Raw genomic sequence first — 225,130 nt, forward strand, 5'->3', positions numbered from 1 at the left:
ATATCTCCCTTTCTGATGCGAAATAGTGCTTTATGTATGTGGTTACAACTCAGTATCGAAATCAATGGCTGTATAAGATCTAATTTCCAGCCGTCATATAATCTGGCTTTTTGTCAGATAAATATACAACTATTTGCCGTAATTTGACAAAAAACTAAATCGTAAAAAAACATTCTTAAGTTCTTCCTTACTGTACAGAATAAATTGAATGTGAAATATTGAAAATGTTTATTCTTTTTAATTAAAAATTTATTCTTTTTTTAATATTTTTGGAATTAAATGTTAATATTTCAAAAGTATAATTTTACCGAAAAAGTTATGATTTAATACTTAGTTGCTGGATAGCCAAATCGATTTTTTTTTTCTCAAAAATAGATATAAAAATAGCGGCATCCGAGTTAGTATTTCAAAATTTCTATAATTTCCAATTAAAATGAAGTAAGCCAGCAGCTTTATTTAATTTCAATATATTAAATTTGATTTTTATTTTCTATCCTTATATTTTTACACGTAGTAAAAATGCATTCAATAATAATATTTCTAATATGAAAAACTGAGGACTGCTTCAAGGAATTGTGTGATTTTTGTAATATATTTTCTACTCGATAAAAAATATAGTTATGAAAATAAAAATAAAAATTTTAAATTAAATAAAGCTGACTCTCATTGTAATTGGACATTTTAGTAATTTTGAAATATTAACTTGCAATGCCAGTACTATTTCGCCGATTCTGAGAAACGCCTGACACTCTGAATCATTTGAATCTGGTATAATGCAGTTTTTAAACATAACACGTAAATTTTAACGCAGAATTCTACACTGGCATTAGTAATAATTACATTGAGGGATAAAATTAAACTGTTTTTACAAAGAACAAAATATGTGATCCTATTAGAATTTTTCACTCTAAAATCAAATACGTAAATAAATAGATTTTCTCCATCATTGTTTTTTTTCGTAGGTAAATTTTGAAGGAATTGTAAGAATTTACATACGTGCAGGGCACTATTCAACTTACCTAAAATGTGGTACTCGTTTTACTTTTGTATTTGGCTCTTTGCAATATATCTATTTAGCGTTCAAAACTAATCTGTGAGCATTCTTGGACTCCACTGTGGCTGGTACCTGTTTTCCATGACTTCGAATTGTTCGTGTCTAATCAAATTTGTTATTTGCGGACCCAAAAATTCCTTCCTCGATTTTAGCGTCACTAATACGAGGATATTTTTCTTTCAAATAATGAAATTCAGCACCATTTTTATATCGCCTTTATCGTTTTTTAAAAACGCTTATTTTATATGGATTGGAGATAGAAGAATCATTTCCGAGTGAACGAGTGAAGGATGTACAACATTTTTCGGCCATGCGAACATGCCTACTCTTTGGCCATTCCTTCCTGATATAATGATTTGTTTTGTCCCTGCTGTTTCATTTGCACAAGATGCAACAAACTTTAGTGTAGACGAATGCAAATTCATTAATTAAGCAATAACTTTTAAGTCGCAACATATAGTCCAACGATATTGTACGTGAATTTTTTATGACACAATTTTCATATTGTCATAACTGTGTTTGATGTTAAGTGCGTAAGATAACGGCACGGAAACAAATTTATTGCCATTGCGCGAAAGGAGTCTTTAAACTAGTTATCGAAGAATTAGTGAAGTTTCCATTCTGTAGAATTATGTTCATGATGAGGTGCATATATGGCAGCATAAATATTGTTACACTGCGTTAAACTATTCTCTTTACCACATAAATCTTGAAACTCTTTCTGACGATTAAAAACATTGTTTAGTTTTAATATGGAGACGATTCCAGTCATTCAATCTACATCTCACGAAAGCTTGGCTTGTTTCTTCTGCAAGTTCACATCCCGAACAAGGTCGTTTAATTCACTTGAGTTATCAAACAACGTTTGATTCTGGATTCTGCTTCAAAAGTAGGATAATTTTGGTCTTCATGTCGAATTTCAGTGGCTACCTCATATTCCGATTTATCTTCAAACATTAGATGTGTTCGAGGATGCAGTAAAGGCAATTTTTCACCATAAGGCACTGGTCTTATAGCAGATGCAGATTCAAGTAGTCACTGCGTGTTTGAATTTACTACTAATTCTTTTTGTCTTTGTAATACAGAAATAGTAGTCCGACAAATGGTCTTGTAGTACACGCCACACCATCTAATCTGTATGCCAAAACTCATGTGCTGATTACTCTTAGCCTAGTTTGTCAGACGTCTCACACAGGTCAAACAGAAGATGTAAGGAAGCCCAGTTCTTAACTCGATACCCAACTTAACAGGTACGCATTGGGTTTGCTTTAAAAAAACTATAAAAGTGTAGACTATTTTGATAGTATAGGTAATGTTCACCCACCCCCCTACGGAATTGATGAATTATTTCGGAGTACTAATATAACGTACAATAACATTACACATCAAGCCGATGATGATGTAACTTGAGGGCGATTACGTTTAGAGTTTTTATGTGAATAAATTATATGTTTGTTTTATTTTTTTCCTAAGCAGCTATGACATGTCTATTATCAATTGATGGTAATAGTTTAGCGATTAAGAAATCATTTTTTCCTCCAATCAACCCTTCGATTGATAAATATGAGCTGGGTTTGAAATGGTTGATGACAGCCAACGCTATTTCAATTGTTGAAGAGAATAAAAACAATAAATTGTGTTTCGCGTTCGATAAAGATGTCAAAAAAGATGAAAATAATAATTATGAGATAACTAAAAAACATTACATAAACATACCAACAGGTAGTTATGAGGTTGAAAATATTGTTGAATATATACAGAGTGAAATGAGAAAAAATAAAACATTTTCTTGAAGGCGAAGGCATTTTCTTGAAGGCAATACATTAAAATACTGAAATTAAAAGCACTGTATGGATAGATTTTTCAGATGGAAATTGTAGTATTGGTAGTCTATTGGGTTAGGAATCGAGAATTCGCAAAACAAATGTAACACACATGTCAGATCGAATGATAAATATAGTTCCTGTAAATGTAATACATGTAAACTGTAATATTATTTCGGGTAGTTATATAAATGTAAAACAAGATTGTATTTTGTATCCCGTTAAGTGTAGATCCGGATGATATGACTGAAGAATATCAATTTCATATTGAATTTGTACCCGTAGATATGAGAGAAATTTATGATTTAGTGATACAGTTGACTGACGAAAATGATAACTTATTAAATCTACGCGGTGAACGAGTGAACATGTCGTTAGTATTAAGACAATGTAAATAAACTATTGCAACTGAATTTTTATTTCGCTATAAATAGATAATGCCTTTTATATTTGAAAGTGATGATGAGTTTTTTGTTAAAAAAACGTTACACATTGACCGAAGAACGCATTAAAAAGTTAAAATCTCCAGGATTTGAAATCGTTGACGGAAAATTAAAACCAATACATTATTGAAATGTTTTTATATAGATTCCATAATGAATTATTTAAACGTTAAAAAAGTCGCCCGTTTAGATTAGGCGTTAACATATAAACAATACCGCAAGCATTAAAGACTTAATAATCGTGATAAAAAGATTAGAATACCAATACATCAATCGGATGTGTATACTGTGCCAGGGAATAGTTTGTTGTTTTTTTCTGAAAAGCTTGTGGGTGAAAACGGGAAAAAATCAACAACTTCAGCATTGGTTAATTTTGCGGGTGCATTTCTATTCGTCGAGACAGTATCTTATTAACGCGCAAGAAGTAGCCAGGACAAGAAATGTAGGCATCATAACGATTATGAAAAATGCTCTTTCAATGACAAATTCTTTAATTTCGTCATCTGAAAGAGCCGGATGGGTTAAAGGTAACAATAAAATAGATATGGATGATGATGGTAATTTTACATTATGGATATCATTATCAATGTTGATGGGTTTCGCTGAAGACTATTAAAAAATAATCATAAACAGTAGACAAGAATTAGTGTTGAGACGTGCTACTAATGACAAATGCGATACGTGCTGCAGTTTCAGATCGTAAATCTAAACTAGAATTAACAGAAATCGTACGGGTTGTACCGTATTTAAATACCGGGCCTGAATATCAGTTGGAATTGGTAAAATTGAGAGATAATAAAGAGGTGCTTATGACGTTTAAAAATTGGGAACTTCATGAAAATCCAGCAGTTCCTCAAATAGATTCTTTGATATGGAACATGACAACATCGTCACAATTAGATAAACCGCAATATGTTATTGTAGGTTTTCAGATTGATAGGAAAGATAACGCTACGAAAGACGCGTCAGAATTTGATTCATGTTATGTGAAAAATATTAAAGTAATGATAAATTCAGATCAATATCCATTTGAAGATTTACAGGGGGGTCGTATGATGATGTATAATATGTTTATAGAGTTTCAAAAATCATATAAAAATATTAGCTCGCCGTATATATTTTCAAATTATAAAAATAAATATCTTTTATATGCGATTGAGTGTTCGCGACAAGATGAATCTGTAAAAATGAGTGTTATTGATTTGAAAATTAAAGCTGAAACCGAAAAGAATTTCAAGCCTAATACAATCGCGTGTTGTTTATCAATATATGAAAACATAGTTGCGTACTCGCCATTAATTGGTAATGTGATAAAACAACCAACTTTGAAAAATCATAGGTCAAATTTTGTTTTTATTCTATGAATGACCTATATATAATATAGATAATTTTTATATAACATTGAATTTTTTTTATTTTCATTAAAATGCTAGCGTTAAATCAAAATAAATACTCGTTTTCACATACAATAAATATATTAAATAATCAACAAAGGAAATGACAGAATCATCCGTCAAGTTCTTTATTTTTTATTTTATGTGCATTAATGTAAACTAAAATAATTGTATTTATACGAACATTCCTCCTATTTAATGTATAGCGGAAAACAGTGCCTTACATTCAACCGTCATTTTCATTCTTTGTTATTTAATGTAGTTAAGTAGTGTTTTTGGGGGGTACCTCAAGACCGTGTTTTACTATGTATTTTTCAGTAAATCTGCTCTTTCACGTGTAAATTTTACTAGAGAGACACATTTATCACTAGAAACATGACCTTACATGCAGACATCAAGTAAATAAATAAGTAACCAACAATCAAAATGACGTCTGAATGTGTGGTTTCTATATTACTCAAGCAGACTATGATTAAGTTAGGAGTGATTAGTGGAGCACATGCTTCAAGTGCAAATTTGTCAGTGGTTCCAAATTGTTTTGCGGGATGAGATTTCGAAGAGTTCCCGGTCCTGATTAATAAGGAATTCGTACACATCAATTTTTAAACAGTAGATGTTCTGTTTTAAGCAGGAGAGCACCTGGAACTCATCGTGTAGCATGAGACCGACAGTCACGATCAGCATAGCAGGCGGTGCTTATTGTTTTTGAAGACCGTGGTGTGGTATCTGTCTTTTGGAAGTTTTGTTTTAAAAAACTGCCCAGAGCTTAACATCATAAATAAGAATATAGAGAACTGTTGAGCTTCCTTTCTTCTGTTTCTGTCACTTCATTTAAAAAAATTTATAATAATGAATACATACATTATAATAAACATTATTTATTTTCCATCCAATGAATTTTTTTTAAACTAGTTTTAAACTTCTAACCAATCTTTTGTAAATATTAGGTCAGAAATTGGGCCTTTGAGATAGCAGGCATAGATTAATCCCTTAGTCATCACCTGCTCTTATAATAAAATATTTTGGAAGAATAGATATTTTAAATGATTTCAAAGAGACACTAAATGAAGTATTATGAATTATCAAAGAATATTATCATTCAAAATGACAAAAATATCACAACAATAAAACAAAGCAGCAAGAATAATGAAGGGGATATTTCAGCAAAATCTTTTTGATGAATTTAACCGACAGGACAAATAAAATACAAAATAATGAATTGAGTAGCCTACACAAAAGAATAGAAAGTGAAATAATAGAAAGTATTTGTTTTAAATGACTGAAATTTTTGCTTTCATATAAATTAATTCAAAATATAAATATATAAATACTCTTATTTAAAAGAAATCGATTGTTTAAGTACATTCCTTTGAGAATATGTTTTTCACTAAACCTGATTTTTAAATCAGTTTTAAAAGTTATATTTTTTTCTTTAGACAGATCAGTTCTACCATCAAAACTGTAACATTAACCATGGTCACTCCACTATTGTTTGTATCAAAGAAGAGCAGCATTCTGTAATCTGAAAGCGTTTCAGAAGTCTAAATCTATCACTGACTTTTATTGCAATAAAAGAATAGTGTTTTACCACAACAGAGTGTTTATGAGTTCATTGAAAAATTCAAAAATGGTCACACAAATGTTGCGTATGAAAAAACAGCCGAACACCGTTAAACGGTTACAACTAACAACTTTCAGTGCATTCGTGTCATGGTTTCAGTTCCTTAAAATTTGTTGAAAGGATCCCAAAAACTCACAACACGCTTTGATATCTGTAAACAAACTTTGGCCCAAAATGATAATGAAGGTGACCATTTCTTGGACAGAATCATCGCTGAAATATGGGTCTAACATTACCACCCAGAAAGTAAATGAGTATGAGTATGAGAATATGGAATGGAAAGATTCACAGTCCCCCACCAGGGAAAGATTCAAAAGTCAACCGTCAACAAGAAAATTGATGTTAAGAGTTTTTTTGGGACTTAAAAGGTACTTTGGAACATTATCAGGAAAGTAGCTCAACAATAAGGAGTGCTCACTATAATGAAGTGCTTTTTGAGAACCTAAGCCTGCCTTTTGAATCGAACTCCAAGGAAAACTCTCGAAAGTCATCCATATACTGTTGCCCACACAGTTGGCACCTTTCAGAATATCAATTTTGAGGTTTGGGTCATCCTACATATACTCCTGATCTCAAGATCAGGAATATCAGACTAATACTTGTTTGGTCTACTTAAAAAGACATTAACATTCCATCGATTATTCTCTGACGAAACAATGAAATAAGTGGTGCACGTGTGGCTTGTAACGCAAACAAAACTTTTTTTAAAGGGATAAAAAACTTGTACAAAGATGAAAAAAGTGCACTGGAAATCAAGGGGACTAAACTGAAAAATGACGTTACAAATATTTTTATTTAAAAAAAAAAAAAAAAAAAATACAGCGCAATGCAGGTAATTTTTGATCCTCCCTCATACATGCCAAATCATATACATTACGTTTTACATTATTTAAGAATTCATTTAAACAGCAACAAATACCATTTTCATTTAACGAAAAATGTTGGAAAACAAGATTATTATATCCTTTTTTAGTGTATGCATTTTTAAACTTCAACAAAATAGGTTTGCATGGTTACTGTAAGATAAAATATGTACTTTTACCATTACTTTCAGTTTGTTTCAGTTATTAGTTTGGTGAAAGGTCTTTCAAAAACGTTTAGGTTTGTTTCTAGCACTCCTCTTTCATTAATTTTTTTCTGCCTTTATAACAATATAGCTAGGGTTTTGATATTTCTTTTATATCTTTTTCCAGGCTATTTACTTTTGTATTTATTTTTACTATGAATAACACTTCAACAAAGATTTCAATTTTTTAATTCCATTTTTTTATGGATAGCACAATTACATTTCAATTATTCAAAATTAAATTAAAAATGCTTAAAATTAACAAAAAAACTACTGTCATAATTATATATCTTTTTTTATTTTTGTACTTATTTAATTGCAAAAAACAGTTATAATGATAAAACCATAACACACCTAAACCTCATGTAATTTAAAATCTGTAAAAAGTATTTTCTAACAAACTTGACCATAAAAGTTAAACAGTTTATATAATTTTCTAATTTACATAATAAAGATGAGCATCGGACTTTTTGTTAAACCGGTTTGGGTGCGATAGTTTGCACATGCGTACAAATAAATGATCACTACCATTACTACTGAGTTGCTATTGATCGCGTGCACGCAGTGACAACAAGACTTTTAACAATAACTGTTTATGTATGTCCGGGCATTTCCTGTTCAGACGTGTTTGAGGTTGACCGGATGCTTGTTGCAGATAATTCACAGGGACCAGAAGCTTACAGCTACTGAGTTATATATATTTCCTACTACATTTTTATGTAGCACTTTTAAGTAATGCAACTTTTACAAGTTCCAATTCTCACTTTACATGTTTCATTAGAAAAAACGAAAAAAAAATTATTGTTTAACACTCCTAAAAAATTAAATAAATAGTTTCAATATGAAGTTCCATACTGATAGATAATTTTTTGGCGAAGGACACCATCTTTAATTATATGTTATAAAATTTGTATAATAATATATTTACTATATTGTAACCTAAAAACATTAAAACACATATACTTCCCTATCAATGGCAAAAAAGTCATTTAATTTTCTAAACTTCCAAAAGTCCAAAATAATGTTTTTTCTTCATAAATGAAACAGGTCGTTGTTAGTTTTTTTTTATACAAACTGCTGAAAAGTGTTTAAAAAATATTTTAAATCAGTTACATTCATGTAAACTTTGGAATGGTTTTTTGGTCTAAAATAACAGTCTCTTGTGCTAATGGTGGGCGTCCACTACTAAATTATTAATGTATTTATAAATCTCTTATTCATACATGTCATTTGTGGAGATGAGTATCACCAGCAATTTGGTCGGCATGACATGCCGATATGCAACCATATATTTGGTTCAGGAAAGAAGGTAGCAGGAAAATACTTCATTTCTCATTCTCCCTAATACAGTAAATCTGGTATAGGATAGGTATTCATTTTTGGAAGTAACTTGTGTCAGGTTACAACTATGACAATTATGGTAGTTTTGGCATTTAACACAACATTATGCATATTTGTATATAACCTTTTAATTCTATGTATATGTACTTTAACCTATTTTAAATTACTTTGTTACGGAAGTTTAAAATTTATTCAAAGTACAAATTTTGCCTGAATTGTACATCAATTACCTTGCTTACATTTGACTGCATATTCTATCACAATCAATTTATAATAAAACAAATCGTAAAAATAAAATCACACGTAGTTAGAAAAATATTTTATCTTTTAAATTTAACAGGCCCTAATGTAAAAGAAAGCAATAAAGTATTAACAATAAAAATTAACTACTACACATATATTCTTAAAATTTAATCTTAAAAATTAATTAATAAATTATTTACAGAAATATCATTCTGAAAAAATAATTTCTGCTACATTAATGTATTGCATGTGGAGTAGCATGTTATTTCACTTTATATCATTGATAAGAGAAAGACACGCCAAGGAGAAAGGGCAAACTCAACAAAACATAATTCTGGGAAAACTGTACTTTATTGTTTGTAGTTTTGTTGTAGAGGAGAAAGGCCAATGTTATCCCTCCCACTACAAACGTTAACTTTACAATACATAATATTTTTATTGGTCACAGGTAAGTTACTTTTTAATCTTTTCATATTTGCAAATATTTTTTTTTAATTCTAAGAAAGATTAGTTTTGAAAACATTACTTTAACTAACTGCAAGTTATTTGAATAAAATGCACAATAAGTTATTTACTATGAAATAACTGTTCATAATATTATAACATTTACACTTAACAAATAATACAGTACATAATTTTTATGTAGCACACAAGTACAATATTAATTACAGTATAATAATATATTAAGTTATATGGTTCTAAAAGGGGCCTTCTTAACTTTATTACGTTCGTTTTTAAATATTTGAGAAAATAATTTTAATACTTCAATTAATGTAATTTTTTTAAAGATATTTAATTTTGAAAGTTTAAAGCTAATGAAATAAAAGGGATTATAAAGTCCAATCATTAATTTTAATAGAATATGAGATGTGTTCAAAAAGTAACAAAACTTTTGAAATTTTACAATTACATTAGTCCGATTCTCAGGATTTTTTTGTTGTTATATGGGTAAAGATGTCTGAAAAGTATCTGTACATGTTTAGCCATATTGGATGTTTAGTCTGTTGTCAGCTGTCAAAAGGATAACACGTGTTTTGGTACAACTGGTGATTCTTTATTTGTATAAATAATGGATCAGAGAATTTGTATTAAATTTTTGCTATAAAAATGGAATTAAGTGTAGCAGTGTTTTAAAAATGTTAAATTAGTTTTGGTGAGTCTACTATGAGTAAAACAAGGGTTTAGGAATGGTATAAGCATTTCCAAGAAGGTTGTGAAGATGAAGATGACGAGCGCTCCGGACGCCCCAGCACAACTACCAATGAAAACATGGAAAAAGTGAGATTATGAATGATCACTGAATCACAATCAGAGAAGTTGCTGATGATGTTGGGATGTCAATTGGCTCATGCCATGAATTTTTTCAAGATGTTCTGGATATGAAATGTGTGACAGCAAAATCTGTTCCAAAATTGTTGAATTTCCAATAAAAACAGCGAATGGAAGTTGCTCAGAGTCGCTAAATAAAGTGAACAACGATGCAGAACTACTGAAATGTATCATAACAGGTGATGAAACATGGTTTACAGATATGATGTCAAAACTAAGGCTCAGTCATCCCTGTGGAGGCATTCTGCATCACCAACACCGAAAAAAGCTCGACAAGTACAGTCGAATGAAAGTTATGCTTACTGTGTTCTTCAGTTTTAATGGCATAGTGCATCATGAGTTCTTGCCACAAAGTCAAACAATCAATAAGGAGTTTTACCTACAAGTTCAACACTGTTTGCATGAAGCAATCTGAAAAAACATCCGGATTTGTAGTGAAACAATTCATGGCTTTTACACCATGATAATGAGCCTGCTCACACTTCATTGCTTGTTCATCAATGTTTAGCCAAAAACAACACTGTAATGATACCCCAGCCGCCATATTCACCAAACATTGTCCTGTGTGACTTTTTTCTATTCCCAAAGATAAAGAGAACCTTAAAGGGCTTTAAACCTTAAAAGGTCATCTTACAAGCATAGATGAGATTAATAGCGAATAGCTGAAAGCGCTAAACACTATTACAAAGATCGAGTTCCAGAAGTATTATTTGGGGAATTGGAAAAAGTGCTGACATAAGTGTATAATATCTAATGGGGACTACTTTGAAGGGGATAACATATGTAGACGAATAATAAAATTCTTTCTAAAAAACAGAAATTCGTTAATTTTTGAACTCACCTCATATGCTTAAAATCCAAAGGATTCCGTCTGGAACCTCTTTCAGCAATAGCAAATTTATGGAACATACACAAGTAGATAAGATTAGAGTTGAAACAAATATAAAGCCAGTACAGATGTTTTCTATAAGATTTGAAATTATTTAATGGTTTCTTTATTTTTATAAGTATTTGTAATTAACAGCCTAACATAAAAGGCAATTTTGTACATGAACAGAACAAATAATATCAAAATTTGTTATCCACTTATCAAGGGATTCCTTGTGCTTCTTTGATATTTTCCACATATTTTTCTTTTATTTATTTTGATTTAATAACACTATAACCAGAATACAGTACATCACATTCTTAAAAAAAAAAAAAAATGTATTTAACAGAGAAATGTAAAATCATGTTTTACTGCAGTCATTAAAACTGGATTTTTATTACTGGATTTTACAACAAAAAAAATTGAAAACAATAATAGAAATAAAAGATTCATTAATATAGATATCCATGAATACAGTCTGAATCAAACTGATCAAACAAAAACATGGCAAAAAATTCACCAACAGACTGCAGAGACAATCAAAGAAAATAAGTTTTTGCTTAGAGGAGAAAAGCCTAACTGCATAGGCAACATTACTATTGATATTTCATTTTTTACAGTATACCAAGAACAAATTTAACCTTGTTCTTTTCAGTTGTACCTCCATTTTACAAACTCTCATTCTGATGTACTGTTAAGTCTTCAAAATTATTTACAGAACATAAAAGATGGAGTCAACAAATATTACTACCTACTATATTCTACTGAATATTATCTTTTTTTGTTCCTAATGTGTACATTGCACCTGTTCAACTAGTAAACAATAAGTAACCCCCCTACCGCAACGAGGTGAGGATGATATGTATAAAATATAAATGAGGTGTAGTCTTTTACAGACTCAGGCCAACCATTCCTGAGATGTGTGGTTATTTGAACCCCAACCACCAAAGTACACTGGTATCCATTGTCTAGCATTCAGATTCATATAAAAGCAACCAAATTTTAGCAAAATCTGAACCTCAGAACCTTCAACTTCAAAAATCAGCTGTTAAAGAACTGATCTGCGTCAAGTTTAGCCACTAGACCAGGCCAGTGGGCTAGTGGTTAAATATGACACAGGCCTAGCATTTTTAATGATCAAAGAATTGTTTTCAATTTGACAGCTGATTCTTATGTATTCCTGGGTGCTGAATCCAAATATAACCTCAACTTTTCTCCATCATGTAAGGATTTTTCACAAAAAGGCTTCAAAATTAAAATAGAAAAACTAATTTTTTATTAAATTTACAATTTATTAACAAGTGATATGAAACAAGTGATATTAAAATACCATTAAAACTAATGAAAACGCACAGTAAAATACCATTTGTGTCCTAACAAGTCCTTTTAAAACCTTTTTCTTTTTCGTTCAATACTCTTTTTTTTCTCCCAGCAGGTCATCTCTTACTAATACCAAACATTAGTCAGCTATCATGCTCACATTCCATCTTCCTTGGTATCTCCACTCCAACTCTTTCATGCTTTGGTGGAATTTTTCCCCTTGCTCCTCACTTACTGCACCAAGATTATCAGTAAAGGGAGGTGTGAATCTAGAAGATGCATCTTTAAGCTCATTTTTACTGACTAATTTTTTTAATTTTTCTAACATATTCTGTGTAATATTTTTATAATCTCTATCTTTTTTGTTGCCAAGAAACTTTGTAATTGTACCCTTTAAGGTTTTACAATCTTATTTTTCTACTTACCCCTTTTGCATTCAAATATTTCATCTTTCATAAGCTTCCTTATATCCAACCCAACAAAACACCCTCCTTCTTTGTTTGGGATAAAGCTGGAAACTGACTGCAAGGATAGTTGAAACATTCCATCATTTTTTAATGTCTTCACAAACTGCTTCACTAACCCTAGTTTAATACGTAATGGAGAAATCAAAACTTTCCTTGGTACTATTAAACTTCCTCTTTTAATGTTTTTTTATATAAACTTTTAAAATTTGTTTTGGTGGCCATTTTTTTTTATTATAGTGCTCATTTCTATCACAACTATCCCACTTGCACAAAAAACATGGATATTTGGTATAACCACTTTGGTGTCCAAAAAACAAAGAAAGTACCTTTAAATCACCACAAATTGCCCAATCTTGCAGTTATTTTTACATAGATTTGAATACTAGATCGTAGATACCGGTGTTCTTTGGTGGTTTGGTTTCAATTAACCACACATCTCAGGAGTGGTCAACTTAGACTGCAGAAGACTACACTTCATTTATACTCATAAATTTTATCATCCTCTTAAGTATTATCTGAATGGTTACCGGAGGCTAAACAGGAAAAAAAATTGCCTTATCTTGATTCTTTTACCAAAGTTTAATTAAAAGTAATTCAAAATCTTTAGTCCTTTCAAATGAACAGAATACCCACTGGTAAAGAACCACACTTAGTTCTATTATGCAGAGAACTGTCTTAAATCTCCTTTTCGACGAATCAATGAAGTCTCCATTTAGAAACCTTGTAGTCAATGTGGAATAGTTCCATGAGTCCAGGTACATCATTAGTAAACTTATGCATCTTTTTCAGAAAAATATTGAACAAAGTCTTTTTCTCTGCTCCTGAACCACTAAAAAGTAGTGTTCAGTAACAGTAACATGAAAATAATCAGACATCTAGTAACATGAAAGTGGCTATATGTACAGTTATGTTATAGATTTATTACTTCTTTTAACTTCTTTATCATAAATCCAATATATATATATATATATATATATAAATTCAGAATATCAACTTCTTACATTTTCAACCTTAAAAAAATTATGATTGTTAATTTAAATAACATTTTTACAAAATAATGCTTTATAGTAGGCATACATCATCAAATATAGAAAAAACAACAAATGGTGAGAAAATCTTACATGATGGAATTTTAAAAATATTTTTTCCAATTTTGGTGCCAAAAAGTCCATTGAAATCACTGATTAGGCTCCACACAATTTTACCATCGCAGACCTGTGTAAATGAAAAAATGTTTTAATTTGAATTTTATCAATTTTCCCTTTCTCCTGTTAGCGCCTGATACAACAGTTATTTCAGGAAAATTCACAAATATTTTACAATAACAATCACTAAAATAACAGAATTGTCATTCTTACTGAGAAAAAAATTATTTTATTAACTTTAAAAAAATATCGTAACAGGCAATTAACTAAACATCAAAATGAACGATTACATCACAATACACTAATCATACAGCATAATAAATTATATTATCCTAAAGTAATTAACCTACACAAAAATAATATATGATGACTACAATCATTAAAACTACCTTGCTATACATAAATAAAGGTTCAAAATAAAACAATAAAAAAAACACAAATGTTGAAATATTTCCACTTTTAAACAAACTCTTATTTATCAGTTATGTCAAACCGTTAATAACTGCTCATCTTTCTGTCCTATTTCAGTTCGGTCATCATCATCATCAACAGTCTCATATTCAGTCTCCTCTAATATAAATATCGCTGCTTGTTCATGACCAGTGGGAGTTTTCAAGGCTGTGTGATGTTCTTTCTTTTGATGAGCTACAAGCGTCTGTTTCAAACGGAATGCACGACCACAATCTGTGCACTGGAATGGCTTCTGACCGGTGTGAATCAGCTTATGGCTTTTTAGTGCAAATGAACGTCTAAATGCCAATCCACAGACATCACAAGGATAAGGTCTTTCATTACGATGAATCCTGTAACAAAATAGAAATTTCTATTTGATACTATAAAATATTCTGTAAAAGCAACGAAAATTGAATATCAAATACATCTACATCAAAATTAGAAAATGTAACTTCAATATTTTATGCATCCATAATAAATCATATTTTGAAGAAAAACAATTTACTTTTATTAAAATTATTTACAATATAACTGGATGAATTTATTTAGTTTGTACCCACAGGAGGTCACTTAACACCTCCCTGTTAAATAGCTACAATTTTTATTTGGAATATTATGATGAGCAATTGAAAAGTCCCAGACTTTAGTATGGTACCTGAACCCAGGCAATTGAATGAGCAGTAATGATGTAGATCATCCAAATATCCAGCCTATAATACAATAATTTTAAAATTAAATTACCACATAGACATAAATAAATAATGATAAAGTAAGCAACAAATCCTATGACAATACAAAATAATGTTTTATAGAAAACTCCTTGCTTCTGTTGGATTTTTTGTTTACTCTGTTTTTTTTTTTTTTTAATCACAGGATAATTTTTAATCCATGTTTAATATCCTTAAATTAAAAAAAATAATAAGTCCATCATCTTAATTAGCTATCAAATATAGGTAATAAAACAAGAAACAATAATATTTCAGACAAAGAAAAGAATTAATACTAACTAATAACTAAAAGTAAAAATTAAATGAAAAAAAATGTAACTGTTATTTATTTTTATTGAAAAGACCAACATTTTAAAAATTAAAAAAATAAATAGAAAATGATATATTTCTTTGTGAGTATTATCAAACTAAATTAATAACTTACAATTTTACAGTCAACAAATAAAATTCATTAGGCATTTTTTAATTTCTTTGAACAAAAACTCACAAATTAAAAATCCACACTAGCAGTATATGTTAAATACACACTTCTGAAAACCAGCTTACACTTATTTTTAAATGCTAGATGTTTCAGTGGTTAAGCAATATGTGTACATTGGTACACATAACACAATCATGCCTCTTATCTTAATCAGTAGATAAACAAACAGTATTGCATGCTCAATATACTCAGCATAAAATTACAGTAACAACTGCAAAAATAAAATAAAAAATACAGAAATTATATCAAGTAAGATGATCATGCTGGTTCAAATAAGTGTGCCTAAGTGCACCTTTCATTATTCAGGACTTATATCGCTGGATCATTAATATCTTTAAATAAAGTTCTTGTTAGTCTGATCAATACATATTTTATTCAATTTATAACAGATTTACATAAATTTCACTTATTTAAGTATTATATGATTAGTAAATTATCTCATATTGTTAGGTTTAAAATGGTGTACATGTACAATATTAATGTTTAAAACGTGTTATAATTAATGTATTTATATTCAGTTAACCTTTTAAGTTACATGTTTTACTAATTGATTTAGACTAACAATACTATTAGGAAAGAAAAAATATATAATATAAAACAGCTGTTGAACAAATTTAGAAGAAAAGAGTTAGTTTATTTACAATTAATTAGGAGGATATGAAACTGAACACATGCAGCCCATTAGCCACACTTTAGGGCTACTTGAGTTAGAGCATGCAGGGGAAGATGTCGTTCAGAGTATCCTCTGGATGTAGAATGGTCTCATCCAAGGTGGTAATAGTGGTTGCAGGAACACCACCAATAGACCTGCTGGCAGATCAGGCAGAATGCCTGCGAGGGAGGGGGAAGATGGAGATATATGATGTGCTGAACCGATAGCAGAGCAGGTGGGAAGCATCCACCAAGAGTAGGTGGACCTTCCGGCTGACTGTACTGATTGCGCTGTGGGTGGGTCGGGGCTTCAGTGAAATTAATTATGAGCTCACCCAGTTCCTGACTGGCCACAGCTGCTTCCAGGCATACCAGTTCCAGTGTGGGCATAGCAAGAACAATAGGTGACCATACTGTGGTGTCCTCGATGATGCCAAACACATTGTTTTCATGTGTGTTAGGTAGGCGGATTCGAAGGCAAGGTGTGCCTACCTTGCCTTCGAAAGGCAGGGTGATGGGCCCTCTTGGATTGTAATGGTGAATCCATGTTTCAACTACTGTCAAAAAATTTCAATGAAATTCAAGAGAATTATATTTAAATAAGTCTAAATATCCTTGAGAAGTGTTCAGTTGAATGAATTTTTGGTCGACTGTTAACAAACACAGCAGCCATCAAGTGTACGTTACATGTATTTAATAGGTTAAATAGTTTAAATGTGTTTAGTTTTTGATAAAATCTATTTCTCAAAATATTCGGTATATATAATTGTGAAATAAATAATACAGATAACTACTGCAGGTAATACAAATTAACATGCTGGTCAATTACTACCTTAAAGAATCAAAAGTAATCTATGGAAATCCTTCATTAAGTAATTATACATTACTTAATGTAATGTATAGTTACTAATGTACAGTATGTACAGTCTATATGGCTGGAAAAAGAAAATTCCATGACCATCACTGCAACCAATTAAAAAGGTTAGTTTAACCCTCGAATGCTAGAATGCACGTAAATTTTTCATAGACTTTTGTTTTAACTTCATTCCTTTCTCCTCTACACGTGCTAGAGGCCCCCACTTCCAGCAGTGCTCTCCCCTGTCAGTTGAAATTAAGACGCTGTGATCGTACATGGTTCATGTGCTAGTGTTAGTTTCTCAGATTCTCTTTCTGTGTCTCTTTGCATCAAATTTATGTGTCTAGTAACTGGAGAAAAGTTTTACACATCAGTTTTACATATCGATAATGACAGTGTACAGTATTTTTTATGTCAATCTTAAATACACTATGAAAATATGGAGTTTTTCACATGTAATTCATGGTCTAGTGATCAAGATGTATAAACATAAATGTCACTGCCTGACGATGATGATTAAGATATTGTGTAAGGAAGGGGAATTAGAAAAAAGTGATAAAGATGTTTTAGAATTTGAAAATTTTTTTGACAAGGATGAATACATCAGTGACAAAGACCCAGATTACATACTAGACAACCTTGATGAAAACAAACAAAATATGCAACTGATAAATTACACTGAGGACAATATAAAAAATGAAAAACTTCAGATCACGAAAATAGGAGGAAATGATTTCATTGAATTTTAAACTAAAATCAAACAAGCAAAGGATGAACAAAAATAATGAACCTAATAAAACTGTAAAATCTATCATAATCAAATCTGATACTCCTCCTGACAGCTATGAATGATTATGTGTGGCAGACCCAAAGATACACTGAAAAAGTTCCAGTCAAAAATATTGTTCATATTACACCACGACCAGCTCTAGGTGCCCAATTGATGAGTGAACCTAAAGAATCTTGTAGAATTTTTTTTAGCAACAAAATTGTGCAAAATATTATTATTAAGCTCACTAATAAAGAAATTTCTGTGAAGTAGACAACATGCAAAAATCCTGACGATGGTTCATAGAAAAATGTAAATATGGATGAAATAAATGCTTTTTTTGGTTTGTTCATATTATCAGCATCTCTATAAAACAATCATCTCCTTATTAAGTTATTGTTTGATACAATTTTTAGCGGTGAAAAATTTCAGGTAGCAATGTCAGAGAGGCGATTTACATTTCTATTTGAATATCTGAAGTTTGATGACAAAAGAATGAAAGAGGAATGTAAACAGAAAAACAAGCTTGCCACCACTATCTCTGAAGTATAGGACATTTTTACTGACAAATGCAAGGTGAACTTCAAACCTAGTTACTTGATATTTGATGAGCAATTGGTGGGTTTTTTTGAAGAAAATGGCCACTTCATATGTATATTCCGTCCGAGTAAGCCGATTAAAATGGAATCAAAATCATAATGATGTGTGTCAACAGTTCCAAGTACATGATAAATGCAATGCCATACTTGGAAAAAGGCACTGTTCCCAAAAAGAAGCCGGTCAGTCATCTATTATTTTGTCAAAAAGCTAATGCAGTGAACAGTATCAGGCTCAAATAGGAATATTACAGTGGATAATTGGTTCTCAAGTGTACAAACGGCAAAATTTCTTTTGCAAGAATGCTATCTGACGATGGTCAGGACAATAAAATCTGGTCATGAACTGCCAGGAGACTTCAAAGATTTGAAATACAAAAATTGTGAAGTTGGAAGCTGCATGTTTTTATTTCATGGCGATGTTACAGCCGTTTTTTAAAAAGCTAAAAGCAATAAATTAGTTATGTTGATATCAACAATGAATCCAAGCAGCGTAGTGAATGATCAGATGAAGAAACCAGAGATAATTACACACTACGAAAGACAGTATTGATGCATTTGACCAAATGAGTCAGAATATGAACTGCGGGCAAAAAACTAAACGGTGGCCGCTGTGTTTCTTTTATAATATGATCAAAATAATTTGTGTAAATGCATATGTAATATATTTACACAACTTTTATGCAACTGCCACCAGCGTCGATGATACATGAAAACCTTTCTCGTGTTAAAGAGTTCATGCTAAAATGTACATGAACTGTCATTACAATGGCTGAAAAGAAGATTGGAAGAAAGTTGTAATTTGTCTTCTGAACTGAAGAAAGATCTGCATAAAGTTTTGACGATTCAGAAAAATCCAGCTGAAACTACAAATCAAATAATTTATAACTCAAAGAAAAAATAATGACGATGACATACCATGGCTGTGGTAATGTATGGGTGAACATTTTATTTATATCATAACATTTTATTTCTATCTGATAAACATTCTTATTGTAAATTTTTTTATTTATAGAGAAATAAAATGTTATAAATATTAGATTAATTTATAGTTTTTATAATGTTGCTTTACTTTTTTAATTAATCTATTATTTCTTATTAATTAACACTAGTTAGATTTTTAAAGTATTTTATGGAATATGAAACATAAACAGTGAAAAACAAAGAACAAAATGAAGCATAAATACTATTTACTATGATATAATGTTTTCCGTAATTTTTTTACTATTACATTATGAAGTATCTACATTTAATTTAATTACTGGTATGTATTATTTTTACTGATGTTTCAATGTAGTAGTATAATTTTATTATTAAATGAACTTATTTTCACTCATTGTGCCACTTTTACAAACCACGTAAATTTTACACCTTTAATTAATTAAATTAATTAAGTTACAACATCTAATAACATCAGTCTTTTTTACGATAAGATGAAATGCTAGACCCTAGCCAACATTTGAAGTCCAGAATTAAATAAATAAAAAACCAGCATGATTGCTTTCTCACCTGTAATAAATATTATCAGTTGTCAAAATTTAGTAGATTCTAAAATACACACCTTGAATGATCAAGTAAAACAGCTCGGGTATGGAATGCACGACCACACACCTCACACATGAAGGGGCGCTCTCCAGTATGAGCTCGTACATGGTTATTCCTCTCAGTACAATCACGAAACTTTTTACCACAGAACTCACATAAGTATGGTCGATCGTTTGAGTGGAGTCGCATGTGCTTCATCAGACCTGCTCTATGTGTGAAACGTTTATCACACTCCGTGCAACCATATTGCTTCATTCCATTATGTGCATCACAATGAGCCTGCCATGCGCTCTGTAAAAAAAAAAAAAATTGTGTCAGATGTTCTTTACTTTATTCTCAAAATTTATAGGTAGGTATAATATCCCTTAACCCACCGGGTTGGTCTAGTGGTTAAAGCGTCTTCCCAAATCAGCTGATTTGGAAGTCGAGAGTTACAGCGTTCAAGTCCTAGTAAAGCCAGTTATTTTTACACGGATTTGAATACTAGATCGTGGATACTGGTGTTCTTTGGTGGTTGGGTTTCAATTAACCACACATCTAAGGAATGGTCGAACTGAGAATGTACAAGACTACACTTCATTTACACTCATACATATCATCCTCATTCATCCTCTGAAGAATTATCTAAACGGTAGTTACCGGAGGCTAAACAGGAAAAAAAAAAGAAAGGTATAATATTCCTTACAGACAAATTTGTTAGCCAGTCCATTCCAGGTGTGTGCTTGCAGCATATAAGCAAGGTCCCATATCACAGACATGTCAAGATGTATGAATATAAATCTTTTACACATAAAACTTATGTAATACAGTAAATATAATCTATTAATGTATTATGCTCCCTTACCATCAAATAAACCTCATGAATACTAATTATTGGTAAGAGACCTTACATATACAGCAAAATATATTGTAGGATAATACCATAACAAGCAAGTATTTATGGAGAAGAATGTAAGTGGGTATCATTGGAAGTGGATTTTATAACAATACAATGATAGTTGAAAGGTGACAGCTTTCAGTAGATGAGAGAGCTAGCTGATTAAGGGTTAAGATGGACTGAACAAAAACACTTATTAAAGCTTATGTTTCTAGCTAAAAGTTAGAAAACTACAAATGTAATCTATTATTTAATTTTTTATTTTCTTAAGATGTGATTTCATTATTTCCCTAAATAATACTCCAGTTATATCTTTGGATTGAAACTGCTTAAGAGAAGGTACCATATGACAGTACAAGTACCATATGACAATCTGTAAGTTGGAGTATGAACTCAAAATTTTAAGAATAATGAAAGCAACTACATAAATACTGTGTAAATTAACTGCAGGAAATCAACAGGAATATGACCAAGGTATCTGGTCAAGAAATTTTAAGATAATTATAAACAAGATAATGGAGATGGAATAAAGGTAATGTATGGAGGAAAAAGAAAGGAAAATAGTTACGATATTAATATCACCATAGTGAAAATTATTTTAGTGAGATGGGTGTAAAAAACCACATTACATCCTACATGCCTTTCTGTTCAGAAGAAAGATAAAAGAAAAAATAAACATATAATAATTCTTAATATATATATATATATAAGAAATAAATGACTGAATAAGGTATGTAAGAAGTGATGAAAAACTAATAATTAAACAAAGCTGGAATTAATAAAAGTGAAGGTAAGGAAAAAATTCAATAAGTATTCACTTCAACAGAGAAACAAAATAGTATACCGGATTTCACAATTACCCATTGCACTTTCTTAGGGCTTTAACACCTGTGAATTTAAATGAAGGAAACAGTTACAGATAACAGAGGGAAATGTACTGCTGGACACATCTTCCATGCTTTATAATGTGCTTACCACTTTTGTAAATACCTAACAGAAGAATTTATACATGGCAAGTGACTAAACAGCATTCAATAGACCATTATATGGACCATTTCTGATTAATCTGGGTATAGCAGGATTAAGTGAGTTCAAGAAAGAAATTTCCTGATTGGAAGAATAAGTTTGGTTTTTTTACCTACATGTTGTAGGTAACGCTGCAACTTACTAGTATATAAAAAAAAATTGTAATCAGCTGAGTCAGTAAGAGGATCATGCAAATGATACTAGTGGAGCATTGAAGAATATATTTCATGAGTGGTTCCCTCTGAGCTCAATCACAGAGCCCTAATATGGAACTTTATGTATGGGTTATGTAGTAGGAGTTGTGAAAGGAGGTTAAGCTATCTTTGTAAACAGTGTAGTTGCACTCAATGCAGCTAAGAATGTACAGGATATTAATACCACGTTTGATGAGACAATGGTAGTGGTAAATGAGTGGCTTCTAACATCTGTCTAGGAATTGGTCTGTTACAAACCAAGGGCATCAGCATCACCAAGGTAGTGTTCATAACTACCAGGAAAAAGCAGGAGAACATCATCCTTATAGTTGATGGGGAAAGAACAGTACAACAGCCTTCCAAGCGTTACCTAGAAGTGACGTTGGATATACCCTTATCCTACAAGTACCACTTAAAGCATACCAGATCCACAGCTGTTATGCTTAATGTGTTCATCAGCAAAAATATCTTGCAATGAACAATAAAGGACCTATCATTGAGAAGTACAGGATGCTCAGACAAAAAGGTGATAATATAAAGAAAAAAAAATTGTGAAATTGTGGAAATGGCAAAACCATTGGAACAACATGCGAAGGTAAGATTGAACATACTACTCCATCACTGACATTAAATTGAATATCTCTTAACACAAACACTGGAAGTAGTTATATAAATTTAAAAGTAATTTTTACAGTTGCTTATAGGCTATGATGGGAACTAGGCATTCTTTTTCAGTATAGCCTATAAGAGGCATTGAACTGACTGCACTGCAGTGGTGTAGCTGAGAATACAGAACAGTTTTTAACAAGGAATGTATTTGAAGTAAGGAAGTAAAGGAGAGGTATTTTGTCAGAGATAGGAAACTCTAACCTTCAGGAAGAAAGAAATAGTGTACTGTGATGTAATGCAGTGGAAGAGTTCAGCTGTGCCTTTCACATGAAATAATTAAAAACTGTGGTTCTGTGCATGTCAAATCATCTCAAGGATAGTGGTTTTTGTAATCTATCACACTGGAATAATACTTTATTCCCAGTCTCTTTTAAGATTCTCATTCTTTCCATAAATAAAAAAAGTAAAAGAAATAACTATTTCTTATCTAATGGTTGCAAAAGTCCAAAACTGTAATGCCTATTCAGATGGATAAAATTTTTCCATTCCTAGATATTTTAATAAGAAGTATACACACATTATTAAAGAGGTAACAATAATTCAGACCTTAAAAGCAAAGGTTTTGCCACAGGTATCACACATGTAGGGCTTAGCAGTTGGAGTACCAGGTGCATGTTTTATTCGCATATGAGCCTCAAGTGTTTCCTCACTGCTATAATGACGTTTGCATTTAGGACACTCAATTTTTCGTTCCTTCCGTTCCTTATAATCTTGCTCAGAACCTGTTGTTCCTTGCATTTTTCTCCTGTAAAATATACATCTTCAAATTAGACTTTAATAAAATCAGCTAAAACTGTACGTTAACTAAAGAGTGAAAATCGATAAAACAAATATGACTGATACAAATATGAATGATAAATACGACTGAATTTATGACAAGTACAAATTTCTTAAAAAAACTGCATTCTAATTTAATATAAATAACTTAATGGCCAAAATTAACCAAAAACTTATTTTTATTCCACTTTTATAAGATTCCACTATTGCAGTCTAAACCCCACAAGTTCAACTTGCTGCTTTGATAAATTTAAATCATGAACTAAATCCTAAAGTTCAAGTTGTTGAATTAAATGAGAAGATTTCTCATCAGTTACAGAAAGAAATTCTTCAACATCCTCTACATCATCTGCTTCATTTTCAGATTGTTCTTCTAGCACTGTCAGATAAGATGGTGGTACAGGTATAGGTAACTCCTCTCCGTGTGGTATCAGCTTTAGAGCTGAGGATACATCTGCATATTTTATGAACTTTCTATTTTTGAATAAAAATCCAAATATATCTGTCATACAAAAGTAGCAGTCAGTAAGTGGTCCTTAGGTTCACAGCAAATGGTAGACTCGTCATTTCCCCTTCAACCATTCAATTAGAGTTACTGAGCACAATACACAAATAACATGAGACGCCCAGATTTTATCTTGATAGTCTTTCTTTGAGATTTAGGTGTGAATTTAGTGTAGACATAGCAAAAATTGTCTGGATGATTTGTGAACATCCATAAACATTTGCAGAAGCCATGTGTTGTAACAAATAAAAATGAGAAAAATGATTTTTGTATATAAAGAATTGATGACAATATAGCAAAACACTAAGAACTTTGTGAAAAAAAAGACACAAAGTATAAACAACTGAAGCCAGACTGAATAAGATTTTAAGCTATGTAGTACGCAACAACAGATGTCAGTATGACATCATACAGACATATTTATATGTGTCTACTTCTCATGACACAGTGTGCATACATATATAAATATATATATATATATATATTTTTTTTTTTTATGTATGCATATCGTTTAAAGGTAAAAACACAGAAACTATTCTTAATTGTAACCAGTAGTTGATCAAAATGAGTTTATTAAAAAAAGTTTTACAAATTTACGATTTATGTAAAACTTTTATGTGGTAACACAATTTCAATAGCATTGAAATATTTGAAATCGGCATCCAAATCACACTGAGAAAAGTTTTATAACATGTTAGATACAAATTTTGTGTTGACTATTGTAATATATTAAAATTAAGAAAATACTACACATGACTGCATTAAAATGTAGCATTAAAAAATAAAAAATGTTTACTCCTGAGAAAGGCTTCCCTATATCTATTTAAATTCTGTTATACTTTGTTTAATTATTAACATTGGTAACAGTTAGAGTAATATCCTGAATTAACTCTCCTGAATTTCTTGATCTCCATATTAGAACATTTTCATAAAAAAAAAAAAAAAAAAAAAACAGCAAAAAGTTTGTTCAAAAGTTTAGATTCATTTCTTTTTTCCAACTTTTTAAAAACTTTACAAAACAAATAACTTTTTAAAAATTAAAAGTGATTTAAACAATTCTCAATTTGATTTTCTGTGCTCATTTCATAGTCCGGATGATAACAGAATTCATTAATAAAATATTCAATGAAAAGGTTGTTGATTATTTTGTTAGGAATTTTTCTCACGGGGTTAATTTTATTAATCACTCTTACTTAAAAAGTTTCTATGTTTACCATTACAGTCAATCTAGTCATAATTTTCAGATTCAGATTTAAGTCACTAAAGTATCATTTCAAAATAATGGAACATCTGATCACATATGATCATAGTGTTCACTGATAAACAGAAAAATTCCTAGTATCAGTGAGGAACCACTTTCCTTTATTCTGTACATAAATGATATGCCTCAACTAATCAAAAGAATATGATAATTACATAACAGTTACTAACTGGATAATACTTCACTCCACAGCTACAGCAGAAATATAACAGTGCCAATTACCAAAAAAATTGTAATTTAACCATAAAATATTTTTTGAGTCCAACTTTAATAATAAACTTTTTCCTCCAAAACATTTCAGCAAAACTATGAAAATACTGAATTACACCTTGAACTCGAAACCACTGAAAAACATACTGGGAAATTATACACAACAATAAGGAGAATGCATTTTGTTTAAGGTAATTACTTATAGTTCCACAGGACAAGGCTACTTAAGAATATATATTATACCATTTACCCTAAATCGTTATTTGAAGTAGATGTTGAGAATCAAAAACTAAAAAATGCATGAGTCATCTATTGATTTCAAAAAAATATGTAATATGTAATACAGGCTGTTGTTGAATCTCATGTAAGGGCTCATGTCAATATTTTTTTTTGGTAATATATTCTTTTTTAATCATTTATATTTCAATAATTATACTTTTGCTGTATTAAATTTACAATTCCACAGCAGCTATTATGCTGTGTAATTCTAAAAAAATATTCAGTTCGTCTTCAACTAGTTACATTTGGCTTATCAAACACCAGCATCCAAAATATCCCTCACAAGGATTTACATTTGCATCCATGTAAAATTAAAATATAGTAATCATTAATATATTATGTAGAACACCAAATAATAACAACATTAATAATAAAAGAATTCTTTATTTATTTAACAGGCACTAATTATTCAGTACACTAATCAATGATGAAACACACACTTTCTGTCTAAATGGATATGTCAATAAATGAAACTTTTGGTATTTAGGAACAACTAATCCTTATAAAATACATCATGTACAGTCATAAATAAAGCATGAAGATGTAAAATATATAAATATTATTCTTGACTAGGTTGTGTTACAACACTTAAAATGTTTTGTTAAGTGATACAATGATCATTATAATTTAATTATAATGACATTTGCTTTATTTTAATAATTCACAAAAAACATCTAGATTCAAAATAAAATAGATGATTACTTAAAATAAAGGCAATTTATACTTATGCTGTAATAGAACAGAGTACACAACAGTAATAATGCTATCTGTTAGAATTCTGACAGTTTCTAAATAAAAACACCCATATATCTGCCTGTAAAATTCCAAAATAAGATAAACTTTTACAGTCTAAAAACTCAATAATTACCTTTTTGAATGTGCAAGGCAGTTTTCAGAAAAGTCTGGATCACAATCTTTGCAGTTACTGTACTGCTGACATTCTGAATGATGCTGTTTTCGATGCATACTCAAGTATGTGTAATGTAGAAACTTTTTATTACAAACCTCACAAAGAAAATACTGTGGTACAGTAAATTCATCAGGCATCACAGCTTTTTCTTCTAACAGGTTCAAAACACAAAACCAAAAATCAATAAAGGCTTAAACAGCTTTTAATATTAGCACAACACAAATATTTTAAATTGCTCTATTTCGTCTCTAGAAGAATAACTTTCCTACGTTATTCCCTATTCATAATTACATCAAAAGACTACACTAGTGTTAATAAAAAATGGGAAAAGATTAATTAATATTGAGCTTATCACACAAAAGAGTTAGGTGTGGACTGCTGACATGTTATATCAATAATACTTGAAAACGATGTTTGAATTGTGTTACCTGAAAGATCATAATTAGTATTTGCACTCCGGCAGAAAAGAATATCATCATTAACATAATTTCATATTACTACAATTTGGATGGAAAAACACTTGCAGAAAGTGTAAAATTGTATTACATACATGTTATGTAATGTATCACAAATGAATAATAATTAGAATTCAGCTATTACACATCAGGGGACTGGACATGTATATAATGTACAAAAATAAATTAATAAAATTTGCAGTAATTATTTCAAATGTTTTATATTATTAGGGCTCAGAGATTATTATTAGTACCCATCTCTAATGGTAGCATCCGTAACAGGGGGATCTGAGGCTACCCCACCAACCTCTGAACTCTTGAATAACAGATAGCTATCTGTTATGGATACTACCATAAGAAATGGGTACCTATGGAGAGATCATACAAAGGAATAATTAGTTTGAAGATTACTTTGATGATTAGTCTACCCCTTCAGTAGCTGATGATAGCACTAACTTATTGGTAGTTGTTACAGCCTGAACAACAGAAACCAAAAGCTTTCTTTTGGGGTTGACATCCCCACAGTCCTAGCCTATACAGCTTTTCTTCCCACTACACACCAAGTTGTTAAACCTTTTACACCATACATGTATACCACACCACACCACACCACACCACAAACACTACACAGATAACAACATATACTCTTACTCAGCAACACGACATCTTACACTTACAGTGTTTATTTTACAGTGTGGTGTTTTGAAAACTTATGAAACGCAACCATGACCCAATGTGGAAACTATCATGCCAAAGGGTGGATGACTACATAGTGAGTCTCAATGTCCTCTGGGCACCTGGGTAAACCCAGTTGTATGAAGCCCTAGCTCCAGTATGCGCAAACTCTGCTGGAGTGATCTGTCATATCGCTGGTACTCATGGGAACCAGATGTCAGTCCTAATTAATAATCCTTCAGTGGCTGTTGGTCAACTTGAAAAAACTTTGAAGATTTGTCTAGTGCTAAGGAAACAAAAAAAGTTACAGAGGGGGTTAAATTTTTGTGTACAACATTTCTTGTAGTGAGGTACAATGAGGAAGGTAAATCCTTTACTAAGGTTTCTCCCTTCCTGATAAAAATAAGTGCGTCATAACAGCCTGTGGGTCTCCAAAATCTATTAAGAATCTTAGAAGTGGCTTGAAGTATACAGTAAAGAGCAATGTCGAAAACTTCTAGTCCTTAAGAACATAGGGAAAGATTGAGTAATAATGAAGCCCCATAAGACATTAAATTTCAACAAGGGCTTCTTCGCTGACATTGAGTTCCACCATTTGACTTATTTTAACCTTTTCTAGCCTTACTGTACCTGAGTGAATAAGAATTAGCTACCTCTCTATGTGCAACTGTATATGTGGAATCATGTAAGCCTGGTGTTAGTTTTGTCCAGGCTCTCTCTAACAATATACAACAAGAGAATGAATGCCCATCATGCAAAGAAATAACCAAAATAGTAGAAGATTTATCAGACCAAGTAAAGCCTCTCGTGGCTGCTATAACAGCATTAAGTATTAACAAGAAGGTATCTTCTGCTGGAAAGACCAATGATGGTTTATCTAAAAAAAACACTTCAGTCATTCCACACCACCACATAAAATTCCTGCTCCACTAATTACATGGCAACAACCAAAATCACTGAGAAGATCTAAAACATCATTGCCTGGTATAGCGTCTCCATCCTCCCAGGCTTGCAAGACCTATCCACCATCTTGAGGTTTCTATGAAGATATAGTAGCAAATTAAGTGCCTGAAGAAGCAAACCACTTCTTAAAGATCATAAAATCAAAACAGAAAAACCAAATAGAATTTTATAAGCAATCTGCATGCAGAGTTTTTATATATAACAAGAAAAAATTATTTCTTATGGCTACAAATATTATTCAGTAGAATGTCTGCGGTTTCCATTCTAGTTGAGGAGATCCTACTTAAAGCTGAAAACCTGATCTACTTAAGAACAAAAATACTGTGTTTGCAGGAAACTCACCCCGATCCCTAGGATGAAGTGTCTTCTCGCGGCTACGTCTGCAAGAGATGCGACTATCCAACTGAGGATAGAGAACGTGAAGGAATGACTTTTTCCTGAAGGAAATCATATTAGTCATGTGAATTCTGCTGGCTACAAACATCTCTGCAGTATCCCTGAAGATATTGACGCCATTTAAAATGAATAACTGCAACTTATATCTTTCCCCAAATTCTGATGTCAGTGAGGACGATCTATCCAATCTGTTTTCACAGAATTCTTTGCCCTGCTTAATAATTGATAATTTTAACACCAATCACTACTCATGGAGCTCATCATCATGTTCTTCTCAAGGTACTGTACTTTATTGACAGAGGCAGAACTTGGATCTTTGCTTATTGAATTATGGATCGTACATGTCATCTTCATCAGGTAGGCTACATTTTTGTACATCAATGTATCCTTGTGTTCAGCAGCCTTATTTCCACATCTTACCTTGTATATGTCCAGAAACTTCTTTAGAAGTGATCACAGACCAGTTGTTATCTCAGTCAGTAATAGTGATTTGCCAGTCAATAATAGAGATGGATATGAACGGATACAAATATTCATTCGGTGAACACAACAGGAGTGGCAGCACGATTCACCATCCATGCCATGTTACGCAACTGATATATGATAGTGCAAATGAATTTATCCCCTTAACACCTGGAAAATCAAGGTGGCCTTTTTGTTCCTTGGCGAGATGAAAACTACAGGAGTGTACTAAGGGATTGGCGCAGGGCATTATTACATAATTTCAATCAAAGGCCTATGACAGAAATGTTCTGTGCCTTCCACAATGCGATAGCTGTATGCCATTGAGTATTTCGCTGTCCTAAACAGAAATCATGCCTGAATTACGTCGATACCATTTTTCAGACAATTCCATCATTAGTTTTTTGAAGAAAACTTCAAACTTATGTGAATCAGGACAATCACCATAGCTAATTGGACTGGAAAACAATGGCATCCTCGTCATCGTGCCAATTGATGTGGCGAACATAAATGAAAACTGATTTACATTAGTTTCACTTATGTACTATCCTGAGTTTATAAGGTACAAATTGGAGTTAGAAAATATCCCATTTGTGGTTGGAGACTTGCAAAATGAATTAAACATACTTTTTTCTTTTGTTGAGCTAAGGCATGCTTGAATAATTCCCATGATACTTCCCCTGGAAATTATAATATTAGATTCTGTACATTATGATACCTCCTGGCTACTGTTTTACAACATCTTTTGTGCATCTATAATATAATATTCTCTGATCAGGTTTTTCTGGGTTCTTGGTCAGAAACAATGGTGATTCCCATACTGAATACTGCTAAAGATAAATCATACCCTTCAAGTTAGCATCTTATCTCCTTGGCCAATATCCTGTGCAAGTGAATGAAACACATGTGAAACTGTAATATAATGTGGTACCTTGAGAAAAACACCCTAATTGCCCCTGAACAATGCGGTTTCTGCCCAGGTGATTGTCTAACAATCATGTAGTTGACCTTGAATCTGTCATTGAAAATGCCTTCCTACTTTGCCAACACATCATTGCTGCATTTTTCAATATGCAAAAGGTATATTACATGACTTAGAGGAGAGGAATCCTAAACTACATGAATGGGGTATACCAGGGAGTCTCCTTGCATTTATCACGGGGTTTCCTCAGTAGTTGCGTTTTCGAGTTCAAGTGGAACAACGGTATTCAAAAATTTTACACTAGAAAACAGAATACCTCAGGGAAGTATCCTAAGAGTTATCTTGTTTGTCGTAGCCATAAATACTATAACAACTGCGTATGAAAACTTATGTATTCTGTTATAAGTTCTTTATTTATGGATGATTTTTCAATTTACAATGCATCTAGAACTTTAGCTACTGGTAAGAGGCTGCACCAAAAACACAATAAACTGTTAAGAATTATGGTGTAAAATGACTGGATTCACATTTTCTCCAAAGAAAATGAAATGCATTTGCTTTTACCGCCTAACGGAACATGTTGACCCTCAACTGTTTTTACATGGTGAACTAGTTGAAGCATGCACATGGATTAGAATTCTGGGACAGTGATTTGGCCAGTAACTAACTTGAGTAACACATTTAAAGGAGCTGTATGTAAAAGGTCTGAAAATGCTAACATGCTGAGAGTTCTATCTAATAGTTGTTGGGGAGCTGATCGATTATGCATGTTGTGCTTCTACCGAGCTCTGGTCTGTTTCTGCTTAGACAATGGCTGTGTAGCTTATTCATCTATACAGGCTACTGCTCTAAAGATGCTCGACACAGTCCATCATTCATTTATCTGTCTTGTTACAGGTGTGTTTTGCTCAAGGCCTGTGGCAAGTCTACTAGTGGACAGTGGTGAGTCATCCTTTGGAATAGATGAAATCAAATGATATGCTCCATTGTAGCTCGCATCAACAAATCATCCTACCTTTGCTGCGGTGTTCTCCAACCAGCATGTTGATTGATATGAGGAACAGCCAAGATCTACTTCTCTGCTAGCCATCGGAGCTCACCGTCTTTTTTATCTCTAAATAAACAATTACCTCTAGTTCTTACTGTTACTCAGTGTTAATACCCACCTCGGTGGCCTTCTCTTGTGAATTATTGCTTTAGTCTTCATAGATATCGTAAAATCGATACAAATCTGGTTATCTTGCAAGATGGATTTTATGATATTATAAATAGCATGAATCCTGATGCTCAATTTTAAACAGGCAGCTCTAAACACAATAACTCTGTTGGCTGTTTTTGTAGTTGGCAGTAGAACATATATGTTTGGCCTTCCCAGCATTGTCAGAGTTTTTGTCACATAGCTGTATGCTATTAATAAGGCCTTAAATATAATTAACCAAACACATCAACACATACTTGTCTGTTCAGATTCTCTGAGTGCCTTGCAGACAGTGAATGTACTACAAACACTCTGTTATCTGTAATATACAATCTATTATTTCTGAAATGACTCAGCGAAACACAAATTTGAACTTCTGTTGGATACCCAGTCGTATTGGAATTTCAAGCAATAGCACACTGATAGTCCGGCAAAATTGGCTTGTTTGCAGTCTTCTTTCACTAATCACATTGTTTTCTTAAGAGGGTGGTCCATGATGAGTGGCAAAGTGAACGGAATGCTACCATCAACAATAAACTTCACCCAGTGGCAAGTTCACTATCACTATGCAACTGTGAAAAACACTATACTATGAACACTATGTAACTGTGAAGCTTTTCATGCAGGAATAACTGTCAAGAGATTATTATTTGTATTATTTGCCAGTAGCAAATAGGGCATACTAAACTTACTCATGGATACCTCATGAATCAGACCAATGCACCCGTTTGTGATCACTGCAACTGCCAATTAACCGTACACCACATCCTTGGGGATTTCTGTTATGCGATATTGCACTGCAAGTTTAAACTAGGGGCTAACATGTAAAATATGCTAGGGAATAATGTAATGATATTATCGAACGATTTCTTAAGGCCAAACGTCTGATTCAAAACTTTGATTATTCATATAGTCTTTATTGTTTATTTACACCATTTGTCATATACCAGATGGTAATTTTATTCTTTTAAGTTACTTTTTTAATGTTGCATTATTGTGATTTTATTTCACTTTTAACATGTCATAGGCATTTTCCATCTGTGCTGTAGTTTTATATTACTGTTGTTTAGTTTTTAAATTAATTTTTGTTACTTTTTAATAATTGTATTATTACTATATAAATATAATATCTGGGTGCTGACAACAACACTTAGCTGCGCCCAGGAAAAAAAACAGGAATAGATAGATACTTGTGAAAAGTTACAACTGTATTTTTTCTGGGCATATTTATCTGTTCTTGTGCAATATGACTACATGCTCTTCACTGATATATATATTGCCAACAAAATTTCTCAGGTCTGTGAGATGGAATTACTCAGGAGAAAGTCATCAAAACATGTAAGAATCATATTATTTTTTTAGTAAATTCAGACAAAAGTGAATATATAAATTTAAAAAAGTAAATAGACTAAAAAAGCCTAAGATATGAAAGAAAACTTTAGATAGAAAGGTAAACAGTTGGCTGAAACCCAAGATAATATGAGATACATTACAACTTATGATGAATGCAGAAAATAATTATAAAAAGCATGAAAGATGATGAAGATAGAAAATACAACAAGTATTTAGGAAATGAAATTAGTAAGAAGTACAAAGAAGCAAAGAAAGATTAGTTGAGAAATTAAAAGTGATGTAAAAAAAATTGTTAAAGAAAACCTAAATGCAGCACACAAAAATCTAGGAGAAAAATTTTAAGAAAATGAAACCAGAATTAAGGATAGATATTATGTGGCAAAATGATAGAGAAAGAAAAAAATAATAATTTCAGAGGAGATTCTGTACAATCTAAATTTTATGTAAGCTGAAAAGTTTAAATAAGAATAAAGCTGTAGCTGTATAAACTGATGCCTTATAAATTATTATGCTTTGTGGGTGAACCAATTAAATAATCAGTAAGTTTTAGGATTCAAAACTGTAGAACTAACCTTCTTGTTTTTCAATGAAATCATCATTACAATATTATGAAATCAAAAGCCAACAAATAAATGTAAGAACTTCCGCATTACTAATTTCATCATCTTTAATTCTAACTAAATTAAAATGAATAGAAGTAGATGTAATAAATGAAGATAAATAAAGTTTCAGGAAAAGATGAAAACACAAAAAGCAATTCAATATAAAATGAATTTTTAAATGAGGCTGAAGAAAGCTACCTAAATGACAGCTGCAGATATTGGAGAAAAAATGCATTGCATAGAGTAGAAAATATTTTGAAGATTTAAAAAAAAAGAGTGAAATATGAAGAGGAAGAATTATTGATTATTTACACAACAATCAGATAGCTAATAGTAGTAAACAAGGAGAGGCAAGGAGCAATGCAGAAAAGAATGAGAAAAGGAGGTGCCTACTTCCAATAATTTTTTATTTATAAAAGGGAGAAGCAATAAACAAATATAAAGATAAAAAACTATAAAATAAAATATATTTATTAAAATGTTTTTAACTGTTTTGCAAACAATAAAATTAATTTTCATTACATTCAATAATTGTATCTCTTCTTTAAACAACTTAATCTAATAAAAATTCCCGTAATGGTTTTATACATAACACATTGGTTTTTTACACATAATTTTTTTTTTAAATTGGACTGATGACTTGATTCATTCTACTCTTATGCCTTAATTTTTTAATATCAATATAATTTGTTACACTATACCATGTGCACTTGTCTTGATTTTTTAAAGATATATTTAAGGGTTTTTGTTTCTATCTGGAAATTCACTTCTAGACAGTAATTTTAAAACTATTGAGAAGATTCTTCATCAGTGGTGATGTTGATAATGGTATCCATCATGACATTGTAAGTAAACTTCTTTGATATGTGGTTATGTACATTATCTAATTTGTTTGTCGTTTAATATGTTGTTTTGGTAAAAATTTGTGTTTCTAAATTACACATTGTTCCAAATTGTTGAATTCATAGTTATATGTGTTGTTGTTGTCTTAGTATGAATGTTCAGTTTCTATGAGATAATTTCCAAAAGTTTATTTTGTTGAATTTGCACATATTTTAATATCTGTGGATTTATCTGTCAAATGGAATGAAATACCTCGATTACTGCAAATTAACTTTAATCATTTTTAGCAATTGAGTATTTGTTAGATCATAAGAATTTGTAGCTAGTTCTAAAAGCAACACAGTACCTTCGTTCCTAAACAATTTGGAAGTACTGTCAAAATAATGGTTGATGACCATAAGTTTCATGTACGAGGTCTGTTCAAGAAATAGACTGTTTGAATTGCTCGGGTCTAGTTGGTTCCAGACAAATCCGCTTGGCGTCGCCATGTTCATACAGATCAGCTGATTACAACACAGTTTTTTGATTGCAAATATCATTACTGGTTGCTTAGCTACACGTTTGTTTGTGAAGTGTGTTTTTTTCGTTTGGCGGATTTTATAATAACTTGCTTGAACGAGCAAAGAGTTGCAGTGAAATTTTGTGTTAAACTCGGAAAATCTGAGAGTGAAACTTTTGATATAATCAAGACGGCTTACGGCAACATTGCTATGAAGCGTGCGACATGTTTTAAGTGGCATTGACGTTTTAAAGATGGTTGTCAGTCAACTGAAGACGATGAGCATCCTGGACGTCCTTCCACGCCAACTGACGACTCACACATAGACAAAATCAACACCCTGGTTCGGGCAAATCAACATCTGACCAACATAGAGCTTGCTGAAGAGTGTGGGATATCAATTGGATCATGTTATGAAATTTCGAGATCATTTTACAAGCGTGGTGACTGGTTTTTTTCATCACAACACTCCAGCCCATTCAGCCCTCAGAACTCGTGAGTTTTTGGCCAAACACTCGATCACTGTTCTTCTCCACCTACCTTACTCACCTGACCTTGCTCCTTGTGACTTCTTCTTGTTCTCCAAACTCAAAAGACCTTTGAAAGGAAGAAGATATGAGATGATTCCCGAGATTGAGGCAAATGCAATAAAGGAACTGAAGAACATCACAAAAGAAGCGTTCCAGGACTGTTTCCAAAAGTGGAAACACAGTTGGGATAAGTGTATGCGTCGGGGAGGAGAGTACTTTGAAGGGGACCCAGACAAGTAGCTTCTAAATAAAGTACATTTTGTTCTATGACAGTCTATGTATTTTTTGAACAGACCTCGTATTTCCTATTACTATAAGTATTTTTTATTCTGTTCTGATTTTTCACTATAGATTTGGAGCTAATAATGTGCTGGTTATTTTGTTTTTAATAATATGACATCAGACATGCTTTTATCTATATTTTATTAAGAAGGTGAGATAAATAAAAAGATAAAGTAAAAAAAATGATCCTTCAAAGGATCAAACCCAAGACCAAATGTGACTGCATTGAGGTTTTCATTCCAACCATTACCTGACATACATATATATACGTCATAATGCAATCTGAATGAAAGAAACTGAAAATTTGTGCTGGAAATGATGACTGACTACAACATAATAGGGAGAGTCATTTGTATTGGATTTTCATATTCTGAACATATGCTTACTACATATTTTGAATATGATGAAAGTATAGAAAATTAAACAATCTGTTGCATTCATATTTTACAGTTCACTATAAATTGGAATTATTGGTTTACCTCATATTATATGACCAACAAAAAATATATGCACAAACATGCAAACATGAATACATACTCAAATATATAAAAAGATGTCATTAAAATGTGCAGGTATGAATACACTTTTAACATAATCATACGTTAATAAATTACCTTCCGAATGTAGAATCAGTTTTTCTGTATTAAGTCCATGTGACAGTTTATGTGTAGTTACTTGTGCGTATGAGGGAAATGCTGAACCACAAACTCTGCATGAAAAAGCATTAGGAGCATTTGGATCAGGATGGTTACACTGACGATGTTTATTTAATTCATTTCCATGAGCAAAACAACCATCACAAAATTCACAACGATATAACTGAAAAAGAGTTAAAAATGGCCATTCAGAGATATAACTATAGCAATAGAAAACAAAATTCACCACATCTCAGACAAATGAGAAAGCACATTTACAGTATAACTCCAGATGATATAATAGATAAAGAGGCAATTTTTAGATTGCACTAAAGAATAATTTCTTAGACTCTAATTTTCACCAAAGTTTAGAAACATAGGTTGGAGATATATTACTGGACCAGGAACTGGCTTCTTTCTACCTAAAACATCCTGTTGTGGTACATTCTCCCCCTGATGAACTACTAGCAGTACCAACATTACTTCAGACACTCAGTAGTTCTTTAAAGTTCCATTAAAAACCCCCACAGAATTAAACCTATCAGGTTTATTCTATGACATGACGAAGGAGTCAGTCTTAACTTTTGTCAGGCATCTTTCTGATATTTGACAAGAAGAGACTTAACAATAATTGATTACCTTGAAGATTACCTTGGTTTGTCTTGAAGTCCATGTCAACAAATGTTATGCTAACAGATTTGAAAATGAAACATAATTCTTCAAGATTCATTTATTGATAGAAGATACCAGTTTGTTTGGTGAATGGTGGCATATGAGCACTGTGAACTCTTAGTTGTGTTGATCCAGTAACAGAAAGAGTTTCAGTCTGCAGACAGGCATACAGAGAGCAAACATTCATCCATAATTGTAGTTATGAACATGCAGCTCTATAATTTTGCCTTTGCCAAAGTTTCTATGTCCCTAATATATTATACTTATATTACACTTCAGTACTAATCATAAATCTACTTTAGTAAAACAAAGCTTGTCACTGATCTTGTCTTAACTATGGCATAGTTTTAGTTCTATATTTAATTATATAATTGTGGATGGTGACATTAATTCATGATTATTTTTATTTCTAAGAATCATTACATGTCCAACATACATGATTAATGATGCATATTAAACATATTAATACTACAAATAAACATATACTAATACTACAAACATATTAACCTAATCAAACATATTAAACAAAACAAGTGCTAATAAATCATCTCATAAATCTTAACTAATTTGACATCAAGAGAATCTAAACTGTCAGCAAAATAATAACAAAAAAAATATAAAGTATTATAATCATGATGCAATAGTAAGGTAAACTTAACTTATTAAAAAACCAATGACTTACCATAATTTCAAAATAAATCACATTATAATATTACACCATTTCCAAATTGGTTCCATAAATTATTTTTACTAGATTCACTAAACTGACACATTACCTAACACACAACATTATTAATTTCTTCCCAAGTTGCACTATTTCTTCAACTCCACTCAATATATCCTCCTCTTCGTCATCACTGTCATCCATGGAACTGTCGGGACTGAAATCAGTTTCATGTAATTTTTACAATAAAATGCTTGGAAATTTTTTCTAACATCAGTTTAAATTTTAAATGATTTGTCTCACACTTTTCCACAGTTTCACAAAATTCCTTTCAGAAGTTTACATTTATTTCTCAAAATCTTTCTTTTGTCAGTTCTATTGTGTTTTCTAAACTGAATATTACATTCTTTTGAGCAATATAATTTTTAACAGATATCCAAACATTTTCTATAGCATTCAAGTCGGGATGATAGGGTGGTTATCTTGACAACAATATCCTTTTTCAGCAAACAAAGAATCTATTTTGTATATTTTAAATCACAGTTCATGTTTTTATCAGCATCATGTACAATTCAGGTTTAAACATTTCATGTGAAAATGGTATCTTGTTTTTAATGAGCCAGTCGATCATGTCTTGTTTCTGTAAATTCAAATTAGGAGCTGAATTTATTTGAACATTGTGGTACAGTACATATTTCACGACTATTAAGAGAACTACAAATCTCGACAACAGATTTGAAAGTAATTAAGTCACAACCCATTTTTGAAAAATGTTAAAGTTCATATCGTCGTGGTAATTGCCCGTTTTGACTCGATTTAAATATTAGGAAAGCATTTTTGATAAAACCATCTTCTCCTGCATTAACTATTCTTACTAGACTCCCTTTAGAAATGGGTGCTTTCTGCCCTTCTGAAGAACTATTGGTCCATGCTTGACCCTTTGTATGGGAAGAATGTATTGGTTTCATCTGTATATATAATTGGAAAATTTTCAACTATGTACCACGTTATTAAGCACAGATAATGAAACTTTTTATCTCATATATCATCATTTTGATCAAAATTTTTCTGTTATTTTCAGCTTTTTCCACTGAAAGCCTAATGTTTCATGACTACATGAAGAACCCAAATGCTCATCTTCAAATGATATTTGCTATTTTACTAATGGCAAAAGTTTCCTCACAGAGGTGCGTTCTCTATGCCATTAGTGAAACTCATTCACCGTCCTCTGAATAACACCTTTGTTGAAATCATTCAGTTTTCAACTTTTTCCTTGGCCGTTTTTTACGAGAGTTCTATTCACTTCCACTAGTTTCATGTTGTTCTTGTTGCTTTAAAATGCACTAAAGGAATCTAGCAATCACTTTAGAAACATGAGTTGAATTTGTTTTAAATTTTCTGTTTGTCCTTCTTCTTTCTTCATTAAAATTATAAATATTGAGAATAACTACTATAGTCTGATTTTTGATAATCCTCTTTCTCACAATTTTACTGGTTCTTGCCGACATTGTGGGTTTCTGTCTACACTGCAATAAATTAAATTTATGAACAATTCAAGTAAAGTTAACAAAAAAGTAACTTTTCTTTAACGACACTACTAATAAACATATTAACAAATAACAGCTGTGATCAAAGGTCGATTATGCAAGTACTATATATTTATTGAATATAAAAAAGTATTCAATGTCTTCAGAAAAGTATGTTAACATAGTATTTTATTCTCAGAGTTCTGATCTCAACTTAAAAGTTATTTATCCCATCACAAACTATTGCTGCGATGCTTTGATGCATCCAATTTCTATCCGCCACCAATGAACAAACAAGTTGTAAACATTTTTTTTAACTGAATATTTTTTTTAAAAATTAAGGAAATAAATTTGAAATGAATCAGTTTTTTAATAAAAGTTGTGACCAGAGGTGAGATTTGGTGTTATGATTATGGAACAAAAACAGAAGAAGCATGAAACTAACAGGAAAACACCAAATTCACCAGATTCTCTGAAATCTTCTCAACAGAACTAAAAACTTCTGGGACAAAGATATTAATTAAAAAGGGAGTAAATTTTAAGAACTTTAAAGCAGTAAACTGTGTAAAACCTAACACACAAAGCTCTTTTTAGGGTCCTCTTTTGCATGTCTAGGCACATGAACTTATCAAATAAGCCTTTATCATTGTGATTTAACATAAATAAACATTTTATAATCTTTGCTAACTAAAAAATTTGGAATATTTAAAATTTTTTAAGTAAAACCATAACCTACTCTTATTTATTTACTAATTTTTTTTTTTAATAACGTAAAATGTACTGTTTACTTATCATAATGCCAATAGCATTATAAGATACAAGGAAATATAATTTATTGTATTTTTTTTATGTACTTTTAATATCTTTACTTTTTACTTTTTTCTACTTCTTTTTTACTTTACTTTATTACTTCAAATGTACATTCAATTTTGTTTTGTATAAATGTCCTCTATATTTTAAAACAGGGCATACACATTATGGGATAATGATTTTCACAATTGTTGAAATTATTTTAAATTTATAGGAGCAAAATATAATAAATCAAAATTATCATGAGTAATATTTTTAACAAAATTTTAGTTAAATATAATCACAACTGTTATAAACAAGCTGTAAAGTGTCACAAGTCATTCCTGAAAATGAGATAAGTCACTCTCAAGAATAACAACAATCCCATGCTAGGTTTCTACATAAAGTAAGCAGTAAAATGGTTTCCTGCTCTCCTTTTCATTTACTGAATACACTGTAGCACTTTAGCAATAAATAACCTTAATAATAATAATAATCTTAATAATAATATAACCGAATATGACAAATTGTAATAGATAGCATAAAGAAGAAAATTAATGTACACTTTTCTCATGTGAAGCAATGCATTACAATACTTTAATTCAGTGAGAGATTAGTAAGATAAGAAATAACTATTTTAAACAAGCAATCAATTATACCCTATATTTTAAAAGATACATTATTACAGAAACTTACTAAGGTAACATCAATATTATCAACAGGTATATTTTCTTCTTTATGTTCTTGACCACAATGTTTAAGAGTCAAATCTTCACTGGGAAATAACTGCAAACAAAATGTAATAAGAATAAAAATTACAAACATCAATCAAAACAACAACTTAAACAAAAATCCAGATTTGTTTTGTAAACAATAACACAAATTATTATAGTACCAATAATTAACCTAAGAACTACTAAAACATAATTACTATATCATAAAATACTACAAAAAAATACAGTCAAGAGACTACCACAAAGCCTTCAAAACACAACTCCAAAAATACAAACCCCCAACTCTACAAATGAAGGATGAAAACCATAATCTGGTCCATAACAATACAGACAATGCAGAAATCCTAGCTAAATACTCCAATAAAGTCCTAAATTGCGAAGAACAAACAGAACTCCTAAACCTTGACACCAGCACCACAATAACAACAACATTGGAAAACATCAACCCTCTTACAATAAAAGAAGTATACCAAGTAGCAGGAGAAGATCACATCTTTGTAGAAATCTGGAAACATGCAGGAAGACCAGCAAAAGTCATTCTTCATCAATAGCTTGTCAACATTTAGATCAAAGAAGAACTACCAGAATGAAAGCTCTCATCCACCTGCTACACAAAAAAGTGGACAAAACAGACCCTAATACTTCAGGGGAATCTCACTCCTAGACACAACATACAAAATTCGTTCAAGAATCATCCTCAACAGGATCAGTTTACAACTCTAGAAAGAACTAGGAGAATACCAAGGAGGTTTCAGACCCTGGAGGAACTGTCCAGACCACATCATGAGTCTCAAGCTATACTAACAGAATACAACAGAAAATGAAGCAGTGACATGGTGATAACGTTTGTAGAAGTCAAGATATATATGCAAGCATACGATTGCATCCACAGAGAATCCCTTATAAAAATTCTATGACACCTCAGACACCATCCCAAATTAATAAAACTGACCCTTACAAACACTAAGTCAAAAGTGAAATTCAGAGCCAAACTCTCAGAAATATTTGAGATCAAAACATGACTGTCCTAAGGCACTCTCATCACTACTATTCAACTGCATTCTGGAAATAGTAGTGGGTGAATAACTCAAAAAATGCTCCCAAAAATAAAAACAGGGCAAAACATCAAAACAAACTGCCTTGGTTTCGCCAATGACCTGGCACTGCTAGCAAATGACATCGACAAAGATAAAACATATATATTAGAACTTTAAAACATTGCAAATAAAATTTGCCTCAAAATAGCATTAGAAAATAAATAAATTTTATCCCAAAATCCAACACAATTAAAAGAAATAAACATAAACAGTACTAATGTCAAAATGACAACCCAATTTCAATACCATGGGGAAATAATAGCAACCAACCTAATTGAAAAAATTTCAATCCAAACAAGAACAAACAAACAGCTAAAGCACAAAAATTAACCAAGTACAACTAGGTTAATTTTTAGGGTAGTAAAAAATCTGATGTGGACACCATATGACTTCCTTGTGTGTCTTATTAAATTACATATATTTTTTATTAAATATATATTTTTTTGCATTACTATTGAAATTATTATTTATTGTAATTTTTTTTATAATCAGAAGTTAATAGTTATTAATAAAATCAATATATTTAAATTAAAAAAAAGGAAACAAAGTCGAATTCGAACCGATGTGCCTTTCCCCTATAAGATCCAAATATTTCATTAATTAAAATTTTATTTGGCTATAACTCTGGAACCAATGAAAATAAGTACCACTTATGAGTTCATTGAAAAGCTCTCAATGAGGGCTTATTACTGCAGTTAAGAAAAGGTCCAAAATCCAAATTTGTTTGGATTTTGGGCTCTTTTGGTTCAGTTGATTGCAATCAAACGGGGAGGTGCACAATTAGATGTTACAACAGTCCTTAATACAAAATTTCAACATCAGCTAATCATTTTCAGCTAATCGTTTTTGAGTTATGCAAGATACATACATATGTACAGCTGTCACACCAAAACTAGTCAAAATGGATTCAGAGATGGTCAAAATGGATATTTCCGTTGAAATCTGAAAATCAAAATTTTTCACAATCACAATTCTTCCTTTACTTTGTACAAGGAAGTAAAAATGTCTATCCATAAATGCAAAAATAATACACTTCAACACAGTTATAAAACCAGAAGCCACATATGCAACAGAAACACTTTTCCACCTGAACAAATAATCAGACTCCAGAAAATCGAAAGAAGAATTGGAAGAATCTGCATCAATAAAAAGGAACAGAAAAATGGGCAGTGGTGGATTGTGCCCAACAGAGTTGTGTACAAAGAATTAGAACCCATCACCGACACCACGTGTAAGAGCAGACTAGGATTCTTTGGACATATATGAGATTCAAGACTAATGAAACAGCTAGTATAGTACAATTTCAACTTGAAAAATACCATGACAGGATGCAGATGGCTCAGAGAAATAAGAGAGTATCTGAAGGAAAGTAGCTTTACACCAGAAGACACACAGATAAGATAAAATTAAACAAGAAAATCAAGAACAAAAACACTCGCTTCACACTCATAACATAAACATTTTCAACCCTAAAAAGAGTACAAAGATTGCAATGTATGAAAAGGTACTGGGAGGACCGCAGGACCTGAACAGTCCCTTCAAAGAGACTTGGATAATGTGAGCTGACTAAAGTGACCCTACACAGTTTTAAAAGATTAAAAAAAATAAAAAAGTACTACTAACCATAATCACTGCAGTGACATTGTTTACATATATACCACAAAAATTTGGCACATATGATTTCCCAGAATAACACATAATACAATGGAATAATTGAAATCATACTGAAGTGTATTATCAGATAGTACTCGTATTAAATGCTTTTACTACTGTCCACTTAGAAACTCTGAAATGAATGAAGTAATTTCTTCATAATTATACCTAAAAACTTAGCTTGTTTGTGTTTACCTTTATTAACTGCCTTTTAGACATAACATGTTAGAAAGAAACACCTTACATGTCAGACCTTAACACATGTCTCGCATGTTACATGTTGTGAGACACATCAGGTGACATGTCTCACCTTAACATGTTAGAAAGAAACAACATGTTTCAGACAGTTTGAAAGGATTTTTAAGTAAATGTGAAAAAAATCTATTTTAAAAAATTTAACTCAGACTTTACTTTGGGAGATTATAACTTCAGAATCTATAAAAAGATAGTTATAAACTTTGAGCCATCTACAAATGACATTTTAGGCAGGTCTACAGAATATCAAATTGCTAACTTTTTATTTCCCAATTTTATACTTTTATGTTAATCTCATTTTTTATATTATATCTCTGCAACTATAACTCACAAAAATATGGGACTCTGCATTGATTTCATTATTATAAATTAAATATTAAAGATATATTATAATTAGTACACCTAACATTTTTTTTTTATATCTATTTCTTTATTACATGGTGCATATGGAAAGGACAAAAGCGCAACGTCCCAGATTTCTGTTAGGTGTACAAATAAATTCCTCAATGTATAAGTCAATTGTCAAAAATGTGATTGCACATTAAATTATATTATGAATGGTCAATATATCCTTTAATCTAACTTCTTGCAATTTACTGAAATTTTATTTTACAGCAATGACAGCATTTATCCCAAACATATGTCAATAATAATCCCAAACTTTCACTTATGTCAATAATAATTTACACCATAAACTAATGTTGATATTTGAAATAAAATAAAACTGGTTCAAATTATCATAACACTCAAATGGTAATTTCAGTAAATGTTCAATAATGCTCACCTTAATTTAATCATAGCTGACAAAAAAACATATTCAGTACTCTTAAGCAATTTTTCAGATACTGATGTAAGAATAAACACAACAGATATCAGTGGTAGAGTCATGATGGCCTCACCTATAACGCAGATGGTGGATTCCAAAACAGCCTTCATATAAGAGAATTAGCTGAAAATAGGGCTTTGGTACAATAAGCAGTCCAGACAAACCTTGGGTGGGTTATTCTGCTAAAATAATACATGTATCTGATGTGATGTCATGGAGATTAAGTGTAATTAGTAAATATAAAAATTTATTGAAAAAAGAATTCATAAAGCAGGGGCAAAAATCCTTTCAATACTTTTTGAAGGCATCAATTGACAATTGATACAGTCTTAACATCAATAGCTTAAGACTTACCTGACTATGAATACTATGCAGGTGAGAGCAATGGAAAACTGCAGAATCTTATAAGGAAATTTATTCTTCTTTCCTATTTTCTTTTTAATCTAATACAGTAAGTAATAAAATATTTTACAGCATGCAATACAGCATATGATAAAATATTTTAGAGGTAAAATAATTTTTAAATTGGATTTTCAGGTAGAGACTGCTCAAGAGGTTAACAACAAGTATGAAGCGTTTTAGAAGTAAATTAACAAAATTTGTCTATTAACAAGAGTTATTTATAAGAGGTAATTAACTTTTACTTCCTTGCCAGATACTTGCTGTGCTTCATATCGGTGAGCACGACACTAGCCATTCAGATGTCAGTGTAAGTACAGTTTACTTATGCACCTGCACAAGCATCCCATCCCACCAAGCCAGCTGACCACCTAAGTCTACCACCACAGCAATGCTGCCACCCCACTATTTGTAGGCAAGTATATAATAAACACGCGACACAAAGAGAGTTTATTCCATCATTCCATCACCAACTGCTCCAGAAGTAGAAGATGAAAGAAGAAATAAGTTCCCTGGCTGGCCCAATGTGGAACCTAATAGCAGATGCCAACTTCCCTGCTGGAGCAGTAGGCCTGATCGACCTGCCAAAGAAACCGCTGGGAGCAGATACTGCGTTCTTATCCTAGCTTGCCAGGCTTGAAGTCTCCTGACCGACGAGCCCACCAGCAGGAGCCGGCCCAGTATGGGATGCTCAAGGAGAACCACATCGACAGAATATGACCAACACCAACCTGACAATGCAGGGTTCTAGAAGCCACCACTGCCATGCTGTAGTGGAGACCAAAATGCCACTGAGGGGAAGCTCAGTCCAATTCCAACGGATAAGTTGCAACTCCCTGACTACAGCTGAGTTGAAATCGCCAGAGACCAGCTTCAGGACCCAACAGCCCTTTTGGGCTACCATGAGGTTCTAAGGTGCCACTTGCTGTCAAAACTATTCGGCAACAACTTATAAGAGTGATGAGTTACATAATTTAAAACAGGAAATATACTAATTATAGTTAGGCATACCGTAAAAACGTGTGGTAAGACAGAAAGACAAACAAGATTTCAAATTATTGATCAGAATAATTTATACAAGAGTAAATATGGAGGCAAATTGAAGAAAAATAAGTCTATGCATATGGCAATTTTAAATTTTAAAAAAGCATTTGCCAGTAAACAATAGGATAGAATATTTAAGAAAAATAGGTTTTTTTAGAAAAGAGAAAGAAAATTTATTTAGAATTTGTACAAGAATGAGATAACTTATTTCTGTTAATAATAAAGGAACTAAGAGAACAATTTGAGAGCAATGTAATAGTTTAGTAATAAAAAAAAATAAATGTATAAAGAGACACAGAAAAAATTATTTTTTTCAAACATTCTGTTACTAATTTGTTGTGTTCTTCTTGATGACTGATCATAACTAAAAAGTAGCTGAAAATGTTGCAATGTTAATTAGTTGTAAAATAACAAAATTAAAAATCATCATTACAGGTAAATTTCATTGAGTTTTATATTAAGAATTACATTATTTTGTAATATAATTTTTTACCAATACATCACGTTCCTGTAATATATGTTTCCTCTCTTTGATCAGTTTTGAAATAATTAGTTGTTGCTCCGACAAAGAATAATTATAATTTTTCAGCAAAAGACTATCACTTGCTGCCAAACATCAATAATAAACAGAAAAATTACAAGGAGTTCTTCCAGATATTTTGTTTTAAAATACAATTTCTGCAGATATTTATACTGCAACTTCTGCAGGTACTTATGCAAACTGGCTTGGTTGGTTTTGAAAAGCCTATAGAATGATTCTCTGTAAGGCTATTTTCAAGATAAACAAAAAATAAATCCCCAGAACTGAAAATTTTGTGATTTGTATCTAACACAACAAATTAATTAAAAAATACGGAAATTTTGGGCTACTCAAAGAACATCATCTTACTCCAGGATGTTCACATGGCAGCTGGCCTTATGCAGAAATCAGGCCTGCTATGTTTAGACTAAAAACATCTTAATTGACATTTCCTGAATGCAAAACAGATAAGCATAAAATAAAATACTGTTTTTAAATTTGTGAAATGAAACAAAGGCATCTTATGATTTTAGCACTACTGGGGAAAACCTCTTTAGGTTTATGTTTGCCTATTTACTGAATAAAATAATCATGTGTGTAATAAATATCAACATAAATTCAGAAAGAAAAATAAAAGTACATTAAAAAAATAATTAAATAAAATTTACCTACAAATTTGAGTAGGAAGGTGCCCTTCTTCAAATAAATGTTGAGTATTTTCTCATAAGTGCTTCTATGTCAAAGAATTTTAATTATTTGAAAAACTAAACCTGGATACAAGGTTTGTAAGATTTAATTTTTAAAATCATAAATGATCTAAATTTTACTCTTTTACCTATTGGATTTTTTGAACATTTTTTTAGCCACTTAAAGAAAACCATTAGGAACTGTAAACTTTAAAAGTCTGCAATAAACTTCTTTAACACTTGGTAGATAGATCATCCTTATACTCGTACTGTACATTAAAGTGCAAGAACATTCTTACATTATCTTAGTTTTGACCAGAAATAGCCCAGATATCTCTTAAAGTGAAAATAAAAAACATTACAGGATGTAAAATTCTCACAGGGAAAACGTTCACTATGAGGTAAAACAGAAAAAAATTAGGATACATAAAAGTTTATTACCTATATATTTTTTAATGCACATTTATGTTTTACAGTATTTATTATATCTTACTTAGTTGATATTCAGTTTCTCAATTACAATATATTATGTGATACCTGAAAACACTGCGTGCATTGAAAGCATGTCTGTGATCCAGAAGACTTCTGAACAGAATGATTTCGTAGGTGAAGTCTGAGACGTGACAATCGAGACAACTGAGCACCACATATTTTACACTGGAAAGGTTTCACATCCATATGACTAACCATATGTTCTTTTAATGTCTGAGCATTCAAAAATTTTGCCCCACATTCCTACAATGACAAATTAAAATTGAATATCAGTTTTCAATTTCATACATATAATATGATATGCCTGAAGTTAAAAGAAGTACCTGAAGTTATTATAAAAAATAAATAGGCTAAATTAAATCCCTTTTCATCTCTAAAACCTATAAAATAGTTCTCAAAAGATATCAAACATTGATATTTGCACCTCTTCCACTTTCTTAACACTCCAGACATGCCAGTAAAAGTATAAGACAAACTCTGGTATCACTTGATGTGTACTGCATTGAACACTTGCAGGGAAAAGCTATAAGAGTTGCTTTTTCATTTACTTTCTGATTCAAAGTTAAGAGATAATACATAGCTTTAAAGTCTCAATATCCTTAATTGCACACCCTATACTGTTTTTAAATCCTTGTTTTAAGATTTTTTATGGTTTTTGTCTAGAGTTTTCTATCAATTTAAAGCAAATTACATTACATTTATTTTTTTCACATGCCATTTCAAAGTACTTAAAACCTGAGAAAAGGACAAATATAATGATAAAAAATTCATATAAATGATGAATAAATCCATCAAGTACATATTATTGCTCAACAGCTCAGAAAAGAAGAAAATGTAACACCAGTTAATGCACTTAATTAGCAATATCACTACACTTTTTCTCCCATAATATGATTTTGAAAACTTTTGGGAAGTACCTGTATACAATAACAAATGAATGTAATATATCTTCAAATCAGATATCAAATATGCAAATTCATTCTTCTAGATAACTATCAATCAACAATACATACTAATTATAATTACAACAATCATTAATAACCAAAACACTGTATACAGAAGAAGGGAACTGATCGAATTACCTAAATTACTTTAATAATGAAGAGCCATTATTAAAAAAGCTATTAAAACCATTATTATTATTATTATTATTATTATTATTATTATTATTATTATTATTAAAGCCATTATTTAAAACTAGGTGTTGCAATGATGAGGTTCATCAGTAATCAGGCAAATAGTTTCTTACATTTAATTGTGAGAATTAAAAAAATTACATTTATACATTTAGTCATATTCTAAAATTCCTAGACATAAACTCTAGAAAAATCTTGAAAGCAGTGTTAGATGGAAGGTATACATAGGCTATTTTGAACCATAAATCTAACTCTTTCTAGCCATTAATTATAAACACAAGTGATTTTATATCATAGCAAAACTTAAGTACATAATATGAAATGGTGAGCAGCACTTTTTTTTTCTGAAATCACCAGCAACTTTATCTATTTTTAAGTTATGGAATTGTAAACGTTCTATACATTTACCAGTTAAACTACAAAGATACTACCTGTATTGTTTTAAGATTACAGTAATAAACTTGCCAATACAGAACTCATTGTTTTTTAAGCAAAATCACTAATCTTAATAATGTACGAAATTAGTTGTACTAACCACCATTATACCTAAAACAACAATAAACAGTGATGTAAAATATAAAACAATACACTTGGTGGCTATAGATAATAAATACGCAGGTAACAAAGTAAAAATAAATGTACAGTTGGAAAAATACATACATCCTAAGCTTGGATGTATGAGGCAGCTGAATGTGACACATATTACACTACACTTTTCCACAATGATGTGCTCCTTCAGCATCCATGAGCTTTGCATAAGAAATTACTTTTAATAATTAATGAAAACAAATTTTTTAAATTAGACACAAATAAACATTTTCTCCCATTGATATTTTATCATGTGTTAAAAATTTTATGTTGTGTTTGCTGTACATTTATTTTATTTATAGACAGTGATCATTTGAAAAGTTACCACATTTATTATTCAACAGCTATCAGCCCTATCGTATTTTTCTTTGCAGGCATGTACACCATTCTCAGGGGGAACCTCTCTAAAATTATTTTCAAAAGGGTGGAGGAGTCCACCCTCTCCGCTACATCTTTTTTTTCTTCTTCCTGTTTAGTCTTCAGAAATTACCATTCAGGTACTTCAGAGGATGAATGAGGATGATATGTATGAGTGTAAATGAAGTCTTCTGCTACAGTCTCAGTTCAACCATTCCTGAGATGTGTGGTTAATTGAAACCCAACCACCAAAAAACACGGTATCAACAATCTAGTATTCAAATCCATATAAAAGTAACTGAATTTATTAGGACTTGAACACTGAATCTCTCGACTTCCAAATCAGCTGATTTGGGAAGACGCCTTTACCACTAGACCAACCCGATGGGTTTCTCTGCTACACCTACCCCAGCTCAAAAATCTTAAATGGCAATGATAATATTTAATTACAGTAATTGATAATCCGAAAAAATAATTAATTTTGGTGAAAATAAAACTAAAATCTGCCCACCCTTCACTCAGTAGGTGTGAAAAATCATTTGGGGTAGTACATTTTTTAAATTTCAGTCCAACAAAAATAACTATAAAATTACATGATATTTTACTTCTTAAATCATTTGAAATAATCATAATCTGTGGAAATTATTTTTTAAATTACCAACAGAAAATTTCACCCTTAAATGTTTTCTAAATTTTCAAGGGTTGAAAACTTATTTTTTTTAAATGAGACAATGTAGCTTGTGACAACTCATTGTAAGACCCTTTGAATGAAAAGTAATTTGGTACAAATAAAATAAAGATCGGTACACTGGTATTGAAATTATGATTAAAAATGTGATTTTTTAGGTTATGTTGGGATGCAGTGTTACTGACCCAAAACATTAGGTCTGAAATCGTCCACTCTTGTTAAAAATATGGGTTTTAAGTTTCTCCAGCATTGAAAAGAAAACCAGCAAACATAGCATTATAACATCAGTTAAATATACGAAAAACCAACAATAAGATACCTACTTCTTTGCTGGTAGCATGTTGAAAAATTTATTACCTTGTTATAACAGGTTATAATTCTCTGCCAATTATTGAGATCTTAGTTTCTATGGTAAATTTTTGCAAACTGTTTTCTTTCATACTGCATATAATTAGTGGCAAAAAGTATTTATAGTATTTCTTTCATCACCATGTTTTATTTAAATTGTTGTATTCTTTAGTTAAAATTGGCAATTGGTTAGTATTATTGTTTTACAATCTGGCCTTTCATTTTTTGTCTGTAGTAAATCTGTCTCACTAAAACGACTTACAATCTGGAAAAAGGGACTGAACTAATTTTTACATACAGAAAACAAAATCAATGTGCTAGAAGAACTGTCGAAAAGTTTCATGATTGGCATCCAAATACTCTTACATTGTAAAACTTGTAAAAAATTCCAAGAAACGGTATCCGTCATGAATAAAACACGTGAGGGCAAAAGGTTTTAGATGAATTAACTTTGGTTGACATCTTGGGAATTTAGTAGCAAATCCTCAGAGCTCAATTCGTAAAATATCTCGTGAAACTAGGGTTTCTTACGGTTCTGTTTTCACTATGTTAAAATAGAATACATTTTTTCTGTATAAAATTCAATTCCATCAAGAATTGAATGAAGATGATGCTGACAGAAAGATTGAATTCTGCGAAGAAATGATTCAATTAATAGATGGCAATCCAATGTTTATAAAAAATATTTGTTTTTCTGAAAAATTCACCTTAAATATAACTGTTGGTACTGGAACGATATAAATACTCATATTTTCAATGTTGGAAACACACAGAATCCTGAAAAAAAAATTTGGGTTGGGATTAACATAACATAATCGATTTAGTATTTATTGATGGGAATTCGACAGGTGAAAAGTATTTGCAGTTGCTGAATGAAGTTATTCACCCACTAATAGTCCATGTCATAGAAAATCAATTAGATAACAATGGAAACGACATGTTTTACTTAACGAAGACATGCTTCACTTTCAACAAGACCGAATGTTTCCTGGGCACTGGACAGGTAGAAGAGGAACAGTTGAGTGGCTAGCAAGATCTGCTGATCTTACATCACTGGAATTTTTTTTGTGGGATAATTTAAAATCAATAATTTATAAAGAAATTTGTGCTAACATACAAGGGCTGAAAAATAAAATTATAAGATGTAAGAATATAACTAAAGAAATTTTAATAAAAGTAAGATGTGAATTTCAATAAAGATTTTATTATTATTTACAGGAAAATGGGAATCATTTTGAACAAATGATTTAAAAATTGATACTTTTATTTTACTAAGGTAAAAAAAAAATGTGTTTCATTTATTATTTCTTAAGGACTCTAATTAAAACCCTTCATAACAAAATTAACTTATGAATGATTTAAGCTTTATTTTTTGATTACCAATTATTCATTTATAAATTATTTTTTATTTAATTATCTGGAAATAATTTTTTCAACATGTTACCAGCAAAGAAATAGGTACCTTATTGTTGATTTTTCATATATTTAACTGATGTTTTAATGCCATTTGCTGGTTTGTTTTGACAATGCTGGAGAAACCTAAAACCCATATTCTTAACAAGAACGGACGATTTCAGACCTATGTTTTGGGCCAGTAACACTGCATCCCAACATAACCTAAAAAAAAAACATTTTTAATCATAATTTCAATACCAGTGTACCAATATTTACTTTATTTGTACCAAATACTTGTAATTCAAAGCGTCTTCCAATAAGTTGTCAGAAGCTTCATTGTCTCATTTAAAAAAAAAAAATAAGTTTTCAACCCTTGAAACATTTAAGGGCGAAATTTTCTGTTGGTAATTTAAAAAATAATTTCCACAGTTTTACTCTACAGATTATGATTATTTCAAATAGTTTAGGTAATACCACGTAATTTTATGGTTATTTTTTTGGACTGAATTTTAAAAAATTCTATGTGGACTCACATGACTTCCTTGTACGCCTACAAAATTACATATACAAATGTTTTTTTAAAATGAAAAGTACATAAAATTTTATTTCATTAATAACTTCTGATATTTTTTTCATATATTTTTTGTTATTATAGAATTATTATTCATCTCAATCATTTTTTTTACAATCTGAGGTTAATAATTATTAATCATATCTTATATATATATATATAAAACATACATCCATAAAAATGGATGTTTGTCTGTTTGTCTCGTATGCGTTTCTGTATCATTCATCGGACTGCGATAAACTTTGGCGAGTTGTGTGCACGCCCGTAAAGTATTCTGAATAATTCTGGATCCGCTAGGTGGCGCTGGGGTCGAGATATTTCAAAAAATTGTATTTATGGTCCGATTTGGGTCATATTCAGAATATGTATTAATTACGCGAAAAGATATAATTTTTGCAAAAAATGGACCCGGTAGGTGCCGTAGGTGTCAAGATATTTCGGAAAATTGTATTTACGCACCGATTGGACTCATATTCAGAATATGGTTACTTAATGGAAAGAAATACTTCTGCAAAAAATGGACCATATTCGGCACATATTCAGAATATATGAGTTACGTTAAAAGAAATATTTTTGCAAATTCTATAACCGCTAGGTGGCGCCGGTGTCGAAATATTTAAGAAATAAACAAACAAATATACAAACACTCTTTTTTCTTCTATATAAAAAGCAATGTTCGTATGTGTGTCCGCTATAGACTAATAAATTATTGGACCGATTTACGCACAGGCAAAAGGAGAAAATGGAAAAAGGGAAATATCATCGTTTTCATCCAATTGCGATGAAACTTTGGGAGTTTTTGCTCGCAAGCTTGCGATGGTTTCTGAATTAGTTTGGACCCGCAAGGTGGCGCTGGATCGAGGTATTTCGGAAAATTGTATTTATGGTCCGATTTGACTCATATTCAGAATATATATATTAGTTACGTGAAAAGAAATATTTATGCAAAAAATTGACCCGCTGAGGGCGCAGGGATCGAGATATTTTGAAAGATTGCATTTTTGGTACGATTTGTTTGGAAATTTAAGAAACAAACAAATATACAAACAGAATATATATATATATATATAAAACAGAAAATACGTATGTGCGGACAAGATACATATTAAAAAATTTGGAACTTTTTAAATTCGTTGGGAAGATCTCCCAAGCAACAAAGTACCTAATCAAAAAGAAAAAACAGGTAGATCTCACAAGCAAAAGTATTTAAACTCTGACATTTTTCTTTAAGTGGTCAGAAAAATGACTGTGAAAGTGCATTAGTGAGTAAAGTGTAAAAAATTTAAAAAAAATAAAGTGTTTAACAAATTTGTATATTAATGGTCAGAAAAAGGACTGTGAAAAAATTGTCAAGATTCAGGTTTCATTTGCTCCTTTTTTATTAAAAGGATGTTCGGTTTAAAATCAGACAGACACTCAGCGCTGCCTATGGGCAGCTTTAGTATTAAGACATTCAGTGTATACTGGGTGGTGGGATAAACGATTCTTTTTCAGGAATCGATTCTTTCGATTCGATTCTCAGAAAGGATTCGTAAAAAAGAATCGTTTGTCCGATTCAATGATTCTTTTCCTTCCCGCCACTACCAGAGCTGTAAACTCCAATGCACATGCTCTCTTTCTCTTCTTCAGCCAAGTTTAGCAGTTCATCTCTTCGTACTGCTGTTCGATTCAACTGATGCATACATACTAAATGTCTTCGATTCTTCTCTTTTCAACTCTTATTCGACTCCTTCGATTCTTCCTTTTCAACTCTTTTTCGACTCCTAGTAAACATCTGAATCTTTTTTAGTTCAATACGATGTTTAGTAATATAAACTTAGAAGCCTATTATTTCTAATGCGCATGCTCCCTTTCTCTTCTTCACCCATGTTTAGCGGTTCATCTCTCTTCATACACTTGTTCGACTAAATTGATGTATATCTACTAAACGTCTTCGATTCTTCCCTTTTCATCTTTATTCGACTCTTAAGTAAACAAACATCTAATTCTTTTTCGATTGAATATGGTTTTTAGTAGCCTATCACTTCTAATACGCATGTTCTATTCCCTTCCATCTACCCAACAATTCTCCTTATTTCATCTCTTATTCGATTCCTTTATGAAAACAAGCTTATATCAACAAACTTCATCGCTAAACAGAGGGAAAAACAAGGGAAAATTTAAACTGTTACGCACACATTCTATATGACATCATTATTCTTTTTTCTTTTAATTTCATTCGGGCGGGAAGCTATGTTACACTATCAATTACTGTCATTCTTTTGCGCATACTGTCATTCTCAAGATATATTTTACAATTATTCTTAGTAGACGGATAAAAGACGACAGTCGATTCGGTTTTCATGGTGAATAATCTTTGCGTGTTCTATTTAGAGTTGTGTTTTTAGTTAGTTTATATTTTTTTTATTTGGCCCTACTCAATTTCGTAAGATTAATTTTACTTTACATAATCAGAAGATGATTTTTTTTCTAAATGTTTATCGGTATTATTTTTTTATATCATTAGTTTTTACATAAGATATTTTATAAGTACTTTTAAAAAAGAATATTTTGTTTTTAAATTTATAAACATGAGCTGCAGACAAAGAAGTCACATCTGGACTTGCTTTTCCGAAGCAAGCCCTGGGAAAGCTTTGTGTGATTTTTGCCGTAGTTCAGTATCCTATGACGGTGGGATGACTAGTAGTCTATCTCGTCATACTAAAATTAAACACCCAGGAGTTGATATTTCAAGACAAAAAAATCCTTGTCCTGATTATGTTTCAGAGATGCATTATAACTTAAATCCTACTACGTCTACTGCGACTGAACCAAATGAATCGCAGCAATTAGCCCTTAAATTAACAAACCTTGTTGAATTGCTTAAACCTTCTTCTGTGCTTCTAATAACATCTTTGTCCTAAAAAAAAAAAACAGAACAGTTGTTCCCTTACTCCCTTACTTCCTTTGTTACAAAACCTGTCCCTCAAAGTAAAAGCCGAGCGTTATATATTCAATTTATTAGGTTAATAACTAAAGAATATCAACCTATTTCACTCGATGAGGATGAAGAATTCAAGAAGTTTGTTCATATGTTAAATCCTGGGTATTCGCTTCCTTGTCGGAAAACAATTACAACTAGTTTAATTCCCCAATTATATGATAGAATTTCTTGTGATATTCGTAAGTCATTATATAATATAGAAGCATGCGCAATAACCACTGACAGTTGGACATCAGTTTCAAATAATAATTATATGGCCATAACTATCCATTTCATTGACCATGATTGCAATTTAAAAACCCAATTACTTACTTGTATGGAAATCTGCAGTCAACATACGGCTGAAAATATTGCCATTTAATTACAAGGTAAATTCAATGAATGGGCTATTACTGACAAAATAGGAGCGGTTGTTAGTGACAATGCAGCAAATTTAAAAGCTGCAATTCTCAATTGTCAGCTATGCCATATTCCTTGCTTAGCGTATACAATTAATTTAATTATCCAAGCACCAGTGTCTGAAGTAAAAACAATTATGGTAAAATCGAAGGCAATTGTCGAATTTTTTAAACGAAGTTCTCATGCTGCCTCCAAACTGCAAAACATGTAGCGACAAATGAATTTTAAAGAATTAAAATTAAAACAGGAAGTACCTACCCGATGGAACTCACTCCTGCCCATGTTTAATAGATTATTAGAAACAAAAGAACCACTAATTTCGACTATCGCTTTGATGAATCCTATTCTAAATAATATTTCATTTGATGAGTGGACAGTTATAGCTGAAATGTGCAAATTATTGAAAATGTTTGAAGAGATAACTATTGCAATAAGTTCTCAAAAAACTGTCACTATTTCAAAAATGTTATTGGCGCAAGCGATGACAAGACATGTACTTAACATTAAATCTTCTACTCAGAATTCTGAAATCGTTAAAGTATGTAACAAGATGTTAGACCAACTGCAACATAGATTTAAGGATGCTGAAAATAATAATATTTTGCTTGAAAGCATGCTATTAGATCCTCGCTTTAAAAAACAAGGCTTTAAAGATGAAGCATCTTACCAAAATGCTTACACAAAACTTTCACATAAAGTTCGAAGTATTCAGTTCGAACAAGGCGAGATAGGTTTGAAACCGAACAAGAAATGATTAAACCCTCCATTTCAACTGCATGGGAAGACTTTGATAAAAAAGTAACACTAATTTTAACTAATTCAAATCCAACAGTAGCAGGAATTTTAGAGCTAGGTAAATATATAAATGAACCGCTCATCTCAAGAACACAAAATCCTCTCTCTTGGTGGAAAGAAATGCGGTTAATTTATTCAAGATTATTTAAAATAATGCAAACTAGACTTTGCATCCCTGCAACCTCTGTTCCCTGTGAACGAATTTTTTCAAAAGCAGGACAGTTAATAACAGAAAGGCGAAATAGACTTACATCAAAGAATTTCGAAAAAATTATATTTCTACATGTAAATATGTAAAATACTGTAAAGTTTATTTGAAATGTATTAACTAATTATTTATTTTGCTTAATTTATTTTTTCATTATTTTTTTGTGATAATAGAACCAACATTTTTTAAAAACAAAATTTTTGTGTGTGTGTAAGTAACTGTGCGCGTATTAGTAAAAACATAAAGTAAATATAAAATAACATCGATGCGATAAAAAAAAAACAAAGACAGAATCAACGGATCGCTCAAAAATAAGGTATGGTACAAGCTATATTATTTTAAATTATTCATTTTGTCATTTATAGCTTTAGAAAAATTAGTTAAAGATAAATTTTCTAGTTATAAATACTTTTACTTGGTCTAGTAGTGAACGCGTTTACGCAAATCGGCTGATTTCGAAGTCGAGAATTCTAAGGTTCAAGTCCTAGTAAAGGCAGATAGTTTTGTACGGATTTGAATACTAGATCGTGGATACCGGTGATGTTTGGTGGTTGGGTTTCAAATAACCACACATTTTAGAACTAGTCGACCTGAGACTACATGACTAAACTTCATTTACACTCATACATATCACACCCTTATTCACCTTCTGAAGTAATTCCTGACGGGTTTTCCGAAGGTTAACAAGAAAAAAAGATATAAATACTTTTAACGAGTTGAAAAAAAATATTTGGCTCTCATTCGCTGTAGTTGAAGATAAACAAAAATTGTTTTATGGTACTTAAGATAAAATTTAATTGTTTAAGATTAACTCAGTTAAATAGCACAGTTAATCAAATATTTTATAATCAGAAGTAATAAATTTTCCGAATGTCAATAAACATTAGTGATGGTGATGTAATAAGTTATGCGTCACGTGTGGAAAACAATAAATAAATCAAATAAACGCAGGCTAGAATTTGGTATGGTAGGAGAATCCCCCACTACAAGTTATGCATAAGAAAGATTGCTATGAATCGAATCGAATCGTAATTGGGAAAGATTTGGTTTCCCGTCGCCAATCCATTTCATTGTTAAGAATCGTAAAAAGAATCGGTTTCTCCTGCAAACCGATTCTCGATTCTTTCGTTCACTAAAAAGAATCGAATCGAAGGAACGACTCGTTCACGATTCTTCCTTCCAATTGCTACGTGGGTAGTCGGAGTTGAACAGTGATAGAGTTATAATGTAAATGCACGCCAGTACGGCCTCTGCAATGAGTACTAGTTTGTTTCAGTTATATAGTAGTTTAAGTGTATTGTTTTTTCATTTATATACAGTTCCTTTCATCTTTTTTATTGTGCTTATTTCTTCATACAGTCCATTACAGTTTTGTTAAATTCGTTATAACGTACAGCCCGTTATAAAGGAGGAACTTTAAATTTTATTAAAGGAGAACTTTTAAATATTAAAATAAAAGTTCTCACTTTTTTTGGTTACTCTATAAATTCTCACTGTTTTTATTACTATTATATTTAAATGTGTCTAATGCTCTATTTTGGGTCAGTTTTGTTCCACAATTCAAAGACTACATGTGTTTATTACGAATGTATAATTAATTAATACCATTGTGTGTGCGCGCGCGCGCGTGTATTTATTATTTTTTTGGGCAGTGATTGAACTGGTCTAATAAAGAATGCTAAATGAAAAGTGTAGGAGGAGTGATACATTTCTTCCAGCTATGTGACATGATGATGATATAATCACCAGTGCAAGGAAATTTCAACACACTCCAACACTATGAAACATATAAACATACAAGCATGATGTACAAAGTAAAAAGAAAAAAAACAATTAGAATTTAATGCAATTTTTGACTGTATTCTAAAAACATGAACATCATGTTTAACATCAGTGATCCAAAGTAAGAACTGCATCAGTCAGTCAGAAAAAATGGCCACAAGAACAACTGAAAGCATCATAAATATTGAAAACATTATATATATTAAATGTTGTCTTCTTCAATGTTTAAAAAGCTTAAAATTTTAAATAACATTAATAAAAATTACAGTAGGAACACTTACAAACAAAAAAATAAATAATTTGTCCATTATATTAAATGTATTTAACTCATTTTTGGTTAACCTAAGTGTGTTTGCCAGTTTTGGCAGGCAGGCTGTTTCCTGCGGTAATTTAGTTTTGAGGTTTACCCACCGAGTTGGTCTACTGCTGGACACGTGTGCGCAAATCAGCTGATTTTGAAGTCAAGAGTTCCAATGTTTAAATCTTAGTAAAGGCAGTTACTTTTACATGGATTTGAATACTAGATCGTAGATACAGGTATTCTTTGGTGGTTGGGTTTCAATTAACCACACATCTCAGGAACAGTCGACCTGAGACTGAACAAGACTACACTCATACATGTCATCCTCATTCATCCTCTGAGGTAATACCGGATGGTGATTCGCTGAGGCTAAACAGAAAAAAATTGAGGTTAACCTAACCGTCTATCAGCATTGGTGTGCAGTTGGTTATTACCATGCTAGTTTGAATTAGCTGGTAGATCCCAACTAGCTTTTGCTAAACAACTGTCACGGCCAGAATTTTAACAATTTCTGTTTATTTCTAGATCTTTTAAGATCTACAAATTTGTTGCCTGGGACATTTGGGGTTTTTTTTTTGGAAAGTGGGAATTAAACCCATTGTTAAGAAATCCCAAAATATGCCTAGAAAACCCTAAGGCGGGAGCCCAGTAGTGGCTCAGAGTAGGGAAGGCCACAGTATTGGTGGAACTGTGTAAGTCCCTTCCCATTAAACATAGGGCAATTAAAGAGGTGGCCAAAGGATCCTGTTTCAAGTCAAGGATGTGGCTGAGGTCCTTGAGGTGGTATGACTTCTGCCAAAGTGACGTCTATGAGGACAGCTTACAATGACAGACAGAATACCTCTCTCATGCTGCACCCCAGTGAGGCAAGCCGACTGACGACTGCCAAAAGAATCTTAGTTAGATGGCAGTTGTGTCAGGTGGAGCAAAGGAGGCCCAATACAAAGTGTTTCAAGTCACTCGGTGGTCTAATGCAAATGGCCTGATCGAAGCATGTGTTGCTTTAATTATGGAACCAAAGGACACATGAGGAGAGAATGTAGTTTGCAGCAGAGATGCGTAGTTCGTGGCGAAACCAGGCATTGGATAGGGGCCCAAGACTGCAGGAATAGTAAGAAATGAGAGTCTTGCAGGTTAACATTAACAGAAGTGTGGCTGACCATGACCTTGTGTGGAAGGTGGCCACAGACTGCGGCACTGATTTCCTCCTCCTCTCAGTACCCAATGCAAGGACCATTTCAACTGAGGGTTGGCTTGTGGACCAAGATGGAGATGCCGCCATCAGATACATCACAGGCCTACATGCTTCCCATAACATAACCCGTGGCAACTGCTATGTCGCAAATGAGCCTGCATTTTGCTTACTTGTTTCAGCTTATGTTTCTCCAAATAGCGGTGATGCTGTGTTTGATGGTTTCCTTGGCATAGTAACCCTCCAGCAAAACTCGAGAAAGCCCATAATATTAGCTGGGGACTTGAACTATATGTAGAACTTGGGGTATATAAAACTTGGTGGCATGAGGTCAGGTGGGTATTGTTATGCATTGGCCTCTATGCTAGGGGCATCTGGCATGATGCTCATAAACACACCTGGAGTGCCCACATTCATAGGCCAGGGCATGAGCTCAGTGATTGACATCACGGCTGTACCAGAGAAGGATGAACCACATATTACTGGGTGGAGGTTTCTGAATGAGGAGACTGCCTCGGATCACCATACGATTGCTTTCACCATCTTGCTGGATCAGCTTGCTGATCCCCCAAATACAAGAGCTTGGAGGCCGATGTTGACACAGAAAAGGAAAATAGTGGAGGCAGCTGCTACCACTCTAGTTCCTCTAAATGATATTAGTCCAGAAGCACTAATGACCACTCTTAAGGATGCCTGCAATAGGGATGGACCGCCAGAAGGGACCACCAGGAGAAGTGAATACTGGTAGTCTAACTCCATTGCAGAGCTAAGGATTATTGTTCTTATAAGAAGATGTCTTCAGTGGCCTAAGGCGCACGGTCAGGTCTCATATGAACTCACCGCAAGCTATCGCTTGGCAAAAAAAGGCTCTCTTCAGCTATTAAAAAAGTGAAAGAGGACATGTGGCTGGAGCTTATTAAGGAGCTTGATGATAACCTGTGGGGATGGGCTTATCAAACAGTTCAAAAAAGTTGAACCGATCCCTCTCCCAGTTATCTAGAGACCAAGCACTTGGGGCGGCTGTAGAGCTCTTTCCCTGCCACAAGGAATGGTGTGAGAATAAACTGTGAACATGAAAACCGCTTCACTATTGGAGAGCTTGAGTGGGTTGCCAGCAAAATTAACAACACTAGAGTCCTGGGCCGGATGCCATCCCAGCAGCCGTTATCAAGACTTTCATCAGAGAGCGCCCTTGGATGGTCCTTGACATGATGAATGGCATACTCTAGAGGTGCTCCTTCCCGAAAACATGGAAAATAGCCCAACCTGCCCTGATTCTCAAGCCAGCTACTGGTGATGTTCCCAAATACAGACCAATAAGTTTGTTGGATGTCATGGGAAAACTATTAGAGAGGCTAGAAGCAGAACGAATAAGGACTGAGATCAGTGCGGCTGGTAATTTCTGCCCCAACCAATTTGGGTTTGTGATGGGGGATTTCCCTAACTGTGCTTTTGAATGACTCCTTACCATGGCCGGTGGTAACTGATGCACTCCGAAGAAAAGGTATCAGCAAGTAACTGGTCGCCATAATAAATAATTATTTCACGATCATCATATGACCATCCTGATGGAGGAAGGGCAGGAGGACTTGAGGTGTATGGGAGGGTTCTCCAGGGCTCAGCCCTGGGTCCACTTTTGTGGAACCTCTCATACGAGGGCCTGCTTGAACTTGAGTTAGAGGGAGGTACGCATATCATCGCATATGTTGACGACCTAGTGGTGCTAGTCTCGAGTTCAAGTTCTAGTAAAGACAATTACTTTTACAAGGATTTGAATACTAGATCATGGATACCGGTGTGGTTGGGTTTCAATTAACCACACATCTCGGAATGGTCAAACTGAGACTGTACAAGATTACACTTCATTTACACTCACACATATCATCCTCTGAAGTAATACCTGAACAGTAATTCCCGGAAGCTTAACAGAAAAAGAAAGAAAGTAAGTTTATAATAATTGTGGTATTACTAATCTGTATTTTATTTAAGGTGTTAGTCTCAGACAGCACGGCAGATGAGGTAGAGGAGGAAGCTACACGTGCGATAGAGCGAGTAAGAGCCTGGCTCACAAAAAAAAAATGTGTCTGGTGCCACATAAGACTGTGTGTCTGGCAGGTGCAGGAAGTTCCAGGACATAGAGAGATTGAGAATGGAGTCGGGGTGCGTTAAGTATCTCGGCATGTGCCTCGAAAGAAGCAGATGCTTCAATTCTCAGTTGAATGAGAGCATTAAGAAAGCCGAGGGAGTTGTGAGCAATCTACTCAGAGTTATGGGAACCAGATAGGGCCCTCGGGCCAAGATCAGACAAATATTCTTCTTTGTAGTACTCTCTGTGTTGTTATACGTAGCACCTGCCTGGGCAGATGCCCTCCATATCAAGAGAACAAACTAACATCCTTGTTGAGGCGGGCTGCCATAAAAGTGGTTTCAGCTTATCATACATTTTCTGACAGGGTAATCTGAGTCACTGCCAGATTTATGCCGATCAAGCTTAAGGTCATTCAACTGAAAAGAAAACATGAAGGAATGCCCAAAGGGGAAGCATTTCGGTTAACTATAGAAGAGTGGTAAGTGGAGTGGGACGGGGCTGCTCCACATTTGTCAGTCTGGACAAGGAGGCCTAATAATATCACTAGAAAAATATTCTTAAAACACTTTTAAATTCAAAGATTATAAAAAAACATGCGTTATTATAAAAAATATGCGTAACATATTTACGCACCAAACACATACATGTGTTTGGTGCACAAGGCATTCTAGAAATATCCTGTATTTTGATTTGTGACAAAATTAACTTTTAAATCTTGACTACTTCTAAGTATGTTAAAGAAGTGTATAAGAAAACATATTTTGAAACCAATGCATTGCAAAAAGCGACTCACAAACATCAATCCACTGGCTACTACTGAGATATGAGTGAACATACAATTAAAGAAGAAGATATGCAGGTATCTCATAGAATCTTCTTTATTCTCAGTCAGTAAAAATGCCAAAACTGGTCTTTCAAATAAGACCAGGATAATTAAAACCCTGAATTAGTCAAAAAGCATCAGTCAAATTTTATGAACAAGGTTAACACATAAACCACTGAATAGATACACTATCTTAATTTAACTCTAATAAAGTATTACCTCACATGTATGTTGCCGTAGCCTAAAATGATGTCTTATGCGTAAATGTCGATTTAGTTCAACTTCTGACTTAAAAGCTTGATTACAGATTTCACATAAGCACTGTTTGGCTGGTTCATGTTGAAACCTGCAAACATATTCAAAATTTACAGAAAACTAAACCATTTCATAATACAAAATTTATATTTAAACAATGTTTTTTACTAATAATTATATAGGTCTTCAGTTAATAAGTGTATTTTACACTAGCAACATTTAAAAAAATGAGTTAAAGAAATTGCATTAAAATTATTAATACTGACAATGAAAACATACCTTTAAATCATAAAAATTCAAGTTTTTCTTCTACGAAACAGGTAAGGAACAGAGCTTTAAAGTAAGTCTCCCATTATCTACCACTACTAAATTACTGATATATTGCTAAATTACTGATAGATTAGTAAAAATAAATGAGGACCTAAATACTTTAAAGCAAAAGACTCACACATATATTTATTCCAAGATCATGGAGATCCATGATCTTGGAATAAATATAACCCACACGATATGTGAATTACATATGTAATACACATAGACTAACAAAAAGTAGCTAAGACACTGTGACCTGTTTCAGTAAAAAAGTATTAATAAATATCATTAACTATCATCAGCTGATAAGTTTATTACTCAGGAAGCACGTGAACTTTGCTTCATGTTTTCTGGTGTTGCTTCATTAAACTTTATTCATGTTTTTTCAAGAATAAACAATGTGTCCCAAATCACTCACTGAAAAAGCAACTGAGTACGTAGAAAATTTCTTAAAAAATTAAGTTCTGTAATAAATTAAATTCCTTTTGAAATAACTTAATACTTACTAAACAGTATCATACAATTTCCTTAACTAGTATAATTGCAAAAATAATAGAAAGAAATACCTGTCGAATGTTGAATCCCACTCTCTTCTTTCACTGAATCAAAAAGATGCTGTAGATACTGTAGTTAAAGATTTTCAGCATATAAAACTCAGTATAGAAACATAAATTACTGAGTTGTTTACAACAAGAAATGGAACAGCAGGAGACTTCCATTAATGTGGAACACTGTTATTGGCTGTTAGATTTCACAAGCTTAAGAGATTTTGCATTGTGAGAAACTGTTCACTATAATTAAAAAAATGCATTTCAGGATAACTCTGGGAATTATTACATATCCCTTTTACTGGGGAAATAAACTTTTTGTTTATAGTTAAGCATGATGAAATAAGGTTTAAAGTTTTATATAATAATATTTTAAGTACTTGGAAATATGTTTCCAGAAAATCTTTAAAGTACTACAAAATAATTCCTTTCTCAGCAACATTACAGATGTAAGTGTCTCAAAACAACAAAGAAATCTGTTTAAATATCTAGTAGATTTCATTTGCATTGTTTGTTCAGTGACCAATTGAAATTGGGTCTTGTTTTAAAATTTCAGCAGTCATTTGTTAATATGCTTTTAATGCAGTAACACCAAACATGTTTTCACATTTTTATGAAATTTTACATCAGTTTCTATGCTATTAGGTGGAAGAACATATGTACAACTTTTCATAAAATTTACCCTTTTAAAATGGCATCCCGTAAGCAGTTGAGAAGAGTGCGAAATGTTAGGCCTCACACATTGAGTCATTGCCAGGTGGAAGTTCTTTGTACATATACTACTTGTAAGTATTAATAATGCCAATTTTTTATTCCTTAAAATTTAGTTTTAAAATATTTAACAATCAAAAAAGCATAAGTAGAGTGGAAGTAGTATCTCCTCAACAATTATTAATCAGTGATCTCCACCAGTCCTGAAAAAAAGGTGCTTACAATACTTCTAATATAATAAGATTAATTTTGACACTGATTAAGCCTTTAACAGTCAACTTTGAATTGATAATTCTACATTTCCATTTTATTAATTCAATTTCATGGAAACTCAACTTGTTAAAATCAGTCAAAAAGAATGCGATCAATTCACACAGCTGGTATCTTGGAACAAATTTGGAATGTTTTTTTGAAATGGAATATTACAAATTTCACATTGTTCAACTAACTGAGTACATTAATTTCACATATTGTAATTTACTCTGTACAATAACAACTGGAATCATTGACATTTAATTTGTTCAGTTATGGTTCCTGTGTTTACTGAGTAATATTGTCTAATTTTGTATACAAGTATCTTGTTGGTACTTATGAAAACAATACAATAATCTTTCTTGAAAATGTAAGCAATTTTACAAATTAGTGTTATATAGTATTTATCACTAGAGATGTTTTTGTTTTTTGTTGTTTTTTTAATCAAATTATGTAATATTTTGTCTATAGTTTTAGATGTGCTTTAGTTTAACAAATCTGTTAACATCAAGTTATTTTATCGTCTTGAGTTCTTTAATATAGTTTCGGCTAATATGGACAAGTGTAATATGCTATAAGCAGGATTGGAAACCTACTGTTACCAACAGAGTGCATACAATCTGTCTTGCATATGGGAGGGACACTAATGCAGTTAGTTACAAACAGTTACTTAGCAGTTAGTTACAAATAAGTAGGCACTGACATTCAAATAAATAGGTAATGTCTGAATTAAGATAAAGTATTGTCTTAGGGACAGTGCACCTACAAAATTAAACAAATCCAATAAGGTACTGTATCACAAGAAGCAACAACTGGCCACCTTAAATAAGCCGACATATCCCCGTGCAATAGCTGCATGCCATTCTGAAACAAACAGCCATAGGTGCTAGCTCAATGTGTTGGTATTTGTGGAGAAGCCAGACAAAGAGAAATTTCTGAAAGAGTACAGCACACCATACCATTCAGTAGTTAATGAGAGTACCAACTAATTGATCATTAAAATGGCTTGAACATCAACTCTGTGGTTAACATATTTTAGGCTTTAATGAATAAGCAGACATAACAATTTTAAAGATTATGAATATAAACTACAAAATCAGCAACGAAAGATCAGTTGATCCATAAGTGATATCAGAAGATAACAACACAATTAGTGAGACGCTAAGGCAGCATACAGAACAATAAGAGAAACCTTTATAAAAATTAAGCCAAAATATAGCAGAATTAGAAGTATGTATATGAAAACCACTATTAGGTACAAAAAAGAGTTAATGGAGGTAAAACATATAGTAGAGAAACTCCACAAAGAGGAAGAATTATCAGATAAGGTTTTAAAGAACTAGGAACTGATGATGATTTTGGAGGAGAATTTATTCTGAGATCAGAGTTTGATAAAGCTCTAAAACATTTAAACAGAAATAAGCCATTATAAATAGATGCTATACCTTCAGAATTAAAATCCTGTTTAGAGGAACGGACTGAAAATACATATAGATTAGAAAGCTGAGTTTATGAGACTGGAGAAGTTCCTTGAGATTTTTTAAAAAAATTAGATTTTCATCACATCAAAGAAACCAATTTACCAAGGTAAATCATATCTGCACTTGCAGATAGAGAAATAAATTTTTTTTGTGAGAGAACTACTGCAAGATCACTCCAACATCTCTTGCACTGAAAATACCCACTAGAACAATTTACAGACTTGTAGGATGTGTAGTGGAAGATATATTAAAGGCCAGTCAGTTTCTGTACACTATTGGTATGAAGGTCATTCTGATCCTCAACCTAATTTTAGATGACAGTGTTAAAATAAAAAAAGCTACCTTCATAGCATTTGTGGATCTAGAAAAGGCATTTGATAACATACATTGAAACAAATTGTTTAATATTTTAAAGAATATTGGACTGAAACATCAAAAAGAACATTTACAGTAAAAGAATCAAGTATAAGTGATGAGAGTGGGAGGTGAAGAATTTTGAATAGTGCTTCAAAACAGTATATAAAAGATATAATATATATATTATATAATATATATAAAAGAAGCCTGTCTCCACTGCTTTTAAACAGGTATACAGAAGATGCAATTCATGAACTGCAGAACAAATTTGAGAGTAGAGCTACTACCCAGGAAGTAAAAATAAAATTGTTAATATTTTTCAATGACAATGTTCTTTTGACCGAAACCAAAAATGAGTTTGAAGTAATTTTGAATGTAATGAATTTATTCCATACCATTTAAAAAAATTAAGTTTGAAAATAAACAAGAACAAAATGTAGGTAATAAAATTTGATGAAGGATGATAATGAAAAATTAAGTAAATATTAAAATAGTTAAACATAACAAATTAACATAAAGATAAGGAATACAAAAAAATAAATTCAGTTGAAAATAAATAACATATATTTAAAAAAATTAATAATTACAACAGAAAAGGAAAGAAAATTTTAGTAAAAAGGTAAATAAGTAAATGGTATCTTTACCATTTACTTATTTGTAGAAATCACAGAATTCTGATATTTAAAAATTAAGATTACAGAGAATGGGCAAAGTAAAGTAGAATTCAAACGCAAATTAGCACAAGCCAAAAGAGTTTTATGCATCGCAACCCCGTAGGGGTAGATACCTGCCTAGTGACGTTCCAGTCGCCCCCCCTTCCTTGCCCTGTTCGGAAGAGCTTTTAAGCAGAAAGAATTTGCTAGTATTTAATGGAGATATAAGAATTAAAAATATTTTATTAAAATATTTATTGAAATGTAACAATTTAGACAGCCAAACAGAGACAATATAAGAAAAGTAGGAAGGAAAAGAATAGAGGTCTCTTTGAAACATAGTGCTATAGAGGATATTAAAAATTAGGTTGATAATAGAGATGTAGAATGAATAGGAAAGAAAAGTTAGTGGCAGAATCTCATAGAGAGGTAAAGTAGGATGGTCATATATTAAGACATCTACGTTCAGTTAATATGGGAAATGGAGGGGTTTGCAGAGGGTATAAGTTATCATGAAAGAAAAAGTTTTGAATTGATGAAGCAGATGGTTGAGGAAATGGAATGTGGTAATAATGTTGAGATACAGGCACAGAAAGGAAAGGAATTGTTTGATATCATCAAAGCAGTTGACAGGCTTTTGATTCAACAAAGAAATTAAATAGCTTTTGATTACATAAAATAATGCTTTATGTAACAGCCCTACACTTCACCAAATGTGCCAGTTTTAATGATTATTTTTTTCAAGGAATTTTTTGTAGAGGTCCTTAAAACATTTAAATAAAACAAATAATTTAAATTAAAGATTTTTCAAATAAAAAATTGTGGCTGTGTACAAGTTGAAATGGTCAATCTGAATGTATTTTATTAGTTCAATATTATCATCCTCTAGTAGTGGATTTGTAAGGCAATGATATACCAGCCTCATATCAAATTAATATACAAAGTATTTTTACACAAAACTTCTTGAAAATTGCTTAGAAAACTTGTACTAGCATGTCAATAATTTTTAAAGCTGTTTTTTGTTTACTTTGAAATAATTCTTTTGATTTCTTATTTTATATGAATTAATGTGTATAAACTAAAAGCTACAAACTAATAAACATTTCCAAACTCTAAGGAGTCTAATCTCATGATGAGTATCCTTACATTACTTCTGTGAATTTCCAGTACACCAGAGCCTTAGCTTACTGTTGGAAGCAATGTCTTATGTTTTTACAAATCTCTCTGCACTTCTTTCCATATTATAATCATGAATTAATAACAAATCATGCTACTTTTAAGTATCATCATCTAAGCAAATGTGTAGGAAAAAAGCTAGCATATACAATGATGGGGATAAGGAGATATGGAACTTGTTTACCAAATTAATTTTAGCTCTTTTATAGACAACATTTAATGGCTATTTCTTCTTAATTTATGTATCGATAATTATAATCAATACACCGATTTTTAGAGACATTTGGACAGTCGTAATTATGGCGTAAAAATATAACAAATTTGAAATCCATAACATTACATTATTTGAATATAAACCTACTTAAATAGGTTCAAACTTCTTGGAGAAATTAGTATAAGACTTGACAAAACAAAAATTTTGTAAAAACCTAAAGTAATATTTTAAAAGCATGTTTAGAAATACTATTACTCCCGTGATTCCTTTCTTCCCTACTACGGTATAACTAACGGTATGGAAGCAGATTTCAGTTAAACACCGATACTCAGTTCTGAATTCCTAGACTGATAAAAAATTAACACAAAGGTTTTTCAACTTCTGTGCTTCTTACAAATATTTTTTTTTTTTATTAAGGATATAGTTTGGTGTAGGCCTATATTATTTTAAATAAAATAAAACCAAAACAAGAAATTAAAAACTAATACTTTTTAATTCTTCAAATTTTAGTACGCTCCAAATTAAAAGTACTACCAACAGCTTACCAATGCTTAATTTGGTGCCGATTCAAAATGTTAACATTTATATAACTGAAAAAGTTTATTTTTATACTTTTGTTAATATGATATTAGCAATAACTGTAATTACCAGAACACCCTGACTTTAAAATTTAAATCTGAAAGAAGGTTTCTGCGCTTAATGCTAATTGTCACTGTAGTGGCCAGAAGGTGATGCTGAACTCCTTTATCTGTTCGAACATGTGGACATTCCGCCACATGAATTAAAAAATATAAGTCCAGTAAAGCGTGGTTTGTTCCACACTCACGTCTGTTTCGTAATTTAGTAATTTAGCAACAATTTGCGTAAGAGCCTCGTAAAAAAATCAACGAAATTAGCTGTATCATTGTGTAAAATAAAACCGGACGCCGGATTTGTTAGGAATCCCACTATACGCGCTCAGTAAATCCCACAAAATCATACTATCCGATCAAATGGAGGCACGTACTGTTTAGTAAGACGTTGGTTAAAAGTTCAAATAAGTCGTATAAAAACAATCACAATTTGTTTGAACAAATTGTTCAAACAATTTATTTGAACTTCTATTGAAATACAATAACTCAGTTGGAAATATGGTAAAACGGTTAAAGACAGAATGAATGAAGAAGCTTGCAGAGAATTATAAAGTAAAAAATGAACAACTTACTTATATAAAGTTAATATATTACAATGTTAATAATACTTATAAATATCGATAAATTAAAAATGAAAAGAACAATCTCGCTGTAAATACTTTATTAATACTCAACAATTTCAGCTTTATCTGAATTTCAATGTCGATAAATAAAATAATTACGATACTGAAATATTAACACAATATATTATTAATGAAGATGAACTGATAACAAAAAATTTCAGTGGCGATGCTCCAAAAGAAAAGACCCACTATGATAACATTTTTAAAGCTTACATTAATTAAACATAAAGGTACAGGGACGGTACGATTTTTTATCATTCTGTTAATAAATATTGTTTCCGATCTCAGGTTAAATATCCAATATATTTGTAAAAATACACCCATCATATTATACCAGAAGTTTTAATTATTTTACTAAGAACAAAACAAAATACCAAAAACTGCTTTGTATAAAATCAGTTTCTTTAAAATAGTATAAAAATTGGGAATATAAAATTTTCACACTGTACTGAAAGCATGAGAAACAAAAATTCTCTCCCGTATTTCTTTTGTAACGTGCATTTGCCCAGCAATTAATGTATATTGTTATAAAACAGTAAAACGTTTTCTGGGTGATTACGGTACAACCAAAGTTCATTAGGTTCTCAGATTTAAAATATCTATATACATATAAATAAATAAAAACATGTAGTGTATAATTGAATGTTCTAACCTTTATAAATAATACTTTATTCTAATAAGTTTAAATAATATTTTGCCGAAAAGTGATTAAGATAAATTTCAAAGGAAGGTTACGAGTGCTAACTTGAGAGTTAAGATAAATTGATCAAAACAATTCTGAATGTTAAAACATTCAATTAAAAATTTTTTCACCTTAACCCATTTCGCATAATTCCTCCCTAACAATGAGATACCCTTGTCACTCTACTCCTCTGACGCCAATACATTTAATCACTGCTTAACAACTTCTTTAAATTCGCCATTACTCCTGAACAACTCAAAAATTCATTCTATTTTTTGTACAGAGAAAGTCGATGGGAGCTAAGTTCAGACTGTACGGATGATTGAAAACGTTACATTCGAATTTTTCCAAAAAATGACACGTCAAATCTGCAGTGTAGGAAAGACGCGCTTTCTTTTTCCTGTTTAGCCCCCGAGAATTACCGTAGAGGTATTACTTCAGAGGATGATATGTATGAGTGTAGTCTTGTAAAGTCTCAGTTCGACCATTCCTGAGATGTGGGGTTAATTGAAACCCAGCCACCGAAGAACACCGGTATCCACGATTTAGTATTCAAATCCGTATAAAAATAATTTTTACTAGGACTTGAACGCTGGGATTCTCGACTTCCAAATCAGCTGATTTGGGAAGACGCTTTCATCACTAGACTATACTGATGGGTTAAGGATAGACGCGCTTATCATGTCAGAACACACCGGCTTCAATCATCATTTTGGATGATGTGACGTTATCGAAAATATTTAGTGTCTTTCCTGTCTTTCACAGTAAGATCTTATAATAATCACCGTTCCTTATCTACAAACAACAGCCCACCAAACCCATTTCAAATTAGATGTCAACGCTAACAAATACTGCTTAGCTTTTGTGGATTTTTTTGGTCACTAAAGTGATGCCCCTCAAATGTCTGCCCACTTTATTTTGTTTTCAGTGTTATACAACAGCCGGATATCACCGCTGCCAACAACAGATCCAGAAATTCATTATTCTTCAGCAATGTAAAGCAAAAATACGCGGATCCGACTTAAATTTTGTTTTCGTTTCCATTAAGCTCACAAATCTTGTTTATGCCTAAAACTTGGTGAGCCTTTTTCCCTAGAAACACTAGGCAAAATCATTCAAAATCCGAGATGGTGACACGAAAAGTTATTTCTTCAGCAACGCTTTTCTTCAGTTTTTTTGTGATGATAGAATAAATCCGGGGTCGGTCTTTGTCAAGCTGGTTTCTTTTATCGTTACGAAAATATATTAGAAGATTCTCACACATTTCTTTTATTCTTCACAGTAATAGTGGCAGATTTATATATTGTAATAAGATCAGTATAACGGACTAGGGTAACGGATTTCTTCCAATTAAGATGAAAGAAAGAGAAAATAATAATGAGAAGAAGCATCTATAAGGAACTAAAAGGGATCCTTTTCTCAGAGTAACGGGTTTGTTTAACAATCTGTTCTTTGTAATACATACCCAATGGCATCTCCAAAAGCTGTTGTTCGACCAGAAGGGTTTCCAGAAAAACATAAAGCACAGACAATGAAAATTATTGTTTTTTCAATTAAATAGAAAAGTCGGTTACTGGTTCTGCAGACAAGGTAATCGACCAGAAGGGTTTCCAGAAAAACATAAAGCACAGACAATGAAAATTATTGTTTTTTCAATTAAATAGAAAAGTCGGTTACTGGTACTGCAGACAAGGTAATATAAATACTGCCAGAGATCAGCGGAGAGAGTGAGTGAGTAGTTTGGCGAGGCCATGTTCGGTTCAGTCGTGGTAACAGCGATATCAGTAAGCATGTGGTTGGTAATAACGAGTAGAGTACTCCAGTGTGAACAGTATTTGAATGCAGGAAGTTGTTTGCCGAGTTATTGGTAAACAATATTAAAAGTGACAGTATTCCATTTATTCATAAAGTGTAGGGTAGTTCTACTGCAAACAGTAAAAATAATAATACTTGCAGAAACTGGACTGTACGAACCTTACAGTCTTCTAGTGTTATCTTGTTATTAATGCAGTATTAGTATCTAAGTCATTATAATGTTAGTAAATTGGACTGTATTTTGATATTTATTAAATGCTATTAAATAAATTTTGTCTTTTTATTTGAATTACTATTCTGAATGTTATATGTTATATCTATTTATTGTCACTAATATTAATTTTATTCTATGTTTTTAGAGTAATAAATTTTTACATGTCAGTCTCTCAATATCCTTGTCGAACTGCCAACATCTGACTATCTTATACGCACAACTTATGCCTATGACTTCAGCCAATATCACATTTTTAAAATAAAAAAAAATTTGACCACAGCCAATCTTAAAGCTGATGTCTGTTGAAACATCTATTGTTATTCACTTCAAACAGTAAAACTCTTGTCAATTTAAATATTTTGAGTATTCAATATTACTTTAATAAAATTACATGCATATATTATTACAGAATGTTAAAATATGGGCAATGTAATGAGGAAAGCAGACAAAACTGATTTGCTTCAAGGGAAGATAGCTCAGACAATAAGTAGAAAATGCCAATCAGCAAATGAATAGAAAAATAAAAACAATAGCAGTGGCAAAATAAAAGCTTAATAGGGACACAGTAATGACATAGTAACGATCCTGTTAAGAGTTATGTTTGCATTGCACTACTTTATAGATGTGAAATACGATAACAAAAAAGAATAATGAAAGGCTGGAGAAATTTAAATGTGAACTGAAGAACCTGGACAGACAAGACTGTAAGATGGAGATAATGAAAAGAATGAACTATTAAAAGTTTAAACAGAACAATTTGGAATAGAAAAGTTAATACAGGTACATCATAAATAAGTGTTAATTATAACAATGTGAGAAACATCATCTACCAATGTAAAAATGAAAGACCTCAATGAAATTATGAAAAATTATAGAAAATCTAAAAGAAAATGGAGATTAGCAGGAACATACAATTTAGCTAGAAACAGAGAATGGAGACAGACGTGGTAGAAGTATTACCTCAGGAAGGTAACTGTAATATGTCATTTCACAAAACAACAAAAAAGTTACGGTTTATTGAAGAATGAGAATTACACTTCAGCTTAAAGTGCTGAAATTTTTTAAGCAAAACTAATTTCATAATTATTCAATGTTATTTTTAACAATGTTAAAATTTTTTTTTAAGAAAAAATAATCTTTTTTTTATAAAATTGGGCATCTTTTCCAAATATTGAATGTATTTGTACATGGCATAACAATGTTATTTCTAACAAATAATAATTCACAGTTTAAAAACAAGTTTCAATTAAAAATGCTTAAATCTTTACACAAAATTTTTATCACCCAAGTTTTAATGTGATTAAGCAAATTTTTTTTACAAAATTTAGCCTAATTAACATGACTTTTATTTTAATAATGTTGTTTTATGCAGCTTCACAACTCTACTTGATTCAGTTCATGTCAACAAACTGATATTCAAGAAACACAGATTGGTACAAAAGATGATTTTCAAGAGATATGCCATCCTAATTTTAAAGCCATCATTTTAAATTAAATGCAATTAAGTAATGTAGTTCATTACCACACAGTAATGCATTTACATTAATCACAAAAAACACCCACAAACCCAAAACTGAAAGGTTTCATTAGCATCTTAAAAGAGATGATCAATCATTACTACAAGAAAAATTAAAAACATACTGATAATTATATGAAAAATTCTACTGTTTGAGAACACAAGGCCTGTTTCCTTCTCTCTTTTGGCAAATTCACCCTTGCTTTTCAATGCCAATTCTTTTCAAGAACATAAAGAAATAGATAAATAATTATGTTCAGGTATTTAAAATGGCTGTATTATTTCCCGGATACATTGATTACAGTTTTTTTACATTTTTTACTAATTTGGTTAGCAACAAATGACTTAAGCTACAATCTGGCCACATAAAGTAAAAAGAGAACAATAATTTCACATAATATACTACATAATTACATATTATGCACATAATTATACATAATATATGTATATTATTTCACATAATTTACATTTAATTTACTCTGTCCAACTAGGCCAGAGCTGGTGATCTTTTCTCGCAGAAGAGCAAGTAAAAGAAGCAGATTGAGTTAATTTTATATAAACGTACATAAAAATGAATGTTTGTTTATTTGTCCCATATGCATTCCTACACCATTCATCTGATTACAATGAAACTTTGGACCTTTTATCTTTGCGAGCATGCGCAAAAAATGTACTCATGCCCGCAAAGGATTCTGAATTAGTTTGGACCTGCTTGGTGGCAATAGGAGTCGATATTTTGAAAAATTATATTTATGGTCTGAACTGGCTCATAATCAGAATATATATATATATTAGTTACGTGAAAAGAAAGTTTTTGCAAAAACTATACCTGCTAGGTGCCGCTGATGTCAAGATATTTATGAAACAAATAAATATACAAACACACTTTCTTCTTCTATATAAATAAAATACAATGTTTGTATGTGTGTCCGCTATAGACTAAAAACTACTGGACCGATTTACACACAAGAAAAAGGAAAAAAAGAAAAAAGGGGATTAGAGAAAATGGAAAAAGGAAATGGGGGAAGGGGGAAGGAAAATATAGAAAAGAAAAAAGGGATGGTTCAAATGTAGAAAAAAACCCAACCACAAATTAAATAATAGTTATTCAGGAAAGGTCTAAGGTTTTTAATGTTTTATCAAACTTTCAATTATGTCCATGTAATCTACATATATACTCAAATCTAGCAATAGCAAAGCATTGCCAGGTCTGCTAGTTCCTTATAGGACTAAAATACATTCCTTACCTCAAATGAGCAGGTCATTCATTCCACAAGATAATGTACACATATAATATACAGGTATGGAAACCAATAAAAAATATTTATCAATAAAATTTAGTGAAATGGAAGAACACTTAAAAACTGTGACGAAACTATATATTTCTTTTTCTAAATAAAAGATTATAAACTCTTTAGTCTTCTGTCCTCTAACCATCTTCTGCTGTTTTTCAAATTTCTTCCCAAGTAACATTAACATCATTCTGCAACCAAACTTGGCTAGTATCTGATCAGTTGCCTACACTTGGGCAATGTCATTTTAGTCAAAAGTATAAAATAATATATAAAAATCTATTTCCATAAACAATACATTAAAAGTAACAAGATTAAATATAATAATCAAATACTACAACTTAATAAAAGGGTACTGAGACAGAAAATTTAAGTTCTTGCTTCAAGAACATAATGCATCCAAATTCTCAGATAACACAATCTTACATGCAACCCATTTTAAGTAAAAAGAAAAACACATCCATTCAAGTATATCACACTTTAAGATTTGAACATTTGGGATGTACATTCTAATCACTCCCAATAAAGATTTACCAGCTTATAACAAAGGTTTACCATTATGAATCCCATGAGTAAAAGATATTTCAAATTATATCTAAATTTTTGTCGGCCTTTGAATCTAGTTCTCAAATATAAATAAATTAAATAACACATTGTAATACCTCAGTTTGAACCAATTAAAAGCTGATTTTCTTCTTGTATTATTTTTCATAAGTACTTATGAGGTGCATAATCATTCATATGTAATAGAATTATGAGCAATGAAATGAGGACCAATTCTTTACATTAACAATAGTTACTTTGAAAAAGTGCTATCAATGTTAATCAGCAAATCATTTTTCATAACTTTTAAACAGTCTTCATTTAAATTTTTATATATCAGGTTTGACCAAAAAATATATGGATTTTTAAATTTCCCAGCCTATAATGTACACATATAATATACAGAATTTGCATTAGATTTTGCTTTAAGTATAGATTTAAGAGCAGCACCAAATTGGAAATGTTGAATGTTGCTTCTGGCAATTCTTCTATGAATAAAATAAGCATGTACAAGTGGTACAACATTTCCAATAGGGGCATGAAGATATTGAAGATGATGGATGAGCACCCTGGACATCCCAGCACACCAAAAACCAATGTCAATATCAAAAAAGTGAAGAAAGTGATTATGCACAATCACTGAATCACTACCAGAGGCTCAATAATAATTACTACCTGGAAGTTCTATGCTGTTTGCATGAAGCAATCCAAAGAAAATGTTCAGATTTATGATGAAACAATTCATGGCAATTGCACCATGAAAATGCAATACTTCACTGCTTGTTTTTGAATTTTTAGCCAAAAACAAGACAGTTATGATGCCTCAGTCACCATATTCGCAGGACATGGCCCCCTGTGACTTCTTCCTATTCCCAAAGCTGAAAAAAAACCATGAAAGATGGCGTTTTGCCAAACACTGAAAAGATAAAGACAGAATCTCTAAAGGCCAAACTGGAAATTGCTTTCTACAGGTGCTTTGAAAACTGGAAAAAGTGCTGGCACAAATGTATTATACCTGAAAACGAGTACTTTGAAGGTGACAAATTTATTTGACAATATTGATGAATAAATAAAAGATTTTTTGAGAAAAACTAGAATTCAATGTATTTTTTATCAAACCTCATATACTGAGGAAAAATTACACTATAACCTTACTTTTAATGTGAATAAATATTCTTACTCTAAGCAAAACATTCCTTTAGAATATAATAATAACTCATAATATTCACCAGCATAGAACGAAAGACATCGATACTGTTGAGAATTTTCCTTCATTTTAACTCTGAAACAACTTACCAGACATTAAACCTGTCAAAATTTTACATTAAATTTCAATGGCAAATGGGTTTATAAGTATATATTTCTGGGTCTGGAGAGTGAAGTATCTAACATTGGTGTCAGTTGCTACTACAGAAGTATCAGGATCAGTACTGAACAACAATTATTATTTATAGTATCTTACAAAGCAAAATTATACTGAAAAAGAGCAGTGTTTTACAATTACAAATAACACAACAGAAATACTTTTCATCACTCATTACTTTTACCTTTTTAAATAATTCGATTAATAACTTTAAACATACAAATGTGACTGCTGCACAATACAATAGCTGCATAAATATGATTTATCTGTGGACAGGAACATAAACATAAATTTTAAGAGAGTTAATAAAATAGGTAATTTTATTGTTAGTTATGGAACAACTAGTAGAACTATCTGAACTACAGAGATGTAATTACACATTGCATGCACAACTTTAGGTTGAGGATACAAAATGAATATTGGTATGTTATATAAAAATTAGGATTGTACCGAACAAAAACAGCAATGATGATTAGATTGGTTTTGAGATTACTAATACATTTAGAATAAATTTCTTCTCTTTCCATAAATCTAAATGGGATATTTAAGTTAACTCCTGACCTATTATTTCCCTTAATTCATACAAATAAGTTACACTAACTAATCAGTGCATATTTTAGTATTTTTTGATGATATTACTGGACTTTCAAGAGAATAATTTTGGAGCCGAATGCATTAAAATAAATAAATTCAATGCATAAATTTTCATAAATTTATTAAAATAATTTAGGAAAAAGCTTTAATAAAATGATAATTTATCAGAAAACAAACTATTATGCGTATCAGTTTATTAGTTAATGGCTCAAAGGCCGAAATATTTATTCTGAAATTACAGATGTACATCACTGGGTGCTGACAGTACTTTTGATCTCGTTAATTTTGGAAAGAATGTTTGAAAACATAGCTTTCTAGGGTTTGTATTTGTACAGACAAGAACTGGGGTAATTTATCAGTTCTCATCAAAACAAATTAATTTCACTCATTTTGCTTACCTATAATTTCTCAAAATGTTTAAACAGATATAGGGCTTATTTAGTATTATGCTGAGGTTCAGTGGATTCTCACTTACGGAATTGCTTTAAAGGTAAGATCTATAAAAATTAAGATTCTATAATAAATTAAGTTATTAATAATAATTTGTATAAACTTCTTAAAACTTTACATATTTCTCTGTTTCTGTTCCTGAAGCACTCATTTTGTCCAGTTTATATACTATTAATTACTAATATACAGCCAAATCAACAGTAGGAGAAAAAATGTAATTGATATTAAACTTATTAGGATCCTGATATTCTTGCCCCAAGAAAGAGTGTAAGACTGAGCTAAGCAGAGCACGTTCTAAACAGAAATGAGGATCATAATTTAGGAGATATATATAGAGGGACAAGCCAGAAGGAAGCAGACTGCTGATGAAAAAAAAATTAAGTGGGTCTCTGCTTGATGGAAAATATGAAAGCTGGAAAAATAGAGAGAATTGGATGGAAAAGACTAACTGATGAGGGCAAAAACTGACTTTGATTTGTACTGCCACATTATGAGAGTGAATCAAATACAACTGTAATTTTTTTATAGATTTATTGATTTTAATAATATACACAATTCATATCTTCCATCATTTTTCTATACAGTCTCCTGCACCATCTCCACACTTTTGCCAACAATTTGGAAGCTTGAATATCCATTTTCATAAAAAGTTGCTCAACCAATTGCGCACGGGCTCCTAATCGTCTTTACTGTTTTCAAATTGTTCCTTTTCAAGTGATTCTTTCAAAGGCACAAACAAAAAATAGTCAGAGGGACAAATCTGGACTGCAAGGAGGGTGGTCGAGGGTTTCTCAGTGCATTTTTTACAATTTATCACTTGTCAAAATCACAGTGGCCTGGCATTGTTATGGACAAAGATGACATCTCTGATGGGCACACCCCATCTTCTGTTTCAGTAGGCGGCTTTTGATGACTGTAGCAGCTGGCAATAGTAAGCCAAATTTACCATTCATTGATTGTGGAGAAAATCAATGAGTAAAACTCTCCTTGGTTTTCCGGCTGACAAGACGGGTTTTGGCCTTCACCGGGCAACCCCCATCCTTCCTTCACCATTTTTGACTGCAGAGTGTAATGACGGACCCATGTCTCATCACATGTGATGATGCGTCTCAAAAGATCATTCCCTTCTTGCCAAAATCGATTCAGAAGTCTGTCACAGATCTCCAATCTGACCTGCTTTTGATTTTTAGTTAACTACCTCAGACCCATCAAGCACTAATTTTTTGAAAGCCAAGATGATCAGTGATAATGGATTGGGTGCTCCCATAGCTGATACCCACTTCTGATGTGATTTCTTTAACAGGGAAACAGTGATCACCTTTGATAAGTTCTTGAACGCCACAAATGTTGTCAGCTGTAAGACTTGACCTTGGACATCAATCAAGACTTTCATTATCTACACTTTCTCACCCACCCTTAAATAGTCTGGTCCACGTATACACCAGGTTCTGGGACAGTGTCATGCCCAAACTGTACCTTTAAACAAGTTAAAATTTCCACAAGGTAAAATCTCTGTGGATTTAACACCTTCACATACATTGTGCAACAGATGATGGAATCTCTTGCTCACCCATGGATATACTGATGACAGAACAAAGCAGAGAAGCTAACCAAGCTGGTTCCCTCTCTCTAATACACCGAACATTAACTCCCCACGTCGCCATCCAGCTCAGAACTGCTTGCTGCATAGAATAGCAAAATTACCATTTAGATTTGATTCACCCTCATATTAAGAATAAAAGTTTAGATTTAAAAATACATATAACAGAAATAAAGCTTGCAAAAAAGCTTGGAACCGATCCGATAAGTTTTAAAGATATTTTCTCAATATTATACAGATCTATTTGATTAATAATAAAATAGGATGCAGTATATATTTAAATTTTTCTATTTATTAGAATGAACCCCTCTTCATCTTGAATAAATCAAAAAACAAAATTAATTTTGGATCTTTTTCAATAGGTCCTAGCTTATTAAAGCTATCTTTACTAAAAGCATAAGTTGCCAGAAAACCCCAAAATTTATGTTACAAAAATGTATTTGTTAACTTTTGAATGGTTTACAAAAAATATTAGACAAAGTTGATAAAAAAAAGGAAATTTGTCACAGTGATAAAAAAATGCTCAACAGAAATAAAAATGCATAAATGATATTTTTATAAATGACTGAGAAATCGCTAGTTAGAGTTGAAAAACTTTTCTGTAGGTGAATAAATACACAAAGTATTTAGTCTTCACACAGTAAAGACTATTAGGTATCATTAAAGTAAAAATCATCTATACATTATTATTATTATTATGTACAATACACAAGTCACCTGGCCCTTGAGCTTGATTTTTAATGGCCATTTGCAAAAATAAAAATGTTTAAATCCCAACAGTAATGCAGTAAACATACATCAAAACAGAAATTTATTTCTAAAAATAAATCAATTACTATTAAGTCTTGCTTTAATAAACTGAAAGTATATAGAGATTGTAAATTGTTATATAAATATTTTATTTAATTAAATTATTATTTTAACCCTTTAAATGTGAAGCCATAAGTGCAACACCTTCAAAAATGTCTGCTTTCTTGGGTTTGTTCCTTACATGAACATTATTTTATTCCCAGCACCTGTGTTTGACCGTAATCATTCCAAAAATAATAAAATAAAATCATGTGTACATGTACATATGATTTTATACAGTGTCAATAAAACTTCAAAGCTATATTTTAACTTTTTAACAGGATTCAAAACTGTACATTAACAAAAGTTTTACCCATATTTTTCATCTATACACAACGTATGATATACTACATTTTAATAATTTCAATACTTATTTCATGTGAAACAAAACAAAAATAACTACAAAACAAATTCAAAAATTTGAATTAATCTGCTATAAAATCTATAACAATCTTTTTTTTCTAAATAACGTTTGATAAATAACATTTCATAGGTGTATTTGAGCCTTCATTGTCATCCAACAACTGGGAAGCAAATAACGTTTTTTTTAGCTTTTTTAAAGGTGTACACAAAGTTTCAAAGATATTTTTTGGGCTGAAAACGGTTAAAATTTTTTTTAAATAAAAATTGTCACACATCTTTACGAAATAAAGATAGATTAACAAATAAGATAATACAATCAATTTTATTTTATTGTCAGTACTATAATAGGTCACTTAGTTTATGACCATTACTATTGTCATTCATATATGTAATAAATAGGTAACAGATGTGTCAGAGTTAAAACAAACTTCCAAAAAATACACATTCATCACATCACATTAAGTCATTTTAGGTCTTAGGTGGAAAATTAACAAAAATGTTACTGTCAGTAAAATAAAAATAATTGTAAAAAGAAGTAATAATATCCAAAAAAAATTACAATGAAATTGTAAACTGTATGGTAAGAGTCTCACAGATATTTTTCTACTCAAAAAACAAAAATTTCTGTAATAAAACAATACTGATATCAAAAACAATAAGACACTACATTTGTATTATCAAAATCTGTTATTAATTTAGAATTTCCTGTAAAAAAAATACATGCTAAATATATGTAATAGACAATAGATGTACAATAACAAAAAAAATTTGTTACAAAACTCTTACCAGCCCAATTTCACTTATTAAACAACAAATAATCATAAGAATTGTTATTATTTCTGTAAATGCGATAGGTATTATTAATTGTTTAATAAATGAAATTGGGCAGCCAGTAAGTGTTTTGTACCAAATTTTTATTTTTTTTTTATTATATCAAACACTTTTAATGTATATTTATTGTCTATTGCATATATTTAGCATGTATTTTTTTTTTTAAAGAAAATTCCAAATTAATGATAAATTTTGATAATAGAAATGTAGTGTCTTACCTTTTTTGATATCACTATCATTTGTTAAAAACAGTTTTATTTATATACAGAAATTTTTGTTCTTTGAGTGGAAGAAATTATATCTGCGAGACGCTTACTGTGTGGTTTACAATTTCATTGTAATTTTTTTTGGATATCACTATGTTTGGTTAGATTATTCTTTTATTTATTTATTTTTTTTTTTAATGAATAACTGATTATTGAGGATGACGCCATTCACTTGACTGTCGTTTACTCTCTGGCATGTGATACAAAATCCATGTTTCATCGCCGGTAACAACTGAATTAAGGAACTCATCATCTTTTTCTGTGTAGCACATCAAAAATTCCAAAGCAGATCCCATTCTGACTTTTTTGTGATGTTCTGTTAAGACATTAGGCAGCCCACGCGCAGAAACCTTTCTGAAGCGTAAATGGTCATGAAAATTGTGATCAATAACAGTTCATGAAACATCAGGAAAAATATGAGCCAGGTCGAGAATCAGTGAGCTGATTCATCATCATTCTGATTTCATCATCGACGTGTTTCAAAAAGTCTTCGGTGATTATCAAGGGCCTCCCTGAACGTTCTTCATCATGCACATTATTCTGTTATTTCTAAACATCTCACACCATTTTTGAACGTTTCTTTCATACATTACATTATCACCGTACACAGCAACTACGAATATATAGCTGCCTATGAATTTCAGCCGGCTTAACATTTTGATGGTTTAAAAAACATATGACTTCAAGTATTTCACAGCCAGCGGCAACATCAATTTTCCTATTCATTTTATAACATAATAACTCACATGTAATCAAAGATACTACAACTCAACAACTTATAGACAACAATGCAGTGTGTACATAACTAGTGTGGCCATGAACGACACAGGTTTGCCAACCTTAGGGAGAGAGATTTCCCAGTGGCCTTTACTTTAGAGGTACCCCTCATAATTTTATTATTTAGCCTAATTGAATAATTTAATAAATTTATATTTTAAAAAATAGTAAAATATAAAATAATACTTCAATTCTATAAATTTTTGATGACAAATTAAAAAACTATTACAATTCATTTGAAGGAACTTCAAAATAAAATTTAAGTTTTAAGTTAAGTTTCAGATGGTTTTTCAAACTTTTTTGAAGTTGACTTTTGTTTAAAAAAATTTATTTTAGTTTTATTCTTATCCAAAATATGGGTAGACCAAAAAATGTTCTGTATGAAAAAAGACCGTTCACAATTAATGCAAATATAAGAAATCTTGATCTTGTCAAAAATAAAAAAAGGAGTCCAAAGAAGCGATGAGAAAAGACTGCTCCCACCACGAGCTATGGCTCTGCAAAATATTTATTTACTGTATTTATTACTTTTCTAACTTCTTCACAAAAATACTTTGAATAAAAGAATTACATAAGGCTGTAATAATAACATTGTGCTATAAATCATTACTGTGAAATTATGAGAAAAAATCTTCAAATTACATAGTCCGTGTAACTTTTTCATTTAAAGATCTTCCATATAAGCTGTATGGAAAAACTTTCACAACAGGACCACCAGAGTAACTTTTACAAAATATAAAATCAATGTATTTGATGAACAGTTAAGCTCAATATTATTTCATTATTTAGGATAAAAGAAATTTATTCAAATATATGGTTCATACAGCTGATCAAAACAGGTAGTAGTTTATTAAAAATCATATCACCACAACACATTCAAACTACAGTAAGTTTATTATTGAAACTTTTCAAAAGTTATTTTACCCGTGCTCCCTCTATTCAGTGTAACTTCTTTATATTGCATTTTTTATATGCAATAAGACAAATGCAAATTCAGAAGCCAATCTTAAAGTAAATAAATTAAACAAAGAAAAATCTACGCAAGAAGGATGATAAATTCTTAAACACACCCACAATCCTCTACATCTTTTTTTCATTTCATTGTATATATAACTATAGCAGATTTGATATTATTTTTGTTTTCTTAACTAAATACAACAGGAGGGAAATAAATCAGTAGTAAAATAATAATAAAAAATGGAAAAAAAAACTTCTAAATTACACAAACATATGCAATTGAAGAAACACAGTCATAAAAATAATTTTTATTGAAAAGCAAGCTAATTTCGTTCAAACTGTCTAGCACTGCAAAGTCAACTTTGGAGCACTTTTGAATCATTCTATAAAAATATTAAACAAATGACTACAAATGCAATGTGCAGATAATTTTGAGAATAAATGTCAACTGGGTTGCCAAATTATCATAATTATATATAAAAATCTTGCCTATACAGTTTTACACAGGTATTGGTTTCTTTTAAAATTATTCCTACCTCATTTCAGGTCCTAAGGACTTGACTTACTTCAATCTGATATATAAGTTATAAAATTCACAATCAGATTGTTTCATACCTGAAAAATTATTCAACAAAATGTTTTAAAAGGATATTCTTCTAAATGTAAAATTACTAACTTCTATTGTTTGTTATCTTTTATGATGTTATATAGATAAATTCCAACACTAACTAGTAGTAGAACTATGGGACATGGGAAATATGGAATTTGACATTGATTTTGTAATAAGGTATTCAATGTTGTAAAAGAAATACGAAAATGAAATTATGATGAAAGATTTTATAGTTTTAATTTATTTTTTTTATTTCTTACTACATGGTAGACGCGACATTATCATATTGTGTTGTTAGAGTGCACAACATTACTAAATTTCTTCAGGCAAGATTCTTTTACTTGCACTTACAATTTTACTTCCAAGGAATCTATTTAATTTTACACCTAAAAGGAATTTTGTAATTTAAGCTTCCTTTTCCACTATATCAACATAATAATAACTTTTTTAAATTGTAATGCTGTAATAAAATCTCCAATCATAACTCCACTTTAATATTGAATTTAAACAGCCAAGCCAACACAATAAAAAAAATGAACCTAACAAAATCTCCCAAACTCTAGTAATTATAACTGTACATACATAAAAAGTGTCTTCATAAAGAAGCATAAAAAAAAGGAAAATATAAAAATTAATAATCTGATTTGGCAGATCCATTTAAAATGCTATGACAAACAACGCTTCAACAATGAAAACTGCCTGGTTATGGATTTTACAAGTTATAATTAGCCAAGTTATGTAAATTTCACAGCCTTCAACATTTTTAACTTCAAAGTCTTTTTTACATAAAAAATGTTGCTGAAAATTTTTTGAGTAAAAAATGTAAACTTTTTCAGTAAATTTTTATATTCACTTTACAAGACCTGACTGTCTCCTTCTGTGGTACTTATGCACAAATCTGATCATTCACATTCAGCTGAACAATAATCAGTGTTCAAGAGGATTTACTAATATAAAGTGGAGGATGTGCATTCACTTTACAGTAGTTATTCTTATGTCTTCAAGAGATGCTAAACTAGGAACAATTACACCAACTTTAATCTACACTAACCTGAAACAAACAGCTCTCACAGCGAAACCTTATTACAACATTTCCCAGGATAGCAGTTAATCTGAAAATTACTGTTTAAAACGAATTATAAAACTGAAATTTGCCCAAATAATGTTTAATGTTACTCAAATGATTAACTGTAACATCCATTAATAAGTGAATCTGATAAATTATAACCACATCAGGTTCTCATTCCTCATAAAAAAATTGTAAATCTATTTTTTATGAAAAAATTTATAATAAATAAAATGAACAAATATTTTAAATGTTTTATTCATTAAAATGATGTAATGAGGCTTCACTGTGGCAATTAATAAGAATTGGGGAAATGATCACCTGATGTGGTCATAGAGATTGGTCTCATCATCAAACTCAGCCAGGCAGAGGTCACAACGCAGCAGAACATTAACCCCTTCCTGGTGAAACTGCAGGTGGAACACATGTCGCATCTTGCTTGGGAAAGATATGTTACACTCATTACAAAACTGCGAATTATCCACTGCCTGCAAACAGATAGTGGAACCAATTGTATACGTATTCGCTTCAAGGACTGTTGTGACCAGACAGTAATATAAGTAAAGAGTAGAGAAATAATCTTAATAAATTACATAACATTTTTAATATATATAATATTAAAATAACAGAATAAGATGCGATTTAGTAAAATACCTTATTCTAGCAAAATATTATTACTAGTTTTTATTTTAAAATAAATTTTTCAAAGTATAATTCAGACTTAATTTTTTTTTTGAAAACCAGAATTCATAATCAAAAAAGTTAATAAAAATATGAGGGAATACTTTTTAATTGCTCTGTACTGTCCAACAAGGTTTGCAGAGAGTATAGTTTGCCAGGTTTTAAGCTACACAATGTATTATCAGTATGTCTAAAACGCTTACATCTATTACCATTTCTTGCACGAAACAAATTGTTGTCATAATTCAATTTGTTTCATTTTCTGAGAAAATACTGTGAATAAGTAAAATAGACATGAAGAAGGAAGTAGTGAAAATCATAATAAACATGGAAGGTCATCCACTGTTACTGACAAAATCACTCAAAAAAATTGGGCAGGGTGGAAATAGGCATTTAGCGATCAATTAAATTGATGTAACATCTCCAGAAATGTAAGAAGTTCTTTATGAAACAGCTATGGAAAATTAGGCTACTGTAAACTGGATGGATATTAGATGCTCGGTGCAGGTAAAAAAATCAAAGGGTTCTAGTCTAGCACAAGCAATGTTCATATTATGAAGGATAAAGATAACTTACTGGTCTGTATTGGAGAAAAGCATGTGGCTATGTTAACAAACACCTGGGTACAAACAACAATCAGTGCAATGACATCATTACCTACAGTACATAGCACAAATAAACAAATAATAAATACCACGCTTTAACAAAACATAATCACTTGATTTAAAAAAAAAATCAAACCTCTAGTAATGAACAATAGAACTGCTGCTTCAGTAAAATCCTTTTTGTTAAGAAACTATTCTACCAAATCCAACAAATAAAAAATTACATGAAACTACCAGCTCTGACCCTGCCTACTTAACTATCATATTATTGCAGGATTGCTTGAGACTTTAGTCCAACAAACCCACCTAAGTCACTTTAATTATTCACATCACATGATTCATACCAGTCTTTCAGAGTAACATAGGCAAAATAATAAATGTTAAAAAATTGGGGCTATGAAATTTGTCAGATTAAAAATTATCATTATATAAAAAAATCACCACTGGCTTAGATTTTAAATCTAACGAGTTCTAGCAGCATTCAAGGGTCATTACAGACTATATAAAATATAGATTTTTCTATCTTTAAATAGAATTCAAGTGACTATGTTAATAAAACAGTATTTCTGACAACCACCTACCTATAGTATTCCTATGTATTCTAATGAACACACATGCATACACGTCTGTTCCCATAAGTATGCATGCAACCACAAAAATTCATTAACTGCTAAAAGTTTTATTAGTGTATTGCAAATTAAATTTTTGCCAAAATGAATATAAATTAACATTAATGCAATAAATTTTTCAGAACTTCACTATAAGCTTTTAATAGAATTTTATCATCCAATTTAACATAATAATTTAGATTACAGTAAAATCCTAGATCGCATACAAAAAGAAACAATACTGAAAGTAAGATATTAACAACATCAAATAAATAGAAACATAAACAAGATCAATACTCAGATAAAAATAATTTATTATAAATATAAAATATTATATACATAATATACAAAATACAAGTGAAAAAAATATAACCACCTTTAATGAAAGTACACAGTTTTTAAACATTTTAGAGAAAATTTGCAAATAAAAATTTCAGATGTACATTTAAAACATAATCTTACACTATCTAATTTATTTTCAGTCGCTTACAAAAAGTAAGAGAACTTACAAAAAAATAATATTTAAACCCAACTGTAAAATTTAGTTAGATATTAATACATTTCAAATGTGAATCACATATTTTTAATAGTCAAATCATTTAAAAATAACACTATTGTTAAATTAACATAGTAAGTGATATCCAATTGAAATTGTTGTGAGATCATTAAATTAGTATTACTGGTAGTAAAATTATACTTAAATCTAATGCATATTTTACACGTCCAAGGAAAATAAAAGGCATTTCACAATTCAAGATCATATTTAAACACTACCGGAGACTTAAGTGCATTTCTTAATAGACATGCTAGAGGGTATTCTTGTATAATATAAAAATTTCTACCTTGCTCTGGTGAATCCATCTTGAAAATACTGATCTCTGAACATGGAATCAAAGTTACAAAAAAAACTGTACAGTGAACTGTAGGTGACCTTTAATCTCTCACTTTTGGGTTTGATACCATACAAGAGATCTTCATATTTTCTTTACCTTAAGAAACGAGACCCATATAGTTAAACAAAACAGCAAAGAAAATTCAACTATTTGATTTCAATGGTAAACTTCCTAGATTCTTTCACATTCATTGAGTATTCATCTCGATACACATTTTTTTAAAGAAATTCTGGGTCATAACAAAAAAAGTAAACACAAAATGGTAGCCTCAAGAAAAATTGTTAAATTCTGCATCCACATAAAATATTGGCAGTAACAATGTCAAAAAAATTAATGTCTGGCCTCTTACTTTAAGAACCAAGTATTAATAAGGTATTAATAAGGTAAATAAATAGATCACTTAAAAACAAATAAATACTGACAGAAACTATAAATGTATTCTCTAAGAAAAAGAGATGTCTGAAAACAGGATAATAATTTTCTTATACTATCTTAAGGGATTTGAAATTCATAATAGTATAAGAACAGAAAAAGAAATGATTTTTATTGTTTACTTGTCCAATAAAAAATATTTTTTATTGAAAAAAAATTTATATTTAAAAAGCAATCTTAAAAACCACACTTTTCCTACAATCTTAAAAATAATAGAAAGAGATATTACGGACATTGCCTACAAAAACGTATGATTTCTTAATTTTTAATTGGAACTGGATGTGATACATACTCATGTTATAAAAAGAAAATATAATAATGTTTATTATAACAATAATACAATGTAAAATAATAAACCAAAAAAGCTCTTTTTCAAGCTTACAAAAGAACTATTAATACATAAAACGACCCTCTCTAAACAGTTCATAATATTTACCACTGATTACACTTTGCGATTTCTTTACAATTCCTGGATTTTCATAGTCTCGACGTCAATCTATTTTATTCATGATTCATTAATTTTGTATAAAGGTAAAAAAATTCCCAACACCAAAACAAAACTTTTATAACAAAATTGGCAACTGAGGAAATAAATAATTTTGTTATCATTTATCATGTAACTGGTTCAATGCATTTCTAACAGCTTTCCTTATACAAAATTTCTAAGTGATAATTTAATTTTCAGTTTTCTTTCGAATGAAACTAAAAAAGAGTACTTAATTAAAAAAAAAAATTAATATTGTGATTAAATGTATAATACAGTAATGTCTTAACAGCTTGTGCTTAAGCCACCTACCAGCTTTAATGTTTAATTTCATTTTTTATTTTGTAACTTTTAATTGGAACTGGATAATGTAATATACATACTCATGTTATAAAAAGAAAATATGTTTATTATAACAATAATACAATGTAAAATAATAACCAAAAAAAACTCTTTTTCAAGCTTATAGAAAGAACTATTAATACATAAAACAACCCTCTCTAAACAGTTCATAAAAACTTTTTGTAACTTTTTTTAATTCATTATAAAATATCACAGGCTATACTTTTATAATTCATTACATACAATTTTAATTCATAGATTTACTGCATATTGGTCACTTTGTAAACATCTATTTTCTGTACTTTGTTTTCACTAACCCATTGATCATGATGACATAATGTGCTTTATATTAAATTTTGACTAGGATTTTTGACATGATCTTCCAGCAAATCATAGCTATATTTCTATAACTACTCTTTAATTTCCTCACATTTACATAATCACTCAAATGGCAAATATCTAATCCTGTAATCAATTTAACAATAGATGTAATTTCAAAGTTCATAAAACAATCAAGTATTCTTTCGTGAACAAGAAGCAAAGGAAAGGTTAATCAAAGCAAAGAAGGAGAGTTATTATTTTGACCATGAAAAAATCCTTAAGAAATGGAAGGAGTACATTGGATCTTTGTATGAAGGGAAAGAGCTGAACCTGGAAATTCTCCTAGAGGAGGATGACATAGAAGAATCATAAAAGGGAGAATTCATTTCCAGGTTTAGACAAAATACCTATAGAACTTATAAAAGCAGGGGAGGAACTAAAAATACTGCTCTATACAGTTATTAATGAAAGATATGAGAAAAGAGAAATAGTTGGAAGATTTTAAGAAATTTATACTAGCCCCCATTCCAAAAAGATTAAATGCAACTAGATGGACAAGTTTCACACAATCAGTCTGGTTTCCAGTACATCAAATATATCAACAACAATAATATTAAAGAAGATTAAGAGGAACCTTCATTCATCCCTGGGTGAGGTCCAATTTGGCTTCAGAAGAGGAAGAGTTCAAGGGAAGCCATCCTAGCTCTATGACACTCACTCAGAAAAGTGAGAAAAATAAAAACTTGTTTATTATGGTTGTGTACTTAGAGAAAACATGCGACAAAGTCAATTCAAAATGTTTGCTGTGCTGAAGAAACGAGGAATTAATTGGAAGGATAGAAGAATCATTTGGACCTTGTATAAGGATGAGACAGTAGTCATTAGGATGGAGGAGAACGAGGAGGAAATCTCAATATGGAGTGAGACAGGAATGCAACGTCGCCAAACCCTCTTTAATGCTCAGATTCAAAAGAAAATAATAGATTAAGAGAAGAAATTAATGTGGAAATTAAGATCCCAAGGGATAAAAATAGATCTGCTAAGATTTTCAGATGATATAGCTGTTATCACAGATAACGAACAAGATATAAACAAAACTATTACTAAAATGGACAAGATTTTCACCCAGAAATACAACCTGATAATTAACAAAAACGAAAGTCATGGTTTTTTAATGAAAGAATATAAGGGTGCAAGTGCAACTACAGAATGAAAGCTTGGAACAGGTCAGGGAATTTAACCATCTAGGCAGTATAATATAACACACGTGGAAAGAGCAAAAGAGACATAAAAACATGAAGCAGTGAAATAACACCAGATGGCAGAAGCAAAAGAGACATAAAATAAGTCTGGTAAAAATAGCATTTAATAAAAAAAGAAAGGATATATATATACTTTGTTCAAATAGCATCAGTATGGAAGTAAAGAAGCGGTTACTCAAAACATGTCAGGAGCAGTAGCAGTGTACAGGAGTGAAAGTTGGGCGGTTGGAAACCCTGAAAGAAAGAACCTTAAGTGTTTGAAATGTGGTGCTTCAGGCGACTGTTAAAAATAAGATGGACAGACAAAGTAAATAATGAGGAGGTGTTCAAATGAAATGAAAATAGATCTCTATGGAAGAATCCTACAAGATATATTAACTGGACATCTGCTGACACACAAAAAGCTCCTGAAGACATTATTGAGGATGTAATTGAAGGAAGGAGCCACCAAGGAAGAGGAAGGCCTGAATATATAAGCCAGATAATGAATGATATGAACTGTCAAAGCTACCAATAACTCAAGAGAAAGGCAAAAAACAAAAGGCTCTGGAAGCTTGCTCCAAACCAATAAATGGATTGATGACAACAGAGAGTTCTTTATTAATGCGTTTGTAAAATCCATGCACTTCGTTATGAACAAATTGTAAACTGCAATTATGTGCATGAAATATATGTATGTGATTTCATTAGAGAAGTTAGGGGCATCATAAATTAAACAATCAATGGATATAAAAGTTTTACTGTTAATTGCTTAATGAGATGAGGATGCAGAAGTTAGCTCTACTTATGACAAAAAGTTGTCAGTTTTTTTATGAGCAAATTTATTTTCAAAAGCTTTAAAAATGTTAATACAAAAAATTTATGGTTGCTGAATAAATTTTGATAAAAATATAAGCCTAAATTTTACACAATAACAGATAAGGCAAATACAAGAAGCATTAGGTAATAGAAATTGTAAATTATAAATATTTTTGAAATTTTTATTATGCTATTAATGTGAATACTTTCATTTATTCAATAATAAATAAAAAACATAACAAAGGCAATTAATTTAACAAACTACTTCATACATCTAATGCCCTATAATCGCAATGAAGTTAGTTATAAGTCTGCAAAAAGTGCTTACTTATTAACAATATCATTCTAAGGATGGGCTTATTTTTATCATGTATAATGCCAAATTACATGCTGCTGTATGTGTACAACCATACTTAATCCAAAGATAAAAACTAATTTTTAGTTTATAGCTAAGTATGACCAAAATTGTTTAGGCTACTTCAATGTTTACCTTTTTAAGTATTTTTACTTTTACAGATTTTTTATTTGTTTTATTCTAGAAGATTTCAGGTTATTTTTAAAATATATTTTATCATAAATCAAGTAATTTATAATAAAATCTTAATTTTATTGAGAAGTAATAAAAAAATATAATTTTATGTATTTTATTAATAACATTTAATTGTTTTAAAAAACAGACCTAAATAAAAAAGAAACCAATGTTATGTTATCATAACATAAGAAACCAATTTGTTATCATATTATGTTATGATAACCAATGTTATCATAAAGCAGCAATAATAACAATTACAAGAAACAAAACATTAAAATGTAAAATGTTTTAACACTAATCTGTTTTAACATTAAAACAGATAGTACATCTCAGTAACTGGAACATTTTGTAGCTCAACCATAAAAAGTAACGGTTAAAAACTTAGAAAACTACACCAAAATTAAAATTAACATTTAATTACATTATTCCCATAGATCAGAGTAGTTAGACTGGTTCCCTCAACAGATAACTGCTTACTGCAAACATTTAATTTGTTCATCATCATAAGAACTGATTAAATCACCAAAAATAAAGTACTGCAATTACTATATGAAACAACTGATACTTATATGAGCACAATTAACATGAAAGCTCAGAAAACATAGATTTGTTCACAATTTCAGTGTACAGGAAATATTGCTATCAAAATCTCAAAAGTGAGGGTGTAATAACAAATATTTATTCTATTTCTTTTTCCTTTGAAATGCACTAAAAAAGGAACAAATTCTTTGGTTTACTTCAGCTTATCTGATTAAGAAAGCCATATTAAAGTAAAACACAGCAAAGAGTTTTTCTATTCACCTTATTAGCAATCATATCTGATAGATTACAAATTAAGGATTCAATTTTGTTGATACAAATGATTTCATAGTTTTCACAAATATTTTTCTAAAAAATTTTGAGATTTTTCAACTGAAAAATTTATTTTAATTAATACAAACTATAGAGCCCCTTATAGAAAAAATTAACAACACTACATACAGTACCCTATTAATAATAAAAAAAAAAGATACTACAATTCCTCAATTTTTTCCATTTGTGTACTCAGCGTATTGCTGTGAACTGGAATAACACTCATTTTTAACCCTCACTTTAATAAAATACTATTAATCTGCAATTTTTTTAAAATGTTATTTGAACTAAAATGTTTAGAAGAAATTTTATTTGCTTAGCTGAGATTTTGAAAATTAGCAGGCTTAAGTTTTTTTTTCTTCTAATTTCATATAAGTGAATGCACCATCAAGATTAATTTGTGGATAATGCAACATTATTATTTTATTCTTTATCCTTTAGAAAGTTTAATTTTATATCACTTAGGTTCTTATTAAATCAAAAAATAATCACCAATACTCTATGTATATATGCTTTACTATTATTTGTCATTAAATCAGTACTGTTTGTTCCTTGATTCTTTGACTAACTTTTTTCTGATATTGGAACATGTACACTTTTGAAAAAAAACTAGTTTTTCAATGTCAGCAGGTCTGTGCTTCTTGATGTTCTGAAGAAAACATTAATACAATTGATCAGGTATGGCTGCAATTTCATCCTTCCATGTAATCAGTATTATATAAAGTAATCACTATAATAATTAATTTTTAACATATAGAACAATACATACACTTTAAGTCATCCTCAATTCTCAACGCAATATAAAATTACAGTAAACACTCAAAATAAAATATCCTGTTTGATTTTGCGCATTTAAAAATTTTAATTCAACCTTACTGTTGTATTTCATAGATTTCTACATCTAACATCCAATGAAAAATTTTTAACCGTGAAAAAATAATCAGAACATATCTCACAATTTCCAAACAAAGTCAAAATTTTGAATGTTAGTTAACAAATTGATCTCAACTATCCTTCACTAATTTTTTCACCCATTTGGATGTCATGATCTAAGAATATTATCAACTACCGAAGTTCTCATCTTTCCTAATTTACAAGCAAAAAATAATTCGTATTAACTCAAACTTCACCACACCAGGGTATTTTAGTGATCCTATCCTGATATTTTTGGTTAATGAGCTGAATCATTAGGCTTCTGATCCCTGTTTTGATATAAATGCTAACAGTATAACCCACAATCAGACTTATTCCTCTCCCCACTAATGAAGTTAGCAAACTAGAATCATGACTACATAATAGTACATTCAGTTTACTTATAATATAGTGCTCACATTCTCTATAGAATATCACAGTTTTTATTATTAAACAAAAAAATAAAAATAAAAAAACATATGAAAGAACTGAAACATATTTAGCAATACTATTAACCAGTCAACGAATTCCTAGAGTACAATAATTGCAGAACTATTTTTCCACTTAATAATATATTTTACTTTCTTTTTTTTATTTATAATACAGGAACATAACAGGTTCAAACTTTTTTATATCATTTATAATTGTGTTTTTTCTTACATACGAATGGTTTTGTTTTTGTTCAATTAAAAATACTGAATGGGATAAAGTACCCATTGAATTCAGATGAGCTGTTTTGATCATTCAAGAAACTCACAGGAGAGTAGGATGATAGAAGGCCGCAGCAGAATGAAGATTGTACGAATGAGATTGTATTGGAAAGACCTGATAAATAATCTGGAAGTACTGTGTTTGTCTGACCAGATATTAAGTTGAGTCACTTGTCAATAGAAAGCAATATCCAAATATTGACTGAATTGCAGTCATGTACAATAATGTCAGTGTACAAACCACCAGAGGAAAAATTTAGTTTTGAAAAACCTTCAAATGTTGAAGCAAAGAAAAGTAAGATTATACTTGGCGATTTTGATTATCAGAGTGTTAGTGTTGGGGATAGGGCAACACAGACAAGATGAAGAAGAGCTAGAGAGCTAGACAAAAAGAGAAGAATTGAAACTGATTCATGACCCTAAGTTGAGAGCATCCTTTTCAGAGTGGAAGGTGGCATGTTGTTTGGGTTGTAACCCAACATCAACAGATGACCAAAATGGTTGAGAAACCCATTCCGAAATCCCAACATAAACAATAACCTGTGCTATAAGAGCAAATTATGCTGGAAGAGCAAATGTGGTTGGAAGAATAAATTTAGCCCAAGAACAGAAAGGATAATTCAAATTGACTGAAAAGGTAAAAAATACAAAGTTTCCTGTAATTAATCAATAAATTTAAAATTTCACCTTTTCCTAAAAGCATGCAGAGTATCAAAAGGTATTTACTAAAACAGCACAGCTGCCTTAGGATTTTTTTTTTTTAGTAAGATAAAATGTGTTTTAACCATACTATTTGTATACTGTAACTTTTAAGTCTGTTTTTCTGATGAATCCATGTTTGCAACATTGAAAAATGCAACCACTAGGTAAGGAGAAGTGCTGAAGAATTCTTGTCCTCAGCACGTAGCACAAAGAGTCAAACATCCTATCCAGATAATTGGTTTAAAGTGTAATGTCAGCTCAATGTACATGACGTTTATACATTGTGTACGGTAAGATAAATCAGCATCAAACAAAAAAAACTTGAAAATAGGTTATTACAGCCGAAGAACTGGTTCCCAAATGACTTTGTATTCAAACATGATGGTGGATCATGCCATAAAGTCTGTTACTAAACTTTTAAATGAAAACAAAACCCTAGCCTAGAAATAGCCCAGATATGAACCCTACAGAGAACCTTTGGTTCGCTGTGATGAGAAAACTAAAGAAAATTAGCATTATAACAAAGGTCAATCTTATAGTGAAACTTCTTAAAATTTGGCAATATGATGACAAAATCAAAAACTCTAAAAAGGAATTTGCGGAATAGATGCCAAAGTACGTTAAATCTCTCATAAAAAGCAAAAGAATACATATACATACATGTAATATATGTCATTATTTAAATAATAGTTACACATATTATTTAATGTCATTATTTTTTAAATGAAGGAATATGTCATTGATGTTACGTTTTCTTTTCTTTTTCAGAAATTCCAGTTATTCTAACAATTTCACTTTTGCCAAATTTAGATTTGGCTTTTTTTTTTAGTAATGATCAAAATAGTCCTTCCAAGAAGTGACAGCAATCATTACTAATATAATTGCTCATCATCTATTGGTAAATGGAGAAACTAGCAAAGATCAAAATATTAGAGAAAAAGGAAATGAGAACAGCTTCCTAGGAATACCTTTCACCATGGGAGGATTAAACACAGTGATAACGGGAATGAAGATGGGTAAAGCTGTAGGTCCTGACAATATTAGAATAAAATAAGTTAAACATTTTGGTCCCTGAACAATTGAGTGGTTGGTGAGCATGATGAACCAGTGCTAGAAGACACTGCCGTTTCCAATTCTATGGAGGAAGGCACAAGTGGTCATATTGCTGAAACCACACAAGGAATCCAATGAACCAAAAGACTTCAGACTTGTATCTGTGATTTATTACCTGTATAAATTCTTCAAGAGTATGTTACATGCAAGTACAGTGGCAAAGATTTTTGAAAAGTTGATTCTTGAGCAGGCTAGTTTCTGAAATGGGAAATCATGTAGCAGTCAAATTCTAAATCTTAACATACTGAAGGCGGCATTGAGAAGAGACTTGTGATCAGAACACTTTTAGTGGACCTATCTGCAAGATATGATGCTGTTAATCTCCAGTGGTGTCCATTTAAACTTTACAATATTACCAAGGATTGGAATGAACCAATTTTCATCTTATGAACACTGTTAAGGCAATACTGGTAAACAGAAGATTTTATGTGACTCTTAAGGGAAACAAAAGTTGATGGAAGCATCAGAAGAGTGGCTTGCCATAGCAAAGTGTGGTCATTCCATTTGTCTCCCCATTCTATGTAATATTTGTACAAATGAACAACCAAACAATCCTAAGGGTCGGCAATTCATATGCATAGATGACAGCAATCACTGCTCATGAGATTAATTTTGAAGAGGTCGAAAGAAAACTTAACACAAGCCTTAGCAGAATTAGCAGATTACTATGAACAAAACTGTCTAAAGTCAAACCCCAGCAAGACACAGGTTTGCGATTTTCATTTTCAAGAAAAAGAGGCAAGAAAGGATCTTAGTATAGAATAGAGAGGATCTCAATTGGTTAATTGTACCAATCAAAGAGTCAGGCTTGACCGTACGTTGGCGCTTAACAGCACTGCCTGGAGTTGAAAAGAAAGATTTCTTTGAGAAATATTATTCATAAAGTAATAGGCTTACTATGGAGAGCACAACCAGTAATGCTTCAGGCAATGGCACTGTGTTTTGTGGGAGGGCAGAACACTGCTCCAGTGTGGGAAGTATCTCCACATGCTAGGAATGTTGATGTAGTTCTGCATGATACAGCACTGAACAATATGGTAACGCTTTGTAACAGATTGTTTGAAATCAACACCAGTGCACAGGAGTGAACTCTTATCCTAGTATAAGATGTTAAGAAGTGGGAGAAATGGGAAAGAGAAAGCAGGCAACTGACACTAAACACCCTGTGCATAATCACGTGGCTGTCAATCCCTGGCTTAAAGCTTCAAATAACTTTGTCCAGAGAAAAGCAGCTCTGGAAGTTCCACCTAAGACCCAGTACAAAACGTGTGTAAAAAGAGTATTGCCAGATGAAATGATCTCGTACCCAAAGAGAAGCTCTCTAGAGGACATCAGCTGTCATGTGGTATTTTATGAGTGCTGAATCAACTTAGAACTAGAATGGTTAGTAGTCTAAATAATATGGTGTGTGGGAATGTGCAGAGAGTGATAGGTGTGATTGTGGGAAGATTCATACAATGGCACATCTGCTCTTGTGCCAAAAAGTGGGAGAGGCTTGCACACATGAGGAGCTGCTGGTACCAAGTGACAAGGCAATCAGAGTTGCAGAGTACTGGAAGTGGAAAATATGATGGTGTTTTTATTCCTGGACAAGTAAATGAAAACAAACAAATGTAAACCTATTCACTAACAATAATTCATAACAGATACAGTAGGATCAACTATCATACAAAAGTTGTCCACAGTTAATTCTACTTAAAATTATTCCCATTTTTCCATAAACAGGGCATCTAAACAACTGTCCAATAAACAAGTTTCACTGAAAGTACAACATAATTACAGTCATACTGTAGTTGTTAACCCTTTTTAATATTGAATGGTTACATATCATGTCCCCATGCAAACAATTTTTTGTTATGTTGATGGAAACTTTTTTAGGGATTTCATATTCCAGCTGTGTCATTTATGCAATGACTTGAAAATTTCACTAATACTTATTTTTTGTATATATAGAATTTTTTAATTTTCATTTTTTCTCCTTGGGACAGTATGTATCCACTGCGAAAGTCTGAAATGTTGTGTAGCTGTGCATATACAGAAAGTAATACAGCAAATAAGAAATGTCCACTATGGAAAGTATAAATGACAGTGATGACGCAAATTATTTATTAGAGAATAGTGATTTTGATAGTGATGTAGACAAAGAATATAATTCTCTGCCAAATGAAAAAGTCTGACCAATCTGAAAAAGACAAAGTTTCTGAAAATGAGTTGTGCAATAGCAATACTGCATCCTCTAGTGATGAAGTAATTCATCATTCCAACAATGATGTTGTTTATTTCTCAAAAAAAAGGAATTAAACTGAATAAAACAACTCCACCCATAATGCAGCGACTTTTAACACAATTTAAGAAGTATAAGAGCCCTTACACCCTACAGTTAAAACAAAAAAGAGTTGTTGGATTTCATAAAACAGAAGAAATTTTGAATGAAATTTGTGATCATACAAATGAAGAAGATAATTTAGTATTAATGGGCACATATTATTAATTTAATATTAATGGGCAATAATTTAGTATTAGTGGGCAAATGGCATTCACAGGATTTTGCATTATTACTGTGATATAGGATTTTTATCCTATGATAAAAAAAAGAGTACAGAATTACAAACAAGTAATAAAGCATATTGAAACATGTATTCCTGCAGCTATGGTCAAGGAATCAATTTATTCAAATTTTAACAATCATGTTTTGATGATAAATCCACATGAGATGAACAATAAAAAACCGATAGGATGGCACCATTTCTAAATATATCTGAAAATATCATACAAGATTTTAAATTGATTTTTATCCCTGGACCACAATTAACTGTTGATGAACAGTTAGTAGTATTTAGAGGATGACGCCAAATTTGGCAGTATATAAAATTTAAGCCAGGGATAAAGGGTATAAAGATATGAGTTGTAGCTGATCCTAAAAAAAATTATACTTACAATATACAAATGTATACTCAGCCTGATAGAATGCGTGAGAAAAATGAAGATGCATGTGTGGTCAAAGATATGGTTTTATAACTTTATGGTTCACATCACAGAATAACTGTTAATTTTTTTATTAGCTGGAGTTGACTGAATTCCTACAGAGACAAAATATGACACTTTTTGAGACAATTAGAAAAAATAATCAAGCTGTATTGTGTGAATGGTAAAAATAGTTTAAAGAAAAGAATATTCTTCAATTTTTGCATTTAATGATAATCTTATTTTACTATCCTATGCTCCGATAAAAAACCAGACTGCTGCTCTCTTGCCACCCCAAGAATGTAATTTTAAACCACAAATTATCACAGATTATATAATGCTACAAAGAGTGGTGTAGACAATTTAGACAAAGTTGTCAAGGAATATTCATGTTCAAGAACAATACAATGGTGGTCATTAAAACCTTTTACAATCTAGTTTATGTTAGTTGCATAAATGCATTTATTTTATGAATCATTCTTTTTCTGAGCAGAATTCAAGTAAAAGAAATTGCAAAAGATAATTCTTGCTTGCTCTAGGAGAGGCAATGGTTCATGAACATTGGATACGCAAAGCTAACAATATATCACTTCCAAAACATGCATATTTCCCTCAAATGTGTTGATATTCAACCAACAGTAAATAATCTTCAGGAGGTTCAAGGTATTTCTCAAGGAAGAAATAAGGGCAGTATTGCACATGCCAAGATAAAATCGGCAAGAAGACAATCCAGCAGTCCACTGATTATAAAAAAGGGCTTGTTAAGAACACTGAAAAAAAATTAAAATAGTGTTCAACTTGGTAATGTGATTAATAAAAACAAAAGTGATTATTTTGCAAAAAAAAGGAAATTTTTTATCATAATGTACTTGTTTTTATTATTTACAGCTAAGAAGAAACATAATAGTGTTGATTTTGATCATATAAATAATTATTTTACAAACCAATGTTACAACAAAAAATAGTGGGTGCATATTGTACCCAACTTGGTATAACCCCGGCACCCAGATCCATGGTACTTCAAGGGTTAAATACAACTACACTTATACATCATTCTAAAATTTATTTATATAACATTAAACCACAACATACTGTTCATAAAAAAATGAACTTGTGACCTATAAGCAATTAAGTAAACTATATTAATATACAATCTGAAATTCAAAAATATGAGATTCTTCAAGAATATATTACTAATAGGAAATGTAATCACATAAAAGTTAAAAGATTCAAGAAAAATAAAAACCCAATAATCAGAAAATTTTACATGTAAAAGTTTGTTACAGCTATGAATAATACTAAATTCATTAATGAAAGAAAAAAATAATTTAGCCATCATTTAATAACACTCACAAATAACACAAACCCATTTGGAGAAAAAAATTTTATTTCATACTGGGAAATATAAATGAAGATAAATAGCATTTATACCACCAGTTTAAACAAGTTATGCCAAAACTGATTTATACAAAAAATAAGTAGAATACATTTGTAATAACATAAAACTTATCTTTATAACATCCAGAAAATCAATCTGAATGCAGTGATTTTTCACAAATGCACCTGAAGCAATTAACCATCACACGTTATGATAACTTCCAGATATGAATAACCAATAAAACCAATGCAAATAAGTTACCTCTAAGAAAAAATAAACTGCCAACCAAACAAAACAATCAGAGTGAAACATCAACAATCCTTAATAATCAATTGCAAAAATAAGGTAAATAATGTTAAATGATTATTTAACACAATAGTTCATGAATCGCCTGTGTGCTTACAGTCCTCTGGACAGAAGGGTCTTTTCTCTGAAAATCCTTATTTATCAAAAAAAGCTGTATATGAAGCACACACTAAAACAAGCATTGTTTACTAATAAACACCTTTATTCTGGTTAATAAAAGAAGGCACAAGTTTAAACTGTTATAACTTTGTAATAGAAAAAAAAAACTTGTTCTGTTTTACACATTTTGTCAATAACTTATTAAAACACAGAAAGCAATAGATACAATTTTTAGCAACAGAAATGTTTTGATTAAAAAGAAAATATTTATTTATAACAACTAAATGAGAACATAAATAATAAACCTAATACAAGTTTAGAACTTAGATTAAACAAACCTGCAAAATTTAGGTTGTGGAATGTTTTTCAGCTTTTGATAATTGATTCCTATATATTTTTTAGCACTGAATCCAAAAATAACCTTCAATTTTTTCCATCATGTCAGGATTTTTCATAAATTGCAAATAATAAATTAATGTAATATATTTACTTTTTTGCCTAATGCTATGCATTCTTATAGCTAAACAGTAAAGTGATCTGAAGAGGAGGGGGTTTAGGGTTGAAGATGAGACTGTGGGGAAGTTGGCTTTGCATGGAGTTAACAACTTGGCTGGCAGGTTGTGACAAGACTTAACAAGATATAACATGTTTATTGGCAGCTGTCCGTGCCACTCATGCACCATGCAACTGCTACTAGTGCTGTTTCAACAATCAGCATATATAGGTAAATCAAGTTTTTTTATCCTCCGTGATCAAATGCGTTTCTGTCGGTGGAAAATATATTTTCAGGCCATAAAGCAAACTTTCTGTTATCAAAATGGCTTCAGGAAGCTGCAAAAATTCTGCAGATTCATTTTGTTACCTTTTTTAATGAGTTAATGGTGGAAAGGAAAAACGGACAATAACAAGTTTTGTTCGACAAGAGTATCTCATGTATTTTTAAGAGTGCAAATAGGAAATCAACACAAAACTTGGGCACCCCACCACGTTTGCTACATACGTGTAGCAAACCATATGATGTGTATATGTTAAGCACTTAGAAGTGGTCAAAGGGTGAACAAGAAGCATTCAGATTTAGAGTTCCAATGATGTACTAAGAGCCACGAAATCACACCAGTGATTGTTATTCTTACTTTTGTTCGACTGGTGTTCATGGTTTCAATTCGAAGAATAGTCTATTCAAGAATGCCATCTGCTTTAGCACAATTTCTCAAGGTCCAGATATACCAGTGCCAATTCCACCAGAAAATTTACCTGAAATAGACAGTTCCACAAGTGATTTAAATGAAGATAACATCAAGGAGTACGAACCCAGAGATAGTTGTACACCTCAGCTTTATTCACAGTCTGAACTTAACAATTTGGTTCAAGACTTACGTCTGACCAAAGAAAATTCAAGCTTAAAGAGAAGACTTGCTAGCAGCTAGCTAATAATTTTCCTGGTTCAGGTACAGAGAAAAGGATTTTAAAGAAGGAAAATTAGTCTTCTACACTGATGTATGTGGACGTTTGACTCTATCTAACATTCTGTACGAAAGCACCGATTGGAGACACAGATTCGTCCAAAACAAGCCTCAAATTTCTCCTTCTTCACAATGGGAATATGTATCCATCAATACCAGTGAAATATTCTGACCATTTAAAAGGGTACAATAATTTGAAATTCGTTCTCCTAAAATTAAATATGACAATCATAAGTGGATTACATGTGGCAATCTCAAAATAATATTGATGCTCCTACGACAGCAAGGAGGATACACAAAGTTTCGTTGTTTTTTGTGTGAATGGGTTAGCAGAGACAGAGAAAATCATTGAATAAGGAACGATTAACAAAAAAGAGCTTCATCAGAACCTGGAACCAAAAATGTACTCCAAAAAGCTCTCATAGATCCAAATAAAGTTCTTCTTCCACCTCTGAATATCAAGTTAGATTTGATGAAGCAATTTGTCAAAGCCTTACAAAAAGAAGGTAAATGTTTTAAATACATCGGTGACAAATTTCCAGTCTTATCAACCGCCAAACTAAAAGAGGGTTTCTTTACTGGTCCTGACATTAGAAAACTTCTCAAAGATGGTAATTTTGAGAAACAAATGGAAGTTCTAGAAAAAGAAGCCTGGGGAGCCTTTAAAGACATAGTAATCAAGTTTCTGGGCAATAAGAATTATCTAAACTTCAAATCAATCATTGCAAACATACTGCAGAAGTACACAGTTTAGGCTGTTCCATGAGCTTAAAAGTTCACTTCCTAAATTCACATGCGGACTATTTTCCTGAAAATCTGGGTGCTGTTAGCAGAGGGGTGGGTGAAAGATTTCATCAAGACATGAAAGAAATAGATAGAAGGTATCTAGGAAAATGGACTACTGTGATGATGCCAAACTATTTCTGGATGTTACACCAAGATGAACCCTACAGAGAACATAGAAGGAAAAGCGCGAAGCAGAGTATAAGTTGCTCAAAGAAACTTCGACACATGGCATTAACTGTATCTATTTTACATACATTATTAAGGGTGGTTGAAGAGGGGGAATGGTTTCCAAAGGCATGACGTACCTCATAAAAATTAATTAAATAAATAAAATAAATTAATTTAAAAATGCACTCTAATAGATATTAGGTTTATTTTGTGACAATTTTCATTAGAAATTAAGAGGTCAATGACTCCCTCCCACCCTCTTCTTCAGACCACTTAACTATTTAGCTACAAGAATAACTGTTTATGATAAGCCAAAAAAGTGAATATATTACATTAATTTATTATTTTAAAAGAAACTGTTTTATATCGATTTTATTGTATCACATTTCCACAATTTTACAAATTTTGAAATTTGCAATTTGCGAAAAATCCTGATGGGATGGACAAAATGAAGCTTGTTTTCAAATTCAGTGCTAAAAAATACATAACAATCAATTATCAAAAACTAAAAAGCACAACCATCACAACTTGTTATTGTTTGTTTTCAATAGTTTTATGTATCCATACATTGTATTTTTACAACAAAAACTCTGATTCGAACAAAAATAAATAAAGACAATTTTCATAAAACTGTAAGTTTTAAGAGTGAGATCTAAACACTTTCACACAGGTAATAATGTAATCCAAATAAATATGAGTTCCAGAAAGTTAAATAATGTTAATTATATACTTTATTAAACCTTTTTTTAAATTACATAACTCAGAGTTACATGTTTCTTTGTTTTTTTTTAATGTAAATGACATATGTATTTTTTAAACAAGCTCTTTACAAAATAATGTAAAACAAAACGGATTTTAATATAGTATATTTTTCCTTCTTTATTTTCCAACTGTTAATTATAAAGTTATAACTTATAAGTAACCTACAACCTTTCATAAACCAGTAATTTATCAAAAACAATTGTGGGTGTTCCTATAAATTTATGTTAATTGATATTTTGCAAATAACACTAAAGTGATGAAAACATAAGAATCCCTTATATAGCACCAAAATACAAAAAGATGGGCATAGTGACTAGTGGCTAACGGAGCTTGAACAGTTATGTTTTCAAGTATCATACTGTACAAGTAATTCTTTATATTACATTTGTCAAGACAAGCAACAAATAGTATCAAATACAAAATGGCATATATTTTCATTCCACGATTTCAAAAGATAAAGAACATCATTTATCTTGATGTGTTTTACAAACAAGCAGAGGTCATGTAACACTCTAAAACTGATTTCTTCATTAACACATCAATTCAGAATATTCATTAGCTTGTCTTTAACAGCTGCTGCTAGAAGTTGATTTATATTTATTAACTAATTACAATTGTTTCAATGAAAGTAAATGGATGTTAATAAATAGCTACCAATGCTGTGCAATAAATTACATGTTATAAATCTTTTTTTAAAAAAAAAGGAGCAAGGAATAATGCAAAGAGAATGGCCCAAGAAAAATAAGGATGGAGCAATTAAAAAACTGGTTTTAATTTTTATTTGAAGGATCAGCAAGGGGACTTTCTCAGCTTCAGTGATTTTTTTTTTTAATGCTCTTCGAAAAATAAATATTCAGTATTTCCACCCAGCAAGTTTGAGAAGTTGATAGGAAACAGTGTTCATCATCAGTAAAAAAAAATTGGTGAAAAGTCATCAAGGTAAAAAGTACCACAAGGGGTGAATGGATTCATCGGCATGTAAATTGTATTTACTATCTACGGCGCTTCTTAAATGGTGTAAACAGACATGTTTTAAAATTTTTAATTTTGGATTCACTTCACTTTTAGCCATACCCCACACAGAAGCTTAAACAATAACTAATCAATGTTTCTAATAGCTAGAATATATAATTTTACAATTAACTGATAGGGAACTGCTTAGTGTGCTATCTGTTGTATTTAATTCAAAAATGTCACAGTACTTTTCTTAAGTGCAGATTACAGTTTACCTGAAAAGTTTAGTTTTATTGACAATCAAACCTGATATCTGATAAGCAATATAAAACAAATATTTTAAAAGTAATGGTCTATACATTTTTCAAACAAGTAGTTTTACTGTGAAGTGTATTAAAATATTTTATACCACAATGAAGAACATTTAACAGAATTATTTCAAAAAGTTTAAAAATGTTCTCTCTCTTTCAGGTAGTAAATAATTGTTGAACGTTTGGGTTAAATTCATTCATAAACTACGCTATTTTTTTAAAATATATCAAACACACATATGACAGCTTGATAAGAATATTTTTTTTTAGCTAATCTCTAGCAATTTCTGCTAAGGGACAGAGTGAGAATGTGGATTAGTTCTTTCTACTCATTATTGACAAAAAAACAAAATAGCTCTTTCAGTACATGGAATCATGAAAACAGGTAACACAGATTACTTCAATGAATTCAATAAATTAACTAACAGCATATAACTATAATCCACAAATGCAATAGCAAATAAACAAGAAAAGATACAAGGTGAGGAATTAAAGTACTATTACCATATTAACTCCTGAAAATAAAGCTGAAAACAGCAGATCAATTGACAACCAAATTTGTTTCAGTTCCATTAAATTCTGCTGAAAAGATTTAGAGTACAGATTTAATAAAATGGAAATAAATATTTACGATTTAACATTATCATAGAAACAAAAAAAGATCAGTAATATAAACAAAATAATACTCAGCACCCAACAAATTGTGGCAAGAATATGTAAAATGTCAAAGAACTAGAGCATAATTAGCTCTACTACAAATTCACACCAGTAAATTAAAAATAAGAACTCTCAGTTCATGGACATTGTAGGCTGATTAGGTTTGATTTGACAACACTCTTATTAATCAGGCAATTTCAACTATGATAAGTTCATTCGAAGTGATAATAAAATTACTTAATACTTTTACAGGATTAAAGGATTTACATCATTTATTGGCTTTATAAGGTATATTTACATTGTAAAATGTTTTTGATAGAATATTTTCAGAGCTATTTTTTATTTAATTTTCTAATAATATCAGATAAAAATTGCTCCAGTTTTTCTAAAATTATATAATGAAATGTTACAAAGAAATTGCTCAACCTTAGTAAACCAGACAACTCAACGACCTAAAAAATATATTATATGAAAATAAAGCATAAAACTAAGTAAACTGGCCAAACAATTTCAGTATGACATTTCACGTTAGGTTTGGAGCTTCGCATGATGGTGTCCCTTTGGGCACTGATATGGAAGCAGATTTAGAGATTAAGGATGAAAGGTTAGACATAAATTGTCTGATACCTGCGAATATCCACTTTGGAACACGTTTCCCATGGAACGCCAAAGTACATAGGAAGAAGAATAGAAGATATTTTGGAGTATGCAACGCTACCTCCAAATGCACTCATGGCTTATCCGCATTCGGTTCTTTGAACCGTGATGTGTTTATAACGCTCGCGGGCACTATACTCACGTTTAGGCGTCGTGTTTGGGAATATGAAATCATATTTCCCTCTAAGGAGACTACAGCGGATAAAGTAGATGATAGTGATGGTTATTCACCTTCATTCTTGCCGAGAGATGAGGGTGTATCACCCTATAATTTAAGCTTAGATTCACGGAAGCTCGATGAGTATATGTTGACGCGGTGATTCTATACTCTAATGGAAAATTATGTGCTTATAGGGTTGTGGTGATAAACACAAAGACTAATAAGTTTGAGAAGGCAATGGCTGATATCATTAAACAGGCAGTGGCTACATTACACGTTCCGACAGATTATAAAGTCACCATTGCAGCTATACGATACGGTGCCACTTGGTATTGGCAGAACGTTTTTGGCGTCAAGATGTCCGATCTTGGAGTCTGTACTCCACTCAAACATCTTGTGAATTTTAGTTATCGGAGCTCTATTCTGCCCCTAGGTCTTGATGTGTTAACCCAATCATCTGGGTTTCTTTTTTTTTCAAAAAGGTTTAAACATGAGCATATGCGTTCCAATTCAGGAGCGCTGCATCTAGTAATATGTGCAATTCATTAACAATTCATTTGTGCTACAGTATTTAACTTCAGTGGACATTTAAATCAATCTGATGCATCACCACACCAAAATCAAGAGCAAAATCCAATTTTTATGACATAATACTTCAGGAGTTGTAATTATTAGCAACCATAATGATGGTTAATGACTCGCTTGGATGGTTTAGTACAGAAAATAGGACTTCCATCATCCAGCCTTTGTTTTCAATAAGAAATTCCCAAAACTGTAAATAGGTTTAACCCATTTATGGCAAAACAAAGATGTTTTAACACTGCACTTTCACTGTGTTCCGTAACATATTAGGATGGTAAATCCGAATACCATGACGTTGTGGCAGTGGTTTTCCTTTCAAATCACATGTCACTACCATCTGATGTTAACATTTTACACATATTTTTGTGATCAGTAAACCAAATTTTTACAATAAAAGTCTGTATATTTGAAAGAGCACATTTATTATAGTCGGAGATATAACATATTTCATAACAGAAGCTGTCCAAGCTATATTCCTTCACATTAATATGATATACCAATATGTTAATGCTTTTTGGATGTGTTTTGTTAACGTAAAGATAAATAACCTTAGACTTGGGTTGTAATTTGGCCAATTTTGGGATACTGAAAGGAAATGTTTTATCTATTCACCATCCTTTTCTTTCATCTTCTTCACCTCAAACCTTCTCCAATAAAAATTTTGATTGACACAAATATTATTACTAATTCTTTCACACAAGTAACATGGTGTTTATAAAAATCGTAATAACTCTAATGCAAAATAACCTTGCTAACTTTTAACAGCAATCCTCTTATTTCAAGCTTCAATGTATTTATTAAAGTAATAATTCAATTTTATATTTACATAAAACTTCTGAAATTATTCAAAAATAATTAAATACAGTACAGAAAATTAAATTTGAAAGAAAAGTTGTGATCACCAATTTACTGTTCAAAATACTTATTCCACTAAATCGTTTGACAACTTTCAAACTTTGCCATTAATTAAACTTTCTCATCCTTTCTAGATTTAGATAATGCACATAGTTATATCCTCTAAGAGTGATGATGTTTCCAGATTTTTTCATTATTTTTTTTTTATTGAAAAGCAACAGAGTAATCACATAAGCATATAGGTAAACAACTCCCTATTAATTTATCACAAAAACACTAAATTAGCTAGCTATGCGAGTTGATCATTTAATCATTCAGCACTTGATAAAGTGAATGGATTAATCAAAAATATTTCACTGCAAAAACAGTCTCACAGGCATTGCTCTTTGCTCATTTTCCATACTTTCTAAACTGGTAAATAAAGTTTTGTTCGTGCATATATTTATAAAAACATAACTTACAGTGTTTAGAAACACATTTACAAGTAAGTAGAACTAAGCACTAAATTATATGAGGAATAATCTCGCAGAAAGATTAATTATGAAAATAAGCATGAAAGAATATTTGGGCTAAATGTGGTTGGCATATTTACTATGGTTAGCATAACTTTTTTTCTACAGGTACTGAGGAATTAAAAAACAATATAGTACTAATTAAGAAATGAAAAGAAGTAGCTTAACACACAAGACTACTTGACATGAGTAACTAGATAACATTTTCTGCCAAGTTAACACATCCCAAATCAAAAACACAATACAAAACCAAGGATGACACAATGTGACTTGCTTTAAAATAAAGAATTTAATACTTTCACAATATCAATTTTTTGTGTTATCAATTTTATATTATCATTTTAATCACAAAAAATATCTAAATTAATTATCTCATTAAACCACATACTGAAACAGCACAATCAGTAACGGTAATTATCTTTTTGTTGCTTTCTACAACATAAAAGGCAAAAGACCAAGAGTGATTCTACAATTTCAATCATGTGATTAACATAAAAAAACTTTACTACTAAGCTTTATAAACAAAACTTAATGACATCTTTAACCAATACTTTGTTTCTCCAGTATCTTTATTACAATATTCATTGTATACATTATAAATAAAACATCTATAACAAAAGAAAAAAGTTTATAGAAATGCACGTGTCAACCAGGAGAACCAAGAAAATCTGATAAATATTCTACTACAGTAAGACATGATTAAATGCACAAAAAATTCACAATTTACTAAGGGAGTCCAGTATAGAGCCAACATAAACATTAAAAATAACAATTGCTGTATACTAACAATAAGAACTTTTCAAAAATGACTGTAACCACCAAAAACACATTTAATAAAAACAGTAACGGCAGTAATTAACTATTATTGATATCAATATCAATAACATTTTTTAAGTATGACAGAGTTCTAAACTTGAAAGGATTACAACTGAAAAATAAAACAGTAGTTTACATGTTAGTATCTATGATAAGATTTTTTAAACTTTTTGTTATTCCTTACAGGGCATGTATGTTTAATGAGGTTGTACTGAGTCTTGAACCTAGAATTGCAAGCTGTACACGTGTAATATGCTGGACGCTCAACAACGTGAGTAGTTGTATGACGATCTAACAAATGTTGCGCCATTTCTTCATCAGTAATAAATTGCATTTCACAAAGAGGACACTGGGTGGTCTGAGCTGCCATAGAAACATGACTACGCACCACGTGGTCTAATGCTGTTTGTTTACCTTCATGACCTGTAAATCAGAAAGATTAAGTAATACACGGTAAAAAACCATATGACTAGTACTTACCTGCAATAAACTAAACAGCAATATAACATGCAACACAGGCTAAATATTTTAGAAAACCAGATTACAATAAATGGCAAGCACCAGAAACAAATGAATCTACTAATAATATAACCTTGAAACTCGCATACAATATTTTATTTACTATAAAAACAGCAGATAATGTAACTAAAGCCTTAAACATCTGTTTTGTCAATAATTTGCCTAATCAGAGGTAAGTTTTAGTTTAATTATGAGCAAGTTTTCCACTACAAGCACGGCCTTTTATTGCAGTAAAAATAATATCATTTCTATATTCTTTAAGTAACAGTTATATTTTACAATCTTAATATTTGTTAGGAACTAGGATACAACAAAATTACAAACTTACAATCAAACAAATAATTCTCTTTGTGATACAAACAGATTAAAAATCCATTATTAAACAATAATGCCTGGTTAAAATTAAGTGAAATAAGAACATTTATGAACAAGTGAGATTATTAAGAGGCAATTTTCCAAAGGCACAAAATAAATTTTCCAATTAACCAGATTTAACTACATATGTTAGATCACTGGTTAATTAATTTTGCAGTTTTACAAATGCCTGCCTATTGTCATCTCCATCACACACATCATATATTTCTTTGTTAATCTGCTTTACTGCTCTCTGACATGTTTTCTTGTCTTATTTCAACAAAAAAAAAAATTATGTCATGACATACTTAGGTAAGTCCCTTGAGATAACCTCAGATGAATGTTTTTCCTAGCCCTACCTAACACATATAGTACGTAAAATTGGTTTTACTGTTACAAGTTACCACTAATAACAGTATATGTTTGCTGATCCTCCTAGTACTCATAAGAACAATGTTAAAATTTCATGCCTGTAACATCACTTCTCACACACAACAAACATAATTTTTAGCCCAATAATAAAACATCCCTTTCAGCACGCCAGAAGGCAGAGATAGATTTCACCACTGCTAAGTAGAGGATAAAAAAATGTTCACCTTAAAGTTAAGAAAAACATCAAATTAACTCAATACGACAATAGTTGCATGTGAAAAAATTTAATGTTTAGCAAACGACAAGCCCCTTCTTACAATTTGTCCAGCACGTCCAGCAACATTTTGGTCATCCCTTGCAGTAAGGGTTGGTATATAAAAAAAACTGTTTCAGACAAAAGTTTCAGGTAATGTTTAGAGGACTAACAACCACTTTAAACCGATTCAATACTGTGCCTATTAAGGAGTTTTGATTCTTTTTCGTCTTTGAAACCACTTTTTTTCAAACCCCCCCTGAGCCAATGGTTGGTTATATCAAAAAACTTTACTTAGACAGGTTGTAGACCCTTATCCAAAGAATAGTAGGAACTTTAAACAAATTTGATATTTTACTTAATAAGAAAGTTATGGCGAGATTTTGATTTTGGGGGGGGGTTTTGGTTATCCCTTGCCGTAAGGGTTGGTCATATTAAAAATTGATTCAGACAAAAGTTTTAGGTAATGTTTAGAGGGCTAACGACCACTTTAAACCGATTCGATAATTGCCTATTAATGGAGGTATGATTTTTTTGTCTTCAAAACCCCATTTTTCCACCCCTTGGACCAACGGTTGGTGATAACAAAAAATTTTACTCACATAAGTTTTAGGTCCTTATCCAAAGAATAGTAGGAACTTTAAACAAATTCAATATTTTACTATATAAGAAAGTTATAGCGATATGTTGTTTTTTTGTAAAAGCCTCCTATTTCCAACCCCACGGTCCGATTTTGGCCATAAACAAACTCGACCAAGGTTTTGGGACAAGTGATTTTTAAGGAACAATATGAAAGTGATTGGAGGAAAATTACAACAGTTATGTCCACAACAAAGTGAAATTTATATATATATAAAAATGTAAATGCTCATTTGTTCAAAATCTTAATCTACGTAAGTTCTTCACAGACTGCTTTGTTGACTTTTTTTGATTCGAATACATGCGTGTTTCATATACCTAAGATGTCACACCTTTGACAAGTAAAAACATGTTTTTTTTTTTAAACAGCACTATCTGTTGGATGTAAAAGCAACACACGCTATACTAAATATTTTACGATTCCATTTCAATGTTTCCAATACATGTGTCCACTATCGACTAAAAAACTACTGGACCAATTTACAGGCACGGAAAAAGAGAAAGGAAAAATTCAGAAAAGGGAAATAGGGAAAAATTGGAAAAGGGAAAAATAGAAAAATGGGAAAACATGGAAAAGGGAAAGGTAAAGGGGAATGGAATAAGGAAACGTAATTGGGGAAGGAATGGGAATGGGGATTGGAAAAGGGAAATTGTGGAGGGGAATGGTAAATGGTAGAAATGAAAAAGGGAAAGGGGAAATGGGAAATGGTAGAAATGAAAAAGGGAAAGGGGAAATGGGAAAAGGAGGAAAAAGGAAAAGGGAAAAGAAAGAAAGGGAAAGGCTAAATTTTGTGAAGTTCCGTAATGTTCATTTTGTTAATGTTTTATCAAACTTTCAATTGTGTTCACTTAATCTATATATATATTCAAATCTAGCAATAGCAAATCATTGCCAGGTCTGCTAGTATATATATATATATATATATATATATATATATATATATATCATGGTACTCATTACAATATGTAGCTTTCTTATGAAATCGACCTAAAATTTATTATCATATTGGGATAAACGCTATATCACTATGGGATTTCCACTATCAGCAATTATATCAGAAAAATATTTATAAAATTTTAAAAGTAAATTAGTTAGCATCACTAACATACATTAAGTTTTATATACATTAAGACACATACATTGATGATATTCTCGAATTTATAACTCTATAATAAACAATGAACATCTAATATTAAACAAATTAAATTCTTATAATGAAAATTTTAAATCCACATTTGAAATAGATAATAGAATGTTAAATTATTTAGATGTCAATATCAAAATAAACAAGGACAACCAAACTGAAACACAGTAAATAGAAAATGTACATCAAATAATATAATTCATAATCAAAATCAAAAATCCTTGGTCTCATAAAATTAACAAATACAAATATGATTAATAGAGCAATCAAATATGCACATAATAACACAGAGAACTTAAATAATAAAATAAATATCAAAAAACATGTAGTGGTTGAAAATGGATATGGTAACCTAATAATATTTACAAAAAACAACTATCAAAACACAATATCTTACGAACAATAAATAATAAGACACAAAAGAGTGAAAAAATGTATATAAATAAAATGTATGTTTATATATTAATAATATTATAGAAAATACTACTAAAACTTAAAGAATTATTTTAACCTAATAACCACATAATAAAATATTTATAAAAACAAAAATAATAATAAAATAAACAATCTGTGTGGAATTTATAAAATTAAATGCAATGATTGTGATGCTATTTATATAATAGGAAAAACAAATTGATCTCTTAAAACTAGATTTTTTAAACAATTCAGAAATTACAAAAATAATAAATTAGGTTTATCTAATAATATCTAATAAACAATAAACATTCTATTTCAGATATTAATACAAATTTAGAAATATTAGAATTAATAGCGATGGCAAAATTAAATATATTAGAAAAATATTACACATATAAATACAAACAAAATTTCAATTTGATAAACCATCAGAGTTTGAGGGAGACGGTGGTCTTATAAAAACTATCAACAGATAGTAGCAATCGTTTAAATACAAAATTTTCATTATTTTTCTATTTTTATTTTTAGATTTTTATTATGCAACAATGGTTTTCAATCATAACTGAAAATGGGAAATTACTTTCATGAAAAATTAAGGCAATATGTTTTATCTCAACATTCTGTACTAGGTATTTCATTTAATAAAATTTAATAGTACCAGAGGGACAATATGAAAAAATGTTAGTAAAATAATCATTAATAAATTATCTTACAGGGTAGACAATTAACAGAGAGCTTTAGCATTAAGAGATGTTGATTTTTAGCTACAAGAATCATATGTTCAGCATAGTAATTAATTAGACATGTAAACAGCAGCATCAGTCCAACTGGAAGCAACCAGCATTCACATAAACAATCCTTTATGTATAATAGCAAATTCAATAAGCCAATCTCACTCTCACACAAAAATGCTACAGAAAACTGATGAAAATTAATTTTGATGGTCTAGAAAAGTGTATCTTCTGGTAATGGCAGACTTACATGGTACTACTATATGCTAAAAAATATCATCACATGATGACATTGACTAAAGAAATTAAACATTAATTTTAATGTTTTTTTTTTTTTTGTTTTTTTGATAGTAACACAGTATTATAAATGTGTTTTAACACAAAAATGTTGTAAATATTTATATTATTTGTAGTCAGTTGGTAAACAAACGTATTCCAATTTGGACCATTTTATTTTCATGTTCTCAATGTACAAAATTAGGAAAGCATAAGATAATGGTAAAATTACATTCTCTTTGTTAAGAACAACTAAATTATACATCTCATATTTTTCCCTGCAAATAATTTTTTCCAAGAAATGTTATTTTTATTTATTCCAATGAAAAAAATGAGTTTTATTAAATAACTAAGTAACTAGAACTTTCTTCAAGCAATTATAACAAAAGAACTGCGTTCCAGCTACCTTGTCTTTAGTCTAAATATATAGGTGCCACACGAGATGATCCAACATTTGTTTTGGCAATAATTGTTTAGGTTAATAATTATTAATGTATTTTATGTTGGCAGAAGTGATGGCACTTGTCAGTTCATGAATATTAGTTTCTTCTCTTTCCAAGTGCACTGTTTGTGTATCGTTTCAAGATGGCTGACAAAGGAAGACTACTGAACAGTGTGTAAAGAATGTGTTTTTTAATGAAATGAAAAGAATGGTGCTTACACAAAAACGGTTTTGTGCACATTTTCAAACTTGGTTGTCACCCTCATTTAAAACAATATGTAGACTTTACGAAAAATTTAATGATTGATCAGTATTTGAGAGTAAGCGCGACAGCCTGCCAATGTTCATTCTCAACAGAATGTTAAAGCTGTCAGAGCAGCTTTACTGTGAAGCCCAAACAAATCAATAAGAAAAGCAGCAGCACAGCTTGGGATTTCTAGGCGATCTATGCAGCGAATTTTAAAAGCTGATTGTATTTGTATTCATACAAAATAACAACGTTGCCTAAATTAACGGTTGACAACAAACATTAAAGAATGGCATTCACTGAATGGGCTGTGAACAGACATATTTTGCAACAATGTTAGGTTTTATGATGAAGCACATTTTCACCTAGACAGGACTGTTAATCAACAAAATGTTCATTTCTAAAGTTCTGGAGTAATAAGGTCATTCTGTTTTGGACAGTGAACAGTGAACATTATGTAAACATGCTGCATAAAAATTTTGTTCAACTTCTTGCAAAAGCGTTTCAATTAAAAAATCTGATGTGGATATCACATGACTTCCTTGTACACCTATTAAATTACATATACATATTTTTTGTTGCACTTCATTTAAACTTATTTCATTTGAAAGTGAGATACGATCCTTCTTCAGTTCTTTAATAAAGTGGGCAGTTACATAATTGCTGAAATATTGCTTTTTATTAACATCAAATATTTATACAATTATTAATCCAACAATCTTACATGAAATATTAGGATAAAGTAAAAGTCCCGTCATTATTCGTATTATTAGATCAGTATTACTCATACCTTCATAAGTTATTCTGGTGTGTCGTATAAATAAAAGTTAACAATAATTAAACTATTCCGTTTAGTGAACTCCTGTATACTGGTTATAAATGTTAATTTCGACCTTACGGTTTAAAATATTCAGTTTTTATTATTGGAATGTTTGGTGAATAATCAAAAATTAAAAAGAAACAATCATACAGGAAAAAGAAAGATAGCATGAAGAAATATACTTTAAAAAAACGACAAGATGAATATGAAGAGGAAGAAAATGTTAGGAACAAGGGAAGAATAAAAAAATTAAGAAAAGATTTTTGCAATTTATTAACAATCAGGCAAGTATGCCTCAATGTATATTTTATTCTTGTGAGGGTATATTTTTCAGTCAGTCAATCTGTAGTTAACTTTAATGTACATAAAATTAAACAGAAATTCCAGAATAATTAAATAAAATTAAACAGAAATTAAATTAGAAAATCCAAAAATAATACGATTCTAAATTATAATTTTCTACTAATATTAAACCATCAGATGTTACACCAAATCTATTAATAAACACATATGTAATGATGCTTATTAAATTACATATACACATTTTTAAAAGTACATAAAATTTTATTTCAATAGCTTTTGATTTTTTATTATTATTATTATTATTATTATTATTATTATTATTATTGAATAATAATAATTAATAATTAATAATAAATAATTATTATTTATTGCAAAACCTTTTTTTACAATCATGAGTTAATAATTATTAATATATCAATATATTTAAATTAAAAAAGAAAAGGTAAAAAAATAAATTAAAAAAAAAAAGAAGTCCAATTCGAACCAATTTGGCACTCTTGTAAGATCCAAATACTTCATTAATTAAAATTTTATTTGTCTATAACTTTGGAACCAATGAAAACAAGTGCCACATATATCGTTGAAAAGCTCTCAATGAGGGCTTTTACTGCAGTTAAGGAAAAGTCAAAAAAAGTTCAGATTTTGGGCTTTTTTGGACACTTTTGGTTCAGTCAACTGCAATCAAAGGGACGCTGCACAACTAGATGTTACAACAGTCCTAAATCCAATATTTTAACATCCTACGGCTAATAATTTTTGAGTTATGCAAGATACATACATACATATGTCATGCCGAAACTAGTCAAAATGGATTCAGGGATGGTCCAAATAGATATTTCTGTTGAAATCTGGAAACCGACATTTTTCACCATCACAATACTTCCTTTAGTTCCAAGTAAAAACGAAAAAAGCAGGATGGAACCAAACCAAATACAGAAAATGTTGTTTTCAAATGTCATTTCAAACCAACTTCCTAATCATTTTGAGTGTGGACAGAACCGGCTCCCAAACAGTCCTGATTTGAATCAGTGTATTTTCTTTGGGGATTTCTAAAGGAAAAGATTTACCCTAAGCATCTTTGTATAGTGATGGAACTGAGTGCTAATGTTTGAGGCATGCAACAAGATGACCAAGGATATGTGTCATCGAATTATTAAAATAGCAGTTTGTGTTGAAGAAGTTGCTAGACACGATGGTGGTCATACTGAACATGTATTAAGCAGAACATAATCCCATGTATACAGTAAACACATTACTTGTATTTATTTATACATGAACTTATTTTTTAACAAAAGCAAATGTTGGATGTTTTGTGCACCACCTGTATCCATAGATTGTTTTAAATCAAAAAACTCAGTAATCCACCTCATGTTTTAATTAGAATATTGATTAAATTTTGTTTATAATTCTTTACAGTCACAGTACCTAAAAATATAAAAAAGTATATATATATATATATATATATATATATAAATTCAGTATGGCAGTGAAGTTGTATTGTTATAAATTTTGTGATTGTTAGGAGTTTATGTTTTCTAAATTTTTATTTATTTTTTTTTTTTTTTGTTATTTGCTGATGTAATTGTATAATTATGTACCGACTGATGATGTGGAATCCATGAAAGTCGACTATTTGTATTAGTTTTTTACGTTTTTTTCTTACTGTGTTTGGTTGTTAAGTGTTCTTTGAATTTAATTGGTACAGTGGTCAGGGTTTTGATGAATTATTTGAATTTTCAGAAAGTTATCCATATTTATATTATATAATATTACATAAAATATAAACCACCAAAACACAACAATTGGATAAGTTAACGCTACCATATTAATTTCAAGAATCAATTTTTGCAGATCCCGCATCTTCAGTAAATTCTATAATTACATTAAAATATATTTATTTATGGTCTGTTAATCTTTTGAAATTATGAATGAATATGCAAATTCTGCTCTCCAGTACTGGAATGATGTAATATTTAAAATGTTGTATATTTCTTTGTTCTATTCTCATTATTGCTAACAGTTAGATTGTAGGTTAGGTATTTTTATTATTTTTAATTAAATCATCATATTCGAACATGATTTGGTGATTTATCTTCTTTTTTTATAATTATAAATGTAATATTTTCAAGTATATTCATTTTATTATAAATTTTTAAAACAAAATAATTTTATTAACAGTATTATGTTTGCATTGTAACAAATGGTCAGCTACATTAGATATATTTATTTATTTTTGTTTTTGCAAGCTTTGTAATATTCTGTCAGTCTTTTATTAAATAATCTGTTGGTTTTACCAATATAAATATTACAAGGGGTGAATAAAATATAAATGATAATTTTTTGATTAATAATACAATTCATACCTTCATCATTTATCTATATAGTCTCCTGCACGATCTACACACTTTTGCCAATGATTTGGAAGCTTGAATATTCCTTGTTCATAAAAAATTTGAGGACAAGTCCTCAACCAATTGCGCATGCTCTCCTCAACGTGTTCATTGTTTTCAAATCATTCCCTGATCACTGGGAAGCCCTCATCCTTTCTTCACCACTCCTTACTCACCATTTTTGACTCCAGAGTAATGATGAACCCATGTCTCATCACATGTAACAATGCGCCTCAAAAAATGGTCCCTTTCTTGCCAAAATCGATTCAGAAGTCTCTCACACATATCCGACCTGGCCTGTTTTTGATTTTCAGTCAACTACCTCAGAACCCATCAACAACAAATTTTTCTAAAGCCAAGATGATCAGTGATAATGGACTGAGCACTCCAACAGCTGAAACCCACTTATGAAATCATTTCTTGAACAGTGAACCAACAATTACTTTCAAACGGCACATATGTTGTCAGCTGTGAGACTTGACCTTGGGTATCAATCAAGTCTTTTGTTTTCTAAACTTTCTCGTCCACCTTTAAATTGTCTGGTCCACGTATTCACCAGGTTCTGAGATGGTGTCGTGCCCAAACTGTACCTTTACACAAGTTAAAATTTCAGCAAGTTTAACACCTTCATTAGTTAAAAAACTTTATGATTATACCTTGTACAAGAGACGACTGAACCTCTTGCTCACTCATGGCTGTACTGGACAACAGAAAAGAGCAGAGGAGCTAACCAAGCTGGTTCCCCCTCTCTAACAAACAAAACATTAACCCCACTCCACCATCTAGCTTGGAACTGCTGGCTGTATAGAACAGCAAAATTACTGTTTAAATTTGATTCACCCTCGTATTACAACCATTGCATTTAATTTTATACATTCTCTTAAATCCTCTCTCTATTAATTTTATTGCTGTTATATTTTAAATATTTTAAAATGCGATTCTTTGGTTTATAAGCTTTTTTATATTTTTTATCATATACGTTAGTCAATTTTTCTATTGTTTTACTTCAGTAATTGTATTATAAGTTACAGCTGTTGTTAATCTTTATTTATTTTCTTTGTTTGTATTTCTGTATAATTATCATGGTATTTTTTATTGTTTTTTTTATATTTCATATATTTTATCATCAAAACCATTATATAATGCTATTTGTTTTATTTCATCTATTTCTTTTTTGAGTTTATTTTTATTGTTATTTGTATAATGGATAGCTCTAAATATCATGTTATTATATGTATTTTTTTGTGAGCACTGGTGTTAACACTGGTGGGTTGGTCTAGTGGTGAACACGTCTTTCCAAATCAGCTGATTTGGAAGTCAAGAGTTCCAGCGTTCCAAGTCCTAGTAGTAAAGGCAGTTACTTTTATATGGATTTGAATACTAGATCGTGGATACCAGTGTTCTTTGGTGGTTGGGTTTCGATTAACCACACATCTCAAAAACGGGTGACCTGAGACTGTACAAGACTACACTTTATTTACACTCATGCATATCACCCTCATTCATCCTCTGAAGTAATACCTGAACAGTAATTCCCAGAGGCTAAACAGGAAAAAAGAAGGGCAATTAGAATTTACTTGTACTGTAATACTATGTGTTGTGGGTTTCCTCTAGACTGATGTTTCTTTTATATTTTTATGTTAATTTCGATTTCAGTATCTGAAAAATGTATGTTTGTTATTTTCTTTTCTTATATAAATTTAAAATTCTTATTGGAAGTTTATTTAAAATTATCAAATGTTCATTATTTATAATTTGGTTATATATGACTAAAATATATCTACTTATGTTATCCACAACAATATTTGGTGTGTAATCAGTATTTTGGTGTGTATTTTATTTTCAAAATTTTGTATAAGTATTTCAGACATAATGGCAGACATAGGTGAACCCATTGATAAGCCTTCTGTGATTAACTATTCTTGTACTCAAAGTATTCTTGAAGACAAATATTTTTTATAACAGTGATTAATGCACTGGTGTATTCTGAGGATTCATTTAACCCGTTTTTTATTATTTCTATTGTTCTGTCATTTAGTATATGAGGGTACTGTTGATACTAACATGATACCATAACTTAACATTTTTGATAAAATTACCTTAATTGAGATTAATTTATTTTTGACTTCACAACCATTTTTTACGTTATGTTTATAGCGATAATTCATTTTTATTCTAAGTATTTTATCTATTATTTTAGTTATGTGAAAGATGCAGGTGCTCTTTTTTATACAGAGAGAGTCAAAAGTATGGAAACTGCTCAACAACTTTAAAACCGTTCCAGATATAATACTGTAACTTTCAGGATAAGGTATGGGTCAACTACTTTACTTTTTGAAGAGAAATAGAATTTCAACCCCTTCTTGGGAGTGGCTCAGGGGTTGTAACCCAAATATTTTAAATGGCGATACACTTTGTGTGATAAATTTTAAAGGTCTCTTTAAGACAAGAAAAATATATAAATAAAAAGATGGTATGATATCTCTCTACCCAAAATGGCAGCAGGATAAAGTTTGGATTTTGAAAATTATTAAAATTAGTAAGTTCAAATAATAAAATTAAATAAAAAGAAATTAAAAAGAAACTGAATTAAATGAAAATTTAATTGAAATTATTTTAAAAATTAGATTTAGATTTTCCATCTATTCTTAATCTTCCTATCTATAGAAAATCTATATCTTCCATATTTAAAAAAATAATTTTTGTTCCAATTTAATGAGTAAATAAATCACTACATTGTCACCTAATCATGCTGATCAGCTGATCATTGATGGTCTCTTACCGCTGTGGCAAAAACAGAAGCTTACTTCATTATCATGTAATATTCCATTTACAGTGTTTCAATACTACCTGTTAGTTTCTTATGAGAATTTATTGTGATCAATGGACTAACTGACTGTGTCTAGCTTTACCACATTTGTAAGCCACTTTTGTTACTTTGGTTTTTTACTGAATTAAATTGTTCTGTACTACCTGCTAACATTGCTACCAACAAGTTACTTTGTGAACATGAGAAGGGTCACAATTTTAATGATGAGACCTTATATGCTCTTAATCAGGTTATTTTTTTCTAATTCTCTTGCAAACAAATCCAATAAAGATAATATTTACACAATTTAAAATATCTTTGACTATCATAATTAATATTACTACTGAAACACAACATATTTATTGTGACCGATTTCCAAACAAGGATTATGTACAAATCAGCATCATACTCGCTACAGAAATAACATGAATCTTTTCTCCTTCTTCATCTCAATTCAGTGTTGTGGTTATAATTTAGAGTTGTGTTATGATGAAGAATATTTAATGTATTTTTTCTTTCAGCAGCAGCAAGAATAAATTTAGGAAAGAGTCCTCTTCTTACTTAATACTTTAATGGACATTTTATCAGGTACAAATCTACTAAATGGAATATTTTGTTATGCCACATAATAGATTTTCACAAAAATTTAACTTGATGAAAAATTTTCATCAACTGAGCCTACATTTTCACTAAAATATTTTACAAGATGGTTTATGTTTGATTTTTGATCCTTAAAAAAAAAAAAATACACTTCAGTTGAAAAGGATCTTATTTCTGTGTACAACAAGAAATAATAATAGGATTTTTTTTAAATCCCAGATTTTATTATTTCATTAACCCCATGATGCGATTAGTTGGTAAACTAATCGCATCAAATTAAATTGGAATTTGAAATAAATAAATAAAACTAGATCAAATCATTGTTTACTACAGTTATTTTGATTAAGAAGACTAGTTTCAGTAAAAGGAGAAAACTTTAGATGTAGCGTCTTTTACTAAAATTACACAACTTGAAATAAATTCATATGCGTTCAAATTCTAATTTCAATTTGTTCTGAAAAAGCTCAGCTGAACCAACAGGAGAATGTCTGCTTCATTTTGTACAAGAGAAATTGTTTAAACCTCCCAAAAAAAGAAATAATGATCATCATCAACTTAACATAAATAACCAGTTTACTTCCAATAATTAATTACCTTCATCACATAGAGGACAATTCCATGTAGGAGGCCCACAGTGGCTGTCGGTTATATGGTTGGCAAGCCTTGACCCTGATGTAGGAGCATGGTCACACAATGGACACTGATACTGAGGTGAAGCAGCTTGAACATGATCAGACAACAGATGATTACCTAGTTCTTCCTGACCTTCATAAACCTGACCGCATAATGGACAACCCCACATTTTTACCTAATTAGAAAAAAAAAATTAGAAAAAAAATTAATGGCAGAAACAAATTATATTTCTAAGTAATAATTCCAAATTCTGAGATATAAAATTTATACCGATGTTAGAGATACATTCAAAAAGTATCTTTCTTTAACTAAAACAAAACAAACATCTCACATATTCAGTTTTAGCTCTTATCTCCTTTGTAAGTTTAAAAGTTCCACAAAATTTTATAGAAAAAAAATTTTTTTACAAAAACCACTAGAAAATGTTCCCTTTGTATATAATGCTACACCCTAAAAATTACTTTAATTACTAACAGAAAGTTCTGGACTAAGTGCAAATGGACAGGGGCACTGTCATGATGGAATACCAGCTGTGAAATTTTTACAGGTCATATCTTTTGCTAATAGCAACACAAAAGTGACATAACTTACTGATAAGCTTGAAAATCTCATCTATTAACTATTTCCCTTGTGATGCAATATCCTTAGCGCCCAGTAGTTTTCTGATGGTTCAAGAAACTCTGCAAGTCTTGTTTTGGAATGATAATCAACAGTATTAGTTTTTATTATGACCCTCTCAACCCTACAACAATCACAATTCCTACAGCAACATTTCAACTTAAAGCAGAAATCACAGCTACTTGTAGTATAATGTGCACTGAACCTAGGAAATTGGATGTTTAAAGTTCATTACAAGATTTATAAATTATTTTGGCTTATAAACCTTTTTGTGAAAACACAAAATAAATACACCATTTATAGATTTCTTTTCTTTTGTTTTGTTTTGTTTCTGTTTCTGTTTCATCCTTTCACTCCTGGACATTTATAAAAAATCTCCTGTTTTTTATATCATAATCATAAAACTCACAGTTCATCTTGGATATACAGAGTAGATCTCAAGCAGTCACTATACAAGTACTACACCGCTATAATACAATTATAATACTTCAGTATTATAAAACACATTCAGTGCAATAAAACACATTATATTGCAAAATTTAATATAAATTTTAAATTAATTATATATTGAACCAACTGTTACTGTTAGGATTACTTAACTCCATTTAATGTTTATGATAATTTCAATTGTAATTCTATTCATGGAATAATAAATAAACAATAAAAGTTCAGGACTAGATGAAAAAAGACATATTATCATAAGAGTACCAGTTTGCAATTTTATCAGTCTTATCTCCTACTAACAGCAACTCAAAGGCGATAAAGAACTCATCTGTCTTAGTAAAGCATATGAATAAATAAAACTGAAAACTTTCTCTTTTTTTGGCCTATAAGCAGTTGACTTTTGCAATGGCTAAGCCTTAACTTCAGTCATATCCATGCACCCTTTCTTTTTCTGTTTAGCCTCTGGAACCACCATAAGGTAATATTTCAGAGGAAGAATGAGGGGATGATATGTATGAATACAAATGAAGTGTAGTCTTGTACAGTCTCAGGTCGACCATTCCTGAGAGTGTGGTTAATTAAAACCCAATCACCAAAGAACACCAGTATCCACAATCTAGTATTCAAATCCGTATAAAATCCATATCCATGCACTCGATTATCATCAATAGTTATTATGGTCTTAGGAAAAATCAGAACTGTTGCTGATAAAATCCAGCATGCCCTAAATCCACAACTTCTTGCAACACTCTTTTTGTTAGCTGAGACCAGCTTGAATAAAAATCTCACAGCTACCATCCACAACACAAATTATAAGTTAAAATTACTCAGCCACTAATAACTTCAGAAATTTCTTGCACAGTTAATTTTTCATGGGCCTTTATTAAAATTCATAATAAAAATGAAAATCTTACAGCACGTGAAGTGAGCACTGTAAATTAATTTCTTAATACAAGAAATATGATATGATAATATATGACAATATAATAGGGTGTCCAAGAATTATCTGATCAAGATTGAGTAAATAATTTATTTATCAAGATACAAAAATGGGTTATATGAATTTAAAAACAATTATGTAATTTTACATGTTTTACATGTAATTAGACATTCAATATATGCACCATTAATAATTTTCAAAATATCCAACTGGTAATCAATTTCATGTAGTATTTATTGAATATTTCCACATCTGAGCTCTAATGCACTAACATTCAGGATCTTCACTACACTCTCCTCAAGGTCTTTAACATTCACTACTGAGTTTTATATATATTATCCTTGATGAAACCCCGTAGGAAAGTCACATGGAGTTACATACAGTGATGAAGATAGCCAAACAATTGTCTATCACCTCCACCTTGCTGGAATATGATTTCAGGTTAAGTCTGAAGTAAACCTTTTTAACAAAACAAGAACCTTTCCAATAAACCTTTCTAAACAAGACCAGATAGATATTCAATTATTATCTCTAATGCGCTCAAATATAACATGAGGATTCTCTGATCCCTGTATTCAAAAGTTCTGAGTATTCACTTTTACAGGCATATGAAATGTAGCCTCGTCTGAGAACGTAACTTCTTTTAAGGTAACAATCATCATTTTTAATTCTTTCTATCATTTCCACAGCAAATTTCTTTCTAGCAGGGTGATCTTGTGGTTTAATGTGCTGCAATATTTATAAGGAGGCAATTTTAACTATTTTTTCAAAACATTGAGAATGGTAGATCATGGAAGATTTAAATCAAGTGGTGCACTCCAAGTTGACTTCCCAGGGCTGCAAACAAAAGACTAACAAATGATCTTCATTTTTTCATCTGATGTTCTAGGCCTCCCTGCACCCCTTCTTATGCTCAACACTGCCAGATTCTTTAAATTTATTATATCATGAATGGTTGTTCTATCATGAGGTTGTACAGAGTGGCTCAAGTTGCACAGTTTTAAAATTGCATCAAACGTTATGTCTGATTTTGTTTCAATAAACCATGCATTGTGTTTTCATCCATTGGATTCATTGCTACAACATATACAATCACTGTGCTATCTTGTATTTGCAGAGAGAAATTTTACCAATTACCTGTTAAAGAGAGCCCAATCATTTGCTAATGAATGATTGAATTTGGAAAAAAGTAATAGGACTATTAATTTTTTTCTAATACGACATCAAAGTTGTTCAGATAATTCTGACACTTAATATAATTAATAAAGTGAATAAAACCTAACTAATAGCTAGCATCTAACAGATAGTTTTAGCTTTTTCTCAAATTCAGTTGAATAAAAAAATGCTGGTTTTAGCTGTAAAGAACTAAGTTAGTTTAGAAGTAATCAAGAAAAGCTTAAGATATTTCTTGGATTAGCATTTACCAAGTGTAGCCACAGCTAGGTTTTTGGCTTTCTGGATGTAACTTGTCTGTTCCCATTCCTCTTCTTCTGATATCTGTACATGGTGGTTTGACGACCAGCTCATTAATTTCACCTAGTACTCAACAAGACTGCACAATGCTTGCTTTGGCTATTTTATTTGTTATTTGATCTTAGTAGAAGAAATGTCATTTATTAGACTTTTAAGAGAACATAAAGTATTAATTGAAAAATCCAAGACTCCAACATAAGTTAAAACCAAAAAAGAAGCTTGGAAAACAATAAATGATTAGTTTTCATCAGCTGTTGGTAAGGAAGAGACAACTTTACAGCTAAATAAATTGCTGAGCAACATGAATAGTGTCAAAAATAAACTGACAAAACTACAACAGGTAATCTAGTAATCAAATCTGTGTAAAAATAACTGACTACTAGGACTTGAATGCTGGAACTCTCAACTTCCAAATCAGCTGATTTGGGAAGACCACTAGACCAACCTGGTGGGTACTGATCTCGATATCAGAGAAAATTAAACATTATTTGGTTGTTTGAAATTGTCCTTTTCAGGGTATTTTTAATTTTTTTCAATACGTGTGTATTTTTTTAAACAATAATTTTCAAATATTTCATAATGTAATTTTGATAGCATTTATTAAAATTAAGATGTCTATATATTACTTACAAATTACAACGCAGTAACTATTATTACCTTAACAGGTGGTTGAATGTGATTATGATTTGTAACATGATGAATTAATTCCCCTTCATCTGGTTGTATAGCTTTGCAAAGGGGACATGGAAACGTTCCGGTTTCATCTTCACAGTGAACTTCCAAAGTATGAGCTAAAACTGCTTGAACATCTGAATGCCTGCAACATTAAGAAAATAAAAACAGTTAAACTGGAATTGTTGGCACTTAACCACATTTAATATTTTTATATATAAGAATACCTTTAGACACCTTTAACAAAATTGAAACATATTTTTACAAAAATTTACAAGAAAACTAAATCACATTTTAATGGCATAAATATTACTCAAAGAATTTAGAAGAGGTTATCTCTAATGTAAAGACTGTTTAACGGTAAAAATACTTTTTCTGAAAACTTTATAAATATTTTTTATTTCTCTTTAACTACATACCTTATACTACTTCTCAATATAATCACCACATAAATTAAGACATTTATCGTAGTGATACACCAGCTTCAATATACCCTTATCATACTCTTCTGCGCCAGTCTATTTAGCTACTGATTAACAGCATTTTTAAATTCAACATCACCCATGAATTACCTACCACTCAAAAATTCTTTCAATTTCCCAAACATATAATCAGAAGGAGCTAAGTCCGGACTATATGGTGGATGATCGTAAATTTCCCATTCAAATGTTATCAGTAAATCACCTGTTGAACCCACAATACGTGGATGTAAGTTATCGTGCAGCAGGACGACTCCGTAGGTCAGCCACCCACTTCACCAATTTTGAATGGCATGTCGTAACTTACGTAGAGTTTCGCAGTAGGCCTCTGCATTTATAGTCGTTCCACATGGCATGAAATCAATCAGCAGTATGGCAAATTGATCCCAAAAGACTGTGGCCATCAGTTTGCATCCAAATGGCTGTGGCTTGACCTTATCGGTCTGGTTGGTGACTAAGGATAACGCCATTCACTTGACTACTGTTTTCTCTCTGGCGTGTAATATGAAATCCATGTTTCAATGCCGGTAATAATCAAATTAAGGAACTCATCAACTTTTTCTGTGTAGCGTATCAAAAATTCCAAAGCAGATCGAATTCAAATCTTTTTCTGACGTGCCGCATCCAACGATGCAGCATCCAACGAGCACAAACCTTTCTGAAGCCTAAATGTTCATGAACAATGTGACCAATAACAACTCTTGAAACATCAGGAGAAAGAAGGGCCAAGTCAAAAATCGTTGAGGGATGATTTTCTGATTTCTGATTTCATCGAAACATTTCAACAAGTCCTCAGTGATTATCGTGGGCCTCCCCAAATGTTCTTCATCACGCACATTAATTCTGATATTTCTAAACCTTACACACCATTTTTAGACATTTCTTACATTCATTATCACTGTACCCAGCAACCAACCGCCTATGAATTTCAGCCACCTTAACGTTTTGATGGATTAAAAAACATATGACTTCACTATTTCACAGTCGGCGGCAATATTGATTTTCCTCTTTGTTTTATAACATAATAACTCACACGTAATCAAAAACAACTTACAACATGACAACTTACAGACAACAATGCAGTGTGTACATTACTAGCTTGGCCATGAACGACACAAGTTCGCCAACCTTAAAGAGAGAAATTTCCCAGTGGTCTTTTCTTTAGAGATATCCCTTGCATATTATAATAAAAATTACTAGAAATCTAAAGCACGTTTACTTGTTTCATTTATACATATTTATTGTATTGTATTGCATCCACATGTGTCCACACACATACACATGTGAGCAATCGAGCAAGAATACAAGTACACATAAATACATTCTTTTCTTTTCCTTTTATAATGTTAGATTAATAAAACTAAAATAACCAATAATACAGACAAAAAAATGGACATAAATTGACAAGATCAATGACAAATTAAAAACAATTTGCTAACATAGAAGAGAAACCTCACACTAAAGCAGTTACAATAAAAAGAATAAAATATGTCTTTTGACAGATTTAAACCACACTGAAAAGAAATATGAAATCATTAATACACAAACGATAACTTTTCATACAATGTAATATGAACATATATTAGTAATATATTGACTGATGTGTTAGTCAGGATAATTACTTAAGTGGCTACTGGAAAAATTAAATTAATAACTTAATTTAATTTAATTAATAAACTATAAATAACAAAAATGGTTGGAAAGAAGACCTTCAGATTTTCTTATAAATCATCGCAATCATAGATCGCAGATTGATTTTTTTTATAACAAAATATGTTGAAATAATTTTATAATCAACACTATACTACTGAACTAATAAAAATATTTTGAAATATTTGAAAAATATTTTTTTCTTCTTTATAATCTAATAGAGTGTGTTTAGAATCAGACTTCATAAAAACTTTAATCAAACTAAAAATAAAAACTTTAAAAAGTCAGATTGAGCCTCCACGAGGTGCGTCTCAATATATATACAGAACAAATAGGATAAAGTTGTCCGGAGAACTGAATCTAAAAAAACTTCACAGCTTCATTTATCACCAAACCACACCCCACTAGATCATATCTAAAGTTGTAACTCAGGACCTAGTCCCACCACAGATGACCCCTTGACAGTCAACCATGAAAGATCTTTTAAGGAATACTCCAGCAGCTGAACCAAGCAACATCACAGTTCAGAGAAGGCAGCATTCAGATACAATGGTCTACTATTTAAAAGATAACATGCAATCGGAAGCATTGAAATGCCCCAACACTACACACATGAACAAGAAAAATACAAAGTCAAACCGAAGCAAATCGCCTACATTTTCACCCAATGTAAACTCTCTCATGGAGACTGGTAAACTAAAAAATGGACCAACATAAAATTCTCATCTTGAGTCTGCAGGAAATAAGAATCAATGACCTGGATGCCACAAAAATCCCAAAATATAGACTCTATTAAAGGTATACCTGGGAAGAGAGTGATGAAAAATATCCCAGTCTGGAACCGGCTTTTTAGTCAGCCTCAAAACAATAAACTCCATACTAGAATTCAAGTCACAATTCCCAAGAACACTATCTAGCGTAGATAAAATCTACACTATAAACAACACCCATGCACCCACTAATAATAAAAATAACTCTCCAAAGGACCATAAAAAAACAAAATGTTCTGGGATCAACTTATCCTTACTATAAATAACATCCCCAAAAACCATGTTAAGCAATTAATCAGAGCCTTCAATGCTCAACTAGGCAGACAAGGAAGATACCGTGACATCATCGGAAAATAGCCCACACAAAAGAAAACAAACAAAAACAGAGAGACTTGTTAATCTCTGCAGAAACCACAACCTAATCTCGAAATCCACATATTTCAAGAGGAAACCTCAAAACCCAAAACCTGAAAAGGAGAATGGCAACTTAACCATGTCTGAAGGCAGTGGTGTTTGTGAAGGGCAAACACCACCAAAAGGAGATTTACAATGTAAAAGTTCTTCAATAGTAGACGTATGGTCAGATCACTATGTAGTCAAAATTAAAATTAAATTTATTACACAAAGAAAGCAACAAAACCAAGCCTCTAAAACTAAAAGAAAAGTGTACCAAACCCAACTAATCAAAAATGAAAATTACCAAAACAAAACCGAAAAAATAACTATCATAAATAATCTCCAAGATCTAGTCAACAACCTTAAACAAACTGCAGGATAATTAGCCCCAATAAACTCCCGCAAAAACATCAATGGTGAAACAGTGAACGCACAAAACAGTGGAGAAAAGACATCAAAAGCATGGCTATTTCACCAATCCCAAAAATCAGAAATATCCTTCCAAAATCTAGTAAAACAAAGAAAAGAAACCACTCTACAGAGAATAAGAAAACAACACCATAAAGACACAATAAAGTCAATAGAGGAAGAATTCAATAAAACAGTTGAGAGACTATTACAAAATCTTCAAAATCAGCTCCAAAAACTTGAACCCCCAATCCTACTAATAAAGAGTGAAAACTGTAAATTGCCCATAATAATTTGTCCAGAGAACTGAATCTAAACAAACTTCACAGCTTCATATATCACCAAACCACACCCCACTAGATCACATCTAAAGTTGTGATTACAATGCGGAAATCCTAGCTAAATCTTTTAACAAACTCATAAACTTTGAAGAACTGACAGAACTCCTAAACTTACACACCAATATCCTAACAACAACACCAGAAAACATCAACCGTCCCACAATAAAAGCGCTGGGTGAGATGAAGAATTACAAAGCAGCAATTTAAACAGAAACACTTCCCAAAATGAAAAATTTATTTTCAGTAGTTGCTATAATAAGATCTAGATATCACACAAACAAAAATATGGAGAAAGAAATGAGGGAGGCTAGGTCTAATTTAATTCCACAATTTGAGAAAATGTATATTAATCCAATAGACTCATCCATCCCAAAATTTATTATTATAAGTTGAAATTTGTTCAATCATATTTTTTGTGATCTAAAATGTGTTTTAGTTATTTTACTCTAACCCCTGTAAAAAGATTATTGGCTATATCATGAAGTGTACTTGTTAGAATTTGACATGGGTATCTTGGAAAAAACTGGATCCACCAACTGCACAAGAATCAAAAAATTTTGAAAACCCTAATCAAATTGTTAGAGAAGACTTATAAAATATAAAAAATCTATAACAAGTCAAAGAAACAAAAATTAACAAATATAGTTAATGCTAACTTCTTTTTCACAATGCAGTGACTGTATACAATCATTGCATGAATGAAATTAAAAAGATTGATAAAAATATAAAATTTATCTCAGTTTCACTACTTATGCTTATAATTATATAAGGATACATCAAATATAAGAGAAAAAATTATTTTCTTTCTACTCATCCTAATACTTTGTTACGGTTAATGTAAACAAACCCTTTCAAAGAATTTATAAGGTTTTAATTTAATTTTTGCTTCTTCAATGTCCTTGCTTCTGTCATATCATAACACTTGAATCCACTCATTTCAGAATAAATAAAAAGGTTAATTTCCTTCCTTCTAACAAATAGTAAGATAATTATCCAAAGATTAAATCAAATTTGGGTAAAAAAGAAGTTTTAGTTTATGTAAAAAGTATGTAAGCTCTGAAAAACTCCCAAATTTTTTTTTAATTTGCATTTGGCCTGTTTATTATATATTTATTAGCTAATAAATTCCTGTAAATTATTTTGACAGTTTTTAACTGTCAACAATACCTCCATTTAAAGAGATGAAATTGGATTGACAAGCCTGAAAATTAGATTAACAAACGAAAATAATCTTTGTTAATTATAAAAATTAACAAATGAAGCAGATAGCTCACTAATAAATAAAGCTATTTGCAGATAGCACAACTTCTACTGCACAGTATCATAACACTTGGGAAACATTATTAGTTCCAAAATATTGGTTACATATTAAAAAAAATCATTAATCTTTCTAAGGCAAACAGGCCTTTATTAAATGTCTTCAGTTGCTGGTATTTTACATTACTTCACAAACCCTTCAATTTACAAAATGCTATTCCTTGAAACATTCAGGTATTGCAAAAATCAACAACTGTACGGAAAATAAAAATTGCATACAAATCCTCATGAATACAAATGCTATGCAAGTGATCGCTACAAAAAAAAAATGTTATCCAGACAGGGATCCCTTGCAATACTCAAAAGATACAATACACTAAAGCATCCTTCCCTCATTGCTTTTACACACGTCTATATATTTTCTTTTCCAAAGAAACTTAAAAAAATTATAATAACCGTAGTATTCATAAATTTAACAAGTAGAAGATAATTAATGGAACTTTTTAAAACCTTTAATAATGCAATTTGACAACCTGCTTAAGCATTATATTAAAAAGACACCTCAAACCTTTGAATAATGGAAGGTTCATGTAGATCAAAACCATAATAAATGAGATCAATGACATTAGAATAAAGACACTGATAAATCACATCAGCACCTGGCAGAAAAGAGAAACCGAAATATTGACTCTTTACAAACCATATAAAATTGCAAAATAAAAAGTTACTACCATGGTTTGTCATAACACCTGCTTTTAAAGCAGAACCTCTCTTCTTAGCATTTATAAAATACTCACCATGTTAAGCAAAGACAACACTGTGTCGGCTGTTCTTGTTGGCTGCTTTTATTTTTAGAACCTTTTGGTCTTCCTCTTTTTTTAACAACAGTTTCTTCTTTCAAAGTCCAATCTTCATCATCCTGATTGAGAACAAGATTATAGCCATTAAAATAACAGACTTAAAATTGTATTTACTGTGTTCAGGTACAGGAATTTTTAAATTAGAAATAACCAGTAGCTTATTTATTTAATAACTTCAAATTTAATTTAGTTTCTCTCACAATATAGTTTTCACACTAAAATAATTCAAAACTGTTACAATAAATTCATAAGCTCTACCAATCATATTATTTAGAGTTTCTGGTGAACCCACAAAAAATAAATTCTGAAATAGAAAATCTGCTCTGTTCTGTTATTTGAGAAGTATTTTTATACATTGACCAGTATAATTAACAGTTAAATAGAAATGTCAAATTCTAACAAAGTACGTTTTGAAGCAAACAATAACAAATTACCCTAACATTGCCACAGGGATAAAGTAATTAATTTATGAATCCACACAGACTTTTAAAATTATTCAATACTTGTCCTTAATCAACCCACTTTGACGTTCAAAACAGCTTAAATATTAATCAGTAACACTTACAACTTGCAGATAATTAAAATTTGTACGACTTAATGAATCAGCCTTAGTTAAATCAATAAAGGCAAGATTAAATATTTTCTCAATCAATTACTGTTTTGCAATCTTCCAAAAGAAAATAAGGATTAAGTGATATTCAGTTATCACTTTAATATTACTTTACTGAAATTAAATTTTCATATTCTTACTCAGTACTGTTTAAATATAGATATATTTAAAATATATTTATTAAAATTATATAAATTTTATATATATATATATATATATATATATATATATATATATATATATATATATATATATATAATAATAATAAATTTCAAGTTATAACCAAGTCCATTGGTAAAACGATAGGAAAGTTTTATTTTACTTGTACAAATTTATATAATCCTTAATAAACTGTGTGGGTTTTTGATTTAGCAAAGATCTATACTTTTTAACCCCCACCAGTACTTGTAACCAAAATTGTGAGTTTGTCTTTACATTATTGGAGACATAAATAAGTCTTTGCTATTAACTGTTTTACTAAGGTACTGTGTTAAATATAATTTTCTAATTTAAGAAAGCAGCTTTTGGAGACTATGCCCACTCTTCTAGAAGAGGCAGTAGGCCATTTGTCGCTCCAAGGCTTTCTTTTACTGGCCAAAAAAAGTGCTACAAGTCTGTGCCTCCCAGGAAAGCCTTACCTCAATGTTTGGAATCTTTCCATCAGTAATATCTTTCATGTTGTGAAACAAGAAGGCCTTTTGTTTCACTCAAAACTCTCTTTATTATGACTTTGATTTTGTGCTAGAAAGTGAGTGAATACATTAATAAGATATAATCATGAAATAATATTAAGATATGATTGATTATAATTAGAAATATCTATACAACTTAGTGTAAAAATAAAAAAAAATCAACCTTAAGCAATTTCTGTTCTTTTTTATGGATTTCATGTATATGCAAAAAAAAATCAAATTTGTAACTGTTAAGTTTATTTTTGTTTTATGTATTTAAACTTCATTTTTATTTTTTTATTTAAAATTTTTTTTAAGTTTGATGTTTTTGTAAAACTATTTAAATTTTTTTTAGCGTTAATTTAATTAAAAATATGTGTGTCTATAAAAAAAAAACACTGCCCAAATGAAAAAAACCTGATTTTAAGAATAAATATAAAGGCAGATTTACTCAATCACCAGAATACTAGACATCATAAACAAAATACCGTATGATCTAAGGCATTTAAAACTTTTTCAAAGAATTTCTTGAAAATTCTCATGTAAAAATAGTAGAATGATATCAAGCACTATGATCAATATACACTGCAACAGTCAAATAGTAATGATTAATTATAAAACAATTTAAATTTCTTCAAATCATCTATAAATACAATTATTTTTTTTATAGTGTGGATATTATAAAATCTGAGTTATCTGGAAAACACTTAGAACAGAACAACTAGAAGAACTTCCTCAACAAAATAAATGAAGAACCATCCAATTCACCAAATTGTAAAAAGCAAAGCATAAATACATAAAAATTGAAAAAATTAATACATATATATAGATGACCTGGCTATATTAACAAACAACAAAAGTAAACCTATTTTCACAAGGAGAGGCTGCATGAAATATCCTATAAAACCAGACTCCAAATTTCTTTTGAAAAGACACAAAATATGGACACCAAATCAACTGTAAGATTCCTGCCGCAAACACAATACAGCATAATCTCACAAACACCCCACTTCAAGTACTTGGGAGAGACCATCCAACCGACAGGACTGAAAACAATATCAAACACAGAAAGAATACTCAAACTGCAAAAGGTGTACAAGCTTACATGGTATCATTATAACAAAAGGGCAGTGTCTTGCAATGCAAACTGCAACATTACAACACAGCTGTCTTGCTGGAGGCCTTGTATGCATCCTGACCCCATAGGGAAAGGCACCCTCCATGGGGCAGTTTCGGTCACCACGCCACCCCTCTGTACCTAGCCCTTATGGGCTTTACTGAAGGTCATCTTCAAATCCTCAGCAAAAGGCATCTCTCAGCCTTGTTCTTGCCTCAGTCAGGATGCCACTGGTGCAAATGCCACATGTGACATTCCCATTGGTGTATTACTATCATTAAGAACCCTCAAGAAATGAAAATAAAACAATTGAAAAGTCTCAAACAAGATTGAATAGCAAAAATAAGGAACTGAAATTCACTACCTACCCAAAAGGTAAAGAGCTGAGCTCTTGATTGCAGCAGAAACCACAGGAATCAGAGGAATGACCAAAATTCATGAAATAAAGAAGCAAGAACAGAAAATCATATTGAAAATAAAACTGGCCTCAAAATATCATTTGAAAAGACAGAAATTATACTCCAAAAACCAACACGATTAAAAGAAGTAAACATAAACAGTAATGAAATCAAAATAGTAACCCATTTTAAATACCTTGAATAAATATTAACAAACAACTTTAACAAAAAACCGTCAATACAAATAAGAAGAAACAAACTAGCTAAAGCTAAAAAAAGAATGTTTACCCCAACATTTATCTTTATTTATTAGAAAAAGTTTAGGTAAATATGGATACAAATATTATAATTCCTCAATCTGATCTTAAGGTATGAACTATCTTTTTAAAAACATAAAATGCCAGACAAAAAGAAAGTGAAGGGGAATTCACCATTCTTTCATAGAATATTTTTTGTTCATTTTGATGCATAGTTTGAAAACTAATAGCCAGATACTTTTTGATACAATCTGTATGCATACTGTCATGTTCTGTACAAATGACAAGAATATGACAAAATATATTTTTTACACATTTTTTTTAAATATGAAAAAAATACTCAAGAACATTGTTTACATAAAATGTTTGGCACTAAAACAATTTTATTTTAGGTATCTCATTAATAATTTAGAACATATGCATTCTAATAACAGAAAAATTAATTAAGATGCAAGAAATAAAAATAAATGAAAGAAATAATAAAACATTAGTTATGAAAACAAATAATTATGAATCGCTAAAAAATTTGCACTATTATAGTTACAAAAAAATAACAGTCTTAATAAGACAAGTTGAAAGCAAAAGGTTTTATTTTACTTAGTATCAGTGTACAACTCCTAAGCGCTCCACACACACTGGCCCTTAACACTTATACTTACATAAATATGGGAACTCTGCTTAACTAAAGTGCAATAATATTTAAGTTCTTTATGAAACATTCTTAACAGAAATTTTCTACCGTATTAATATTGCTTTCTCTAAAAACAATTTTTAGTCTGTACTGCCATATCTATTAACTGAATTTTGTAAATGAAATTTTTTTAATGAACTTTGAATATAGAAATAAGACCATAAAATTTGAAAATTAACTTCTACCTTTCATCCTGAAGGTCCCACACGTTCAAATCATGGCCAGGCATTTTCATATGGTAAAAAATTTCACTTTCTTTTAACAACTAAGCGCAATCATTAACATTCATTCATTCACATTATGTATAACATATATAACACATTTAACATTCATTCATAACATTTTATGTAAACAATGTTCTTGAGTATTTTTTCAATTTTTTTTTAAATGAATTTTATTTTAAAAACGGGTCATATCTTATATTTCTGCAAATGAAAAGTAAAAAATTGTACTTTATAAGATTAAAACACAAAGACACCTCATACATGAAATTAAAATTAGTTTTCATGATCAATAATTGTGTTATTAATGTAACACAAAATATTTCCAAAATATTGTCACATTCAAAAAATATACAAATTTTTAAATCAGTGGTTTGTTCAATCATAGATGAACATTTCTTTTTTACAAATAGTAAAAAAGAATACGCCTACTAATGTATTTCAGAACTTCTAGAAATAGATAGCACAGAAATAAAGTATTAATTTTATAGCAGTTGCTACTTGCAGGGTAAAAAAAGGTGATTACAAGACATCGTTTAACGTTCAACATGTTAAAAAATTTTTTATATTTAATATTAAAATCCCTGAATGAATTCATTCATTTAGATGCATTAAATTCAACAATGCATTTTCTGAATAATTATTAATAAATTAAGTTTCCCAACTATGAAACTTTATGATTCTAATAAATTATTTCTAGACCAGCTTCTAGTAATGCTGGTTTCCTAGTTTGTCTTCTGTGTTTGGAATGAACCAAACATTCATTTACTCTTTCTATTACTTTCAATCATAGTTTCAATTACCTTTTTTCATAATTCCTGATATATGATTTTTTTCTAACAAATTATGTTTTCTTAACATAAAAATTATATTAAATGGTGATAATAACTGAATAAAATGTTTTATTGTTAATTTTACAATTCAAAACTTTCAACAGGGTTACCCTAGGTACTGGTAACTATGACTGAACAATCTAAATAAACTGTACCAGATAATGCAACAGTTATTACCTGTAGTATAAACAGTATTTTAGCTACATACCCATATCACAAGCATGTCAAATAAAATTTCCTTGACACTTTCAGAGTAATTTCATAAATTTCAGGTCTGGCCTAAAGGAGTAGTAGAAAGTAAGAGGTAAAGTGGCACAAAAGCACAAAAATTTAAAGATTCTACTCTTTTTAGACTTTTTTCAAAGAGTGTGGTGAATCACAAGCAGATTTGACAAAAAATGAGTCCTACCCTTGACCATTTTCCTTTCTCTTCATAGATTTCATTTAGTAAAGGTGTGACATGTTTGTCAACTTCACAGCTTGTTGAATTTTTCTAAATTGTATATTATTATTAGTTTAAAAAAGACTAGAGAAATCTCTTTCCTAGACTGATCCATAACCATCTGAACTTCTAAAGACACGAAGATAATTCACACTCAGTATCATAAACTAACTGTTATGTCTTATTTTTTTACTTCTTTGTCTAATGTTTGCAATGAAATCCAGTATTCATCAGTGGACAAATCTACTAGTTATTTTTTTTAATTATTTAGAAAAATCTTAGAACTGGATAAAACATTTTACCTCACCATGCATCATAGAGAATTACGTCATTTCTTTTCAATCTCCAAAAACATAAATTGTCATTAGAATAAGTCAGATTATTTCCATTATTCCTTTTAATTCATCTTGCCATCTTACATCTCATAAGCATCTACAAGGAGCTACAGATAACAGTTTTTCTAATAAGAGCTATCAGATATTGTTAAATTTTACCTACCAAAAAAAATAAATTGTTCTTGTTGTTTCATATCTGTCATCTGTTGACCGTAAAAATTTATCCCATGAAGTAGAACCTCCACACAATAGAATAAGTGTCAATCACTAAAAATCATCAATCATTAAAAAATATCATGGAAATGCTTGTTCAGTAAAAACACACTCAAAATTTTACCCCACGCAATCACCCGACAGAAAAATCAAACACCAAATAAAGTACAAGAATTTGTGAAAGTTGTATCTGTAAAAGATATGCAAATGTCAGAGTGTGTTCATTCCACTGAAAAATTGCTATGGTTTATGAAAATGCTGCTGAAGATCCACAAATTTTTAATGCTGTTCACAGCAATTAACTTCAGTACCACCACATGGCAAATTTTAAGGAAAGATTTGGCTTTACATGTGTATAAGATTCAGTTGATACAACTGAAATCAGCAGACCATACATAGCATCAAATATCCCCCCATCAAATACATATTTGGGCTTGGATAAAATTTTTGAAAAAATAATCATTTTCAATGAAACTAATTTTCAACTTAATAAAAACAAAACTGTTACAAATGTAACAATAAAAATTCAAGAGTAATGCTTAAACACGCAATTGATTTGTAGTGTATCACAGTTCCAGTAAAGTTTATGAAAAGGCATTATTAAATTCTACTTTTCTTTTTTAAATAAAAACAGCCAAGTGTTCATTATAGTGTTGCAAACACTACCATATGATGACTTTTTTGGCCTCAACTAAATATGGAATAAACAATAAAATTATGACTATAATGAATTCAGGGGCAGAATTTTTTTTATAAAAGTGATATTGTCAATTGACCTCAATTATACTTTAAACAAAACGCACGTTTCACATTTCACGATTCACATTTCATAAGCTACAAAACAGAAGCATTTCTGTTCAAGCATCACCACCTTTGATAGTGGTGCTGTGAAATGGAAATATAGGAAATCAATCTGTCATGCATGCAACTATAAATGTTCTTTTTGCTCTTTGATCTAGTCTTAAATCTGCACTGTATACATCAATTAGCATGACATGATTCGACATCTAATTCACGTGACTCAATCACAATTATGCATGGCCTTACATGCATAAAAAAAGTTAGTTAAAAGGGCTGCATATAAAAGTGATCATGATGATTATGTGACCAATGTTACTTTCTAAATATAATTATTATCAGTGATTCTATTAGTTAAAAATGTTATAAGTTTTCTAAATATATTTTATTTTTTTAACAAATCAACTAGCTCTTGCTGGAAAAAACAATTAAAAGTTAAGTGCTCTGATGAATTCCTGACCAAACAGCTGGTTGGACTAGTCATCTGGAAAAACTACTTTCTATTGCTACTAATACTGTCCATAAATGCTGAATGACAGGAAGTCAGATTTAAAAGCAGAATTTTATGTGGTACATTCTTTAATAGTAATTTAAAAGTTAGTATAGGAAATGTAAAATTTTTATTCAACTTCCAGTTTCCTTCATACCTTAATCCCCTTAAACAATAACATATTTTCATCATAGAAAAAACTAAAAAAAATTTCACATTACAGTGCAGTAAGCTGTCACCAATAAATAGCATTACATGATCCTTTACATCATTAAAAAAGCTGATTTTCAATTTTTCAATTTTGGAAACAGCTGATGTAACTATCAGTCATTTTTTTACTGATAGTCAAAGTAATATTACCACATCAACAATAAAAATCTCTTTTGATAAATATCTCCACATTATTAGTGTTAATTTTTTTCAGCAGCATCAATATCATTAATTATCAGTATCCAAAATTAACACAAACAAATTAAGGAAATAACTCTTATTTTTAAAGATTCTCATAACCTGATATTTATAAAAGTAAAAATAGTAAGTTGTGTTTCATACTCCATAGACTGCACAAATTTAAAAGAAATCTGATTGTTTATCCATCTACAGAATTTAGCAATTTCTTCACTGCCTAATATAACCACTTCTAGAATTCATCACAGTAAAGAGTTCAGCATCAGTTTCATCAGTGATATCTCCTTTTGCACCACATTTAATAATTAATAACAATAATTAATTTAAAAATTAATCTTAATAATGCACAAATGTTATAAAAACTACCATATTTAAATTTCATTAATATCCTCTAAATTTTGACCTTTAAATGTTTATTATTATTTGCTGCTCAAACATTAACTTAAACCCTCATAAGAAAAATCTAAAAACTGAAGAGGACTGCTTTATTGGCATGCACATCCTGCAAATAAAGAAGAAACAATGTGGTATTTCAAAGACATCCAGCCAGTAGAGAGATAGCAACACATTTTTTTGTTGATACAAAAAGTCAAAGCAATTAATTAGTGCTGTGCCCTTCACACTTTGTAAAACTGCATAATCAACACACCTTCCCTTACCAACTGCTTTTTGTTTTTCTTTTGTCTCTACACAGGTAAGTTTTGCTGCTTCAGTAAGTTGAAAGATGTATTAACAGATTTGGCAAGAGTAAATAAAAATAAATTTACAAGCGATGGAAGATGATGGTTAGTAAATGAAACAAATGTTGTAGAGCATTTGCAAGCATTCCAAGGAATTACACTTTTTTCTTTTACTATATAGGTCCATGCTACTCCAGGTAGTTTTTTGTTCATGCTGCTAACTTTAGCTAATATCTATAAGTACTGAAAATATATAAACTTGTCTTTTGACTTTTATTCAGTTAATTCGTTAAACAATACATCAACAGAGTTAACAATACATCAATAGGGTTAACAATACATCAATATATCACAATACAATCAGAAAGTCATCATTTTCATACTCAACATTTTGACTGACAAAGAAGTTTTTTCAAGTTGATAAACTCAGCAGCACGTAGTTAGTAGGCTTCAAAGCTTGTAACAGGTGTGAACAGTATGAACACTTATTTAAGCATTTCTCTAGAACATTCCATATTCTCATCACCGGCATTGGTAGTTCATGGCTAGCCTTACTACAGCCTTTTTAGAACTACCCAGGAGAGACTCCCTGACCCATTCACAATTTCCTTCAGACACTCTTGGTCGTCCTGTACTCTTCCTTTTACAAAGACATCCAATCGTTTCAAATTGAATATATGCCATTGACAAATGTTAAGTCACTCATAAGATCAAAATTAAACTTTCTACAAAACGCACATTGAACTGTAACTACAAATTCACATTTCGTAAGCTGCAAAACACAGAAGCATTTCTGTTCAACCATCACCACCTTTGATAGTGGTGCTATCAAATGGAAATACAAGAAATCAATCTAAGTCATGCATGCAACTATAAATGTTCTTTTTGCTCTTTGACTGGTCTTAAATCTGCACTGTATACCTCACCCAAAAAATATAACAAATTAAATGCCGATATTCTTTTTTGTATACCTGTTCTACATTATTTTACTGAAATAATTTTTTTTAAGATTCATTTTATTTCTCTGTACTGTTAAATTATATTTATATAATTCTCAAGAAACTATCTTCTAAAAGTCACAGCTGATTACATTAGGAGCAAAATGGGAAATTTCAAAACTAAGAGTATCTGGTAAGAAACTTAATGTAAAATGTGATTATCATGTTTATCTATAAGGCCTTGTAAAACAAAGACAGGTAACTTAAGAGGTGCTACACTGATGCTTTCAAAGGGAATAATAACACATGAAAATCTTACTTATAAATTTACTCTAATTTATAATAAACCAAGAGTAAAAAGCACATTAGCAAGTGGATTAACTACCAAACTCAACTGGCTAAGATGTTACTTGACCAGACAACTATTTGGAAAGGCATTTTGAATAATTCAAATATTAAAGAACAACTATGTGAAACTGAGAAATAGTTCTGCATCATCAAAGGATTATGTTTAAAAGACAATTTGGATTACACAGCATTAAAAAATTAAATGATACTGCAAGTGAAAATGACTCAGTCCCTGAAAACTATCTGAACATATTAACTTAAGTAACAGAAAAAGTTAAATATCCAGTTAAAGCATTCTATGTTAATTAAACAGGTCTTAGCTAGATCTTAGAAACAGTTAGAATGCCAAAGAAGAAAATGATGCCTAATTTACAATGTTGCAAAACATAACTTAAATCTTTTTACTCAATATAGAAACTGATTGTATAAGTACTCAATATTAAAATACTCTTATTCAACTGCACTTAAAAAATATTTACAGAAGCATCTTGCTACAGTTGAGTTTGACTCAATTTATAACCACCCAATTTATGACTATTCTACAAGAACTAATTAGGTTGTTATAGCAGAGGTATAATATAATTTATCACATTCTACAAAAAAGGGTAAAAAGTTAATTTTATAATTTGTTTGGCTTTACAAAAAAATGATTTTAAAATTGGTTTTACAAACAAAATTAATGTACTTTACATAATTTTAATACTATTTTAAAAATTCAAATCTACAGATAAGTGGATCTTATAACAATTTTTTTACTTCATTTTAAAACAACATACAAAAAAAAAATGTCTGTTACTATTAAATTTATCTGCTAAAATATAAACATAAACTGATGAGATTGTCATTTATTTAAATCTATTAAACTTTTAGAATTATTTATCAATAATGAAACAAAAGACAACAGACATTCTACATTAAAAAGTAATAACTAAATGGTTAGGTGCACTATAACATAATTAATGAGAAGTAGAAGACAGTGTACCTTCTAACACTTCACACATGCTGACAACACAATTAACTTTGATAAAAAAATGAGCTGATCTAAGGTCTTGAATTTTTGTGGAGGTAATTTTCTTTACATAAAGTTCTCAATGTACACACAACTATTGAATAACTCTTAACTAAAACAAATTTAACCGTACACACAAAGAAAACATGAAAAAATTGAACAAAGATAGTTAAATTGGACAGAAAGACTCCTTAACTGCCAATAAAAAGTATTTAAAGGGGAAAACATTAGAATGCAAAAACAAGATTTCCTTTTTGAAGCTTTTGGTACAAGTCAGTTAGCAACATTCTAAGTTTAATGTAATAAAACTAGCAAATGTTCGAATTACTGATAAGGACGAAGCTTTATATTGTCCAGATAATTTGCAGAGATAGTGACTTCAAATTTCATCAAGATAAGTTCACTATTGACTATAAAATTAAGCAGAAAGCAGGTGTAAATTCCCTCCTTAAAGGGTTTTAAAATCTCTCTGACAAGTGACAAATAAAAGATAATTAATAAATGTGTCATGTTAATTTTCATAATTTAGACTAGATTCATTAATTACACCAATGAATTTATGTCTCCATTTAAATTTGAAGTATTTAAGGAGAGAAAATCACTCCAATCTGGTAAAATTAAGTTTGTGAGGTTGAATAAAAATAATGTAAAAATCTCATTTTCGATCATAATTACAAAAGCAATGAGGATCTCTAGTGACATTCACAGGTGTGACAACTTCCCTAAAATTAATTAGGAATATGAGACAAGACTTTTGTGAGAGCGGTTGCTCAGGGATTTTATCTGCTCCAAAGAAATAGTAAGTGAAAGATGCATTGCCACAACTCAATTTTGATGATCTTTTTTTTAATGAAGTTCTAACTCAATGACCTTGGATTACAAATTATAATAATCATAGTATTTGTTTTATAACTTAAATAGTATTAATTCTTTGTTTAATCAGCCTAAGGTAAGTTTACAATAATTATTGGTATAATCTGTTTATTGGAACTTGAACATTTACTATACTATTTATAATCCTTCAACATTTCAACATTTTCTTTAATTAATGAACATTTAAGCTGTTTTTAACTGAATTTTAAGTGTTTTTTTAAGGACAGAACAAGTGGAAGAATTCTGTCAGTAATTGAGTCTACCTTTAGAGATATGGTATCCATAGTGAACTGTGCTCCTTTTTTGGTTTTTCAATATTTATAAATTTTTACTGATATCTTTTTGTAGTATGTGGCACCCATTAGTTTACACAAATCTGGTATTGCTGTAAAGGAGTTACAGGACATTGTACTTACATTCATATGAATAATCTAATAGAAGGAGATTTAAATTCAAAAATAGATATCTGAATAATAATGTGAGAAAAGAATTTTTACAGTTGTTCCAAAAAAGGTTTTACAATTAAAAGATGACAGGAGGGGCTAGTGGTGATGGAAAGTTTCAGTTGTCTAGTTTAACACCATTCCTATTTTTATTCCACTGCAGACTGCTATCAGTCAAACTCAACTTGCAATCACATGATTTCAAAATTCTCCAACATATCTATCATAAAAATAGTAAAAACATACCTCTCCTTCAACCACAGATTCAAATGAATAACTGAATTGCAAAGAGTGTTGGCTTATCTGAAGGCTGCATAAAAAAACTTTCTCTGGGATAAAAGTAAAATAAAAATAGCAATGCTGTTAAGTATTATAGATTAGCTTTGACTGAATAATAATAATAATAATCTCAATTTACATAAAGATTTTCAGATGATAAATTCAATCAGTTCCTCTAATTATGTTACAGCTAGCCTATCTACACAAGATGAGATAAGAAGATTGATAATAATTGAAATTCTTCTTTACACTATCTAAATAGAAATAACTTATCTAGGACATCAACTCCTAGATAATAATTTTGTTACCTCATAATTTAGTATAAAACTAAATTTTGATAATCTATGAATGAAGCCATACTTTATGAAAAACCATCACAACAAAAGAAAATAAAAAATATATGTTACTTCATTTTCACAAAATTAATTTAAAAAATCCCAACAGCTGTTTTAGTAAACCACCATAAACTTCCTCAGGCATTAAAAACAAACCCCTTATTTGTTTATATTGTTTACAAACAGAATATTCTGTTTGTAGTATCAGTGGAAGGTACTGTGTAACAAAACGCTCGTGATTTTTCAAATAATTTTTTGAAAATCAAATATATATATATTCAGAGTGAAATTTAATATTAGCACAGGGTAGAAAAGACACCTTAGCGAGTTTCGACTCACAAAACATTTGTCCTTCTCCCTGCTTCCTCTATTAAAATAAACCATATTAAAATTCTTGGGGCACAATTAGAAAGGTAAATTTGATGCTTCCTTATACTTTTTGATTTAAGAAATTGAATAAAAGTGGTCCCAAACCTCTATCTCAATAACACTAAAACAGTATTGCACATTGCTGTTGACAGCTTTTGTTATTGTACTGCCACATTTGAAATAATATTTCAAACAATTTATTATATTTCTGTCATTAATAAAAAAATTGTTATCTAATTTTTATTTTACAATTATTGTTGTGTAATATCAATCTTTTTTATTTTTAATTTTTTAATAGTATATTCTGTTTTTACAAATTTTTTACATAACCAAAAAAGAATTTGTTTTTTTTTACGTTAAATAAGTACTTTTCTGACAAATGTAGTAATGTACTGTTTCTAAATAAAATTTGAATTTTTCTAACTTTTCTTTGTTATATTTAACTTACCTTACATAATTTTGTTCAGAATTAAATTCTCTACTAGTTTTGTTTACATATTTTATATGTTTTATGTATTTATTGCCCTGTTTAACAAAGTTATTGTATGTCAAACATAAAGTATGTAAAAATCTGAAATGCAATTTGAAATGAATTTCAAAATCCAGAGTAAGATTTCTAAAACCTATTGCAAATACGGTTCTGGGACCGTATTGAAATTTTATTCTAATTTTCAGGTCTAAAACCATAAGAAATCACAAATTCTGGTTCTTAATTAATTTTGGTATGACCTCATTTCACCAGGATAGCGGAAATCAGAGCAAAATCTTTCACTAGCCATAACTCACAAATAAAGCATTTAAGAGCATATGTTATAATAATTTTTTCCATTATTTTCATGACTAAAACAGGATATGAAAGAACAGAAAGAACTTTGTGAAACACTTTATATATATTCATTTTTCACTTTTGAATAATTTTACACAGCGACTATTACTGTTGATCATGTTAATAGTGTAAAAATGAAGCTTCCTTCAACAGTAGTGCTATTCAGAACTATCACAACCAGTGTATCTGGAGTGTCAAGAATCGTCATGGTACCTTCCAAAGTAGCCATCAACAAAGATTTTCCCTGAACATGGGCAGGTATTTTTAATGACTATCTTTTGGGTCCTGTCATTCTACAAAATTGTTAAATAGAGAAAACTATCTTGCTCATTTAACCAAAAATTTTCCACATTTTTTGAAAGACCTACCTCTACAGTTAAGAGGAATATGTGGTTTCACCACGATGGAGCTCCAGCACATTTCAGTCAATTGGTATATGATTTCCTGCATGAAACTTTCCATGAAAAATGGATAGGCTGTGTTGGGCCAGTCCCCTGGCCCTCCCTATGGCCTACCCAATCACTTGACTTAAACCTTCTTGACTTCTACCTCTGGGGCCATTTTAAACATAATATTCTTTATTTAACTCAGCATTGAGTATCTTCAACAAAGGATCCGAAATGAATTTCAAGAAATTAGTAATACTCTCAGAATTTTTGAACGGTTAAGACAATCTCTCAAAAAAGACTGGAGACTGGTCAGAAAAAGACTGTAAACAATTGTTAACTGTTTAATTACACCTAATGTTTTACAATAACTTACGATTATCACAGGTAGTTTTATTTTTTTTAATTATTAGGTGTCTAATTGTGACAAAATTATTAATGTGATACTAATTTACAATACTAGAATTAGCAATAAATAAAAACAATATTTAATCAAATTGAATGTAACGTGGAGGACACGAAAACAGACAAAAATTACAACACAATTTTCTGCCATAACTCAGCTATTCATTTAGCGATTTTAAAAAATAAAATGTCATTTTCTTCAAAATAAAGGTTTAATATTTTAGCAAATAACATAAATTTTGATAAAACTAATATTTACGGAGATATAACGGATTGAAAAATAAACATGGCCGCCCCATTTTGTAATTTGTAAAGGTACTTAATTCCTGATTTTTTCTAATTTTAAAACTTTATTACAAGACGCTTACCAAATATTAATGTGATTCATCTATCTGAACTTGAGATATAAATTTTTATATAAAAATAACAAAATGGCAGTCAGGGGGAGAACATATCACCATTTTTCCTAAGGATTTGTTTAGTTTTACAAGTAGAATCTGTAAAAAAGTATGGCCAGTCCACCATCTTAGAAACAGCCTATATAACTATATATATATATATATATAAAACTATATATTTAAATCTACCAGATAGTTCAATAAAAGGTAAGTACAATTTATCTGTAATGCTTTCACAGCTTTAACTCCATCAGTAGACCAATCTTTACAAAATGCACGTAATTATATATAAAATATATAGTTAGAAATACAGTAATTTAAAAAAAAACTTATTTTAAAAATTTATACTAGTTTATATATATATATATATATATATATATATACTTCCTACATCCATCAATAAGATAGAGAATAGTACTTATCAAAGAACTCAATCATTGTCAGGTCTGCTAATTTAATCAATTTATCAAATTCAATTTGTTTATTAATAAAGTCTATATTTATTTTTACATTTATTAATGTAGTATTCTTTTAATACATCAATTTCTTTATTATTATTACTTATAACTAAAATTTCTAAATTATAATTGATGTCAGTAATTTTATCATTTTTTATTAGATGTTCTGTATCATTTGAAAATTTATTATTACCTTTTTTATAATTATTGTAGAAATCTGAAAACCTATTTATGAACAACATGGTGGTTTTTCCTTTATCACAATCAATATAAATAATCATTGAAATCGTTACACACTTGATTTTATAATCCACAAACTTCATGTTTATTAACAATGTTGCTACATTGTTAAATATAAGACTACAGTGGTATGATGAAAATAAAAGCTTGCTTGCACAAGGCAGAGAGTCGCTGTGCAGGGCATTATACTACTCTTTACTCGTAACATTAGGTTCATTCAGAAACAAGTATTCGGCAACATAGTATTAAATTATTTTCATAAATAGTAAAAAATCTTACTACAATGAAAATTTATTATAATTTTGTTTAATTTAAAGACAATAATTTCTTTTAAAATATTTAACATACTTATAAATATTTCTTAATCTATACAGTAAACAATAAACAGTTTATACTACTTATACTGATACATTTTATTACACTCCTTCCATCAAGTAAGTCATAAAATGAATGACCACTTTGTATAAAGGTTATCAAAATAGTTCATTTCAGTTATATTTACATGCACCTGTTGTAATGGGGATTAGTATTGCTGATGATGTTTATAGGAATAAAAATAATCATTAAATAACTGGACTATACCCTACAAATTATAATTTAGTAATAGTTTTTACATTTTGTATGTATTCGTAGAATAGCTAAGTAACTTTTTTTGCATTGTTGATTAATATTCGATACTCATTTTTCGATCACTTTTCATTTTCAATAAGATGATTTAGTTCAATTCTTGGTATGTCCGGTATGGATGGTAAAGTTGTTTCCTTCATAATGTGTGGCATGTTAGTTAATGTTTTGTGAGTATTAATGAATTCGTATTTTTATGCATTTTTTAGTGAATTTTATTTTGCAATGGCAGAATTTAAATCTACAGTTAAGAATAAAAAAACTACAGTCAAACTCATGAACTAGTTAATAATGTATACGATTTTGTGAAGAAAGAAGCTATAATATGTTAGGAAAATTATAAAATGACAAACGTTTAATACGCATTTAAAAGTGTGAAGAAAGTACCACTGCAGCTTGTGGGATTTCAATATCACAACTTCAAAAACTCTGAAAAAACCACAATCTTCTTACATCAAATCGCAGTCTAGCTCATTCATCATATCAAAAACATATAAACAACATTCAAAATCAGTTAATGGATTAGACAGTTTTGATCAAGTCATTGTAAGAACAGTTACAGAGTTTTACACAAAACATACTGAACTGCCTACATTAAATAAATTACATGAACAACTACAAAAGAGGATTCAATTTAAAGTTTCTAGAATTATACTAGCAACAATCCTGACAGAATTAGGGTTTAAGTGTCGTAAAACTGATAATAATAGGGACCTTTTGATTGAGAAAGACGACATTCACAGGAAGAAGAGACAATACTTAAAAATGATCAACTGCAGAAAAGAAAATTCTTAGATTGTTTATTTGGATGAATTGTATATTTTAGCATCCCACTCGACAATAAAATCACCATCAGATGTCAGTGGTGAAAGAGTAAAATGCCAATTAATAAAGGACATTGATTAATCATAATCCACACTGGAAGAGAAATGGGACTCTTTCTAAACGTGACATTAACTTGGAAAACAAGTTCTATGATGACACAGAACTGACTACTTCTATGACTATGGAAAGCAGTGACTATGACATCAACAACAATTTCATAAAGTGGGCATCTGAAAAATTAATTCCTGTCCTTCCTTCCCCCCCCCCCCCCCCAATCAGTGTTGTTATCATGCACCATACCATAATTCACTTCTAGAGAAGCCTCTGAATTCAAATGATAGGAAAAGTGGCATGATTAATTGGTTAGAAAAGAACAATATTTCATTTAAACAATTAAAGCAATGTTAAAACCACAATTGTATGAATAATTAAATAACATAGAAATTCAAAAATAAAGTACCATTTTGATGAACTATTAAAAAAACACAGGCATCAGGTTCTGCAACTTCCAACTTACCATCCCGATTAAAATCCAATCCGAGATATGGTCGGCTCTGAAAAGATATGTTTGTAGTAAATAACAAAACATTTTTAATGTCAGATATTAAAAAATTAGCTGAAGAAAAAATGAATATGGTGATTGGAAACCATATTGCGAATGTGTAAAAAAAGCTAAACTGAGTATAAGAAGATGAAACCACTAATCGAGAAAATTATGTAAAGATTTATCATAACATCTAGACAGAAGTAGTGAAAGTGACTGTTCCGAAGTCAAAGAAGATGGTGAAATTGCACAGGAACTCAACATACAATACAAATGTCAATTGTTAATAATAATAATAGTATAATGAACAATGAAAACAACCATACCAAAAAAAGAATTTCAAAATTCTAAATAATAAGTAATAATAAATTCTAAAAATTCAAAATATTGTACAAAAAAGAGATGTACAACAATAATTAATTTCACATCTAATTTATTTAATGAGCACTGTAAAGCAATATAATATGAAGATGCTGTTTTAAAATAATAAGGTCATATTGGATAATTTTGTTTACGTACTTTTGATAAACCTGTTTAAGCCACTTTGTATAAATGCTATAAGCACTTGGTATTACAAATTAAATTTGATAATAAACTGATTAAATTCGTAGATCTAACATAACAATTGAATACTATGATAAATACTACTCTATCTTATCATGGTGGATATATGAAGTGTTAAATACGACAATAGTACAAACATACTAACGATTTTAAAATTATACTAGTATATACAGAGTGTTCAACTTAAAGAGGCCTCATCACTAGTTTCTTTTAAGTAACTCCAAAGAAAGAAGTCAGATTAGGGGACTAATCAGATTAGGAGACTAGTCAGATTAGGGGATCCTGGCGGCCACAATACTTTAGAAATGATTCTTCCACCAAAAAAATCTTGTAGCATCTCCATAGTAGAGTGAGTTATATGATAAGTGGTACTGTCATGTTGCAACCAGCAGTCATACTCATCCTCTTGCAGTAGTAAGGATATGAACTGTTGGATAACTTCTTTGTAGATGGCAGCACCCCAGTCTTTTTAAAAAAAAAAGTCACCTAGAAATCACAATCCATACACCTATTTTTTGTGGATGTAGGGAAGATTCAAAGAAAACGTGCAGGTTTTTAATAGCCCAGAACCCAGGTTCTAACTATCAGCATGCCCACTAAGGTGAATATATGCTTCATCTGTGAAATACACTTGATCTAAAATTATAATGTTGCCGTTTTTAATATTTTGAACCACTGACAGTAGTGCACCCTTTTAGCACAATAAGCATTAGTTAGCATTTGCAAAACCTACATTCAATATGGATAATATTTCAGCAATCTCCTCACTGCAGTGTGGGCCGAACCTAGTGAAATGTTCTTTTCCAATTTCAGTCTCTGCAAAGACCTACAACATCTTGTAACTGTCACTTTAATGTCCTGTATGATCTGCATCAGACACGTTTATGGTCTAACACCAAACCTGTTTCATTAAATTTTTTAACTAACTTCTGAATAGCACTTTTCAGTAATGCTTCCTTTTCAAATTTCTCCCTGAACTTTCACCAATATGAGATTTCATCTATAAATAAGTTTCCATTACAAATACACAGTCTTTAACATTTAACTACATTTTAACAAATAACAATACATGATTATGCAACCTTGTTCAAAATTCAATGTTCAACAAAGACTGCAATATTCAAATGTGGAGGCAATAAATAGTCCACTCCAATCCAGCTCCAGTCGTACCAAAATCTTCCACATTATTTTACCAATCTCGCACCAGTATATGCATTTAGTATAAACTACTAAGTGATGACCTCTTTTGTATCTTATTTATAATTATGTGTATTTTATGAAAATTGATCTGCTGATGATGGAGTTAAGGCTCTGAAAGCGCTAGATAGATGGGTGGATGTTCTTACTCTAGTGTTTTTAAATATTTATTTATTAATAATCATTTGATACCGTGTATGTAAAGTTCCAAAAAAAGAAAGAGAGAAAACTATATATATATATATATATATATATATATATATATTAATATACAAATAGATTTATTATATGTATAATATATATATTAAAAAATTATTAAATTTTACAGAACCGCAAACTGCATAAAATTAAAAAACTTTTTGTAAAAAAAAAAATCCAGGCAAATTCTGGAAGGATGTTTCAAAGTTTCAAGACTGTAATAGAGAACTACAGGTTTCATACCTATCATTGTAGTGAGTTATACTACAAAGCGATATTTGGGGTAAAACCTACAAACATATACTTCTTGGGATCTTGGAATAATATTTCAGAAAACAAGTTTTCTTTAGAGGAATTTTCAGCTATTATCATTGGTAATGGAAATCCAAAGGCAACAGGGCTGGATGCACCCTTATGAAGCCTTTAAGTTAGCTCCCTGCATGGATGCGTCGCCAACAAAATTTATTAAACCAGATTTGCACTAGCAGATTCTGGAGTCCTGGGTATTATTAAATTGGAGATTTTATAAGAAGAGTGACCCATTCAATTTATTAATTTATCGTAGGATCTTTTTACTGAGAAACTATTTACATAAATCCTGCTTAACAGATTAATTGCAGGTTGGAAATGCACTCTACTATCCTAGAGAAAGTTTGTTTTCTGTACAGCCTGCAGATAAACCAATGCATTTTCACTCTATCTTTGATTATTGATTTGAATTTGAGATTGAAGGAGAGGCAAGATTACAAGGTCAACATTGTAATTAGTGACAGTTCTGATGGATCAGAGAGAATCAGCATAATAAAAGATATACTTCAGAATAAGAAACTAAACCCCTTTTCTTAATATTTTTACTGCTTATATATAAATAATCTTTTTGAGAAAAACAGCAGCATGAGATCTATACATAAATGAATTATCTAATATTCTATACAGATGACTGGGTTTTACTTGCTTAATCATGGAATTAAGTTATCGAAAATATATTGAAAAAAATTTGCTGACAATATTAATAAGACAATTTTGTTACTATTTCATGGGGGGGGGGGGGGGATTTGCTCAAGAATATCATAAATGCTATTTTGATAACACACTAGTCATAGTAAAGTTTTTTTTTTATCTGGGAATTCCTGTCTGTATATATGCCAAATTTTTAATAGCTGCTATGCACTTTGCTCCAAAGACTCAACAGCTGCTTTCCTGTCTTACAGATATTGTTTAGAGCTGAATAGTAATCCCTGAGACTCTAAGATTGTTTACTTGGATTTCTCTTATGAGCTGTATTCTGTTATAATCCACAGAAGTTTGGGGCAGAATTATACTGAGCTGGTCAAGAGAATTCAACAGATATTTGAAAATTCTCTTGAAACTCTTACAGAATATACTAGTACATTATGCTGGGAATGAGGAGAAACAATCTGGGTAACAGAATCCTAAGGAATCCTAGTGGTTGTTAATTCTGCAGATTTAGGATGATCATCTGCCTAATATCTGTTACCAGACACTTCTCAGTAATCATCATGATAGAATACCTTTTAATTCAGCTAACTGCTTTTCAACCTTTTTGATTGCCATGGATGCTGATGATGTTTGGAAGTTCCAGGACCCCACAAACGGGGAGCACAACAGAAAAGAAGTCAAGATTTATTTTCATGTTAGGATAAACACAAGTCTTAAGTGCCTTCACTCAAAGACAAGTCTGTAGGAAAAGTAGTTATTTGCTTGTTGAATTTATCAAGAGTGGCCTGCCAAATTAGATTAGTCTGGAAAAAAGGTCAGAATAGTGATTTAGTAATCTGACATCGATTTTAATCCTTACATTGTTTGCCAAGTGAGCATGACAGGCAGAGGTGATTTTCCCCATTAACCTCACTAGCAGACGTTTCTTGCTCATAAACCCACTAAGTTAACTAAGTCTGAAAATGTTATACTGATAGAAATTATGCAGAGACTGAAAAATACTTTCTTTTATTTCCTGAATTGCTAAAGTTCATACCTTTATACCTTTTATATTATATGTGAATTTAACATAATTAACATTATACGTAAGGGTACTAATCTTTATTACATTAGGGTAATAATGTTATTATCACATTCCATTTAAGTTTATATTTTCAACAGAGTTGTGATTTCTAGGTTGCATTATAATGAATTTATTCTTTATTATTTATTCTTTATAATCTTTTTTTTTATTTTTAAATCCTAGTTTGGTTTAGAGTCAACATTTTTTTTATTCTCTATTAATTTTGTAAACAAATAACTTGTAATTACCACTTTAATTAAATCCAGTGAAATTGGAGTTGATTTAAATAAATAGCTGGATGAAAGTTCTAAATCAAAATTTTTTCTGTATTAATCTAGCTACGTTACTCTTTTCTGTAATTTGTTGTATTTAAGTCCTCATCTTCTGATTTTTGCAGTAGCATCTCTAAGTGTTGACATTTCATTTAAATATTGTCCGTGTTTTATTCAATATAACCTGAATGTACTGCTTTTTGATTGAACGTAATACCAAATCTATTGTAAATAAACAAGTAACATTTTTCTAAAATAAAAAAATTATTTTATTATTATAAATATTTTTTAATGTTTCAACCTTAAAATAAAACTATAGTTTGTAATAATAAAAATATAGTAACTTTCATTTATTTCATTTAATATTTCACCCTATATTTTGAAAACCTTATCAAAAATAATTTCAGTTCAACCCAGTTCAGTTTAATATTTTGATTCAAAGAGATTGGATATTGATGTAATAAGCAGAAAAATATTTGCTGAAGAATATTTGCAGAAAAATAGCTTAATTTAAATGTTTTCTTCTAATTAAATGATTAGACGTTTTCATGATGACTATCTCATACTACAACAAATTTTTTATATAATATTAAACAGAAAAAAATTCAGCTAAGAGGCAGTATGATTTATTCATGGGTTACTGTTAGAAAAGTATCTACTTGATTGTTCACCAAAAACAAATATCAACAATACTTAGATATATAGGTTATATCACAAAGTTCTCCTGCGACTTTTATAACCTATTGTTCAACAAAAACAAATATCAACAAATACTTAGATACATAGGTTGTATCACAAAGTTCTCCTGTGACTTTTATAACCTATTATACTCATTAAAATAATAGAAAAAGTTCATATAAACATATGTCCTAAAATGTTTCATTTCCGAGTTACGGTTAATGAAAGATTTCACTTGATTTCAGCTACTTTGGTGAAATGAGATCGTACTGAAATTTTTAGGATGTTAATATTAAGACAGAATTAGTGATTTCTTATGGTTTTTGACCTGAAAATCAAATAGGTCCCAGAACCTTACCAGCAGTAGTTTTTTTAGAAATTTGGAGTGAAAACCAATAAATTGGGGTAAGAAACCCTGTTTTGAAAAATCTGAATGTTATTTAGAAACAGTACATTACTACATTTGTCACAAAAGTACTATTTAATGAAAACAAATAATTATTTTTGGTAATGTGAAAAATTTGTAAAAACAAATTTACTATTAAAAAAAACCTATTGTTTTATTAAAAAAAAAAAAACAAAAAAAAAACTGAAAATTACACAACTGTAAAATAAAAATGACTGAAATGATTTTTTTTATTAATGACAGAAATACAATAAATTACTTGAAAAATGATTGTTTCAAAGATGGCAATAAAATAATAATAGCTGATCAACAATGCAAAATACTGTACTAGTGTTTAAATCATTCTGTAAGTTACATTAAGTATATCGGGTACTGTGAACTGTGCTGTCATTAGAAAAGGTTTACTGTAAAATTTAGTCTGAATGTATCAATTTGCCATTGAAGTAATGCCATACCTATCTACAGCAGAGGAATATGCCGAAATGGTATTCATTTTGGGTATGTACAATGGTAATGCTACAGCTGCTGCAGTAGAATATGAAATATGTTTTCTGAATTGCAAGATTTCAGATCCCAAAACAATTATCATGACATTTCGCAATCTTCAGGAAAAAGGTTCACTACCAAGTATTCGTGCCAGCTGTGAATGATCTGTCCAACATGACAGCTATTGATGAAATTATCATCGATGTAGTTCAGTGCAGTACATGATGTCTTTCTAAGGGGAATGGAGTTTCACATTCGATGGTGTGGAAAACATTTAAACAAAACAAGTTATATCATTATAAATAGTGTGTTTAACAGCTACACCCACAAGACTGTCCACTTCACTTGAAGTTCTGCAACTGGTGGAAAGGCAAGTCATTTGCCTTGAGTGAAAAGCAAGGATTTGCCTTTCACTCAAGTGAAAGGCAAATTTTACTTGAGATTGCATCAACAACTTAAAAAAAAATGAGCACACATGGCCAAAGTAAATCCTCATGAAACGGTGGAAGGCAATTTTCAACATCGATTTAGCATCAATGTATGGTGCAGCCTTCTTCACAATCAGCTGTTTGGACCGTTCATATTGCCTGGCCATTTAAATACTGAGGTCTAATCGCACTTTCTTCAAAAAAGAATCACCGCAGCTGCTTGAAGATGTTCCTCTAGCACTGAGATGCAAAGTATACTTCCAGCACGATGGCATGCCTCCCCACATCTCTTCTTCAGCCATTTCTGCTCACTTAAATCATTTTCCAGAGAAATACATTGGTCGTGGAGGTCCACACTTCTAGCCACCAAGATCACTTGATCTAACACCATTAGATTTTTGTATCTGGGAATGGATAAAATGTATTATATACAAAACAAAAATTCTTGTAAGGAATTAAATTGTTTGCATTACCAATGCAGCTGAGCAACTTCAGGACAACCCTGAAGAACTAAAAAGAACAACAAAAACAGTACAGAAGCATGTCAAGAAATGTGATGAAAATGGTAGGCTTATTTTTGAATATTTATTATAAACGGGTACATATAATGCACTTTGGTGTAGTGTACAGTTTCTAAATAAAATTTGAATTTTTTTAACTTTTCTTTGTTTTATTCAACTTATCTTACACCATTCTGTCCAGAATAAAATTCTCTAAAAGTTTTTATTACTCCTTTAACAAAGTTATTATACATCAAAAGTAAAAAACAGGGTTTTTTACACTAATTTGTAGGCTGGCTTTCACCCCAAATTTCTCAAAAACTACTGCAGATACGGTTCTGGAATCGTATTTATTCTATTTTTCACATCAAAAACCATAAGAAATCACTAATTCTGTCCCTTAACTAACACCCTAAAAATTTTGGTATGACCACATTTCACCAGGGTAGCTAAAATCAAAGTGAAATCTTTCACTACCCATAACTCTAACAAAGTATTTTAGGACATCTGTTTATAAGTACTTTTTCCATTACTTTCACAAGCAGAATAAGTTATGAAAGTCCTGGGAAAACTTCGTGCCACATCCAGAATATAAGTCTACCTCATAGGTGAACTATTAATGGTAGGTACACACTTGTCTCATCAACACTAGACCTCTCAATGTTGTCAATGAACAATTTTTTACTAGCGAGTACAAATTGATTTAATTAGTATTCTTGTATGTTAGGATATATTTTACCTATAATTTTTAAATAACACTGAACATCAAAGTAACTCATATTTTTTTTTTATTTATCACTTGCTAATCTGATAGAAAAATTAAAATCAATTTGTATATACTACTGTTTACGGTACCATCAGATGAATTTCCTTAACCACTTCACATATTAATAATAAAAGGACTGAATGACGTCTTCAAGAAATATACAAATCGTTCCCTGAATTCATCCTTGAATCCTAACCTTTTTGATATTACTACATTTTCATTGTAGTATTGTAAGATCGTCAATTCAACCCAAATTAGTTAAATTGTATTAAATTCTAGATGATATGGAGGAAACAGACAATGTTATGTATTTCCAAAGCTAATATTTCACCAATGGTATAGCAAACATACCACACAGTTTGTTCTGTTCTATTAATTCACACAGTACAACTTTCAACATTTTATCTCTGAAAGGAATGTTGTGATTTCTTAGCCAATTTGAGATATCTACTATTTTAGAAGAATACATTTGTCCTTTAATTATCTGATAGGTTGCATTGTCTATTACAACACAATTTTAACAAGCAAACAAGGTATTAGTTTTTCTTCCAGTTACCTTAAACAATTTTTAAAATTCATTTCATTATGCTAATCACCAATATTTGAGCTTGGTTGTGGAACTTGGAATGAAACCAATTTCATCTCCTCCATGAAATATTATAAATCTTTCTCCTTATGAATAAGAAAATTTTGTTTCTTGGGAACTTTTTACTTTATATAGCCAACTTTTACTGTGAGTGTGGCTGCTGTGAATGTAAGTTTAATTGGAATAGAACTGAAAAAGACCATCTTCAATAAATTTATAAATTTGTTGAAGAAACAAACTTTTGAACTAAATGCTGTGTTCTTTTACTAGAACCAACTCGTTTGTTTGTGTAGTTTGCCACTTAGATCCCATCAGTTTAAAAATTTCACTTAGTTATAATTATCTCCTGAAAATAACTTTTCCTCCTTAAGTTTGTAAACTAGTTAGTACAGCATAGGAATACACCCTATAGTGACATAAAAATTGTAAACTGCTTAATAGCAGCACACTTGTCAAAATCATTTACATAGGTTACTTTTTAAAGCATATTAAGTTTATTGCAGAGAAATGAAAAAAAATGAATTCTCTTGTTTTTTACAGCATCTTAAACACTTTTATCATGTTATTATTTCCATTGCCTGCCCACTAACTGATTTACTTTTCTTTAACATTTTCCTAGAATTATAGCATTTTCTTACAACATTTAGATATTTTCTTTCAATTATAACAGGTCTTTTACAATACAGTAAAATTAATAAATTACATTCTAAACAAATACCAAAAGATCTATCTACAGAAATAACTTGTAAATTTCTAAGCAATAACCTATGCTGTTCAATAAGACATAGCAATAAAAATAATTAACACATTTAAGAAATATATTCAGTAATTTAACAGAGTTTGTTTTCACAAAATTTAATAAAATAACAAGTGTTTGATATGTATTCATACACTCAACAAATGTACTATTACTTCCATACTAAAGAAAGGAGTAAGCAAGCCATATATATTTATATAACGGGTGATGTAATGATATAAGTGACACTATGAAATCAATTAAATAATGAATTTGTAAAGGTAAAATCATTACTGGGTGCATTGCATTGTTTTTAACTGGTCCTTTACTTTTTTTATATGAAATCTTTTTTGACTGTTGTAAACAAGTCTGCAGAGTTGTGAGATTACTAGGGTCAACAAAATATGTGGGATAGGTATGAAATAACACAAGGCACAGCAGAACTCAGAAGCTCATAGATCATCCTCACAAAAATAAAATTAAAATATATTAAATTTTCGGTTTTTTTGTTCTTTTTTTAAATATGGACCCAATCTGTAATGTATAATAAATTATATAAAAGCTAATAAAAAAAAAAGAAAGAAGGGATCATTTATTTAAAATATGAAAAAAGGTTCTGGTTGTAACAAGATCAACAACAGGAACTGTTGGCTTTGGTTCTAAGGAAAAGGGCAAGAATGTTTTTTTAAGCCAACAAAATAACATTGGTCTTATATTAAACAAAATGTGGGGCACTCATCAAAATGAAGAATGAGAAGGGCTATGATTATTTTTTTCAACTTGTTAAGCAATTTATATGTTTTTTGTGATGATTTCAATCTTGATGATTTTATGTCACTTAACAATTCAACCAAATTATCAGTTATTTGTTTATGTACAACATCAGAACCACAACTTGACCAATACAATCTTTTTGAAGATTATGAAGAGTTATTAACAGAAAGATTCTGAGTAAAACTATATGATGTAAATTACATTAGGTAAAAAAACAAAACAACACACCTGTTTTGTTAAATATTTAGGTCACTTTGAAGAAGCTTATTTATAACTACCAAAAGAAATTGAAAAGATAATAATTTAATAAATTCTTAATTATTGATTTTTTACTTTCTTGTACGAAGTAAAGAAAGTATTGTGACTGTGAAAAATTTCGGTTTTCAGATTTCAACAGAAATATTTATTTTGACCATCCCTGAATCCATTTTGACTAGTTTTGACATGACGTATATATGTACGTATACATACTATTATTAATATTAAACACAAAAAAAAGCCCAAAATCCAAACAAATTTGGATTTTGGACTTTTTCTTAACTGCAGTAATAAGCCCTCATTGAGAGCTTTTCAATGATATATCATAAGTGGTACTTGTTTTCATTGGTTCCAGAGTTATAGCCAAATAAAATTTTAATTAATGATATATTTGGATCAGAGGAAGGCACATCTATTTGAATCAGACTTCATTGCTCTTCTTTTTTTTTAACTTTTTTTTTTTAATTTATTTTTTTAACTTTTTTTTATTTAAATACATTGATTTAATAATTATTATTAACCTGTGATTGTAAAAAAAAATTAATAAATAAAAATATGATAAATCATAAATTAGTGAAATAAAATTTTATGTACTGTTAAAAAAATGTATATGTAATTTAGTCGACATTATTACATATGTGTATATGTAATAGATTTAGTGAAACATGTGATTATTTAATATTAATTGAAAATTATAATTTAGAATCTTATTATTGTTTGATTTTCTATTTTAATTTCTGTTTAATTTTATTTACTTATTCTGGAATTTCTGTTTAAATTTAAGAATAACTGAAAAAGACTCTCACAAGATCAACATATACACTGAGGCATACATGCTCGATCTTTAATAAATTGCCAAAAATTCCTATCTTTTAGTTCATCACTCTTCTGAATGTCAGAAAATATTCTCCCTAAGTCGGAGTTGATCAATTTGTTCATTTGTTTTTCGTTGCCAATCATTTAATCGCTCTTTGGTTTGATATAATTCTTCTGATCTTAATTTATGTAAACATTTTGCAGTTTTTAAATTCTCTCTCTATATTCATTATCCTCTTTTAATCTTTTTATTCTTTCCTTGAATAAAAAGATTAAAAGTGGAAAAAAGTGGATAAAAGATTATAAAGTGGAAGAAAACGTTTTCTTCCACTTTACATTTATCATCTTCTCGTAATTTTTTTTTATTCTTTCTTTGGTTTTAACATTTTCTTCCTCTTTCTTTTTATCAACTTCTCTTAAGTATTTTATTCTTCCCTTGTTCTTAACATTTTCTTCCCCTTCATATTCATCTTGTTGTCATTTTTTTTTAGATATATTTCGTTATCTTTCTTTTTCTGTATGATTGTTTCTTTTTTCATTTTGATTATTCACCAAATAATCCAATAATAAAAACTGAAAATTTTACACCATAAGGTTGAAATTAATATTTGTAATACAGAAGTTCACTAAACAGAATAGTTATTATTATTTTTTTTTTTTTTTTTTTGTCTTTTTTTTTTTGACTGGTTTGATGCAGCTCTCCAAGATTCCCTATCTAGTGCTAGTCGTTTCATTTCAGTATACCCTCTACATCCTACATCCCCAACAATTGTTTTACATACTCCAAACGTGGCCTGCCTACACAATTTTTCCCTTCTACCTGTCCTTCCAATATTAAGGCGACTATTCCACGATGCCTTAGTATGTGGCCTATAAGTCTGTCTCTTCTTTTAACTATATTTTTCCAAATGCTTCTATTATTATTCTATTAATGCTTCTATTATTATTATTAGAATATAATTATCATTAACTTCTATTTATACGACACTCCAGAAATCTAAAACTTTTGTTAATCAGTAACTCACAAAGATACGAACAATACTGATCTAGTAACACAAGTAATAAAGAGACTTTTACTCTATATTAAGATTGTGGAATTAATAATTGTATAAATATTTGATGTTAATAAAAACGAATATTTCAGCAATTGTGTTATTGTACACTTTATTAAAGAATTGGAAGATCTTATCTCACTTTCAAATGAAATAAGTTTAGATCAAGTGCCAAAAAATGTGAATATGTAATTTAATAGGTGGACAAGGAAGTCATGTGGTGTCCACATCAGATTTTTTATTCTTAACATAAAAATAAAAAAAAAATTAAATGTTATCAGCAAGAGAAAAACAAACAAGGCTAGGTAAAAAAAATTTTAACTTGCTTTTATTTCTTCTGCTGGATAATTACTTTCAACTTTTCAAAATTTTATAATCCTCACTAATAACAATAATAAATTAAAATTAATTTAAAAGAACAAACAAAAATATTTTACTTACTATTAGAAAATAGTAATTCTATTAAGCTAGATTTAATTGTACTGCGAAGTCCCTTTTCTGGGCCAACATTTTTTATCACATACAATTTTTTTTAATGTTAAGTAGAATTTAAATTTAAACTTACCAAACAAAATACAAAAAGCTTCCTACTAGATAAAATATATAGTTATGAAACACTATTTGCTGGAATGCACTTACCTTAAAATATGGTCAATTTTAAAGAACTTATATTTTTATGTTTTTTTAAGATCAACCATTTTTAAACTTTCATTAAAAATCTCACGATACTTTTTGATACTTCAGCCATTCGGATATAAAGGAATGTGGCTACCAAATTTCAGCTTTCTATAAAATCATTAAGTGCTGCCTGTCCTTTTTAGCAGAGAAAGAAAATAAATTTGTTTTAAAAGAGAATTAGGTGACTTGATTAACAGTTATTGTTCATCAACTAACTACTAAATTTTCTATCAAATGAATCTAACAAGATCTGAGAGAAAACAATGTTACTTACTAAGTCAAGAAATTCAACTTTTAAAATAAAGGAACCAAATAAATTTATGTATCTGAAAGATTAATACTAAATGCATGCTCTGTATGCATGACTACGCTACTACCTTGTATCTATCCTCTTGTACCTAAAAGAAACATGCTTTTAGAATAAAGAACCCAAAAAATTACATATGGACTTACGATTGTAAACTCATTCCATTCTTGTATCTAACAATATATTTTAATTAAAGAAAGTCGCAATATTAAATCTGTCATGACAGAAGCCACCATATTTTTATGACAGGAAGATATCTGTAAAAATTATCCTAAGAAAAACTAAGAGGATTTAGACTTACAGCTAGTAGGAGATTTATCAACTAATATGATAAATGCACTCCTACCCAAGAGATTGGACTTAATAGATATAACAATAATCTTTTGACAACATATCTATCTTATATGAGCATGTGCTTACACCCAAATAATACTTTTATTGATAAATTATCAATAAGTACAGCATTTTACCAATAAATAAAAATACAGGATATTATAACAGTAAATCGTATTTATGTGCACATACAGAATAGTAACACCATACCAAATCATCCCACGGATACTGTCTCTTAGAAGTTCTTGATCCTCTCGGCCGACCTCGCTTCTTTGGTTGAGAGTAACTATTTTCGTCTTCATCATAGTCATCATATTCATCAGGATCTATATCACCATTGCCCCACGGCTGTTCTACATTATCTTCTTCATTTGATTCTGGAAAAATTTCTTCCTTTATGAGAGGTAATTCCTCAGCAGGTAATACTCTCATTGAACCTTCACAACATAAAGGGCATTTTTCTTCTTCTGTTGAGCTTTCAATCCTATTAAAAACAACACATACTTAATAAATAACCTTTAAAAATTTATCACACAAATTTGACAATTCTTATTATTAGCATATAGAATTTTTTAAAGTTTTTGAGTGCCAGTCACAAAAGTGATTAGAATTTAATTTTACTAAATTCCTTAAACATATATGAAATATCCTGCTTATAAATCATGTAATTGTTAATTATCTCTAATTATATAAATCTATAGAAAAGCTACAAAAAATTATATAAAAATTTTTATATTTTATATTAAAAATTCACTAATATCTACAGTATTAGTGTAATACAAAATCTGCAAACAAATATTAATAATTTGGAACATAATGACTAAATAATCATAAATGTATTTTCCTTGTACAATTCATTTGTATGGTTTCATTTTATAAAGACACTTATAAAGACTAACCACAGTTATTGTATAATACAAATGCCTACCCCACAGATACAGATATACAGTTCAAACAATGATAAAATTTTTTTTTAGGGATTCTACTTTCCCTAAGTTGTTCCAGATGTTGAGGAACCATTAGGTTTTAAGGGATGCAGTTTACAATCTTACATAAGACCTATGAATACTCTTGATTAAATCTTTACTCTAATTAAGAAATAGAAAAAGGAATTTGTCCTGAGCACTAAAAAAAGAAAACCAGAATAAGCAAAGAGCACGTCCACAATATTTTTGTATGTAGCACATTTTTCCATGCCTCAACTTAATATTTTTTTTTTTATAATTGATTATAAACACATTTTCGTGAAAACAGATAATTAATTTTACAGTATGAATACATGGCATCAATGACTGAGGATTAAGGTAAGTATTATTTAAAGAATTTTCCAAACAACTCCAAGGCATAAATTAACCCCTTCAATTATTTTTAAAAATTATTTTAATAAAACATTTCAATATTGCAATTTTTTTAAGCTTTACTTTTAGATCATACTTTACAAAGCTTTACTTTTTAGATCATACAGATATTTTGTTAATAACAAAATTTATTTTAAAAATAACTTTTAAGGTCCACCTTCTTAATCTCAATTTAAGCTATAGTTAAAAGTCAAGACTGGTTAAAAGTCGTAAAGCATATAGTTTAAAGCACATTTAAAAAAATCATTTTTCTTCAAAATGAAATAAAGTTTTATCCAAGTTTAAATTCTTGGTGAGGCTGATTTAAATTGACCTGAAGTAACCAATTATCTAAACAAATAATTTTGTATACAGCATGATTTATTAATGCGATTGTTTTATTAATTACTTGTTTTAATAGACATTACTTGTAGAAATCAACTACATTAAAGTAATTTCTTTTCTGAGCAATTTCTTAATTACTATGGAAGAATTTATCAAGATATATGATGAAATCTAGGATGGTGAATTTGATATTATTAGACCTAGAATACCAAGGACAATTAGAAGAGATCATTTCAGAACTGATTATTTCAGAAATGGAATGAAATTAATTTTTTACAGATTTCCAAAGCATAAAAATACAATAAATTATATTTTACATCAAATAAAAGATGATGTCAAAAGACAACAAAACCATTGTTATTTCACCATAGCTTATGTTCCTTGCAACTGTCATACATTATGGTTCTGAAGTTTTTTATAAATGTTGGAGATCACAGCAAAATACATATCTACAAGTAATAAAAAAAGGAAAAAGTTAATCAAGCAACTGCACATCTCTATCAACACTAAAAATAGCAATTTCTCATAAGGAGAAAGCAATTGTTAAACATGGTTTTCACCCTAAAGGCTAACTTTCCAAATAAAACTGAAACACTTAGGAACAGTAAGGGATTTTTCCCATTTAATGATAAACTGTTGTAATGGACTAACAGTCATAGACTTAGTTTAATTACAGACTGTTAGTGATTAAAATTCATTGATTGTAGATATTGTACCCTGTTGGCCTGGCTTGATTCACAACACCCTAATTTTTAATTCATCAAAAATTAAGAAGAAATTTGAGGCTGATAAATATGGAAAATCTGCACCAGGTAATAATGGTTGTTCTGAACTAAATTCCAAAAAACACCACTACAACAGTTGTGACCACACAAGGGAAACGTTTTCATAAGGCCCTTCCAAGAACAAGAAACCCCATCAAAAAACCTAGATGTAGAAACAGGAGATTTCAGTTTTACCTACAGGAATAAGATTAAATACTGAGACAGTTGAAAGCATAATCGTACCAATTGCAATATTGCTTAACAATATTGTCTGTATAGAAAGCAACAATTTTCTGTCTTCACAAACAAAGAACTAACATAATAACTAACATAACATAAGATAACATAACATAATATAAGATAACATAACATAACATAAGATAACATAACATATAAGATAACATAACATAACATAAGAACTAACATAATTCCTCACATAATATTCATTACGAATCTAATGTACAGCTGACAAGACCAGAAAACAACCAAATGGGTTTGACCAAATATTTTGAGTACTTTTGTACTTTCATGCAGAAGAATTAAAAAACTATGATTGAGTTTATATGTTATACAATATAGTTTGCATAATATTAATAGAAACAGTAGTGCATTACAATGAAACAAATAAAGATGAATGATAATAGAAAATTAATATTCAAATGAATAAGAAAAAATGAAAAAAATATTATAAATTATGGCTGGGGTAATATTAGTTTTTTAAAACAGTTTACAATTAACATGTTAATTTTCCAACTCAATCTCTCCAACAACTCAATTCTACTAACTTCCCTCTAATCCTATATTCTTGCATGCGAATAATTTTTAGATCACGTTCTTTCTTCTAGACTGAATTTTTTTTTTAATTGCTGTATTTGCTATATCCCAACAAGTTCTTTTTCTTTTGCAACCATAGGGTTTCAACTAATCTACTCCAATTTATTTTTCCATTACAACACAACACAAATGATTTAGGATTTCTAAGAGTGAATTGATAGTCTTCATGATTAATAAGTTGTGAAGAATCATTATTGGTCATACTACAAGCATGTTGATTAGTAGTAGAATAATATTTTTACTTTAAAGAAAAATGTATATCTGCATCTAAGGACATGCCATCTAAAAATTAATTCCCACTTATGTCCCTGTTAGGCAAACTAAAAATAACTGCTGTAATCTGTATAACAATTTTTTATTCACGCTGATTATCTTTTTAAACATTAATAGAATCTGAATCAAATTCAAACCACGTGCCCTCAATCTCTGATTTGCCTATTAATTCCTTAATTTTGAAATCAGTTATCTTGATTTGACTAGATTTACTGGATCCACCATCAATATCTATAAACTCCCACTGGATACAGTTTTTCCTTCTTAGCATTACTATCTTCCATCAAAAATTTATATTACATTAACTAAATATTAAGTACATAATTTTACACAGTTTAAACAGCAATAAATATACTATAAAATCAAAAGATTTTTACTTGCTTTTCTTTAATTTACAATGTTTTTTCATGTTTGTCCTCAAATCTTGCATCCTTAATTTAACATGCTTCTTAGCATTGCCAATTGATGAAATTTTGCACAGTTACTAAAGTCGGATGACAATGCAATATTCCACTATTACTTTTACAAACATCTGCCATAGGGGTAAGAGTAAAGGGTGGAAATTAAGGGTGCGAGTGTAATAATTTACCATACTTCCTGAGATTGCCTATTGATGAAATTTTGCAGTTACTAAGGAAATTAAATAAAAACCTCACTATAAAAACTTTACTATTTCGTTACTTTGTATAATAAATGTTTGATCGAAAAATTTATTTGATATTTTATAAATATATTAGAAATTTCAAAATATGATGTTATCTTTTGAAATCCAAACTAACCTACTAATTAAACTCATGCAATGTATGATAATAATTTGATTAAAGTATGACGTATTAATGTAAGAAGTATAAGTTTTTTAAAATTCTGAAAAATTTTTATAATATTATTTAATAATAGCTATTAATATTTTAATAATCAAATAATTAGTAGAAAATATCAAATGAAATCCTGCTGAACTTCAATATTTTACTATTCAACAACATAAGACGTAAACAAAGTTTAAACAAAAATCAGTGAAGAAACTGAACACAGGTTTAAATTTTAAAGATAGTTTAACCAAATTTTGAAGAACGTTACCCTCATCATTTTAAAATAAAATAATACTGGGAAATATTATGAGAAAATTTTACATAATGTAAATAAACAATTAAACTTTTACTTTTTTCTCAAGAAACGTAGAACATAATCTACAATATGAAAATAAATATGTGTAAAGCATAATCTACAACATGAAAATAAATATGTATAAGAGTAAAAGTAAAAAATTATCTATAATTTTTGTTCTACAATTTATTTACACAAAGGTAAGGGTTCAACATTACATCTTTTTTCTATATAGTCACCTCCCTTTCCAATGCACTTGGTCTAGCAGTCCACAAGCTTGGTTATTTATTCCAAGAAGGTTTTCGGTTGGTTGAGAGCCACTTTTACAACACTTCCTGCACGTCTAAATCTGTGGAAAATTGTCAACCTTGAGTGGCCCAAACAGATAAAAGTTTGAGGGAGCAAGATCTGAGCTATAAGGAGGGAGAGTACCTCAAAATTCAAGTTAGTGATAGTTTGAACAGTGTAGGAAGCCATGAGCAGACAAGTGTTGTCATGGAACAACACTTTCATTGATTCTGGCTCACAGTGACAAATCCACGTTTCATCACTAGTGCCTATTCTGCTTAAAAATGTGTTACCTTTCTTGTTGAAGGGAACAAGTAAGTGTTGGCAAATGCCCAACACATTTGTACATGTTTGGCAGTAAGTTGTCTTGGTATCTATCACACAGAGACTTTACAGAAGCTGAGCTCATTGTGAATAATTTGATGGGCAGAACCATGACTGATATTCAAAGAAGACGCTACACTTCATAGATGGTTAACCCACCTATTCAGCGGTACCGTCGTCTCTCAAGCATGCTGAATCTTGTCATCCATGGAAGAGGTTAAACAGGTGTCCTGCTCCCTCTTCATGCACCACACTTGTCCAGTTATTTTTAAACTTCTCAATCCACAAAAAAATTTTGATTCACTTTTAGTGAAAAGTACTATCCCTATATTGTGATAAAAATTTACAATGAATTTCAACCCTTTCACACCCTCCAATCAGAGAAATCAGCTCATTGTTAGTTGTTCTTCCTTGGTGCAAACTGCTAGCAGAACAGACGTGTTTACACTTAATAGCCAAAAGGTAGAAGACATTATCAAAATCAAATTTCATACATGTGATTGCAGTCGTACCCTTAAAAACGCATGCATAGAAGGCAGTCTGTCTAACTTGAAGGTGTTATGATGGAAGTATAGGTAATTTTTGATTCGTTACATTATATAATCACTCGTACATTATATAATTCAACCAGAAAGTAGATCCTCATTAATATTTTTTACACACCGAAGTCATACTTAATACTTAAGTTTTTTTTTTTAAATGGGCAAATAATCAAACAGATTACTAAACAAAATAAAAATATCAAAACAAAAAAAAATATAAGTTTAATCCTCAGAAGTTATACCTCACCCATGAACCCAAAATACATACTTCGCCAACATTGAAATAACACTAAAACATAAGAAAGAATTATTTTATGGACTAAAAACAATTCAAAATGGGTGCATGTTATGTTTAGAATAAGAGTAACATGTTCACTTTTATTAGTTAGAAACACTACAGTGTTAACTGCAAAATGCACAAAAACATCAAAAGACTGAAACATCTTTAATTTTAATTTGTATAATAAGAAATTTGTTTACTACAATAATTAACAGTTTTAAATTAAATTACAGACAAACTTTGTGGTCTATATCTTGGTTTTTAAAATAGAAATGTTTCACAAATGGAAGCTAAAGTACAAAGCCAAATACTACTTGATTTTTCAAGCTTAACAAAATCTAAGGAAGACAGTAAACACCACTTCTTCAGATACCTACACAATCATTTCAAGTCTTATCAAAGAATTTAAAAGAAGATTTCTAGATTTAACAAGTATTTAGAATTGTCTCTTGCTGATAGAAACTTCCTTGTGCTTAGAAACAGCAACTTTAACATAACTAACTAAATTTGGATATGATTATGGAAGGATATTTGAGGAAGGCTTCTTTGAGTTTAAAAGCAATACGAATCTGAGGTTATTTTTAAAGAAAAAAGGGAGGGAAAGGAGTATATCGAAAATTGTATGGTAGTACCTGAAAAATATGAAACTAGAAAAATGTCCAAAATTGTTGCTCATGTTAATAAAGAAACAGTTAATAAAGACTTCGACAAACATAATAGGAGAAATATATATTCATATTATGTAAATATTGTTTTTATTTTGTGAATACTGTATTTTTGTAGTGCATTTTTAAGTAATGCTACATTGTACATCAAAATATTTTATTTTTAACGACATTAAAGGAAATATTTTAAGAAGCTGGTGCCATCATTTCTCTCCATTAAGTATGTGTTTTACTTTTTCAAATTTTTGTTGAAGTTACTTTACATTAAATTTTTTAAACATTGTCCCACTCTATGGAATAGATTGAAAATGCATCTTATGAAAAAGAATGGAATAGATTATGGAATAGATTGAAAATGCATTTTATGTTCATATTTAAATCTCTCTACAATCTCATTAGAGCACTGTAAACTTTCAGATTTTTAAATATCGCTATTGCATGATTTCTGTGTCTATAAAATAACAAAAAATTAAGAACATTAGTAAACTTACTCAAAACTTCTCTGGTACAGCATCTTCTTTAACAAGTCATCAGCAGCTGTAACTCTTCTAGTAAAAGCATGACTTGCATTAAGGCTTTCAACACAACTAAGACAAACTTGCTTGGGCAATTCATCTTCTTTACTTACCTAAATCAGATAACAATAATAAAAATAAAAAAATTATTAATCTGTAATAACTTAACCTTTAACACCAGCTATCAGCATGTAACTAAAACCAGCATGTAACTTAACTAAAACCAGCTGTCAGCATGTAAATTTAACAAGTACAGCATGATCATAAGAAAGTATTAAGTATTCCACAGTCTACTCAAAGAAATTTATTGAAATGTAAATCAATCAAAATAAAAAGATTTGCTTTTATACGGCATTTACACATTTTACATATACAAGAAGAAAAAGAAAAATGATACTACAAACACCTAATTGATTTACCATTAGAAGTGAATTTGGTCAATCCAATGTAAATGTTACTGGAATACAATATTAGATTGTATTCTGGTAAAATATTGGTTATATAATTACACAATACATTGCAGATGTAACATCAACATACCTCATAGCTTCATACAGCTACAAATACATATGGCATTAACTTACATTGAACATATTTAACCTATTGAAAATATTTAGCAAAAGCTCTATATGTTATTAGCTTATATATAAAGCATATTTTATTAATTTGTCTTATCACTATGCCCAAACATAAACACTAAAAATTACTAACATGAAAACACAACCATGAAAACCTACACTGTCCAATGTGATAAGTCTGTTTAGGCAAGAGCATTTTTTATACTATTTCACTCTTATAACACAGAGAAATATTTACATTTTTTTTCTCTAAAATATTCATAATGGTTTAATTTGTAAATTCACAACAGTTGTGTGGTATGATTGATTAACCCTTATTTATTTATTTCACCAATCACATCAGTACACCAATATATAATAAATATATATATATAATTTGTTTTTTCATAAATTTTTCAACTTCATAATGTAATAAAGAATATACTAGTATTTTTGCAATATGATTTACTGTAAGTATACAGACTATATACCTGTCTATACATATAATAGAAATATTCTCACATACAAATATTCAATCACAAAAGAAATTATAAGGGTCAATCAAATATAAATCAAAATTTTGTTTAGTTTACAGAATAAAAATACAAAACATATTTATTGTTTTTCTACAGTCTCCCTGAAGTTCCAACACATTTTTCCCAATATACAAACTTTTGTTCATAAAAAATTTGAGGATATATCATGAGCCAATTTTCACAAATTCCTCTACTTTATTGTTGCTCTGGAATTGCTGTCTTCTTTCTAGTATCTCTTTTAAAGGCTTAACAAACAGAAATTGTAGGAAAATAAATCTGAGCTATACAGGGGATGTTCTAAGGTTTCCCAGTATATTTTTTGCAGTTTATCCCGTGCTAAGGGCTACGTAGGTTCCGGCATTATGAAGGAGAATCACGTATCTGATTGGCTGATGGCACCTACTGTTCCTGTTCCAGATGGCAGCTTTCACTTTGTCCAAAAGCTGGAAGTAGTTGACAGCATTGACAATGTGATGTTTGGGAAAACATAAACCAGCAATATGCCTTTCCAGTCCCAAAAGACAGTTGCAACGACTTTCTCAGATGGACACATTTTCACCTTTACAGGGTAAGGCAATCCTCTACTCCTACACCAGTCCATATTCGCTGATTTTGATTCTGAAGTGTAGTTGTGGAACCATGTCTCATCGTATTTGACTATATGATGAAAAAATTACTTCCATCTCATCAAAATCAATTCACAAGCTTTGGAAAATTTCCTAGCAGGTCCCTTTTTGATTTTGGGTCAAAAATCTTGGAACCCAACATGCTTTATGATAATAGAATGGGCACTTCAACCATAAGATGCCACTCATCTTCAATGCCATGGGCTGACCCCAAAGGGGAAGACACCCACCATGTGAAGTTTCCAGTTGCCACATCACCCCCTCTGTACTTAGCCCTGATGGGCTTTAATAGAGGTCATCTTCAGAAACCTCAGCGATTGACATATTACAGTCCTGCCTCAGCCAAGATGCCACCAATCTGAATGCTGCAAGTGACATTTCCATCGATGTACTACTAACAAAGATGATTAACAAAACACATCTCAAATATAGTCTTAAAGAAGACTGAATTCCTAAACGTTGAATCAAGGAACTGAAATCACCTACTTGAGCAAGTAAAAGTGAGTTCGATACGCAACTCAAACCAATCAACAAATGAAAAACATAAAAGTGAAACAAAATACAACGTAACAAAGAAATGAGAGAACAACAGAAACAAGGAAAACCCAGTCAAGACTCTATACCCCTCTGCTATCTTCTTTTACAAGGTAAATCATAAATTCCTCAATTATTGACCTTTTAAACTGGTTACTCTAATTCTACTATATATCCAGTGCCGACCCAAGAATGTCACGACAACAAATCACCTCGGTATACTCATCGTATTTTGAGCACTCCTACAACACATGAAAAGCATCATCTAAAACCCCACACTGCAGGCACAAACCTGCATCCACCAGACCGAATCACACCAGCTTGTCCCTAAAAGCACCATCTAAAGAAAAAACATACTTATCCTGGTAAATCCAGAAGGCGCATCTAAGCATCTAATATCTGGGAAAAGATCATGTGTGTACAGCCCTTCTTCAGTCTCATCCCATCCTGATTGCTATAAATCATATCTATGCTACTCAGTCTCCCAGATGTTTTCAGAAGCTAACTCACCCAACTTCCCAGCAGCATAACGTTCCTCCCTTTCTACCGCAAGAATATCAATTGGTTTCACACCCACAATCATCAAGATCGCCTCACATGAAATCGTTAACCACACATTACCATGACAAACATATGCCGTTGGGCCCTCTGTAAAATATACCAATAACTTTGAAATTTTAGCCCTCCCTGCCCAAACAAGCGTTCCATATAGCATTATAGCCTCACACAAGCCTTTGTACAGGATGTTCATGGTCCTAAAATTAAGACCCCAATCAGGATTGACACCATGTCAAATTCTGAATAAGGCTATACAGGCCTTCTCTGCAACATATTGAAGGTAAACATATGAAGGTACTTCTTGAATTGCAACTTCACATCCAATCACACCCCGAGGTACATCTGAGCCTGAACATATTTACTATATTGGCCTGCCATCGAATGTGCCATCAAAACAGCCCTTGAGGAGCATCACGGTGGTCTTATCTGAGCTGAACGTCTTCTTGTGTTGATGACCCCACAGCTCCAATATATTCTGCATACATGAGTGGCCCTGATCTCATCCCACGAGCATCCTTCGACCAGCAGGAGTCAATCATCAGCATAAGCCACCAAGCGACACCCACTGAGCAACCTCAGCTGCAGAAGAAAATCAAACTCAAAAACCGACAATAGAGGACCCAACACAATGCCTTGGGAACAACCCTTAGACAGTGTCTTACCAACCTCATAGTTGCACTCATGGGGCAACACATCGCATCGCACTGATTGGAACAGCTTTGCAATAATTGAAATCTACTATCAGTAAATGCTCCTTTCTGCAATTGTTAAGTAACAGAAGTCCATCATAGGTTATTAAAAGCACCAGAAATGTCCAGGAAAATTTCCAAGCCATATTCCACCACATTTGTCGATACCACACTCATCACACAGAGGATGGTGTCCTCAGTACCTATTTCAGGACGAAACCTATACTGGTTTTCCATCAGTAAGCCACGTAGTGTCAAAAGACGCTACTGCTGGTAAGACAAACAAACAGTAGAATGCTTATCGCCTCCTTTAAACAGCAATTCAACAATCCCTTTCTTCCAGCATACAGGGAAGCACCCACCAAACAATTTATTGAACACCAATGTGATAATTATCACACTTACCCTTACCAAGCGAACAAGGACTGCCGTTGTTCCATCAAGGCCTGGGGCCTTAGTTGGCCGGGAATTTGTAGTTCAGGCAGGAAAACTAATACTAAGTACCCCTGCCTGTATTAAGTACCCCTTAGTACTAAGTACTAAGTGTGTCAGGTATACTAATTGTATACGTGACACACTTTGACAGAGCGACCTTACGCCTCACCCACAGATGGTATGCAGTCCCCCCAGCTTCTTTGTTATCAGGCAGTAATGTAAGATTTCAGACACATCTGATATTACACCATGCTGGGTCAAAAGAGCTGACAGAAGAACATCCTCTCTACGTTTGTGTCCTAAAAGCCTATACACAATAGGCTCCAAGGATCCTTGTTCTCCTGTTCACTAACAAAGGAATGCCAAAAATCCCTCCAAGTTGTGCAGACCTTATGGAAATAATGAGACCTTTGATCGCTATACTTCAAAACTAGGACTGCCTGCCATTCTGGGTCACCTTCACATTGAGATGCTCTCCGTAAAAAACATACAGCCTATTTTAGACCTGTTAATTCCCTATTCCACCATGGTGCAAGCCTCGCCCTACCAAAACTATGGGGAATTGTATGCTCAGAAGCATCAATGAAAGCCACTGACAACCTACCTGACAGGTCCTCTAAACCCAACGTCTCCAGACTCAATCAAGAACACAAAGCCTGTCCAACAGAAAATCCACAAACTTCCTCCAGTCCGCATGCCTGTGCAGAAAATGACCCTGCTCCAAACTGGAACGTTACATTGACGGCACTTACTCAAGCCACCAACAATCTCTTAAACAATCAATCTATGATCACTTTAGCAATCATCAACCACCTTCTAGTCACTAACACTGGCAGGAATAAACCTACACACTTATATCGATGTTCAATCCACCCAACAACCAATGCTCATCTATGTTACTTGCATAGGTGGGCAACTCACCAGTAATAACCTGTAAGCTTTGCTAATACCTGTAAGCTTTGCTGGGCTAAAAAGTCCTCAATTAATTCACCGCCAACATTGGTGAACTTACTATGCCACAAAAGTGACTTCGTGTTAACATCTACACCAATAAGGCGTGGACTATGGCCAGAAAATCTAAGAATTTTATCCCAGACCTCAAGATGACAATCAGCTGGATCTCTGTACTAAAAATATGAACTTGCAACATACAGATGCAAGTTCTGAACATCTACATGGAACAACATGATGAATATCTGAGAGCTGCCGTAAGAAGATGCAATCTAGTTCCCTTCTGCACACAACAGCAGATATACTATCAGAACCGCAATAGAATCATTTCCAATGAAAAAAACCTTGCATATCATCAGACATAACATGTGGATGCTGAAGAACAACATCCAAACCTCTACAAAGAGTAACCTTACCTAGCAAAATCTGTACGATGTAAGCAACCGGTGCATCTAACTGACCAAATTTAACCATTTAACACTAAAGAATTCATAAATCATCAACAGCCCTCTGATAAAAACCACAATCCTTACTACTCACAGAGTGCTTGAATCCTTATTTGCATGCTTGCAATTTGTATTAGTACTCCTCTGACTTCTTGGACACTCATCACACTTGTGCCCCTCCTCACCACAATGTGCACATACTGCCACAAGCTGTTTACAGAACTTCACCTTGTGTCCATATTGGCAACATTTAAAACAACACTGGACATCTAAATAATCCTTGACCTTACAAGAAAAAAAGTCAACAAACAACCTGTACCTTCTGCAACGAAGCATTTCCAGAGATTAGGACTTACCTCAAACACATCATGGTAGTGTTCAGCCTGGCACCTAGCTGTTTCAAACAGTAATCGACATTCCCTCTGTCATCTGAGTGTTCTGTTCATAATCAACTCATCCTCAGATACACACAGACCTATATCATAAACTATGACCCTTGAGCACCACCTCCTTTTGGGGTCTACTTCATGTCAGTTTCCCCACCTTTGAGAGAGTCTGAAATAACCTTAATAGTCTGCTTGTCATCAGCAACAACAACAAACCCCCTTTTATGTTTCTTGTATATATCAAATTTCCAGGCTTGACCTCTCTTCATGAAGGACAACCTGAAATTTGTCCATCTCCTTACTTGTCTTAGTTGTCATCCCTCTATTAAATTTACAAAAATGACTTCCAATTGCTTATAGGTCAAACTGTCCTTCCAATTTTCTCTTAATACCTCAGCATAAGGTTTACGCTGAGGCACAAACATAGGAACTGAACTGTTTTCATTAAACACAATCTCTCTCACTTCTGCAGGCCTACCAGTTAAAGCCTCATATCCACCATGAAAAATGATTTAAGATCACTCAATCTAGGAGAAACCAGCTTTCAAGAACCCATTGAATCACTTTTATAACTCTCTAAAAATTGCATAACCTTTCATTGAACTCTCACAAAAGTGTTATGTTCAACTCTTTTGGCTGCCAACAAACGTCCAATGAGAGCACACGTAAACAAAGCAACAAGCCAATCAAGACAAGGCAATGTGACCATGGCAAAAACAAAACAACCAATCACAATGAAGCAAGATGGCGACCGTTGCTATAGTAAACAAACTACGCTCTTAATTGATAAACAAGTATTCGTAATTATATTTGTAATTATATATTATTACTAGAGACCGGATTATATGCAACATAAAAAGCTTAAAATATGCATGTCAAACATGAAAAAGTGTCAATATATGCAACTTTAAACAATAAAAAAATAGTAACTTTTAGTTTTTTTTATTTCTAAATCGGCATACAGTTAGTAAGTAGTGAATAACATATCGATAAATTTGATAATTAACAATTATTTAACATTTTGTTACTCTTGCAAACCTAAATAATCAGGTACTGTTTCAAATGTTCGGTAGTTAGAGTGTGTCTTCGATTAACTGAAAATATTTTTATCAATTGAAAAGGATTGCTCCACATCCACTGAGGTATCCAGGCAGTATTTGAATTTGGATGCTATGTTAGCACCTACTGTTTCTGGTAGACGATCACCTGCCCCATTAATAAAACTATCAATTTGATACAAAGGTTCAAAGCCTTTGTTATTGTTCAAAATGTTTTCAAATTTTTCTTTAAGATTACATGGGAATACCTCTGGCAATACGAAGTTCATTTGGCAGATTTTATTCATTAACTGAATATATTCAGTCAACGCCAAACCTTGAGTTTCAAGCTTTTCAATACTCGCAGGTATGTGGGAAAAATAAGTGCCAATCACAGCTAAGTTTTTTTTTTATACTAGAATCATTAAATGCTTCCTGGGACTGACAAACTGCCATAGCCTCTGCACTATCGAAGTCATTTACTACACTTTGACAGCCTTGAAATGTTCAGTACAGCTTAAATCCAAGTTCCCATTCAAGTTACCACTGGTTCGGAAGGTAAAGGCACATTTGGTAGTTTTTCCTTACAGGCCTTATTGCGAGCAGGTGCCTTAAGGAACAATTTCTTTGTTGATGAAACCAGTTTATTTACATTCCCAAACATGGATCGTACTTCTTCAGCGAGTTGATGTACTCCGTGAGCAAAAACGTCACATGAATCAATTTCGGATAAAGTACTTGGAGAGCTTATATAAGGAAGCGGCATTTGAGAGAAATATAAACGGTCTTTCATCTTCAGAAGATTAAGGAAATATTTTTTTAATACCCTCATTCACAAATCTGGCGATCGTAAAATGATTTGTCTTTGAAAGGTGTTTTCAGGCCACCAAATAGGAAGAAGAGGGCTCTAGTTTTAATGCACCGACAATTAAATTTGCAATGTAACAACCACAAGTGTCGGTAGTTTTGTCAGCTGAAATCCAAATAATGCTATCCTTGAGTTCATTGCGTATTTCTTCCAGAACATGCAGGTAAATTGTTAGTATGTAATTTTTACACAATGTTGATTCATTTGGTATATTTGATTCAAGCAATATTTTTGCAAAAAAATCTTTGAAGGTAGGATTTGTAAGTTTGTAAAGAAGAATATTACTTGTAAGTAATGCTTCACATAAATCCATGCTAAAGTGTTTTTTGTTCACCTTTAGAAGTGAAATCACTACTACTTGCCGCTGTTACAAGTTGTTGTGGACCTTTCTTTTGCAATCCTGAGATATGAAGACTTGTCTTGACATGCTGATCTATTTGAAACCTTTTTGTGCACAAAATATTTTTCTCGCAAACTTAACAATATAAAAAATTTCAGTCATATGTAAATATTCCAGGATAGTCAGCTATCCACAAAAAGACACTTTTTTCAGGAGGCATTGGGGTACACATTAAACTTTACACGTACAAATAAAAAACTAAACTGATGCAATGAACGCGTCAACGATAAAATGCGTAATTTAATTACCTAGTGGAAGGATTGCTGCAGTAGGCATGCACGACACAGAACAGTAACTCCCTAAATATTAACAAAACAAACAGCAAAACCCTTATTAACTATAGGAAAACAACTCACAAATAAAATATAATAATTCCACACAACTTGCGGAAAGAGCAGCCAAAAACACATCCTAACTCTACCACATTGTGTTTCGAACTCCCAATGTCATGGACTGATCAAATGTCATCTGCTACACTTGTTCTTGAACGCCTAGTGATTCTAATTTTCTCTAGCTTCATGTCCTCATATACATTTTTTGGGCATCATATACTTGGGTGTATAACATCATATACCCAAATTGTAAATGCAATCTAGTCAGAGAGTTTGATGCCCTCATACATCAAAAACTTCACAATAATGCATAGTGCAACCGAAGCTGAAACCGGCTGTTCGGACATGACACTACTGAATAAAGAGATGCGAATGCTGAGGCAGCTGGAAAATCCATCCCCTCCTTACATCACTGCCATCAAAATGCCTCTCTGCCATACCATTGATGTTTGTATGTATACAAGCTATGAAGACAAAAATTCAGTTTATATTTGACTGACCCTTGTATACACCATGACAAGGTTGTCATGGTTTATATAATTTCTGTTTATATAATCATACATACCATTGCAGTTTATCAAGAAAACTAAATCGTTTTTGTGTCGAAAATATTTCAGGGTTTTATGACAATATAATTACACATATAGCTTACAAATATTTGGAAGTTATAAATAAAGTATTTCTTCACCAGGAGATTACTGCAACTGTATGTTCTTTATCATTGCTAAGTACAGTGGATTTTTACAAAGCAAATCATACTGTTGTCAGTGGTGTCAGCTTAACTATCTCATCACTGGTGTAAGCTTGACTAGCTCATTACTTGAATCTCCCAAGAAAAAAATTCCAGTAAGAAATAGGTTACAGAATTATGATTGAGATAAAGTTGTTAGGCATTTAGTTCAGTAGTTCTATGAGCGAGAGAAGTTCACAAAAAAAAAAAAATGGTTCTGAATGATTCCAAGACTTATATGCTTGTAATTTTTAATTTATATGCTTGTAATTTATAGTGAAGATGTAATGATGGATTTTCTATCTCAATTTTTAGTCAATCTTTGGTTTGTCTAATATGAATTTTCTATAAAAAAAAATAAAAAATAAAAAAAAACCACTGAAGCTATAAAATAAACGTTTACAGACATTTTTGCCGAGTTAAATTCTTACTCAATAAGAAAAAAATATCCTTAACCTGTCATTTACCAGAGTGAAAATAGGGTTAATCAAAATTATACATCAGAAAATAATACAAACTGCATAGTCTTCTAAGTTTCAGTTGGAAAATTTATCCAATTACCTGCCATGCTGGATGGTTTTATATAGAATGCCAAGTTAATCTTTCAACTGAAGTACAAATGAATACCATTAGAAGATTAATAATGAAGCATTTAGAAAATGTTTATATAAATTTATTGCACAGTTTGGAAGAAGGCATGTAACTGTTACAGATAATGTAAAATTACCATTATGTGCTCCTGGATAAGATTCCGACAAATAATATAAAAGCACAAGAAATTGTAGTCCCTAGCATTGCAAATCTAATCCAATTGAATTATTTTGGATCCAATTAAAGGGAGAGGTAGTAGAGAAAAAAGATACTTTTAAATTGACGGATATTAAATTGAGAAAATTATTTGAGAATCCTGTAAAACAAATAACAATAAAAGGCTGAAAGGCTGAAAGGAATGTGTTAAGCATTATGAAGAATTATGAGAAGTTTTTATCAATATATTTGTAAGATGGAACTATAAAGAAAAATCTGAAAAAATTATGTCATCACTGATGACATAATTGATGGCAATCAGATAAGTGAAGATGAGTTGTGAAAAGAGATTTGTAATTTTACCTAGTTCAGGTGTTATAATACACTGACATTAAATTTCTTAAATTAAATCTTAAAACAAAAATATATGGAAAGAAAATATTGTTGGGCAGCAAACAAGTATTCTATCTCTTCACAGTCAACAAACAAGAGGTAAGTTCCATATTCATATATGCTTTATTTCATAATCTAATTCTATATTTTTTCTTTTCTATAATTAAATTAAAATACTGTTTGTCAAAATAATAATTAGTTGACTTTACACAAACAACATTATTTGCTTGAACTTTCAGCAAAATAGAGATTTTAATGAAATAAAATAATTATTTTATTAACAAACAAGATATCATCAATTCTTTTAGTCATTAAAATTCTTTTAATTTAACAATTCTACTCATCAAGTAAAAAATAAAAATTTAGAATAAACATATGCTATAAACAAAATGTATCCAAATTATAAACAGCTTTTAATGTAATATGTAACAACTAAGTACGGTTTGCAACATTTTTTTGAAAACTAAGCGAAATACACCAAAGGATTTGAAAGAGATACACACGCTAGGAACAGACCTGCCTTTACTTATTTAATACTATAGTATTTTAATTTGTGTAATCTCGCTCAGCATCTAAATCAATCATAAACCACCATCCTTTACTGTCATAGATCAAATCTTCAAGTTTTACCTTACTCTTGCATTAACATCTGAAATATTAACAATGACTACAGAAACAAATATACTTGTTTAAGAGACATACATGATAATCCTGTTTGGTGGTTTACCCATTCTGGTGCAAATTGATTCTAGAAAGTGACTTTCAAAAATTTTTTTTTGGCTTGATGAATTAATTCACCAAAGAACCTTTCAAAGCTTGTACATGGGAATTTGAAAATGGAATTTTGAAAACTGCCATGCCTGACCAGGATTCAAACCTGGGAAAAGCTGAGATACTACTACTTTACCATAGGAGATCGGCAACATTTTACTAAACAGCAATAGCATAGACTTTTACAATAACTATAGATGTTTTTATAATTATGTTTATACTTGGATATATTAATGTAATTTTGTAGCTACTTCTATACTTTCATACCTGATTCTTTGTTTAAATTCTTTACTTCTAATAGAAGATTTATTAAATAGATTTTTAAGATTTTTCTATTGTTACTTAACTGTACATACCTACAAAAACTAGTAATTCATCATAAATACAATGCAAAATGTGAGATAATAAATGCACATTACAAAAAATATAACCAAAGCATGGTAACATCTACTAAAAAAATGAGACAAAATTCACTGAGCATGTCTGGCAAGCCACCTTTGAAATCATAATTTTTTTAAAAATTACATTCATATTTAAAAAATGCAGTGTTGTGATACTAATAAAGTAACATTGAAGCGTAAATTTACACTCAGATGTTTTTTATAATTTCCTGCTTTTATATCTTTGCATTACAACTGTACATTTTCAATGAAAAGTAAATTACTTTGTTGTATACTTGACACTGTTTGAACACTTATTTCTGCTTTTCTTTGGATCAGTTATTTGTTCATAGAAAAAAAAACATGGTAAATTATAATATCTATTCTGGATTTGTTTAATTCACAGAGTAGTTTATGTCACTAACAGAAAAATAATGTTTCATGTTATTTATTACTGTCGTTTCTCAAAGCAATCACAGATTTTAATAACAAAATAAATTGCTATATAATATCATTTTTATTTTGAAGAGGCTCTAAAGATCACGGTTCTATAAGACACTTATTCCATTAGGGTAATCAAAACCAATGTTTTACCGATGTTATTGTTATTCTTAATTTAATCTCATTTTAGTAACAAAACAGCCAGTATCCAATTGACAATTGATTGTGGACTTAAAAAACATTAGTAAGTGCATATATGAAAATATGTTGCGAGTTAATTAACTTTCAGGATAGAAAAAATACATTGTGGATGAAATTACAAAGGAGCACAATCATTTTCTGTGAATGCTTCCTCCTTACCACTCAAAGATTAGCCATACAGTTGGTTTGGGCCAAAATAGAAAGCAAAGTGGCTAACAAAAAAATAAAATCAGTTCACCCTTACAAGAAAAAACAGACATTTTTGCAAATTTCTGAAAATTAGCGTTGAAAAAATGGAATAAAGAATTAAACTAAAAGCAGAGATTTTCTTTACAACTATTTACCATACTGTATCAGTACTTTACCAGTATGATTTGAGATTGGTTTAGTACTCCATGTTAGTCTATGTTAAATTTGCTGAATTATGTTCTGCTCTTCATCAACACTATGTTATGCTTGCTCTTAACTATTCTTCATGTTCATATAAATTTTCTCAAAATTACATACTCTAAAAATTTTCTTGCACAATTTAATTTGTTTACTGTCAATTTAACTAAATTATTGTACAATAAAACTAAATAATTCTCTTTTACTACATCAGTTTTTTTTGTTTTACATTTTTATCACTGTTTTCTTAAATTTTTCAGATAAAAAAAAAACCATCAAATTTATCCTTTCATCCAAGTTCCAAGAATTTCAGTATGGCTTCAATTTACCCTCGTAGCATATATCAGTGAAAGGTTTCACAATCTGTAGCTCAAAATGAAAGCTTTCTGAACCTCCCTGTTATAAAATTTTTCTTTATTTTCACCTTGCAGAAAATATCATGAAATTCTTTCTGTTTCTTTATGACGTCTGAATGAACAGATGTAGTAGTTGTGCAATAACACTGAGAAAGGAACTTTTTTTAGGGAGATGAATGTTTTTTACATTATCATACTCTAATAAAACAATAACAAAAATTAAAACAGAATAAAGATAACTTGAAATTTAAAAACTGAATTATAATGTAAACTAAAATATTAAAAACAAAATAAAAAACTTAAAAATATTAAACATAAAAACATACAACTATCATAGCTAACATACTAAAAAATTAAACACAGATAAAAACTTAAAAATAAATAATATTTAAAAAAAACTCTCTCCCTCATACACAACGTCTGTTCAAAAAATACGTAGACTAATGTCATAAAACAAAATGTACTTTATTTAGAAGTTACTTGTCTGCGTCCCCTTCAAACTACTCTCCTTTCCGACACACACACTAATCCCAACAGTGTTTCCACTTTTGTAAACAGTCCTGGAACGCTTCTTTTGTGATATTCTTCAGTTCCTTCATCGAATTTGCCTCAATCTCGGGAATCTTCTTCCTTTCAAAGGTCTTTTGAGTTTGAGAAATAAGAAGTCACAAGGAGCAAGGTCAGGTGAGTAGGGTGGATGGGGAAGAACAGTGGTCGAGTGTTTGGGCAAAACTCACGAGTTCTGAGGGCTGAATGGGCTGGAGTGTTATCATGAAAAAACCAGTCACCAGTCTTCCACATTTCTGGCCTTTTTTGCCAGATAGCATCCCGCAGACAGATGTCAATTTGCCCAAACCAGGGTGTTGATTTTGTCTACGTGTGAGTCCCCAGTTGACATGGAAGGACATCCAGGACGCTCATCATCTTCAATCGACTGACTACTACCATCTTTAAAACGTCCATACCACTTAAAACATGTCGCACGCTTCATAGCAATGTAGCTGTAAGCTGTCTTGAGCATATCAAAAGTTTCACTCTCAGATTTTTCAAGTTTAACACAAAATTTCACAGTAACTCTTTGCTCGTTCAAGTCACTCATTCTAAAATCTGCCAAAGAAAATAACAACAAAAACAACCACGTAGCTAAGCAACCAATAATGATATTTGTAATTAAAAAATTGTGTTGTAATCAGCTGATCTGTATGAACATGGCGACGCCAAGCAGATTTGACTGGAACCAAATGGAGCCTAGCAATTCAAACAGTCTATGTATTTCTTGAACAGACCTCGTGTGTGTATATATATATATATATATATATATATATATATATATATATATATATATAAAATTAAAATAAATTTAACAAACTCAGAGACAAGTGTAAAAGGCTCCTTCTCAGTTAACAGAAAAAATAAAAATTTTAAATAAAGTTCCTAACAGTAAAACAAAATAAAATAACACTATTAAAAAGTATCTAATATACTAGCACTTCGAAGAAATAAAAACACCTGGTGTAAAACTTCATTATCATTGTCCAGGATTCGATGAATATTCCTGGGCAATTTAAATTTACAACACAAGGCTGCATAATGCATGCATACTGGTGCATTTATTGCTGACAACAGATACCCATGAGTAGTTGTATGTCCTATCGGCAATTCGCAGAGGACTACTTCCTCACAATAAATTGTTCTGTACAAGTAGTACCATAGCAACACAGAATCTTTAATGTGCTGGAGTTTGTTATCTACTGTAGCTGTCTAGTCACACTGCCACTTTGCGTGAAGTGCAAGTTTTAAACTTTATGTTTAAACTTTAGCTTTTACTTTATGTAGTTAATAAAGTCAGATGTGGTAACATGGGTAGTCAAAAATAGCTTGACTACATGCGTCTTTAGCAGCAGAATCTGCACATTCATTATCCAGAATTCCCACGTGGCTAGGGATCCAGCAGAAACTCACTTGTGTTGCAATGGTTCAACTTGGCAACTACATTGTAGATTTCAGAGAGCACTACACAAGTCGCTACAAATAAGCATATGACAGTACTTAGGGTTAATGATATTCAAAGCCTTACATATAGCATATAATTCAGCAGTAAAGACACTCGTAATACCAGGTAGACCAAACATATAGTTTCTGTCATTAACAATAAATGTGCATTTATTTTGAAACAGTTTTGTTTCAATCCATATGTATGTACTACTGCATCTGGGTTTACCTTGGAGAGAATATGGTGAAAGATGTACTGAAAGAAAATAGGTGATGATGACTCTTTATTGTATATCGTGAGGGCTAACATAAAATTTATAATGTTGGTTCTCCAAGGAGGATATGAACACAGAAAAACTGGAAAAATAGAAGGTGCATCAACATTTATAAGGTTCAATAACCGTCGGGTACAAACACCTACAGGTGCAGTGTAAGATGGATGGTCCTCATACCTTTGAAAATATGGATTTCCAAGGACTGCATCAAAAGCTGGGTGTTTTGGTAGTCCTTTACGATGAGTAAAATATGATGCTAAAACCTGGTCCCATCTATCCCAAAGTGATGGTTCACCGCAGTCAACAAGGATGCTTACAACAGGGCTTGATCTAAAGACAAATGTAGCAAGCCAAATGAAAGCATCATGTTCAGCATCCAACATTTTAAGCACTGTATTACGCGCTGAAGAGCAGGCGACATGACACAGGAATGAACTAGACAGGAACAAACTAAGGAATAGTAAAAACGCAATATACATGACTGATCGGCTCCCCAATTGGTATTGCTAAGGACTCACAGCATATCTAAAAATCTGGAACATTTTGTTTTATATATGTCATTTTGTTTTATATAATATTTTTGTTTATATATGTCACCTTCAATCACGCCGCGTCACTTTGTTTAATTCTGAGAATGCAACTAGCACGTAAACATGTCTACAACAGTAGCATCTCCCGCCAAGTGTGAAGTACGTGCAGTAATTCGATTTCTTCAGGCTGAGGGGTGTAATGCAACTGAAATTCATAGATGAATAGGTAATGTGTACGGTGAAACTTCAATGAGGAAAACAAAGTGCGACAATGGTGCAGGGACTTTAAAGCAGGACGTACGGATGTTCATGATGCAGGCAGTCAGGGAAGGAAGCGAGTGTCAACCAATGATCTCATTGAGTGAGTGGATTAGGCAATTTGAGAAAATCGTCGGTTCACAATTTCTGTATTGAGTGATTAGTTTCCTGAAATTTCAAGGTCAGCTCTCTACACCATTGTGAGTGAGAGACTTTAGTAGTCCATTTAGGTCCATTTTGAAACTGAAGAAACAAAAGAACAATCCAAACAGTGGATGCATTCTCATACTCCCAGTAAACCTAAATTGTATGGCTACTGTGTTCTGGGACCGGAATGGAGTTCTCTTGGTGGAATTCATGGAACGTGGCACAACCATCACTGCAGCCTCATACTGCGTGACTCTTCAACGTCTACGAAGTAAAATTCAGAATAAGCGGAGAGAAATGTTGTCATCAGGCATTGTCTTTCTCTATGACAATGCTCGGCCACACACTGCAGATGCAACAAAGAAGCTCCTGCAGCGTTTTCATTGGGAAGTGTTTGATCTTCCACCATACAACCCAGACTTGGCTCCATCCGATTTTCACCTCTTTGCTCACATGAAACACTGGCTAGGAGGACAACATTTTGGCACAAACATCGAGCTGCAGACCAGCGTAAAAACATGGCTGAAAACACAGGTGAGCTACCTGTGTCTATGACAAAGGTATTGGAAAGTTGGTACCACGCTACGACATAAGTCTAAATCGGAGGGGCGACTATGTAGAGAAATAGTGTAACTATGTAAGTATTTGCTACAAATAAAAAAATTTTCATTTTCACTGTGGTTTTAATTCAGTGACCGATCAGACCTTGAAAAAAAAATAACCCTCGTACCTATCATTTTATACATTCTCCATATTAACATATATTACGTATTAAAATAACAACTACTATAACCCAGTAATTACTGGATTTATTAAATAATCAAAATATTACTGTTAATTAGTCGAGGTTAGAGAGTGAAGCAAGAGTAGGTTATGTTTGGTTAGATATGTTTATTCCATGTACAGATGAATTGTACCTAACCAAAACATAACCTACACTAACTATCCTCATGCAACTAACATTAAATATTCAAATTATAGAGGTTATTCCCCAAAATTGGAAGCGATTAATTAAATTTATCAGTAATTATGCATAATCACCAGATTAATCAAATTTACCATTAACATATATATTTTACAACTAATGAGACAAATTGATATTAAAAAAACAGTTCATTCAATGATTTTTGAGGGTTAAGTTGGAAACATTTAATCAGCTGTTCAATTATAATTACTGATTTCAAAATATCAGCTCCACTTGAAACATGTGCACCAGAAGAGCAATGTTCAATGTTAATATTTTTGCCATCAGAAGGTGTGAAAGCCAGCGTAAATTTACTCAAGAATGTTAAAACAGTATGGTGAAAAGTGTTTAAACCACAGTATTGTATATAAGTGGGTGGAACAGTTTAATTCAGGCAGAACAAGTGTGACTGAGCTCCATCATTCTAAAAGACTAGTTGAAGTTCAACCTACCACACTGCAAAATCATATAAATGATCTTACTGAAGACAGGCGTCAAAATTTCCCAAACTGCTACTTTGTGTAATATTAGAGTTGGAACTGCACATTCAATCATTCATGTTGTGCTGAATTATCACAAAACGTGTTCGAGATGGGTTCCAAGAGAAAGCTAGAGAAGTTGGGTTGGAAGATGTTGCCACATCCTCCTTACAGCCCAGACCTCTCCCCTCCGATTTTCATTAGTTTGGCCTGTTCCAAGCCTTAAAACGCTGTACACAAATGGTTCAAACAGTAAAGTAAGAACTTCTACAATGCGGGAATCAGAAAGCTCACAAAACAGTGGGGCAAGTGTCTAAACGTTGCTGGAGACTATGTTGAAAAGTAATCTAAGTTTCATTGTCATTGAATAAATTATTTTTTCTCTACATCAATTTGTCTCGTTAATTACTGAACATCCCTCATAATACCCAGATTTTATGCAACTTAAATAATACTTTCTCATTTTCCTTATTTTATTTTTTAAAGAACTAACAAATAACAGCACTGCTCAGAGACATGATGTGTAGTTGCAAGGTAATTTCTGAAGGGGAAATTTTTTCTTTATAAGCAGTGGAATTTATCTCATCTATTTAGAACCAATATTAATATTTGTCACTATGCAACAATTTCAAAATACAAGATATTAAAAAGCTTAACAGTGTCTTAAGGGAGATTACCACAAGGAATCACACTTAAGAGTGTATAAATACAGTTGAATGGATAAACGTTTGGTAGTTAACTGCTTAGTAAGTATAGACCTGACACTTAAAACAAGTTGCTTCAGTTGATCTTAATGATCATCAACCAAACATATGAAAAGAAAGAAGTAAAAAATAGATTTAGCAATTGTACAATGAAATTAAAAATCGTGTTTATAAGCATTACATGTAATGCTTATTGTACTTTCTGAAGTACAGTGACTGAATGATATACTCTGAAAAGTTAAACTTTATTCCTACAGAAAAAAAATCATAAAGTAAAACTTTTTTGCAAATGCACATTAAATGCTTGGAAATGTATTTATTCTCAAAATATTAAGAAGGATTTCCAATAATCCAGACTGTAATAAATTCTATGAAAAGAAGAAAAATTCATAAAAAGCAGATGTGACATAAGTAGTGACAGAATAAACCAAAGTTGAAGACCCTAAATAAAGTATTTTATTAACCAATGTTTAAACACAAAAATAAAGAATTAATAAATAATGCTTACTAAATAATTAGTAAATTTGTTTTATAAGTAAAGTTAATTCAAGTAACAATTTTTTTACTTTTATTTTTAAATAATTTCTTCTTTTTTAGCTGGCAGTAAAACTCTTGTAAAAACTTACTAGTTTTTCAACAGATAAAATAATATTCTTTAATAAATACTGATGTTCGAATTATCTATTAGTTAAATAGTTTTCATTAAGGCCATAAATAAAAAGCAGGGGTTTTTATTTTGTTTGTTTTACTACCTGAATGAAAAATCACTAACAATTTTTTTTTTAAATATAAATAAATTTCTAAATCTAAATCATAAAATATCATTGTGTAAGACACAAAATTCAAGATGTCATTATTCTTCATATAATGAAGTATATTACTTAACATTTCAGAATATCATGACTGGAGAGTTACCATTAGATATTGTCATAGTTGTTTTTAAAGATAAATAGTAATTTTAGTTTTCTAGAGAGATTAGAAGAAATAAACTGCATTGGTTTATTTATTTTTACCAATACAGGTATACAGTTTATTTACTTAACACCAAATCATTTGGTAAGATCTAAATGCTTACTGCCAATGGATATTCTAAAAAATAGTAAGAGGCTGATGATGAACCAAATGTTTAGGTAGCTCACACATAGCTGGGGGATTGCTGTATTTACATTCATTCAGACTACCCCCCTCACTCATGGTTCACCCTATGGTTAAATAGCATAAAATCAATTTTATTCATACTTCAAAACACAATTCCTTAAATAAAATTGTTTAAATCATAAATATGTTATTTATTAATTTGTTTGTTTTACTCACTAAAATTGGAAGTGCTTCATTTATTTTATCAGCAAGTGTATCTGCAGTATCTGAATTCTCTTCTGAATCTGTTGACTCAAAAATAAATTTAGCTTCTTCTTTAATAGGACATGCACAAAGTCTGCAGAACCTACAGTGTTGACTAACATTTACTTCTGTGCCTGTTACAACATCCTTCATAGGGATAACATGAGAATCCTGAAGCAATAACTTAGTTTCATTCTCAAAAGATTTATGTAAACTAGATGATGAATCTAATGTTGGAATAGTAATAGCAGAACTGACTCTAACTGTGTTAGTAACGGTAGAACTAGTGGAAATATCAACAGCTGTGGACGTAGTGGTAATTGTAGTTGTGCCTGCAGCAGTAGTGGTGTTTACAGAAGATAAAGAAGTTACATCAGTTGCTGAAGCACAAGCAGCGCCTTCAAGTGTGGATGCTCCTCCCTTTTCTTCTAAATAACAATAAATAAAATTCACTTAATGAGTTCAAGCAATCATTTTAAAAAGTAACTTTGTTTACTTCTCTGTATTAATTATGGAAATGATTATCTTAACAAAATACAAAAAAAAATCACAAACTTACTTCCACTGACTGAATTTGATTTTTTAATCCAGTTTTATAAATAAGTTTCTAAAATTTAATTAATCATATCTTGAACGTTGTTTAATTTGGATAGCTACAGAAAAAGAGGTGAAAAGATTGAAACTATGTTTCAATTGTTTATCAAGCAAGCATAGGAGTACTGAATGCACTTCTAGTTGCTGTAAAACTTGTAGGAAAAAGCACAACACTTTATTGCACTTTCTGCAGTCACAGATACTTGGTAAGGTAAAAATGTCGGGTAAACATTCAAATCCAGATATACAAGGAGGTAAGACAACCAACAACAAGGTTCAGCCTACAATTCTGGCTCAAGTAAATCTTGCTGTGCTATTATCCACAGCGGTAGTGGGAGTTGTTGACAAACAAGGTACTCCTCAATTATGTAGAGTTCTTTTAGATTCAGGGAGCCAAAGCAATTTTATAAATGAAAAATTGGTAAAAATATTAGAAATGACACAAAGTAAGAGTAATATTGCAGTATGTGGCGTGGCTTGTTCTACCACACAAACGACACCGTGTACTCAATGTAAAATTAAATCGCAGGTAACTCCTTTTTCAACAACCATTGAATGCAGTTTTAAAATCAATAACCCAACCAATTCCAACATTTTCAATTGTTAAAAATGAGATTAAAATTCCATTAAATTTGCAATTAGCTGACCCAGAATTTCATAAGTCATCTGACATTGATCTCCTTATTGGAGCAGAACGAACATTTCTTCAATGTATTATGTGATGAAAAAAAATCAAACCGACTGGAAAGCATTAGTATTTCAAAATACTGTGTTCGGGTGGATCCTGTCAGGGAAGATCAAGGGCAAATCAGGTGGCTGGTACAGCAGTATGTTGTAATCTGTTTGTTGAAGAAAGAGTTGATAAATAGTTGCAACAGTTTTGAAAGGTAGAAGAGATTGATCACACTGTCAATTGTTCCCGATCAAATTCTGAAATTGAATGTGAAAATCATTTTGTAAAAACAGTCAGTCGTGATGCAGATGGCAAATTTGTTGTAAGCACGCCAATTGAAATTCCAGAAAGGTTAGGCAACTCTCGAGAAACAGCAATGTGTCGTTTGGAGGCTTTAGAATGACGATTCAATCATAATGTCGAACTAAAGAAAAAATATACTGTAATTCATCAAGGAATACATGAATTTAAGCCATATGAGATTTTTGTCTGAACGTGCAGAAAATCAACAGCTCGTTTTGTCATTTTATTTACCCCATCACACAGTAATAAATGAATCTAGTTCAACCACCAAACTCCGGGTTGTTTTTGATGGAAGCTGCAATACTTCAAGTGAAGTCTCATTAAACGACATCCTGTTGGTGGGACCAACAGTGCAAAATGAATTATTTGACATATTACTGAGGTTCAGGAAGAATCACTTTGTCTTCACATCCGACATAGAGAAAATGTATCGGCAGATAAGAGTGAGTGATAATGTTGATTTTCAAAGAATTGTGTGGCGAGTAGATTCAAATGAACCGATACAAACATCAACTAATGACCATCACATATGGAACAGCAGTGGCTCCATATTTGGCAACCAGGTGCTTACAACAGATAGCAACAAATGAAAAAAGAAAATGTCCAAGGGCATCAAAAGTGCTTCAATCTGATTTTTATGTGGATGATCTGCTCTCAGGTGCAGATTCAAAAGAAGAGGCAAGAAGGATTCAAGTTGGAACTTATCACAATGCTACAAGGTGCAGGATTTCATTTAAGGAAATGGTGTGGAAATCATTCACAATAGTTATACAATATATCCGAGAAGCATAAATAACAGCATTGCATTGGTCCTTGGGCATCTCGATTCCCCCCCCCACCCCCCGCGAGGGGAGAAGAACCCACCTCGTAGCGTGTCCGGTCGCTACACCACCCCCTCCGTTCCTAGCCAGCAGTGGCTTTAACGGAGGACTTCTTCTCGCCCTCAAACTGATGCACACCACAGCTTACAGTTCAGGCCCCGCAGAGATGCCCCAAGGGACATCTACATCGGTAAAAATTCACCCCGAGATAGATTTACATGTTTATGCCTTCAGAATGAAGAAACGGACACCTGCAGCTACCACGTCGCCCTCAAGAACTAAGCTAGAAACCTAACCGCGGAAAGAAGACCCCGCGCCTAGATCCTACTATAAAGAGCCACTATCTGAATGTCACAGATCCGCACTAACAACCTCAACAATAAACTTCCCACTAAAGTTTAACATCGAAATTTAGACCTAGTTCCCTTAAGAACCCCGCTTAATACTCTAATGAGTTTCTATCTGACTCCGTTCCGGTCTGCCCGGGAGAGGAGAATAAACGCCTACTCCGATACAGCGCCATCGCGGAGTCCCGCGTGACATTCACAATCTTACGCAATTGCCGCCAAGACTCCCTTACGTACCACCTAAGCAGCACCCAGAGAAGCCCCGCCGACAGTGACTTTAGCTCAAAATGCCCTCGTCGGAGCGCGACCGCACCCGCCGGGCAAGAATAATTCCGCCCGCCGACAACGGCCGCAACTCCGCCGACAGCCTGATTCAATGCATACCACCAATACATCTAACCGAGGCACGCTGCCTAAGCGCCTACCTTCGGCCAGTCAACTGCCCAGGCGGTCCCTAGCCACCCAGGTTCGTATCACCTACTAGATTCCTTCGGCGGTCCTGCTCAGGGCGAGGAAGTGAAGGAAGCCAGCAACTATTTTCCACTCTCTACGAGTCCTCCAGTTGACTCGTAGATCCAAAACAGAGTTTACTCTCTCGAGTTCCCTAGTAACTCTGGTACGTTCAGCTTCGTACCGGGGACATATGTAGAGGACATGGTCCACAGTGTCATCGACCCTACAGTCCGGACAGAAGCCGGAATCAACCAACCTAAACTTAGCCAATTTGTCCCTAAATGCACCATGTCCTGAAAGGAACTGAGTGGTATGCCAATTGGGGGATACCCAGCTAATTGCTCGCAACTCTCTAACATCGGGGAATATACCATGCGTATAACGACCTGTCAAAGAAGTGTTCCACCTATCTTGCCAAGAGTCAAAACCTTGGTCTTTGATCTCACGCATACGCCCAGTAGTAAGAAGGCAACATACTTCTTACCAACATACCTTCCTAGCAACATACCGCTGGCTATGTTCCGTAGCCGAAATATCCTCAGGTTTGATGCCTGCGATCACAGTCACTGCCTCTCGCGAGACAGTCCTGTAACCACCGACAACCGCTAACAGAAGAAGACGCTGGGCTCGTAAAATAATGTCCCTATAGCTTTGGTGTTGTAAACGATGAGCCCAGACGGGCGCAGCATACAACATAATGGCCTCACAGACGCCTTTATAAAGAATCCGCATGGTACGGAAATTCAACCCCCAATCAGGATGGACCACTCTATGAACGCCGAAGAAAGCATCAATTGCCTTTTTCGCCACATACTGAAGGTGCTCCTTGAAGAGAAACCTCTCATCAAGGATAACACCCAGATACTTCTGAAAAGTTACATACCTAATAGACCGACCGTCCATCACAACCCGCAGATGGCGAGTTGCAGCTAAACGGCCCTTCAAAAACATCATAGTGGTTTTCTCCGCACTGAAAACCATCTTATGCTGAAGACTCCACAACCGCAAAACCCTACATGCCTGTGCCGCTCTAAGCTCGATCTCAGCACACGAATTACCCTCAACCAGCAGCAGCCCATCGTCGGCATAAGCCACGACGCGACAGCCACCAGGCAAACGCAACCGCATGAGAGCGTCTGGTCCTTGGGCAGAGGAATCTCAGCCTATTAGATGTTAGGTGTCATGTAGGATGCAAAAAGTGACAATTTTATGTTTATGACTAAGGTAAATGTGCAGCCATTAATTAGCAAAAGAAATGTGCTTGGAAGAATAGCTTCGTTGTTTGATCCATTTGGACTGTTAGCACCAGTGAAAGCAAAGGCTTTCATGCAGCAACTTTGGGAGCTGAAGGTTGGATGGGATGATCTACTAACAGATTAACTGCAATTATCTTGGAACAACTTTTTATCCGAATTATCATTATTAGAATTGATGCGTACACCTCGTAAGATTTTTGCAGCCAATGCGACAAACAAACAGATTCATGGGTTTCATGACGCCTCTACTGTGTCTTACAGTGCATATATTTATTTGCAATGTGAGTTAGCTGATGGTACTATCTCCACCGAATTAATTTATGCAAAATCACATGTGGCACCTATAAGACAAGTGTCCTTACCACAACTGGAATTGTGTGGAGCAGTCCTGTTATCTCAGCTGGTCACAAGGGTAACCTCAGCACTCAAATTGACTTCTAACACCTGACCTCCAACACCTAAGTGTTTTCTCTGGTCAGACTTGACAGTGGCTTTAGCATGGATAAAATCTTCATCCAAGCAGTGGAAACTTTCGTAGCAGTTAAGAGTGGCTCAAATCAGTGAATTAACTTGTCATTGTGAATGGAGACATGTGAGAAGTGAAGATAATCCAGCAGATTATGTTTCACGAGGGCTAAGCCCAGGCAAAATTGCTGATGTAGTAATGTGGTGGAAGGGCCCAACTTGGCTTTCCAAAAATAAAGATAACTGGCCTCAGTCAGAACTGAATCAAAACGATGCAGAGCTCAATGGAAAAAGGAGAAGTTGATGGTTATGGTCACAAGGCAAGTAAAATTTTGGAATTTATATTCATCTTTATCAACGTTTCAACGAATGGTGATATACTGTTTACAATTCTCTGACAACTGTAAAAAGAACAAGAAGGAGCGTGTGAATGGTTCATTATCCATACCAGAATTCAATAACACTCTAAATTGTTTGATTAAACTTGCACAACAGGAAAGATTTGAGAAGGAAATCAGACAGCTGAGCAACGGATTATAAGTAACCAGCAAAAGTGTTTTACATATGTTACATCCATTTTGTGACAAAGATAACATAATCTGTGTTGGTGAAAGGTTGAGGCTTTCAGATTTAAAATTTGCGCAGCAACATCCAATTGTTGCCTGCAAAACATCAATTGACCAATCTAATCATGAAACATGAGCATATCAGGCAGCTGCATGCTGGCCCTCAACCATTGCTTGCGTCAATTCGGAGAAGGTTTTGGCCTCTGAATGGACGTAATACTGCAAGGAAGATTGTACATGAGTGTGTCACCTGCTTCAAGATCAAACCTAAAAATTGCAACCAGTTAATGGGAGAACTCCCAAGAGAATGTTTACAGCCTACTCGGCCATTCCTAAATACTGGCGTTGACTATTGTGGGCCAGTTATGGTACGAGCAAGCAGGAGGGGAATTACTCCAGACAAAGTGCATATTGCAGTTTTTGTCTGTATGGCAACAAAGGCTGTACATTTACAGCAGGAGTTAGCAGGAGATTTAACAACAATCATTCCTTGGAGCTCTTAAAAGATTTATATCAAGATGGGGAAAGGTAATTGTTTTCGGACAATGCACCAATTTCATTGGTGCCAACAACGAACTTGAGGGTCTTAGAACTTTAATTAACAGCAATGATCACAAGAAGCAATTAAAAAGGTGGCTAGCTCAAGAAACATTACATGGAACTTTTATACCTCCATGAGCACCCCATTTCGGTGGATTATGGGAATCTGCTGTGAAGTCCCTAAAATTCCACCTGAGAAGAATCGTAGGCAATGCTACCCCCACATATGAAGAAATGTAACTATACTAACAATGATAGAAGCATGTCTAAACTCCTGTCCTATTTCTCCTTCATCCAGTGATCCAAATGATTTACTTCCATTAACTCCTGGACACTTCTTAATTGGTAATGTAATAACTTCTCCCATAGAGCCAGATCTACAATCAACATCAATGAACCAACTCACCAGATGGCAGGTGGTGCAGTAACACTTTTGGTCCAGATGGTCAAAAGAATATATCACTGGTCTTCAGCAGAGAGTAAAGGGACAATCTCCATCTGAAAAATTGTTAGTTGGTGACCTGGTCATAATTAAGAATAACTTACTCCCACTTAGATGGAACATGGGACGCATAGTCCAACTTCATCCAGGGAAGGACAGATGTGTCAGGGTTGCAACGGTTAGAACTGCAACTGGTGTTCTTAAAAGAGCTATCACTAGACTCTGTCAATTACCACTTTAAGAATAGACTACCATACAAATTTACATATTTTTCTTTTTTTGTGTTGATATGCCTTTACTTATGTAATTTATTCAGTTTTTTTCTGTTTTTTATTTTTTATTAATTGTATAGGCATTTAATAATTGGGCATTTAAGTGAATAATTGTGTAACTTGTTTTTCATGTATATTTGCGTTTTATTATTTTTACAGATTTAGGATCATTATAGACTGGTTTTATTGTGTTTATTGCAGACAATAATTTAATATCATGTTTAGAGTACAGATTTTTTTAATTGTACCATATTTTAATTGACTTGTTATTGATGAATTTACAACATTTGTATGCATTTTTTAGTATAATTCTCTTGTATTCTTGGTTTAGTTTGGTTAATATGAATTTTGTTATCATTTAAGTAGGAATTGTAACTTGCATGCATGTTCGTTACATTTTTTTTTATCATTTGAAGGTGGCCTTCCAGGTGGGGGATATGTTTGGTACATTGGAGTGTGTGTGTGTGTGTGTGTGAATGCATGTCATATTGCAGATTCATGTTTGTTCCATGGTGATGTATGTTGATGTGCGAGTGTGAGGTAATGGGGATTCCTTGGAGCGTAGTTAGTGCATGGCGAGATATTGTGAAAGACAGATGTGTGTGCCATCTTAAGTGTATAATTAGCAGTAATAAGTAATTCATTACAATATAATGTTATACAGTCCACTATTGTGTGTAAGTTGATCATTTATCAGACAATCATTGTTCATTTAGTGAAAAAACAAATCATGTTTGATGTTATAAAAGGTTTAAATAATATTATAAATGATAAATTTCTGACAGTAACTGAATTTTCTAATTGTGCATGTACATTAATGCAGATTTAATGAAAGTGTATAAATAAATTGATAATGTTTGCTAAATAATCAGTAAAGGAATTTTTATTTTAAGTAATTTGATAATGATAAAAATAGAAATCCTGCAGTAAAACAAATTAAGTGCTACTGTAAGAAAAATAATATTTAGTATGCAGAAGTTATAAAACTGCTATCCCTACTCAAAATAAAAATTCTGATTACTGAATTCTCAGCAAAAAAATAACCAATCCTTATTTGAGGATTTACACAAAACTACAACATTCAGCAATTTTTAATAACAGTGCGCCATCTACATCCTACCCCCTCCAGGTGTTCAATATACTTGTTTATGCCATGTTGTACTCCTTCCCCAAGCAAAATATAGCAAACATGGCATAGAATAAAAATAAAAAATATTTTTCAAAGGTGCAGTGAGAGCATCAAAATTACTGGTGAAACATTTTCATTGATGTAATAAGCTCTCAAAATTTTACACCAGCCTTACAATTTACCATTCTCATGTCAGTTTGAATAACAATCTAAGATATACAGACAACAGCTGGACTTCCATTAAGAAATCATTTCAGTATAACTGTTAATAAATATCACTTTCTTTTAAAGGGCCACTAAGTTATTAATTTTTTCTATATAAAATACTCCCACAGAGCATAATCTTTAAATAAGGATTTGTTTATATTGAGTACTGGTCCATTTTGCATAAGGGAAGACATAAAAAGCTTCAAAACAGATAACACTTACGGTTTTCTTTCCTTCGGATACCCTTCTTAGCACCAAAATAGTCCATAACATTAGCAGTCATTTCAAAAGGTCTGCTATCAGTACGTAGTTGTTTAAGATCAACAGATATCTTTCCACGTTCATACAACCTGTTGGCTAAATCTTCAAAGGTATCTTCCTGAAGAACTTCTAAAGTGATTGATTCACCAGAATCACTTCTCAGAACCAAATGCATCTTAGCAACTGAAATTCATAAATATAACAAAAAGTATAATTAATTATGTGAATATGTGTAATATTTACAAGCTATCCATAAAACCACTGCTTCTACTTATTGTACATAGATTTAAAAAAAGTTGTTTTCTCTTATAAACAATAACAAAAGGCACTTTAAATTAGAAAAAAGAAACTACTTTTATCAAATGTTTTGAGTAGAATATCCAGTCAATTTTCCAAATCAATCAGTTTCATTTTTTTTATAAGTAATATCATTAGAAATTCAAGTTAAAATAAAAAACATAACTAATAAAAAAAGTAAAGAAAATTAATATAGCATTATAAAGGTTTAGAGCAAGTAAACAAGAAAAAAAATTAATTTTACAGTATACAATAAACCTATTCAGATTGACAAGACTTGTCCAGATGAATGAAAATTTAGATAACCCAGAAAACTGTAAAAATTCATTAATGTGCATAGAGATTAACATAATTTTACAAGTACAATTTTTTACAGACAGAAAATTTCCCAACATATTTTTTTTTAAATTTATCACAGGAAAAATAACAGTTTAAAAAAAAGAATAATGTCATGTCACCTATAGCAAAATAAAAATATTTTTGTAAAAGAAATTTTAAAAAATATTTTTGTAACTATAATTGAAATATAAACATATTGACTTTTTAGAACATACAAATAAAATTCACAAAAATTGAAGTTTAAAGATAATTTAGGTGGGGAGGTAACATCACTCAAATGAAGTTGCTTTTCAGTAAAAAGCAACTTCATTACTCCAAAGATAGTGGTGAGTAAAAGACCAGTACGGCCATTAATGATTCTGCATCTGCAATAAAGTTTTTGCAGCAAAACAGTATTATTTGCAATCTGTGTTTTTGCTATTCTAATCATGAAAAGAGATTAATTTGAACGGTTATGGGAAATAACTTTGTAAGAAACAAGTCTAAGTGTGAAAAATATGTACAAGTTGAGACGTTTTTTCTTCTTTAGTGATTGTTGTGACAATGTGTTCACATATACTGTTCTTGATAAGCACAGTATAGGTTGTGTAGAAGACTAGGCAATGTGAAAAAAATAAACAATAAGCTTAAGTTGTAGTGGGATGTATAGAAGAAAAGTACTACAGACCAACCATTATGATTAATTCAACAGCAAAATCATGGTCTGATGACAACGGTGCAGGACTTCTACCAATAAAGATGTAGCGCTTAATTACAATTCACACCGGAGGTGAATTGGGCTTTATTCTAAATGCAATTTTAACCAGACAGCCAAATCAAAAAGTGGTGATTACCATAATAGCATGAATACTAAAAATTGTTTAAAACAGGCTGAAAAAAAATTAGTTCTTAATCTTCCTCCTAAATCTGTAGTAGTTATTGACAATCTCTGTATCACAACACTCTTTCTGAAAAACTTCCTGTATTATCAAGCAAGAAACAAGACATGACTGTTTGGCTACAAAAACATAATATTCCATTTTTGTCCCTAATGTTTAAACCACAACTGTATGACTAATTAAATTGAATAAAGTAACAGAAAACGATAACAATTTGATTAATTGTTGGTAAGAAGTGAGCATCAAGTTCTGTGGCTTCCACCTTACCATCCTGATTTAAATCCAATCCAAGATAGTAAAGTCGAGGTAAAACAACATGTTGTGAACCACAACACAATGTTTAAGATGTCAGAAGTGCAGAAACTGTGTGAAGCTAAAAGAATTTGATGAGCAACTGAACACTGGAAACCTTACTGAGAAAAGGTTAAAAAGTCAAAGGTGAACATAGGAGCCAAGAATTGTTAATATTCTATGACAGAACCTTTCATTGTCCCTTTATGTAGTGACAGTGATTATAGTGACAATTACACTGAAGATAGTGATGACAGCGAGGAGAGCATTCTAGCTGAGGAATTAAACAGATAATTCATTCTCCAGTAAGTAATTAAACGTTACAGTAATAACTATCTATCGCAATATTTATTGTGTAATTAGTAATAAATAATATTTTGACACCTGTTACTATATTTTACAATGTACAGTACAGAATTAGCAGACTGTATTTAATTTCAAAATTATTGCATTCATTTGGTAGAATATATGGTAAGGGGGATTACTAAGAGCGAACAACAAGTTTTGACGTTGGGGAATATTCATCATCACTATCAAGCTCACCATTACTTGGTGGCAACTGTACATTAAAGGTTCTTTATAAAACAAAAAAGTTTAACGGCTTAGTACTGAAAAAGTTGAGCAGTCCACATACTGGATCCGATATATATACACAGTAAATATCATTTATAGTGATCTCCAAAGAACGATTTTAGGTCATTATAAGCAATAGTCACAATCTACGTTTAGGTATCTTAGTAGTACGCGAGTTATGTTATCTACACGGGTATTGTAATATAGTAAAATAATAATTATTTATTTCCATAATAAAATAAAATAAAAAAACAAAAATATGCAATAATAAATACAAATATGGTAGAATAAAAGAAGATATAGAAAAATTATAAAAATTACTTTTTCTGCAAAAAGTCTGTTATTTTACTTTGTTTCGAACACTTCGTGTTGTAATACAGTTTTTAAAGGTTCTTTTCTAAATCAAGACAAACGTTCTTTGTTTCTTCATTAGCAACTGAGACACTGGCAAACAGTTTTCATTGCCGCTAAAACTTCTGGAAGATTTGGTGGATTAATGACTTCATCAATGTTACTATCATTACCTTTGTTGTCATTACCTACATTCCCGTCTATTTCTGCTAGTACTGAAGCCACTACATCATCATCTGTTGTAGTTCCATGAGTTTCTAAATCGTTGTCAAACTCTTGATAATCTTCAAACAATGCATTTGACAACGATTCGTTTAGCAGACTATTGCCCCATTCCGCTAAAGATTCTTCTTCGCATGTGACGTCAGTAACTTCAAGACCTTTGTGGTAAAATTCCTGCATGTTAAAAACAAATTTTTAGTCAGTGGAGAAACCTCATTCCATCTTTCTAACATAATTATAGCATCCAGAATAGTTACTTGTGTTTCCTTTTTTTGATCTAAATTCTATATATCTGTAAAATTAGGTGTATTTTGTAATAAACTTTTACAGACTTGGGCTGCTGTTGTTTTCAGTGGTAAGAACACTAACTTTATACATGAAAGAATTTCAACATTTGAATGAGCCGAACAGTTGTCAATGAGCAGCAGTATTTTGTCATTTTCAATCTTTAATTCAAGGTCCCATTTTCGTAACCAAGACGTAAAGATATCACTTGTCATCCAAGCTTTCTTGTTACTACTTTCATACATAACAGGAAGAGATTTCAAATTTTTTAGTTTAATTTTATTTTTTTTTTTTTTTTTTTTTTTTTTTTTTACATCGAGGTTTAGCAGTTTTCCCTATAACCAGAAGTTTTTTTTGTCTGTTCCAGTCATATTTGTAGCAATTAGTACTGTTAGTGTCTTTTTTTTGACAATTTTCCCCCCAAACACATTTCACCTTAAAACCGATGGGTTCTTTCTGGCATCAGTTAAAAATAAAAGACCGGATTCATCAGCATTATAGATTTTTACGTTTGAATAGCCCTCTTTTAGTTTTGGCCAAATGGTTTCTAGCCATTTTTCTTACACACTGGTTAGAGCTGCTGCAGCCTTGCCGCTTATTCTCCCTGACACAATATCGTAATGCTAACAGAACCGTTGTATCCAAACTGAAATTATTTCAAATGGTTTACTAGATTTTTCAAAAAAATTGTTCACCTTAGTTTGCAATATAGGGCCGCTAATAAGGATATCATTTGTCCTCTGGTATTTAAACTATTTTAACAGCACTTGGTCTACATCATTATGTTAACTAGGCCGTAATTTTTTTTTATAGAATTTGTTTCAAAATCTTTCTTAATTTTTTCAGTTCTTCCATATCACCGATATTGTTGAATGACCTGCACCTAATTCTTGGGCAATGTCCTTAGTTTCACCATTCCCTAACAACCAGATAATGTGCACTTTTTCCTCTTACTATGAATGTTTTTCATGAAGTCATACTTAAATTACTATTAAATGAATTACACAGGATACGTAAAATAACACTCTGTACCCGCACAATATGATACGCTCACAGCAAAAGATTAATAACTGAATGTGGCTGCTTCAGTTTACAATAATCTGGTACAGGAAATAAACTAAGAAAAACAAGAACTACAGTACATATGCAGGTAAAAAGGAAAAGGTGACTCATTTTCAGTCAAAATATTTCTGTAGCTACAATGTAGATATACTACGTTACCGACCAGTCACTTACGTCCATCATTACAAGCAATAAAATGTTGCATTGCAGTAGAAAAAATAAGTCATAATAACCGATATGTCATTACAACGGATGTAATTATAAACATAGAAACTGTATTTATGTATTAACAACATACCAAAACCAACTAAGAGACAAGTTTTTGGTCACTATATCAGATATATCATTATATCCTATATCATTATATCCTATATCATTATTAACGATACCTACTGTATATATATGATTTTTGTTGAGTACTTTTAGATTAATAAATACAATAATTAGTGGCGGCCTGCATTTAGGCACTGTGGAACAGAGCACTCCCTATTTCCACTTGATATTATCAATAACATTTAATATGAGTCCTTTTTTTTTTTCTTTTTCTATACTTGTACAATATATAATCCTTAAGGTTAATGTCAGTAGCCAGCCACCCCCCAGTTTATGAAATATTCTTTGTATGGACACAGTATTCTTTGTATGGAACTGTAGTTTTCACAGTTCCAGCAGCGTGGCGTTTGATTGTTGTGCGCATGCGCACATAGGAAGCTGCACTCGAGGCTGCATAGGAAACAGCACTGTCACTCCCACAGAGCCGACCCTCGTGTGCTGGTGGAAGGTGTTTTTTTTTTTACCCCGCGTGTGTAATGGAACGTTCCTTGTTCGTTCCTTTTTCTAGTTTAGTTGGTGGAAGGAATATGAAAGTGGCTTAGTTATTTGTTCAATAGTGATCAGAAGATGGTGGAAAGCAAGGGCTCTGACTGCCAAATCTGTCCAAAAACAAACTGGAAGGGTGAAAGAGAAGGTAATTAGTAAAAAGTAATTACGTATTCGTTTCCATGTACATAGAAATTTAAATTAAGCACCATTGGACTGTAGTGTTTTTAAGCAGAAGTTTTATTAAGTTACTACCTAATAATACTAAAAAATATTATCTGTACTGACATTTTATCATTTATTCGTTTAAACCAAACGGTCTAAGCACAATGTACTTAAAAATCGTGTACTATATTCTTCAATGTGATAAAAAGTAGAATTAGATTATTATCCTGCTTCCAACTATTCTATTTGATTAATATTTTTTTTGGTTCTTTTATTTTACAGAAAACTTTAACCATTGCCTTGAAAAAGGACCAGAAAAAGATTTTCTGGAGCAGCACCCCCACTAATTTTGGCTATGATCTGCCACTGACAATAATCTATGTTAAGAGCATTTTTATACAATTCATTTGAATTTGATAGTACATATAATTTCTAATTTAAATGTTTTTCTACCGCTTCTTTAAAAGATTAAAAAAAGGTAGTATTAATGAAGGAGTTTGCATAGATAATGGATATGAAGACAAAACATGATGAAAATTAAACCTTACAAAGTTCTGAATATTGTAAACTGATCATTATCCTTTATTTAAGGCAATGACAAGTGATTAATTAAACTTGCCAAAAGATAATTTTTACATTATAATATAAAAATTTATTTCACACTGGACAAAAAAAAGGAGGAAAATTATAAGAATATATTAGACATACAAAATACAAATTATGCAAAAGACTTTAATTTTAAATAGGAAAGCATGAATATTTCTGAAGGCAATGTAAAAAAAAATCCCTATATGGAACTAGGAATCGCTTAAAAAATTAACTCAACTATCAAACAAGAATTTTTATAAAATGGGAGCATTATTCAATCATTATTCAAGAACACCACAGGGTTCCAAAGAAATCTTAAATTAAAAGCTCTACTGCATTCGTTGATTTATCAGCCGCTTACGACACTGTTTGGAGAGAAGGCATGATTTGTAAGGTCCTCCATTTAATCCCATGCAAACTAACAGCTCACGTCCTTAATAACATGTTGAACAACAGAATTTTCAAAGTTATCATGGGATCCGATATAAGCTTACCGAGGAAACTCAAGAATGGCCTGCCACAAGGGTCGGTACTTTCACCTCTCCTTTTCAGCCTCTATGATGCGGACATGCCAGAGACAAGATCTAAAAAGCATGGCTACGCCGATGACTGGGTGCTAACAATAAAATCTTGATCATTTGAAGAGTCGAAGGAGGTTCTGATGGCTGACCTGGAGAAACTGGGGAGGTACTTCCAGAGATGGCGCCTCCAACCGAATGTTAGTAAAACAGAGGTGTCATGCTTCCATCTGAGTAACAAGTTTGTTAATAGGCAGCTTAAAATTCTATTCGAGGATACGTGTCTCTTTCACAATAAGACACCAAAATACCTGGGCATGACATTTGATAGAACGCTTTCATTTAAGAAGCACCTAATGAAAACTACAGGGAAATTGAGAGTGAGAAACAACATCATACATAAGCTCTGTGGAACAACGTTGCGCTCATAAGCTTTCACGTTGCGCACATCGGCTCTGAGCCTGGTCTTCTCAGCTGCTTAATATTGTGCCCCAGTGTGGCTTAACAGCCCTTATGTTCATAGAATTGATGCTCAACTTAATGACACTATGAGAATGATTGCCGAGGTTATCAGATCTACTCACTCCTGTGGAATGGCTCCCGGTATTGTGCCACATACCACCCCCGAACCTGAGCCGTATGAACGTTCTTGTAAGAGAGTACAAGAAGATTATGGACAATTGAAACCTGCCAATACATGAGGATGCCAATAGTGGTTCCCTTCGGTCTAGAAAGCCACCTATCAAAACAGCAATTGCTGCCACAGAGGACGAATTTGACCTAACTGACGCCTGGCATCAAAAATGGACCACAAAGCAGAATAACCAAATCCAATGTATTACTCAAAGGCCGCCGGGTTTTGACTTGCCACGTAAGATATGGTCAACACTAAACAGAATACAGACTCAGCATGGTAGGTGCACGCCTATTTCCTGCATAAATTGGGTAAATCATCAACGCCCCTTTGTGAGTGTGGTGAAAATCAAACTATCAGACACATCACAGAAGTTTGACCTAGGACTGCTTATGAAGGGAAATCTTCAGGATTTCCTGATGGCAACTCCAGAATCAATAGCATATATTAGTTTGTTAAATCTTTGTTTATAATTTTGACCGTAATTGGTGTTGTTTTAGTGCCATACGCTAAATAAATAAATAAATTATTCAATTGAAGAACTGCATAACTGATTTAAGTATAATCGATAAAGTTAAAAATGAAATATAATTTTTATAATTGTGAAGAAACCAAAAAACTTCTCAAAAGAATTTTATAGTGTGGAAATTTTTAAAATATGAAATATTACTATAAAAATAATATATTTAATAATAGTAGAAACCAATAATTGATATAAATTATTTGTAGATGAATCAAATTATTTTTAGATCAATAAATAATAAATTATTTGTAGATTAACTGAGGTTGATCGGATGTTATTGTTGAAAATTTCTGTAATCCTTTTTTGTAATACTAGAAATAAGATAAAAAATAAATAATACTATAAAGAAAATAAGTACAAAAATATATCAATTTATATTAAAACAATTGATCACTTACAAACCACCAAAAAGAAAAAGAAAAATAAATGAGATTGAAGAAAATAAAGGTGTTATAAATGTACACAATCTTTAAAAAATATCTGTCTGCATAAGAATGCCACCTGAACATATTTTTAATTTAAGCAATAACATTTCCATTTGAACTTCTAAGTTCTAATATGCTGAAGTTGTTCCAGATCGTAATATGAAGAAACAAACTATACTCTGATATGCTTACCTCAAAGATTGGAAAAAATTAATATTCTAGACTGAATGGTTTTTTTTACAAGAATTAGATTTATTGTTAAGATGTAATATAGTTTTACAACAAAAAGACATCAAACATAGTTTTACTTTAACAAAAATATTATATTTATGTCTCAATAAAAATAAACCAACTATTACTATAAATATGTTCCATTATTAAGTACCAAAATCATATTAACAATAAGCGTTTCACATTGAATATAATCTGTTTCATATATATATATATATATATATATATATAAATAAAAAACAGAATTAGTAGCTATGAAATATGTCAGACCTTCTTTTGAAAGGACTTTAAACTTAAATAGTAGACTATATACAGGGAGTTTCATAATGTTATTACGAGTTACAAAAATTCAGTACAAAAAAGTATTTCACTTACCTAAATAAAAGTTGTATGAGGTGATGCAGGGACTCAAACAGTTTTTGTTAAAATCTATAAATGTTCAATATGAGCTCCTCTGGTGACACGGCACACATCATCAACACGAAAGTCTAGCTCTTGCCAAACTCGTTCTAACATGTCATTTTCGATAGAGTTGATTGAATTGATTATGCAATCCTTTAGCTCAGCGATATCGTGCAGCATTGGTGAGATAAGCAACTTATCTTTCACGTATCCCCAGATAAAGAAATCACATGGCGTGAGGTCTGGTGATCTTGGTGGTCACAGCATAATGTGTTGGTCTTCTTCAGACCCACATCCTATCCAGCGCCGACGTAATGTTGTGTTAAGGTACTGTCAAACCTCGTTATGAAAATGGGCAGGACAACAATCTTGCTGGAAAATGAAGTCGTTGAGTAGCTGAGGCATAGGCCATAATTGTAACATATCCAGGTATATCATGCCAGTTTCTGTCATTTCCATAAAAAAGAACTTTCCATAAAAAAGAACGGCTCATACACTGCCTCACAAGAAATCGCACAAATAACGTTTACTTTTGGAAAATCCCGAATGTGTTCCACATAAACATGTGGGTTTTCAGTTCCCCAAACTCGCATGTTATGACGGTTTACTTTGTCGCTAATATGGAAAGTAGCTTCATCACTGAAAATTATCTTGTTTACAAAACCTTCATCTAACATCTTTTCCTGTAACTGTAAACAAAAATTGAGCCTGTGTGTTTTATCTCCATCAGAAAGATGCTGGATTAATTAAAGATGGTACGGTTTGCATAATAAACGTTTACCGAGAACTCTCCACACTGTTGTTTTCGGAATTCCTAATTCTCTGCCTGCAGCCGCAGTCGATTTTGACAGGCTGCGAATGAAACTTGCACGCACACATTCAACAATGACTTCTGAGGTTGATGGACGACCAGTTGATTTTTGCTTGCACAAACAACCAGTTTCACTGAATTGTCACTTGGTGGTTCCGTATGAAATTTAAACCGAATCGCACGTTGCACAGAAATTATTGACTTTGACAAGTGAAATTCTAACACAAAACGACTTCTCGCTTCCCGTGGCATCTATTTTCTCCACTGTCGATGCCTAGCGAGCAATTGGTTTACTAACTGCCTAGTATATGAGGAAAAAAACTATTTGAAGTACTCTTTCATACAGTACTTGTTTTATTCTCGAGTGAAATAGTTTTTTGTTAATGAATTTTTGAAACTCCGAAGAACATTATGAAACGCTCTGTATATCAATGACTTGCTGAATATATTGCCTATAACTGACATTTTGCAAAACATTTAGGATTTAGCTAAACAGAAAATATTTGAATTTAGTTTCCCTTGCCTAATAATGAACCAACTTTCAAAACAAATACAAAACAGTAATTAACATGTTTGGTTTACACTGTTTTCTACTCAATATTACCTTAAGTTTACATTGTATGAGTTAGTACTCTTTCATTTAAACTATGGTTTGACTTTCATATCAGATGTAAGAGGGAAAGTCAAAAAGTAAAAGGAAATTTTGATTTCCCTCCTAATCACATGCATGGCAGCAACGATTGTTCTGCTATAACTCATAATTTCTATCAGCTATTCATTGAAAATATTGTTTCATTGTTAGTTATTTTTGATTGTGTTTAAAAGTCTAATTAAAATGAGTGCTCCTTTGTCTGATTGCACCAAGGAAGAAATGCGAGCAGTAATACAATTCCTCAGTTCAGAAGGGGTAATACCAGCAGAGATTATTTGTCAACTGCAGTAGCAATATGGAGAGTTGTTTGAGTGGAAACAAGATCTACAAATGGATTGAGCGCTTTAAAAATGGTAGGATTAATCTCTGTGATGAACAGCGGCAAGGTAGGCCTTACACTTTAAAGGCTAACAACAATATTGAAGCATTTAAATGATTCTCGGTAATCAACAAATTACAGTTTATGACAATGCAAGTGAGTTGAATACAAGCCATGTCTCATCATTTTCAATCATCCATGATTCTTTAAACTTTTGAAAAGTCTATGCTTGCTGGATCCCACATCAATTGACCAGCCCACAAAGAAAATCACTTTAAAATTTCTCAGAAGCTTTTGAAATGTTACGAAGATGAAGGAGACTCATTTCTTAAGCAAATAATAACCATTCATAAGATATGGGTTCATCACTTTGAGCCCAAGAGTAGGCGACAAAGTTCAATGTGGAAACATCCTTCATCTCCCACAGCAAAAAGGTTCAAAACTCAGATATCTGCAGGAAAGGTGATGATGACAATATTCTGGGATGTGGAAGGTTCACTTTTGGTTTACTTCACACCTAAAAGTCAATCAGTAAACAGTGACAATTTACTTGTGAGCTAGTGTTTACTGAAGCAAAAATCAAATCCAAAAGACGTGATAAACTTTCTAAAAGCATGATTTTGCTTCAGGATAACACTCGACCTTATACGGTCAAATAAACAGTTCTTTGCCTTCAAGATCTCTGTTTTGAGCCACTGGACCACCCTCCAATACAGTCTGGACCTGGCTTCAAGCGATTTTCACCTTTTTGGCCATAAAAGATGAGCTGCAAGGAGATCATGATGAAGAGGCAATAGAAGTGATGAAAATTTTCCTGCACACCAGACCGAAAACTTTCTTCCAGAAAGGAATTCAAAAGCTCATTAAAGGATGAACTAAGTGCATAAAAGTAGGAGGGGATTATGTTGAAAAATAATAAATATAATGCATGTATCATTTATGTAAGTACAAATAAATATATACATTTTTTTGAATTTCACTTTACTTTTTGACTTGCCCTCATACATTAATGAAAAAAACCACAAATTATCAATCATTTTGTAATACCTGTCAAAAATATGCATGCAAAATCAATTGTCAGTTTACCATGTTTTTTCAGAAATGTAATTATGGTATCATCATATAGGATAGAGCACATGGAAGATGTTTTAAGTAAAAGTTCTATATTCAATATAAAAGAAATTAATAAACAAAAAATAACAAATAGTCATAAAATAATGGAGCATAAAAAAATTTTATGCCATATTACTACCATAATTTTTAAAGAAAACTAAGTTTATTTTTACAGAAACATGTGATTGCAAACTTGTTATAAAAGTTTAATGTTAAAATGAGTAGAAAGTATTAATAACAAAGATCTTAAAAAAAAAAAACTCAGTAGTAGCTATGAAATATTTCAAATCTTCTGAAATGACTTCAACCTTATTTCAGTAGACAAAATATTTTAAAAAAATGACTTGACAAAATCATTTGCTTGTTGTATGAAGGGATTTATAATTAATTTGTTTTTGTGTACAAGTATATGCTCATTTTGAAATAAATACAAAACTACTTGAAATAAATTTTGCATTTAAAGAATTCATTTAAAGTTACTATTCTTTGGATAAGGGCCTAAAACTTACGTAAGTTTTTGATATCAACAACCATTCCCCCAGAGGGTGGAAAAAATGGGGTTTTGAAGACAAAAAAAAATCATATCTCTCTTAATAGGCACAGTATCGAATCAGTTTAAAGTGGTCATTAGTCCTCTAAACATTACCTAAAACTTTTCTGTTAATTTTTGATATGACCAACCCTTACGGTAAGGGATGACCAAAATGTTACTTTTATTATAAGGTAGGGCTTGTCATATGCTAAACATGTGAAACTTTTTTCACATGCAACCATTGTCTTATTGAGTAAATCTGAAGTTTTTCTTAACTATAAGGAGGAAATCTTTTTTATCCCCTACTTAACACCAGTGAAATCTACCTCCACCTTCTGGCTTGTTGAAAGGAATTTTTTTATGATTATCAAAAGTTATCTTATTTTTTTAATAATTTCATGTCATTCATAATAATATAACTGCATAATAATCTATTTTTGAAAAAATGGATTAGGCTACATACACTTTTAATTTTGTTTATTCCAGTAGGGCAGTTGTTTTGACTGTAAACATCATGTCATACCTTTTAAAAAATAATTTGTTTAATTTTAACTTATATTGTGAAGTCATGCTTAATCATGCGATGATGTATAAATAAATACTTTCTTCATACAGTATTGTATTGTATTCTCCACAAATTGTGCCCCTCTTTTTTACACACTGGACTTAAGTGGGGAAAATCTCAAAATTTTCTGAATCCATGATAGGGTTAGTTATGACTCAATTAGGTCAATTTTCTTTGACATATTCTTATGAGTCTCATAAGATTTTTTCCTTTTAAATGTACTTTATTTCTGGTACAAATCTAACACAGCCTTCCCACCCAGAATTATGTTTCTTTAGCTAGAAATACTTTATTCCTACTTTTCACTCCAAGGGTAGAAATGGTGATATAGTACAGGGCTAAATCTCCAATGAAATATGACGGCCCATCAAATTTATATCACCATTTCAAAACAAATCCAAAAGAATTTCTATAACTTTCACTCTACAGCCTTGTACTCCATGGGTGATCATAACCTACTTTTGTAAATGTTCCCATGGTGTTTTGGGTAGTAAATTTGGCCAATGACTTGAGAGAGTTTGAAGTTATATCCAATAAAAATATTTCTGATTTTAATTTAATACCTCCTTGCACATGCAGGTCCAATTTGGAGAAGAATTAATTCTAAATCAGGAATTCTATCCTAAATAAATAATTTTTTAATAGGGAAAATATAATCTTTTAGTAAATTTGCATCACAAATTCTCTGAATGCATTATTTCTTTTATATCCAACAATTATTAAAAATTTCTTTGGACTAATCCCCCAGGATGGATTATATCTTAATTTAGCAACACATATTTTTTTTTTACTATTCTGCAACATTCACTTATTCATTATATCTAACATTATAACGTATTTAATTGAAACCTGTTCAATGCAGCTGGCAATAAAACGAGAAAAACGCAAGAACATTTAATTTAAGCAATAATTTCAATTTTTTATGTTACTCATTACAAGTAAATAAAAATAATTATTCATAATTTGCACAATTTTCTCATAAATCTCAATATTAAAGACAGTAAATTAAAATAGTAATTACCCTTTAATACTTAAACAAATTGTATTTAGACTTAAGTGCATGTCTGAAGATATGAATTTTTGCCAACATATTCACTTTCTATATAAAAAAGAATTGCATTAGCATAATTTTCAATTTAACCAATAATGAATCTTCAAGAATAAAACACATCAACATTTATACTAGAATATATTTTTGGCATGAAGACTACGTATTATGACTATGGATTTCAGAATACTATGGATTATGAAGACAGTTCAGAATAGCACAGCTAACTGACTGGAATAATTGATGACAGCTGCATTGACTAAAGCACTACAAGAATCAGTAAAAGGTATTGGTAATTCGTAATCCATAATGGTCTGAAAGGCAGACAAAATTTCTGTACCACCAAAACAAAGGGCTCTATTATACTTAGTAGAAATGTTTAGATATAAAAAAAAAGCCAATAATAAGCATTATACAACTATACAATGACATATACAACTGCTACTATACCATATAACTATTAACGTTTTGTCCACGACTGTCCACAGTGATGAAAATAATTATAACTAACATTTCAAACAAAAGGTTTTTACAATTCATATCATCTCATATTTGGTAGAACTTGTGGCCATCTTTAGCTGCTGCTCACGTTCACAGCTTGATTTAGCTAGTGTGATTGCTGGCACCAAACACTAAAGTTGGCCTTAAAAGTGACTGAAATTATTTTTTAAATGCTAAATGAATATAAATTTGGTTCATTTTTATCATTTAATAAGTGGATTTAAATACAATTATGATTATTTTGCATATTATACAATTACAATCATCAAACTTGTTTGTTATGAAGCAAATCCCTGTACTATACTGTCTCCATTCTCCAACTTCTTGATAACACAGATTTCCATTTACAGTTTGTTATTTTAACTTTTTTACAGCCTTTCTTCTTGTACATCCTACACATCCATGTAGTACTTAAATCAATGCTATTCTCATTACACATTCCAGTCAGTTAACAGTCTAATTCCAGGTTATTTTGATAATGCTTCTATTATTAATCACTCTTCTCATAACTTCAGTTTTCATTCTGATTATAATCATGCATAATTATAAAACAAATACACTTTATGAAGAAATCTGATTCTCTTTACTCGTGAAAAATGTAAAACCAAGTAAAAGATAAAGAAATACTTCATGGAAACAAATACAATCATTGAAACTAAATGACACAGAATATATACGAATATTATCATACAAATATTCAGAGGTTTAAGAATATTTTATCATTATTAGTAGCTAAAGTAATAGTTTCAAAGAAAAGGATTGGTTAATATAAATCAAACCTACAAATAGTTCTAAATATAAACAAACTTATACAAGTTAGAACTTAAAATGTACTTCATTATATTAAGCTTTTAATATTATTTTATATTAAGCATTAATTAAGCATTTATGAACTTTAAAAATAATTTATTTTTACATAATTGATTGTCTTTGTATGAGGACTGTATTAGATGTAATAAAATCATCTAATAAATTTGTCCAACTATCAGAATTTTGCAGAAAACATCAAACCTGTAAAGTTTTACTTTTTCAAACTACGCAATTCTTATAACCAGAAGAAAGTAAAGATAACAAATCTTCTAAAGCATGAGCTAATAAAAGGTAATGATGTAGGAGGGTAAGTCAACAAAAATTGATTTGAAGCACTACTGGTTGAATTCAGTTAAATTAACTACAAACAATTAACTCATGCCAGACCATACAATTAACATATTTTTTTCTAAACTGAGAAGCATGGCTGTACGTATATATATATATATATTTGATAAGATAATTAGGTCTTCATTAACAATAACAATTTCAATGGAATGTAAAATAAATACAGATTTAATTATTTACACAATCACTTTACAATCAAAATCAATAACATCGCTAATAGACCTACTATAAAATGCAACTAATGTAAATATTCCAGTAATACATTTATAGTTATATATTTCAATACTTCAAATAAAAAAGCATTGCAAGCCAAACAACGATTACCAAACAAAGTAAACTACAAAAAAGAAAACACATACAGAACTCAATTAACATTATCAAGACATCAAATTATGAAATAAAATTATTAGATTAAAAGTACACAAAATGTATACAAGACATACTCCACACAACCAAAACACAGCCCATACACATTTAACCTAGAATTACACACTAGCAAGCAAATGTTATGTACACAAACAGGCCACAGGCCATACTGAACTGAAGTAATTTCCATATCATACAAAATGTTGAGCAATCATTTTCACACAGTAATATATATACTTAGCACAACATAAAAATATAACGAAGTTAAAATGAGGATCAAATAGCAATACATTTTTGTACCTCTTGAAGTATTAAAAAAAGCGCCAAACTGTCGAGAAAAAACCAAATACACAATGTTATTAGAGATAGATTAACTTCTAACTGCTAGGACATTTTATAACTTAACATTTAATTAATTAAAACTTGTTCAGTGAAATAAAATAGCAGTATGTAACTCTCCGTATCCTAAAATAAAGTCAACTTGGTCACAAGTTCATCAATACGTTATGAATTGCCCACGAAAAGTCAGACCTTAACCAACTTACAGGTTAGCATTATTACTTATTTTTTAAAAATTAAACATCACAATTGAAATCAAATGTAGTGGACAAAATGACATCTTAAAGCTTAAAATAATACACAAATTAAAATAAAAATACAAAACATGACTTAAAATAAAATTCATTTACCTGAAAAATACCAACAGCGCCTATTTCCAAATGCCAAAACAACGCTGAAAGATGATTCAAGATGGCCACACACAGATGTAAAAATACGTTAGATATGTAATATTCAAATAAACTTGAAATTAAAGCATAGACCCAATAATAAGATTTACGACTTATATTAAAATTTCATTTCCCAAAAAAAAAGTTTCCTAACACCAAATTTTCAGAAATGAACTTAATTATGTGCTAAATTGTAACATCCTCGTCACTACGTCAGGTCGTTCAGATGTGAAATGATATTAACTACTCACAAGGTCACTCTTCTTATATTGATTATGCAATGTTACAAAAATATATCTCTTAAAAAAAAATAACATAAATTTATGTTTAAGTTTTAGAATGTACAAATAAAACCGAAAAAGAAATACTTTTAAATAGTAGGTCAGTAAATCGGTTGATACACGTAGTACTATAGCGCATTCAGGTGGGGGAACGTTAGCCTTACAGAAGATTTTTGAAACAAGAAAGATTTTCTGCCTTTCAGTTTTCGAAGAAGAAGAACTGAAAAAACAACAGAAGGTTTTATTAGTAGCTAAAAATTAGTCATTGAAAAAGCTGCGTATATCCGTAACGCAACACATAAAACAAACTGAAAAAAAATAAAAACTGTGTAAATCACAAAATAATGACAAATAGGTTTGCAAATTACACTTGTAAACATAATTTTTGTTTCCTAACATGCGATACATGATTTTAATTTGTTTTTTAATGCTGAAAACGAATATCAACTTAGAATCTTTCTATAACCCACAGTTTTTGAAAAAGTTTAAAATTTTAGTTAAAGGATTTTTTTTAATTTTCAACATATAGTTAGCATTTTAAGCTCCTATATTGTAGCTCATTTTTTATTGTTTAACTTTGTTAACATAATTTGTAAGTTATAAAAAAACAATACTAGACAAAGAATTAAATCATATCATAGTCACATACTATGACATCATATCTAATACTAAAGAGTGAGCCTTCATGGACAAGATTAATCATGTCTTTGCAGGGCAAAACATGTAGCAGAAAACACATTGTGTTGTCTGTATTAAGCACTGGATTTAGGAATGAATTAATTTTCTTCAGTCCTATTGCTGTCTTAAGTTTGTTACTACGTTCTTGAAAAAATAAATTATAAAAAACATGGCTGGAACACAAGTGGTGATTTGAAAGTTAATGACTAATTTGACTAATTTGTTAGGCATGCAGTTGGGCTATACTTAGTACACGTGTTTTCTTTGCTAATGGGACAGCCAAGCTAGGGATAAAAATTATGTTACCAGTGGAAGAAACAAGACAACTTAACTCCAAATGAGAAAACTATTATTCATGAGTTCTTAGTTGAACCCAAAAAAATACTTTTACTCCCTCTCCATAACAAGCTAGGACTAATCAAAAATGTTGGAAAAGCAATGAAGAAGGATAGTCCCAGATTTTTGTACATCAGGCAGAAATTTCCAAATGTAAGTGAATGAAAAATTAAAGATGGAATATTTGTTGGTCCTCAAATAAGAGTTGATCAAGCATGATGTATTTAACTCGATGCTAAGAAACGTAGAAAGTACAGCTTGGACTTCATTTAAAGACATTTGCAAAACGTTTCTTGGCAAACAAAAATTCAACAATTTCCACGATATTGTTAATCAACTTCTTACTTAATAAATAGCTACGGGATGTAATATGTCTTTGAAAATACATTTCCTCCACTCACATCTGTATTTTTCCCAAACAACCTTGGAGATATAAGTGACGAACACGGTGAATGTTTCCACTAAGACATTTTGATGATGGAATGCCGCCTATAAAGGGAAATGGAATACTAACATGCTAGCCGATTACTGTTGGATATTAATTTGGGATGTGCCTGAGGCTATTTATAAAAGAAAAGCATCAGTGAAATCATTGTAACACAGGTATGGCCATGCAAAATTATAAATTTTACAGATTTGACATATATTTTCCCTTAATTTTTTTTGAAGCATTATTTATTTAAAACTAAGGGTAATAGAAAATTTTTATTTACAGATCTGTAACGTATACAAAAAAGCAATTCAAGACATGATATCACACTTAGAGAAAAATTAAAAAATTTTTTTTGTCTATCAGTGTTATTGAATAGATGAATTTTAACTCAAAAAACACATGATCACCTAAAATGTTGTCCTAATGCAGTGACTACATCGAAGTATTTGGTTATTAGCAAACAGTTATTAGCAGTTATTAGTTATTAACAGTTTATTAGCTGTAGTGAATATTGGAATATAATTTGTATAGAGAAATAAAGAAATATAATATTTTTCTTTAAATTCACCTCCATGTAATGAATTATTAAGGAAACCAGCCAAAAAATAAAATAATCATTAACATTAATTTGCAATAAAGTACTAGTTACCAAAGTTTCTTAAGTTAATCCATCTATTTTTTTTAATTTTTAATGAATCTTATTATTAACGTTTTTTTATTACATTTATTACTTTCTTAAAGGAAAGGTAGTTCTTAAAATAAATTAACCATCCAGCAAAATGAGCTCTGCTAAGAATTGTAAGAGTATTCAAAGCATAATTTTTTTGTTTGATGTACCAGTTATTTGAAAGGTTAGACATTATTCTCCATTTCTTTCTCTTGTGTCTTAAACTTTAATCACCACATCTTCAATTACCTTTTTAATATGTCCTTGTGTTCCTCTAGTTTTTAACCTCTATTACCAAATTAACTAGACCTTATTGTATTAATAAGCAGTGTACAAATCACCTGTTTAAAAAATTCTTTCCACTCAACTGTCACACAAACTTTACATGTAAAATTTTGAATTTTCATTTCAAACTCTATCTCCCCACCTAATTTTCAACATCCTCCTGTAACACTGCATTTCAAAATGCTCAACTCTTTCTCTTTCTGTTTCTCCTACTGCCATGCTTTGCTAACATTAAGTGCTACACAAAAATAAATTTTGCCAACCTCCATGGTGCAAGTGGTAGCTTCTTAGCCTTCCACCCGGAGGTCTTGGGTTTGAATCCTTATCAGTCATGGCATTCTTCATATGCTACAAATTTTCATTTGGGCTAAATTATCATAGCAGTCGATGCCCACACATCTCATTAAAAAAGTAATAAATTTTAAGAATTTCCAAATTCTTAAGTCTATATTTAATACTAGTGCTTATTATTTTTTTCCATGAAAGCTTTCCCAGTTTATACCAGTCTGATTTGATCTCTCTCTTATTTTAAATCATTTAGTGTCATGCAGAGCAAGTGGTAAAAGAAAAAGAGGATTGATTTAGGAAATGAAGAGACACAAGGGATTAGTCTAATAAGTCTAATCATATTATGAGAGGAATATAGAAATGGGCTAAGAAATAAGTTAAAAATCAGAGAATATGAATAAGAATGTTTACAGATGTGGACAAAGAATTTGTTCATGACAAATGAGAGAAGCAAATGGAAATATTTTTAAAAAAACCAAAGAGTAATTGGGGGAAATTAGAATATTAATTAATAACTGAAGAAACATTGCATAAACTAAGAGATTTGACTTACAAAGGAGAAGGTGCCAAGAAAGAACTGAATCAGTAACACAGTGCAGGTAGTTAGGAAACTTGTAAATAGAAGATTGCAAAAGCTATAGAAGAAATAATAACAAAAGAGCAATGGCCAAAGACAAACTAAATAAAAAAAAGAAAACAGTGTTTTATTCAGTAAGATGGAGTAAACATTAAGGAAGCATCTTGTAAAGTGTTATGTTTGGAGTATATTTCAGCATGGGTGTCAAGCATGACATTAAGCAAAATGTCATATATATATATACATATGTCTTATATATGTGCATATATAAGATTGGAAAAGGGTTTATTTTACAGCCAGGGTGAAACTAAAGAAATTATGAGGTGAGTGAGTATAGAAGCATAATTAGAACAGTCCACCAGGAAAGCCATCTGGCTAGGATATCATGAGATGAGAAGGGTTGACGCTAGAAAGATCAGTAGATCAGAAGATCAGAAGATGTAAAAAAGAGAGGATAAAAAAGTAAAAAATTATAGAAACTTTTAAAAGAAAAGGAAAGTTTTTAGGCAGTCAAAAGTTTAGTAAAACAGAGCTAGAAGGAACAGTAGAAGATACAAAGAAGGGAAGCAGGAAATAAGTAGAAATTATAGACTAACTAAATCGAAATATCAAGAACTCAAAAAAATGTATTTGAAAATGTAAGAAAATGAAGAACCACATGGTACGAGAGGTAGTCATATCTCTTGTACCATGACAGACAATCTTGTATATGGCAGATAACCATACAATGAGAAATGATGTAATTGCTCATAACATGATATGTTGCTATAAAGCAACATCTTCATGTAAAATCACAAATTTCTTTTATCTCTTCAAGAACTTCAATAACTTTCTCCTCTGCTGTCATTCTATATATTCCTATCACCAGGAATATCTTTACCAATAGTTTCCTGTCTATGTTTTTGATTCTAATGTATTAGAATCAGTTTAACTTTTTATTTCTTCAAGATTTTCTTTCATTTCATTATAAGCTAAACCTATTGTTCCAGATATTATACATTTCTACTAAATTACATATATCATTCAGTAAGTCTTCCTTTGCTGCTTAACATCTTTTTTACTTTGTTCATTTTTTGTACGTCAATATAATCTCTACCTTCATTCTTGCATTGAGCCATCGGCTTAGTATATCTCTTGCTCTCCTTAGTTTTCTACCTATTACAATTTTCCTACCTTAAGTCACTCCTTTTACTTAATTGCTTCCTTTTCTAAATTTACCCATCCATTTTTAAATAAATCTGCTTACGTTTTAACTTAAAGGCTGTTAGTATAATTGATTTAAAGTTATGTTATTCTCTTCTAATGGGTAAAAATCTGTTACTTGAGCTCATTTTTCAATTTTTCTTCAAGTTTCTTCATATCAGGAATCAGCCTTTTAAAAATATAATCTTCTACACTGGTCTGTAGGTAATATCTAAGGGATCTGGGCTATGGTCTAGATTTTTACACTATCAAAAAAATAGTATTTTCTGAGGGTTTTTCAGAAATGGCCAGTATAAACAAAAAATGTTTATGTTCTTTCTTTCTTTCTTCAAACGTGACAAAAACACTATCATTGTCCTTCATTTGCATTAACAAATAAAAGATTTGTTAACAGATTTCAAATCTGTTACCAAACAAAGAACATTTGGTTCCTTTTTAGTTACGTTTGAATCACTAGTAACATATTAGTTTCATTTCAGATGTTTCTAGTATTCACATATTGTATTGAGAACATTTACTTTGAGCAACATTCAACAGAAGTAAAGAAATCATAAATTTGTTGTATTAAGAATCTTTTTAGTGTTTTCTACACATACGTTTGAAATATCTCTCTGGAGCTACCAGAGAGATGTAATTACAAAGAAAAGTAACTGAACAAATTTAACTAATTATAACAACAGGTGGGGTGAATGAACCTCTAGATCTCTGCACATTTTTTCAAATAGTGGAATTAATCTGGACGCAGTCACCCTCATTTCCTATTCCATGCTGATTTTTGTACAGTATTTAGATTTTATCACAGAAACTTCCAAAAACCAAATTTTGCACAAATTAAGCCCCAAATGAAATTAAAATTCTCTGAGAATTACCACCTAAGAGTAGATATTAATTTTTTAGTGACATCCAAAATTCAATTAACCACATGCTGATAAATTTTGTTTTCAATGCATTATCACAAGACAACTTAATTAACTTCTCATCTTATGTATCAGTAAATTCAGATGGGGAAATGGAATTAAATGGAGCTTGAATCCATGCAAATTTATTGATATTACCATTTTGAAAATATTTCTCAAAGTAGGTGATGAATGTTTTTCAAAAATGAATTCATATCTCAAGAGAAATTAACTCCACTGAAGGTCAAAAATTGTTGCAACATGAGGAAATATTCCTTTCCTTAATCTTCATTCATTTTTCTTTTCCATATCTTTAATTTTGTTTTACAGCTAAAATTTTCTCAATTGACTTTGAAAGGTAGAAACTGCTTCTCTCCAGGGAGAGATTCAGAGCATTTACCTTTTAAAAAATGTCACATAAATATGCTAGTTTTACTAAAAAAATTTCATTTGCATTAATAACTATACTGGGATGACTGGTTTCTAAGTGAAGTTTCAACTTACTTGTTAGCATGCACTATTAAGCTAAAAGTTTCATACATAGAACACATTGTAGCCTCTCTTCACCACTGACTTCTGCTGAAAATAAAACCAAAATCCAAATAGCTGTCATCATATTTTTAATTTTTGCGATTCTTCACATTCTTGCCACTGGTTGACTATGTGCTCTCTTCATTTTCAGTCTCAAACATTTGTTGCTGTTTAGTAAAAACTGGTCCATATTTAAAAATGCATACAAGAAAAAATACTTCTAAACTTCACTTGAATTGATCACAGCAGTATTAATTGATGCAATCTCCAAAAAGCTATTTAACACTAACAACATTTGTTTATACACAAATTCAAAGTACCAGAAAATTCACGGAATTATGAAAAGAAGAGAGAGACTTAACATCATGTTATTTAGGAACATTTAGAGGCTTCTGCTAACATTAACTAAGTGGTTTGCATCAACTCTGCAAGATGTTGTGTCCTATAACGTTGAATTGAAAATGGAAATAAAATTATGATAATTGTGTAAGATTTCTTGGAACCCCTGTGAGGAAGTCAGCTCCCCAGGGTGGCAAGCCACATTTGGAGCCATTGCTGTAGACATTAGCAGATCCCATACCTACTTTTTGATTGAAGGTGTACACAACTACAGTTGAGATAATTTCCTTTCATCTTTGTTGGCAACAATGCTATTCCATTTCTTGTCAGACTTATGAAACCCTTATATAGAAAGTAGCTAACAAAGAGAGGCAAGTGTGTGTAATACTCGAGTGACCATGATGTACATGGTCACAAAGTTCCTGATCATATAAATAAATAAACATGAATTATTTGTCATTAATTTAATATTTTTACATACAACTTACTTTAAATTACATCTTTATGTGCTCTTCCATTGTTTACACATTTTTATCAAATGACAAGTCTGTTCAGACATTCTTCAGCATGTTGAAGGATCAAAGTCATAAAACCGCTTCTAAAGTAGTTTCCAGCTCAACAACATTTTTTAGTCACAAGTGGGAGATTTTTTCTTTGACTATGCCTCAAAGGAAATTGTCACAGGTTGTTAAACCTGGACTTCCAGGTGACCACTGAATTTTAGAATCCCTATTGAACAACCTCCCCTTCAGAATATTTAATTTAGAAGTCCCTTACCGATTGAACATAATGAGCTGGAGGTCCATATTGTTGTAAAGTGACAATTAATTTCATACTAAACAATGAAGCTGTGGAATAAAATAATTTTCAAGCATGTTAAGGTATAAAATGCTGTTAACATCTCCTTCAAAAAGTAAGGTCTATTAGACGCATTTCACAAACTGCTGCCCGCTTCATTATATGTTTGGGTGGTCAGTAATTTTTTCATAAAAGTAGTAGTTTCTTTTCACTAGTACACTTTTTGAGATTTATTGGTAAGGTAAATGTCACACTCTTCTGAGAATAAAACTGGTTTCCAGGATTGAACATTATGAAAATATCTTAAAAGAGTTTTACAATAAGTTTTCTTTAATGCCATCTCCTGGTCAGAGAGCTCATTAACGAAGGTAAGCTTAAAGGGTTTGAACCAGACATCATTATTTTCTTATTATTTTTCTTAAGTGCTGAATGGGAATAATTAACTCTGAAGACATGAGAACAGTTGAAAAAAGAGATAATGAACAGGATTACTCCACAATATCAGAGCTATTCAATCGACCAGAAGGAAGTCCAGTTCATTTCAAATCAAGGCCCGGTAGAAAAGGCATTTTTTCCCACTTTCGAGTTGGTGAAATAAAACACATTTTGTTGTAAACCTTTTTTATTTTTAAATGTCTATACAAATACATTCTAACAGCAACAATCTATATTAACAATCAAATATTCAAGAGGTTCGAATTTCTGTCCCTGGTTTATGTGCGTCATTTTCTTCACTTCGAATTACATCTGTCATTTGTACCAAAATATCGCCAGTTATAATAATCCCATCTGTTCCTTCACCTAGTCATGTAGTTTTTAATCTAGCATACCAGTTAAATATAACGTGACTACATTATCATTAAAATTCACTCCCAGTTTTGATCGTAGAGGGTACATCAATCCAACAATGAGCTGCCCGCATCATACCTCAATTAATAACCAACATTCTGCATCTATTCTTCTCATTGATAACGCATATGGCAGCATTCATCTTTGGTACAGGTGCAACGAAAACTAAGTTTTCTATGTTTTCCGAAATTGATTTGTAAAGGTACAACATTCTGTGTAATTTTCTCAAGTTGGTTTCTCTGCGATCTAGTATTCTGTTGAGTTCTCCCGCTCTCTGCATTTTCTTCGGCTGTGCATTCTCGTTCATCGGTAATCTGCCCTTTTTCATTTTCCTT

At 31.1% G+C, this 225,130-nt stretch overlaps 1 protein-coding gene across 2 annotated transcripts; it reads right to left on the bottom strand.

Moving 5' to 3' along the window:
- Positions 1–14,221: 14,221 nt before the first annotated feature.
- On the bottom strand, positions 14,222–216,856 carry LOC142318429 (uncharacterized). Of its 2 annotated transcripts, none has more exons than XM_075355018.1 (18): positions 216,596–216,856; positions 200,200–200,421; positions 191,883–192,337; positions 172,435–172,571; positions 165,398–165,671; positions 134,603–134,724; positions 128,490–128,649; positions 124,319–124,532; positions 111,592–111,830; positions 87,052–87,218; positions 63,948–64,074; positions 48,119–48,316; positions 41,064–41,153; positions 36,696–36,900; positions 26,860–27,052; positions 23,506–23,704; positions 20,210–20,484; positions 14,222–14,917 (listed from the first exon to the last, which is right to left on the bottom strand). In XM_075355018.1, exons 2-18 carry the CDS (start codon positions 200,411–200,413, stop codon positions 14,602–14,604), a joined length of 3,585 nt encoding a protein of 1,194 aa, XP_075211133.1. In that variant the 5' UTR covers positions 200,414–200,421; positions 216,596–216,856; the 3' UTR covers positions 14,222–14,601. The 2 variants fall into 2 exon arrangements, with proteins under 2 accessions (XP_075211133.1, XP_075211140.1); XM_075355025.1 differs by lacking the exon at positions 216,596–216,856 and adding an exon at positions 216,207–216,420.
- Positions 216,857–225,130: the final 8,274 nt, after the last annotated feature.

The sequence above is a fragment of the Lycorma delicatula genome, chromosome 1 (genome assembly GCF_047948215.1).
Source record: "Lycorma delicatula isolate Av1 chromosome 1, ASM4794821v1, whole genome shotgun sequence".
In the NCBI taxonomy this organism is placed as follows: domain Eukaryota; kingdom Metazoa; phylum Arthropoda; class Insecta; order Hemiptera; family Fulgoridae; genus Lycorma; species Lycorma delicatula.

Coding starts and splice junctions, on each gene's coding strand:
- LOC142318429 (XM_075355018.1), bottom strand. CDS start 200,413: ATGCATTTGGTTCTGAGAAGTGATTCTGGTGAATCAATCACTTTAGAA. Junction 124,533..128,489: donor ACATTCAACCACCTGTTAAG/GTAATAATAGTT, acceptor TTTTCTAATTAG/GTAAAAATGTGGGGTTGTCC. Junction 64,075..87,051: donor AATCTCTATGACCACATCAG/GTGATCATTTCC, acceptor ATATGTTTGCAG/GTTTCAACATGAACCAGCCA.